The 288,358-nt window shown below is 34.9% G+C and overlaps 10 protein-coding genes and 1 long non-coding RNA gene across 20 annotated transcripts; 5 read left to right on the forward strand and 6 right to left on the reverse strand.

Moving 5' to 3' along the window:
* The first annotated feature begins 3,873 nt into the window (after positions 1-3,873).
* Actn (alpha actinin) lies at positions 3,874-103,955 on the forward strand. 4 transcript variants are annotated; one of them, XM_023156233.2, is made up of 14 exons: positions 3,874-4,162; positions 65,189-65,423; positions 65,619-65,954; positions 74,549-74,653; positions 74,843-74,928; positions 77,942-78,034; positions 78,568-78,798; positions 82,684-82,982; positions 86,273-86,552; positions 90,807-90,935; positions 91,192-91,276; positions 95,546-95,777; positions 99,605-100,013; positions 103,037-103,955. In XM_023156233.2, the coding sequence occupies exons 1-14, from the start codon at positions 4,052-4,054 to the stop codon at positions 103,193-103,195; spliced, it is 2,790 nt and encodes a 929-aa protein (XP_023012001.1). In that variant the 5' UTR covers positions 3,874-4,051; the 3' UTR covers positions 103,196-103,955. The 4 variants fall into 4 exon arrangements, with proteins under 4 accessions (XP_023012001.1, XP_023012000.1, XP_023011999.1 ...); XM_023156232.2 differs by lacking the exon at positions 74,549-74,653 and having other exon boundaries at positions 3,875-4,162; XM_023156231.2 differs by lacking the exon at positions 74,843-74,928 and having other exon boundaries at positions 3,876-4,162; positions 74,549-74,634.
* Positions 103,956-105,231: 1,276 nt separating this feature from the next.
* On the reverse strand, positions 105,232-161,075 carry Synd (protein kinase C and casein kinase substrate in neurons protein Synd). 5 transcript variants are annotated; one of them, XM_074181710.1, is made up of 10 exons: positions 144,499-144,723; positions 131,927-132,305; positions 122,442-122,630; positions 113,856-114,082; positions 111,447-111,567; positions 111,238-111,342; positions 110,422-110,567; positions 110,196-110,353; positions 109,495-109,563; positions 105,232-106,385 (listed from the first exon to the last, which is right to left on the reverse strand). In XM_074181710.1, exons 1-9 carry the CDS (start codon positions 144,531-144,533, stop codon positions 109,538-109,540), a joined length of 1,386 nt encoding a protein of 461 aa, XP_074037811.1. In that variant the 5' UTR covers positions 144,534-144,723; the 3' UTR covers positions 105,232-106,385; positions 109,495-109,537. The 5 variants fall into 5 exon arrangements, with proteins under 5 accessions (XP_074037811.1, XP_074037810.1, XP_074037809.1 ...); XM_074181709.1 differs by lacking the exons at positions 109,495-109,563; positions 144,499-144,723 and adding an exon at positions 160,861-161,075; XM_074181708.1 differs by lacking the exons at positions 109,495-109,563; positions 144,499-144,723 and adding an exon at positions 160,449-160,586.
* A 3,807-nt stretch (positions 161,076-164,882) lies between these two features.
* Positions 164,883-178,460, forward strand: Cyp301a1 (Probable cytochrome P450 301a1, mitochondrial). Of its 2 annotated transcripts, none has more exons than XM_074181465.1 (11): positions 164,883-165,027; positions 168,535-168,786; positions 170,017-170,213; positions 170,701-170,817; positions 172,571-172,647; positions 172,841-173,042; positions 173,316-173,478; positions 174,397-174,566; positions 174,686-174,764; positions 175,830-176,036; positions 177,941-178,460. In XM_074181465.1, the coding sequence occupies exons 1-11, from the start codon at positions 164,965-164,967 to the stop codon at positions 178,052-178,054; spliced, it is 1,641 nt and encodes a 546-aa protein (XP_074037566.1). In that variant the 5' UTR covers positions 164,883-164,964; the 3' UTR covers positions 178,055-178,460. The 2 variants fall into 2 exon arrangements, with proteins under 2 accessions (XP_074037566.1, XP_074037567.1); XM_074181466.1 differs by having other exon boundaries at positions 164,889-165,027; positions 168,504-168,786.
* A 2,899-nt stretch (positions 178,461-181,359) lies between these two features.
* CYP301B1 (cytochrome P450 301B1) lies at positions 181,360-201,750 on the reverse strand. Its single transcript, XM_074181463.1, has 10 exons — positions 201,483-201,750; positions 199,403-199,649; positions 196,741-196,857; positions 193,828-193,904; positions 193,251-193,446; positions 190,495-190,654; positions 184,740-184,909; positions 183,484-183,562; positions 182,089-182,295; positions 181,360-181,614 (listed from the first exon to the last, which is right to left on the reverse strand). Exons 1-10 carry the CDS (start codon positions 201,658-201,660, stop codon positions 181,501-181,503), a joined length of 1,545 nt encoding a protein of 514 aa, XP_074037564.1. The 5' UTR covers positions 201,661-201,750; the 3' UTR covers positions 181,360-181,500.
* Positions 201,751-204,155: 2,405 nt separating this feature from the next.
* On the reverse strand, positions 204,156-207,466 carry LOC111502221 (exoglucanase B). Its single transcript, XM_023156235.2, has 2 exons — positions 207,327-207,466; positions 204,156-206,127 (listed from the first exon to the last, which is right to left on the reverse strand). Exons 1-2 carry the CDS (start codon positions 207,334-207,336, stop codon positions 204,206-204,208), a joined length of 1,932 nt encoding a protein of 643 aa, XP_023012003.2. The 5' UTR covers positions 207,337-207,466; the 3' UTR covers positions 204,156-204,205.
* Positions 207,467-216,704: 9,238 nt separating this feature from the next.
* Positions 216,705-230,291, forward strand: Dim1 (thioredoxin-like protein Dim1). Of its 2 annotated transcripts, none has more exons than XM_074181635.1 (3): positions 216,705-216,723; positions 229,381-229,517; positions 229,638-230,291. In XM_074181635.1, exons 2-3 carry the CDS (start codon positions 229,417-229,419, stop codon positions 229,849-229,851), a joined length of 315 nt encoding a protein of 104 aa, XP_074037736.1. In that variant the 5' UTR covers positions 216,705-216,723; positions 229,381-229,416; the 3' UTR covers positions 229,852-230,291. The 2 variants fall into 2 exon arrangements, with proteins under 2 accessions (XP_074037736.1, XP_023012006.1); XM_023156238.2 differs by lacking the exon at positions 216,705-216,723 and adding an exon at positions 228,643-228,827.
* Positions 217,720-221,343, reverse strand: LOC111502227 (exoglucanase B-like). The gene is made up of 2 exons (XM_074181633.1): positions 221,186-221,343; positions 217,720-219,728 (listed from the first exon to the last, which is right to left on the reverse strand). The coding sequence occupies exon 2, from the start codon at positions 219,719-219,721 to the stop codon at positions 217,796-217,798; it is 1,926 nt and encodes a 641-aa protein (XP_074037734.1). The 5' UTR covers positions 219,722-219,728; positions 221,186-221,343; the 3' UTR covers positions 217,720-217,795.
* Positions 230,292-232,524: 2,233 nt separating the features above from the next.
* nclb (PWP1 homolog no child left behind) lies at positions 232,525-239,130 on the reverse strand. The gene is made up of 9 exons (XM_023156237.2): positions 238,959-239,130; positions 238,845-238,903; positions 238,661-238,743; positions 238,422-238,601; positions 237,880-238,113; positions 237,368-237,559; positions 234,637-234,804; positions 234,300-234,578; positions 232,525-232,651 (listed from the first exon to the last, which is right to left on the reverse strand). The coding sequence occupies exons 1-9, from the start codon at positions 239,043-239,045 to the stop codon at positions 232,551-232,553; spliced, it is 1,383 nt and encodes a 460-aa protein (XP_023012005.2). The 5' UTR covers positions 239,046-239,130; the 3' UTR covers positions 232,525-232,550.
* Positions 239,131-239,159: 29 nt separating this feature from the next.
* Positions 239,160-240,674, forward strand: LOC141485264 (uncharacterized). The gene is made up of 4 exons (XM_074181634.1): positions 239,160-239,682; positions 239,877-239,930; positions 240,017-240,121; positions 240,229-240,674. Exons 1-4 carry the CDS (start codon positions 239,412-239,414, stop codon positions 240,366-240,368), a joined length of 570 nt encoding a protein of 189 aa, XP_074037735.1. The 5' UTR covers positions 239,160-239,411; the 3' UTR covers positions 240,369-240,674.
* Positions 240,675-242,581: 1,907 nt separating this feature from the next.
* RpL27A (Ribosomal protein L27A) lies at positions 242,582-246,040 on the forward strand. The gene is made up of 5 exons (XM_074181449.1): positions 242,582-242,663; positions 242,875-242,938; positions 243,310-243,407; positions 245,454-245,606; positions 245,885-246,040. Exons 1-5 carry the CDS (start codon positions 242,661-242,663, stop codon positions 246,011-246,013), a joined length of 447 nt encoding a protein of 148 aa, XP_074037550.1. The 5' UTR covers positions 242,582-242,660; the 3' UTR covers positions 246,014-246,040.
* LOC141485197 (uncharacterized) lies at positions 245,912-247,078 on the reverse strand. The gene is made up of 2 exons (XR_012467088.1): positions 246,700-247,078; positions 245,912-246,578 (listed from the first exon to the last, which is right to left on the reverse strand). It is a non-coding gene; the product is annotated as an uncharacterized lncRNA (long non-coding RNA).
* Between the last annotated feature and the right edge of the window lie 41,280 nt (positions 247,079-288,358).

A 288,358-nucleotide genomic window follows, 5' to 3' on the forward strand; every position in this document is an offset into this window, starting at 1 on the left:
TCGGGATTTACTAAAGCGCCGCAGATTAATATACAGCGGTATACCTTGTACCCGGTGAAGTACCTCCACCAAATATAAGCCTCATATATAAGGCCGCCCGTGAAGGATAAAGGATCAGATTGGTAAAAAAAATGATCATCAGAAATTCTCGAGCGCGTCAGATTAAGGTAGGGTGAGTTATTATATGCTGAAAAGTGTATATTCCAGTAATCTGACAATTTGAGAGTGACATAAAGAAAGGGGGGGCGGCAAAGTTGTAAAAAATAACGTCATTTTGACATTCTCGAGCGTAGCGAATTTTTCTTTATTTTGAAGTAATTAATTTAAGGATAACGAAAAATATATAATCTGACGATTTCCGCAAGCCGAAATAAAAAAAAATTCGTCGATAAAGTTGAATGCGTGCAGCAGTGTGATATCTATATTTCCCTCTTCGAGTTTCTATTCCTCTTTCACTTTTTCTCTATCTATTAATCTCTCACTCCGTCCCCACTCTGAATTCTGTTGCCATGACGCCATCACAGCTGATCACAGAAACTCGTTCGTGATGAAAATGAAGATGATGATTAATCGATCAATTGATTATAAAAAAATTTAAAGTTTTTGAGCAGTCTTTCAAAATTATTTTCTTATAAATACAAGTATTCTACTTAAAAAACATACAATTATTCATTTTGGATGATGCAACTAATATTCCTTTATTTTCAGTATTTTACTATTAATGTAAGTTACAAAAAGGATTTGAAGCTCTATAACTTATTGTAATGAATCTGAAGCCGGCCCTGACCGATGTCCCAGTCAGCAAACGCATGACGCATCGCGAAGCAGCGCGAAATGTCCTGATACGTCCCGAAATCCGCAGAGAGATCCGGAACGTTCGTTGACGATATAAAAAGGTCGCTCTCCGTCCCGAAGAGTAGTCTGTACTTAGAAAGTGAATCGTGCGTTCAAGGAATGGAATCTAATTGTGAAGATAAATTAAGCGTTAGTTACTAAGTGTGGTACATAAATTAATTGTGATAGTGAAATATTGTTAAAAATAAATTTGATTAAGACAGTTAATTCTTTAATTCGTTGCAATTGGTGTCAGAAGTGGGATGAAGGAGGCCTATGACATCAAGGCGAATGCTGGAGGGTCCGTACAAAATCATGAAAAAGATTAATGGCCTCGTCTACCAAATCCATAAGCCACCTCGAGGAAAGCCTAGGGTCGTCCATTTTAATAGACTGGCTCCTTATGCTGGAAATCACGACCAAGTTCGCGCCCTCAGACCACCAGAGGATGAAATGACGTTCCAGCAATTCATGTCCTTATACTCGAACGGACAGAAGGTCGTACATGGGGTAACTCGAGAAGAGCCACGAGACCTTTTCAAGGTTCCAGTTGATTACGCACTAGCTCACTGCGTGGCAGAGGATCTCCAAATGTCCAAAGGCCTCGCCGTGGTATTCAACAAGAAATTCGGTCAGCTTCAAACATTACGAGAACAGAATCCAGAAGTCGGATGAGTGCTACAGTTGAAGAAGGGTCAGAGAAACATCTTCTACTTGGTGACCAAAAAGCATTATCGAGACAAACCGTCCTATGAAGATGTCTGGAGAAGTCTTACTAGACTGAAGGAGACGATGCTCGACCAGAATCTCGTGGAGTTGGCAATCCCGAAATTAGCCTCTGGCTCGACAGGCTGGACCGGAGGATTGTGAGAAGCATGTTGGAAACGATCTTCAGATCCAGCGGCATCCAGATTTTGGTGTGTGGTAACCATCTTCCACGACCGAGTATAAAGACTGTGGAGTGTTACTTCCATCGAACTTCACAGTGAAAATATGGAGAGTTCTGCAGGTATCGACACACGCCAAGGATGACATTTCGGGGCGAAACGTCTTTGAGAAGGGGGCAATGTAATGAATCTGAAGCCGGTCCTGACCGATGTCCCAGTCAGCAAACGCATAACGCATCGCGAAACAGCGCGAAAGGTCCGGATGGATCCTGAAATCCGCAGAGAGATCCGGAACGTTCGTTGACGATATAAAAAGGTCGCTCTCCGTCCCGAGGACTAGTCTGTACTTAGAAAGTGAATCGAGCGTTTGAAGAAAGGAATCTAATTGTGAAGATAAATTAAGCTTTAGTTACTAAGTGTTGTACATAAATTAGTTGTGATAGTGAAATATTGTTAAAAATAAATTTGATTAAGACAGTTAATTCTTTAATTCGTTACATTATGTTTAATTATCTGCGAGCGCTTTCGACAGCTGGTCGTGCTATCATCATCTAGGCTCTACTCAACGTGTCATCCTGTTGTGTATCAATACAGGTACTTTAGGTAAACTTGCCTGTATTTGGATTACACTCCTAGAAACAATAAACCTAGAAAAGATCCAACACAAAGAATAGTACCTAAGGTAATCCAAATACAGGCAAGTTTACCTAAAGTACCTGAAGTACCTGTATTGAGGCGTTCGGACCGTATAAAAGGACACACAACAGGATGACACGTTCAGATAGAGTAGGGCCTAGAGTATGACAGCACGACCAGCTGTCGAAAGCGCTCGCAGATAATTAAACAAAAGTTATAGAGCTTCAAATCCTCTTTGTAACTTACATTAATAGTGAAATACTTATTTATTTGCATGCTATTTCCCGAGATTTTCAATTAATTAATTTCAATGATTTAAGAAAAATATTTTTTTTGGTCAGATTAGGCGAATACCTCTAGATAATCGTCAGATTATGAGACAGCACGTCTAGAACATAAAGATGAGCCATATATATCTTGATCTGACGCGCTTGAGTATTTCAAAATGGTAATTTTTTTTGCACATTATAATAATGACCGCGAGTTTGTGTCAGATTATTGAATGAGAGTTTTTTTTGTTGCACTTAATACCCTCTTAGAAAATCTGACGCGCTCGATTAATTTTTTTTCTTTTCACTTTTAACACTTACGTACAACCACCCGCATACCAACATTATTAAAAATACGTAGCACATTGATGCTATCAATATCTGACGCGCTCGAGTATGTCTATGCAACAGTATTTTTTTACATATTTAAAAATCTATAGCCTCTTCCCCACCGATGAAAAGGTATATATAATATAAAATTTTTATCATCGAAGCTTTGCAACCTAATATGTCTCTATGACTCTCGAGTAAATCCCCATTTTGCATCTCTACTATTAGATATGTGCTTTGAAAATTGTTCAATATCAAACATTCGCAAATCCTATTTTTGAGAGGGTATGCACGATTCTGTCCCATAGTGCGATGAAACGGAAAGAAAAAAATCCGAATGTTGAATCAAATATTTTCAAACATCTCTGTTTAGTAGTGATGAAGAAATCAAAATAGTATTTGAAATATCCGTGGAAAAAATAAAAACACATGATAATAAGTTTCAGTTTTGAGGAAATAAGCCAGGTAGAAGAAAATCCTAGGTAAAAAAGTTTTTTCTGTATTAATGAAATTTCAGGAAAAGGTGAGATGTATTATTCGTAAAATCTATGGTGACCTACCATATGAATGATATTCTTGAACTTGAATTTGTAATAGGCACTAGATAAGAATGTGGTAAAATCTAATATTTGAGTAGGTACGTGATTTCAGTCACATATTTTGCTTCCCAAGTTTCTTGTGCTTTCTGGATGGATACTATAATTATCTACAACAATAAAGGAACTGCATGAAAAGTAGATTGAATAATTTTCGAGTTAGAACTGCAACAAGTGATAGTTCAATTATCAATCGTCTATTGTTGTTCATTCTGATTTTATGTTAAACGGACCACCCTGCGTAAACGTAGTCACTGCTCAATTGCCGCTCGCTATAAATACGAAGCCGATACGATTGCGCTAATCGCGAGTTCCGAGCAGGCACGGCCAACTGCCATCCAGCGAGCTAGCAGCAATAGCAGAATAGAGTCGGGCTCGGGCCAGTGGGGTTAAGTGCGCGAGAGGTCGTGTGCTTTGCACGGCGGTTAAATCTGTCGAACGAATTCTAACATAAAACGAACCATATTTCGCGTCGCGAACATTTTTTGTGAATATAATCATGATAGGAACCGAGGGTTATAACAACCTCGACGACGGCTACATGGAGCAAGAAGAGGAGTGGGAGAGAGAAGGACTCCTAGACCCTGCCTGGGAAAAACAACAGAAAAAGGTAAGCATGCCCGATACTTACTTTACCGTTTTGTCGTCAACTTTGGGATCTAGTTGTGATATGACGACAGTCGGATGTCGTTTTTTGCAGACGTAAACAAGTCCCTTCAAAGACATAACCTCAAACCCTGTCCCTTTGTCGTTCTTTCAAACGTAAAAGTAGGTTTGTTTACAATTTGAGAACTTCGTAGGGCAGTAACGACAGTGCTGTTCGGTTATCTAAGAGCGGGTAACATTATACGGGGGCCTATTTTTGGATCTACCTAACGTGAATTTTCAGGACGAGGTTTCGTAACGTTGCTTTGCGTTGAAAACCGAAATACACGTCCTTCTGCGTTGCCAGATCCAAAGAAATATCTTTAGATTAGAAGAATTTGATTACAGATCTGTGATATTTGATCAAAGAGAGTTGGGAAATAATTTTCGTAAAAGCACGTTTTATAGGTTCCAAACGAAGGACTGTATTTTTTCTGATAGGACGAATGGTTGCAATAAGATGATTTGTATTCTATATGTTGATGGCTTATGCCAAACATTTGACTCAACTTACCAATTATCTGTTTATCTATTCAATCCCTTCTACCCAAACAGCAAATATATTCAAGAAATTATGATATTGCAAATATTGAAGTCTGCAGAAACCAGCCGCAAAATCTGAAATTCCTGAAGAGTGAAAGCCAAAATAATGAAGTATACATTCCAGAAGAAGTAGAATATAAAAAAAGCAGAAGAAAAATACACATTCTAAGTACTGATTGAACTGTAATTCTCTTTTTCCAGATTGATGTATAGGATGAGTTGTCCTATGACTCCATATCTTCTCGACGAAAATTGCTGCCATAGCTAAGAGGCTAACTTTCAATTCACCTAATATACTCGTTTTCTTGTACTTGAATATTTTTTAGAAAGTAAGGTGAATTTTAATTTTTTCAAAAAATATTCATTTATCCATCAATTTCCATTTTGTCTTCCTATAAGTAGCCTCCCTAGATATAATACATGTGTGCCAAGGTTTATCTCTTCAATCGTCGCAAAACGCCGTCCTTCCATGGGTCACTTCAATCTTGCGACCAGTAAAAAGTCGCAGGGGGTCAAATCTGGTAAATACGGTGGCTGATGCATGGTTACAGTGTTGTTTTTGACCAAAAATCACGAACAAGCAATAACAAGTGAGCAGGTGCATTATCGTGACTGAAAAGCCATGAATTGCTTTTCTACAATTCCGGACGTTTTCTTCATATTGCTTCTCGCAAGCAGAGCATAACTTGACCGTACGACAATGTAGCAAGAATTCATGATGTACTACTCCACGGCAATCGAAGAAAACATTAAGGAAAACCTAGATTTGTTTATATTGATTTGACAAGTGACAGTTCAGCTGTTTTCTATCAGCTTGAAACCAAATGACTATGCAAACGAATTGAATATAACTGAGGCACTTTATCAAGAAATGTCTACACTGTACTCGATTATAATATGAACGTAGGTTCTGTGGTTGTAATTGGTTTTCGTGAGATTATTGGCCGTAAAGGTCATTTCGTAATCATTGTTCATGAAAATCCAATCGCATCGGTGCTGTCTGGTCTAGATCTGAAGAAATAATCTAACTTAAGCTTAGTTGGGAAAAAAAAATACAAAAATGTTCCATCAGAGTATCTAAAGAATTCTGCGAATATCATCTGGCAACACTGCATTACTTCCTGACTCACCAACGCTATAGGGGCTAATTGTTCTCAAGAATTCAAAGTAACAGTGAATTTTTGTTTCAACAATTTTTTCCGCATATTTCTTGTAAACATCCAGCTCGATAGTCTTAGAGACAATTACTGTGTAAAATGGATCTAGTTAACTGGAATGTTTTCAATTTGCCTAAATTCTAATTACATCTTACCATCGTCCTTCATCCTACAAAATATTTCGTGTTGTAGTTATTCACTGTTGCCAGTTGATATTTTTGGAGATATTTTCGAAATTCTTCAGACAAAATGAGCCACATACATCGTATTCGCGAAACAAATGGGGAATTTGTTGTCGGACTGTCACTCGTCAAATCGATAAATAGAAAAAGGGCAATGTTGCAGATTTGTTCGATGGTACGAAAAGTATAACACAAAACGTGTTTTATGATTTCGTGACGTCAAAATCCATGAAAACGGTCATAGAAGCACCGGCCTCAAAGTTCAAAGCATCACTAAGGATTGGATGATGCTACTATTGACATTCTTTCTGTCAAATATTCAAAATATTTGTTTCCGAAGAAGTTTCATACTTCTGCTACTAAAACGTATCATAAATTTGAAAGGAGGCGATAAGAAGACAAAGAATCATAGGACGACTCACCATGTAGGTGAATCTGTATCAAGAACAGCACAATAATGTTCCTCTCCCTTTTTCATTCCTCTTTTTCCAGATATGTTTCATGATTTTGGCTCATATTCTATACAGGTCATTTGCCCATAATTAGAACATTTTTCATTCATATTAGAATTCTGCAAATCTACAGCAATTTCTTTGCATCTGGCAACGCTCGGTTGTATTATTTGATACGGCAGCTGTGCAAAGCCCCTCATCCTTATGTTGTCGTAGGTGTGTGAGAGAGACAGATGTTTCGGCGTCGAATTTCTGGACGTCGTGACCAAAAATGGATTCACTAAACAGTTGTACGTTTAACCGTTCACATCGAAAACGACGGTGCTGTGTATGTCTTTCGTTTTTTGTTTCTTGTCTTGTTTTTTATGTTTGACGACAGGATTTTTAGTTGGTTCATTAACGAATTTTTGATGGGTTGTCAGCAGAAGTATCGGTTTTCTAAGAGTTTTGTGATTGTGGGAGGGGGTTATTTTTAGAAACGTTAGTCGTCTTTCGGCACGGATTTTTGTTGTTTACAGAGTTGATAAAAATGTAGCAAAGATTACGTAATTGATGTTTTCAGGTTTTCACTAAACTATTCTTGCAGTGTCGTCCTATTCAAAAGGATGAAATGGCTTTTTTTTCTTTACCCCTTGCATGAAACAATTTGGCTCATTGTCGGTCTAATATTTCTGTTCTGCGTTGAAATTCAGAACAAAAATATTTAAAATTAATAAACAATATGCAGAAATAATTATCTAACTCCAAATCCTGTCGTTACCATCAAAAATAAGAAACACTGAAAACTAAAGAAATATATCATATTGTGTATGCCATTTTAATCGACAGTAAAGAAACGAGTATTTTACTTTACAGCTCTTCTTCTTCTCTTTTTTAGCTCTGTTCGTGAGCAGTCATCGGTGATTTTTTACATCGCTTAATGGCACTAAAACGATCAAAAGAAATATAGATTTTTTCAATTTTTAATCAACCACTGTTAAATCAACAGAACCATTGTGAAAGTTCATTTCCTGACTATAACATTGGGCTAATTTTGAACTGTATTCCCGAATTTTTTGTTATTCATTCATCAAAGATATCGTTAGCTAGCTTAGCGTTAAATAGTTGAGTTTATTTTATCGTTTTCTATTTCTGTAAATAATTTTAACATATATGTCTCGCACCACAAACTGAATTAATCAAATTGCAGACTATCCCATAACTTGAGCAAAGCTGTCGTCTATGATGATGTTGGAAATAAAAATAAAATTGGAAATGAGTTGCCTTAAACACTGTTACGCCACTGTGTAATTGTCTAATTGTAAAGGGATATCTACCTACCTTAGGGAACCAATAGCGTGTGTCCAGTTTTCTTTACCTCTCGCTTAAGAGTAATCTCGTTCAGGACAGTATGGTTTTAGCATAACAGAAGAAAGGTCTATTATATGTATTTGTAGTTAAGTACAAAGTGTTACTTTACTGTGGAGAATATCAAAGGTTCTCATTTAAATAAGCTTAGTGTTTCCCACATCAAATTAAACAGATCAAACCAATTGTCGTATTCGACATTCTGTGAAATCTGTAAACTAGGTGTGACAGAATAAAGTGTGTTACCTGATTACCTAGGTCGCATTATTCAATAGTATACACTCCACTAGAAGGGGGATAGTAAGCCCAAAAACCAAAATTGGGACCCAACAGATAATTTAAAATGAAATCCTGAGACCAACGATAAAATTATCTTATTGATGAAATTCACTACCTGCACGATCACCTGATCTTACGCCATAAGACCTGTCAGAATGAGAATTCCTTCGCTAATTGACACAAAATATTACTTGTTCAACAAGCTAGTAATTGAAATCGTGTTGGATATTCTTTTGAATTTCCAACAACTTTATCTACACCCACCAAACCCCACACTTATTTACACTATCACCTGATAGTGTAAATCCTATCCTGTGATGTGGGTACGCTTCTGTCTAGCTTTCATGCAACCACTTTTTGTTTCTCTTTCGTTTTTTTACAGGTAAAATAATAAAAATGATTGTTATAATAAAATTTCTATATACAAGAGATTTTCACTAAACAGTTTTACAAAAACGCAATACGCGTTTCGACATACAATAGCTTCCTCAGGCGTGTTTTTACAGACTGAAATGTACATATTCAATTTCCAAATTTTGAATACCTGAGTTTTATCAAGTCAATTAATGTGAGATGTGTACTTGAGTTTGTGAATAAATCAATAAACTTTAACATAAGAAAAGAAGAGAAAGTGTACAACCTCATTGAAATAAACCTGTAATCAGTAAAATTACCTAAGCTTATGTACCAGTTTCCACATGTGGAAAAATATTCAATAACGGGGAGTTATTTAATTCACTTAGGTCATTCAGTAAATGACCTGAATGGTCATGGTTTTCAAAAGGGTAATTGCTCTTTCTATTCAGGAAACTACTTCTATGCTCTTTAACTCATTGGGAAAAAGTTCTCCTCGTTTGGCCAATATACAGTTATTCAGCAAGAGCCACATCTCAATTTATATACTCCTGACCTGACAGTGAAGTTTTGTCTTTATTGTTTTAAAAAAATCTATTCAAACTATTATTCGTTCTGTAGGACCGTCCAAGCAGTCCTTTTTCAGTATAAGTATCTATTAGTATTGATTAAGAAAAGTGTCGTTTTCTTTCAAATGCCTTTTGCGACACAATTAATAACAATTGTTTTGTCCTCTCAATAGTTACATATATTATTAGTGTAAGTACACTAGAAACCGAGTTGAATGAATTTTTATAACTTGAAGATTTTATAGTCTTATATAAAAGTTGAAAAAAATGTTGAAATAAAAATCAACCACCATATTGTTAGGGTTGTTCTTAATTTGAGACGACGAGTTCGCTTATGTATTCAAGAGGAAGGCCATCATTTCGAACAGTTGTTGTAATACTTTTTGTGCATTTTTTACAAGCTCATGATTTTATTCTTGGTTTTGGAAATCCATCATACACAGGTAAGGTTTCGTCCAAAATTCCTAATAATGTTCTCTCCGGCTATTCAAAATAAATTTGTGCTGTTTTCGTACCATTCCTATCAAATTCATAATAAAGGTTCAACATATCTCGTTTTTCTTCATTTGAGAATGAGGACATTTGGACTTAAGTATTTTTGCAAACTTATGATTTTTCATGAAGTCTGACAACCATTGTTTATTTAACAAAATTTTTCGATGGAGTCATGACCTTGAAAAAAATGGACGATGGTTATCACAAGACGAAACGTAAATCTGAACATAAAAACAAGTATCAATGAAAATGTGTTTTTGTTTTTGATATTTCCGAAAACAATATTTTGTTATGCACAAAAAAACGCAACTTTGGGCTAATTTAAGCATCGACGTATCTCCTGTTGTTTAGAAGATCCTAATGCTGGGGGGGTAGAATTTAAATCACCCTGTATAGTATTCACAATCAAGAAAATCAATGTTGATATGCCCAATCGTCTGAAGATCTCCTCTCAACTTATTTTTATGTTTTTAAAAACTATATTTATCACCTCTGACCGTTTGCAATTATTGCATAATTCATTATAGAATCGAAGTGGGCATAACAAAACTCAAAACGTCTTGGAGTTGATATATAAAGTATCAGGTGAAAGCTGCTTTTTTTCCAAATTTGTTCTATGGCATTAATAATTGAGCAAGCAGTGTTAAATTATTTTCATTAAATTAGCCATTACAGCTATTTAATTATAGATTCGCTTCTGTTTTCATATTTTCCATGGCGTTACTAAAAATGTGGAGAGTATTTAGTGTCGACGGCAGAAAGACTTGTGCCTTGATGTGAAAATTATTAACGTATATCAAATGAAGTAGATAGAGGCCCAACGATGGATCCTTGAGGCACTCCAGTTGAAATATTCAAAATATTCGATTTGGAATTATTACTAAACCACTGAAAAGATGTTCCTTGTTTACTTTTTTCTGTGTGATCTACAAAGTTTTCATTCACGTCATTCAAGAATTCCTTCGGAATGAAGGATTCACAAGAAATTTCAACACATTCACATTACTATTTGTTGTGCGAACTCATGTATTTCAGGGAAAAATGCTGAAATTTGCATTTTGGAACGGTATTATCAATTTAGCTTGTACCTGCATGTGAGTTTCTCTTTATTCTGGGTACGTTGTTAATTTTGAATTCAGTTTATTTTCAGTGAAAAACGTGTCACTTACTGAGGTGTAAATATTGTTCAATAATATTTAAGGTGTTCCCAGAATGTCATGTTAGTGTTTCAATAATCAAAGTGGTTTTTCTTCTGGCTACAACCTCTGGTGATATCTTTTCGAAGAACCGTTTCTGATTACTTGCCATAACTTGAAAATGACGCGGTCTTCTGCTAACAATGACTCGATCTGTAAATTATTGGATTTCGCTGCAGAGTCATAACGGAAGTAAGTGGAACGGAAATAGCTTGACATTATCAAGATTACACATACTTAAATCAGTAATTTTTCGTAGGACATATCTTCATTTATATTTTTATATTAATCTTTATTATCTAAAATGTCATGTTTATACGTACATAAAATGTTAAAAATATATAAAATGTTGTTTTTTTTAAGATTATATAGTATTTACAAAAATACAGGAAAGATTAGAAATAACAGACAAAAAACATAAAAAAAATATCAAAGATAAGAAAAAATATACAAATATGTTATCAATAAAACAACACAATTTTAGAATTACTTGACATAATATACATCGTGGTATAACGAAAATACCGAAAGACTAGAATTTGTATGCAAAATACCCTTCCAAACTGTAGAAGCATTTTTCCAAAACAAGGTTCTTCACTGATTTTCTAAATTTTTCAAGTTCAATAATTGATTTAATATATATTGGTAGACGATTATATATTTGTCCACTCCTATAGATTTAAGATTGTCTGGTCAAAGATGATGTGGGCAGTGGAACGGCAAGTTTTTTATCGCTACGCGTCGACCTTTCTGTATGGCTTTTAAACTTTTCTGGAACCATCAGTCCACTATTTCGTAACTGTGTCGTAAGTGTCATACCAAGTTTCGTTCAAATAGAAAATTTGCCGTTGTTCTTGTCTATATTTAGTTATTTGTTCTAAGTATTTGTTACGCAATTCCACTATTCTTTTGCATTCCATAAGTACTTGACGTTTGTTTATTATTTTAAATCTAAATCCTAATTTCTTCATCCAGTTTTGAAGAGTTTTGTGGCAGCAGCTCACATTACGGCCGGAAGTTTTCAATTTCTTCCTTATGATTTCAGTTGTAGAAATCTTATTGCTTTTGTAACACTCGTATATATTTTTCAATGATTTTATTAGATTAACATCTAAAGGTTTTGGTAATCCTGTATCACATAGCTTCTTGAGTTCATAAGGTTTGTTATTGACTATTTCTCAATCTCGTTCTTAGTCTCGTTCCCTGTACTAGTTTGTACAGGTTCCGTGTTGGATGTTTGTCATGTTCTTCTGGACGTAATTTTGTACGTCCATATATTGTCTGCCTCCTGTAATTCAGTGCCTCACATTCGCATAAGATGTGTAAAGCTGTTTCTATCCCTTCGTTGCATAATCTGCAACTGAGGTCTCCGTTGTACAGCCCCATTTCATTCAGGTGTCCTCTAAGCGGACAATGACCGATTAGTAACCCTGTAATTATTCTGAGCCGATCCCTACTATATTGAAATAGTTTTTCAGTTCTTTTCTCGGACGCTTTCCTAATGAAGATTCTACTGTGTTTGTTGCCAGGTACTTTTGTCCAGTATTCTGTGTGGTCCATGTCCTAATCTGGTTTCGAACCAATGATTTTGTGCTACCCCCAGAGCTGGTTCAGGCCCTATATATGAAGTTGTTGATCCGTGTCTAGCGCATTCATCAGCTTTATCATTACCTGTGTAATTACCTGTCTGTTAAAATATTGATCCGCTCATTTCTTTGAGGTCTCAATGTGATAAACCTTGCACACTGCAAGATAGCATACACTCTCGCCTGAAAGACGGATGTGTATAGTCCTATGTGTATAGTTCACATTAATATCAGTCCATTATTTCTTCATCCCAAATTTTCCCTACTGATTATACTCCAGTCCAAGTCTAGTGAAGGCGCGCCATACAAATAATATTTATTTGGGCCAAGCGTGTTTCAGCTGTTATATAAATAACCTCTATTTCGGCTGGAATTTTTGCAACTCGAACTAAAAATGTTTTGACGAAATAATATGTAGATGTCATCGTCAAAGTCCTAGGATAGTTCCAACAAATAATTTGACTTATCCGATTCATTTCTTTCCAAGTGTGAAACATCTCCGACACCGTGTCCAAAAATATTTTTTTTTTATGGCGACTTCGTAAACAGTGTACGATATTTTCTTCAATTAGTCATGAAGTCAAGTGTGGTTGAGAGAGGTGTCTGTGTAAAAGAAACCGTATCACTTATGCATGGGAAAATTATAATCAAACCGGTCGAGGTTGAAATTTTCTATGCCGCACGCGGGCTTTTGGATTTAAAATAGCTCTGGCTTCTATAATAACGACCCTGTTAGTATGTAATGGTCAACATAATTTTCTATCATAGTGCGGGTCCTGTCGTAATCCAGTCATCTTAGTAAATTCACCTCGGAATTTGGGATACCCAGCTGGTATAGTATTTCCAATACCTATTGGAACATGGAATTGAAAAATAATACGCCGACGCCTATGTCGGCATATTATTTTTCAGTGGTAGTTTTTCAGTTACTTATTCTTACAATCGTAGCAATTGATCACCCCATGAAAAAGTTATCTCAACTGAATTTTTCCACCATGGGTAATTATGAAAAACTTCGAAATTTAAGGTACTTGATTCCCGAGTCGAAAATTCTAAAATACAATAAAAACACAAATAATCACACCGAATTCTCATCAAACATATATTTACAAAATAATAGAGGTCAACAAAATTGCTGTAAAAATAAAAATTCTGCACTATATTCGGATGAGGTGGAATCATCATCGGGTTGTATAACGATCGGATTTATGGAACTTTGCACATAATATTTGTTTTCTTCTTTTATAACGTGGGCCACACAGTTCTTCCACACACCACTATTACTTACTTCATTCACCACTCGCCTTATATTGTCAAGCACTACAGCATTCAAAGTCGGTGACTGATTACATTTCTGCAAGCTTTCTTTCATTGTGGCCCAAACCATTTAAATTGGATTGAACACACAATAGTATGGAGGTAAGAGAATATGACCACGTGTTTCACACATCGAATCAATAATATACTCTTTTTTGAAATTACGTTGTTTTATGGTCGCCAGTAATTCCTTTTTCATTGGAATCTTTTCGGGTATTTCGCATGAAATCAACAATATCTGCTTTTTTTTGTGTTATTGTTTGGTATTGTAGTCAGTAACCGAGAATGATACGAAGCGTTACCCATAACAATAACCGAGTTTGGAGGAATATTTGGGAGAAGCTGCTCACTGAACCAGGTTTCGAATAAAGCCGCAGTTAATCAGCAGACGAATCTTTTATATTTTGGGCCGACAGAAGCAAAGCATTAGGTACGAAACCACTTTCATTCCCGGCATGCAAAATTATAACACGTTTTCATTTTGAAGAAGGTGTGTTCAAAGCACAATACTTGGTTTCGTTTACCCAGCCATATTTGATAACATCATGGGTGTCAAACCAAGTTTCGTCGAGGTAGATTATATGTCTGCTGGATTCTCGGTAGCTTTTCATTCGCCTCAAATATTCTTGTCGGAGTTGAACAATGCGTGTCGATTCCATTATGACCATCCGTTTGTTCAATTTTTTATATTTGAAACCACCAGACAATAAGACACCTCGTAGAGTTTCTAAAGATTTGTAATTGTAATCGGGATAGTCGAGTAATTTATATCACATCATTTCCAAGGTTGCTACTTGTTTTTTTTTGGTATATACCATAAATTGTTCGCCGAATCACATTTTTGTAGCACCATCAACGTTTGCGAATTTTTTATTCCTTTGTTTTCGTTTCGTTGCATGGTCAATGACATCCCCTATTTTAATGACTCGAAGTGAAATTGACAGTTGAAACTCTCAAGATGTCGACTGGGCGTCTTCAAAAAATAAAAGGGGGGGGGACAATAAAGAAAAGCGCTTTATAAATAGATAGTTTAGGGATGTGCAACGAGAAAAGTTCGTTCATCTTTATCCGCATATTATCTTGATGTGACGGAATCTTCTTTCATGAAATCCAGCAGAGCGTTTCTCTATTCATGACATTCCGAATCAGAAACTTGAAACATAAAAGAATGCATTTCTAAGTGAACCTTTTCAATGATGTCCTCATCTTGAATTGCATGGCGACTGATTCTATCAAAACCCGTTTCTTTCACATATCTTGGAACGTTGAAAACGACACTTTGGCGTTCAAGATCTGTTTATTTCAACACATCCACATTCATGAATTGTTTCTTGGAATACGTCTACTTTGACGAAATACTTCTACGAACACATTTACGATAGTTTTCTTTTATGGAATAATGTATAAATCATAAAATAGCGATAGGGGGACAGTTGGTTAGAACAGACCAGTTGTTATGAGCGATAGTTTAATGCTCGAGTACTATTTTAGTTTGCCATAATCGCGTATTAAGATTGAGGTGTCAGATTCGAAATTTCAGGCAGATTTAAGTCGCAAAAAAGAAGGCAAAAATTCCATATATGGACCGATGACGTCGCCAGCACAAAAACCACACCAAACAGTGAATTTTTCGGGAACGTTGGACGCTCTTGGATCGCTTGTGGATTAGTATGTTTCCAAATTGGACAACCAATAGGGTTGGAAGACCCTATAAAAATCGGTAGCTTGGCTTGCTCACGATTCGGTGACTCAAACAAAAAAAATATCCATAAAATATGAATATTGAGGAATGAATAAAAAAAATTTGTTTATGGTGGATAGTTCAATAAACAATAATGTAATAAACAATATAAACAATAAACCATAATAATTTTCAAAATTGTAGCCGGGGTTTTTTCTTTATAGTTATTCTTTGAGAAGTCTAGAAGAGATCCCCGCTAGAAAGATCGAAAAAAAAAACGTTCTACATTTATTTTTACGAACAATATAAAATGTTGGAGAACTGAAAACCTTTATTTTTTTTAAAAAATAGTTCAATTGGTATGTTTTCTCATTGATGAAAGCTCATCTTCATTGTTCACGTGTTTCGCTATATAATAGCTTCTTCAAGCATTATATATAGCATTATATATGTTATATATTCCAATATACAAGGAGTATATAGCATTACATGCGAGGACTGTGGTCAACAATATATCGGTCAGACCAACAGACGTATATCCGCCAGAACCCAGGAGCACAAAAACTCGATAAGAACAAAGCAAACCTCCTCTGCCCTCTTTCAACACCATCTAAAAATAGGTCACAAGATTAATTTTGAGTCCACAAAACAGATAGCACAGGTGCAAAACCCAAGAATTCGACAAATCAGGGAAGCTATCGAAACCGAAAAGCAAACATAATTTCATTGTTTCGAAACAAACATAATTTCTTCCCACCAGAAAACATAAAACTAATAAAACAAATCAACAAGGGAAACCGCATGGACATTTGGGAAAACTTGAACATCCATAAATTCAACAGTCATAAATCACTTATCCAGGAACAAGTACAAATCAAAACACAACAAGATCTCACATTCAATATATTAAACAAAACCATACACATTCCTAGAGAAGATCTAACACGAAGAAGAGTACCTGATGCAGAACAAATACAGGCAAATTTACCTAAAGTACCTGAAATACCTGAGTTAAGACGCTCTGACCGTATAAAGAGACAGACAACAGAATGAACTGTTCAGTTTGAGGAGTGCCAGATGATGACAGTACTACCAACTGTCGAAAGCGCTCGCAGATAATTAATAGAAGATATAAAGCTTCAAATCCTTTTTGTAGAATTTAATATTGATATATATATATATATATATATATATATATATATATATATATATATATATATATATATACATCGGAAAAGTCTAGGGATATTTTTATAACATACTAAATATCATCAAAATAAATGCATGAGGTCGTTTAATTTCGATTAAATTCGTACACTCGATCACTCTGTAGATTTCTATGGGTTGAACAAAGCCTGCAAAAACGGTAACTAATCTTTTATCAAGTTTCTTACAAACTGTACGTTTTCGGCTAAAATGAATAATCTGAAAGTGTCGAGTTTGTAGATTCTATGCAGTTCTTGTCCAGCAATTAAACTGGAAATATTGTGCTTTAACATGGAACGCCATCACTGAGATGGCTGAGATGAATAGAGCTGTAGGGCTTCTTCAAGGTGGCATGCGACAAAATGATGTAGCTCTTCGTTTGGGGGTCTCCCAAAGTGTTATCAGTCGATTGTGGCGGCGTTTCCGTGAAACTGGTAGTCCAGCCGAACAACATCCAGGGCGAGGACGCGCTACAACTGCAGTAAAAGACCGATTTTTGGTCTTAACCGCAAGAAGACAACCGACAATCATAGCACCTGAGTTGGATAACGTGTTGCAGCAGACACACCAGGTAACCATTGGTCGTGATACTGTCAGAAATCGACTGCATGAAGCAGATCTCCACAACAGAAGGCCACTTAGATGTCCACCTTTGCCGAGAGGCAATCGCGGTAGAAGATTAGAGTGGTGTCAAGAACATCAAAACTGGGATGCAAATGATTGGGCCACAGTTTTGTTTACAGACGAATCCAGATTTGGATTTCATCCAGATTCTCGTCGAGTAAGACTGTGGAGACGACCTGGAAATAATGAACGTTTGAGACACGTCCAGGAAGTCCACACATACAGAGGTGGTACAGTAATGCTATGGGGCGGAATCATGATCGGCGGCAGAACCGATCCCGTTTTTCCAAATCGCTCCCTCACAGCTCGACAGTACCTCGACACCATTCTTCTACCTATCGTCCGTCCGTTTGCTGGTGCTGTTGATGAAAACTTCCACCTAATGCACGATAATGCTCGTCCACATGTCGCGCGTCTAGTGACTCACTGGCTCACCAACGAAGGAGTTGATGTATTGCCAAGTCCAGCACAATCACCGGACCTGAATCCCATCGAGCATGTGTGGGACATGCTTCAACGAAGAATTACTCCGCATAAGGGGAACATTCACACAACGTTTCAATTGAGAGAGCTTTTAATCGCTGAATGGGCAAATGTACCTCAACAAGACATTGACAATCTCATTTTGTCGATGCACGATAGATGTAGGGCCGTAATAAACCAGCGTGGAGGCCATACTTTGTACTGATTCCAATTTTATTTATGAAGTATTTTTTGGAGAATTTGATAGTCCGGTAATAACGTAATGATTTTTTAAAAATAGTTGAAAACTTATTGCACAAAAATAAAAACCCAAACTCTAGCTTTGGTCTTACCAAGGAATGTTTGTCTCATCATGAATCCTAGCATATGCTTTCTTTTTGGAATGCTTTTTCTTTAATAAAAAAATACACATTGAACGTCTAATCAACAAATATATTATCGACTTCATCCGTTCTTGAGTTCATTGAATATTGCATCCTATTGAAATGCCGGTAATGGAACCAATTTGAATCGACTGATTAATCGCGTCTTTCGACTGAGATTAGAACAATGGCTGCCGAGTAACTGTACTCCGGAACTACCCACATAGAAGGAAAGAATATAGAAAGCCGATACGATAAAAATAATTGGCCGTGTGAACCATACTGCAAATAACGTGCAATTTCATACCTTTTGTTAGAGCAACCTTGAAATTATACGCTGCATTGATAAAAGGTGAATTCGAAACGACTTCATTACGAACCTTATACGTTCTGATGAAACAATTCGTTTCATTTTTTTATTTCAACAGAGAATAGCCCTGGAGCCAGTGGCAAATTTTTTTCAGTCATTAATATCTCCAGCAAATATTTTCAGAAATAAGATGAGTGTTCAAATTTCCCGGGCTACGTGCTTTAAATTAGCGTCTCTAACATATGGCCGTTATGAACTGTCAAAGTTTGGAAGTCGTTGTTGGAAACCACTCAGTTGTTAATAGGTTTTTACTGAAAATGATTTATATTACCCAAAACTTTAAATTGGCCAAACAGGGAGATATTTTGCCCAAAGAATCAAAGAGCATAGAAGTAGTTTCTTGAATGGAAAGATCAATTCCACATTTGCAAATCATCTTTTAGCAGAAGGACATGAGTTCAATCATCAATATGATGTGTTATATTTAAAAGAGAAAAGTTTGAAACTCAATCTCTTAGAATGTTTAGAAATAAATAGATTCAAAAGTTCGTATAATTTACTGAATCACCAAATACTTAGAATTGAACAACTTTCCGTTACTGTATATTTTTTCAAATGTGGAAACGGGTATGTAAGCTCAGTTCATTTCATTAATTATGGACTCAGGTACACATAAAACATTAATTGGCTAGGTAAAACTCAGGTCCTTGAAATTTAGGCACTTCAAATCGTAAAATAGATATTTAAAGCGGTGAGTACGTGGAATTTAGTTAGTTAAGACACGCCTGAAGAAGCCATTGCATGGCGAAACACGTGTTGCGATTTCGTTGAGCTGTTAAACTCACAATGAAGTAAGTGTTTTTTGAATAAACTCGTTACAAAGATGTGCGTGCAAATAAGGTAACTTTCAGACACAAACTGGATGAAAAACCTCTCTTTAAACAACTACAACTTCTAGTCACTAGTATTATAAATCTTCAACAGACGGCTCACGAATGTAAAATTCCTCTCAAACAACATAATAATGTTTGAGGTCTCAAATTCTATAGTAATACCACAGTATACTATATACAGTAATCCCACTTCGGGTGATTTTTGGTTTGAATTTTCTACACGCAGACCCAGGAGTTGCAGTCTCAGGTCTGCGCAAACGACGAGTTCAAGACAGGCACGCAACCAAATCGTTTAAACACTGCTCAACATAACAAATATTCATATAAACTGCTCAAAAAAATACAGTCGATGAAAACCATGTTGGGCACCTAAGAAAATTGTACAAATGATAATTTTGCATTTGTGTAATATTCAAGTAACCCAGATCATTTCGACAACGATGAACTATGTTTCAAGTAGATTTTAAAAATTCATGGGATCGGATGTGACAAAATATATTTTAATTTCAACAAGAGAAAAGACAAGATGAAGAACGAGTTTTGTTATTCATGAACCATGGTACTGTGCAAGAGCTCTCTAGGAGGAATACCGAGTCCCTGTGTGTATACAACCGTGATAGCATGGTCTGTATTGATAAGGAACACTTCAAAACGGTCCGCAGTTGAGTCCTTGTTCGAATCAGGCGAAGTCCCACTATTTGCAAAGTTGTTTCTCCAAAGTGGGAAGCTTTGCACTTATGTCTGAGGAGACTTGGATTCCGAAACGTTAACAGTCGTAAGGTATTTTTGATAGTCAAATTTACATTATATAAGAAGTTGCTGACTAATAGGACATGTTTCATTTAGAATAACTGTTTTTAATCTACGCAGCAACTTTTCGGGGTTGATTAGACATCTAGACTTGTATAGATTCAAATATCAACATTTGTCAATATATGTCGAGTTATTAGCTAAAGAAGTAGTTGTTTTCTGTCGGAAAACATATATAATGGTATAGTCAAAATGCATTTGGATTTGTCAGTGATTTTATTATCAATTTTTACTTGGATAAAAGCTGGAAGCAGCAAAACAACCTATTATCTTACAGTGTAAATAATTCATAACTTCCGACTCCGAAAACTCTCACATACATTTATAGTTAGTACATACATACAAAAAAATTATTTTTGTATGATTGAACACTACATACTTAATTACTTTTTTACTTCTTCAAGTCCTGAATAGTAACTACATAATTCAGAAAGAATAGGCTCTACAGATTCCTTAATCTTGAGTGATGAATTTGATTAGGAATATTTTTAATAATTGGTCCTTAATATAATCGAATCGGCAAACTCGTCCGCCATCTTGAATTCTCCAATCAATAAATGAATATGCTATATTTGGCCCCAAAAATCACTACAAAGAAATTTCGCATGGATTCGTACCATGGTTCATGAATAACAAAACACGTTCTTTATCTTGTCTTTTTTCTTGTTGAAATGAAAATATATTTTGTCACATTCGAATATGAACATCTGCCGATTCCATGAATTTTTAAAATCTACTTGAAACTTAGTTCATCATTGCCCAAATGATCTGGGTTACTTCAATATTACACAAATGCAAAATTATCATTTGTACAATTTTCTCAGGTGCCCAACATGGTTTTCATAGACTGTTTTTTTTTTGAGCAGTTTATATGAATAGTTGTTATGTTGAGCAGTGTATACACGCTTTGGTTGAGATTGTAGTAGGGAGAAATGTCATTAGTGTCAAATACGTCATCATTATAAAAAATGAAACTCCTGGACACCGACATCAAAGGGACCGACGCTGAGTGAAACTACTGTATACTGAAATACTGTGGTAATACTGACATGTAGTAAGTCTCCAACAGAGGGCGGACAGTTGTTAAATTTGTTTCGAAGTAAAGAGAAAATTTGCAATAATAATTTCAAAAAACAATTCAATCTTGATGTTTTGATTTGAAGTTTCATTGAAAATATTAATGGACTAAAATATTTTTTCAGTGAATAATTTAATTTTTCAAGTCAATCTTTTGATTTGATATGTATGTCTTAATTCTAATTTTTCGATTTTTTGAAATATTTGAGTAACTGAATTTTTCAGGTGTACAATTTTCGATATAAAGTTTTCATTGTTGAAATCCATATTGTGGTTTGCTTTCAAATAATCGAATTAGATTTTGAAATGTATCTTCCGTTTCGTTCAAAACTTTTTTCTGTACTGAATCACGGGTAATTGTAAATATTTGAATACTTCACGTGTAGTACAAGATTTCGCTAACACTTATAATTCTTAAAATATGTTTTTTATTTTGATTTTCTTTTGAACAACCTATTAAGGAGACTACGTATAGCGCCATCTGCCCGCGAATAGCTCAAGCAATAATTGATAGTTACGTACAGCATAGTTTTGTAAACAACCATGTTAAATAGCCTGCAACTAATGTTTTAAAAATTATAATATAAATTGAAGTTTATTAATTGTAAAAAAGTGAAAAAAAATAGTACTTAAGTCAAAATAATCAGAAAAAAATGTTTATAAGTACTCCATTATGTTATCTGTACGAAAAGGAACAACAAAACGGTGTTGTTATGGAGTATGTAAAAGTGATACACGATACAAATGATAAAACCAGCACATACTATTTTATAAATTTTCCAAAGCCTTGTCTTGAATATCGCAAAAAAAAAGATCAAATCATCAAGCAAATTACATATTAAAGCATGTGCAAAATTTGCATTATGAGTGAAAAAATGTGGCAGGAGTGATCGAGGCTTTAAATCTATTGATGATGTTACCAAGGATACTTATATTTGCTCACTACATTTCATTGGAGAAATTGGTTCAAGTGAACAAAACCCTAATCCTTTAAGCTATCAGGAATTTCAACATACGTACATTATTCCTTATTGCATTTTTGACTGTAAATTTCATAAATTTCATATATATTATGTTGTATTGAATATTTCCCTCTAATGAAAATTACTAAACATATTCAATTCAGTATTTACATATTTGTCTAATTAATAATGTCATATGTACAGCCTAAAAATAATAATGGCTTGATTTATTTATTAGTTCTATAAGTAATACTCTTGTCAACTGAAATATATTTTCAATTACATCAAATGAATTGACATTATTAATAAGAATAAAACTGTAAATACTATTTTTTTATATGTTTTTAGATAGTAAACAAATGCTGATACCTAAACTTCTCAATCAGCTCACTTTTTTCCTTTTTGCGGACATTTTAACCACCTTTTCAATTGTTCACAACTGAATTATAAACAAATGAAGCATCATCAATGGTTTTTTCCAATATATTATTTGTTTGTAGATATAATATTTCTTGCCCAGCCATTGTTGATTAAAACAGTACGAATGTTTTGAATTACCGCCATTTCAATATGACAGCTACGCTTGCGCTCGACCTATCTTGAAAAGGCCTATTCTATCTATACAGATCCTGAGCTTGAGAGTTACAAACAAACATACATACACACAGGTGAAGCTAATATAAAGCGTGTAAAAAAGAAGTAGGTATTTCTTCGAGAAATAACTTGAACATTTATCTATTAGTTGAAACATGGCAATTACTGTACTTCTGGCAATACCAACAAACTATTGATTAGTATCTAATCGAACAGGTGTCATACAGAACCAGTAATGCTTTTTCAGACCTACAATCATTAATAACCGACATTTAATAAACGTTCGACCCAAATCGACAGACATCCATAAACTAGTACTAATCTCGGGCACTCTGTACGCCATATGGAACAAAATAACGTAAAGCTGTAAATGAGACCGTATTTAGAATCGTTCTGGTGAAACGTGATCGAATGTGGAAGAAAACATCGCGATTGACTGTAATTAAATAATAGTATAGAGTTACAATGCTTTTTATAGAATATTACTCGAAGAAGTGTTTATGGTGCTTCGTCAGGAGTTTTGCTCATGACGTGTTTCAGATATAAAATTTTCCAGAAAGAAAATTCGTGGTGGTGACATGCTTTTATTTTTACCTCAGTACCAGTACAGTGTCACTATGAAAGTTGGCAACATATGGGAATTTTTATTGATAGACTTACATGGAAATTGACTTAGGCGTTGATTTGTACTTCAAATCAAACCAAGAATAACACGAATACTTGTCGCTAGTTGTGAGTCAGTACCTGTCAAAATTGAAATTTTTTTTCGAAAAAGATCAACAAATATCTTCTCCACAAAAATCGACCATCTACCAAATTTTGATCAATCAGGACAATTTTTTTTGCATTCTTCATGTATTCGTTTAAAAAACATCGATAAATTCAGTTCAGATTTACTTATTCGTAAGCAACATTCGAAGCGGATTAGTTTTTATGTCACTTCCAATATGTCAAAATTCTGAATGACAATATAAAAGAGTATATCCCGAGATATTAGTTTTGTCCTCGCAGTCAACGCTGCTGATGATGTTCGACGCAGTAGCATACGAAACGTTTGCTACTATTTGTTGCTTCAGGAAATTTTTCCTTGATATATTTTTGAAAAGGTTCACTCGAAAGTTTGACAGAAAAATGTGATTTTATTTGGATTATCTCGAGATTTTCAGTTGTGTTTACTAAATGAAAAACCAAGATTAGACTATGCAACACTGAAGTTTTTGTCATTAAAATGTTCTACCAAATTAGGCTCCACATAATAATAATAATGATAATAAACAAAGAAACATGTTAAAGCAGGGAAAAACAATAATTCAAAAACGAACTATAATATAACTTAGTACGAACAGTACACAGAAAAAGATAAATCAGGACTGAAACTTGAAAAAAAAAATGGGCATGATGGTTTGATAATCTTTGACTCTAAAAGGAAAGTTGATTGATACAATTTTCATTATTATCATTATATGTATATACAGTATATACATATACAGTAACTTACTGTATATGTATATACAGTATATACATATACAGTAACTTACTGTATATGTATATACAGTAAGTTACTGTATATACTGCTTTAGAGGTATGACATTTGTCAAAACAAAAAAATCTATTAATGTTTAACTTTATTTCGTCTATTTATATGTTCAATTTATTGTTTTTTACTCATTTTTACTGTAAATATGAATTGTAATTTTATTCATTGGCAAAAAAACCCACAATTCAATAAATTATATGCCCTGAAGAAGCTTCCCACTAGAAGCGAAAGCTTGGCAAAGTAAAGCAGAGTTTTGATTTGATTTCTTGACTGAGAGACCCCGTTATTCCATTTTACTGTACATTTCTCCAGTCGCTAAGATTCTCAACTTTATATGTATATACGTGTATATATACAGTTAATATATCTATACAAGCACATACTTTTTCAAATCTATCCTTAATTTTTGTTCATTACATTTTTTTAAAGCATTCGTGTTAGGAATCAAACGTTAAAAGGTAAGACCTCGTTAGTCCTTAGCCCGCACAAGTTTCTCAACTTCTGAGAGTTGTCGTTCGTATGGGGGCGGCAGCTGATTAACGGAAAAACAGATTTTAAACAGATTTTTTTTTAAACAGATTCGGTAGCTCATTGTTAAACTTGATTCCTTTATAATGAATCAAATTTTGCCAAATATTTGTTTTCATTTTCATTAATTTTAGATTGCCTGAATATCTTATCAAATGCTTGTGTTGGCCAACATTGATTTTGAAAGTAAAATTTTAATGTTTGAGCTAATTTTTGGCCAAATGAATGAAGTTACATAATTTGAATTTATGTAAGGACGACAAATCTTTGGTTTAATCAAGATAATTGTAGGCTCCTTGTAGTTCAACTTGATTATAAACCTTATAATTCTGTTCTGATGTTTTTTAATTTGTTTCATTTGTTGCCATTCCCCATATTGAATTTTGGAATATACTAATAAAAAATAAATCAATTTAAGGTATTTTAGGGTTACAACATTTCTTATTTCGAATAAAATTCCAATTATGGAAGCTGTTTTTTATCTTATTGTTTCAATGTGTTTTCTCCATGATACATTTTCATCTAGAATAAGACCAAAAAATTCAGCACTAGGAGAGTATTTAATATTTTCATTATTTATTTTGATTGGATCATTTGAATCAATCGATATAGACTTTTTTGATATGAACATATATGAATATTTTTGAAAATTCAGTGATATTTTATGACATTAAAGTCATAAAGATATATGATCGAGTTCTTTTCAAATATCAATTTTGATTTTTTGTGCACTATTTCCATTGCAGATTAAAGTGGTTTCATTAGCAGACATTTGTAATTTACCAAACAAATTTACTGTAGCCAAAGAATTGAAATATATAAGAAACAAAACAGGTCCAAGTATTGATCCTTGCGGTACCCCACATAGTTTTTCCAACTAGTTGGAAAAGAAACTCTTCGACATCTCAGTTTGATATATGCGATTGTTATAAAGACATCGATTGATACACAGTCGCAATTCAGAAAATAAAGCTGCTACTTCGATTACGAAGACTCAGATGATTTGTGTGATTCAGTCGTTGATATTCAACTAATGTTTGGTCAGAAGGTTATCTGCGCAAGGTTTTCATCGATTTTATTGTAGAATGACGATTAGTTTATAGGTCAGAACATTCTGAATCATCTTTTTGTGATTGTTTTGTAAAAATAAAAACTGCCGAACATAAGGTGTTATTTTTTTTAAGTACTGACATTATTTTTCCAAATTTCATCAAAATTATTTCAATATTCATTACATCATATAAATGAAATATTTTTTCGTAAGTGAACTTCTGTTTTATTTACGTTTTTTTATCATTCCACTTATGATTCAATGGTAGTGGTATCGAGCCAGCTTGTTTCTGTTTACAGAAAAACAGTAGGTGTGTTATAACTGGAACAATTGCAAAACGATTATTTGTTACAAATACCTGACTTATTGTTAGTCGTTATATCATTGTTCAAATGCTGCAGGTAAATGCATGCGTTTCGTAATGTCGATGTAATACACATTATTGAATGCGAGATTCATTTATTATATAATCGGTGTTTCAATAATTATGTGAAAAAAGGATCTGGGATTTGAAGTCAGTAAATTTGATAAAGATTTACGTTGGAAATGATCAGAAACAATAGTGAATACTGACATTTCTAGTGCGTTTTTTCCATTCCATTCGTCGAAGCAGTTCTGATAAGCACTTTTTGATATGTCCTTGGGCTCTCTCAACGATTCGAGGGGGCGAAATCTGGTGAATACATTGGCTGAAGAATGATTACCGTGTTGGTTTTGGCCAAATAATTACGAACAAGCAGTGACTAGGGAGCAGGTATAGTTCAAGTAAACGATATAGTGCAACCTATCTTCCAACAGCTCCCCTATAATAATATAGTAAGGGAAGTAACTAATTTCGTTATTCAGTAATTATAATTACTGAATAACACAACACAACACAACAAAAAAATATTTTTTGAATGTTTCCTACACTAAATTAGTCAATTTCTACTAATTTTGGGGTGATAAAAACGAAAATAACAATGAAAATTTTTTATTAGCTCTGGTTTTTGAGATACACAGTACTTAATCTTAAAGAGTAGTTATACTATACGTGAAAACTGAAAGTACATAAAACAATATTGTTATGTTTCTTTTAGGATATTTTAAGTACAAAATTAATAAAAAAAAACATTATTTTTAGTGTTTTGACAATTAAAAGAAGTTTGTACCACCAAATTTCAATTAAGTCCATCCGATTCATTGTAAGATCGCTGTCGTTTAGCTTGTCTTTTATAAAACACTTCTGGAGCATCCCTACACACAGACCAGCAGTAGTCTGCAAGCATTGCTTCATTCCAACGGCCCTGATATCTCTGTTCCATTAAGGCAATGTCTTGATGGAATCTTTCTCCATGTTCGTCACTTACAGCTCCACAGTTTTGTGGGAAGAAATTAAAATGAGAGTGAAGAAAATGAATTTTTAAGGACATGTTGCATCCAAGTTGGTGGTAAGCTTGAAGAAGCTCTTTAACCAATGCTGTGAAGTTATCATCTCTTTTGTTACCTAAAAACCCATGTACAACCCTCTTAAAGGCTTCCCAGGCTCTTTTTTCATTTTCTGTTGAAATCATGTCAAAAGCAGGATCATTTACGATTTCACGGATTTGAGGCCCAATAAAGATGCCTTCCTTGACTTTAGCATCACTCAACCTGGGAAACTTTGCTCTCAAGTACTTAATAGCTTGTCCTTCCTGGTCCATGGCCTTCACAAAGTTTTTCATTAGTCCCAACTTAATATGTAATGGGGGAAGGAGAACATCCTTAGGATCTACAAGAGGCTCGTAAACTACATTTTTCTCATTAGGGTTTAGGTCTCGTGTAGGCCAGTTCATTTTTTTATAGTGAGATTTTCTATCCCGACTGTCCCACAGACACAAAAAACAACAGTACTTGGTGAACCCTAATTGCATTCCTAGGAGTATAGCAATGACTTTCAGATAACCACAGATGTGCCACTTGTGTTGTTCATATTTGATTGATTGGAGAAGTGTTTTCATATTTATATACGTTTCCTTCATGTGAACTGCATGACCTATAGGAATAGAGGGTAGCTGATTTCCATTATGCAGAAGTACAGCTTTTAAGCTTAGTTTTGAAGAGTCTATAAACAGTCTCCATTCAGATGGAGTGTGATCCAAATTCAAGCAGTCCATCAAACCATTAACATCAGAACAAACTACGAGGTTTTCTTTTTCCTCAAAAAAAGGAAGCCAATCTTTTTGACGCTGTCTGTACTGAGATATTTCCACATCATGTTTTAGAAGATTCCACTGTTGTAGTCTTGACCCTAACAGCTCAGCCTTTTCCTTAGACAAGCGAAGATCTCTTATAAGGTCACTCAACTCTGCTTGACTAATTCTGTGCGGATCACTAGACCTATCGCTTACCTCAAAATCAGTGTCATAGGATGTAGAAGGATGGGTTGCTCCTTCTCAACAGTCTTCATCACCTTCCTCTAAAATTTCATAGTTTTGGGGTGGAGAAGGGACTGGCAAATTGTCTGAGTGTGGTACAGGCCGAAGAGCAGATGGGAGATTAGGGTATTTAACCGTTCCTCTTTTCTTCATAGATAAACCTTGCTTAATGGGAGGAGTTAAGCAGAAATAACAGTCGTCTGTATGATTGGTAGGTTCACGCCAAACCATACGCCAAACCAGCCACTCTCGCAATATGACGGAACAAGAATTACAACATATATGAGGAGCCCATGATTTATCTTGGTCCCCAACTTTCACACCAAAATAATGTTCATAGGCTGTCTTAACGATAGGTGTCATTTTACGTTTCTGAGCCTTAAATGTTATTTCACCACATATATAGCAAAAGCTATGGACAGAATTCACACACTTTCGAGGCATTTCAGATCAGCACTTAAATTAATTTAAAAATCAACTTCACACGATAATGTCAATAGCAACCACGTGCGTACAATTGACAAACTCACATAGGTTATGTTTACTACTTAAGAACAGCTGATGAGAGGGGTGTTATGTAAACAAACATGTGTACCAACTGTTGGTGATGAAATATTTCATTTGTTGAAAACTCAATATACATATATATAATATAATGATACTATATCTTGAAAACAAGAGCTAATATATAATTTTTATGGTCACTTTCGGTTTTAACACGTGGAAATACATTAAAATCATATAATTTCAACCCCGAAACAAAAACTTTGTTTTTTTTTTTTTTTTTTCTGATTGATTCGGCCGTTACTTGATGAAGATCCATAGTAATTTCACAAACTACACTTAAACCATTTGATCTCCACTAACTTTATTGAAAATAATCATAACATGTTTCGCTAAAACATTAGCTTTTTCAAATGATTAATATTTGAAATCATTTGAAAAAGCTAATGTTTTAGCGAAACATGTTATGATTATTTTCAATAAAGTTAGTGGAGATCAAATCGTTTAAGTGTAGTTTGTGAAAAAACTTTGTTGTGTTGTGTTCTGATTATATAAGAACTGTATACTATATTATGTATATATTATTATATACATTTTATATAATATATATATATATATATATATATATATATATATATATATATATATATATATATATATATATATATATATATATATATATATATATATATATATATATATATATATATATATATATATAAATAATTTTTATTATATATAATTATATATAATAAAAATTTCGTTTATATAGGCGACTGAGAAAGTAGGGATTCAAATAACAGGGTGATAATTGAAAATACTACTGAATACTACTCACTCACATATATATATATATATATATATATATATATATATATATATATATATATATATATATATATATATATATATATATATATATAGAAACAGAAGTTAATATCGGACATAGCACTCAAGAAAGTGGCAAACCATAGACACGTGTTTCGGGCTCTTGGCCCATCATCAGTATGGTGCAGCCAAGTGTAAGGATGGGCAACACTTGGTTACCAAAAGATAGAAATACAAATGCACGGAGCCACCAGCAGGAACCAACCGCACATTTGTGGTTTCAGTTGATAGATCTTGTGTTTACAAGAAAACTATCAAACCACCACGGAGGCAGCTTTAGCTACCTGCTATAGCATATTAGAAATTAGAAATTAATTGATGCTATAAAAACAATACTTTAATAATAGCACAACTAGTTGGTAACTTGTTTTATAAGTTAATATAAGTTATAATATATGTTGTATAAGTAAATCTGGATCGCCGTTGACGCCATTCAAAAATTCCTGAGCGATACTCATGCGACGTTTTTTTTTGGTCAAAATTCAGCAATTTTGGAACAAACTTCGCTAACATACTCTTCATGCCCAAGATTTCCGAAAAAATTGCACGGCATGAGCCAATCGATATGCCGACATTCTCAGCAACTTCTTTAATAGTGATTCGACGTTTTTCCATAACAACTTTGTCATTCACATCTTCTCGACCTTCTGTGAGAAGCTTATACCACTTATAAAACATTTTTCTTACTCAGAGTAAATCACCGTATGCCACTGTCAATAGTTCAAGTGTCTTTGAGCACCTAATTCCATTTTTCACAGAAAATTTGATACGAATTCTTTGATCCATTCTTTTCGGTAGCAGAAAATCGCTGTACACGCAAAACACTTTCAACTGTAACGAATGTACCAACATAAAAAAATTAAATCGCTAAAAACGAATGTGTGTAGCCAGCGAAATGTGAACATTCACCTTATTTTTTGAACACACATCGTATTTCATTTCATTGTTGGTTGGAATCATTTCTGGCTCATGTGAAGTAAATCATAGCATTGCTAATAATACACGCAGTTCTAGCCTATTATTCGAAACCTTATATATCTTGCCTTGATGTATACTTTGGGTTGGTCTGAAACCTTATGTTTTCCAACGAATCATGAGAATTAACTACACTACATCATTCTTAATGAAAGACATTCAAACTAATTCCGTGTCCTTAACACTTGGTGTGAATTAATATACTCTGTCATCGCTAATCAATGAGTATTAACTCCAATCAAATAATTGAGTAAGATTGCTTCATATATAATTGGAGGTTTTGAGAAACATAAGGAAATATAACACTGTTACATCTGAGCAACCAAATAAAATATAACAAATTGCCGAAAACAACTTCCTTGATAGGGTGGGGAAAACAAAATTATGTAATGAGTTATTTTTTTGCTGGTATCTTTTTTGTAACACTGTTTTTGACAGGTCACGCGTGAATCGTGTCTTGTGTCATTGTCAAACTTGTTCAGTTTGGTCTATAATTTAACCATGAATCGACTTACCAATTAACAACGCTTGCAAATTATTGAATTTTATTATCAAAATTCATGCTCGATGAAGAAAGTGCATCGTGCACTTCTTCCAATTTATGGGCAGTTTCCTCGGCCTACTGAGGGAGCTATTCGGAAGCTTGTGACTAAATTTCGAACCCAGTTTACATTATTGGACATTAAACCACCAACACGCACACGTAGAGTGAGGACCGAAGAAAATATTGCGGCTGTATCCGCCAGTGTTCGTGATGACCGTGAAATGTCGATTCGCCGCCGTTCGCAGCAATTGGGCCTCTGTTACTCCACTACGCAGAAAATTTTGCGAAAGGATTTGGGTGTAAAACCTTATAAGATACATCTGGTGCATAATTGGGGCCACACGACCTCCCACAAAGTCTAACATTTGGTGAATGGGCGCTGGCAAAGTTGGAGGAAAATCCACATTTTTATCGAAATATTGTGTTCAGCGACGAGGCTCATTTCTGGTTGAATGGATACGTTAATAAGCAAAATTGCCGCATCTGGAGTGACTACTAGTCACAAATATTATAAGAGCTACCGATGCATCCCGAAAAAGTCACTGTTTTGTGTGGATTATGGGTCGGTGGCATCATCCGGCTGTACTTCTTTAAAGACGACAAAATGAAAGAATTGAACATGCCTGACATGTAGTTTCAACAAGACGGTGCCACATGACACACGGCACGCGAAACAATGGCCCAATTATGAGCCGCCTTCGGTGAACACTTTATCTCACGTTTGGAACCAGTCAATTGGCCGCCTAGATCGTGTGATTTAACGCCTTTGGATTATTTCTTGAGGAGTCATGTTAAGGCTCATGTCTACGGGGATAAATCAGCAACGACTGACGCTCTGGAACCCAATATTGAAGCATTTATACGTGATATACCGGTCGATATGTTAAAGAGAGTGTGCAAAAAATTGGACCTTGTGCATGGGCCATCTAAAGCCGAGCCACGGACAACATTTGCATGAAATCATCTTTGAGCATTAAATTATATTGATCGTTCTATCGATTTCAATAAAGATTTCATCAATTTTTTCAAATGTTTTGTGTTGTTTTGAAAATCAAATCCTATACCTCTTGAAAAATCACCCGTTAATAGCTAACTTGTTTTCACTTACCCCCTCGTCCCCCTGCCACCACAACTTCATAGTCTTGTGATACCTTATCTAAAAGCTCTTAAGAAATATTCTTCAATAATACCCTACAAAGCTACATTCATTATAGTTGTTTTTGGTTCATTAAATAAAACACAATTTATTTAAATGGAAATTTCATTTTTTATTATTGATTTAAGAAATAAGAAAGAATTTCATTCGTTCCAAGACAATAATTGAGTCTATTTTCAAACTGTTGATGTACATTGGCAAATGTTTCTTTGGAAATAGCTCGGCATTCTTGGATTATTCTTTTTTTCAGTTGCTCTACAGAGCCAGGCTGTTTCATAATAACAACAGATTCTAGGTGGCCCCAGAAGAAGAGATCAAGAGGAGGTAGGTCCGGTTATTTAGGAGGCAATTCAATTAGACCTCTTCTTCCAATCCATTGATTAGCATAATTATTATCTAATCATTGTCTGACTGGAACTAGTGATGAGGAGGTGCCCCAATCTAGTGAAAATGTAATAAATTTTTTTCTAAAGGTAAATTGCCGTGTATGTCTTTCTGATTCTTTAATTCATGAACTATGCGAGGTTCGATATATCTTTCTAGCACGTGAGCATACATTTCGCCATTTAAATCGTCTTCTATAAATAATGGGCCAATAGTTGCATCTCCCAATAAACCAGCCCAAACATTAACTTTTTTAGGGAATTACGTATGCCCTTGTCTGAAAAGTTCTCGTCACTCCAGTAACGACAGTTTTATTTGCGTGCTCATTTAAATAAAAAATGCACTCGTCACTGAAGCAAATATTTTTGATGAGTCGAGGTTCTGGATAATTCTTGCTGTCATAATTTCACAAAATTCGATTCTTTTGTCGGGGTCATCGTCACCAAGTTCTTGAAGGATTTGCATTTTATATGGATGATACAAATAAACAGGTACAAATGCTACAATTTCCTCAATTGATAGAGAATTAAATTTCAATATAAACAAATAGTGTTTTATTTAATGAAACAAAAAAATCTGTTAAAATCTGTTTTTTCCGTTAACCAGCTGTCGCACCCCTACGAACGACAACCCTCAGCAGTCGGAACTTGTGCGAGCTAAAGATTAACGAGGTCTTACCTTTTAACGTGTGATTCCTAACACGGGTTGGACGATAGCAAAACATATTACATTGAATGTAGCTTTTTAGGGTACCAGTGAAGAGTATTTCTTAAGAGCTTTTAGATAAGGTATGGTGTGGCTGGGGGCTAGGGGGTACGTGAAAACAAGTTAGCTATTACATCATTTTGTTTTCCCCTCCCTTTTATAGAAACTGTTTTCAGCGATTTCTTAAATTTTATTTGGTTGCTCAGATAAAGCCATTGAAGGTTTTCAAATTGTCACCCTGTACAGGCCCTGAAAGCGTAACCAATTAAATACCTTTGGTAGATGAATAATAAATTATGCATCAATTCTACGTGCTTCAATTCCACCTTTTCTCAGTTATGACGGTCTCTACGAAAGTAAAAGTTATGTGATCTCATTGGTATTCCGCCCATAAAGGTTGGTCGTGATTCTATTTTTTCAAATCTCTCAATCAGCCCACAATGTAAATATTTTGACGGAAGTTTCTCAAATAACTAAACAGATTTTGTTTACACTGGTTTGTTATTGCGAATTTCCTGCTTATTCCGAACCTCAATGGGATTGGTTAGAGGATATATATACTTTTTTAAATGTTGTACGACACCTCAAACTGCAGTTTGCCAGATGTAGACTTTTTATAATTCCAGATGACATGGGAACAATGAACCAAGGAGGGTCAACCTTATTCTGATAATGTAATGTGTCAAAATAAATCATAAAATAAATTCAAAATAAGTTCGTATTGACACTTATGCCCAATGGAATTGGAGTTCCCCAGGGCTCTGTTCTGGGTCCGGTTTTGTTTGTGGTTTAAATTAATGATTTGCCTGTAATTACACCAAAATCCTTCTTTTGTTTATATGCTGGTGACACAACACTTTTGTTTAGTGAAAGAAATGAGTGTATCCTACAGGATACCTTTCACTCCACGATCCAGAGTCTATATGACTGGTTATCCAGCCATTCTTTATTCCTAAACCCATGCAAAAATCAATATATGTCTTTTCAAAATCGTCACCGTAATAGTACCACCGAAATAGATATAAATATAAACTCTGTAAAATTTTTAGAAATAGATTTTGATTCTAATCTCTCTTTCACCACTCATTGCTTAAATCTCATGAAGAATCTGAATAGCAACTGTTATCAAATTAGAGTTTCAAGAAATGTTGTGGATGGACAAGCTTTTCTATTATTTTATTATGGTCAAATTCAGTCAAGATTGATATATGGCATTTTAATTTGGGGTAACTCGTCTTCTATGAAGGATATTTTCCAAACACAAGAAAAGAATTTTAGGAAATATTACTAACGTATATTCAAGAACTTTCTTCCTGTCTAAGACTATTCAGAGAGTATAATATTCTCACGGTTTATGCTTTATTTATCGTTGAACTATTGATGTGTATACACAAAAATCTACATGACTCCATGAAAAATGAATCGGTACATCATTACAAGAATAAAAAATAATCTACTTGTACATATAGAATAGTTAGTCAATTGCTTTCATTGAACTAAAAATTTGGGGCATTCCATACTGCTCTAGTCATTTACTGTGACTTACAAAGAAAGATCTAGTGCAGCGTTTGCATTTGTATCATAAAAATAGAATACCAAATTATTTTCAAACCGATTCAGAAACTGATTTATTAATGAACAGAATATGCATGTATTACTTGGTGGCAGTTTTTGAAAAACCATCGTTGAATATCTGCCAAAGAAAATAATTCGTTTAGAGTTGTTTATGTCACAGAAGCGATTATGATTTTTTGACCTAATCTCTAAGAGAACATTGTAAACGAGTTGTCAATTATTGGTATTTACTAGGGCCCATTCCAATACAATAATTAACGTTCGATCGCATCCCAATTTCGAAAAGCTTAGTGACAAATGAAAGTTGGGTAATTGGGTTTTGTAACCAACTTGATAAAAGTAGAGAAACACTTGCAAAAAAATGAATGAACTGCTCATGAATACAAATTCATTTCGATTTATTACCAGCGGTTCTTTTTATTGCCAGTGTATTGAATAATTCTATTTAGGTTTTTTATTAACAGCTCTATTGAAATTTTGTTATGGTGTTTTGGCATCAAAGTTACATGATTTATATTATATTAATTTTCACAAAATATTCTAACGTTTCAATGTTTTCAAAAATGCAGATTCAAGCCCATATACAAATGTTTGTCAGCATAAGATAATTTTGATTTTAGGCCCACTTTTTGAGACATTTCCGTAACGATTATTTGGAAACGATGGTTTCTCGCTAGAGTTATGTTATCCAGTATTGATCCTGATTACATTCCATATTTCAATTCTTAACAGCTCATCGAATAAATTTATAAATTATGTCAATATTATAAACGAAAAGTTAACAGTTTTGACAATAGTTGGCTAAAAACGACTAATCATTACTTATATAATACAAAAATGAAGAAAGATGCAAATCATTTTTGGGAAAGAAAGTTTTTGGCTTTCTACTACTCCATCTTGATTTAAAAAAAAAAACAAGGATGAGGGAATCTTTCAAGGAAAGGAAGGAAGTAATCAATTTGAAATTAAGTAACTCTATACATGGATGTGTAGATCATGCAAAGAAGTAACTTTCAGACACAAACCGAAAGAAAGCCCTCCTGAAACAGCTACTTTCATATAAACATTGAATTACACGAAAGAAAAAATTCTTTCGAAACAAATACTTCTATATGAACACTGAATTATACAGAAGACACTTTTCTCTACTCAGTTTGTATTTCAAACATTCGTTGTGGAATAAAAATCAGATATCATTCACATGAGCTCTTGAAAGATTCCCTCATCCTTGTTTTTTTTTGTATCAAGATGGAGTAGTAGAAAGCCAAAAACTTTCTTTCCCAAAAATTAATCACTTCCAAAAATATAACCCCTTCAATTCATGCAAATCATATATTATGAAGTTAAATTCATGACATGACAAACGAAATGAAATGAAATCAAATTTAGAGCAGCTCCACAATATAGAATTTGGCAAGACATGTAATTACTGTAGAAAATAATTATTTCAATAACTTCAGAACAATAGTTTTATACAAATCTACTAAGATACTTTATTCAAAAAATAAACAATAAAAATAAACAAATGATGGCAACTTCCTGAAATGAAAATACCACGATAAATGTTTCAAATGTTATTTGGGCCAAACAAGACATAACTTGAAAACATGGCTATCAGAACACATCAACAAACACTCTTTCAAAATCTCACAACCTCTATTTAGTTACTCAGAACACTTTTGAAATTATTTATATTCTTAAATATAATATTCAAATTGTTACATATGTAGAAACATGAACGATATACAACTTTTTTTCGTCATTTTTGTGACGAATCCACTGTTATTCCTAGAAAATAGATTCGTTCATATTTAAGGAAGTTCAGCACCACATATTTCTCGTTTGTTGCTTATACACTTTTTTTCTTACAGTCAATTTGAACGTAGTTAATAATTCGTTATGTGTCGAAAGCAATTCTGTTCAGTGCATTCCTGCACTTTCGGTGGCATTTCCAATATTTACTTTCTATCGCTTCATAGGTCGATAACTTATCAGAGGCAGTTTTTCTTACTCACTTCGCTTGTTTAGTTTCATTTAATTTAACCACGTGGCAGCTTCTGTTTATCATTTCGTGCGTGCTCATTCTGTTTAAAAACTCAATAAATATGTTATCATGCCTCATTTTCAGTTCGTAATGTCTGTTTGATAATCGATTGGCACGCGAATGTTGCTGTGTCGGAATGTTGTGTAATCCATTAAGAAACCATATGTATTTCCATGTACTTTCCAAACATTTCAAACGTAATGAACTATTTAACTTTTTTTTTAATAAAATTGAATATGTGGAACTTTCTACTTGTTCACTACACTAAGGCTAGCCGCACACTGGCAACTATTCAATCTCGCTGATTTAATAATATTGTGGCAAATTAATGAATTAACTGTCTTAAACAAATTCATTTCCAACAATATTTCAATAATCACAAACTAATTTTTTTATCACAACACTTAGCAACTAAAGCTTAATTTATTTTCACTATTCAAATTTCTTGTTTAGCCGCTCGATTCACTAAACTGCCCTCTTGGGTCGGGAAGACCCGGTAAAGGTCCTTTCGAGAATTCTGTAGGCGGTTCGGTAATCGACTAGAATTTTACCGACGGTTCCAGACTGCATTCCTTTGCGGTGAGGTCATGTGTTTGTTCGATCGTTTGATGAACCAATGGACTCGAATTTATCCACCACATCGGAATAGTCCTCTCGGTAGGACGATTATGGCGATCGTAAAATGGGCAAAATCGCGCGGTACGTTGCCCGAACAAAACACTCATTCTAATAAAACAATTTTATTACTTGAACTTATTTCCGTTACTATTTCCGTTTGGTCGAGAAAAATTTGAAAAACACTTTTTCAGGATTTTTATTGGAATATTCGGCAGGACTTTAGTATTTGGGATAACGCCCACCAGGGGGAGTAGCATATCAATCGAAAGGGGACGATGAGAGGAACACAATGGTATGGGTTTCATCGCGAGGAAATGACAAAAAATATTTTTTATTCATATTATTCTATTACATATATTTTGGTTTGGTTAGGTTAGGTTAGGTTAGGTTAGGTTAGGTTAGGTTAGGTTAGTTCATGTCAGAAAATTTTTACATTTTTCAAATTTTTTTCCTCTTATTTCCTCGCGATAAAACCCATACCATTGTGTTCTTCTCATCGTCCCCTTTCGATTGATATGCCACTCCCCCTGGTGGGCGTTATCCCAAATACTAAAGTGCAGCCGAATATTCTTTCATTATTGTGTCGTAGAATACTGGGCGTAATTTAACTGCTTCCAAAAATACTAGGTTAAATTAAATTAAATTGCAACTGAAAAGGCAAGAATATCAACTTTGTAATTCACAGGTTACGGGTTCTCATAAGAACTAACGGGTGATTATTTAAGAGGTATAGGATTTGATTTTCAAAACAACACAAGAAATTTGAAAAAATATTTATTGGAATTGATAGAACGATTAATATAATTTAATGTTTGAAGATGATTTCATGCAAGTGTTGTCCGCGGCTCCGCTTTAGATGGCCCATGCGCAAGGTTCAATTTTGGCACACTCTCTTTAACACAACGACCGGTATTTCACGTATAAATGCTTCAATACAGGCTTCCAGAGCGTCAGTCGTTGCTGGTTTATCCCTGTAGACACGAGCCTTTACATGACCCCACAAGAAATAATCCAAAGGCGTTAAATCACACGATCTAGGCGGCCAATTGACGGGCCCCAAACGTGAGATAAACTGTTCACCGAAGGCGGCTCTTAATTGGGCCATTGTTTCGCGTGTCGTGTGGCACGTGACACCGTCTTGTTGAAACCACATGTCAGGCATGTACAATTATTCCAAAAAGTCGTCAATCATCACTCGGTAACGCTCGTCATTCACAGTAACGTTCCGGTAATTGTCGTCTTTGAAGACGACCAAACAGTGACTTTTTCGGGATGCATCGGTAGCTCTTGCAATGCTTGTGGCAGGTATTCACTCCAGATGCTCGTTAACGTATCTATTCAACCAGTAATGAGCCTCGTCGCTGAACATAATTTTTCTTCCTCTAATTTTTCCAGCGCCCATTCACCAAATGTTAGACGTTGTGGGAGGTCGTGTGGCTTCAATTCTTGCACCAGCTGTATCTTATAAGGTTTAACACCCAAATCCTTTCCGCAAAATTTTCCGCGTAGTGGAGTAACAGAGGTCCAATTGCTGCGAACGGCGGCGAATCGGCATTTCACGGTCTTCACAAACACTGGCGGATATAGCCGCAATATTTTCTTCGGTCTTCACTCTACGTATGCATGTTGGTGGTTTAATGTCCAATAATGTAAACTGGGTTCGAAATTTAGTCACAAGCTTCCGAATAGCTCCCTCAGCAGCTGCCCATAAATTGTAAGAAGTGCACGATGCACTCTCTTCACCGAGCATTAATTTTGATAGTAAAATTGAATAATTTGCAAGCGTTGCTCATTCATAAGTCGATTCATGGTTAAATTATAGACCAAACTGAACAAATCTGACAGTGACACAAGACACGATTCACGCCTGATCTGGCAAAAACAGTGTTGCCAAAAAGATGCCAGCAAAGAAATAACTCATTAGTTCTATTTTTGTGATTAAAAAGTTGCTCGAATAATCTTTCCAGTGTGCGGCTATCCTGAAAAAGTATTCCATTGTAGGTTCCAGAAACAGTTATTCTGAGAACTCCCCAGTACTTACAAAAATGATCAACGTTCATAAGAAAAATAAATTTTTGTCTAGCTAGACAATGAAAATCTTTGTTTATCATGGCCAGAAAAATGAGATCAAAAGGTTTCAATGTTCAAACAATATTATTACGAATGCTTGGATAGAAGATTACATTCTTATTATCACAGTATTTGCTTCTTTTTCAGTAGTTCAAGCAGATTTCTATAATTGTTACCTATTTATCGTGTCAGAATAAGTTTACATTACGAAACGACAACGAAAATAAAATACTGGTTTCAAACCACCTCCCACGTGTTTGTGGCGCTCAGTACTAAAAATAATTTTTGGCATCAGGAACCTTAAAAGAATTATATACGGTGGGGCTTCAAAGTATGCTGAAGTTTAAATAAAGTATCATTTTGACGTCAGTAGCTTTTAGAATGTAAAATATCCTGTTTTTTCGAAAGCAAGCAATTTTTACTCATGTATCTCTATTTTTTTCAGGTAATATGAAAAGTTTCAGCATGCGGTCTAAGTTTCTGGGGTCTGATATTCATATACTCAGTGGTAAGTGGAAATACAACAAATGATTTATAATGTTATTCATAATCATTCGAAATGAAAAAATAAATGAGATATATTTAACAGACCTGTAGACCCAGTGCAAGTACCGTTAAAGCTTGATATACAGGGGTGCGCAAAAGTCCGAAACAAAATTAATATCTTTTTAACCAGTATTTTAGGAAAAAAACGCTGAAACACGTCAATTGATTTAATTTTTTGGCAATAAAATGTTTTTTTTTTCAACCCCTTAGCTGCAACCCTCTCCAACTTTTTTTTTCAAATGCAAACCTATTACTCATGTGGTTACCATGAAATGAGAAAAAACTCTTTTAAAACCAAAAAAGTTAGAAATGCCTACTTAGTGCTATCTACGGGTGAATTAAGTTGCAAAAAACAAATAAGTGGTGATGATGTACATTGCTAAGGATCACCAGTACCTACTTTCTGAAAGTTTACAAATTTCAAGAACAGACCAACCGGGCCAGGCACCACAACAAATTTTATTGATTTATGTGTAAAACTGATAACTTAACCTAGGTTGTTGCATTTTTTGTACCAAAATGAATGAATTTGCTAAACAAAAATGGTATTGTCAGAGAGGCAGCGTATCGAAGTCTTGATATTGTTGGGATGTGGGGAAAAATTATTTATCAGCAACCAATCGACTATATCGTCAGATTTTTTAATTTCGTCCAACTCATCCATAATAAATAACAAATATTATCAAAAAACACTAAAAAGATTTACCGAAATATTTTTCAGTCTCGGTCCATCACGGCATCCCATCCGAATAATTAAATGAAAAACAAACACAGTCGTAGAGACCAACTGGAGGCTAGCCTCCTCTAACGCTATAATTTCTGCAACTAAAATGACTAATCGGGACGTATGTCTCTGGTTGGATCAATCTCGCGGAGCTTGTGTTTTTTAAAACGGTCGGAGGCTTGGCTCCCTTGCAACGTATGGCATTTATTATTCCGGGTTGGTTTATTCGTCATTTGTTCATGGGCGGTGCGTTTGAGGTTTGTTGATGCAGAATACAGTGTGGTAGGTACTACGTAGTGAGTGATAGTATTTTTTCGAGCATATTATGTATTAAAAATCAAGGGTAGTGATAGTGTTTTTTCGAGCATATTATGTATTTATATTAAAAACTAAGGTTAGTGATGATACCCAACAATTTTTGTAAAAAATTATCATGATTATTTGTCTATATCTATTAATTTATTGCGATGAATAGCCTCAAATTTTATGGGGAGGCTAAGCCCCCCTTGCCTCCTCTGACGACCGCCGCTGCCGTATACCAAGTGCCTCTGTAACTTATATATAAACAGGGAATTAATGCTGTTTTTACTGTTTGACATCTTGTTCAACTAACACAGTTTCGAATGCTAAGACTGCATCGTGATATACGGAAACGGTATAATGCGACACGAATAATCAACAACAGTAACAGATGAAAATGTTGCGACTGTGAGGTTCATTATCTTCAACGACTTCTGCCTCGGAAATCGAACAGCTGGCCAATGGCAGTGTTAATCGGAATATTGGAAATGGTCAACAAAATTCCTTTGGATGAATCGTCGGATTTTTCAATGTCGAATCATTCGGTACGAGGCGATTGCTAGGCCGATAACTCCCTCAAAATGGGAATCGATTTGAAAGTAATTGCGTCGCCACTATATTTTACTGTGAGCATTGTAATCAAATTACCTTCTAAACTATAATTTGTATTCAATTTTCAACGGTGAATTATTTTAATAATGAGATGATGGGAATGTCTTGAGTGTAGAACAGACACAACTTCAAGTCCTGTTCTTAATGAGATTGTGTTATAATAATCCCAGAAGAATGGACAAAGTTTCCACATAATATGTATATATAAAGTGCGCACCATATGGGAAACTTTTTTTTCGAAAAGTTTCAATGAAGTTTATCTTGGGCACTTGTTTGTGCTTAAAATTTAACTTAAAATGATGCGGCCAACTGCGACCCACTGACGTTCAGTGTTTGTCAAATTCAACTTTTTTTTTTGAGAAAAATTGAAAAAGTGCATTTCCAGATCGAATTTAACAAAAAGTTACTTGAAAAAAGTTGTGTCTACGGCAATTTTATATCCACTGCCAAATTTTATGCAACTAGGATAAAGTTAACGTTTTGCTTATTTTTGACAGATATCCCCTTTATTTTAAAAAACAAGTTCGGTTAATTGTCATCAATTCATGTATACATAACAAACTTATCATGGTGTTTAACTTTTCTGAACAATTTTTCTTATACGACATTTTTAGAGAGAAATTAAAAATGTGCTATAAAAATTTTAAAATGACTGGTACAAAGTTTCAATCACTTGGCTATTTTCTTGAACAAACGTCAGTACCTTCAATTTTGAAGAAGCAGACACAACTCAAAAACTGCAATAAGTATTAATAAAATTACTAGAGTTGAAATTACATTAAAATTTCAATATTCAGTATTTACAGATTATTTATAAACACTAACTAGGGCGGTAAGGATGCTTAATCACGTTGAATAAAATTTTTAAGTAGGTTTTGACAAACAAAAGGCATGCTATGGTAGTGTCAAGTTGTTGATTTACTTGTCAAATTTTTAACAGTTATTGTTGCAATAATGTTGTCTCTTCAGGAAAGAATAGAAATAGTTTTAATATGTGGGCGAGAATACACCCTACCGGCAAGAAGCTAACATTTTAATGAACGGCAATTAGGAAAAAATGTTCAACATACTACCGTGTCAAGGATAATGTCGAAATTCAGAGAAACAGAATCCGTAGCAAATCAATTTAAGAAAAAGCGCACTCCAAATAAATATGATGAGGAGGCCCAACTTAACATTTGTTTAAAAGTTATTGAGCACGGGCAAACGAGCATAACCGATATTATAAAAAATACCGATTACAAGAGAGAAAGTGTTAGAAAAATTTTATTAAAGAATACATTTTGGCCTTACAAGCCAAAATTTATTAACACATTAAAAGAACGAGATTTTGATGTCCGTTTGGGGTTTTCATTCTGGTTTCAAGGAGAGAGAGAGAAGAAAATGTACAGTTTCCGTATAAAATTTTATTGGCAGATGAGGCAACGTTCCCTTTAAATGGAACGGTAAGTTCTCAAAATTGCCGATGGTGGGCTCAAGAAAATCCCAATTTCACAGTTGAATATGGTGATCAGTATTCCTTTAAAACTAATGTATGGTGTGGGATACTTAACGACCTAATAATTGGGCCATTTTTCTTTAGGGAAAATTTATCATCCGTCGGTTATCTCAACCTTTTAAATAATGAGGTTAGTGAAATTTTAGATAATATGCCTTTAAATATTAAATACGACCTATGGTATCAGCTTGATGGCGCACCAATACATCACACGGTTGCTGTAAAACAGTCCCTCCAACAAATGTTCAGAGGCAAAGTTATTGGACGTAACTGGAAACATTATTGGCCACCTAGATAACCCGACTTGACGCCTTTAGACTTTTTCTTGTGGGGTTACCTGAAACAAAGTGCACCGAAGTAGACCATTTACTGACATACAACATCTGGAAAATACCATTCGCGAGTGCTGTGCAAATATAAATCCCCGATTTATTAAAAATGCAGTTACAGATGCCAGTAGAAGGACCATAATTTGTATTGAACGTGGAGGACGACATACTGAAATGTGGGCTATAAGTGTTTGACAACCTCATCTAGATCAATAAGTAATTTTTTGTACCCATTTGTGTTTTCTATAATATTATTGTTGTTTAAAATCTATAATAATAATAATAGTTCTATCGAAATTATTTGCATTTTTTTTAGTTGCCTCTGCTTTTTCGAAATCAAAGGTTTGTTTAAGATGATAGCCAAGTAATTGAAACTTTGCACCAGTCATGTTAAAATTTTGATAGCAAATTTATAATTTCTCTCTAAAAATGTCCATATAAGTAAAAATGTATCAGAAAAGTTGATCTCCATGATGAGTTTGTTATGTATACATGAATTGATGACAATTAACCGAACTTGTTTTTTAAAATAAAGGGGATATCTGTCAAAAATAAGCAAAACGTTAACTTTAACCTAGTTGCATAAAATTTGGCATATGGATATAAAATTGCCCTAGACACAACTTTTTCAAGTAACTTTTCGTTAAATTCGATCTAGAAATGCACTTTTTCAATTTTTTTCAGAAAAAAATTTAATTTGACAAACACTGAACGTCAATGGGTCGCAGTTGGCCACATCATTTTAAGTTAAATTTAAAGCACCAACAAGTGCCGAAGTTAAACTTCATTGAAACTTTTCGAATAAAAAGTTTCCCATATGGTGCGCACTTTAATGGTGACACTGTATATGGGGTCTTCTAATAGGAACTTCCGAACTTTGACAATTGATAACGGCCAAATTTTGGAAACTACATCTGTCAAATTAGTTGCCATTTATTCAACCTGTTTTGCCAAATCACCATAGGTAGATATAGGGATGGATACAGGGCGTTCCAACGAAAACTTGACCCCCCCAATTTTTATTTCTACTGGGACTAATTCGGGAAAATTTTACCTTATGGAATACTCACGGATTTTCGCGATTTTTTCTGTGATGATACTAAGTGATGGTAGGAATTCAGAACACTTTTTATTTTTTGTCGGACTCAATTAGTTTTCGAGATATAGCCTGTCAAAGTTTGTATGATGTCATTTTTTTTAACTTTTTTTAACAATAAACGATTGCAATTCACATAGTTTTTATTCAACACATCTTTTTCCATTTCATCGCACTTTTTTCGACCCCTTTTCATTCACTTATAGCCAAGTTTCTTGAAATTAGATTGAAATTCTATAATTATTTGTCACATGCTAACTTAACCTAACCTGACCTCCAAACTCTAAAAGGAACGTATTTTCGAATAGTGAAACTTAATGCAATTTATAAAAACTGATTTGTGTGCTCCTGACAAATTATGGAATTGAAAGGGATAAAAATAGATAAAAAAGAATTGAATTTCATAGAATATTTTATAGAAATTCATAATAATTTCAAGGTGGCCTCCTAATCACGCATATAAAACTAAGCCAGTTTGGAAGCCCTCATTGATCTCTATGAATAATAATCAATAGATTTCGCAACTATCTCTGAGCAATTGATGATTTTATTACTCAGACTACTAATATTCAGTGTTATCAGATGAATAATATCGTCTATTAGTGAATTTACTCTTCTTAAACAAAGTATTCTAAAGTGTTCGTTTGAATGTAAAAAGTTTGTGGATATTCTTTCCAAATAATTAAATATTAAAAAATTTCAAGCTAAGTTACTCTACGACGTTTCGATTATTAGTAATCACAATCGTCTTCAGATGATGACTTTTAATTTCAATGATTCTTTCAGGGTTTTCAAACCATGTTATATCATCTCGACAATGGAAGTCGAACTAATGAAAATCAATAGTTTAAAAAATCAATATAACAAATTTTTTTTTTCGTGCAGCCTTATATTCTATATAAGTTAAAGATAGCTAAGTAATTAGAGTTTCTGTTTCATCTTTCAGCAGGTTTTACATAATTTTGCAAACGAAACAGTTTTTTTTATGTACCTACCTTTCCAAGAAGGAATTTTTGAAATAATTTTCAAGTATAGGTGTTTGGAATCTTGGCTGATGAAAATTCAACAACCCAATAATTTTTCATGTACACAATGATTGGATACATTTTATTACTCTATTGTGCATTTCCTAATCAAGGAAATATTTCATAAAATTTTAATTAAAAATAATAATAAAATCTCAGGTCACAGGGAACATGTCTATGAGGTAATCTCACACAAAAGTTGTATGCATTTCATTGTGTTCATCGTAGCATGAGATTTGATTTATTCCGACACAATTGAGCAGTAAAATATAAGTTTCGTCCGCGATTCTCGGCGTGTCCTTGAAGGAAAAAATATCTCAATTATCTCGCTCATTAAATGTATAACAATCGTTATGGTCGCAGTTTAATTGCATTGCTTTGTTGTGGAACGTACGGCGTGGGTACACCATTAAATTCCTTTCGTTCAGCGTTACGCATTTCAATTGAAAATGTGTATTATGCAAAATCGACAGTTTAGGAAAAGACGTTATAATTGATGAATGCTCCGATCGCTTGTTGAATTGAGATATTCGCATTAAAGTAACACTTAAGTAACATGTTAATGCCACTAGTTTAGTTTTCAAAAAGGAAAACAAAAAACTTTTTTAGTTTTGAAAACAAACTCGAAACTCGAGATCCACCAATAAGACGAAAACTATTCTGAGTCGCGTGTTTTGTTGTGAAATGTTTTCTGTCGTTTCTACTACACGAACATTTTTTTTTCATGCCTTCTCTAGAAGATATTTTTAAAATAAACTGCGGTTTTTTTATAATCGAATCTTAGGAGCGGAAGCCAAAAAAGAAACCAAGATACTGAAGGAGATCATTATAAAGAAGACGAATAGATTATGGAACGGATAAAATTATGGCATAGTTGATAAATGATGACCTAAAAAAAAATGTCACCTGGAGTCACGTTGTTGGTCCCAGAAATAATACCCGGCCCAACAAAGAAGACACAAAAATTTCGGAAAAAATGTATTTATTTTTCAACACTTTTCTCAGCGACTTTCAACAAGTTCGATACCATTTTTTAATTAACACGCTTTTATAGCATACGAAACTAAAAAATGAAATATAAATATAGTTTAAAACACTTAAAAACATGCTTTTGAGGAACATGGAAGTGAAAAGTTGGAAATATATTTTCATACATTTTTTTTAATAAGCTTAAAACAATAACGAACGAAAAATATTATTATTATTGTGAAAAAAGCGTGGGCGCTTTGTGCCGTAATTTTTGAATATCAAGCACCCGTCGCTTTTTCCACAATAATAGGTACTAGTATTTTTTTTGTTCGTTATTGTTTTAAATTTTTTTTATTCTTTTTATTTTTAACCTTTCAGTTCGATGTTTTTAAAAGCGTGTTTTTTAGTTTTTTAAACCCAATTTTTATACTCTATCACTCTTTTCAGCTTTTAAATCTGTTTAAAAATCTGTTTCAAATCTGCTTTTCCGATAATCAGCTGTGGTCTCCATACGAACGATAACTCTCAGAAGTTGGGAAACTTGTGCGAGCTAAGGACTAACGAGGTCTTACCTTTTAACGTGTGATTCCTAGTAAATCCTAAAAAATAATGTTAACCCATTAGTGCATCGTGTTAACGCCACTATTTTAACAGGTAGATATGTTTCTAACTTCATTATCTAGTTGTGCACGTGTTCGTCTCAGGACTAAGGACTGTCTAGCTCAGTTTGCAGATAAAATTTGAAGATTGCGGTTGTTTTCGTACTATTTTTGTGAATATGGATCCAACGCTGTACTCGACTAAGGGTAAAGGGTAAGTTTTTATTAATTTTTTTGATTAGACAAATTAGATATTTCTTATAAATTTTAATTATGAATAGATATAGTTGTTGGGTATGTAACGACAATTTTTTGCATAAATTTGAGTTCTATTTTAGGCATTGTGACTGTTTTTTTCTGTTGTCCCCTTTAAGGGACATATATGCAGATCAGACAATTTTGATACAACATATTTTTTGCAGCTTGCCTCTACACGAACTCTTATCTTTATTGGAAGAGGATGAAGACCATCCAGATGTAGATATATTTATAGAACCACCTGATGACAAGATAGTGACAAGTCGGATGACGAGCATATTGGTAATATAAATCATTTATGTCATGGTATACTGAAACAAAATTGCAAAGTAATACTGAGGGAATATGATAATAATGAAGAAGAACAAACAAATTCGTCAGCACAACGTTTTCCAGAGCCGGAAGCTAGTGATTTCTCCAAGGATAGCACCAGCCGAAAAAATCATTAAAAAAAAAGAAAACGCACAAATCACGAATGGACTGGCAATGCTTCTCATTTTTCTTCAAATCAAACTTGTAAACCAAAGAAACCTTTTCTGGAAGCTGAATTAGGGCAAACTCCAGTAGATTTCTTCAATTTATTTGTTGATGAAAATCTTACAACAAAAATTGTAGAGGAAACAAACCAATTTGGACAACAAAAAAATTAAGATTTACAATTCAAAAAAGATGAGTTATATGTTTCACTTGGTGGAATGTTGTTTTTATGATATGCGAAGTACCCCAATAAAAGGATGTTCTGGAATACAACTGAAGACGTTCCAAAAATATTGAGTAATAGTATGCGTTTGAATCGATTTGAAACTTTACTGAGGCACATACATTTCAACGATAACGCTAAGCTTGATCGCAATGATAGACTCTACAAGATTCGTCCTCTAATAGATGCCCTCAACAAAAATTTTAAATACCATGGAGGATTTGAGGAAACTTCATCTATTGATGAAAGTATGATTCCTTATTATGGAAAACATTATGCTAAACAATATATAAAAGGAAAACCTATCCGTTTTGGATATAAGAACTGGGCCATTTGTAGTAGCAATGGGTATATGATTTCTTTTGAGATTTACAACGGAAAATCAGATTCAGAAAAGGTTTTTGGACTTGGAGGGGACGTAGTAATATCACTGCTTCAAAAATCAGAAGTTCCTGCAAACAGTGGCTACAACTTTTTTTTTGATAACTACTTTACGAGTCTCAGTTTATTACAGCATCTGTCTGAAAAAACATATCTACTGGAACTGCGAGACAGGATCGCACCGAAAAATGTCCATTTCCTGAAGCGAAATTTTAGAAAAATAAATCAAGGGGAACTTCTTACTTTATACATTGTGAAAACGCTTCTTTTGTGCAATGGAAGGATAATAAAGTCGTTACTGTTGGAACGAATTTTGATTCCACCGATATTGTAACAACCTCAGGATGGTGCAAGGAATCCAAATCTAAAAGGCAAGTTCCCCAACCCAAAATGATTACAAACTATAACAAAAATATGGGAGGAATTGATAAAATGGACGGACTTATTTCTCTATATAGGACGAGAATGCGACAAAGAAAATGGTATTGGCCAATAGTTTCATACTTGGTCGATGCTAGTATGACAAACTCTTCTTCTCTACTTGTTTTTCGAAGATATATAGCTCTCAGTTTGCTTCAATCTTTTGGCAAAAAATCAAGCAGAGGAAAAACGACACCGCCATTTCCACTTGCTACCAGATTTGACAATATAGGTCACATAATTTCTTACAACGAGAGACAGGAGGTGTCAAATGTGCAAGAAAAAAAGTAACTTTATTTGTATAAAATGCGACTGTGGATTGCAGCCTAAATTTTGTTTTGAACTTTATCATCAAAATTGAAGGTATCTTTCTTTTTGTAATGTAATAAATAATATTCTCATCTGTTCAATTAGCATAGAGTCCCTTTACAGGGACACTTAAAAACAAAGAAATAAAAAATATTCAAAAATTTTTCATGACTTTTTTTTTAATATATTTCTCAATATTACTTAGAAAAAACTCAAGAAGAAAATTGATATTTAATTTTATGCACAAATGGGTTAACCTTAGTTCAAAATAACATTTGTGAATATTTTTAATGTTTTATTGATTTTTTATTAATCAGTTCAATTTCTGTTTTAAATGTTTGAGGTATTGAACCATTATTCAAAGTCGCTCAATATAAATGATTAGAATGTGTGAATTTAACAATATAAAATCACCAACGTCAAGGTCCATGTAATCGATAAACTTTTATAAAATTATTTTAGTATAGACGTGATATTCATTTTGACGAAGGGGGTGTAATAAATAGTCGTTCACGTTTTTGTCTCAAGGTGTATCAGGATCGTTCATTAAAGGAATGTTGTTTTTCCGTGACACTAATGGAATAACACCTAACTAATTCATGCCGATACTTTTGTAACAATTAAAAAGCCATTTGTAATGCGTTTTGAAATCCCAGTTACTTCTTGGAAGTGCGCACTTTTGAAATTTCTACAACTCTACCTGACATTTTGCAGTGAATACGTTTGTCAGAATATTTGGTATTTGTCAAGTGTTCTCTCGAATGTGAAGACTAAGAAAATTTGCTGCTTCGAAAAGAAATTTATGGAGTAGCGACCATATGATTCGTTGATTTCAATTGTTGGTTATGGAAATGCAAGATTCTGGGATATTCAACTATAAGTTGAATAACGTATTGGATATGTTGGACAGAGACGATGTGAATGTAAAGGTATGAATCATTCAACATTACATTTAATTTACATTAGAATGTATATAAATAATTTAGCGTGGGAATGATTTTTTCAGAAAAAATATACCACCAAATCTAGAAGGAGACTATTAAATAAACAGCAAATTCATCTTTTATTTGACATTATATACTTATATAACAATCCACTCAATCCTAATAGTAATATTCTTGAAAAACTTTCATGTATTAATTGACGATTCGAAATCCCTAATTTATCTTTCTCAATTTTATAAAAGTAACTTTTTAATGTAAATATATTTGGCATATGACAAATCCAAGAGGAGTTTGACACATGCTTGAAGGCACAGCGACATTGCCAATTCGAACAAATACAGAGTGTTTCCTAATTACGGTACGAAACTTCAGAGGGTGATTCGTTAGGTTCGAAAAAAAAAAGTTCTCATGAACAAATGTCCGGAGTTGCATCGTTTCTGTTAAGTTGAAGTTGAAAAAACGGTATTTATAAAATATCATAAATATTGTAACAAATTAACGAATTAACTGTCTTAAACAAATTCATTTTCAACAATATTTCACTAATCACAAACTAATTTATTTACAACACTTAGCAACTAGCGCTTATTTTATTCCCACCATTTGAATTTCTGGTTTAGCCGCTCGATTCACTTTCTGAACTGCCCTCTTGGGTCGGGAGGCCGGGCTGTTCTTTCTAGAAATCTGTAGTCGGTTCGGTACTCAACTAGAGTTTTACCGGTGGTTGCCGACTGCATTCTTTTGCGGTGATATCATGTGTTTGTTACATGGTTCGGCGGCATAGTGGTCAGGGACGGCTTCAGTTTCGTTACAATATACCTACACCGATTTGGTTGAAATTCTCTACAATTATTTGAAGTAATAAAGCGCTTATTCAGTCCTAACTAGATTGAGATCGTTAGGTCCAGTGGAGTCTCAGGAGGGAAAAAAAGTAAGCCAGTGACTTGTTGTAGCGCTTCATTTTTTACATTAATAAACTAAAAATACAACTTTTTCGTCGCTTGTGTTTTCTTCATATATAGCTTCGCTTTCGAGAAACAAAAATTGAAACCACTTTGCCAATCATGAACATCTGCTTTGGAAACCAGCTGACAGTGATAGTGTTGTCATATCAGTGAAAGTCAGAGCCGTCAATTAGCAGTGATTCCATCATAAATAATTTTACTAACGCCAAAATGGCTGATATGTGCTTCATTTATGGATTGGCAAATGGAAATGCGGCAGAAGCACGGAGAATCTACTAGGACAGATATCTTAACAGAGTAATTCTGTGTGCTAAAACATTTAGAACGCTTCATGCAAGAATATGTGAAACTGCAGGTGGTGGAAGACCAGAAACTGTAACAACGCCTGAAATAGAAGCAGCTTCACTTGATGCAATAGAAGAATATCCTTCAAATAGTACCAGAAAGATTCCACTGCAGCTGGAAGTTAGCCAAAAAACCATATGGACGGTTTTAAAAAGAAACATACAGCGGATCCGAGCTCTACTGCCTCGAGACCTTAACCCAAGATTAATGTTTTGCTGGTGATTGATTCATACGATGGCACACAATAATGAATAATTTTTTACTACGAAAGCAGGTTTTGACTGGACCTGATTGGAAAAAGTTCTACGAAACTGCAGCAAAGTTAATTACAAATACAAGTGGTATAAAAACATAAAAAGTTTTATTTTTCATGTTTCATTCAGGTTAAATTGTGTTTATAAAACAAGTTCTAGGTAGGAATATAGAAAAAATAATGAATTTGTTCGAGGATATGCCTTTACTTACGAACAAATCCCGCAAGCTCCTGGACTATAACGCTAGATCAACTACATACGTCGGTGGTATATTTCATCACTTTTGATCGATTTCGATTAGAAGTTTTGCACACCTCGATAATTACGGCGTTTCGCTGAGTATTCTATATTTGGAAGTTGAACTATTCAAATGTCGCAAAAATTGGGAAGTGAACCCGACCTTTTCGCATATATAGGTCGTCATCCATCATCGCGAAACGTTCACTTCTGTATTAGAAACTTCGAGAATTGAGTTTCAGTTGTTTTATATTCAAAATATGTCTGTTCTGTTTGAAATATGTTCTTCCGTTAACCAGCTGTCGCACACCTATGAACGACAACCCTCAGAAGTTTAAACTTGTGCGAGCTGAGGACTAACGAGGTCTTACCTTTTCACGTATGATTCCTAACACGCATCCATTTGGCGATAGTCAAATCATTGAATGTAACATACGTATATACTGTATAATTTTGACAAAGAGCACCGATCTGCACAAAAGTGTTTTTATTAAGTTACTACTTAACGTCTGTTTCAAGCTTGACCCTGTATTGGGGGTTGCTTTTACCCTGGGGTGAATTACACCCCTTCCAGTCTGAGAAAAACGTTTCATTGAAAATAAGTCGGGAATTGATGTGATGATACTTATTATGAGTTTTTCACTGAATTGTTTATAAAACCACAACACGTGTTTCTCTATACAATAGCTTCCTCAGGCGTTTTTATATTGACTAAATTTGATTCATATGAACTTCTTCCTACCTTATGACTAATAATTTTACCAGAGTTTAGGTAAAAACTAACTAAACATTGTTAAAGAAATTGTACCTTTCTCTTTTAAATGTAATACGTCATAGTCGTAATTGAACTCATGTACCTTTGCCAAAAGATGGTTCGCAAATGAAGAATTAGTCTTTCACTATGTTCTCTCATTCTGTGGGGAAATGTTCTCCGAGTTTGGCCCGTATAATGTTTTGGGTAAAACCACTAGTCAGTGAGATAGACCGGCTAAATGGCTTGTTTTCGCAGTTTTTGGAAATAATGGAGTCGATAATATCTCGCTTGTGACCGTTGTTGACACCAATTTGTTTGATAAAACTCAGTTCTCTCTGAAAATTACTTTATGACAGTGGAATATGCAGTAGAAGCATACTATTGAATCCTGCTACTTTATGCAGATAGGGAAGTGTTGAATACATGTAAGACAATGTATAAAAAATTGCAAAATTCTTTATTATTGATTTTAGTAAATTGTTTTGGGCTTTGAAAAAGTTACAAATCAAAATCTACCTGTTGTTGTTTCAACAAGGGGTTTGGATTATTATAAATCTAATCCAGGAACATTTGCTGTCATATAAATAAGGAAAATATGAAATATTCTTTTACGGCGTGAAGTAACAATATGAAAGTTTGAAAATGGTTTCTACGTTTATATAGAAATAATATGTTGTGCCTTTAAGAATTAACATCATATTAAACAGTCATATATAAAAGCTCCAAGATGGTTTATAAACATTGAATTTCTAGAAATCGTTGAGAAAACTGAGTATTTACAGACTGTGGACATTATCTAAAGTATATAGTGACGAAATTGATGTACTCGTTAAAAATCTGTTGAAGTTGAAGTCCTGGGTATCTTAGGGTTGTCGTTCGTAGGGGTGCGACAGCTGGTTAACGGAAAAACAGATTTTAAACAGATAATGAAAGCAACACAGAGTATAACCTCGAATGCTTCACAAAATTTTGGTAATTTACGAAGTTTAAAAACATTTGTTCTTCATAAGAACACGAGATGTGTTTCCATAGACACAACATTTGATTAATTTTATATGAATCTACCAACGTAATCTGATAAAATTCATAACATGCCCTATTTAGTTTTCCTTTCTTCTGTGTCAGTTCATTCATACTCATAGTATTAGTTTTATCTGGAAGGTGTCAACTGTTTTTTTATCTGTATTTTTGTTCGTTATCGGTTGATTTGATATCATTTCTTCGATATACATGTACTTCAGTTTGATTGAAACTGTGTTCATAACGAGAAAAGTTCTGAGGAAGTTACGAGAAAATGAGTTCTTCAGTCAGTTATGATTACTGGTCGAAAACAGAAGATGGTAGACAGAGAGTTCAGATCTCAGTAAGTTTTTATATTTTCTTACGTCGAAGAAAACATATACAATTCACCCATATTCGCACTGTGTAATGCAGTGCAGTGCGGAACACAGCAAGCATAGAGCTAGTAACGAAACTTGAGAACAAGGGAGATTACGACCTCATCCTCGAGTTATGTGAGTTATGTGATTCCTGAAAATGGCTTCAAAGCAGGAGCCGAAACGTCGAAAAGATGAAAATTACAGACGCGCTTCAACCCGGACAACAGTATATCAAATTACTGACCGCGGAAACCCATCCGAACACATAATATGTATATATGTATGTATTTTTTAATTTTTTTTTAGTCTCGTCTAATATGTTACTGTTAACAGGCAAAAGGACTCAATACAATTTTAATACCTGTATTATAACCCAAGTATAATTGTCAATTCCTCATATCTCTGTATCTCGAGTGGTCCAACGAAAAGTATGCACCTTGCTTTTCTCCTTTTTTTGTAACTTAACGCAAAAATGCTCGGACAGGTCAATTTTGTTTTTGAGGGGGACACATTTTAGATGTATTTTTCTACCTGTGCCTTCAACCCCCTAGCGAGGGTGAGTAACAACCCTGAAATTTTAAATGGAAAGTGGGGTCGAGTGATATATCATTTGAAAGGGCACAAAATTCTCTTTCTAATGATACCTAATTTGTTGTATTTACAAGAACATTTACTCGATATTTTTGGTGTTAACGAAAATGCGGAAAAACGGCATTTTTATCACTACTACATTCCTCAATTTCTCTCGTGCGTTTTTTGGTTCAAATAACAACAGCAGATAAGTGTACAAAAAGAATTTAGGCAAACGTTCATTGATTCAGTTCGGTTGCTTTTGAAATTACTTCAACTTTACTGTAAAAATGGTTTATTCCATTCCTGAACGAGTTGAAATTGTTAAACTTTATTATTTACATAATAGTTGTGCTAGACTTACTGCTCGCATCTTTAATAACAGTTATCCCGGGAAAAATGTGAATGATTCGTACGTTGCCAAGTTAGTCCAAAAGTTTGTCGATACCGGATCTGTCTGTAATGTGAAACACAAGCCACGGAAACCGATCAGAAATGAAGCAGTGGAAGTCGCTGTTTTAGAACATGTTGAATTGGATCATACTCAAAGTACCCGTCAGCTTGCTGCAACCTCAGGTGTCTCCCGTTCGTCCATAATACGGATATTAAAAGCCTATAAATTTCATCCGTACAAAATTAAATTAGTACAGGAACTCAATGAAGATGATCCTGATTGAAGGCTGCAATTTTGTGAACAACTGAGCCAGCTACTAATTGATAATCCGCACCTATCATTCAACACGTGCTTTTCCGATGAGAGTAAATTTTTTTTGAATGGAGCTGTGACTAGGCATAATTGCCGTTACTGGGATGACAGTAACCCACACTTATTCCTAGAGGTCCATACCCAGTTCCCTCAAAAAATCAATGTCTGGTGTGGCATATTAGGTAGTCATATCGTAGGGCCACTTTTTATTCCTGGGAATTTAACTGGTGAGGTCTACCTGAACATGCTTGAAGATACAATTGATTCTCTCATTACAGAAATAATTGAAAATTACCAAAATCATAATGATGATCGGCTTCATTTCCAGCAAGATGGAGCAGCTCCTCACTATGTTGCTCCGGTAAGAGAGTTTTTAGATGACCGCTTTCCTGGACGGTGGTTTGGAAGGAGAGGCCCCATCGAATGGCCTGCCAGGTCACCTGATTTATCGTCTTTAGACTTTTTCCTTTGGGGACACTTGAAAAATAAATGTTTTGCTACGCAGCCCAAGTCCATAGAAGATCTTCGCCAACGAATTACAGCAGAGTGCAGAAGTATAACGCCTGATATGCTACAGAATGTTAGGGATAGATTTGAACAAAATCTGTATTATTGTATGGAAGCAAATGGGTCACATTTTCAGCACTTGCTGAAGTAGGATTCTACTAAGTCAATTACACAATGGGTTGTAGTTGTTTTTCTTCATAATACCTACATGTTTGAGTGAAATACAACAAATTAGGTATCATTGGAAAGATCACTTTGTGCCTTCTCAAATGATATATCACTCGACCCCACTTTCCATTTAAAATTTTAGGGTTGTTACTCACCCTCGCTAGGGGGTTGAAGGCACAGGTAGAAAAATACATCTAAAATGTGTCCCCCTCAAAAGCAAAATTGACCTGTCCGAGCATTTTTGCGTTAAGTTACAAAAAAAGGAGAAAAGCAAGGTGCATACTTTTCGTTGGACCACTCTGTATATTTCATGATATGCCCAATTTGTTTGGATATAAGAAAATTCAATAAACTTTTTTCAATGTGCCCTAATTCGTACATCACTCGGTATATCTGTTCCGTTAATTCAGTTATATTAATGTCGCTTTTTATTGGATGAATAAACAGGCTATTTCCTTTGTTTAACGACGTCAGCAATTCTTTCTATAATTGTATATGGAACACGGGCCAGATGAAATCATCCACATCTTAGAACCGAAATCGGTACATGAGAAGATAATTTGTTCTCTTTTAAAGCGGGCACGTGTTTAAATCGTTCGAGAATCACTAGCGTGAATCGGTCAGTGACCTGGATTTTGAATATTCGTCGCCTGGCTACTAGTAGAACCCATTTAATTGAAAAAAGAATAGTTTTTGGGATAAAAACCCTTCGGTTTTCTACTTCTCCATCATTATAAGATGCTTCAGAATGAAACTAAAGTGTATAGAAGCTTCTTTCAGATACAGAACTGAGGGAAAAATCCATCTGAAACAACTAGTTTCAAACATATGAACATTGAATTACACAGAAGTCACTTTCCATCATTCATTATATACCACAAACTTTCGTTATGGAAGGAAATATTGAATTTGCGGAATGCAGACATATTTTTTTTCACCCCTTTATTCTTTCTTAATTGACAATCCTAAAAATTGCATTGAAAGTTGTCATAGCACTACACTAGACCAGGATTCAAACTCTGCTATCCTGTTCTCTAGACAGGTGCACTAACCAACTATGATATCGGAGCCACCAAGCAGTATCCACTATTCTCAACTTGTGGAATAGTAGAATCTCTGAAGTCATTCAACATTCTTTTTCTCTCTCTCTCCCTCTTTCTGTTGAGCATTCTCAAATTAATCTCTAGTTTACGTATTCGCATGTAAGGGTTGTCAATGAGAACTCCTTCTTTTCTGTAGATCTTTACGAATTATAATTGTAAGTATGGAAAACATGTAATTAAGTTAGCCACCTGTATGTTTCCTTCCTGCTATATAAATAAATGAAAATTTAAAAATTACAAAAAGCAAAGTAGTTTTTCATAAACTTTTATGACAACTTTGTAACTGACCCCGTATATATTTTGACTGAACTAATTGTTCAATATACTCGTATATCAATTGCATTGGACTCCTTATGTTGGGAATGTATGAATAGAGCAATGAAAATTGGTAACATATATTTTAGTCTGCAAGTTGCTACATTATTTTTTTAACCGTGGCTTGCGCTGGTCAGGCCCCATCCCCCGAAGTCCCGATACGACCACTTCCCACACTGTGGGGTAAGTGATCATTGGGTCCGAGAATCATGTGCCCTGAGCAAGCGCGAGAAACTTACGAGGACCGGCTATTAAATAACGAGACTGCGTTGGGTTGGGAGAGTGCGTTGGGTATCTGGAAATCTTCTCTATTCACGTACCAAAACACGTTTTCGTCACTATGGTATTTACGCAGTAGCGGTTTGAAACGAACGTGTTTTTTTCTAGTGCCAAAAACCATGACAAAAAACAGGAGCAACGTATCAATCTCAAATTTCTCGTTAAATTGAAAAAACTCCGACTGAGTGTTATAAATTGTTGCAAGAGCCCTATTGGGACAATTCTCTATCTCGTGCGCGTGTTTTTGAGGATGTCCAAATCAAAATTCAAGGCAATGTTGATCGTTTTTTTCGACATTAAGGGTATCCGTGATGACTGAATGAGTTCCAGAGGATCAGACTGTCAACCAGGCTTACTATTTGTCAGTTCTGACAACACTGCGAGATCGAGTTGATAAGAAACGGCCCAAGTTGTGGAAGAACCACTCGTGGATTTTGCACCTGGACAACGCACTAGCCCATAACGCTCTATCTGTAAAGCGGTATTTGGCCAGTAAACGCACTCCAGTGCTCTAACACGCGCCGTACTCGCCAGATTTGGCACCGTGCGACTTTTTTTTGTTTACGAAGATAAAATCGGCTTTTAAAGGGACCCGATTTCAGTCGATGGAAGCGCTAAAGCTCTCACCAAAGAAGACTTTCAGCACTGCTTCGATCAATAGAAAAACCGTATGAAAATGTGTGTGGCGAGGGGAAGGTAATATATTGAAGGGGAGCATACGAATCTGGAAACATTTTTATAATAAAACCCTTTTTCGTAACCAGTCCCGTTATTCAATAGTGGGACCTCGTATATTATAAAAAATACTATATAACTTTTTCTGATACATCCAATCCCGTAAATTATTTGACTCTTTATGAGGTTTGGACTTCAGTTTGGTCAGTTAATCATCAAGATATTATTTCTAAATCAGTTTACTTGATGATTATTCAGATTATTCGTCGCGTGTAAATTGAATTAAATTTTTATCGTACTCCATTATTCACGGTTCATGTAGAGTGGACTCAAAACAAATTTGTTAATTCAGTTAGTGTTAACAAGCCGCGAATAAATGATATGTAATTTTTATGCGTACCCAACAACCCAAAACAACGTTTAGTTTCAATCTTTGAACCAGAAAATGAAGAATAGTTATGCATAAAAATCTTGAATATTTCTGCAAACAAGAATGATTCAAACATACTGGAATGTATAGTTTATTAGGCCATATTGAAAGTTTTTGACTCTCAAATTATATTTTTTTTCAAGAAGGGTTGGTAGGATAACACGATCAATTTTAGAAAAAAAAACAATTATTTTCTTGCCAACGTTTCGAGTCTGATTAAATTCTTCTCCGCTCCAAAAGGACTTTTTTCGTGTTGAAAATATAACTATTTTAAAAACATCACACATATTAGATACATAATAACTATCGATGGCTTTTTGAAACAATAAACTGTATTAATGTCTTTTAATATGGATTTTAATCAAGTATCGGCCAGTTCTATTCAATTGTTCCAAATATGTAAAAGTATGTTTTAGAAGAAAACTTTTTTCTGAATTATTTATTTGAAGTATGTGAATTTAAAAAAAAACATGAACAATTGAGTAAGTATTTAGGACGTCTCCTTTTTACATCATAATTTTTTTACACGCTTTATATTAGCTTCACCTGTATGTATGTATGTATGTTTGTTTGTAACTCTCAAGCTCGAGATCTGTATTGACAGAATTATCGGCATTATTGCTTGATCTATTCACGAGCAGATGGCGCTGTACGTAGCCTCATTTATATTACTTGATCTATTCGCAGGCAGATGGCGCTGTATGTAACTATCAATTATTGCTTGAGCTATTCGCGGGCAGACACCGTTATACGTAACCTTCTTGATAGGTTGTTCCAAAGAAAATCAAAATAAAAAACATATTTTAAGAATTATATAGCGAAATTTTGTACTACAGATGAAATATTTAAATATTTACAATTACCCTTGATTCAGTACAGAAAAACGTTTTGAACGAAACGGGAGATACATTTTAAAATCTAATTCGATTATTTGAAAGCAAACTAGAATATGGATTTCAACAATGAAAACTTTATCGTAAATTGTACACCTAAAAAATTCAGTTACTCAGATATTTCAAAAAATCGAAAAATTAGAATTAAGGTGCATGATATACATATCAAATCAAAAGATTGATTTGAAAAATAAAATTATTCACTGAAAAAATATTTTTAGTCCATTAATATTTTGAATGAAACTTCAAAGCAAAACATCAAGACTGAATTGTTTTTTGAAATTATTACTGCAAATTTTCTCTTTACTTCGAAACAGATTTTACAACTGTCCGCCCTCTGTTGGAGACTTACTGCATCTCAGTATTACTATAGAATTTAAGACCTCAAACTTTATTATGGTGTTTGAGAGGAATTTTACATTCGTGCGCTGTCTGTTAAAGATTTATAATACTAGTGACTAGAACTTGAAAAAAAATATTTTTGGCAATAAATCAGACTAAAAAGTGAAAAATAAATATAGTTTAAAAACTAAAAAACACGCTTTTAAAGAACATCGAACTAAAAAGTTAAAAATAGTTTTTTTAAATAAGCTTAAAACAATAACGAACGAAAAATGCTAGTGTTATTGTGAAAAAAGCGTAGGCGCTTTGTGCCATATTTTTATATATCAAGCGCCCGTCGCTTTTGTAACAATAATACTAGTATTTTTCGTTCGTTATTGTTTTAAGCTTATTTAAAAAATATTTTTAACTTTTTAGTTCGATGTTCCTTAAGAGCGTAATTTTTTAGTTTTTTAAAACTATTTATTATTATAACAGAATGGCAAGAAAGTGTCTTAACTATTGAATTTCTCTGTTTATAATTTTTTGTAACAAATGTCGTAAAAAAAGTACAACCGCGATTAATTACTGTCATTTGTTAACAAAAAAGTCATTAGAATCAAAACATTAAAAAACCCATTTCTTTGACATTTATTAAATTTTTATTTAAAAAAATGTAATGAACAAAATAAAAAAACATCAATGAACTTTTATCACATAATCTTCTTAAGTGTACGTTCAAGAAGAGAGTTTAGGTGCATTATTTTATGAGAATAAACATTTTTTCCAACGGGAACTTATTCTTGGTTCTTTGAATATTTTTAAATAAGCCATACTTGTTCTCAAACTAAATAATCATTTATTCTTGTAAAAAAATTGAGTGGAACGCTATTTTTAGCGGCTTTGCGTGTGTGGTAAAACAGGCGGGCAGAGCCCTATTTTCAACGTTAAATTAAAGTTATAAATAATGGAGGTACATTCCAGGTGTCGTAACTTTTTTATGGGAAATTTCCTCCTCTTTTAAAATATCTCTGTTTCATTCCTTAAATATTTATAGTTTTAATGTTATTAACAATCAATCTGAATACCTTCTTCTTTTACACGCTTTATATTAGACTCACCTGTATGTATGTATGTTTGTTTGTAACTCTTCTTTCCCGTTTCAATGCTTGGGATCTGTATTTGACAGAATTATCGGCATTATTGCTTGATCTATTCGCGGGCAGATGGCGCTATACATAACCTCCTTGATATAATTTGAACTCACTTTACATGTATTGCTTCATTTGAAAAAAGTATTTTTTTTTATTAACACGCGCTTCTGCTGCCTTCCTTGGGCTTGGTAGCTGATTTACAGGCTCCCTCTCCGTAATCGGAAAATATCAATGGTCATTTGTCTAAACAATATACGGCTGACTGATCCCAAAGTTTAGATAAAATGAATATAGTTTAAACTAAAAAACAAGCTTTCATAGCATACGAAACTAAAACATTAAAAATAAATATATCAGTCTAAAAAACTATAAAACTATAGAACATCGAACTGAAAAGTTAAATATATTTATTTTGAATAAGCTTAAAACAATGACTTATTATTTTAAGCGTATTTTAAAAAAGAATATTTTTAACTTTTTAGTTCGATGTTCTTTAAAAGCATGTTTTTCAGTTTTTTTAACTATATTTATTCCTCGATAATTTTGTTCATAACAATCGTAATTTTTTACCCACTGTAAAATCCTTCAAATACATTTATCTGGGGCTCATTCCGAATCGGACTTCTTAGGAGCTTCATATATCTTCTTCACCTTTTTCAACTTGTTGCTTAGACTCGTACCGTACGTATGAAAAATTTCAGTTGAAATTTGTTTGGCTATAAATTTTTTTGACTTGTCCTATATGTTTATAGTTGCGATATTGAATTTCGGACAATTCTATCATCGTTGTTTTAAATGTAACTAATTTTATACTGGATTCATGACAGGAATGAATTACACGAGAATTTATTTTTCCCCATTAAATTCGGTTTATTGCCCGTTTCTGATTCATGGTGAAGTTATGCAAGGCGGGCAGGAAGCCAAATTTTAAAAATACGTAAAACGTCGCGTCCCGTGATTCGAATCTAGAAAATCGGATTCAGATATAATAATAGAACAGTTTACTTTCGGGAATATGTGTGTGGGTCGATAAAGTGAATCTTGTCAGACGTTTTTTGTCGCCGCAATTTTTGTCGGCATAGAAGAGGTCAAGTATAACTGGTTCTTACATAATTATTAGTTTTTGCTGGAGCTATCGATTAATTTCGATACAGATCAGACTTGATGAGGAACAGTTTAATTTACACTTTGTTAGAAAATGAGGGAAAACAAAAAAACTGAGAGAAACGTCTCTTCCTGTGAAAGTTACTGTTTTTTAATCCAGTCATTTAAGCTTAAATTAGGTAAGAATCTCGGAAATCGAGATACCCATCTGTAAGTCTGTAAATACTTGTATATTGACACCCTAAAAGTTGTCTCAAAACCTACATATGGTAGGGTGTGAGCAACTATTAAATTCCAAGGTCAAAGGTCACAAAAAATCGGTTAATAGTTAATAAAAATTGACAAATATTTATAATCATTGATTTATCGATAGTTCATCAACTATATATGGCGCGTTTTCGACCGGAGGCACCGGTTGACCTGAAGTGATGCTGTGACCGCGTGCTCTCCGCCCTCTATCTCGAAAACGGTTCACCGTATAAAAAATTTTTTTAAACAAAATTTGTAGAGAATTTTGTATTCTACAATATTGATAATAAATACAAATAGCAAAAAACCCATAGGAAATGAGATATTTCCAAAAAAAGCGCAAAAAACCGATTTTTGTGACCTTTGACCTTGAAATTTAATAGTTGCTTACACCCTACCATATGTAGGTTTTGAGACAACTTTTAGGGTGTCAATATACAAGTATTTACAGACTTACAGTTGGGTATCTCGAATTCCGAGGTGAACTTACTATAATGACTGGACTATCATCCCTCTCTTTCAATCAAAATATTGACACTACTCTAACAGCAGCTTATCACATGTATAGATTCTTAGTTAGAAACAAAAAAGACTTCGAAAAAGCTTCAACATTGAAATTACTTTATTTCACTTTTGTTCGATCTAAGCTGGAATATGCATCTGCCGTGTGGAGTGCCTACTATCAAGTTCATATAAATCAACTAGAAGCCCTACTATATTTATTGTATTTCTACTATGCTTTAGGTTTTTTAAATGAAAAAATTCTGCACACCAGTTTATTCTGAAAAATACCTCATTTGAAAATAAAAGAAATTGCCATGGAAAAATTTGTCAGAAAATGCGAATAAATATTCAGTTTAAATACCTGAGTTTTACCTGGCCATTTAATGTTTTATGTGTACCTGAGTTTATAATGAATTAAATTACCTGAGCTTATGTACCAGTTTCCATAATTGAAAAAATATTTAGTAGCGGGGAGTTATTTAATTCTATTTGGCCATTCAGTAAATTTCCCGAATTCTCAAATCTACTGATTTCCAAACATTGTGGAAGATTGAGTTCCAAACGTTTCTCTTCTGAATGTAACACGTCGCATTCATGATTGAGCTCATATTCTTCTGCTAAAAGGTGGTTTGAAAATGTGGAATTGGTTTTTCTATTTGAAAAACTACTTCTATTCTCTTTAATTCTTTGGTAAAATGTTCTTCCTGTTTGGCCAATGTATAGTTTTGGGCAAGAGACACAAGTCAGCTTATATACTATTGAACTATCCGACATCGAAGTTTTGTCTTTATTGTTTTTCAATAAATTAACTTAGACTATTATTCGTTCTGTGAGCTACGTCTACGCATTCTTTTTTCAAAAAACGGGCGATATTATTGATGGATTCACCCAAATATGACAGTGTCCTATAGCTGACGTTATCGCAACTTGAATTTGGGTAGACCTGGTCCATGTCTTACTTTCGTAGTTTTTTGGGAAGAATGGAGTCTATAATATCTACCTTATAACCGTTGTTGACCGCGCTTTATTTGATCAAACTCAGCTCTCTCTGGAAATTACTCTCAGACAGTGGATTATTCAATAGTCTGTGAAGAATACTATTGAAAGCAGCAAATTTGTGCTGCTAAGGGTGTGTGGAGGAATTATGTATGATAATGTCCGTGTAAGATGATTTGTGGAAAATTGCAAAACCATGTTTATTGTTATTTTTCGTAATAGTTAAGTTAAGGTAATTTATTGAATTATTTACCTCCCTTTCAGTGGTGAATTTTATTAACGGGTGAATGGAATTGACATATTACTAAATGGCAAAATTATTTGAGAGTCAATATGCGTTTGAGAAATATCCAGTTGAAACCTCTTCACACAGTATCTATACTACTTCAATTATGGCAGAATTGCGTTCCTGTCATTTCAATTGTTGAAATTATTATTCGACAACACAAACAGGCCTTAGAAGCTAAAGATTTCTATATTTTGCTTATATTTTACAGTTCTCTTAATTGTGCTATTGTAAAGATGTTTCTAGGTTCTGTATCCATTTTTTCAGTGATCTTTCCCTTCATAACGCTCATGTTAGTTTTGATTTCATTGTTCTTCATACTGTTTTTGTACACATATATAATTATAAGGCTGTCATATATTTCAATGTATGCATTTTTTTGATGCAACGTACACTTGTCAAGGTATAGATATATCTCTCCAATATAAATTGCTACTTTCTGTTATATCCTGATTGTTCAGTTTATCTCTTTTGACATCTGTCATCCTACTACCATGTTTTTGTATTCTCCTTTTGTCTTTTGTCCTTTTGTAAATTGTCTTCCCAAATTCGAAAATCCTCAACATCACTAAAATGAAATTTTCAGAAATGGGTTGTATTTATCGTATGTTTGAAGGATTCTTTTTCTTTCAGACATTCACAGCATGGTGTAACAGCCACCTAAGAAAAGCCGGCACCGGCATCGACAACATCGAAGAAGACTTCCGCAATGGCCTCAAACTCATGCTGCTTCTGGAGGTCATCTCCGGCGAAACATTGCCCAAGCCCGACCGAGGCAAGATGCGATTCCACAAAATCGCCAACGTCAACAAGGCTCTCGACTACATCGCCAGCAAAGGGGTCAAGCTCGTTTCCATCGGAGCTGAGGGTAGATATTTTTTTTACTTATTGAAAAACCTACATTGATTCCTTCATTAGCTCTAGCTTCTTTTGAATGTAACAGGTTCATTTTTTAATCCAAAAGGCAATCAAAAAATATACGATAACAGTTATGAAAATATTCCTTTCGTTCACTTTCAACACATAGTCTTTACCTCAAAACTTGATGAATTTTTTTTCCTAGAAATTGTGGACGGCAACCTGAAAATGACTCTCGGTATGATCTGGACCATCATCCTGCGATTCGCCATCCAAGACATCTCCGTGGAAGAGATGACGGCTAAGGAGGGTCTGCTGCTGTGGTGCCAACGAAAAACCGCCCCTTACAAGAACGTCAACGTGCAAAACTTCCACCTCTCCTTCAAGGACGGTCTAGCTTTCTGCGCCCTCATTCACCGTCATCGTCCCGACCTCATCGACTATAACAAGCTCTCCAAGGATAACCCTCTCGAGAACCTCAACACTGCCTTCGACGTTGCCGAGAAGTATCTCGACATTCCAAGGATGTTAGATCCTGACGGTGAGTGGGCTCATGTGTTTTTCACATTTGAGATTATCTTGATAGGTACAATTGGAACGTCTGGAGTAAAATGAATACATATAATGGAAATACTTACCCTACACCAGTACTGCAGAAAGCACTGGTTCGCTAATCATCAGGAAATGACTTAAACTGAACGTAGGACATTTTATCTAATCTTTTACTGATTATAGTGTTGGTTTATTATCGTATTTTAATTGTTATATCAATTGACGAATTGAATTTTCTAAAGACTCTTACACATCAACAAGTGTGGGGCAACCCGAACGACAAAAAGTCTGGTATTTACGAAATAAACTATGGGGATTGCAACAAAAAGTATGTTGGTCAAACTGAGAGGACTGTGAAAACTCGTTTTAAGGAACATGTTTTACATATTTGGTTTCGTAGACCAGATAAGTCTAGTGTCGTTTAACATGCCTTAGAGAACGACCACATGATGAATGGAAAATATTGAAATTGGTAATAATTAACATGCTTTTAGACGCATTGGAAACTTTGGAAATCTCAAAATGTGGAATGAGATTCAGCGATAAATTGTGAAATAATAACAAACTAACGCACTAACTCAGGGGTCTCCAAACTTTGAAGCCTTCGGACCAGAATGATTTTTTCAGTTTGTTCCAAGGGCCAATTTCTGCCCTTAACTATATTTCTAGACTAGGATAGTCGCAAAGTGTGTGACCTAAGCAAACTTACGCTCTTTTTGCATTGCAATTGTTATTGTGTATTGTGACACTTAACGACATCTAGTGGCGAGTAGTGGTACTATGTACTATCTTTTTCAGCTAGGTGGCATTAGGCGTAATTAAATATTTGGAATTACCGCGTTGGTTCGAGAAAGTTCTGGTTCTAGCTAGTGTATTCCGATCACCTCGAGATGGCAGTAATAATTGCATATAAAAAGGCTAGCGGCGCAACTGCGAGTTAGTCTGCGTAGGAAAGGCGAAGGAAGCGAAACTGTCTATTGTGAAATAAAGTAACACCCGTCAATAAAAGTATTTTGATTTGACTTATTGTTTTTATGTGTGATTTGTTAGTATGGAAAAGAAGCGAAAAATCGACAGTGAATGCAGAACGTTCAAAGAAAAATGGAACTTTCAGTATTTTGTGATTGAGTCTAGTAATACGGCACTATGTTTAATTTGTAATGAAACCATAGCTGTTCTCAAAGACTATAACATTAAACGACACTATGAATCGAAACATCTTCAAAGTTACTCTCCAAGTATACAGGAAGTTTGCGGAAGGAAAAATTTGAAGCTTGGAAACGCGGACTCAAATCGCAGCAATCTTTGTTTACCAAAGCGAATACTGAACAAGAGTCTGCAACTCGCTCCAGCTTTCGGAAAAGGTGGCAAACCATTCACCGATGGAGAAAAAGAATGCTTGATTGCAGTAGCCGAAGAAATATGCCCCGAGAAGGTAAATTTATTTAAAAGTGTCAGTTTGTCAGCAAACACCGTGGCTCGGAGGGTGCAAGACATCGCAGAAAATATATCATCTCAACTGTCTGACAAAAATGGACATCATGAGTGGTTTTCTCTAGCATTGGATGCGTCAACGGATGTGATACTGCTCAGGTGTTGATTTTTATTCGCGGAGTAGATAAAAGCTATGAAGTGTATGAAGAACTTCTTGATATTGTTAGTATTCACGGCACGACAACTGGGACAGATATTTTTAATGGAGTTGAAAATGCCATTAATAAAAAGAACCTTCTATGCAGAAATTTGAAACCTATAACAACTGATGGAGGCAAAAATATGTATGGTAAAAATAAAGGAGTGGTTGCACTTGTGTTAAAGGCTGTAGAAAATGATGGTGGTTCAAAACCATTAGTCTTGCATTGTATCATTCATCAACAGTCTTTGGGCGGAAAATGTTTGGATATGTCTGAAGTTCTAAAACCAGTCATATCAGTTGTTAACTTCATCAGATCCACTGGGCTGAATCACCGACAAATCCGCGAGTTCATTCAGCAGATTGGAGAAAATGATTTACCATATCTTACTGCCGTACGCTGGCTTAGTTGCGGAAAAGTCCTTAAGCGCTTTTTTGAACTTCGAGCAGAGATCGAAATTTTTTTAAATGAGAAGCAGCGCCCTTTTGCCAATTTAGAAAATAGTGAATGGATGTGGAAGTTAGCCTTCTATGTCGATTTGACAAATCATATGAACGAACTGAATTTGAGATTGCAAGGAGAAAATCAGCTTCTCCCTGATTTATACACCAATATCAAATCCTTCAGGCAGAAAATAATACTATTTCAATCGCAATTACGTAAAAAATGTTTCACACATTGTGAAACATGTGAAATATTCAGCCACACTACAGAGACTGAATTTCCCGTCAACTTTGCAATCGAAACTTTGAGTGCTTTGAAGATAAATTTTGATACTCGTTTTTCAGATTTTGATGTCATTGCGAATGAAATTAAGCTTTTTCAAAATCTTTTTGATTCTGACATTGAAACCCTGGCTCCGGAAGTCCAAATGGAAATTATTGATTTACGGTGCAGTGATATGCTTAAGAACAAATATAAAAATTCATCTTTGTTGGAATTTTATAAGAGTCTTCCACTGGAACAATTTGATAATTTGCATAAATTTGCTCGTGGGTTGTTTTCTGTTTTTGGTACTACTTACTTGTGTGAGAAAACGTTTTCCAAAATGAAGTACACAAAGAATGTTTACAGATCTCAATTAACCGATGAGCATCTTAAATCTATTTTGATAATTGGTACAAGTAAAATTGATCCACAACTACAAAGTATTGTCGGTGGAAAATCACAATTACATAAATCTCATTAGTGTTATTGTTTTACTGTGATTCATTGCAATTATTTGTTAGTTATTAATATGCTTAAACTTAGATACTTAAGGTAAGTTTTCTTTGTCATCATTTCTGTCGTTAAGTTTTACCTTGCAAGTCAATAAAACCGAGTAATTATCATTCTCTGTTTTCTTCTTCAACTTATCACAGCAATAGTAACAACAATTAGGTAATCATTGGCTGTCGAGGCCAAGATTGATGACAGTAAATCATTGGCTGTCGCGGGCCGGATTGATGACACTGACGGGACGGATTTGGCCCGCGGGCCGTAGTTTGGAGACTCCTGCACTAACTAATAGTAGGAACTTGATTAATGGTTCTCATGCTTCATCTGGCTGTGTTTCCTGATGATGATAGAATGTTTAGCGAAACGCGAGTCGAGAGACAGCGCTATACTTGTAGGAAATGTGTTTTCATTAGGTTTGAAATTACGCTGTTGGATGGTGTCATCACGATATAGATTTTTTGGGATTTTGAGGTAAAATAAACAAGAATGTCTAACCATGAGAGGTGATTTACCGATCAACACCGCGATTAGTAAACATTGTTACTGCCAATGAATGGTACTTAGTAAACATGTTTTCGAGAGAGTTGCGTTTCGTTTTTAAAACATGAATAAGCACTGATAGAAAAACTCATCATCACGCGTTTCTATAGACACGTTTCTAATCTTTTTTGGTCTTATCCACAGTGATACCATTGAAGACATAAACATATTTATTCGCGAACAGACTACCAAAAAATTTAACTTTGGGATTGGAGAGTAAAAGATTCATCTCGGCCCAAAAATGGAATTAAATCGTGAACAGTTTCGTGCGATTATTTTTTACAACTTTTGACGTGGATTAACTCAGCAACAGTGCATGGATGAACTCAATTCAATTTTTGGCGATGAAGCTCTATCAAGGATCAGTGTTTATCGATGGTATGTTGAATTCAATCGTGGTCGTACTCCGAAACGAATTTCGTGAAGGTGGTCCGAAATCAGTTGTTGTTCGAAAAACCATAGATGCTGTGCGCGAACTGATATTGCAAGATCGTCATGTGAACTATCGTGGGATTGCGACAACCTTGGGCTTTAGTGGGACCAGCATACATTCAATATTGCATAATCATTTGACTGTCAAAAAAAATTGTTCGCGTTGGATCCCACACAATTTGTCAGTCGCTCAAAAAAAGGATCGTGTCGATTGGTCGAAGAAAATGCTTAAAAAATAAGGTCGCGGTGCTTCGAAACACATCTATGACATCGTGACAGGTGATGAATCGTGAATTTACGCGTATGAGCCTGAAAGTAAACTAACAGCAGTCGACTGTATGGGTATTTCAAGATGAGCCAAATTCAACAAAAGTTTTTCGCGCACGAAGCACTTCCAAGCAAATGGTCGCCTGTTTTTTCGGAAAAACTGGACATGTCGTAACCGTACCACTAAAACAACGCAGAACAGTCAATTCTGAGTGGTACAAAACCATTTGTTTGTCAGTTGTCTTTCAAGAAATCAGGAAAACCAACCGTCGAAGACGGATCACTCTCCCCCACGACAATGCTAGCTCTCACACATCGGCTCAAACAACTGAATTTTTGAGCACCCAAAACATCGATTTGATGAGTCATCCGCCGTATAGTCCTGACTTGGCACCGAATGACTTCTTTTTATTCCCTCACGTAAAAAGCAAACTGAGAGGTCAACGTTTTTCGACACCTGAAGAAGCTGTTGCTGCATTCAGAATGCATGTTTTAGAGATACCCCAATCAGAGTGGCAAAAGTGCTTCGACAATTTGTTCAAACGCATGCAAAAGTGTATAGATCTTCATGGGGAATATTTTGAAAAACAATATAGTGATTTTCGATGATTAATATTTGTTTTTGTTCTCTAATCCCGAAATATAAAAGGCAACCCTCGTATCAAAGCTACTTTCCGGGTTTGTTTCAATTACTGAAGACATTATTAGAGATGAGGAAGCAACAGACGAAGTTTTACAAAAACGTAACACGTGTTTCGCTCAAGACGTGTCTATATGTTTAACCTGGTTGAATCTCCCAAGAAGTAGGAGATTGATTCTATAATCCCCAGTAATAAATCTCCGTTTGGTTCAATTCTTAGGGAAAATTTGACAGTTGGGGGTTACCCGAAATTTTTCAGCTAATGATATTAGTGAGATTTTGCATAACATGGACATGAATACCAGACAAAATTCAACATCAAGTTCCAGCTGAATAACTCACCAATACACAAAAATGTTGCACTGAAGCAGTGCATCAATTTAATTTTTGAGGGACGAGGTTATGAGATGACACCGGAAGTATTATTGGCCACCCCGTTCACCCGATTTAACACCATTGAAATTTTGCTTGTTTGCAGCAAAACCTTAATGAAAGAAGACTTCACTGGCACTTGACGTTCAGAGAATACATTTTTTTTCAGTGCAGTATGTTGTCGACTATAACGATATTAATATATATCGATGCACTTGTGGTTCGGCTTTGCAGCGAATGTTTGATATAGACTGAAATTGTAAATCCCAAATGAACTTTTCCCATGAGTAAACCCCTTATTATGGATTCTCATTGTCTAATATTTGAAACGGTATTGTACTTTTCTTTGAAGTCATATGCACTTCAGTGTGTAGAACCGGCTAACCATGTTGTGCGATAAGTAAAACATTCCACTATTTGTATCAACGTTGAAATGACGTCAAACAACTTAACAACAAATTCCTAATTAGTAACTGCGCTCTAGAAAATATAAACGCTTTTTCAGTTTGTCTAATGGTTGTTGTGGCCTTATTAGGGAAACTTGATACTAACTACGAGATCAGAAGTATATTTTTCATGATCTTTAATTTATTGGCAACGCGATAATTGAACTACATCCATGTACATAAATAATTGCTTAGAGGTTTTGGTATGATCTGTTCCTGCAAAATTAAGGTTAAACCGCCAAAACAGAATTTTTAGCGGTAAAACACTTCTTCCGAAAAGCGATATAGTTGAGAACAATAAAAAGCCATGAAATCAACATATGAATGATTTACTTTGATTCTTATATTGATGATTTCAACTGAAAATGATTTAGGAAATAATTTTTACGAATCTCACTCGATCTAAATATTTTTGTCAGATGAATTTACATTTTTTCGAAGTCAAACTTTGTTATATATTTTTGAGCAAAACTTATCAAGCAAACCAGTAATCATGGTGGTGGCTCTCATTGCTAAATAACAGCTCTGATAAAGAAAAATATGGTTTTGGAAGTAGAATTTGTGTCTAAATGGTTGAATAATCACTACAGTCTAACATGAATACACTGTATGTTCATAAAATCAGGTGCATTTTCACTTTTCTCAAAAATAGTCCCCCTCAGGTATAATACAGAAAAAAGTCGCAGTGGCCCAAATCTGGTGAATACGGTGGCTGAGGCATGATTACAGTCTTCTTTGCTTCTCACCAACATACAGCTGAAACTGTGAACATATGTTCGATACGAGTGTACTAACATAAAAAAATTAAAAATGTCAATTAATTGTTCGTAGTTTGCGAAATTTTAACCTTCACGTTAATTTTTGAACAGTCCCCGTAATTTTCACCACTATATAGCGACAAATAATCAAACAAGATTCTCTCCTGAAAAATATGATATATTATTTGATACATTATCTTCAGGTTCATATCAGTGCAGAGCCAGAGATACAGAGAGAGAGAGAGAGAGAGAGAGAGAGAGAGAAAGAGAAATTCTCCATTTGCACTCATCAAAAGTAAAGGAAACATTTTAATTTCCCCAGAGGTTATTTGCCTCAAATCTATAAACAAAATCGCTAATTTAATAGTATTTCGATAAATTTGAATTTAATTTCGAAAGATACTTATTATTTTTTTATTTTACGCTGCTTAAATCTCCTGAAGTAATGGCTTTTTGAATATGATGTGAATATTTAAAACATATATTTTGATACAAAATTAATTACAAGTCAAGAAAAATTATTAATCAAGAATTTATTGAAACAAATTCATTTTGAAACAATTCATTTCAGGTGCTTTTTTTGAAAAATCAATAACATTTGCAGTGCTTTAGTGGAAAAACACAAAGCAATCTGTAAAAAAAATTGTAAATTGTTTTGTAAGCGAATGTATATCGCCTAAGATTTGAAAGAATTTTTTTTGAACATTTATAAACGTTATGCAAAATATCAGAAAATGGGCGATTTCTACGCCCATTCAGGTTCCAACAGGAGTACCGCAGGGATCCCATATGGGCCCACTTCTGTTCAACTTGTTTGTATCGGACATAGATTTTGTTTTCGAATATTCAGAATTTCTTATGTTTGCGGATGATCTCAAACTTTATCGTGCAATTACTTGCCGGGAAGATGCTGAATTAATTCAAAAAGATCTGGAAGCTTTTTCCTTGTGGTATAGAAATAATTTGTTAGAGGTAAACATCGATAAGTGTCAAGTCATTACGTTCGCTAAAATTGAAAGAGAAACATTTATTCGCGATCTGGGAGTTAAATTTGATAGCGAAATAAATTTTAATCTTCAAGTATCAGAAATTGTGGCAAAAAGTCTCAAAATGCTAGGTTTTGTGTTGAGAATTCTCAATGATTATTCAATTGAAACAAAAAAGATTTTATATTGTGCTTTCGTAAGATCCATTCTTGAATATTGTTTGGTTTCATGGGACCCATACTATAATGTAAATATCGATTTGATTGAGAGAGTTCAAAAGAAATTCTACAGGAAATTTGCTTTTCATTTTGGTATTCAATGAAATGAATATGAGTATAGTCAACTTTCAAGCAAGTTGAATATAAAATCATTGGAAAATAGGAGAAATTCTATGAACTTGACTTTCCTCTTCAAATTAATAAATAGTGAGATAAACTGCCCAGAACTACTTCAACTAATAACGTTTTATATCAAACAGAAAGATACGAGAAATCCTGACATTTTTCATATACATTTTTTCCATACCAATAGTGCTTTGAACAATCCGATTCCTCGTGTTCTGAAGCTGGGAAATCAGTATAATAATAACTTAGATCTTTTTAATGTATCACTTCAGGTCTTTAAAAATCAATTGAAAAGACTATAGCGTTTTCGAAGCTTTTCTTTACCTTACCATTTTCTTTGTCAGTACCAGATTTGTTACACCTTTTTCCTTGTAAGTACCAGAATTGTTTCATCTTTCAGTAATGTAGTCACTAGACATAAGGATTTATTAATATTTTGTATTTTACACATCGCTAAATGTTTTGTGGAATTGCAAATTGTAATGTAGACATTACAATGTGCAAGAGCATTTAAAAATACTTTGTAGTTCTTCACACTTTGATAAATATGTTTTTGTAAATTGGCTTTGCCGTTGAATAAATAAATAAATAAATATTTTTGAGTCAACTTGAAAATTTATAATGGGTTTCTGAAACGTTTTTTATGTTATCTTTTCAACATATTTTAATGTACATTGTGTTAAGGCTGAAGATACAACAACTTTACAATATGTATGTGAAAGTAGGTGTTCAGATGTCTTTTTTGATATTGTTGATTGGTGGGTGATGCAAAAAGATTTATCAAAACAAATTCGACGTCTGAGGGTTGTCGTTCGTAGGGGTGCGACAGCTGGTTAACGAAAAAACAGATTTTAAATGCTGTTTCCCATCATTAATTTGGGCATTTTGAATGCAATACTTATTTGTCGCGTCAAAACTCACCTATAGTTTTTTTTATCACTTGCAGATTTGATCAACACTCCTAAACCCGATGAGCGTGCAATAATGACTTACGTGTCATGTTATTACCACGCTTTCCAGGGGGCCCAACAGGTATCGATTGTACGAAAGTGTCAAAAAACTAACACAACCGCTTCTATGATTTTTTTGACAGCTACTCTAACCGTTTTATCCCTACTCATCCGCAGGATTGACAACGCAAATAATTTTTTTGTTTTTATTTTTCGTCATGGACCCCTAACTTCCCTTTGAATGTTGTTCCGTAAGTTATGTTGACGTGTGTGTTTTTTTTTGCATGCAGACTTACAAAACACGGCAATGCCGGACGAAAGAGCAGTCATGACGTACGTGTCGTCCTACTATCATCGATTTTCCGGCGCCCAGAAGGTAATTCTTTTTTTTTTTTTTTAATTTGATTTAATACTATTAACCAGCTTGGATTTCATAACTTTTATAGCACTGTAACGTTGAAAATACGTCACTGAATTTGTTATATTTTACAATATGTAGGTATCTGTTTCCGCGCTTTCCATCTCAAGTTATTTTCGGTTTGCATAATTTGAAAATAGGTCTGTCGAATACACAGGGTGTAACATAAGTACGTTGAAATATTCAAGTAGCGTATTCTTGAGACAATTTTAAGAAAAAAGTCTATATGAACTTGTGTCCGTTTCGGAGATACAGGGTGTTGAAATTAAATTCTTTTGTTCTTTTTTAAAATCAATTTTTGCACAAAATAAGTTATATGCACGAAATTTGGTGCCCGGGGTTTTTTTGACGTGGGAAATAATAATTTCGTATTAATTTTCATGTAAAATCTAGAGGGAGCTGTATGTGGTGGATCTCGTCAAAATGAACAACTTTTTTCTATTAAATGTTTATCTAAAAATTATCAAATTGTTGTATGTTTCAAAGCATGGTTGGTTTTTGTCATAAGTTTTTTGCAATTTTAGTTATTTTCATCAAACATTTTATAGGAAACCGTTGTTTATGTTGACGAGATCCACCACATACTTAGTTTTTGTAATGTTCTCAGTAACTTCACTTGGCGCACTAGAAGCTGAATAATATGCATCGATATAGACAATTATAAACATCTTGAAGAGGAAGTTTACCTTTTTTACTTGGAAAAGGTGTGAAAATTAGGTTTTTTCATGAAAAGTACCCAAAGTTTGCTGTTGAAAAAGTTAGGGGAATTTGAAATAAATGACAGCGTACACAGCGCCCTCTAGATGTTACATGAAAATTGATACGAAATTATGATTTCCCACGTCAAAAAAACCCTGATACCAGATTTCGTGCAAATAACTTATTTTTTGCAAAAGTTATTTTAAAAAAACGAACAGAAAATTCAAATTCAACACCCTGCATCTCCCAAACGAAGCATTTCCGGACACAAGTTTGTATAGACTTTTTCATATCAAAATTGTCTCAGGAATACGTTACTTGAATATTTCACCGTACTCACATTACACCCTGTATTGCCTACGTCATTTGTAAGAAATGATTATTATCAATAATTTCCTTGACATCATTGACAGCTTGTAGAAAACTGAGTGGTTTAGTTGCTGGATGTAAAAATGAACCAAAAAATTAAGACAATTGGCAAAACTACTGTCAAGTTTATCCAGAAAGTAATGACATTCATATCATTAGATATCAGTTAATTTCGATCCCGACATCAAATTGTCCATTTCTTCGGAATTAACGGAAAAAATAAAGCCTCATAACGCCCATTCCAATAATCTTGTATCCTCTAATGTCTGTTTTCCTGTGCTGCATTGCCCGCAGCTAAGATCTGTGTTATACTGCCCTATTTTATTCAGGTATCTTCTGAATAGACGTTGTCTAGTGATAACCCTGTAATTATTTGTCGAAACAGACTCACAGTTCTTTTCCCAAATGAACATTGCCAGTACTGTTTGTATTCCTAATTGACCTATTTCTGATTTGATCCGCGCCTGTCGTATTAATCAGTACCTGATTCCATGACCAGGATATCTTACGAATATGCCTCGCACCAAATGCTTGTGCTTTAGAGGAACAAAATGCATCAGTAGAAGAAATTAACTTCCTGTGAGCAGGTCAGCGAATGCTTACGCTCAAACGATAATTCAGCCAAACTAATGGCAGAAAATCTCTGCTCAGCTAAATCCAGTATATAAACAGGCATGTTTGACATATAAATGCCTTTATATGTACCTTTAATAGTCGGCAACCTCGATATCGGCCAGTCAATTGGAATTCAGTGCACCATCATGTTGCTGTAGAGAATATCCTGGAAGATAGTTCATAGGTGTGATTTTAGAGCCGCACATTTTGGCGTCGATGCTCTCAGGTTGTTTGAGAGGATCAGCAGAGCTTCTCCTGATTGGTGGATGCAGTTAGTATCTGCTGCCATGGAGGCAGGTCTTCCTTAAAAGCGTCACTAGTTACCAACTTCGCAAGCCAGCCACAGATTTGTGTTGCTTATACCTGAAGGAACATTCGATTGATATCTGAAGGACCTCCATTCTAGATGCGGTTATACAATGGAATCTGTTTCTTATTCATCTTCATTTTCAAGATTGAAATAATGGTAAACTCCAGATGAGAAACACAATAAATTCAAAGCAGCTCTTCAGCTTTCTGTTTATATGTATACATTTTTGGTTATTTCATGGATGTCCATATGATATTCACCAAAGGATATCCATTCCAAGTCCACTGAGGAATATGTTGGAGACACCATGTTTCCACTTCCTTGGGATATGGATTGTTCCCGTGGTTCATTTTGTTTCATTTGCGGCCACCAAATCAAAGATGCATATTTTGCCATCGGGTAAATAACCATTGAATATAGCCAAAACTTCGTAGCTTGTTTCAGATTCCATGACTTTTGGTAGATTGTTTCTATTCAACCTTCCACGTGGTCTTTTCATTAAATGCTACTATGGTTGATAGATATGGGCTTGTGTTAGGACCCTTCGTCATGAATACCAGAAAGTTCCTATGTCCAAACTACATAGAAGCATGCGACAAGAGATTGACAGGCGAACCTCTGACATTGAGCAAAGGGTGAAAGCCATCATAAAATTCATAATTTTTTCATTCCACTGACTAAACGACCCATTCGATAAGAGGACAATTTTGGTCACAATCTTGCAAAATTGTATTAATGCCCATACTCTTATTGTCAAGTGTCAACATGAAACAATTTACTGATACATTTCCCAAGATCTAGAAATTTCATAAAAGATTCTTTGTTATTCTCATACAGGAAGAAACGGAATTGCATATACGTTTTTCGATGGAAATGTATAAATATACAAACATGATAATTTCGGAATTGACAATTTAACAGGTTCAAGTGACGTATTTTTGATAAACGAATAAAATTTTCAACACGATTCATGTCTAGGCCGAAACTGCAGCCAACAGAATCTGCAAGGTGCTCAAGGTCAACCAAGAAAATGAACGCCTGATGGAAGAATACGAACGTTTGGCAAGCGATGTAAGTGACGTTCTATGAAACTATGAATTTACTTTTCTTGTTTGCAAACTTCAATCATATCTTTAATTTATTTCTCTGTTAATCATGTCATTTTTATGAAAAGTCATTGACCATATGGAAATTTTCTCAATTCCTAAATGGAGTATACTTACTGTCTCACCTATTGATTTTACCGGCTTCATTATTGTTGATGAAATTTTCTCTTTTTATTATTAGCAGATACGGACATCGAACTGTGGATATTGATTGAAAAGAAAAACAAAGAAACAATGATTTTCTAATACATTTTCATGTTGGAAAAGTACCTAGATGATATACGGTAAAATTTGTTGTACTGTATATTCTGAGTAAAAGTTTTCTTGAATATCCGGCTCGAAGGACCAATATCTGGCTCTAAGGACCAAATTCAGAAGTAATCTCTCTACTTCATTCATAGGAAATTTCTATTCAAGTACATCCATTAATTGTATTCAAATCTTTTTCGAAGAAAAGTCTTGGATATTCGCGATTGATTCAATTATTGTCCAATATAGCTACTGGAATGGATCCGTCGTACCATGCCATGGTTAGGGTCGCGCCAAACCGACAACTCCCTAGCGGGCGTTCAGAAGAAATTGGAAGAGTACCGAACTTACAGGCGCAAACACAAGCCTCCACGCGTGGAACAGAAAGCAAAACTGGAGACGAATTTCAACACTCTTCAGACCAAACTGAGATTGTCCAACAGACCGGCTTATATGCCCACCGAAGGTAAAATGGTGTCGGTAAGTTTATTATATCATTTTTTTTTTTTCATTTTTCAAAGGAATACCAAAGTTACAATGTCCCAAATGCTAACATAAAAAACGGAAGTCAGAATACTGTATATTTTATATTATATTCGTTGGTCCATTAGTTTCTCCATAGTAATTCATTATGTTCTCATTCTTTCCTTTGAGATCGTTCGTTAAAACTTCTATCTACTCTTTTTCACGTATTTCCCAAAATCTGAATGCTTCCTGTAGGACAGCTAGTAAGTAATTAAAACGCTATTAGAGCAGTGTATGTCTTTTCCCTCAAATATAAATAGGAACCTCTTAATTAATGAATAAAAGCATTACTAGTATAGTATTTCCAATACCAATTGAAACAGCACAGAGAAGGAATTCCCGCCTCGACATAGGTCTAGAGATCAATTACCCTAACACCACTCGACGCGCTTTTGCTTACAAGGTTAGCATCTTCAGGAGAAGCAAATTGATACTGAATCTAAAGACAAGGGTTAGCTGTTTACATACCTAAAGTTTTTTTGTCCGCTTTTTAATCTATTGTTGACAAATTAATTTGCAGGTAGTGGTTCCACTAGTTAATTACCGAAAAATCAATTAGGATAATCATCATTTAACAAACAAAGTCCTCATCGGACCAAAAAACTTTAGGTATATAAACAGCTAACCCTTGTCTTTAGATTCAGTATCAATTTGCTTCTCCTGAAGATGCTAGCCTTGTTAGCGAAACGCGCGTCGAGTGCAAAAATATCAGTTTGGTGTTAGGGTAATTGATCTCCAGAAAAAGTTTTCAAAAATCGGTTTGCAAAACCACTCACTACCTCACCTAACCCCACGAACACACGGCTCTGATAAAGAAATATTGTGAAACGGACAAAAAATTAGTATTCAGCCAGTCCAGATAGCCGAACCTTTATTCCTCAACTACATTTGATAGCACGTTTACTAACTATCTGGGCGACTAGGGGCCACAGCCAAGAAATGTTTATGACTGGACCAGGGACGCTTTGAACATAAAAGCACTGGTAGTATATAATACATTTCCCATTTGCCGGGCAGTGATTATGAACACCCCTCGTAGTGCTCTTATTTTTATTGCCTTTCCAGTTGGGAATGGATAGACTATAACTACTGCTGAGACTTAAAAAGACAGAAGATCTTTTGAAATGATAAATTATTGCATAAACATAACTTCGATTGATTTAAATATCTAAAATTTAGTATAACGTCTCAGTGTTCTTCAAAAAATATAATGTCAATTGTAATGTCATTGTTGTCATTGGATATAAAGGGTGATTCAAACTTCAGGAGGTGATTCCTCACAATATTCTAATATGAATTGTCCAACTAAATAAATGTTCGGAAACGCTTCGTTTTCAAGATACAGGATGTTGAAGTTTTATTTTTATTTTCGTTTTTTTCAAATAACTTTTGAAATACTGAACTTAATTAAACGAAACTTGGTAATAGGAGGTTTTTGAGGTGTCGAATTCGAACCTGATGTTCTTATTGCTCTTACTCGTAGGGGGCGCCACCTACACGTCTTTTTTTTTAAAGATTCATAATTTTTTGGGCGTACTTCTAGCACATTTTTCCGTAAAAAAATCGATTTCTCTATCTTATCTACGTAAATAAGCTACCCTTGTTACTACTCGCTGTAAGCAACCGTTTTATAAATATTTGGACTTGAAAACTTCAAGTCGATTATTTGATAATCGATGCATGTTGAAGTTATTACGAATATTTTGCTTTTTTCACAAGAAGGCTATGGAAATGAATCTGACGTTTTACTCGTTTGAAGAGGTCATTACTGTTGAGTATGTTCCTTTATGATATCCTTAATCTTAATAGTTATTTTTGTATCAAGGGTGCATAATCAGTATTTGTTTTAATAAAATTTCCAAGAAATGTCAACATTTCATTTCAGGAAATTTGGAATATGTAGAATAAACTAAAATAAACGAAACTAAATTGTATTCAAATAAATTGTTGGAAGTGTCCACCTTCAGCGAAGATACAGGCAGTCAGTCGTCTAGTCATTGAATCTCGTACCTGCTAAAAAATTATTGGTGTGTTTCTTATTGTTTCACAGGCGTCTACTATTCGGTTTCTTAGATCTTCCTCGTTTACTACTGGAGTCTTATAAACTAGTGACTTCAAATGTCCCCAAAAATAAAAATCTATCGAGTTTAGATCTGTAGAAGAACTTAACCACGCCTGGTTAGGTTCTTCTACACCCCTACCGATCCATCGATTTGAATAGACTGTGCTAAGGAATTCCCTGGATACAACGCTAAAATGGGCCGGAGCCCCATCATGCATAAACCACATGCGGATACGAATTTCTAATGGTACATTCTGAAGTAGTCCCGGCAATTCATTTTCTAAAAAGTGTATGTAAGTTGCGCCATTCAGTCGGAGCGGAAGAAAGAAAGGGCCTATCAAGTAATTATCAATTATTGCCGCCCATACATTTACAGAAAATTGATACTGATAATGCCTTTCACTAACTGCGTGCGGATTTTCGAGAGCACAAACATGGTTGTTATGAAAGTTTGTGATAGCATTTCGGGAAAAGTTTGCCTCGTCCGTGAAGAGTACATATCTTAAATATTGAGGATTTCAAGCTAATTTTCTCAAAAACCATTGACACATAGTAATGCGTTGGGGAAAGTCTCGTGGCAAAAGAGCTTGTACCCTTTGAATATGTTATGGATAACACTGTTGATCGTGGATAATTCTCCAAACTGTGGACTGAGTAGAATTGACAGCTTCAGCAATTACTCTTGTGCTTGTTTCTGGATTCTCCTCGAGAGCGTTCATAACAGCTTCTTCCAATTCTGGGGATCGGACTGGTCGTGATCTTCCAATAATATCAGCTGCCCTCTTAAAGCTACCTGTTTCTGCCAAACGACGGTGGAGACTAGCAAATGTTGGAGCTGAAGGCAGTACTCGATTAGGAAATTGCTCCTGGTAAATACGTCTTGCTTCGCGCGCATTGCCATTCGCAAGGCCATAAACGAAATACATATCGGCTAAATGAGCATTATTGTTTAAATAATCCGTTTTTTCAAAATAAGTGTTTTCTACTTCTACTTACGGAAACTTAAACAAAACGTCTAACTGTCACAAAATATGTAATTACCAAAACTACTCACAAACGTCAAATTTATTTCCAAATCATTCTTGTGAAAAATGCAAAATATTCGTAATAACTTCAACATGCATCGATTGTCAAATAATCGACTTGAAGTTTTCAAGTCCAAATATTTAGAAAACGGTTGCTTACAGCGACTAGTAACAAGGGTAGCTTATTTACGTAGATATGATAGAGGAATCGATTTTTTTACTGAAAAATGTGCTAGAAGTACGCCCAAAAAAGTTATGAATCTTTAAAAAAGAAAAAGACGTGTAGGTGGCGCTCCCTACGAGTGAGAGCAATAAGAACATCAGGTTCGAATTCGACACCTCAAAAACCTCCTATTACCAAGTTTCGTTTAATTAAGTTCAGTATTTCAAAAGTTATTTGAAAAAAACGAAAATAAAAATAAAACTTCAACATCCTGTATCTTGAAAACGAAGCGTTTCCGGACATTTATTTATTTGGACAATTCATATTAGAATATTGTGAAGAATCACCTCCTGAAGTTTGTCAAAGTACTTTTGAATCACCCTGTACACGGCCTGTTCAAAAAATAGGGCCAATTTTCACATTCATTTCCAGTATTTTTTTTCAAAACTCATACCTTTACAATGTTACCCAATTGACACATTTCTCAATTGACTGATAAAGAAACGTATCTCCCAAAGAAACCCATCTTTCGTTTCTCTTTCGTGTCATCAATGAAATTCATCCTCAAAATATTCACATTCATTTTCCAGGACATCGCGAACGCCTGGAAAGGTTTGGAAAACGCTGAAAAATCGTTCGAAGAATGGCTGCTCTCCGAAATGATGCGCCTGGAACGTCTGGAACATCTGGCGCAGAAGTTCAAACACAAGGCCGACGCCCACGAAGACTGGACTCGCGGCAAGGAAGAAATGCTCCAAAGCCAAGACTTCAGGCAGTGTCGCCTCAACGAGCTCAAAGCTCTCAAGAAGAAGCACGAAGCCTTCGAATCCGATTTGGCCGCACACCAAGATCGCGTCGAACAGATCGCTGCGATTGCGCAGGAACTCAAGTAAGTACTTTCTTCAGAAGTTGAAACAAGGGTGACCACATGCAGTAGATTTCTACTTTTTCGGTAGATTTTCAACACAAATTGTAAAATTGCAGTGGATTAATTTTCACCGGTAGATTTGGATAAGTCGCCTTGGCGATAGAATTATCATTTCAATGTGAGTGGCGACATCTACAGCAAATGACATGTTTCTAGGTTCTGCCCGCTTTGATACACAGAACACAAAATGGATACAGATCATAAAACATACATTTCTCGATCGCTTGATACTGTTTCCTGAATATATCCGACCTCAGAATAAAGAAAGGACCTTTCAAAGAATTTAAAGTTTCATTTCAAACATGGAAACATTTCTGTTTTTGAATCTTGAAATCTAATACTTGACATAGTTCAAGTGTTCAAAATAACCAACAAGAAAGCAACTTGCTATTCCAAGTACTAGACCACGTTCATTTGCCATACCCGTAAGAAGACCAAGGCCTTCTAGATTAAGTCATGCTATTCAAATGTCTTTACAAGCCCCACCTAGTGGTCGAAAACTCAAACTTTCACTATGTTGGTGCACTTCAAATATATTGCAGTAGATTTCAATAGATTTTTAATGACACTGTAGGTAGATTTCTCAAATAAAATGTGGTCACGCTGGTTGAAACACCGGTGCAAGTTAGAGTTGTATAGCTTGTCGAATCTAAGAGGAGACTTGAGAATTTTCACAACTTGCGCAAATAGGATAGAAACGCTAACGATGTAAACACTGCGAGATCATTTTCCTAACTGAGTCTTTTCCCGTCTTCTAACGCGCATCTATTGGGGGCAAAATCTAATCTGAGTTTAGAAAGCTCCTACATATGCTGTAGGCTTCATACTTTCCATTGGTATGGAATTTGGTATGGTTTATTAACCAAACCAGTGAAATGTTTTTAAAAAATAATAAAAAATAAAATTGTAAATTAATCATATTCTGGACTGAAATGTTTCAGTCAACCCATTTGCAATATATGTATATTGGCATATTTAATTTGATATAAAATACACACATCGGAAAAGTCTAGGGATATTTTTATAACATACTAAATATCATAAAAATAAATGCATGAGGTCGTTTAATTTCGATTAAATTAGTACACTCGACCACCCTGTAGATTTCTATGGGTTGAATAAAGCCTGCAAAAACGGTAACTAATCTTTCATCAAGTTTTTTACAAACTGTAGGTTTTCGGCTAAAATGAATAATCTGAAAGTGTCGAGTTTGTACATTCTATGCAGTTCTTGCTCAGCAATTAAACTGGAAATATTGTGCTTTAACATGGAACGCCATCACTTACCATTGGCTGAGATGAATAGAGCTGTAGGGCTTCTTCAAGGTGGCATGCGACAAAATGATGTAGCTCTTCGTTTGGGGGTCTCCCAAAGTGTTATCAGTCGATTGTGGCGGCGTTTCCGTGAAACTGGCAGTCCAGCCGAACAACATCCAGGGCGCGGACGCGCTACAACTGCAGTTCAAGACCGATTTTTGGTCTTAACCGCAAGAAGACAACCGACAATCACAGCACCTGAGTTGGTTAACGTGTTGCAGCAGACGCACCAGGTAACCATTGGTCGTAATACTGTTAGAAATCGACTGCATGAAGCAGATCTCCACAACAGAAGGCCACTTAGATGTCCACCTTTGTCGAGAGGCAATCGCGGTAGAAGATTAGAGTGGTGTCAAGAACATCAAAACTGGGATGCAAATGATTGGGCCACAGTTTTGTTTACAGACGAATCCAGATTTGGATTTCATCCAGATTCTCGTCGAGTAAGACTGTGGAGACGACCTGGAAATAATGAACGTTTGAGACACGTCCAGGAAGTCCACACATACAGAGGTGGTACAGTCAGCTCGACAGTACCTCGACACCATTCTTCTACCTATCGTCCGTCCGTTTGCTGGTACTGTTGGTGAAAACTTCCACCTAATGCACGATAATGCTCGTCCACATGTCGCGCGTCTAGTAACTGACTGGCTCACCAACGAAGGAGTTGATGTATTGCCATGGCCAGCACAATCACCGGACCTGAATCCCATCGAGCATGTGTGGGACATGCTTCAACGAAGAATTACTCCGCATATGGGGAACATTCACACAACGTTTCAATTGAGAGAGCTTTTAATCGCTGAATGGGCAAATATACCTCAACAAGACAATGACAATCTCATTTTGTCGATGCACGATAGATGTAGGGCCGTAATAAACCAGCGTGGAGGCCATACTTTGTACTGATTCCAATTTTTTTTGTATTATGATTTTTTTTCGGGGTGCCAAAGAAGAGCCATATTTTTTTTTAGTTTTGCTTATATGCGCACTCAGTATTTTTGACCATTTAATAAATTTTGTTGTAAGTTACATTCGTTTAATAATCACCCGTCAACTTTTTTTCCCTAAAGCGATCTAAAAAAAAATTATTGCCATTTTTAAAAATATCCCTAGACTTTTCCGATGTGTGTAGTTTGAGGGGAGGACATTCATCATGAGGAACATAAATGATGAATTTTCTATTCCTGTTCATCGTGAATATTCCTGGAGTTTTATCCCAACACCAAACCGAAGATTAAAATTAATCTTCCCCTTGAAGATGATCTCTTAGTGATCGAAACACGTGTCGAGGTGTTAAAAATGAACGGTTTGGTGCTGGGAAAAAACTCCAGTAATATTCATTACTTCACCAAAGGTTCTAAACAGTGCAGTACAAGTATCTGTTCATCGTTCTTCCTCTTTTTGAGGCATCGTTTTCTTATTTAGTATACGATTTAGTATGTGCCAACTACGATGAGATTTTGATGCGCATTTAAAACTAAATTGTACCCGCCCCAGAAGGTTGCTATTGGTTACACAAACTGACGTGAATAGTACATTGGCGAAATATGACTTGAGTGGGCAGAGTCTTTCAACACCGAACGATTTTACGTTTCTGCGCTGACTAATCTTAGTTGGCGCTTTCTATACCTTATATGCTAAATAACATGCCCTCAGATTATCGTAATGTATCTGCTCCTACTCTGAAGAAAAATCTCGAAGAGGCTATCGTTGATAGGCAGCCGAATTCAATGAATTTCAGTAAATTTTGATCATGGTGTGTGATGTGCTTGTTCCTCTTCTATGTTATTTTGTATTTTACGACACAATATTTATTTATTCACTGAGATATCGTTCACCAATTAAACGAATCGACTTCTGAACTTATTTAGTGAGGATTGAAACATTCCACTCACTTTGAACCCAATCTAAAACGTTTGATTGATTATTCAGTACATTGGAGTACCACGACAGCGTGAGCGTTAACGCGAGATGCCAGCGCATCTGCGACCAGTGGGACAGACTCGGAGCTTTGACTCAGCGCCGCAGGCAGGCCTTGGACGACGCCGAAAGGATCCTGGAGAAGATCGACATCCTCCATTTGGAATTCGCGAAGCGAGCTGCACCATTCAACAACTGGTTGGACGGAACTCGAGAGGACCTCGTGGACATATTCATTGTACACACTGTAGAAGAAATCCAGGGTTTGATTGATGCCCATCATCACTTCAAGGTAAGAGACAAAGGTGTGATGATGTTTGTGATATAATTTTTGTTCTTGCAATTTATTATACAATCTGTTCAAAAAATATTAATTTTTCTCAAAAAATATTTATTTATTCAATAAATTGATGGATGGAGAATTGAAACTTTCTATGTTTTTACCACTTTCATTTGTAACTAACATTGTTTCGTCCTTTAAGGACATTTTCAAACTTATACATTAATGTATAAGTTTAATGTATAAGTTTGAAATTGTCCTTATAGGACGAAACTGCAGTAACGTTAGTTACAAATAAAAGTGGTAAAAAACAGAAAGTTTCGATTCTTTTTTCTTCATTTATTTAATCAGAGAGAGGGAGAGAGAGATACGTTTAATGTCATAAGAAATACATCTTGTCAACAAACATTTTTCTGCTAAAAAAAATATAAATATCAATAAATTGTTGAGTAAATATATAGGTAAATGTACCATTATATACAAATGAGCACATACACAAACAGTATCTTTGTTAAAGTTTAATCTTGTACATGGGCAAAACTATGATTGAGTAATTTTTGTATAAATGTATAAATAAAAAACACTACAAATAGAAAGAAAGATAATATACACACATCGGAAAAGTCTAGGGATATTTTTATAACATACTAAATATCATAAAAATAAATGCATGAGGTCATTTAATTTCGATTAAATTGGTACACTCGACCACCCTGTAGATTTCTATGGGTTGAACAAAGCCTGCAAAAAACGGTAACTAATCTTTTATCAAGTTTTTTACAAACTGTAGGTTTTCGGCTAAAATGAATAATCTGAAAGTCTCGAGTTTATACATTCTATGCAGTTCTTGCTCAGAAATTGAACTGGAAATATTGTGCTTTAACATGGAACGCCATCACTTACCATTGACTGAGATGACTAGAGCTGTAAGGCTTCTTCAAGGTGGCATGCGACAAAATGATGTAGGTCTTTGTTTGGGGGTCGCCCAAAGTGTTATCAGTCGATTGTGGCATCGTTTCCGTGAAACTGGCAGTCCAGCCGAACAACATCCAGGGCGAGGACGCGCTACAACTGCAGTTCAAGACCGATTTTTGGTCTTAACCGCAAGAAGACAACCGACAATCACAGCACCTGAGTTGGTTAACGTGTTGCAGCAGACGCACCAGGTAACCATTGGTCGTGATACTGTCAGAAATCGACTGCATGAAGCAGATCTCCACAACAGAAGGCCACTTAGATGTCCACCTTTGTCGAGAGGCAATCGCGGTAGAAGATTAGAGTGGTGTCAAGAACATCAAAACTGGGATGCAAATGATTGGGCCCACAGTTTTGTTTACAGACGAATCCAGATTTGGATTTCATCCAGATTCTCGTCGAGTAAGACTGTGGAGACGACCTGGAAATAATGAACGTTTGAGACACGTCCAGGAAGTCCACACATACAGAGGTGGTACAATAATGCTATGGGGCGGAATCATGATCGGCGGCAGAACCGATCTCGTTTTTCCAAATCGCTCCCTCACAGCTCGACAGTACCTCGACACCATTCTTCTACCTATCGTCCATCCGTTTGCTAGTGCTGTTGGTGAAAACTTCCACCTAGTGCACGATAATGCTCGTCCACATGTCGCGCGTCTAGTGACTGACTGGCTCACCAACGAAGGAGTTGATGTAATGCCATGGCCAGCACAATCACCGGACCTGAATCCTATCGAGCATGTGTGGGGCATGCTTCAACGAAGAATTACTCCGCATATGGGGAACATTCACACAACGTTTCAATTGAGAGAGCTTTTAATCGCTGAATGGGCAAATGTACCTCAACAAGACATTGACAATCTCATTTTGTCGATGCACGATAGATGTAGGGCCGTAATAAACCAGCGTGGAGGCCATACTTTGTACTGATTCCAATTTTTTTTTGTATTATGATTTTTTTTTCGGGTTGCCAAAGAAAAGCCACATTTTTTTTTAGTTTTGCTTATATGCGCACTCAGTATTTTTGACCATTTAATAAATTTTGTTGTAAGTTACATTCGTTCAAAAATCACCCGTCAACTTTTTTTTCCCTAAAGCGATCTAAAAAAAAAATATTGCCATTTTTAAAAATATCCCTAGACTTTTCCGATGTGTGTATATACACATGAACATTATTATATGTCGAGGTTATCCTCAAAAAATTCATTCAATTTATAGTAAGCCTTTTTGACCAGAATTGCCTTCAAGTTTCTCGTAAAAGATAGTAGCGTGACACATTCTGTTGAACTTTTAGGTAACTTGTTATACATTTTCACTCCATTATAAATAACTGAGTTTTTGATTTGACTACTTTTTGTGTTAGGAACCTTTAATTGGCATACTTGTCTAGTATTGTGGTGAGGTGGAGAAGTAAAGGTACCTTCGTTCTTGTGTATTAAGGCATGCTGATTTCCATGCATTAAAAACAGTGGCTTACGAGGATCATTCCACTTTGCTTCACAGAGATACCATACCGCACGTTTTTGTAATATGAAAACAGATTAAAACAGATGTTTACTGGATACACCCCAAAATGCTATGCCACACCTTAGATGAGAGTTTATGAGGGCATAATAGACATTTTTTGCTGTGTGAAATCTTAGTTCTTCTGATACTATTCTGCGTGCAAAACACCCGGAGAAAGTTTCTTGTTGATAATACCTATATACTCCTCAAATTTGAGACACTCATCGATATCAATTCCCAAGAATTTTGTAGAGATTTTATTTTCTACTAGTGTACTTTCCATATGAATTTCTGGTAGATTGCACTTAAAGGTGATTGTACTAGTTTTTTTTAGTTTAGCAGATTTGCATCGCACCATTGTTTAATTTTGCTGAGGTCATTACAGATGCTTTCATATAAATCCTGTTGATTTATATTATGTCACAAAAGTGTGGTATCATCTGCAAAAATGGTGAAACTACCAGATTTACGTACAGTAGCCAGGTCATTTACAAATAGTAAAAAAGTATGGATCCGAAGATCGATCCTTGGGGCACTCCTGCTTTCAAATTCTTTGTACTTGAGCAACTATTTGTTTTAACAAACTGTCTACATCCTGTAAGGTAGGATTCAAACCCTTTCAGGTAGTTTCCAGTAATTCCACAATGATGTAGCTTCCGCAGCAGTATTCTGTGGTTAACACAGATTTCTATTTTGTCACCTTCAAAAATTTCTGCCTGTGTTTTTTTCCAATCCTCGCATTTCTGATATGCACTTTTTGGGTGCATGGGTCTCTTCAATCTTGGTAACAGGAAAAAGTCGCAGGGGGGCAAATCTGATGAATACAATGGCTGAGGCATGATTACAGTGTTGTTTTTGGCCAAAAAATAATTATGAACAAGCAATGAGCAGGTGCATTTTTAAGATGCGAAAGCCATGAACTGTTTTTCCACCAAACTAGACGTTTTCTTTGTATTGCTTCTTGCAAGTGGCGCATAACTTCAAGATGATAGTTCTTACAGACTCCTGATGCACTACGCCACGATAATCGAAGGAAACAGTGAGCAAAACCTTGACATTTGATCATACTTGGCGTGCTTTAATTGGTCTTGGCTCTCCTGGGCGCTTCCATTTGGACGAGTGGACTTGTTTTTAAATGGCATAACCATATACCCATGATTCGTCACCAGTTAAGACCATTTAGAGCAAATTGGAATAGCCGTTGACGGCCTTCAACAATTCCGTAGCGATGCTTATGCGATGGTTGACGATTCAACATAACAATTTTCTTATCTTTTCCAACATTTTCATCGGTTGTTGATTGATTCGTCTGCTTTCTGATAGTTCACCATTTGATGCTCTTCATTTGATTTTGCCTGAAAATGTACACTCTAAACCAATTGCATCCAAATCGAGTTTTTTCAAGAAATATTTCGTGATTAACACTATCAACGGTCTCAGTAAGGTCACAAAAATTGTGGCAACCACATCACATCATTTTTTTCCGTTTCACCAGTATTCCCCTTTTTCTAAATCGATTTTTATAGTGTTACAAATATAAAAAACAACACATTTCCAAGCCACAGTAAAATGGTATCATTGTGTAGTTTTTCCATCAATATTGATATTATGAATTTCATTTAGGTGTATAAGAAATGTGATAGGACCTAGCACGGATCCTTGTGGAACTCCATGGCATATTTTGGAGAGGCTGAAACCATGAAGGAATTATAGCTTTTATCATTTCATTACCTTTAAAAATGATGCTAATGAATGCTTCATCATTGATGTTTGTTATTTCAGGCAACATTAGGAGAGGCTGACAAAGAATACCAAAGCATCGTGGGACTAGTGAGAGAAGTCGAATCGATTGTCAAGCAACACCAAGTCCCTGGAGGCTTGGAGAACCCTTACACTACATTGACGGCTCACGTGAGTATCTGAATTATTCCTGGTAATAGTATCATGTTCATTCTAAGGAAGGTTTATCGCTGTTCACCATCAACGACATCATCGAGTTTTTATTCATTCCTTTCAAGTTTCAGACTTTCCGTTATTAATGAGAGTTTGTTTTTTTATTTTTTTGCGCCTAAATAAGGAAGGATTCGGTGGTGACTTAGAGGTAAAATGTGGGTGTGTTTTGAGCGAGATCCGGAAACGTACCGATTGAATGTGTTTGTTTTTGCAGGATTTGACCAGGAAGTGGGGAGAAGTTAGACAGTTGGTGCCTCAGAGGGATGCCACTTTGCAAGCGGAACTTAGAAAACAGCAAAGTATCCTTTTCAGTTTTGTATGATTTTGATTTTTTTGTTTTATACTAGAGTAGAAGAGGGCGAACTGAAGTTATCATGGCGATTTTTCGGTTCAAAATAAAATATAAAAAAAATATAATGACATGTGGTATAAGACGGGTCTTTGCTAATGTCAGCAATTCAGAACAACAGACCTTATTGTGAGTATTTTATAGAAATTGTTTTATAATTATTTATGACAAGTCCAATGTTTACCAATTGGCAGCGATAAAAAAGTTTTATATAAGGTTATTTTGAAAGGTTTGTCTGTTTTTATGAGTTTACTTTGAACTGTAATATCTCAGTGAACATTCATTCAATTCAATCTAAATAAGCGCCATTTGAATCTGGACACTTTCGACAACAAAACAAGAGTCGATTAATGCCACCAGCATAAAAGTTGTATGCTCGGGATTTGATGAAGTTGAAGAAGGTGGTTTTTGCCTGGTCCTGATTGGTCTTTTTTGGTGGGTGTTCATCATTGGGAAATGCTTGGGTTGCTCATCGGTGTTCAACCATTGTCCTAAACGTCTCCTGTTGTTGTAGAATATCCACTTTTCATCACACGTGGCGATCCGATCCAAAAAAGGATCGTTTTGGTTGCGGAACAGCAAAGAATAACAGACTTCGAAACGTGGCAATTTCTGCCGATCGTTCAAATGGTGGTGCATCCACATTTACAGTTTTTGACCTTTCCATTACGTTTTAAACCATCATAAACCGCATAGGAGCTGACACCCAGTTATTCCCTTATACCGCGCCCCATTTGTGATGGGTCAGTCTCCATCAGAGTCCTAAAATCCTCGTCCTGGATTACTGTAGGTCAACCACTTCGGGACTCATCTTCGAGGCTTAAATCTCCGGAACGAATTTTCGCAAACCACTGTCGAACAACTCGAAACTATGAATATACAGGGTGGGCCGTCGAAAACTTGACAGGGAGGTTTTGGGTACTAATCTTGCAAATCCCAAAAAACGCTCAGACAGGTCGATTTTTATTGGGAAGGGGATATTTTTTTCCCCATTTACAGCGTCGTCACTCCGGAGCAGAGGGGTGAACAACCCTTGGAATTTTAATAGGAAACTGGGGGCGAGTCGCACATCGTTTGAAAGATCTTGGAATTCTCTAAATTAACAGTTGGAGTTACTTACTTTATTCTCATGTTAGCATATGCTCAAAATGGGCACCTCCAGCTTCCACGCAATAATAGAGATTCTGCTGGAAACGTTCTCGAACATTGTGGAGCATTTCTGAAGTGATTTGGTGACATTCATTTGTGATTCGTTGCCGTAAATCTTCGAGTGATGCAGGAGGAGTACAGTAAATTCTGCTTTTCAAATGACCCCACAGAAAGAAATCTAACGGCGAAAGGTCTGGTGATCGTGGTGGCCATTCGATAGTGCCCCGCCTCCAAATCCAGTGATCCGGAAAAGTCTGATCTAAATACTGCAGGCAGAGCATAGTGCGGAGGAGCCCCATCTTGTTGAAATATAATAATAATAATCTTTATTGGTTTCAAAGACCTAAAAGGTATAAAACAAGTCAAAAGAAATTTGAACATAGATTAGGCAAACAATACATGTACTTTAAAATGCTATAAGGAGCAAAGAGAGTTCACTACGAAGATAAGAACTAGTCCATAGTATAATGCGAGTTATCCAGTAAGTATGTTTTCAGCGTTTTTCTGAATCAATTAAATATATACCTATATTGTGACACAACTAGAAATACAAATCATTTCAAAGAACTAAGATTATTAAGAAAAAAGGAAAGAAGAAAAAAAAACACACATCAAAGGTGCTGCTTCGTTCCCTCCTGTTCATAAAAGAGGACATATGCCTCATTGCTCACAATTGATTTTGGCGAAATTGGGAACACCTGTGAATCGTTGTATTCATGCCATGTGCCACTAGATGGGTGTCTGCAATATGCTGTGTAATGTCCGTTGTAAGTAGTCCCACTGTGATTTGAAAGTGCATATAGATTATAATGACAAGGAGCCACATTGTCAGTTCAATCAACGCAACCCTCTCTGCAGTTGTGTAAACCATTGTTTCTTCAGCAACACTTTATGGCACTCACTACTAGTAATAATGTAGACATCACTTTCAACATAAAAATGAGAAATAGAAACAGCATTTTACCATTTCTCAATTGTAATAGTCCTCTTATCAGAAAAAAACTAAAATCTTAACAAAAAAGTAGCGTAAGAAACAAATGAAAGAGTTCCAAATGCATTCCAACTGAGCAGTGGCGTACAACAATTTGTTGCTATCAACAATATTGAAAAAGTTAATTATCAGAAAGAACTCTTTTAAATACGTCCAAATTTAAAAAAATGTACACCTTTGTTTAGAGATTTTCAAGATCTTTCAAACGATGTTGGACTCGCCCCCTATTCCCTATTAAAATTCAAAGGATTGTTCACCCCTCTGCTCCGAGGTTAAAGTGACGACGCTGTAAATGTGGAAAAAATTGTCCTCCTCCCAATAAAAATCGACCTGTCTTAGCGTTTTTTCGGATTTGCAAGATTAGTACCCAAAACCTCCATGCAGTGGCGTAGGTAACCTAGGGCCCTGGGGCAAATGAAAAAATGGGGCCCCACTGCCATCAAAACTGGTAAGGTTTTATGAAGTAAAATCATTAACAAATACTTTAAAAATGCTAAGCTACTTTATCGTCAGCTCTTTTTCATGCATTGCAGGGCAGGTAATAAAAATATTAATTATTGGAGCCTCCGGAGACACCCTACATTTTGTTTTATAAGAGAGAGGACATTGTTAGATCAAGATCTTCAGATGATGTGGTGCTGCAGGTTTTTCCGGGTTTTCCTGCAGCTGAAAAAGCAAATGCGCCACTGGAATCAATGAAGTCGCCCCGGAGCGCCAATTAATTTTTATTGTTTTATTTATTTTATTTTTATCGTTTCAATAAAATATTTTCCATTCTAACAACAAAAATTACAATTATTTTAATAATTGGAGCAGGTATTGGGCAATAAAATGAAATAGAATAGATTCAAGGGTTTATTATTATTATATAAAGATCGGACCTACCAACTGACTAAACAGCTATTATAATCACAATCTTTTACTAGCTTTTGTTTTCTCAAAAGTATTAATAACTTCGGTTAAATCCAGACTTGATGCGGTTTTGCTCTCAATTGCTATTAGCGATGAATGTCGGAGTCGAGTTTGGCCCATACTATTTCTTAAATAATTCTTTATTATTTTAATTTGCTGAAAGACCTTTCGGCTGCTGCAGAAGTGACAGGAATTGTAAAGAATAATAACATAGCTGTAATTACTCATTATTTCCTTTCATAATTGGTGAACAGTCCATGTTTAAGTTATTTGATTGAGGTACAAATAGATGGTAAATATTAACAAATTGAAATGAAAAGCTAGGGCCTATTATATCTGGATATTTTTTCTGGAGTTCGTCAAACTTCTGTAATGAAGTTGCTTCATCAACATGGAATAAAAATGTTGGTGTTAGAAAATCGAATGTTTGATAGACTGCACTCAAACCAGTAAATCGTGTATTTAATTGAGCTATAAATGCATCAAGTACGTTATTGAAAATCTCTATTTTAATTATTTTTTCTCGGTTTGAAAATCGGTGATCAACATTCAATTCATCAGCTATCCTTTGCCTTTTTTGGTATCTATATCATAGTTCCTTGTAGTTTCACAGGCTTAGCACTTGAATGATTCGAAATCAGTGGAGACCAAAAACAATCTCCTCGCGCCTGAAAATGGGAGAAATTTTCAAAAGTTGAGTTCGATTGAGAATTTGTGGTAAGGTCGAGGGCCTCCTGAGCTTGAGGGTCCCGGGGCACTGCCCCGCCCAGCCCCTTAGTAGCTACGCTACTGCCTCCATGTCAAGTTTCCGATGGCCCACCCTGTATTTCAAAGTTGCTGCTTGCTTGCTAAATTAAAACTTCCCATATATACGACATACGGCGCAGTAGTCTCCTCAACATGCGTTTTGGTTTAACCAAGTATTCGAGACTAACTCTAACGGTTTGTAAATGTTTGCTTCTACGCATCATGTCCCACACAGTTTCTAAACCAGAACCAGAGCAAATCTTATATTTCAGTCAATATCTGCTGAAGTTTAATTGAAGAAAATACATGATGACTTCGTTTTAAAATAAATATAAGCTCTACTTCATATTTCTAATACATTCCCCATATTTGTTGAACTTTCCGTTGTTCTCGTCGAATTCCTTAACTAAAATCGCTCAGACAACGAAATGCTGAGACGCCAATTTGCCGAAAAAGCCAACGCCGTCGGTCCCTGGATCGAACGTCAATTGGACGCCGTCACCGCTATCGGAATGGGTCTTCATGGCACTCTGGAGGATCAGCTTCACCGCCTAAAGGAGTATGAACAGGGCGTGTACGCTTACAAACCGCATATCGAGGAATTGGAGAAGATCCACCAGGCCGTGCAGGAGAGCATGATATTCGAAAACAGGTGAGCATCAAATAGATTTAGAAATGTGTTTACGAGAATATTTTGCAGATATATACGTTGATACTAGTTTCAATATACAGGGTGTCACAGAAGTTAGTTAACAAGCGAAATCTTTGTAATTTCTAAATCTAGAAAATTGAAACAAAGGTGGTTTTTAAAGACGTCAGAATGTTCTAATGAGATCCTCTTAACCATCTCAATTTTTTTTTCAAATGACTCCTTCAACAGTTCATTCGAGTCGCCCTGTAACATTTTTATAATCGAAGTGCTCTCGATTATTCCGACTATCTTGTGCCCTGTACTAGCTTGTACTGGTCTTTCGCTGGACTCTTCTAGGTACAATTTGAGCAATCTATAAATTGTTGGTATAGCCTCATAGCATAGAATAAGACGATCTGTCTTTGTCCCTTTTTTGCATTGCATGCAGTTAAGGTATTTGTTGTTGTTTGTTCAGGTGTCCTCTCAATGGACTGTGTCCAATCCTCAGCCGATTTCTACTTTGTTGAAGCACTTCTTTGGTTCTCTTCTCGAACAGTCCCTTTATAAAGTTTTTCCCGTGTTTGTTCTCGGTTGTGTTTTTCTAGTACTCTTTATGTATCTTATAGACCCATCCCCATCAAATAATCTGGCATCTCTCATCAACCAATATGTTGGAACGAGCAACATATAGTCTGACCTCAGAGAAATGAGTTATGGTGTTCCTCAGGGTTATGTTTTAGGTCCATAACTGTCCTGGGTGTATAGGAATGATCTATGCAATTTTATGAAACCAGCAAATCAATCAGCTCACAACTAATAAAGAGAGATAGCAAAAGATTAGCACATACTTGGTTTGCTGCTGAACTCAAAATGTAGTTATATCTCCCAATACAAGTCAAATAAAAGTATTATATTTTCAGGATTCTTCATTGAGGATAGCTTAGGCTGGTCTAATTATATCAAATATTTGACTAGCAAACTATCTTCAGTTTTGTTTGTTCTTAGACGATTAAATAATGTGGTCAGCTTGATGAAGCTCGAAAGTGTTTACTATGGATTATTTCACTCAGCTATTTCATGTGGCATTCTGATTTGGGGGGTTTTCAGGTAACTCCATAAGTGTTTTCAGTTACCAAAAAAAGTCCACAATAATAATAACCAAAGCAGGTTACAAATGCACTGTCGTCCTTTTTTATTCAACTTGGCATTATGCCACTTTTACTGAAGATTCATGGAAGCGTTGAATTCGACAATCATGCATAAGGAATGAGGTTCGGCAAGTTTACTGAAACTGTCTAGACATAAACTAACAATTAGTAGGAGAAATTCACTTACTTATATTTGTATAATCATCCTCACTCGTCTCTGAAGTCACTTGGCCTACTCAACTCAATACGATCTCCAATAATATATTTAGTAAGTAACTAACAAACAATATCAGGTTATAGAAACGCCAAAAGTTGTTTTACTATTTCATATCAACTTCCACAATAACCCGCGAAGACCTAAAAGAGGTCTAAATATGTAATTATATACAGGGTGCTTCCTTTAACAATCAAACTTCGTTGTAATTTCTGGAAAAGCCAGAAGTTGAACAAAATATCTCGTTACTTCAAAAATTGCCTCTTTGCAAGAATATTCAATATTTCTAATTTCGTAAAAATAACTTGAGAAATAAAGAAAAAAAGGGGTGTACCATGAGTTTGGGTCACCCAATATAGCTGTAATGGAATCAGAAATTAGAAATATTGCCAACTACTGCTGAGACTCATTATTTTCAATGTATGATATACTGTATGTATGTATGTTGATTGTTTAAAATTTTCAACAAACATATTTTTCCTGCACACCAGAACTAAGACATTTTCCATGTTCATTCTGTACGTGGTTCCAAACCTACAATTCAGTCAAAAAATTTGTTTCAATATCTAATTAAATGGCCGTAGGCGTTGAAAGTTCATATCAAACAAAGCCAAGTACCTGATTGAGTTTCAACTGTGAAGGTGGAAAGATGAAATAAGTTTATAGTCTTTGATGTCTCCAAAGAAATTCTTACATTCTTCAAGGTAGTTCAGTTCACATATTCTTTAAGACATTTGACTTCCGAGGAATTGTTGAGGGTGTTGCAAAAAATTTCTTTACAAATAAAAAAACTAATATCTTTCGCAATGATTGGAATTATGATCTCTTGATTGAAAATGGAAATGTTTGTGTACATTGTTATGTCAGACTGATACTTCAGATATAAAATTGTGTTAATTGTGGATTGTCACTTTTTTTACAATGATATTGTGATAGTTTGGTTTTAGAATTTGAATAGTAACATTATTTTACATGCTCTCAGTGAGGAGGAAAGGTACTCATCAAATTTGCAGACAAAAGCTTCTCACTGATACTCTGGTCAGGCAACAAATTAACTATTTGAACCAAACATTAGCAAACTGAAAAATGTTTTGTTTAAATAAATAATTCGCTTGTGCTTGCATTGATTTCTTCATAGTTATATGCACATTTGTCAAAAACACTTCATTTATTCATCTACCCTTTCATAGGTCACAATATTCACTGCACTATATTTCAATATACAGGGTGTTCCAACAGTTTTCGTTGGAACGCCCTGTATGTGGATTTGTACGGATAATTGTTTTGAACTATATCAATCATCAAATCAGAATATTTGTACCACATGTGTACAAGTGTTGGTTCCAGGTCAGTTTGGAAACTGACCTGGATGACACCGATGGTCGCCAGCCGCACCTATGAAAAAACATGGGGCTAAAACCAGACATGGTATATTGGCTATACACGATGGTGGTTAAACCCATGATAACATATGCATCTCTGGTCTGGTGGCCAGAGATGCCACCAGAGATGCAAAGACTTGCATGTTTGGGAATGACGGGAGCAATAACTACCCCAACAGCTGCATTGGAGACGCTCCTGAATCTACCTCCTTTACACCTTGTGATGATGGGGGAGGCCAGGATGGGCCAATTCAGGAATCACAGGTAATGATAAAGCTGATGAATGCGCCAGACGCGGATCATCAACTTCATATATAGGTCCTGAACCAGCTCTGGGGGTACCAAAATCATTGGTAAGAAACCAGATTAGGACATGGACCAATAAGAACCACACAGAGTACTGGACAAAAGTACCTGGCAACAAACACAGTAGAACCGTCCGAGAAAAGAACCGAAGAACTACTTCAATATAGTGGGAATCGGCTCAGAATAATTACAGAGTTACTAACCGGTCATTATCCGCTTAGAGGACACCTGAATAAAATGGGGTTGTACAACGGAGACCTCAGCTGCAGATTATGCAACAAAGGGATAGAAACAGCTCTACACATTTTATGCGAATGAGAGGCACTGAATCACAGGAGGCAGGCAATAAATGGACGTACAAAATTACGTCCAGACAAATATGACGAACATCCAATACGGAACCTGTACAAACTAGTACAGGGAACGAGACTGATGGAATGGGTGTCTTGAGAATATGGGAGAATAAACGCAATAAGCCCAAGAGGCTGCAGTGTTTTATGGAGACTTGGACTAAATGGACAAGTCAGACAGCTCCCAAGGTACCAAAAAAAAAACACGTGTATTATTCAGAAGTCCAAAAAATTATCAAAAGTTTGTGATTCTAACGTTGATTTTGAGAATTCTATCGATTCCGATTATAAATTGATATATTTAGAATCTATTTCCCTCAATCAAAAATAAACAATTCAATAATGAATCCATTATAACATCTTCACTTGTCAATCATATAGCTAAAGAATGTATGTTTGCATTTTCAAGAGCAACTTTCCACATACTTGAAAAACTTTTTGTCCTCAGATACACGCAGTACACAATGGAAACGCTCCGCGTCGGTTGGGAACAACTCTTGACCTCGATCAACCGCAACATCAACGAAGTGGAGAACCAGATCCTGACTCGTGACTCGAAGGGCATCACTCAGGAGCAACTGAACGAATTCAGATCTTCGTTCAATCACTTCGACAAGAACAGGACTGGCCGCCTCACTCCGGAAGAATTCAAATCATGCCTCGTCTCTCTCGGATACTCGATCGGAAAAGACAGACAGGGTGACATCGATTTCCAAAGAATCTTGGCCGTGGTCGATCCGAATTCGACCGGATACGTACACTTCGATGCTTTCTTAGATTTCATGACAAGAGAGAGCACTGATACTGACACCGCAGAACAGGTCATCGACAGTTTCCGTATTTTAGCTGCTGACAAGGTGAGTGCCCATCGAGAGTTGTCATTCGCAATTTTTCAGAAACATTACTACAAAAATTTTATTCCAAGTAAAATATTTCAAAATTTCTGTAGTTGAACTAAATTGTTTGAAATTTATTTTTTCATTATTCATTGAACGTAAAACTTACAAACAACTTATACTTATAACAACTTTTTGATAATCAGAAGATATTTTTATGATCATTAGTGGACAAGGGAAACTTTGATGTTTTTATAAAATATAATAATAATTTTTTTCTTACTGTTTTTTGAGTATATAACCTTTCATTATCTGAAAAATTAACAAATTTTCAATAATCGTTCAGAATTTTTCTTGTCAATTATCAAAAATTAATAAACAATTCAAATTCTTAACAATTCCTTCAAGGTGGAAATTATTGGTATTATGATCCCGCAATTTTGGATTTTTCTAAATTCAAATATGTCCATATTTTTTGACAATTGAAAACAAAATCCGGGCAGGCTGAGACTGCAGGCTCAGCATGGCTAGACCTGCACGTCGTCTTGATTTCAAACAGGTTGGAGCCTGGCTCCCTTACCCTTTGGACTGATGCTGATTGGCTAGAAACCTGTTCACTCGTATTTATAATCCCAGAGGGTGGTGGGGGTGATGGTGGGGACGGTGGTGAGGTCGACGATGGCGGGGTGTCCATGAAAATGCTTTCTTCTAATTGGCTGAGTTGTTTTGATTGGTCTACAGTGTCATTAAGTTGTTCTGATTGGTCCACGTTGTTGACAGGTATGCTACTAATGGAATGTCGATCAGAGTTGTATTATAGTCCATTTGTTGTCTTCTTGAGTACTGAATACCACGTCTGAGGACCCATACATACACCTTCTTTTCAGTTGAACTTTTTGGGACACTTTATAGATCTCATACGGGGTAATGTGTTGAATCAAACAGGAGAGCAGCTTCTTCTCATTTCATTATGTGGTCTGTTTCTACTACAATTGCTGATTTCTACGTTTGCCTGAGGCAATAGCTGACCTTGTTTGTTTGAAGGTGATTGACAATGTTTCATGATGAATTTCACTAGTTTGGATTTCCTTTGTGTAATATATAAAATGATTTGAAATCCCTGAAACCACTAAAAAAGAAGAATTAAAAATGACTAGCTGAAAATAATAATTATATTAAGCAGAAATAACCTGAAATGAAATAATAGAGAGGGTAAAAATAGAACGATTGAACAAAAAATAAAGAAATAAAAATGAAAATGAAATAAAAAGTTGAGAGATTCCAAGCCACGTTAGTTCACGACGTTTCGATTGTTAGTATCTACAATCGTCTTCAGGTGATGACTGGACTGATTCCTCCGAGAGATGACTATTTATGGGTCGTTTGAGTACTTTCACTTATCCGCGCTTTCCATTTTTTCCGCTTCACTGGTTCAGTGGGAGATGACCGTTTGGCGAGCGTTGGCCATTTTTTGCTTGATGATGGGTTTCCATATGTTGCGTATCTCTACGCTAGCTTGGCTGAATACGTTGTTGGACAGCATGTATGCGGCTTCCTTGAATTTTCTCCTAAACCAATGTTCCTCTCTGTGTATGATCTCAGCTTGGGACCACTCGATGTTGTGTTGATGGGTTCAAACATGGTCTGCTATTCCTGATTTGCTGGTTTCCCCTCGATGTGTGTGTTTCTTGTGCTCGGCAATGCGAACATTCAATGGCCTCTTAGTTTCATCAATATAGGATTTTCCGCACTCACAGGGTATCCGGTAAATGCAATGGGGAATGTTCCTCAATTTGGGTTATTACAGCAAATGCATGTTTGAACAAAATAAAGTTGAGTTCAATTCATGAGTTTTTCAAATTTACTTCGAAAAGCATTCAAATTGATGTTTCAAATGTTGGGTTTTAATTTTTAAAGGGATTTGTTTCTAATTCACATATTGGCAACAGCGCCTGTATATCAAGTTGAAATAATTTATACGTACCTAGATATTCTACTTTAAAAAAGGAAAATTATCTTTATAAATCAACAATTTAGGCAAAATATAAATTATAGTTCAATACCACCTCCACAAGCCACATAAATAACAGTTGTTTTGTTATTTATTTATATAGAGGAAGATAGGTTAGGTGCACATATGTCACAGAATGTCTCGGAACTCGGAACATAAGTAAACAGTACAGCACGCTTCTGAAATATGTCATCTTTGTTTGTTTCATACAGGCAACTGATTCATTGTCCTTTATTAGTTATAACCGATGTTGCCAAATGGTGAAATAGAAACAAATCCTTTTAAATGTTGAATGCATTATTTCATTCCTCTTTTTTTAAGTATTTAAATAATTTTTTAAAGAAAAAGTTTGAAATGATAAGTTCAAACTGCTTTGTTTTAGAGCTCTTTTATGAAAACTACTTGATTTTCGTCAGGAGGAACATTCCCTATTCTTGGAATTACAGTCCGCGTTTGGAGCTGAGCTTATGTTCTTGTATCCTCTTGTTGATGCTGCATTACATTTGGTTGTTCTGACGTAAACTGAGCCCCAGGAAGGCAAATGGACTGTGCCTACCAATTATCTTTTAGTGTCTTCAGCGACCAAATTATGATAAAATTTGAATATGAGCATTTTATGAGTATTTAACTGAGTACCAATTGTATAACTGAGTTTTTTATTGTATTAACATGTTGTAAAAGGTTAAATCTTCTTCATTAGTCATTAATATTTGTGATTTTCAGCTTGGTTTATTAATTTGTGCTTTTTCAAAATAGTTGTATTGCACTGTAGAAATTTCAGAACAGTTCTTTGATTGTATACTGTATAAAGTGTCACTATTTGAGGTTATTTTATTATTTACAGTTATGTAGTATGTTGAAAACTTGGTCTGCATTCAGTGATATTGAATAAAGAGAGTTAATCAAAAAATGTACCAGTTAATGACAATCAGATATATTTGTTTAATGTACCTTTCAAATTTGTTGATTTGAAAAATATCCACCAATAGATCAACATATAACAATGAATTGATATTGATCTGTGGTTCCACAGCCGTACATTCTACCCGATGAGCTGAGAAGAGAACTACCGCCCGACCAGGCTGAATACTGCATTCAGCGCATGCCGCCTTTCAAGGGACCCAATGCCGTTCCCGGCGCTCTGGACTACATGTCATTCTCGACAGCATTGTATGGGGAATCGGATCTATAATCGATTCCTCTCGCACCAAACGTACTCGAGGTGATATTATAAGCCATATTAGGGTTGTCAGAATCATATCCCGACGCCTTTACCTTCTTCTTCTCCCGTTCATCATATCATATCTTTGCTGTGTCGAATTTGATCGCTGCACTATCTGTCAGCCTCAGTGTGAGCGAGGCTTGTCAGCTAAACGACGACTTGATCTCGGTCAAGTTGAAACCGAGAAAGTTCTATTGAAAAAATATATCGAATATGTTTATTTATTGTGTATTTTGTAAATTTATTTCGGCTTTGTGTTTTGAATTTTCGTTTCGAGAACGAACGCGGCCCTTCCGATTTTACTTCCTAATTTATTATGTACTTTTTTTGCAAGTGCTCAGATATTTATTTATTTACTAAGCTTGAAGTGTACAGAATATTTTATTTTATTTTATAGGTAAATGCTCTTTATTGCCCTAGACTGTAAGCTCAACGTTTTATCTTTAGTTCAAACTCGAATGTAATAAAGAGCTTTTATTGTTATATTTTTTTGGTTGGAGTTTATTATTTAATGAATATAGTTGTAAAGATTGAAGGTCATACAATATTTGCCCAAAGTATACTAACTTATATCAACAAATGAAATATATTTGATTTGAAATGATGTATTCTTTATTTTGGTTGTACGTTTTTAAGTGTTCGCAGCTATTGCTGTGATGTATACTAGTGCTAGAGAACTTTATATTCATAATTTACACAGCTATCTGAAATATACGTTATTTTACTTTTATCTGTTTTTTACTTGTATCCTTCGCGTGTATCGGTCGTTGAAAACGTGAACTTTCCATTTGGACTGAATTTTATAATACCAAAGTCGATCTTAGGGTCGATTTATCATGAATTTGTCCTTCTTCAAGATACATATGTCGTTTCCGTGAACTCTTAGACTCATTCGGGTTTGCAGTTCGAAAGAATCGGAAACAGTTTTAGACAGTCATCCAACTGATTGAAAGTAGACTCGCGCAAAACTTTTCATGTCTCTACAGTACGATTGCGTTTGACAGTTCAAACATTTCTAGAAAATCAAGTGCATCCCATCTAATGACATTTCTTATGTAGAACAATCTACACGAGTATTCATACAGCGCCATCTCTTTGAAGATCTAAGAACGAAATTGCGTGGCGGTATCTATGTGATGGTAGTTGAAGTAATTTGTGTTTTTAAGTCTCTCTGGAAGATGGCACTGTAAAAACTAATTCTGAAATATTCCATAAGATGGCGACACTTAAAATGGTTCATGAAAGTACTGATAGGTATAGTTCAAGTAAAAGATATAGTGCCCCCTACCTTCCAGCAGTTCCCCTTAAATAACACACACAACGCGGTACTCATCGCTACATTCTCTTGGTCACCGTAACGTGACAAATTTAATTTTATGACTCTTCAGCCAATCATAAAACTCGGTTAGTAAAAATTATCCAATACGAACCGGTAATTCTTCAGTCCACGTGGACTAATTCGTTGCGGCATAATTCCTTTGTATCGGTTTTTTTGGCCTTTGACTTCGCCGACACCTTTAAGATTACTATATCGGTTACTTCGACTATAGTGTACAATTAACAAATATTTAAAAAGATGCCGTTCAATTAATTTCATGAAAACCCGCAAGATGACGCTTTTGATGAGTTATTGACAGTTTTAAAACAAGACGCCATTACAAGTTTTGAAATATTCTAAAGCGATAATGTTAGTTTCAAGAAAGCTGAGAAATAAGGCTTACCACCATTTTTTGAAAATTCCAAAGGATGATGCTTAATTAGTTTATAAAATTTTCCTACGACACCTCTAAAATAATTCATCTATCCTTCAGAAGATGGCGTTGACGATATCAGTTCGCAAAATTGGCTACATTGAAATAGTTCCTCTAAACTTCAAAAGATGGCACTAATACAATTATTCCCATTGTTTGACCAGCCGAGGATTCCAGTAAGTTTCAATAATTTATTACACAAAATATGTTCCCTTAAGTATTGTATTTCTAATAATATGGAATGAAACAAAAAAGTAATTCTAAAATAAACTTTTACTGTATTAATATACACAATTTCTTGTTTCTCAAACAAATCTACTGGATAATAATTTACATACAATTTCTAACTAAGCCTAATGATAGTACAATATTAATTTCCACTGGAAGTGTCTCGATTTATTCAAAATTGTATTTACATGAATGACTATAGCTTCAATACTGATTACTTGAATATAACAGGTTTTCTTCGTGAATCGTGTTCTTTTCAATTACAATGCAGAATGATAAGTAAAAAAAAAACGTGTCTCTATTCAAGTAATCAGTATCCAACAGAAAATGGCCCAAGTCAAGTCTACGCCCAAATCAACATAAATAAAAAGTAACATGGAAGATGGAACTCGAAATTTGCGACAAAATGAGAGAAACAGAATATTATAAATAATAAATAAATTATGACAACTTGTGAAAATGTGAAAATCAACCACAATCAGTATAAAGGGGATTTACAAGACGAACAGTATCTAGAAATTGTTCAGTTCCAGATGAATGTATCATTAATTTCAATAACTCGGAGCTGTTACACAACAATTAGTGGAAAATTAAATGATATCGAAATAAATTGAGCAAGATTATCCTAGTTCCTCCGGAATGTGCATCAAACCTCAGGTTGAAGGAGGGAGAAACTCAAAAAATTATAATTTCGCATTCAGATGGAAAAACAAATTTCTCCTTGGACTAGACGAGACTTCACCGCTATCCTCCAAATACTGATAACTTGTATACTTTCAAAACGAGTCGCAAACTCTATCAACGAGCCATGTCAGCACAGAAAACTCTTCTCCAACTAGCTGCTAACTTTCCTCGATTTCCAGTTAGGACTATAAATTAATGTTACCACATCGACACTGTTCATTAATAATAGTAATTTGTACAGCGTTTCAAAAACGTTCGTCAGCATTCACTCGATTTCATCGACGGTTATATCTAAAATTTTAAGATGAGCAATAGCCCCGTAAATATTTCTCAAAAAATAACAACAAATAATAATAACACTTTTTTCTTCGACACCAAAAGTTTTTATTGCTGCACCACTTCGACGTAATTGGCAGGGTAAAGTCCCACTCTGCCGTCTTTCCTTCCTTTGCACCAACCCTGTTCGTCCTCATCTTCCAATTTATCAAATATGTCTCCTGAAATAATTGAACAATGGATTTCAAGTGATGACTGAGTCAATAATGATATTCGTAATCCTGGAATTTTCAAAATGATTGGAATTTTTTGAAGAGGTTAGTTTTGATTGAAATAAATTGTGAAAAATTTGACGTTTTAGCAGTTTTTTCTTAAACAAGTGAACGGAAATTGTGTGAAGTTATTAAGTTTAAAGTTTCACACTAACAACCTAGATGTCTCTATAGGAACAAACTTTATATTTACTGGCTCCATCTCCATTCCCTAATACTAGCCTTGCATTTATTCTTTTATTGACCTTTTTCCTTTGTTGCTTCCAGACTCACCCAATAAGTAAACACTGTGCTAACATTTATAAAGAAGAGTTCTAAGAATCGGACTTCCATTATCTAAAAAAAGTGTTGCTTTGAAGAATAAAAGACAATAAATAAAAGAAGTATTTAAAACACTAGAACCCATCATATTGTTGAAGTTGATTGGAAATATGAAAATTTTAACAAAATATAATGAAAAACAATGAGAATGAAATATCTGAAGTGTTGCGTTGAAAAAATCACCTATAGGGAGAATTACTGGTTCAAAAAGAAGTTTAAAGATGCTGTATTCATGCTGAACGACACTTTTGGCGGGATATTAATGAAATCAGAAAAATTATAAAAATTTTTCTAACCCAGTTTAATAATTCGTTCCATTTTAGGAACATTTTTAATCTTTACAAATTGGCGTTCTTATACTTTTAGATTTCATTGTTTATTCTCATTTACGTTAATATTTCCATTTTCTACCACATTCACTCAAATATTTTGTTTCCAGTATTTTCTAAACTTATTTTTTCATCTTTTCTTTTCACATCAACATTTTTTTTTGATAATTGAAGCCTGAACTCTTGATATTTGCCAAGAGAAACTTTTGACAACATTCTTATCGCAACCTAGAATTCTGTAGGATAGTTTGGTAACCATGTTTGAGCTACTTAGTGAACAATGTTCATTTAGAGGACACCTGAACAAAATAGGACTGCATATTTGAGAGCTTAGCTGCAAACAATGCATCAAAGAAACAGAGATAGCTCGTCTTGTTTTATGCAAATGTGCGGCAGTTGATCATAGAAGGCTAAGGACTTATGGACCTGTTGAAACTAGTACATAGGCTGCATTGTATACTTGGAATAAATAGATAAGTCAGATGCTACCAAGTAGCAAAAAAATATGTGTAGTGACCTTTATTTATTTCTTCTGATTTCTATATTATTTTTATTGTAATCTCAGCTTTCAAAGGAACTGATATGTATTTACCTCTTTCTCGATATCCTTTTGAGCTTCTCCATGATGGTGAGTTTTCAGTTAGTATACAAATAGAATTTAAACCTGCTTGTTGATTATTTCATCTAGCGATCTATTTTTATCAACTTTTTCCTAATCAAAACTAACCTTCAGTATAGTTGAAGCCTGAGATAGAAAAAAAGCACTTCACAAATTTTAAAATCAGAACTAAGCAGATAGATAAACACTGCAGAAAATGTTTCATTGGTGCCTAATAGAATTGAGACTTCACAAAGTGAACCAGGGCCGTACCCAGAGGGGGGTTAGAGGGGTCAGAAACCCCCCCGAAATATCCCAAATACTGCGTCCTTTTTCATAATTTACGGGCATGTTTTATTTTTAAATATATTCAAAGCTTTTTGTTGAAAAACGCACAAATTTTTGGAATCTAATAACAATAATCTCACTAATAAATCAGTACCCCCAGTTCTACTTCTGTCTGATGGTGTCATCCACCATCGCCTAATTTTTTTGATTTTTCATTTTTCAATAAACTATTAATCAATAAAAAATAGTATTGATTGTAACCAACTCCAGACATTTTCTCGCGAATATTTGATGCGCTTTGAGCACGCAAGCATTCCCAACGATTCAAGTTTGCAAATTATGGCCTGAGCGCTCATAACTTGAGCATGCTTCATCATTTTCAAAATCTATGATTGCAAGTGAATTTGTTGTAAGTCTCTGTTTTCTGGAAAGCGTTTTCTCCTTCACAATTACACTCTGCAAAATCCTACAGTCTCCTCTTTTTGATTTAGTGTCAAGTATAGATCATATCGAGAATGTTGTTCAAATCATTGAAAATTTTCGAACCAACATTGAGGCCCAATTCTCAAAAATGTTCGAAACAGCAAAGTCAATATTAGACGAGGTTCATGAAGAGATTCGTATACCACGATTGACATCCGTTCAAAGATATCGCAGCAATTTCCAAGCAAACGATCCAGAACGATATTTTCGTATAACTGTAGCTGTTCCAGTTTTGGACGATTTCATTGGCCAACTGAAAAGTAGATTTGTGGACAACAATAATATTCTATCCGGCCTATACTGCTTATTACCGTCTGTTTGCTGTGACAAATCACTGGACCTAGAAAACTTGGCTATGCACAAAAATGAAGTTGATCTGAGCTTATTGCAGAGTGAGTATGAACTTTGGAAAATTTGTTGAAGACGAAGAGATGAATCAGATCGACCATCATGTGTGATTGAGGCTCTTGGAGAGTGCAATGCTGAACTCTACCCAAATATTTTTATGTTATTAAACATTTATGCAACTTTGCCGGTGACAACATGACCAGAGAAATCATTTTCTACACTGAAGAGGCTTAAATCTTATCTAAGGAACTCCTGTGGCCCGGATCGACTCACTGGATTAGCTCTTATGTCTATTCATAGAGACATTGACATTCCCACCGACAAAGTCATAAATATTTTTGCAAATCAAAAAAGAAAATTGGACTTTGTTTTGTGAAGAATTTTTCATGAGTAATACATATTCGAAACCTTTATATTTAACATTTTAATTAAAAAAATCTTATTATTTCCGAGTGTAAACTTATTTAATACCACACCATATCAACAAATGAAAATCATCTTAGAAATCAAGTTACTTGTATCAACACTTCAATTATTTTTCGCCCACTGCGGGGGCGATCATTTCCCTTACTTGATATAGTATCCTGCATTCGGATATGTCATACATATTATATTAACCCCCCCCGAAATAAAAATCTGCGTACGGCCCTGAAGTGAACTGCCACAGAAGCTAAATGATACTCAAACTTACATATTTACTAACTAAAATGTTACTCCTATTGTAAAATGTGTTCCTATTTAGATGGTGTGTTTTTGAGTGCTGGAAAAGATGAAGAAAATCTCGAAAACGAAATAAATTTCAGCCTCCTAGGGTTAGACATTCACAGATTCAAGAAACCCAAAAATGCAAAAAAGGGTTCAACAGTATTGTCCCAGATATGCTTTAGAAAAATGAGAATTTCATAATTTTACAAACTCTATTATTAATTTGTGATTCAAGTAAAAGAAAATGGTTTGTTTTCTTTAGATATTCAATGAAAAACATGAATTTAAATAGAGTTTTAGGACAAAAACTTCCCATTCCCAGACAACACAACGAACATCCAATTGATAGGTAAGTACTGTAAATCCAAGTTATCTAAAATATATCTTATGGACATCCGAACCTGGACATCTATAAGATATCGTATATTTTTTGGATATCCATTCCAGGTGCACCGGGGAATTCCATGTTATGCCCTGAAATATTTCGATCTGAATTGGACATGAACTGGATATCTGTAAGATATCCCCCAGTGGACTTGGAATGAATATTCTTCGGTGGATATTCTATGGACATCCACGGGATATCTGATGTTATCTGAATTAGTTTCTGTGTTAATAAAAGGATATTTTTTGGTACATTGTGGGACTGCCAATAAACATAAAAAAGCAATAACATAGAAAAATTACCTGTTTTGAAACTTAGCTCATCATTCTCAGCTCCTTCATAGTCATAAAGAGCCTTGACTGGTACACCAGGTTCGCCGTTATCCACCAAGGCATCCCCTTCTTCCCAGTCCTCTTCGTCGAAGGGATTAGAGTCGTTCGCTTTGTTGGACGAGCCGTTGCTAGAAAAAACACAAAAAAATATAGTTTTTCAATACTTCGGTACCATTTTTGCCAATATCAAACTTACGTAATCGTCGATACCCTATTCGATGGGCTCTCGTTATTCTTCTCCGTGATCGACTTGACGGTTTCTTTTCCTTGTGCTGGTGGGCCGGAGTTGTTTGGTTTAGCAGCTGCCGCTTTCTTTACCGACTTCTGTGTTGAGGAGTAATCCTAGATAAAAAAAATTGACACATCATAAAATGATTTGAAATTCTTTACTGTCATGTGAAGGAAATGTTCAGGGTAAAGATCGCAAAGGTGTAAAATATTCTTTTGCTGAAAAATGGAAAACAACAAACAAATTCAAGACACACATTATTGATTCTGACATTCTTTGAACTGAAGATTATTATTATTATATCTGTTCAACACATAGGCAAGTTTATCATAAAAGTTTAGCAAAGATTTGGTAAGTCTCTCTGATAGATTTTTATGATAAACACTTTCTTTTTGTTTTGTCTTTGACGAAGATATTTCAATAATTTTCAACTAAGGCAGTAGATATATTTCTTTCTTTCCATATCAAGTTAGAAGTGTTAAAACCATTATTACCGTTGAGACTACAGAAGTAGAATTAGTCCCTTCTAGAGAGCACAACTACAGTTAGTTCAATACCTTCGAAACCCACAAGACTTTTTTTTTGTGAATACAGTTAATGCCTGAAATAAATAAAATTCAACCTGCCAGAGTGTTTGGAGAGTCCTTTCGATACCAGAAATGAATGAATCAAACATGAAAACCGAAAGATACTGTTAGAAGAAAACCCAAAAAACTCCAAATTAAACGACTCACCAAACTCTCTGTTTAAAAAAATATCAACGAAAAATAATGAAAAGCATACATGCAAGTCCTCTCCGACTGGTCTCTGGTGTATTAACGTGATGCCGGACGGTGAGGAATCTTTGGATTTGCCCTTGTGGATGTCTCTGAATTCCTCCGTGTAATCCTAGGGGGAAAACATGCAGTCACAAAACGAAACGAACTCAAAAATAAAAATCCAACAATTCGGAACACGACTAAGCCCATGCACTTGAAAGGCCGGGGACTTACCTCGAATTGGGGCCAGTTCATGGCCATGTTGACCCCGTGGTTGTTTGACCACCATTTCAAGTCTTTCTCGTAGTCGGCGTTATTTATCGTGTGGTACAGTTCTTCGTATATCTGGTTCAACCTTGAAAAGTATTTATTTGAATGAGGGCCATCCTAATATATACAAATATTCAAACTTTTTTTAAATAATTTTGTTTTTATGAACTCACAGTTGGGACGACGAAAGAATACACATCAATGTTATACGATTATTTCATTTTAAATTCTTTTTTTCTTCAAGTGAAATATTATTATAATTGAATTAATATTTTCAATATCAAGTGAAGCATTCTTGATTTTGTTGGTAACTATCATTGCCTCGTTTTTGGACACATTCAGTTTCAGTTTATTAATTTACAGATACCAACTTATTTGAACATCCATTAGTGTTATATTTATTTTTTGAACAGCTTTCTCTGTAAGAGGTTTGTTAGAAAAATGAGGTGAATAACGATTTTCTTTTTTTTAAGTTGGTACACTTGTTCTGAACAAATGTTCACAGTTTCAGCTGTTTAGCATGTTTACTTGAATATCCCTTTTTCTACATTGGCTCACCTAATATCAATCATGGAATTGGAACGATATCACTGGTGTTAGAAAAATGGTACTAATAGTAAGTTCAATTCGAAAGTCTCATACAATGAAGTCGCATCAATGTAATCAAAACATGGTTTTACATTCAAAACGTTTTGAAATGGTTGCTTCACATTAAATCTGCGATATTTCGAAAGCCACACTACAGCTACTAGACTAAGTCATGGCAAGTGGGAGAAATCGTATTTGCGCAAAGTTTGGGTCGGTATTAAGAATATGTTTATGCTGAATACGGTCCTGAATTTGGATGTTTACGGCTTGAATAATCCAACAGACATAACAGATTTCTACACATTTACTGCTCATCTTGAGGGGATTCTCACTGGCCATGACTTAGTCCGGCAGCTGTACATGTTGTTAAGAAACCTACATAACCTCAAATCCCTCTAAGTTTGTTAACAGGATCAAGTGTTTGAAAATGTTCCTACTGTAGATCGGATAATACAGGAGAGTTGGCGTCGTACACTCAGGGTCAGTATCTTTGATTATGTCTTAAGTCTTTGAACGGTCGCACAAGTAGCTAGAGAAAGGAGGTCCACCACAACAGAGCCTGACCACGACAAGGTTTTCTACATTAAGAGGCTGCCTGGTGTCATCTCCAAGTGAGCAAGTGGCTTCAGAGTAATACATCCTTTCGACACATACCTTTGGAGGTCTCTTACCTCCATGGGTAATACCTCACCCCCGCTTCAGAGCGGGCATGTTAGTTAACTTGTTATAAAAATAAAATTAACAACCGACATGGAGCGTGAAAAAAGAAAAAAAAACAGCAGTTTTTCCTTCTTCTTAAAAAAAAACACGAAGCTATGTGTTTCGTTTTTTCTGCCCTAAACAGTTCAATAAAGTAGCACGCACATGATACAGAGTTAAAGTAAACAAACTATACTATAATTATAGTGGGATTACGAAAGATATATGAAAATTTAATGATTACCGGTTAATTGTTGTAGTCTGTATCATTTTAATGATATTTAAGTAGCACATTATCTTTGATGACGCTCTTTACTGTACTGTCTATTTTTACATTCGATAGTGGTAGATGATTATTCCTTTTTCCAGCTCACGAAACAATAAAATGTCCTAGATTCGATGTGTACAAAAAATAGTTAACAAAGCTTTGATACATGACAAATATTTGAGGTTTCAAGTAAATTCTGCACTGAGCAATATGAATCTACTTTTCAATATTCAATTTTCGAGTTACAAAATTATACCCAACTCAACTTAAAGTTGTACCACTAGTCTCACATTCAATATTCTTTTTCCTATCCCGTCAACAGCACAAATTATAATTCTTTATAATAGCAAAAAATATTTCAATCATTTCCCCCTTTCAATCAGAAAGTTAACCTGCTACAATAAGCTTCGAAAAAGAGTAAAAAAAATCTGCTAGATAAAGCTTATTATATTATTGAGAAAAATTTTTACTACAGACTTCTACCATGGACTTTTTGAAGTATGCTTGAGCTATATCAATATCTTGTTTTAATTCTTGGCCTTTATTTTAATGTTTCAGATTGTCTTAGTTCTTAAGCCTGCTTTGTCAACAAAACCTAAACTTTTATGACAATGAAGCATTTCTGACTCTGACTCAGGAGATCAAGTTATTCGATGAAACTTTGAAAATCGTCAATTCAACAGTTCTATCAAAAACTGCAAATTTCATCCAATTACCAACTAGAAATATTAAATAGAAAAAGATTTTTCAGACACACATTCACATACAGTGATTAAGAAAGGAATAAAATATTCAAAATTAAATTTTTGTTTACTTACGTTGGATCCTGCGATATATTGAGGTATTTATGTATTTCGAATAGAGACGATTTAATAAAATTCAGCCTTTGCGCCTCCATTTCTTGGCACTTGTCGAAAACCACAGTCATGTCTTCCATGTATTTGGGGTTGTACTGGTTTATTTCCTGCAGAGCTATTTCATATTTTTCTCTGCCCTTCTGTACTTCTTCTTTGGACTTCTGGACTCTGTCTTGCATTTTTTTTACCTGAATAATACGATATTTCCACAATTGTCACAAGAGTTAACTTAGTGATGAGAGATTGACAAGTAGAGATACATATAATTTCCACAAAGAGGAGTCAATAGATATACTTTAAATTCCAGATATTACAATATACCGATATTCCTTACTAGCGACTACTAAGAACGGACGTTCACAAACGTGATGAGTCAGTCAGACGCCTAAAGAACCTTTTGTCGACTCTACAAGGGCTGATGATTCTAAGTGTGATTTTTTAAGAGGTATAGGACTTGATTCTCAAAGCAACACAAAAAATTTGAAAAAATTGATGAAATCTTTATTGGAATCCATTCGCAAAATTTTCCACGTAGTGGAGTAACAGAGCCCCAATTGCTGCGAACGGCGGCGAATCGACATTTCACGGTCATCACGAACACTGGCGGATACAGCCGCAATATTTTCTTCGGTCCTCACTCTACGTATGCGTGTTGGTGGTTTAATGTCCAATAATGTAAACTGGGTTCGAAATTTAGTCTTAAGCTTCCGAATAGCTCCCTCAGTAGGCCGACGAAACTGCCCATAAATTGGAAGAAGTGCATGATGCACTTTCTTCGCCGAGCATGAATTTTGACAATAAAATTCAATCATTTGCAAGCGTTGTTCATTCGTAAGTCGATTCATGGTTAAATTATGGACTAAACCGAACAAGTTTGACAATGACACAAGACACGATTCACGCGTGATCTGTCAAAAACAGTGTTGTCAAAAAAATACCAGCAAAAAGATAACTCATTACATAATTTTGTAATTTGTAAGATATTTCTGACATGATATCAACATCTTACCCACGTACCTAGCGGTTTTCAAGGGTGCTGAGCTTATTAAAACGATTTTTTTCTTGAGTATCATTATTCAAGAGTTATTTAAGGTCAAATATTCAAGGGAGGATTAGGTCACATTTTCGCATCTCTCAGTTTTTCAAAACACCGACTGAGGACCAATTTGGTCGTTTTGTCATCAGTGATAATTAAACTATGTCATCTATAATGTCAAGATGAAACATTTCTTAGCTCACTGCTAGTTTCACCTCATTTGGAAGTTTGTTATAATATGTGAATTAACGTGGATACATTTTCTTATCACATTCTGGGTACCTATTGGTATTCTCGATATAACGGGTGATTTTTTTGAGGTTAGGATTTTCATGCATTAGTATTTGACAGATCACGCGGGATTTCAGACATGGTGCAAAGAGAAAGATGCTCAGTATGCTTTGACATTTCATCATGAATAGACTTACTAACGAGCAACGCTTGCAAATCATTGAATTTTATTACCAAAATCAGTGTTCGGTTCGAAATGTGTTTCGCACTTTACGCCCGATTTATGGTCTACATAATCGACCAAGTGAGCAAACAATTAAATCGATTGTGACCAAGTTTCGCACTCAGTTTACTTTATTGGACATTAAACCAACCACACGAATGCGTAAAGTGCGTACAGAAGAGAATATTGCGTCTGTTTCTGAGAGTGTTGCTGAAGACCGTGAAATGTCGATTCGTCGCCGTTCGCAGCAATTGGGTTTGTGTTATTCGACCACATGGAAGATTTTACGCAAAGATCTTGGTGTAAAACCGTATAAAATACAGCTCCTGCAAGAACTGAAGTCGAATGATCTGCCACAACGTCGAATTTTCAGTGAATGGGCCCTAGAAAAGTTGGCAGAAAATCCGCTTTTTTATCGACAAATTTTGTTCAGCGATGAGGCTCATTTCTGGTTGAATGGCTACGTAAATAAGCAAAATTGCCGCATTTGGAGTGAAGAGCAACCAGAAGCCGTTCAAGAACTGCCCATGCATCCCGAAAAATGCACTGTTTGGTGTGGTTTGTACGCTGGTGGAATCATTGGACCGTATTTTTTCAAAGATGCTGTTGGACGCAACGTTACGGTGAATGGCGATCGCTATCGTTCGATGCTAACAAACTTTTTGTTGCCAAAAATGGAAGAACTGAACTTGGTTGACATGTGGTTTCAACAAGATGGCGCTACATGCCACACAGCTCGCGATTCTATGGCCATTTTGAGGGAAAACTTCGGAGAACAATTCATCTCAAGAAATGGACCGGTAAGTTGGCCACCAAGATCATGCGATTTGACGCCTTTAGACTATTTTTTGTGGGGCTACGTCAAGTCTAAAGTCTACAGAAATAAGCCAGCAACTATTCCAGCTTTGGAAGACAACATTTCCGAAGAAATTCGGGCTATTCCGGCCGAAATGCTCGAAAAAGTTGCCCAAAATTGGACTTTCCGAATGGACCACCTAAGACGCAGCCGCGGTCAACATTTAAATGAAATTATCTTCAAAAAGTAAATGTCATGGACCAATCTAACGTTTCAAATAAAGAACCGATAAGATTTTGCAAATTTTATGCGTTTTTTTTTTTTAAGTTCTCAAGCTCCTAAAAAATCACCCGTTATAATATGTATTGTGAACTATGTTTGAATGCTTTAAGAGTAATGAAATGATAAACTCGGCTTGATAAACACAGCACACCTGAGAATATAGAATGAGGGTGCAATTAAGATTTTATAATTACTAAAAGTTGACACTGAAAATGTCGTATAATTGATTGCCTCGGAATTCAACTTCCGTTGAAAGCAGGGTATTTTCTTATCATTTGATAGAATTTTCTGGTGGAAAAATTCAACAATAGCCGACTTAGATGTATCAAGTTAGTTCTTTCAACACAAATCAAATAGGCTTGATGACTGATAAGGACAGATACACTGAAAACAGCAACGTCCTTGGCTAATACCGCGACCGATACTGGATTATATCCAAAAGATGTTCCTCATTCATTTCATATCTTGAATATCGTTCGGAAAGGAAAACTTTAACGAAAAAACCCATTAAAATATTTTATAATGAAAATAAAAGACACATTAATAGTGATTTACTGTAATTTCCTGGTTTGCTTATTGTTAATTCATTTATCGTGTCGATAATAATTTTAAATAGACGTCAGCTATATTACCTATGCAAATCATGAGTGAAGTGCTTCTGTGTGTAAATGAAGATAAAATTGCACGTCCGAATCACACCTACAAGTAACAATTCTGTCATTGTTGCATAAACAATGTTTTTTTCGTCAACAATTACAACATCCACCAATTATATTGTTACACTCACCATTTGCGTCTTCTTGTACAGCAGATTGCAAAAAAATACAGGACGTGAAATAATTATTTTCAGAGTAACAATACAAAGCATTCATATAATAGTTAAAAATACTGTTGGTATCAGATATTTGCTGGTGAGAGAGTTTGAATATTATCAGTTGATTCAAATTTTAATTGAAATCTGAACCAATTGATAATTCCCATATCCACAAACAAATACAATGATTTGAAAATGAACAATGAGATGACAACCGAAATGTCAAGTAGGAGACAGTTGTCAAATGAGTGAAAACTGAAAACTTCAGACAAATAACAGACATATTTTAGGGTTTCAAATTTGAGGGAGAATATTTGGATGTTCATTGCAAGAATTTGCAGGCTCGCAATATTAAAACCAAAGCAAAACAAACTGGAGTAAAACTGTTGAATAACTGAATGAAATGAGTTATCAAATTATACTGAAGTCGATTTGGAACTTTTAGAAAGAACTTTGGAAGGGTCAATCGAGAGCTCCACGACAAGATAACATGAAGGTCTTACCAGATTTAGCTAGCTATACATCAACAAAAGAAAATTGTGAATCTATGATCGATCGAAGGAGATACATATAAAAAAAGTTAATAGAGAATGTAAAAATTAACAAATCATGAGTTAAATTCCAGGGAGAAACTCTCTCAAGAAACAACATTTTTGTTTTAATTTGAAATAATAAGTTGCATTGAATTAATAAGTTGCATTAGCAACAAAAAATTTATATTTCGTTAATACAATATTGAAAACATATGACATTGACAGTAATATAGCTTTTGTAGAATGCCTATTTCTGCTAGGAATCCGATGACATTTCCAAAGTTACATTGCTCTAGAACAGGGGTCTCCAAACTTTGAAGCCTTCGGGCCATAATGATTTTTTCAGTTTGTTCCAAGGGCCAATTTCTGCCCTTAACTATATTTCTAGACTAGGATAGTCGCAAAGTGCGTGATCTAAGCAAACTTTCTTTGCATTTCAATTATTATTGTGTATTATGACACTTAACGACATCTAGTGGCGAGTAGTGGTACTACGTACTATCTTTTTCAGCTACCCGCTAGGTGGCATTAGGCGTAATTAAATATTTGGAATTACCCCGTTGGTTCGAGAAAGTTCTGGTTCTAGCTAGTGTATTCCGATCACCTCGAAATGGCAGTAATAATTGCATATAAAAAGGCTAGCAGCGCAACTGCGAGTTAGTCTGCGTAGGAAAGACGTAGGAAGCGAAACTGTCTATTGTGAAATAAAGTAACACCCGTCAATAAAAGAATTTTGATTTGACCTATTGTTTTTATGTGTGATTTGTTATTATGAAAAAGAAGCGAAAAATCGACAGTGAATGCAGAACGTTCAAAGAAAAATTGAATTTTCAGTATTTTGTGAGTCGAGTCCAGTAATAAGGCGCTATGTTTAATTTGTAATGAAACCATAGTTGTTCTCAAAGACTATAACATTAAACGACACTATGAATCGAAACATCTTCAAAGTTACTCCAAGTATACAGGAAGTTTGCGGAAGGAAAAATTTGAAGCTTTGAAACGCGGACTCAAATCGCAGCAATCTTTGTTTACCAAAGAGAAATACTGAACAAGAGTCTGCAACTCGCGCCAGCTTTCGTGTGGCTCTTGAAATCGGAAAACGTGGCAAACCATTCACCGATGGAGAAATGATAAAAGAATGCTTGATTGCAGTAGCCGAAGAAATATGCCCCGAAAAAGTAAATTTATTTAAAAGTGTCAGTTTGTCAGCAAACACCGTAGCTCGGAGGGTGCAAGACATCGCAGAAAATATATCATCTCAGCTGTCTGACAAAAATGGACATCATGAGTGGTTTTCTCTAGCATTGGATGAGTCAACGGATGTGTCAGATACTGCTCAGGTGTTGATTTTTATTCGCGGAGTAGATAAAAGCTATGAAGTGTATGAAGAACTTCTTGATATTGATAGTATTCACGGCACGACAACTGGGGCAGATATTTTTAAGGCAGTTGAAAATGCCATTAATAAAAAGAACCTTCGATGGAGAAATTTGAAATCTATAACAACTGATGGAGGCAAAAATATGTACGGTAAAAATAAAGGAGTGGTTGCACTTGTGTCAAAGGCTGTAGAAAATGATGGTGGTTCAAAACCATTAGTCTTATATCATTCATCAACAGAAGTTCTAAAACCAGTCATATCGGTTGTTAACTTCATCAGATCCACTGGGCTGAATCACCGAAAATTCCGCGAGTTTATTCAACAGATTGGAGAAAATGATTTACCATATCATACTGCCGTACGCTGGCTTAGTTGCGGAAAAGTCCTTAGGCGCTTTTTTGAACTTCGAGCAGAGATCGAAATTTTTTCAAATGAGAAGCAGCACCCTTTTGCCGATTTAGAAAATAGTGAATGGATGTGTTTTCATTGTATTTTAGAGTTTTCGACTCGGAAATGAACTACCTTAAATTTCGAAGTTTTTCATAATTACCCATGGTGGAAAAATTCAGTTGAGATAACTTTTTCATGGGGTGATCAATTGCTATGATTGTAGGAATAAGTAACTGAAAAACTACCACTGAAAAATAATATACCGACGCCTATGTCGAGGCGGGAATTCCTTCTCTGTGCTGTTCCAATTGGTATTGGAAATACTATACTCTACTTTTTTTTATAGTTTTATCTGTCAATTGCTCTTTGTTTAAAATAACTTCAAATTACAGAGTGAACCTAATTTTATGCTCGGCAGTGTATATGTTTTATAGAGGTATGTACAAAGAGGAACATTGTAAACATAATCAGGACCAAGCAAAGTCTATATAAAAATAATAAATGCGAAATGAACAAGACCACAGAGGTTGGAGATACTTTAGAAGTTGAACAGAAATGTATCGTAAATATGCTACAGGTTCTTCGTTGCTAAAATTCAAATTTAAAAAAAAAGAAAAACGCTACAAAAAAAAGGCACTAGAGAATATAAAAATTGTTAAAATCTGCTAAGTAGATGATATAATGGTTGCCCTGAAACAACACTAAAGAAGGCAAAGACTAAGATAATTAGGAAGAAAAAAACCACAATTAAAAAATTGTCTAAACCTCGCCAATGAGACATAACATTTTTACTGGCATCCCTTTTTATAATGCTACAACCCAAGCAGGTAATTTCACCCTGATTATATTGTATTCTGCAAAGATCCCCAAAAGCAGTGAAGGTTTAGTACATAAACAGTTCTGAAGGGTCCATGAAAATCGTACAGGTACCCCAGAATGTAGCAAATCACTTTGTTGCATATTTTAATACCATTCCCACACTACTGGCTAGCAATGTTAAAGAATCATCAGAATAACCCACACTTAGATACTTCAATCCTTCTACTTTTTCATTTAAACCAACAACAGAACCAGAAATAAATGATATAATGAAAAACCTAAAATCCTCTCAATCTACTGGTAATGATGAAATAAGTCCCAATCTTTTAAAAAAGTGTTCGTCATTTATTGTAGGCCCACTAACTTTTGCCATCAACTGCTCGTTGGAAGAAGGTATTTACCCAGATAGCTTAAAAATTGGAAAAATAAAACCTATACATAAAAATGGAAATAAAACCCAAGTTGAAAATTACAGGCCCATCACTGTCCCCAGTGCTTTTGCAAAGGTTTATGAAAAATGGGTGTCAAATTCAGTCGTTTCATTCTTTGATCTTCATAAGCTATTCAATGAAAATCAATTTGGTTTTAGAAAGGGACGTTCAACAACACAAGCTATAATAAAACTACTAAATGAGCTATATAATAGTCTAGATATGGGTAATCGAACTCTGGGTATTTTCTTAGATCTAAGTAAGGCATTTGATCTTGTAGACCACAGAATTCTACTAGACAAATTGGAAAAGTATGGTTTTAGGGGAAACTCACGTAGATGGTTTGAAAGTTATCTCCAAAATCGAACACAATACGTTGATATAGATCAGTATCAATCTAAACGTTTAAAGTATACTATTGGAGTACCACAAGGCTCTATTTTGGGACCTCTACTTTATATAATTTATGTCAATGACTTTGAAGGAAATTTTGTAATGTATGCGGATGACACTACACTACTGGTTAGTGGTAAGAATGTTACATCCACAGTAGACCTGGCTCACAGGGAAATTTTAAAAACCCAGGACTGATTTTCTAGCAAGAAATTGATCTGCAATGATAAAAAATCATTCTTCCTAAGATTTAGTTATACCCCAAATGGTCATGATCACAGTTTACTGTTAAAATCACAGCACGGTTTAATGAAACAGGTGAATTCAATAAAATTTCTAGGACTTACTCTCACTGAAGATTGTAAATGGAATCAACATATTAATGAAATATGTAAAAAAAAATAACGCCTATGTGTTACTGTATCTATCAACTCAGTAAAATTATAGATTAGTCGGTGGTACTCATGTACTATCATGCCCAATTACACTCAACAATATCATATAGTATAGTAGCTTGGGGCCTATCACGTGAGGCACAAAGGATATTTATTTTACAGAAGAGAGCTGTCAGAAACATTCAGAGTGTAAATAGACGTACTAGCTGCAGAGATCTATTCAAAGTTTTGAGAATATTAACTCTCCCATGCATGTATATGTACCAGCTGTTGATTTCTGTAAAATCGGATCAGCGACCTTTTACCTTCTTAAACGAAAATAATTACGGCACAAGAAATTCAACATTGTTAGAAATACCAAATAATAGACTGGCTAGATCAGAATCAAGTCCAATTTTCATGGGTATCAGGCTATTTAACAAATTGCCGAATCATGTTAGAAAAATGTCACTAAGAAAATTTCTGATTGATAAAGCCTACTACTCCATTGAAGAGTTTATAAATGACTCATCAATATAACTGAAGAATTGAGATTGTCATCTAGGGATGTTAATATATTATAATTTTACCTAGTTATAAGTTTTAATATACATATAATTTTACATAACTGTTCATATCCTATATATACATAATTTTTTCTTTTTTATAAGTTTATTTATATCATATTACACTGACTTGTTCTGTATCATTGAGTTATGATCCAGAAGAACTAATAAAATATTATTATTATTATAATTATCGGGTTTCACCTCTGTCTCTGGCATTTTTGAGTGGATTATCAATAGTATCATTCATGAAATTTCATCAAAAAAATTATACCAACCTGATCGACAGAGAACGAGCTATCACCCGCCGCGTTCCTCTCTTGATTGGCAGCCGATTTTTCCGTCTTACATGCCGTGTGATAATCCGCCTTCGCTTTTTCCACTTTCTGTAACAATTTCGACCAAGGTTTCTGTGCCTTCTTGAACGCATCGTCCATGTCTTTCTTCTCTTTAATATTCATCATTGACTGAAACAAATGAAAAATTACTTTTGGAAGAAATCATTATTGGAAAATTATCACCGGCCAACGCGATTTTCCTTCCTTGTTCAGATATAATCAATTTTTTCTACCAATCTTGTAGCGCTGACTACGAAATTAGACCTAATTTCATCGTGTCACGTCAGGTTCTCAGTAAAATCAACACAGTTGTTTAGAATTTTCGCAAACTCGGCCCTTTTTTTAGTCTAATTTGTCCGGACTGTTTTGTTGGCCGCATTTCACATGTACCTGCGTGAAAACGATTTTCAAACGAATTCTCACCGCAAAAATTCCCGACAACTTCGCAACCAGCATTTTCTCACACAAAACGTTCCCATTGTATAATAAACAGATAGTGTGTATCTATCGTATGAGAAACTTTACAAAATGTAAGAGCTGTCGACGACGAACGACAATGAAAGAAGATTAACCGCCCCTCATCGCTGAATCGGAACGATCGTTTGCGAACGTGCCAAGGCTGGATGAATTAACGGAAGTCGATAAGACCCCAATTCCTATCTCATAATAATCCCGCGAGAAAAAGTACAATGTAAAAGCGGTATTTCTTTTGTTGCTTACGAGGCAACTTTTAGTTCCATAATGAACCCTCTATACAGCCTTTCATAACAGACGAGTTGATTTCAATCGAAACGAATCGCAAAACGCCAGTATCTAAAAGTGGATTCTCAAAAAAACTTTATTTTTCTTCAACTTCAACTGGCATACGTGAGAACGAATACTGAGTACTCAAAAACTCTTGAAATGTTGACAGTGACATACGCTGATTGTACTCCAACCTTGAAAAGTATATACTTGAATGAGGTCCATCCTAATATATACAAATATACACACATCGGAAAAGTCTAGGGATATTTTTAAAAATGACAATAATTTTTTTTTAGATCAGTTTAGGGAAAAAAAGTTGACTGGTGATTATTAAACGAGTGTAACTTACAACAAAATTTATTAAATGGTCAAAAATACTGAGTGCGCATATAAGCAAAACTAAAAAAAAATATGGCTCTTCTTTGGCACCCCGAAAAAAAATCATAATACAAAAAAAATTGGAATCAGTACAAAGTATGGCCTCCACGCTGGTTTATTACGGCCCTACATCTATCGTGTATCGACAAAATGAGATTGTCAATGTCTTGTTGAGGTACATTTGCCCATTCAGCGATTAAAAGCTCTCTCAATTGAAACGTTATGTGAATGTTCCCCATATGCGGAGTAATTCTTCGTTGAAGCATGTCCCACACATGCTCGATGGGATTCAGGTCCGGTGATTGTGCTGGCCATGGCAATACATCAACTCCTTCGTTGGTGAGCCAGTCAGTCACTAGACGCGCGACATGTGGACGAGCATTATCGTGCATTAGGTGGAAGTTTTCACCAACAGCACCAGCAAACGGACGGACGATAGGTAGAAGAATGGTGTCGAGGTACTGTCGAGCTGTGAGGGAGCGATTTGGAAAAACGAGATCGGTTCTGCCGTCGATCATGATTCCGCCCCATAGCATTACTGTACCACCTCTGTATGTGTGGACTTCCTGGACGTGTCTCAAACGTTCATTATTTCCAGGTCGTCTCCACAGTCTTACTCGACGAGAATCTGGATGAAATCCAAATCTGGATTCGTCTGTAAACAAAACTGTGGCCCAATCATTTGCATCCCAGTTTTGATGTTCTTGACACCACTCTAATCTCTACCGCGATTGCCTCTCGACAAAGGTGGACATCTAAGTGGCCTTCTGTTGTGGAGATCTGCTTAATGCAGTCGATTTCTGACAGTATCACGACCAATGGTTACCTGGTGCGTCTGCTACAACACGTTAACCAACTCAGGTGCTGTGATTGTCGGTTGTCTTCTTGCGGTTAAGACCAAAAATCGGTCTTGAACTGCAGTTGTAGCGCGTCCTCGCCCTGGATATTGTTCGGCTGGAAACGCCGCCACAATCGACTGATAACACTTTGGGAGACCTCCAAACGAAGAGCTACATCATTTTGTCGCATGCCACCTTGAAGAAGCCCTACAGCTCTATTCATCTCAGCCAATGGTAATTGATGGCGGTCGAGTGTACCAATTTAATCGAAATTAAACGACCTCATGCATTTATTTTTATGATATTTAGTATGTTATAAAAATATCCCTAGACTTTTCCGATGTATATATATATATATATATATATATATATATATATATACCGAAGTCTCTCAGTCAAAAAATCAAAAAGGATTTTTTGCCAATGAATTGAACATAAAATCGAAAGAAAGTTAAACATGTATGGATTTTTTTAAATTTGACAAATTTCCTACCTTCACCTAAATGTCATTTTTCAATAGGCATGATGATTTGATAATCTTTGACTCTAAAGAGAGAGTTGATTGATACAATTTTCATTATTATCATTATGTTTTTTGGTGTAGTTCTAGTAAGTTACTGTATATACCGCTGAGATTATCAATCAGATTCAGCCAATCAGAAGACTTATTAATTTCAACCATTTCAAGAAAAAGGCGTTTGGAAATATTTTTTTCTGTATGTAAAACTTTGATATTACAATAATTTGGTTTATGTCCTGTTTCTATAGAATGTTGCGCTAATGCACATGATTCTTTATTAAGCTTTATATCACTTTTATGTGAAGTTGTTCTAATAAGCATGAATATTTGGAAAGCGTTCAATTTCTCTACATGAATTAATTTTTTCGCCTGATAAATCACGGTTCGTAAAAGAGGAACGGAAATAAGGATAATGTAGGTAACAAGGCCATCAAATGAAACCTGAGAAATTGATGATATGTTTTTGTGAATAATTATCGTTACAAGAGTTGTATCTCTAATTGATTCATTTATGTAGGTATACATTGAAAATATGCATGTTTTCATCTTACCGACATGTTACTAAAGATCGAGGGCACTTTTTTCTGGACATTTTTCTCCAATTAGAAGTAATATTAACAAGGAAAAGCTGAAAAGCCATTAAAGGAATCAGCAGACCGTACTTGCTAATAATTCAAGTCAATTACTTTTGTAGTTTTTGAGAATACATAAAAAGTAATAAGACAGTAATATAGAGAATGAAGATATACAATCAAATTCCAATGAAGAAATAAAAGGTATCGAAGAAAAAATAAAAAATCAAGAGGATATCATGATTGAATAAATGAACTGCCTAACTGCAAAGGATTCGTACACGGAAAAAGGTTGTTGGAATTAGTGTCTTAAAAACAATTAGGAAAAAAGTAATAAACTAGACTGGTGGCAGCAATTTTTTAACAACCACCGATAATAATTTTGACTGTAGCAAACCTTTGAACTCGAAATTTTGACTTCAATTTCGAAATTACGACTTTGAAATTCGAAATTTTAACTTCAATCTCGATATATCGACTTTGAAACTCGAAATTTTGACTTTGAACTCGAACTTTCGACTCCAATTGTAAAATTACGACTTTCTAACTCGAAATTTCGACTTCAATTTCGAAATTATAAGTTTTATGTGGAAATTTCGACATTAACTTGAAATTTTGACTTTAATCTCGAAATTTCGACTTCAATTTCGAAATTACAACTTTGATCTCGTAATTCCGACTTTAATCTCAAAATCGTGACTTTCTTAGTCGAAGTTTTGACTTTAATTTCGAAATCTCGACATCAATTTCGGAATTACAATTTGCACTTGAAAATTTCGACTTCAATCTCGAAATTATGACTTTTTAACTCGAAATTTCGACTTTGAAATTTGAAATTTTGAATTTAATCTCCAAATTACGACTTTGAAACTCGAAATTCTAACTTTAATCTCGAAATTACCACATCAATTTCGAAATTACTATTTTGATCTGGAAATTTCTTCTTTAATCTCGAAATTACGACTTTCTAACTCGAAATTTTGACTTTAATCTAGAAATTTTGACATCAATTTCGAAATTATAATTTTCATATGGAAATTTTGACTTTAATCTCAAAATGACGACTTTAATCTCGGAACTAAGACTTTAATCTCAAAATTTCCAAATGAGTCTAAAAATTTCGAATTTTGCAATTTCGAAACGAATGATTTTGAGTTCAAAGTTGAGACAAAAGTATTAGGTTTTCGAGAAAAACATATGCGCTTCCGTAGTTTATTTATCGTATTCTTCTGAACATAATTTGAATTGACTACAGATTGCTGATTCTAGCAATCTGGAATTGAAGTGGCTACCAATTCCACACCGGTATAAGCCTGTGAGGTTGCGCATTTTCTGGAGTCTTGAGAAAATTTGACAAGTCAGATATCTCTCACTATTTTTTTCTGATCCAGTTACCATCATTTTAATTCATTCCCAATGCAGAAGTAATTCAACGAAACTACCCGCGCAGATACCTCAATAGAATAATAATAATATAAAAGTGAGAGCGAACACCGCGTAATGCGGGTATTCTGTATCCACAGTCGACGTCGAGCTCATCATTCGCCTGTCTCGTTTGCTGGTTTCAAAATCTAATTGCGAGTAATGTCTCGTAGAGCCATTAAATAATTGAGGAATCCACTATAATCGTCTATTCCACTTTTACTTTCCGAGTACGGTATTGGGAAACGAGGTGAAGAAATAATCGTTTTCTTCGAGACAATACTGAATCGCAATGATTATATTATTATGTATTCAGTCCAACAACAAAAGTTCAATGGTAATGCAATTTGCAATTGTTATTTATTACTATTAAAAACTATATGAAAGATGGAACGGGCATTTAAAATCTACATAGAGTGTGTCAATTTTAAAACTCACAAATATCTCTCGAACGAAAGCTGATATCGAAAATACTTGAAACCGTTTCTAGGATAGTAAGGGAGAACTAAAGTGACATGAAAGAGAACTCACCCCCATCAACCCCCTAGGCCCCACCCACCAAAACACAAAAAGTTTAAATTGCAAACCCCTACTTGTGATACATCATTGAAAAGACTATAAAAAATGATATCCAACGGTATAAATAATGAGTGTACAGGGTAAAGCAATAATTGTGAAACTTTGACTTAAACGAAATATTTAATGAGGTTTTTGTTGAACTGCAAATTTATTAAAAATGTCAATTAAGTAAATGTGGTTAGGTAAACATGTTTCCTCAGAATGTCCCGCTGCATTACCTGATATGACACCAGTAGATTTTTGAGAGAAGTTTACGTTACACAACCACAGTCTACTTCAGCAAAGATAGGAAGACTTATTACTTTCTGGCATATACAGGGTCATACTACATCATTTCCTTTCATTATGAAATCTACCGGGGGTTTACTGAAAATTGAACCGTTTCACAAATCTTCAAGATAGTGATTTTGAAAGCATAACACGGCTAATCCGATTTTTTAATGCAACACTCATGTCTTTCTTATCAAACATTACTAAAAATGATGCCTTTCTACGTTAATTTTATCCGACCGTGATACCTTGTTCCGTTCAAAAGTTAAAATGGGGGGGACTATTTACGTCGGAACTGTATTGTCAAAGTCAAAAAGAAAAAGAAAGGACAATTAATTACTTCGTAGATGTAAAAAGTGGGATTTTTTTGAAATTTCAGTAAATTTCATTGCTATTTGCTCGAAAACTTTTCCAATTTTGATATGGTTACTTAACCGTGTTTCAACAGTCCAAAATATACCGAAAAATAAATTTTCGGTAAGATACAAAATATAAGATAATCATGGGTACTTGAACATTATATAGCAGTGAGATTATCAATTCGGTAATATCTAAACATAAAACTAGCATTCAACAAGTGACTCACGAATATCTATATTGTGTACCTACTTATAGATACGGAGTTATCAAAGGCACAACTATATTTCACGACACCTCATTATAACAGAAAATATATAACGATAGATAAGAAACAGTACCCGCGAAATTAATAGACAAATGCACCTGGGTGTAATGTGTATGAAAAACATTGCAAACAGATGGGAAAATGGGTTTCAGACAGATATTGTGTACGCTAACAGATTTTAAAAAATTGTTATAGGTCAGCTCTTGTATTATTTTGGAAATGTATCGATACCATGATACATTTAGCACATTTATTACATTTCAATGTAATTCTGAAATAGAATATTTTTAATGAATCATGCAGGAATAATTTAGTAGTTTTTAAATTTGTTGCGATCAGACATGACATACAGTCCCAGTGGAGGGGTTAGGTTAGGTCAAACTCGATCAAGAAAACCCAGCTTCTTAATGAAGCCGATTAGTTCATATATGGTGAGTGATCTTTCTGGTCAGTTGGTTGTGCCAAACTCGAATTTCTGATGCGGTCCGTAGCGGGTCAGGCACAGAGTATATGGTCTGCTGCACTGTTTTCCAACAGTCCGAGTGAAGAAGCCTGATAGACATCGTAGTTCATCCCTACTGTAGTCCAACAAAATTGAACGTATGCCCCACCCTTTAATCGAGGAGGTTAGAAAATGAGGCCCAATTGAATCATCCCCAATAACTTCGAGCCACACGTTAAGAGAAAACTGTTCTTGATGGTTAGTTTCGACAATAGCGTGAGGGTTTTCATCAGCCCATATGTGGTAATTATGAAAATTAATAATCCTCTCCCGAGAAAAACTACATTCGTCTGTGAATTCTATCGTCTTCAGAGAGTCACAATTTCTTCTAATCATTTCCAGCATCAAATTGCAAAATTCAAGACGGTTCGGAAAGTCTCGCGGTAACAGTGCCTGTATTCGTTGCAGATGGTAAGGGTATATGAGTTGTTCCTTTAAAATTCGAAACACCGTCATATGATCAACATTTAGCTGGAAAGCAATCTTTCTAGTTCTGGTAGTAGGTTGTTCTTCAATCAAATCAAGTACTGCTTCCTCAAGCTGTGGTGTTCGTACTTCTCGATGGCGGCCACAATCCTGCGTTCTTTTGTCGACTGAACCATATTCTCGTAATCTTTAATAAAGTCGAGCAAATATTCTATGTGAAGGATGCTGCCGTTGAGGATACATTTCAGCATGTCTTCTAGAAGCTTCTAACCCATTCCCATGCGACAGACCGTAAACGTAATGCATATCAGCCATTTCCTCATTTGTGTATGCCATTTTAATAACAAGTGAATTATTAAAGTAACAAATTAAGAAGAGATCAACAACACACAATTAGTAATAATTCAATTTTGAAAATTCACAAACTGACAGCGTCATACCAATTTAATTGTCACCATCGCTAATAGCGACCTACTAGATAGATTAGTTTCGTATGGAGGGGACCCCATCCCAACTTACGTAGTGATTCTCCTGTATTTACTGTGTTCCAGCATGTTCTGTTGAAAGATAATATAAATTGCAAGCTACTATCAAAACAATAAATGTACCAAAGACGCTGCAATTTTTTTCAACACGAATCATTCGAACTAAAAACACGAGACATCAATGAATTATTCAGTTACTCAATGGATAAATTCAGAACTTCAGGTTCTGTTTACAACAGAAAATACGAAGACTTCTGACCCACCAGTAATGAACCAGTTCAAGTTTCGTTTCGGATAACTGACAATTATAGAACTTTCACTGAAATCATCTGTTAGTGTATTTCGGATTTTTGAAGTACACAAACGCCTTTACCTTGAAATAAGACTAGTTCATGATTCAAACAAGGATGATCCTGATCGTTGACTTCAGTTTTGAGACGAGCTTTACAAGAAACTATCCAATAACCAAACCTACTACACAATATAAGTTGCGCTGAAAAATTCGTAGGCTTACATACAGATGGCGCCACTAGTAATAAATACATATGATTTTTTGTTGTGTCTAATCTTCAAAAGACACGTGTATAAATTTCACAGCTGTCGGGCTATTAGTTTGTCTAGAGTTTTATTTCCCATAATACAACCATTACAAGGAAATACATCGTCTTTTGTGAAGAATTCAAGGCATTTTGTCGAACTACTAGGGTCAATTGAAGTCACACAGGAAGATCAACTACTTAGCTTTGACGTGGAAAGCCTTTACACCAACGTTCCGGTCGAAGAAGCACTCCAAATCATACAGAGAAAGCTATCCGAAGACGGGTACCTGAAAGAGAGAACGAATCTACCTAGAGAAGTAATTATGGAATTACTAGGATGGACGAATTCTCTACACAAGATGAGGGACTGCCAATGGGATCGCCACTTTCACCAGTCATAGCCAACATATATATGGAGTGGTTTGAAACTCTGGTCATTGAAGAAGCCCACAAAAAACCTCGAGTTTGGTTGAGATATGTTGACGACACCTTCATAATATGGAACCATGGGAATACTGAACTAGACGCCTTCTTGAAACACATCAACACCATGAGACCTTCATCACTTTCACAATGGAGGAGGAAATCACAACAAATTGTCATTCTCAGACGTTTTGGTGAAGAGGACCGACACTAAGTGGGAAACATCTGTATACCGAAAACCCACTCATACGGGACAGTATCTGAACCACGAATCCAACCACCATCAATCGACTAAAAGAGGAATCGTCAAGACTCTATTAGACCGTGCTTTTGGGCTCTGTAATACGAAGGAAGGTCTCGAGAAGGAACTGGACATCATCAAAAATGATCTTCAACGGAATGGCTACTCCAAAGCGATGGTGGAAAAGACTTTGGCTAAAAGACAGCAGGAGCCTCGCAAGGAAGAGATGCCGTCACAACCAGTGCTTGCACTTCCCTACATTAGAGGATTATCGGAGAGGATAAGAAGAATTGGTTCCAAGTACATCAGAACCTGCTTCAGATCTGGTAACACTATCCGTAGCAGCCTCACGAAAACCAGGCCACCAAACGAGGACTGCGATTCCAAGAACTGCATTTACCCTGTGAGTGCGGAAAATCCTATATTGGTGAAACTAAGAGGCCATTGAATGTTCGCATTGCCGAGCACAAGAAACACACACAGCGAGGGGAAACCAGCAAATCAGGAATAGCAGACCATGTTTGGACCCATCAACACAACATTTGATTTATTTCTAATTCAAATATTGGCAACAACGCCTATATCAAGTTGAAATAATTTATTAGTACCTATATAGGTATTCCACTTAAAAAAAAATCTTTATAAATCAACAATTAAGGCAAAATATAAATTATAGCTCAATACCACTTCCACAAGCCACATAAACAACAGTTGTTTTGTTATTTATTTATATAGTCACAGAACTCTTATGAAAACTACTTGATTTTCGTCAGGAGGAACATTCCCCATTCTTGGTTTGTTGCAATAAGTTTCCAATAAAAAGAGTTTGAATTGAAGTTAGACACAACAGTACTCACTTTATGATAATTATCCTTCTGCCACTGCTTGACCTTATTGACCACGTCGTTGGCGAGGCTATCCCTGATCTTCGAATGCAGATCGCATCTCCTGTCCGCCTCCACGAGGACCCCCTTCCAAGCGGCCTCGGTCGTTCCGTACTCTGGTCCCTTTTCGATGGAGTCGTTCCATTTCTTCGACCACGCTTTCAGAGCTTTCGCGTAGGTCTTCTCGATTTCCGCCCGCTCGCTGACCAGCGTCATCAACTCCTGGCATAGCTTATAGCCGTCCTCGATGCGTTTGGTCGTCTTCTTGTAGTTGCTCGGCTCCCAGAAGCTGTCGCTGGTCGCGATCAACATGTTGTCATCGCTGTGGTGGGACATCGTTAACCCGCCACACCTGGAATGAAAAAAAGTAACCAATTGAAATACATCATCCTCGGTGATTGGTTTGGGGGTAATTTGAAAACCTACAAAACTAGAGATGAACCCCATAAGGGAAATTTTCAAATTTCCCGGGCTACGTACATTCGATTAGCGATTTTTTTCATGTTGGTACACTCGTCTCGTACAAATGTTAAACAGTTTCAGCTGTTTAGTTTGTTGGTGAAAGGCATGAAAGTTAGAAGTGTTTTGCGTGTTCGGCGATCAAAGAATTTGCATCAAATTTTGAAATTAAGTTCTCAAAAACATCCAGTTCGCATTTATGACGATGTATCTCTGTAGTTGTTCGTAAAATAATGTTTTGCTGCGAACTGGTTTATTTTGGGCAAAACACCCAAGAGACATTTTTTGTTTAGAATGAAACAGGTTATCGGAAATTCTAAATGGTGAACACATAATAAGACAAAAAGTTACATTGGAAATACATTTTAGGGGTTGCGTTTTCCACCCTTTACAACCATGGGGTAAACCAAATAAATTTCTGTCTGAGTGTCTTTTTGGTAGTATAAAACGTCAGCTTAATTTCAATATTGTAACTTTTTTAGTGCTTATGAAAAAAATTGTTATACAAATTTTATGTACCTCCTTTAAGGGGCTGTATCTTAACAAGGGATGCTCCAATGAAGTTTCTTTATATGAAAGATCCTATCTTTATTTCGATGAGGAATCACCTCCTTAAATGTTTTACACTTATTCAGTTACACCCTGTATTGACTTAGACACTTTGTGTTTATCAATCTTTTACTTTTTCTCCTCCCCCCTCTCTTTTTCCATCTATCTCCCACTTTTCTCTCTCCTTCTGATAGTAGCATTCATAAACCGTACTTCTCATTCAATAAAAACCAGATCAATATTCTCATAGATCCCTGAGAAAATAATGGCAGGACGCCACTGGGCGTGAACCCCGCATGAACGATTGTTTATTTTGCCATTTCGTCCGAGGAAAACGTAAAACGTTCGCGGTACCATTTCTGAGCGCGATGGCCTGAATACCTCTCAGCTTTATAGATTCGCAGCAGGTTTTGCTCTCGAGAAAGTTATGTTAATAACATTTGCGACATGTACCGAAAAATATTATAAATCATTCATGAATGGTAAACGTCTGCTAGTGGTATTTTCGTAGATTCGTTCAACGAGTTTCGCAATGACTAACTAGATAAGAATGTTAACCACAAAGTAACGTTAAATTTATTTCAAGAATCTCTTACCAACGGAATGAAGAATATTTTGTATTGAACAAAGAAAGACTCTAAAGATCCGGCAAATGTGTTTGTGGAAAATTATTCAGGTTTCCGAGTATACTCTATAATAAGCTCTCTAATTTACTTTAGATTTACAAGAATATAATATGGTTAGATTTCTTCTGAAAATACTTTCTAGAATATGTTTTTTCAGTTTCACAAAGTTCAATTCTCAAGAACTGAACATCTCCAGAGTTACGTCAACTCTATTGTGGAATAAACCATTTTAAAAGTAACTACAGCTGCCGGACTGAGTCATGGTGCTAGACGATAAGCTGAAGGCAGAACTTGCGAAAAACAGACAGACCGTCTCACACCTCAGCGGTTGCCGTGGCGAAAATTTACGAATTACGATTTGAACTGCTTGAGCATCCACCACACTCACCAGATCTAGTCCCAAGCGACTTCTTTTTGTTTCCTCATCTAGAAATTGCGATCGGAGAACAGATATTTTCGTAAAATGACGCGGCAATCACCTTCGTGAACAATTATTTTGCGGAGAAAAACTCAGAATACCTACTTGTATCTTTGTTAGGTCGGAAAATTTGCAGACCACCCTCGTATAGAAAAACACGTATTGCTGTTTTATGAACTGTTCAGTGAGGTACCAAAAACTTTCCATCCATCCATCCATCCATGGTACTTTATAGTCATCTTCAATATCTCGAGACATGAAGTTGGACCATTCAATAATTCAAGCAGCAAAACTCAATTAATGGAGAAGAAAAACTCCAAAAGAATATGACAAACATCTAACAAATGACATGTATTATACATATAGTAATACTGAAATTGGTATCATGACAGGATAAGAGAAAATGCAAAAAGGATGTCCTCCTGAACAACTTCATATTTGCTCCGAAAATGCCCGTTTTCTCTAACTTCTGATAGTTTCAATATTACAAATATTGATATCTATTGTAATCAGTAGAATTCGTGAAGTATGCGATGGGAAGCCAGAGTGGGAAACAAGCTCGATTGAATTACTGCGATTCGTTAACTAGCTCATCATCATCGATTTTCAGGTTTCTGTTTTGCCTTGACTCTATTTCATTTCGATTTTCGCTACTTTGAGGTCTGTCAGCAACGCGAATGTGAAATGGCCATCAAAGCTGGAAATAGGTTTGTTTGCGATGTGTTGATGCCAGATTTATAGTGCTGTAAAAAGAGTATTGAATATCCGGAAGGGAAAGTGAGAGGGCTCGGCATATACTTGTAATTGTTTCACTTGGGTCAGGTCCAAATAAAAATTATTCTCCACCGTATGTGGATGCTATGCCGATTGTGATATTATTGCTGTTTAGTATGTACTAAATAGTCATTGATTTTGTACCATTTTTTCAATATTGGAAGTTACACCTAAAAATGCCAAATCATAATGAATAAACAAGATGACTCATGAGGGATATACGAGTATCAAGAATTCTTCAAAGTAGGTGAACAAAACTATTTCACATTTTGTTCTAGATTTTTTTTCATCCGAAAATATTATTTTGTTTCACTAGTGACGAAAATATAATTTGTGCAAACAAAGTAGTAATATTTTGGATCTGAATAGGTGGTTGGTTTATTTGTTGTCTATTGTTTTTCATTTCTCTTCATCACCTTTTTATTTTTTTGACTTTTTTTTAATAAATGTCATTTCCATTGATTTGATTCGTCTATAGTTATCCATGATTCACTTGTTTTTACCTGAAACATCCCAACAATAGCTGGGGTGACTGCTGGTATGATTTTTGTGTAACTTCTTTCGTGTTATATTTTATTTTCGATAGTTTCTTTCGAATTTTTCCATTTTTATAAAGACGATGGCCGTTATTAGGTTATTTTCCAAGTCTCACTTTCTACGCTACTTTTCCTGTTTTAATTCTTAGAGCATCGTCTAGCTATAGCTTGAAGTTATGCGCCACTTGCGAGTAGCAATAGGTAGAAAATGTACAGTATTGTGGAAAAATAATACATGACTTTCGCATAACGATAATGCACCTGCTCACTGTCATTACTGGTTCGTAATTTTTTGACCAAAAACAACACCGTAATCACATCTTAGCCACCGTATTCACCAGATTTGGCCCCCTGCGAATTTTTTCTGTTCCCAAGATTGAAGAGACCCACATGGCAGAACGGCGTTTTGCGACGATTGAGGAGATGAAAAGCGAATTGCTGAGTAAGCTCAAGGACATACCAAAAAAGTGCATATCAGAAATGGTTTGAGAATTGGAAAATCGCTGGCATAAACGTATTGAATCTAGGGGGGACTTCTTTTGAGGAAACAAAATGGAAATTGATAAGTAAATAAGTATTTTTTTTTGAAAAAATAAAAATTATCTTATTTTTTGAACTGACCTCGTACATCCTTCAAACTATATTTGATTCATGGTAATTCTTGGGGGTACTTTCTGTCAATATTTATCAAGATTTTTTTGTTATTGCAAGTGTGATGCATTTGTTACTACTTTCTGTGTAGGAGAGTGTAGGAGAGAATTTTTCAATTATATTCTATTGTTGCTTGGGTCGGTTTTAAATATTCGTAATTTAGTAATATAATCCGGTCAATCTGGACATTGGAAGGTACATAAATTTACAACAAGCTGCAAACGCGTGTTATTATTCAAAACATAGTTAAAAATAAGATTTTAAAATTCCGAATGATTGCGATGCCTGGAAAAAATTTATTCGAAGTCAAAGGTCAAAAATCTCGAAAAAAATTGGTTTTTCGCGATTTTCAGGAAAACGGTAAGTTTCCTTATAAAATAACCTTAGATAAAAATTGTAGATCATAAAATTCTCTACAAAAAATGTATGAAACTTGCATAATAAATTATTTTGGGAAGGGTTGGAAATCATAAAAGCGATTGAAATTAAAATAATGTCAAAATGTATTCATCTGAGTCATAACCTTCAAATACTTCTTCTTGTCGTTCTTCTTCTTGGTTTTCTTTTTCTTCTTGATCTTCTTCTTCTTGCTGTTCATCTTGGGTGTAGGTAAACTGCATCAAGAGTGATGTATCGCATGTTTCCTCGTTGGTATCAAATGAATCCTCCACTATTGGTGATTCAGCATTAGAACATGGCTGGCCTTGACAATGTGTACATGCCAGAGAACACAACAGTCCAACTTTTTTACAGCCACATTTAGCGCTGCATCCCTTTTTACAGTTGCAAAAAATTGTGTTCAGCTGTTTTTCCAGCGCAGGTGGGAGTGAAGTCTTAATAGGTTCTAATGCATTGTCGACCAACTTCCAACCCCAGTCTTTTGGGCCTAGCTGATAACCAATCCACACTTGAACTTGGAAACCCGGAAACCGGAAAAAATGTTGATGAGCAGCAACTGAGGTTGGAGAAAGACAAGCTAATTGCACCTGTTTCTTATTTTTAGTGTTTTTTACGAAACATGCATATCGATACTCATCTATAGTCCGTTCATAATTTGTCGATAGCACAAAATGAGGGCCCAAGTCATAAAACGGTCGTAAAACTCGTAAAATCATAGGCGGAGGTTCCTGAGGTGTTTATTCATTAAATATAAAGCTTCAGTTTATATTCGAAACTTGCCTTGAAAGGGTGAAGTTGTTATGAACGAAAATAATTTTTGGTTTAGTACATTTTTTAATCGCATTTAATTTACGGCTCGTTGGTGTTTCGGCGTCTACGGCAGTAATTAACGTCTCTAATATTTATTTTGCGAATTTTGTGCAGTGCGTGAGTAACTTTTTTTCATATTCCTACAAACATATACGTACCTTTCGTTCCTGCTTGATTTGTTTGATTGCTTGCGATGGCTTCGTCATCATCATCAACATCATCAAGTTTTACACCGGTACTGTTGCGTACAGTCAGTAAGTCTGTCTATTCACCAAAAGAGAAGACTATTGTTTTGAACGTTCACGATGCTCTGGTTTCTCAGAATCCCACAAACACTGTTCAGAACATAATCAAGAGTTGTGCCAACATGACGGGCGTAGGGGAGTCAACAATATATAGGTTCCTATCAGAAAGAAAAAAAAAAAGGTATAGCTAACCCAAATACAAACGAATACTTAAAGAGGGGGAGAAAACCTATTGAAATTGATGAATTTGCCAAAAATGGTATTCGAAGGAAAATTCACGAATTTTTTTACAAAAAAGAAATACCCAACTTAAACAAAATTTTACAAGAAGTTAGAGACGACCCGGATTTGCCTCATGTCGGACGAACCAAATTGTGGCAAGTTTTAAAAGAATTGAATTTCCGGTGGGAGAAATCAGACCGAAAATCACTTTTGATTGACCGGGAAGAGATAATATGTTGGAGAAGAAAGTATCTAAGATCTATACGAAAATTTCGGGCTGGAGGAAGGCCAATTTACTATCAGGACGAAACGTGGGTAAACGCAGGTCATACTCTCACAAACATTTGGACAGATAAAAATATATCAAGCTCCAGGCAAGCCTTTATGGAAGGTTGGTCTACTGGTATTTCCCCACCCTCTGGTAAAGGCAGTAGATCAATAGTTTCTCATGTCGGCAGTGAAAAAGGATTTGCTAAGCATGGTTTGTTGGAATTTGAATCCAAAAGCACAAAAGACTATCACGAGGAGATGACAGCTAATGTTTTCGAAGAGTATTTTGAGCAGATGATTGAACATATACCACCAAACTCAATTATAGTATTAGATAATGCACCTTATCATTCACGACTAGTTGAAAGACTTCCAACGACTGCGTGGAAGAAACAGGATATCTTTGACTGGCTGCGGAATAAGTCCCTGCCTTACGAAGATGGAATGGTTAAAGCAGAACTTTTAAAAATTGCCCGGCAACACAAATCTAAGTTCAAGAAATACGTAGTTGACAAAATGGCGGAAAGACGAAACATCACAGTCCTTAGACTTCCACCCTACCACTGCGAATTAAATCCAATTGAACTCATTTGGACACAAATGAAAAGCTATGTGGCTAGAAAAAATACGTCATATAAAATACAAGCTGTACGTGAATTGTTATATGAGTATTACAGAACAAAATTGGCGAGATGCAGTAAGACATGCAATAGAAGAAGAACAAAAAATGTGGGATCTTGACAATATAATTGATGCGACTGTAGAGACACAACCGCTAATTATTAACCTGCAAGACGACTCGGATTCCGAAGATGATCCTGTTTATTTTGAATTTGAATAGTTTTGTAAGTAATCGTAGTTTATATCATTTAAAAATAGGTATTAATTAAATAAATGTATCTTTTACAAATTGCAAGTAACTTATTATTTTTGAATAAAATAAAGAAATTTTTTAAAATAAAAATACAGTTTACAGTACCTACAGTTTAAGAATATTAATATATTTATTTATTTAAAGTAACTAATGTTTTAATCATATACTCTACGACACTGGTCACTCATTTCCACTCAAAATACCTACATAATCGGATTAAAAGTTTTATAGCTGTATTGTATTTCTTCAGATACAAGGTGGGTTAGTCGAAAACATCTTAAACTGCCAGTTTTAGTTTGGTTTTTGTTATTATATCATATTAGCTGTCCTCTCTGTATTTCAGTTCTCTAATGAGGGTCAAACTTGCAGTGAGCTATCAACAAATTATGAACGGACTATAAGCAGGTGTTTTTTTCGGAGCTTGGTACATAGAAAGAAGAAACTGATAATTTCTTGTTGAGTCGAATTACTTTTTTTGAAAACTTCAGCACATTGAACTAAATCTTGTTTTTCAAACATTTTGAAGACTGTTGCTTTACCCCTCCTGTAAAATGCAGACGTCGTATCACAGTCAGTTATTGCGTGTAAGAATAGTACATGATTTTGACTCTTTGCAAAAGTAGATACACTTTTTGACGAATATATTTCGGTTTGACTTTGAGCTTTTCCTGGCTTCAGAAAGAAAATAGTTTTTTCAGGTGGAGTTCGAGCAGTAAGAAGTACGAGTAAGTCTACATCTTCACCAACAACAATAGTTGTATTAGTCAAATTAAATTGCTCTATAGCTGTTTCAACAATCAGTACGTCGGCATCGTTATTAGCCTGTTTAACCAATATATTTTCGCCAATAAACTTATCCTTCAACATTGAAATTAACCAAGATTCGTTTTGAGTATTTGCAAGAAATTTCTGTTGACTGGTAGGAACTGTCATAAGTTGATCAAATAGAATATCGGAAGATGAAGATGTTGCTAAAGTTTGAGGACGTTGTTTTTCAGCTTTAATATTTCTTGTGCAATCATCATTGCCATCAAATGCGACCGTAGTTCTAGCACCAAAATGTCTACGTACATACTCAACGTATTTATCTAAAATAATGCTAAATGTTTCTTCACTATCCCTGATATTCTTATATTTATACTTATGTATACCAATAGAAAAATATTTTTACTTAAATTACAACTTCAGAGATGTATATACGTGGCATACTTATGCATATAATAACGATTACAACTTTTACAACTTTTTGACTCGTCGTATCTCAGAAACGGTGGCTCTAAGAAAAAAATATTGATATGTTTTTGTAGAGAATTTTATGATCTACAATTTTTATCTGAGGTTATTTCATGATAAAACTCACCGTTTTCCTGAAAATTGCGAAAAACCAATTTTTTTCAGATATTTGACCTTTGACCTCGAATAATTTTTTTTCCAGGCATCGCAATCATTCGGAATTTCAAAATCTTATGTTTAACTATGTTTTGAACAATTACACGCATTTGCATATGTAACTTCACTGTTATTTTTTAGTCTAATTTGACCAGACAAATGCTTGTCATTTAGATGATGCAAAGGAAGTAAAATAATCAAACATTTGAGCAAGTTTCGTCTATTCTGCATATAAATGAAAATAATGCATTCAGTAGAGGGGCTGTTTCGTTAAAACAATTTTGAAATTCTAGATATCCATTTGACTTGTAGTAATCATCTCCTAGATGCGATATGTTCGTGCATGGCTAGCCTTTAGGAGTTTCGCTGTTATGCAAAGTCGACTATTAAACACCGAATTCAATTTCCGTTCGTGAGCGAATCACTTTCGTAAACAATTTTTGTTTATGGACTGGAATATTGAATAGATAAACATTCAATATGGTTATGGCCGACTCAAATATTTGAGCGTTCTGCAAACATAATCACGCGTGAATAATATAAATTAGACGATAACGTTATATTTAAGTTTATGTTGAGGTTGTCATGAGAGAAGTTCTGATGATGATGATAGTAATTTACGTAACATGTCCGGAAAATACTGGTTTTTTTTAGGCGAGCAAAAAAAATTGTTTTCCAACGTGTTGCGTACACTATTTTTTCGGCAACCGTGTAGAATAATAAATGAATGAGACACATTTCTTCATTATATTTCTTTGTAGGTAGAACCCAATTTTGAACATTTTTCTCCTTGTCTTTAATGAATATTGTATACTAACAGAATATGGGTACTAACAGAAACATTTTAATTCGTATTTTTAATAGGTATTATTAATATGAAAAATCAAGCAATTTGTTTGAATTCTTGATATATTCAAATGCCTTTCATTACAGCCATAACAAGTAGGTAAAGTTTCCGTTTCACATTATTTATTTTGATCTGAATGATTTTGTCCGTTTTAATTTTTTTTGTAAGTAAATCAATATCTATATCTATTCTATACAGGGTGTAACTGAATAAGTGTAAACCATTTGAGGAGGTGATTCCTCATCGAAAAAAAGATAGGATCTTTTATATAAAGAAATTTCATTGAAGCATCCCTTGTTAAGATACAGCCCCTTAAAGGAGGTACATAAAATTTGTATAACAATTTTTTTCACAAGCACTAAAAAAGTTACAATATTGAAATTGACATGACGTTTTGTACTACCAAAAAGACACTTAGCCAGAAATTTATTTGGTTTACTCCATGGTTGTAAGGGGTGGAAAACGCAACCCCTAAAATTTATTTCCAATGTAACTTTTTGTCTTATTATGTGTTTACCATTTAAAAATTTATTTCCGATAACCTGTTTCATTCTGAACAAAAAATGTCTCTTGGGTTTCTTGCCCAAAATAAACCAGTTCGCAGCAAAAAATTATTTTACGAACAACTACAGAGATACATCGTCATAAATGCGAAAATACGAAACTAATCTATCTAGTAGGTCGCTATTAGCGATAGTGACTATTAAATTGGTATGACGCTGTCAGTTTGTGAATTTTCGAAATTGAATTAAGACTAATTGTGTGCTGTTGTTCTGTTCTTAATTTGTTCCTTTAATGATTCACTTGTTATTAAAATGGCATACACAAATGAGGAAATGGCTGATATATGCATTACGTTTACGGTCTGTCGCAGGGGAATGGGTTAGAAGCTTCTAGAAGATATGCTGAAATGTATCCTCAACGGCAGCATTCTTCACATACAGGCTGATTCACGGTGGATGCCACATTAGACGTTTCTGGTGAACCAGACAACGGATCACTTTGAAAATTTAATGGAGGGCATATTCGGACATTCTCTAGCCAACTAAAATATTTTCGACAATGCGGTGTTTCCGCTCCTATTAGAAAGCAGTAGCAACTTTGATTTTTCAAATGGAACACTCTGTATATAATATTATTTTTGGAATCTCCAACAATTGCCTGACAACTTTTCTTGATATTTCCCTATACCTATCTGTTACCGTTTTCGAAATAAAAATTATTTTCAATTTTTTTCTTCGAAAATCATGACTTCTAAAAATGCCGATATCTTTTAGTTAAGAAGTACTATGATATCGAAATTTGGTTTGGAGTTAGGTGATACTTGGACACTTCCCACACGTCAGCCTAATCTCCGTTACTTCAATACAGGGTGGTAAAAAATACAGTTTTTTCGTTTGCTTGAAAAAGTTGCTGAAATTTGATCATTTTAAATGGAACACCCTGTATGTTATTGAAAATTCGGAAAGCTGCTGAAATTTGCTTTCTTTCTATGTATATCATACCTATACCTAACTAGTCAAGTTTCGGACTTATGAACATTTATTTGTGAAAATGTCCCTTCAGAATGGTATTTCCATTCGGTATTTGGTAAGCAGGCGATGATTACTATTTGACAGTAGCGTTGTGACATTCTCCTAATAATATCGACATTTTCGTCACTTCAGAAGTTGCAAATACCTTCAAAACGATGGAACAAAACTATTCAAACGAAGTTCTTATGAATTTGTTTATTATTTTTGGACAGTGTGACAAAATTATCAGCAGAACATGTAGAAAGTTCAATGAAATGTATCCGAATCTACCGCCAATGAACCTCAAAAAATGTATACGAATTCAGAACAATTTCAATGCATTTGGATCAACTTGGTAACTGTTGGTACCAACTAGACGGAGCTCCTGCACATTGCACAAGAGAAGTGAGCGCAGAACTGGATAGACTATTTGACGATCGGTGGATGAGGCGCTTGGGACCATGGAATTGGCCAGCGAGATCACCCGATCTTAATCCATTAGATTTTTATTTGTGGGGAATGTTTAAAGAAAAAGTTTACAAAATACCCGTGCGTTCGAGAGATGAATTGTTAGAAAGGATTGCCCAAACATTTGAAGATTTGGATCCCAATGAAATCAGATCTGTCACCACGAAAGCAATCAACACCCGCATTTTAAAGTGCTTGGAAGTGAACGGCCAGCGATTCGAACATATTTTGAAATATTCCACATGATTGTTTCCATGATCCATGATGCATGATGTTTTCCACATGCAAGTTTCTTGGTGCTTTTAAAGTTGATCCAAATGCATTGAAATTGTTCAGAATTCGTATAAATTTCTTGAGGTTCATTGGCGGTAGATTCGGATACATTTCATTGAACTTTCTACATGTTCTGCTGATAATTTTGTCACACTGTCCAAAAATAATAAACAAATTCATAAGAACTTCGTTTGAATAGTTTTGTTCCATCGTTTTGAAGGTATTTGCAACTTCTGAAGTGACGAAAATGTCGATATTATTAGGAGAATGTCACAACGCTACTGTCAAATAGTAATCATGGCCTGCTTACCAAATACCGAATGGAAATACCATTCTGAAGGGACATTTTCACAAATAAATGTTCATAAGTCCGAAACTTGACTAGTTAGGTATAGGTATGATATACATAGAAAGAAAGCAAATTTCAGCAGCTTTCCGAATTTTCAATAATATACAGGGTGTTCCATTTAAAATAATCAAATTTCAGCAACTTTTTCAAGCAAACGAAAAAACTATATTTTTTTACCACCCTGTATTGAAGTAACGGAGATTAGGCTGACGTGTGGGAAGTGTCCAAGTATCACCTAACTCCAAACCAAATTTCGATATCATAGTACTTCTTAACTAAAAGATATCGGCATTTTTAGAAGTCATGATTTTCGAAGAAAAAAATTGAAATTAATTTTTATTTCGAAAACGGTAACAGATAGGTATAGGGAAATATCAAGAAAAGTTGTCGGGCAATTGTTGGAGATTCCAAAAATAATATTATATACAGAGTGTTCCATTTGAATAATCAAAGTTGCTACTGCTTTCTAATAGAAGCGGCAACACCGCATTGTCGAAAATATTTTAGTTGGCTAGAGAATGTCCTATTATGCCCTCCATTAAATTTTCAAAGTGATCCTTTGTCTGGTTCACCAGAAACGTCTAATGTGCCATCCACCGTGAATCAGCCTGTATTAGGATGTCCTAAAGAAATCAATAAATATTATTATTATTTCAAAAAATAAATACATTCGTGGTTAGATTCTATACGAGATCAGCCCGCTAATAGTTAAATCATTGGTCAGTGGTTTATATCAGTCCAAGTAATAATACGTAATAGTACCATCTAGTTCTAGTGTCTTTGACCTTAAGCATTACTGACAGTTCCCCAGGAAGCCATATTTAAAATCTAACACATAGAATTTCATACAATCTTGAAACACAAGTACTTACTCCGGACTGCCGTCATTAGAGTTGGAAATCAGCATATTTGGAATCAGCCTGAAACGAATCCACTTCCAAGCACACGCACTTATCAAAACCTACATATATAAACTCCCTAAACTTGCTGAAACTACCCAGGAAACAACAAAAACTGTTACGAAGCGGAAAATAACCATCTAAATGATAATAATCAACGCATCAAGCCAGCCGAAGGAACAAAAAGTGATCGGACACGGCCTTCTTGTAGAATGCATTCGAATACACGATAGAAGCAAGAAGCTAGCGCGGGGATCACTGCAAGACGGGGCCCGAACAAGAAGAAGAATCAGAAATGTCCCCGTTTAGGCCGATGGCACTGGTTTGACCGCTTACACTTTGAAAGAAAGGCAGTTAGTTGTTTAGTTGTGCGTAGAACGTACATAGGTGTACTCTTATTTTTCATTGCAGTAATGCTGGATCTGGAGACGTAGTGTAGGTAACAAGTACCTATCTAGTAGGTACAGCAAGGTTGAAAAATTAAATAATTGATGATGGAATCGACATTTGTTGAAGCCGGGGCGGAATATTGATGACAGTTCCAAAAAAAAAAGAATTATTGTTGCTTACTTATTGTAACTATCCAATGAAATTGAAGAACTAAATCTTGAGTAATGCGATATTCAAAGAATGTAAACTTTCACTGCTGGAGATAACTATGTCAAAGCTATTTTCCAGGTTTTTTGGCCGTGGTCTGCAGGTTCTTATGCCTGACGTTTCGTCTACTACTGCGGTTGACATTATCAAAAGCGATAATGTGATCGTCGAAGTGCTCGATGGTGCACGAGTTTGAGTTTCTCAGAAAAACTCTCAGGTTCACAGATAAAATTCAATATAGTTGCCATCGATAAAGATAGAAAGATACAAATATTATTGCGGTCATACAATTTTTTGATACATACAATTTTCTGATACCATTTTTATAATACGATTTGTCTTTAGCCTCAAAACAGAACTAAGTTGCCTCTTCAGGCAATGGGGAATGTTCCTCCTGACGAAAATCAAGCAGTTTTCATAAAAGAGCTCTAAAACAACGCATTTTAAACTTATCATTTCAACCTTTTTCATTAAAAAATTATTTAAATACTCAAAAAAAGAGAAATGAAATAATGCATTCAACATTTAAAGGGATTCGTTTCTATATCACCATTTGGCAACATCGGTTATAGCTAATAAAGGACAATGAATCTGTTACCTGTATGAGACAAACAAAGATGACATATTTCAGAGGCGTGCTGTTCTGTTTACTTATTTTCAGAGTTCCGAGACATTCTGTGACATATGACATTTTGTGCACCTAACCTATCTTCCTCTACATAAATAAATAACATGTTCTATGTGGCTTGTGGAAGTGGTATTGAACTATAATTTATATTTTGCCTAAATTGTTGATTTATAAAGATAATTTTCTTTTTTTTAAAGTAGAATATCTGGGTACGTATAAATTATTTCAACTTGACATAGGCGCCGTTGCCAATATGTGAATTAGAAACAAATCCCTTTAAAAATCAAAACCCAACATTCGAAACATCAATTTGAATACTTTTCGAAGTGAATTTGAAAAACTCATGAATTGAACTCAATTTTATTTTATTCAAACTTGCAATTGCTGTAATAACCCAGATTGAGGAACATTTCCTATCTCTTGAGGTCCGAGAAGAGGAAAAAGTCGCTTTGGCGCAGATCTGGAGAATACGGTGGATGCGGAAGTAACTGGAATTCATGCAATTCATGAATTCATGCAATTTTGTCATGGTTTTCATTGATTTGCGACACAGTTCATTGTGTTGATGAAACAGCGCACTCTTTTTCTTCTTTCCACGCGCATCCGAAAATACTGATACCATAATCTTGCCAGCCCGACTGTTGCGTCTTTACACGCTTTGGAGTCGGTTCACTGCGTGCAGTCCACTCAGATGACGATCTTTTTGATTCTAGTGTGAAATAATGGAGCCATGGTTCATCCACTGTCACATATTGACGTATACATTCAGGTTTTTTGGGGTGAAACAGCTTCAAACACTGCTTAGAATAATCGATTCGTTCTTATTTTTTGGTCGATCATGAGCTCGCGCGGCATCCACATTGAACACAGTTTTCGCTTCTTGAATATTCATGCATGATATATCCAAAATATTCATTTTACATCTTTAGAGCTTCATATATAATAATAATAATAATGGTTTTTATTGGGTGAAATAGAGTATAAAATCCAAGAGGTGAAGTTCAAACCTGCATGTGTGAAATGACTACAAAAAAATAATTTTAATATTAAATTTCACAAAAAGGATTTGAAGCTTTATATCTTCTATTAATTATCTGCGAGCGCTTTCGACAGTTGGTAGTACTGTCATCTCCTAGGCACTCCTCAAACTGAACTGTCATCCTGACAAGTTCAGTTTGAGGAGTACCGGAACTAGGTATCTATTTTTAGGGTAGTTTATTGAAAATCTTCATACTCAAATATTCAGGAGATTTTGAAGATCCAGCATATTTACAGAAGGAGATGGGAAAATCAGCGCAATTCCTCGTATCGTAACCATGGACTTGTTGAATAAATTGATGTCAATAAATTGACAATACAAATTATATCACTTCTATATCTATATCACTTCTAACTCACTTATTTATGCCTATTGATCTTTGAATCATTAACTGAGTGAATCTTTTTGTGGGATAATTCCTAGGAAAATACAGAATATTTCAAAGTGAATGAATAACGCAAAAGTTCTGAATTTGTACTTCAATCCAAAAATATGTATCGTAAGTTTTCATTATATTATGTATATCCGTATTATTACTTCTACCTTCTTTGTCCATCATTTGAATTTTATCTAAAAAGTTCAACCAAAATGAAATACCTAAACAAAAAATAAAAAAGGTACACACAAAAAAGTTTCAAACACAATTGCTCAAAATCGGTCACTGAGCTGAAGGAAACCTCAACCTAACCTAACTTAACCTAAACCTTAATCATCATCATCTAATAATCACCTAATAATCAACCATCATTTCATTTTCATAGTTGAAGCTACTTGCGTGAAGTTAGCGTCGGACGCCAGCGTCCAAATCTAGCGCCCGCCCCCCACTCCTGAGTCCGATTTACACCACACAACTAGTAGAATGTTGATTCATAACATGAATTATTTGATTATTTGATTATTTCCTCTTAGAATCGACTTCAAACTTGAAAATATCATTATACTGCATGCAGCTTTCATAATCTGTATTATAATGACGAGGAAACATTGACGTGAATGTGATAGATATAAAACACTTTTGGGTCACAACTGGTGGAATTTATGACTAAGTGAAAAATTCATCAGAAGAATGATTCATTGAATGGGTAATTTTCAGAAAAAGTGTCATAGAAAAATGAACTCCCATCACTTGAGTGGAATAGTTCGCTTTCCAAACTGAATTGTCATCAATTATGTCCGAGTGAAAACTGTTATCAGCTATAATATCCCAAGGACATTGATAACTAACGAAATAATTTTATCACAGTTTTCGAAAGCACGTTATTTGGTAACATCCCGACGCCGAAGGCGGAGGGATGTTACCTAAAATAACGTGCTTGAGGAAGTTGTGATAAAATTATGAGTTATTTATCAATGTTCGAGGGATATTCGGTGAGAAAATTTTTTGCAATTCGAACAAAATTATTTATTGAACACACAGTTATTAAAAGAACAATTCGTATAATGATATAACTCCATAAATATTTTCCAAGTGTATTTTTTACTATTGACAGTATTTTTTGGTGTATTTTCTTCAATGATTTTGTCAATTGCCGCATCATTTTGAACACCAAAGCGAGGAAGTGACATTTTCGAAATAAATTGAATTACTGAAATGTCAAACAACTTTATTGTGTTGGTTGCTTAGCAATGTCATGACATAAGTGATAACTACCCTTGAAAACTATCCATGGGTAGTTATCAGTGTAATGATGGTTTCATTGGTTATTTCGACACACATGACTAGAAATAGACAAATTTGATAGGATAATTTTTTTGGCAAAAAATTTTCAGAGAAATGATATACTGAACACTGAATTTTCAGTCCTTCAAAATAGTGGGGTCATAAAAAAAATACCCCTTCCATATTAGATGTTTAATTTTTTCCTTCTTAAACTGGCTTTTGTCCCCGAATACGACTACCTGGAAAATGTTGATAAAGATATGATATACTGAACTATGAATTTACAGCCGTCCAAAATACCGGGAACATAAAAAAAATCATCCCTTCCACCTTAGACGTTTAATTTTTTTCTTCTCAAACTGGCTTGTGTCCCCGAATACGACTACCTGGAAAATGTTGATGAAGATATGATATACTGAACTATGAATTTCCAGCCGTCCAAAATACCGGGAACATAAAAAAAATCACCCCTTCCACCTTAGACGTTTAATTTTTTTCTTCTCAAACTGGCTTGTGTCCCCGAATACGACTACCTGGAAAATGTTGATGAAGATATGATATACTGAACTATGAATTTCCAGCCGTCCAAAATACCGGGAACATACAAAAAAACCACCCCTTCCACTTTAGATGTTTAATTTTTTCCTTCTCAAACTGTCTTGTGTCCCCGAATACGACTACCTGGAAAATGTTGATAAAGATATGATATACTGAACTATGAATTTACAGCCGTCCAAAATATCGGGAACATACAAAAAAACCACCCCTTACACATAAGATGTTTAATTTTTTCCTTCTCAAACTGGCTTTTGTCCCCGAATACGACTAACTGAAAAATGTTGATGAAGATATGATATACTGAACTCTGAATTTTCAGCCCTTCAAAATACCGGGAACATACAAAAAAACCACCCTTTCCACATAAGAAGTTTAATTTTTTCCTTCCCAAACTGTCTTGTGTCCCCGAATACGACTACCTGAAAAATGTTGATAAAGATATGATATACTGAACTATGAATTTACAGCCGTCCAAAATACCGGGAACATACAAAAAAACCACCCCTTCAACATTAGACGTTTAATTTTTTCCTTCTCAAACTGGCTTGTGTCCCCGAATACGACTACCTGGAAAATGTTGATGAAGATATGATATACTGAACTATGAATTTACAGCCGTCCAAAATACCGGGAACATACAAAAAAACCACCCCTTCCACATAATATGTTTAATTTTTTCCTTCTCAAACTGGCTTGTGTCCCCGAATACGAGTAACTGGAAAATGTTGATGAAGATATGATATACTGAACTCTGAATTTTCAGCCCTCCAAAATACCGGGAACATACAAAAAATTACCCCTTCCATATAAGATGTTTAATTTTTTCCTTCTCAAACTGGCTTTTGTCCCCGAATACGAGTAACTGGAAAATGTTGATGAAGATATGATATACTGAACTCTGAATTTTCAGCCCACCAAAATACCGGGAACATACAAACAAAACCACCCCTTCAACATTAGACGTTTAATTTTTTCCTTCTCAAACTGGCTTGTGTCCCCGAATACGACTACCTGGAAAATGTTGATGAAGATATGATATACTGAACTATGAATTTACAGCCGTCCAAAATACCGGAAACATACAAAAAAAACCACCCCTTCCACTTTAGATGTTTAATTTTTTCCTTCCCAAACTGTTTTGTGTCCCCGAATACGACTACCTGGAAAATGTTGATGAAGATATGATATACTGAACTATGAATTTACAGCCGTCCAAAATACCGGGAACATAGAAAAAAACCACCCTTTCCACTTTAGATGTTTAATTTTTTCCTTCTCAAACTGGCTTGTGTCCCCGAATACGACCAACTGGAAAATGTTGATGAAAATATAATATACTGAACTCTGAATTTTCAGCCCACCAAAATACCGGGAACATACAAACAAAACCACCCCTTCAACATTAGACGTTTAATTTTTTCCTTCTCAAACTGGCTTGTGTCCCCGAATACGACTACCTGGAAAATGTTGATGAAGATATGATATACTGAACTATGAATTTACAGCCGTCCAAAATACCGGGAACATACAAAAAAACCACCCCTTCCACTTTAGATGTTTAATTTTTTCCTTCTCAAACTGGCTTGTGTCCCCGAATACGACCAACTGGAAAATGTTGATGAAGATATAATATACTGAACTCTGAATTTTCAGCCCTCCAAAATACCGGGAACATACAAAAAATTACCCCTTCCATATAAGATGTTTAATTTTTTCCTTCTCAAACTGGCTTTTGTCCCCGAATACGAGTAACTGGAAAATGTTGATGAAGATATGATATACTGAACTCTGAATTTTCAGCCCTCCAAAATACCGGGAACATACAAAAAATTACCCCTTCCATATAAGATGTTTAATTTTTTCCTTCTCAAACTGGCTTTTGTCCCCGAATACGAGTAACTGGAAAATGTTGATGAAGATATGATATACTGAACTATGAATTTACAGCCGTCCAAAATACCGGGAACATACAAAAAAACCACCCCTTCAACATTAGACGTTTAATTTTTTCCTTCTCAAACTGGCTTGTGTCCCCGAATACGACTAACTGGAAAATGTTGATGAAAATATGATAAGATACAGTTTTGAACAGAGATTGCGCAGATTATAGTGATTGTATAGTTTATTTCTGAGTTAAATCTATTCACTCCACTCCTCTTCAATTCACATTTCATCATTCTTTTCTGCAGACATACATAAAGGACAACATTCATCAAACTCATAGTATAATCGGAAACATTTCGGTTCTAAAACCCTATTACACGTTTTGCATTGAAAGCATTTTTCTGTTTCATCCACGTATCGACCACATATCAAACAATACGGAATCATTTTTTCTGATTTCGTCAATAGGTATTTTTTAAGTTCTAAACGGTAATGATCGGGGTCAAAACTTCTTTCTAACTCAATCTTATTGAGAATACAATTGATGAAGTGCAAAATAAATATTCCACAATTGTAAGAGTCGGATTGTTTGGGATGACTTTCGTTTTTTATTTTGAATTCAGTCAAGTTGTAAGGATTTATTACATGACCATTTAACATGGTAATGAATTTCCTGAATTTCTCGAACATATTGTACTGACCTGTTTTCGTTGCTCCGTTTGGATCGATGTAAGAGAATGTATTATCTGTGAAATTGACGACCATAAGCGTAAAGTGTCTGTTATGCAAGATAGGTATCAGATTAATTTTTCCATGAAGGTCTTTGAAAATATCATCTCCGAAAAACTCTGTATCTAGTGAGTTGAGTTTGAAAAACATTAGTTCTGTTTTATATATGTTCCATATTTTTACATTATGATTTTGGGAATCAGCTTGCAAAAGATCAGCGATTATGAAGAAGACAGTGTTGGAAATATACGAAAATTTGTCCAAAGTAGAATAATCTTCAATTGTTAAATCATAAGTACACTTATACCGCGCAACAACATAATTGCCCAAATAAATATTAGACCTGTAATAGTCAATTTTTTTCATGAGATCATTTGATTTGATATCCTGATGCTCTAATTTGAAATACGACTTCACATTGAAATTACAGGTGCAAATAGGGCAATAATATATAACCCCTGGAGTATCTAAAGGCTCACTGAAAGTGAATTGACTTGTATCGCACTTCAAATGAATCCATCTTCTACAAAGATCACAGTTTACCCAATTCATATTTTCTGCACCTTCGAATTTACCACATATTGGGCACAAGTTAGAAACATCCGATGAAAATTGTAATAGTAAGAGTTGTAAATCGTTACAATATTTCTTTATATCAAAAGGTTCAGAGAGTAGCTGGCTACTAAAAATTCTAGAAGTGAGTATATCCAAAGTGTATAAAGGTAGAATATTTGCTTCAAAAGTCATTTGTACCGACTGACACTTTGAACTGATGATCTTCCAATCTTTCTCTTCGATTTTTTTATATGTAGCATACAAAGCTCTTTTCTTGTTGTAGAGTTGCAAGAATCTGATGAAGTTTTTGAGGAACTCCTCATTTTCTATGTTTGTATTACCATATGGATTGAATATTTCCAAAGATTTATCAACAAAATTTATTTTGACTAAAAGCCACTTCTCTTCTTGTAGGTGAAAAGGAATAAATGTAGTTTTTTTAAAGGGGGATATTTTACCGAAAACGAGTCTTTTTTCTAAATCGAAAAAAGTATTTGTAGCTATCCATAATGCCACATCTGACTGTCTTTTATTTTTTCTAATAATTACCATACCCAAAATATTGAAAAATTGTTTAGTTATACTTTGGGACATGCTATTGGCATTCAATATGTTGAAATCCTGAGAAGTTACAAATTTATTACCTGTAACAAAATCATAATGACCGATATAATATAACCAGTTTCGGAATTTTTTATAATACGTAACATCGTTCACCAGGCCGTTTTCCAAAATATTCAATATGATTTTTTGTTCTTTCGAAGAATTCAGCAAAACCGATTCTACAGATTTATACTTAGGCAAATCTTTCAGATATTTTCCGGAGAAATATGTAAATTTTGATTTACGCTTTCTATTCCATTTTTCTTCAGCTTTTGTAACACTTTCATCTGAATTCTCATCTGATAAATATAATTCCTTCGGAACTGTAGATAAGCTATGCTTTGATATGCCTAAATCAATTTCATTATAAATTTTCATTACGTGTCCTCTAACTTTTCTTATGAATGTTGTCGGTTTTAGATCCCTTGATCCATTCAGAATGTCAGTTTTGAGAAAATCAAACCATCTCTCAATCAGAGCATTACTCAGTCTACTTTTTGTGATGACTACCGACCACAGTGGAAATAATCCCATATATCTTTCCAACACAGCTTCTATTAAAGAAGGAAAGAAAAACTCGTTTCTCTCACCTCCTTTCTTTTCTAATACTTTATTATGTTCATATATATATCTGAAAAAAACTTATAAAACGGAGAATTGGTACGCAAACTTCTTCTCTTCAAAATATTATCGTGATCATCGCCTATTTCTGAAATCACTTGCTTCTCTGTAAAACTCGAAAGATTCAATTTCAACAGAGCGTTTTCAACACTATCATTTCGGAATTCCGAAGTAAGAATTATTGTTACATTTTTGAACCAATCTGCAGCCTCTTCTAAATTATTTAAATTGAAAGCTACTGCAAATATTGTTTTAATGCATCTTTTTATTTTTTTGTCTTCAACAGTTTTGGTGTGGTCTTCAATTAACTGAACCAAATTTTTCATGAAATGACCACAACATAAAAATAAAACAATTTTTTTCTTTGGGAATATTTGACTTTTTTTTTGCAAATGTTCAAAACAATATTGCAAATATTTTTCAAGATCTATATTATTAAATGCCTTCGATGCTGCGTTCAAACTTGCAAAACTAAAGTCACTCACGAAAATTTTAAATACAGGCCACGACTTCTGTTCTTCGCAAAATTTTTTAAATTTATAAAATAAATCAAATATAGCCAGAGTGTCGTGTTCACACGAAATCATCTCCATTACAGGGCAAAGTCTTCTTTCGGGTAAAGTAAGAACACCAGCGTAATAAAGAATTCTCTTTTCGTCTTTTCCTGTATTACAAACAACTGCGCCTGTAGCATCAAAATGCAAAACTTTAACCGAAGAAGTTTTCGCAACTTCTAACTGTTCTGTACTGAATATTTCCACATTTAGTGGCGAACAAACTTGTCGTATAAATGTAGGGTGATCTTTTTTGTACAAAAACATGTCGACCATGGAGTCTTCATGTCGTTTCAAAGCATTTTTTGCCTGGCTGCGGAGTTTTCTTAGCATCTCCTCCGATTTTATATCTTGTAAGTGGCCTCTCTTGATAGCAGCTTTATCCGCTTTTAAAATGCTTTTTTTTTCTATATTCCGAAGGTTTCATATTTTTCAACACATTTTTTTTTATGTCTCTTTCCACACCTCTCACTTGGTCGGTTATTTTGTAAGGATGACAGTAATCGCGAGACGTGGAATAAACCCGCACCATTTTGCCATATCGTGAATCAATGGAAATATAGATTTTGAAGTTTTTACATTTTCTATAATTATTTCGGCAATAGGCTAGGAGTATTATGTTGTTTTTTAAATATTTTAGTCTGTAAAATGCAACTGAACAACTATTATTTACGAACTTTTTTATATTATTTCGAAAGAAAAATGGATAATATTTATTTGACAACTTCTCGTCAACAGTTATTGTATTCCACTCTTTTTCACTAATGTGAAATTTGACTTCTAGAAATGTACATTTTGAATAATCCGTTCTTTTAATTTTCAGATGTTGGGAAGGATCAATATTTTTGCTTCCTATTGGAAGTACTTGGCGTTTAGATAATGCTTCATGGAATATTGTAGCATTAGGAATTGAAATTGATGAATCTGTTATACTGTTATTTATAACCGACTTTGACGAGTCAGAGAAGATGCCGTCTGAATCGATTAAAGAGCTTACATATATACATTCATCTTTTTTTTTCGTGAAACCATTCAACATCAACTCTTCATTTCCTTGACTCTGCATCATATTCTTGGAATGAATATCTTTATTGGCAATATCTAAAAAGTCGGAGTCTGCACTCATGGCGGATGAATTGAATTCGTCAACCTTAATTTTAGCATCATCTTTTTTTTTTGAAACTTTCTGGGAATGTGTTGAATATTTCGCATATTCCCCTCTCAAGTTACTTAATAGTTTTTCATCGGAAAGAGCACTAACTTTGGAGTTTGAGAAATTTCCGGAATAAATGGTGACAAGTTCATCATCAGATTTATTAAAGAATGTTTCTTGTTCGTCGTGGAGAAAAACTTTAACCAACTCAGATTCTTTCTGTAGGTTGAATTCATATATCGGGTTGTCGTATAAGTGACAAGAATTCAAACCTTCCTTAAACTGATTTTCACTTTCAATCAACTGAGCAGAATATTCTTTTAGCGATTTGCTTTTATTTGCTTCGATACCATCCACATCCAAAGAAGATTTTTTTATGTTTGTTTTTTTTTCTAACATTGTTTTTATATTACCAGAATTTCGTTGAATCGTCTGATATATCCATCTCTTTTTATTTTTCTGTTGATGTTTATTGTGAACATGCGCAACTAAATGCTCATAAAATACATCATTGTAATCAATTACGACTAGTTCATCGTAAGTAATATTACTAGCAAAATATTTTATTCGATTAACAAGATTTTCGATTTTGTCTCCCATGTTCCTCTTAATCGTATATATATTCGTAACGTAATGAAATAATTTCCCCCAAGAAAATAAAAGTAAATCTCGACGGTTTTACACCACAAAATAATAAAATAAAAGAAATAATAATTGGAAATAACTAATGAAATCAATCAACTCAACATTAATTTAAAACGACAAAGGGATATTTTCACAACCAATGCGTAAAACAAATAAAATCAATTCACTACTACTCCTAAATATTTCAACTTTGGTCGCCGCCAAATAGGTAGGTACTAGTCAAGAGCATAAAAGCAAATCATGCAGCAGAACTGTCATTGCGCGTTAAAACAATATTCACTGAGGTGCGTTCGGTCGAAGTGAGATTACATTGAAATACATATAACTCAGTAATTACGCTACATATCAAAATGTTTTTTTGTTAAAATGTAGAAAATTGTATTGCCTTTCAATTATGTCTCTTGAGTTTTTCTCACAATATTACGATTCTCATGTAAATGACAAAATAAAAAAATATTCTTGATAATTTTACTGTTGAACGATTCCAAATAGTGACATTTTTTATAATGTAGGCAAAAAATATGTGTGAAAAATATTTTCATTCTTTTCAAATCATGACTTCACCAAAATTTTTCAGAGTTTTTAGTTTACAGAGAAAAAAATATTCTGCTGACGTAAGATTTTTTTCTATGACACCATCATTTTGGAGAACTGAAAATTCGGAGGTCAGTATATCATCTCTTCATTAACATTTTCCAGTTAGTCGTATTCGGGGACACAAGACAGTTTGAGAAGGAAAAAATTAAACATGTAATGTGGAAGGGGTGGTTTTTTTGTATGTTCCCGGTATTTTGGACGGCTGGAAATTCATAGTTCAGTATATTATATCTTCATCAACATTTTCCAGTTGGTCGTATTCGGGGACACAAGCCAGTTTGAGAAGGAAAAAATTAAACATCTAAAGTGGAAAGGGTGGTTTTTTTCTATGTTCCCGGTATTTTGGACGGCTGTAAATTCATAGTTCAGTATATCATATCTTCATCAACATTTTCCAGGTAGTCGTATTCGGGGACACAAAACAGTTTGGGAAGGAAAAAATTAAACATCTAAAGTGGAAGGGGTGGTTTTTTTGTATGTTCCCGGTATTTTGGACGGCTGTAAATTCATAGTTCAGTATATAATATCTTCATCAACATTTTCCAGGTAGTCGTATTCGGGGACACAAAACAGTTTGGGAAGGAAAAAATTAAACATCTAAAGTGGAAGGGGTGGTTTTTTTGTATGTTCCCGGTATTTTGGACGGCTGTAAATTCATAGTTCAGTATATAATATCTTCATCAACATTTTCCAGGTAGTCGTATTCGGGGACACAAAACAGTTTGGGAAGGAAAAAATTAAACATCTAAAGTGGAAGGGGTGGTTTTTTTGTATGTTCCCGGTATTTTGGACGGCTGGAAATTCATAGTTCAGTATATAATATCTTCATCAACATTTTCCAGGTAGTCGTATTCGGGGACACAAAACAGTTTGGGAAGGAAAAAATTAAACATCTAAAGTGGAAGGGGTGGTTTTTTTGTATGTTCCCGGTATTTTGGACGGCTGTAAATTCATAGTTCAGTATATAATATCTTCATCAACATTTTCCAGGTAGTCGTATTCGGGGACACAAAACAGTTTGGGAAGGAAAAAATTAAACATCTAAAGTGGAAGGGGTGGTTTTTTTGTATGTTCCCGGTATTTTGGACGGCTGGAAATTCATAGTTCAGTATATCATATCTTCATCAACATTTTTCAGTTAGTCGTATTCGGGGACAAAAGCCAGTTTGAGAAGGAAAAAATTAAACATCTTATGTGGAAAGGGTGGTTTTTTTGTATGTTCCCGATATTTTGGACGGCTGTAAATTCATAGTTCAGTATATCATATCTTCATCAACATTTTCCAGGTAGTCGTATTCGGGGACACAAGCCAGTTTGAGAAGAAAAAAATTAAACGTCTAAGGTGGAAGGGGTGATTTTTTTTATGTTCCCGGTATTTTGGACGGCTGGAAATTCATAGTTCAGTATATCATATCTTCATCAACATTTTCCAGGTAGTCGTATTCGGGGACACAAGCCAGTTTGAGAAGAAAAAAATTAAACGTCTAAGGTGGAAGGGGTGATTTTTTTTATGTTCCCGGTATTTTGGACGGCTGTAAATTCATAGTTCAGTATATCATATCTTTATCAACATTTTCCAGGTAGTCGTATTCGGGGACACAAAACAGTTTGGGAAGGAAAAAATTAAACATCTAAAGTGGAAGGGGTGGTTTTTTTGTATGTTCCCGGTATTTTGGACGGCTGGAAATTCATAGTTCAGTATATCATATCTTCATCAACATTTTTCAGTTAGTCGTATTCGGGGACAAAAGCCAGTTTGAGAAGGAAAAAATTAAACATATTATGTGGAAGGGGTGGTTTTTTTGTATGTTCCCGGTATTTTGGACGGCTGTAAATTCATAGTTCAGTATATCATATCTTCATCAACATTTTCCAGGTAGTCGTATTCGGGGACACAAGCCAGTTTGAGAAGGAAAAAATTAAACGTCTAATGTTGAAGGGGTGGTTTTTTTGTATGTTCCCGGTATTTTGGAAGGCTGTAAATTCATAGTTCAGTATATCATATCTTTATCAACATTTTCCAGGTAGTCGTATTCGGGGACACAAGACAGTTTGGGAAGGAAAAAATTAAACTTCTTATGTGGAAAGGGTGGTTTTTTTGTATGTTCCCGGTATTTTGAAGGGCTGAAAATTCAGAGTTCAGTATATCATATCTTCAAACATTTTTCAGTTAGTCGTATTCGGGGACAAAAGCCAGTTTGAGAAGGAAAAAATTAAACATCTTATGTGGAAGGGGTGGTTTTTTTGTATGTTCCCGATATTTTGGACGGCTGTAAATTCATAGTTCAGTATATCATATCTTCATCAACATTTTCCAGGTAGTCGTATTCGGGGACACAAGCCAGTTTGAGAAGAGAAAAATTAAACGTCTAAGGTGGAAGGGGTGATTTTTTTTATGTTCCCGGTATTTTGGACGGCTGTAAATTCATAGTTCAGTATATCATATCTTTATCAACATTTTCCAGGTAGTCGTATTCGGGGACAAAAGCCAGTTTGAGAAGAGAAAAATTAAACGTCTAAGGTGGAAGGGGTGATTTTTTTTATGTTCCCGGTATTTTGGACGGCTGTAAATTCATAGTTCAGTATATCATATCTTTATCAACATTTTCCAGGTAGTCGTATTCGGGGACAAAAGCCAGTTTAAGAAGGAAAAAATTAAACATCTAATGTGGAAGGGGTATTTTTTTTATGACCCCACTATTTTGAAGGACTGAAAATTCAGTGTTCAGTATATCATTTCTCTGAAAATTTTTTGCCAAAAAAATTATCCTATCAAATTTGTCTATTTCTAGTCATGTGCGTCGAAATAACCAATGAAACCATCATTACACTGATAACTACCCATGGATAGTTTTCACGGGTAGTTATCACTTATGTCATGACATTGCTAAGCAACCAACACAATAAAGTTGTTTGACATTTCAGTAATTCAATTTATTTCGAAAATGTCACTTCCTCGCTTTGGTGTTCAAAATGATGCGGCAATTGACAAAATCATTGAAGAAAATACACCAAAAAATACTGTCAATAGTAAAAAATACACTTGGAAAATATTTATGGAGTTATATCATTATACGAATTGTTCTTTTAATAACTGTGTTCAATAAATAATTTTGTTCGAATTGCAAAAAATTTTCTCACCGAATATCCCTCGAACATTGATAAATAACTCATAATTTTATCACAACTTCCTCAAGCACGTTATTTTAGGTAACATCCCTCCGCCTTCGGCGTCGGGATGTTACCAAATAACGTGCTTTCGAAAACTGTGATAAAATTATTTCGTTAGTTATCAATGTCCTTGGGATATTATAGCTGATAACAGTTTTCACTCGGACATAATTGATGACAATTCAGTTTGGAAAGCGAACTATTCCACTCAAGTGATGGGAGTTCATTTTTCTATGACACTTTTTCTGAAAATTACCCATTCAATGAATCATTCTTCTGATGAATTTTTCACTTGGTCATAAATTCCACCAGTTGTGACCCAAAAGTGTTTTATATCTATCACATTCACGTCAATGTTTCTTCGTCATTATAATACAGATTATGAAAGCTGCATGCAGTATAATGATATTTTCAAGTTTGAAGTCGATTCTAAGAGGAAATAATCAAATAATCAAATAATTCATGTTATGAATCAACATTCTACTAGTTGTGTGGTGTAAATCGGACTCAGGAGTGGGGGGCGGGCGCTAGATTTGGACGCTGGCGTCCGACGCTAACTTCACGCAAGTTTTCACAATTCAAATTTTTTACTATTGACTTATCGTGTAACCTTAAAACTACGATTATTACTCTTTTAATGTTCATCATCGGGAATTGTCATAACAAAAATTTAAAATTTAAATCGTTTAAGGTCACGTTTTTTTAGAATTTACGGATTTCAATCAATTCATATTATTTGCAGTTTAAAGCCATTTCCATTTCAAAACTTTAAAAAAAATATTTGTATAACATTTACATGGAATACTTTGAACTTCATTTATACATTCTTCAAACATCTTAATTGAATTTCGAAACTAACTAACAGTGTTGATCTTTATTTGAACAATGTTCTTATCTGTCATAAATAAATCTGTGGGCGAAAAACTTACATGACATGGAAATTTTGTTGGTGTATAAGCAATCTCAAATTTATCCAAGTCTAAGAATCCATGTTCCTTCAAAATATAATAACCTCAACCGATGGAAAATACATTACTTGGGTAAAATGCAGATTCCATTGGAGCAAATTCACTTCATTTTCATTCAGTTACAGTAATTAGCTATCTTCATTACATTTAATTCCTACAGGTAGGCAATTCGAACCGTCCTTGATTACAGGTAGTTCATTTGCTATTCTATTCAAATTCCAAAGTGGGTGTTCCCAATTAACCAATAACGAACGAACGAGGAATTCGTAATTCCTACCTTTAAATCAAGTAGGTTAGATTTCGTCTGTAGCGACCATAACCTTTTTCTTGTAAGAAAACGTCATCTTTGAAATATACACAAATCAAATATTACCTTGTATTTTCTTGATGTCCGAAACTGGCCTGGATTCACGTCCTGAATCTTCTCACACCACGGAACTACACTTCTAGCGTCCAGAATAATCGATTAAAGCCTTTTTTCGTACAAAAAAGCCGATAAACAACGTTTCTTATTGGAAATTAATTATTAAAGCAGACCCAGACATACCTAAACACGCTATCACTTCCAGCTAATGCACGGAACTGAATTGCAGCGTTGCCGTATTTCGTTAGAATTAGGTATGTGATGGCTTCGTTTGATGAATAAGTACTTTTTGGAGAAACTTAATTCCAGGAAATCTTTGAAAAGAACAATATCTTGTGTTCAGTGTAAAAGAGTGTCTTAGTTTCTACACCAACGTGTTGTTGGGCAGAAACATTTCAAATTCATGTCAGACTTGAATCTAGACGGTATCTAGTATGGATGTATGTCATAACTGCCTCCAGATTCAAACTTGCATGAATTTTGTACTATATCTAGATGGAAGTCTTTTGATTTTTCAAACTCTGTTGATTTTATGCCGTATTGCTTCTCTTACCATTTAAGTATTGAAAAATGAAGAGGCCTAGATAATACAAATTTTCAGTTCAGTGTGAGGTAAACACCCAAAGGAAAACACATTTTTTGGAAAAATGTACTATTCTTCTTGGCCTGTATTATTGAGTTTAGTTTAATTCCTATAGAAAAAATATCTATGGCATCTTTTGAATGTTCACCCCAAACTTTCGAAAACAATGATTAATTTTCTTCTTCAGAGTCAACAAAACAAATCAGAGAAAGAAGGGAAGTATTATGAAATGGAAGAACAAATCATATCATTTTGCTATGTCAAATCTCAAATCATGTCGTAATGACATGATTTGTAATAATTGAATGTATGCTTTGTCATATCTACATCGTGCCTAAATGTGAATTCTAACACTATAATATGTAATGATGTGAATTTTCAAATAAATTTCAATTCTGCACATCTCATGTGCTATTCTGAAATCTTATATCTTCTGAAGGAATTCAAGTTTTGGCAACGCCGAGAAACTGATGGATGTCAGATCGACGACTTTGCTCTGTTGCCGGAATTCTGCGATATCAAGATGTTTTAATGAAGTTTTAATGTTAAGAATAATTATTATGAAAGGTTTGGAGGAGACACCTTCAAAAAATATACTTCACAGATTCACAAATATCATTCTACTTCGAAATATTTTTTTCTGAAACAATTACTTTATAAGAATATATACCTACCAATTTTTTATAATCATTAGAGCATTTAATGCATTCAATAAAACCCTTGGAATAATCCTATGAGAACTGTGGAATAGCTTTCATAACAGGTTATATAAAATACCTACAGATTTTTGAGTATGATAATTTTTTCAAGTCAGTGTTAGGTAGCTTTCTCAGTAGTTGTTATGGACTTCTACTGATTCATGTATCTACTAGTCATAGCTTCTCAAACATGCCAAAGTTTGTTTTGGCGACTTTCCTATTTCGAAGATATATTCCAAACCACAACAATATTTGAAAAAACATTTCTTGATTCATCAAGACAAACCTCAACTTTGGCAACAGCGTCTTTGTGTGTTTTTCTAAAATTGTTCGCCAACGTCATCAATAATTTATTCATATCACAGACTGTGAAAACATTATAGAATTTAATCATTATTTAGGATTGGATGAGTCCTCAATATGTACTACAATGAAAAACGATTTACTCTCTTACAATTGCACAGACATTTGTTTCAAGTCATATATTTGGTCTCGTGGTGCCATCTACCAATTGTATTCTGAAACTATTACTGGTGTTTCAATTTAAACTAAACTATTAATTTTTTTTATTCACATCGTCAACGTGACAGGCAGTTTGTCTTACAACTATTGATGTAGGTAGACAAACAGTCTTCTTAAAATATTTGAATATAGGAATTGAATAGTAATTTATGTAACAAGCCCGGAAACAACTGTTTTCGGACGTGTTGCGTGAAGTATTTTTCGACAACATTGACTAATAACAAATCAATGATATGATGATATATGATTCTATGCAGAACGAAATTTCGAACACTCTAATCCTTATTTGTATTAAATGTTAAAATTTGTGCAGAAGATAGATAGAGAGATAGATCAGAAACATTCTAATTCCTATTAATATTATTATTAATCCAAGAGATAATTTTATTAGACAAAGCACTCAAAAAAGGGCATGTAGGTACATACCTTAGAAATATTTTTTGGGCTTTTCGCCCACCAACAGTATGGTGCAGCCTAGAACACGTGTCTATGGTTTGCCTGTTTTTGAGTGCTATATTCAATAAAATTATTTCTAAGATTCTTTATATCTTCATTTTGCCTGTATCTGTATCTTCATATCTGTATGATTTCCTGGACCAAGATGTCACGCAGGGAGCTATATCTGTCTCCGTGGTAATTTTTGTAGTATTATCATCAATACAATATCTATTAACCGAAACCACAAATGTGCGTCTGGCTTCTGCTGATGGCTCCGTGCATTTGTACTTCTTTTGGCAACCAAGTGTTGCCCATCCTTGCACTTGGCTGCATCATACCGATGATTGGTCATAAGCCGGGAATACGTGTTTATAATTTGCCCTTTTTTGTGTGCCATCATATAATTTAAATGAAAATTCGAGCAACGCTGATAATAAAAAGATTCAATTTGATAAAACACAAAATTACTACGCGAGAGTATATAAAGATTCTCTATTAGAGAGGCAATAGAAATTCAGAAACACAGAGATAATTTCAATATAAAAGAAGAGGCATTGAACATTAATAAAATCTGGCTACCTGTCCTTAATGATACACAAACTAGATCAGGTAATCCATTTGAGAGAAACCAAGACACGCCTACCAATAATAATATAAAACCAGAGTCAAATACTATCATCGTAGTTACTACGTCTACCGCAGTAGCAGACGAAACCTCAGACATAAACACCTGAAGACCACGGCGAAAAAACCCGGAAAATAGCGTTCACAGAGCCGTGAAAGTTCACATTCTTAGGAAATTAGAGGGTTTCAGGTAGTTGGTCTTTGACCGTCATCACGTTTGTTCAGGTAGGAAAGTCGCTTTTCGATTTCGATGGCCTCGCAAATAGTGTTTTCGCTGTGGCGATGGTCTCAGTGTTCGCAAAGTCTATGTTGTGTCCAGTCTCTTGATGATGTTTGGACAGGGCTGAGGATGAGTCGGACAGCAAGTTGATGTTCCTGTTGATGTGAATATCATCTTTATGTCCTGTTATTTGAGAATTCGGCCAATTTAGTCAGTTACATATTTAATGTAGGGAAGGACAGCATTGTGGAGAACGATGTTATCTTTAGGACTGGACGGAGAAGTTTTTGGACGACGGATGGATCTGTCAATTGGATGGTCTGTGAATCAAACACCACGATTTGAACAATCGACAGATATTGTTACGTTTCGAGGTATGTTCTTCTTTTCTTTTGCGCAACCAAATGATTCTTTTTTGGATCATGTTCCATGGCAACGCCCGTCCGCATGTTACACAAATCACCGTCCAAAAATTAAACGAATTAAACGTCGAAGTTCTGCTTCACCCACCATACTTCCCAGACCTATTACCAACTGAGTACCATCTTCTCAAGCACTTCGATAACTTTTTCACCGGTAGAACCTTCTTCAATCATGGCCAGGCAAAAACGGCCTTTGTCGACTTCATTGAATCCCTAACACACAATTTCTATGCTGACGGACTTAATCGACTTGTGTTACGTTGGCAAAAGTACGCTGATTCAAATGACGCTTGTTTTGATTGAATAGAATGAGTATCAACTAATATATAACATTTCAAAGTTGACACATGACAACGGACAAAACATTTGAAACAACCTAACATTTCAAAACGTTTATTTTTCAGTAAAGAGCTTTCAATTCCTTTTTTTCTTATGATCATTATCCTGAAAGTGGATGACTGAATGACCACAACCAGTGATGACCTCTAGAAATTCCAGTGGAGTTGGAGAAAGCGAAAGTATGTCGACAATACACATTGGTTTCTCGCGTCTTGTTCGGTATGCTCGCTTGTGTTTCTTCTTAAAAATGTAAGTGATGATGATTGAATGAGTTGTGTTTTGCAATTGAAAAAATATTTGCTGGAAGGTCACTATTTTACTAGAATAAAGGTGAGTCAAAAATTCCAATGTTTCAATTTCTATACCATTTCACGTCACCGAAAAATGACGGCATGATGTATCATTATTTATAAAATTCGAAAGTTCCACTTCTGAGATACGTTCACTTGTGATTATTAGTTTTTATGTAATTTGATAGTTTTTCGTGGTATAAGTGTTCAAGGGTGGAACATAAATATACAAAAGAAACAGTTTTACTATAAAATGACATTGAACTGGAAGAAAAAGCTTTACATGCAATGCGAAAGCTAAGTTACTTAAAACAATCAATTCAATCATATCTCATGACTCGATATAATAAAAAGCATTGAAAATATGTTAGTAGTCACCAGGGCCGTAGCGAAAAGAAAAACCAGAGGGGGAGGCAATCCAAATTTTCCCAACCCCACCAGCAAAATTTCCCAACTTTCGAAATAATGAAAGCCGAGGGATTAGTTGCTACTATAATTTATTAATTTTCTTACTTAACTATCCAAAGATTGGCTGAATGCTTATGCCCCCTTAGGGTATGCACAAACAAAAATAAATTTTGGTAATTATAAAAATAATAATGGGAATTTTTCTACTTTGGACCAAGGTCCTTGGTCTTTCACCATATCCACCATGTATAGGAATATTCAGTACAAATGAAATGAAACAACACTTCAATAATATTGTGATTATTGTTTTCTACTATTATTTTTCACGGCCCGAAATTTTCAAACTTTTCCAAGTCGAAAAAACAGCGAAAAGTTGGGAATTTTGTAAAATTGTCACTTCATGTGACAATTTTACAAAATTTTACATGTCAATTTGTGGATTGTTCAGGACTGTTCTCTTACTTGGGAGAAATTAACTTTTTTCGAAGTTTTCAAACAACTTTCAAAGTATGGGATCTCCAAGTTATGCACGATGGGAAATCCCAACCTTCTCCTGGTTTTTTCCCTTTTCTTATTACCTCTCCCTTTGTTTTCTCTCATTTTAATTTTTATTCATTTTTTACAATTATTTTTTCTATCTACTCGGCCCAAAATTTCCCAACTTTTTCCCAAGTCCAAAAAGCAGGGGGGAGGCTCCTATCATCCCCCCCATGGCGACGGCCCTGGTAGTAACAATTCCATTTTCGAAAATAACGTACAAAGAGGAAGCAATGTTGTTACTATAAAGCTCTTCATCCAACAAACTCATAACTCGAATAAATGTACCAAAAACCTATTTGAAATATAATAACTGCCTGAATTCATGATCATATCGACCTTAACTAAGACACTGAATAAAATTGCAACTGAGAGACATGGTAGTTGGAAATCATCAATGGTAGCTTAGGGGTACATATAGAAAAAATCTAGAATAACTTTATCAAAAGCTATTTGTTTAGTTCTGGTATACATTCGGTACATTGAATAAAATGCCATTTTGACAATTATATGCTTTGAATGAAGACGAATATTCTTGAAAAGAAATTAATGATTCATTTTCAATTGTCTTGAGATTTCAGATTTCGTTTTTCGTATTCTATTGAAAATATATTGCAAATACCAATATCTTTGAGGAAAATCAATTTTTTGCCCATTATGTCATGCAGATTTCCATATATTTTGTTTTTGAATCAAATCTTCATTTCTGATACTGAATATTCACATAATTCATAAAATTGATACATACAAAAAATGCCCAATAAGTATAAAAAAAAGAAAATAGGAAAAAATTCATTTGGGTGAGTTGAATGTCGAAAAAACTCAAGAAAATTTGGAATTAGATAAAATTTATTCCAACTCAGGTACTAGTTTTAAAAATATATTGAAAATATGGGAAAATATAAAAATTTCCATTCCTTGCAAAATGATCATTCTCTACAGTATTTTCCATATAAAGAAATGTATTTGGAAAAAATAAGCTTTATTTTTGTGAAACCATCCTTGACATAAACTTGTTAATCTCGCCGATGACTCATCATTAAAGTTTCAACTGTCTTCTCCACCCCTTTTTTTTATATATCTCCACCCTTCCAACAATATATCAATACTTGTGATGCACTGTTTGGAAACTCTGGTGTAGTAATGAGTATTACTGGGTTTTTTTCCCAACACCAAATCGTTATTTTATCACCTTCGTCTTGAAGATGATCCCTTGTTGATCGAAACACGTGTAGGAGTGTTAAAATAACGGTTTAGTGTTGGGAAAAAAGTACAGTAATATTCAATATCTCGATGGTCACATCAAGTTCATTTCAGGTAGCTCCAATTGCACACATTCATGAGCAAACAGTTAATGGTTACATCATAAACCAGTTTGTTAATTAGCCTGGTATTATTGAACTTTACGAAAAGTAGTATATGGCATTGATCAATGATCCAAAAGCAAATAATCTTGACCTCGTCATATAAACAGTAAACCATCAATTGGATTATTATACATGGATGTTACTTTTCAAGTAAGAAATTCTTCAATTCTTCATTTTTGAAAATATTAACAAATATCAGGAATCTGGAATACCTTTTTCAAAAAACAAAAATATTTCACAGGTGAGAATTTGTTGGTTCTTAAGATTGCAAAAATTTTGACTCATGAGAATTGTCGTTCGTAAAAGGAAAACAAAAAATTCAATTCACCTGATCTGATGGACATACTGAAAAATTATCAGATTAACTGAAAGTAATTTTCCATCAGCCAGATAACTATGATTTAATCAAAAGTCATTAAAAATTTTTACTGACTGGTACTAGAGTCAGGTTTACAAAACAATCCAATTCTTGAATAAACGATGAAACAATTAAATCATAACAAAGTATGGAAAATTTTATTGAAATGCAGTTTACACGAGTTCCTTTTTGAACCATTGAATCGGTATACGGAAGATTTGCCCTTGAAGGGGCTCCAGTTGCAATTTATCTCAAGGAAGTTCACCTCCTAAAGGTTGAAGTCATTTCAGTTGTTTTCACCTTTATTGCTGTCATTCCCCATCATTAGTTTAGAAACCTGGGCCAAAATCTAAATAGTTTCTGTCTCTGTAACTAGAGCCCATCTGGTCCACCATGTTTTGGAAATTACTACCCTATTTGACACGCCCTGCACCACAGCGCATAAAATACACTTATTGGGCATTCTAACGTGAATATGAGAGAATATCTAGATGACGGCCTCATCTTAAGGGGTCATGTATGTCTTTGAGCCGTCTCAGTGTAGTTGCAGATTGACCTCCAATCAGATCCCACTAGGTCGAGTTCTGTAGACTCCGAAGTGGATTATTCTACCTATTTTCACCTACTAACCTGAAAGAGCACTCACCAAATAAAGTAAACGGTAAATTAATATTTGTTAGAGTTTAAATGGGTGCAAGCTACGGTAAATCTTTGCAGGTTGTAGTGGAGACTGCTAGAACCACTCACTTTGAACCTAATTACATCATATACCGTAAATTCCTGTCACCCTTATTCAGTGGAAGAATAATTTTGGTTCATATATTAATTGGTTTATTTTTGTAACAGACAAAACCTAATCAATTTCCTGTCATACCAGTGTTCAAGAATGGCTGCCAAAAGAATCCCTAAGCTGACCAGTACTTTCATTAGAAATCGTTCTCAGTCGATAGCAGCTACTCCCGATGAGATATGTCCACCACAAATACGAGATATCCAAAAGGTCAAACCATACAACAGCATCCCAGGGCCGAAACCCATACCGATTTTGGGTAATACGTGGAGAGTGATGCCAATTGTTGGACAATATGACGTTTCCGACATGGCAAGAGTATCTCTGTTGCTGTATCAGGTAATTAATAATAATTTAATTGCAATGATCATTTGAAATAAATATAGAGTACATAATATTGAAAATTTAAATAAATAAGTAGATGCATAGCCGGATCTTTTGAATATATGGAGTGGGAGTACAACTGACCTACTCAATTGAATAGAGGATATCATACAACTCAGCAATATGGCAAAACCACAGGCTATTTGTATTGATTTGCTGCAGTTGTTTTCACTTCTGAAGCTCTTTGAAATTGTTAACATATAAAAGCATACAACCATATTGAAATATACGTACTTCCAGATGTATTTGAAATGATAATATAGGGAATCGTTGATTATAATTGTTTTTCTCATTGTCGTTGACTTGTTAGTGCAAGTTTATTATCAAGAGGGGTTTCATAATACATCAATTATTTTGTGCCATTTCGAAATTGGAATATTATGGAAGATTTTGTAAAATAACGAAATTGAATCAAGTCATGAAAAGCCATTCAATATATTAATATCATTTTTAATTTTGATGAATGAATAAATTTATATATTTTTTTATTTATTTTTATATTTTTTCATAAACTACACCTCACGATTCAATTTTCACAAACTTCATTTTCAAAATATAATCATAACATGTTTGGCTAACACAGTAGCTTTTTCGTAGTGATTAACATATTGAACAAGCTACTGTGATAGCGAAACATATAATAATAATAATATATGTTTATTATCGCATACACTGATATACATTACATAGAGTGCTATCGAAAATAAACAAGATAATCTCAGAAGCCATAGAAATCTATAGCTTGTTCGTGATAAGAATACATTGTAATTAACTATATAAATACTTAATCCAGGATTTTTTTACTTTATGTTTTTTCTTAGGTTTAGTTATAATTGTATTTTTTTCTATAAGATATCGTAATCTATTCACAAATATTGTTGCAGCATTATTGGCATGTTCTGTTGTACACATATTTTCCCAGTTTTCTGATAATAGATCTTGTTTAAGTTTTCCGTAATTAGTGAATTTTTTTGTTTCCGTTCCTTCATCGATCTCTGTGTTATCCAAATCAGGTGTTATGGCAATTGTGTAGTGATCGGTTATACTCGTTTTAAAGATATATATCGTTATATATTTTTGAAAATGAAGTTTGTGAAGATCAAATCGTTTAGATGTAGTTTACGAAATAACTATGGATCTTCATCAAGTAACGGCCGTAACAATCAGAGAATTTACATTCCTCAGGAATATGGAAAAATAGTAAAACTGTCAAATTTGGTGGGAAGACCTGACCTCCTGTTCTTGTACGACGCAGACGAGATAGAGAAGATCTACAGACAAGAAGGTCCTACACCTTTCAGGCCATCGATGCCATGTTTGGTCAAGTACAAAAGTGACGTGCGAAAGGAGTTTTTCGGGGAGTTGGCAGGAGTTGTAGGGGTGTAAGTAAAAATCAATACGCAGTATATAAAAAAGTAGTACAGAAAGTATTCACATGAGAAATAATAAACAATCTTTTCTTTTCTATCTAGTGCCATGACACGGTGTGCACTGTTTGAAAAAAATTACATGAATTTCAATCGAAATGAATGAAAATCAAAGCAATATTTGAAATAGCCGGTAAGAAAATAAATAATGATCAAAGCAGTGGACGCCCTACGTCACCTTACTAGACAAAATTCAGACCTCTAGAGAAAGAAATTGACTGATAATTTAAAGCCTGCATCACCGTAACGATTTATCGAGAAAATACGTTCAACTGGTACAACCGTTATACATATTTATCTTCCATTTATAAATAACTCACTTAATGGGGACATTAATCGAAGGAAATATTTGATTTGAAAAACTTATTGAAGTTGTTGAAAATGTATTATTATCGCAATTTACCATATTTCTGTTACTCTGTACCATTAATTTAATTTTCAGGCACGGCGAAGCTTGGAGAAAATTTCGAACGAAAGTACAAAAACCAATATTACAACTTCGAACAGTAAAAAAGTACATAGAACCCATAGAAGTGGTGACAGAAGATTTTATTAAAAGGTAAGACAATGTCACAAAACTTGGATATTTTGACTGCTTACATAAGTCTGCAAAAAAATATTGAGAGCTGTTTTGTTTTCTTGCGTATATGTTTTTGGGTGTGCTGAATCAGAAAAAGACTTTTATTTTGTCATAGGGCTATGTTAAACTAGTTATCATCTTGAAGTAGAAGATTAAAGACAACACATTTTTTTATATTTATAATGGGGAATGTTCCTCAATTAGGGTTATTACAGCAAATGCAAGTTTGAACAAAACAAAGTTGAGTTTAATTCATGAGTTTTTCAAATTCACTTCGAAAGATATTCAAATTGATGTTTCAAATGTTGGGTTTTAATTTTTAAAGGGATTTGTTTCTAATTCACATATTGGCAACAGCGCCTAGAAATAATTGAAATAATTTATACGTACCTGGATATTCTACTTTAAAAAAAGGAAATTATCTTTATAAATCTACAATTAAGGCAAAATATAAATTATAGTTCAATACCACCTCCACAAGCCACATAAACAACAGTCGTTTCGTTATTTATTTATATAGAGGAAGGTAGGTTAGGTGCACAATATGTCATATGTCACAGAATGTCTCGGAACTCGGAACATAAGTAAACAGAACAGCACGCCTCTAAAATATCTTTGTTTTTCTCATACAGGTAACAGATTCACTGTCCTTTATTAGCTATAACCGATGTTGCCAAATGGTGAAATAGAAACGAATCCCTTTAAATGTTGAATGCATTATTTCATTTCTCTTCTTTAAGAATTTAAATATTTTTTTAAAGAAAAAGGTTGAAATGATAAGTGTAAGATGCGTTGTTTTAGAGCTCTTTTATGAAAACTGCTTTATTTTTGTCAAGAGGAACATTACCCATTACGTTACTAAACACATTTTTTTCCACAGTGAGACTCCTTCTCGTACATTTTCGTTTGTAGAAAGCATGTGAGACGCTCCATCTTCCCTGGTATCTTTTTCCCATCTCCTTAATTTTCCACCTTCCTTCAACTTTGCCTCTGAGAGACCTGGAAACTTTGATATTAGGTATTTGAAGCAATCTCCATCTCTTGAGAGTGACTTCACAAATTGCTTCATCAATCCCATCTTCATGTGAAGCGATGGTAGAATAACTTTATTGGGGGGCACCAAAGCTTCATGCAGGACGTTCTTCGAGGGCCAACACTTTTTGGTCCAGTGATTTGCTCGGTCTCTACTATCCCACAGACACAAAAAGCAAGGAAGAATGGTAAACCCAGATTGTTGTCCGAGCAGTATGCCCAAGATTTTCAAATCAACGCACACTTGCCAGCCGCGGTCTTCATATTTCAATTTGCAAAGAATCAATTCCAGGTTCTTGTAGGTTTCCTTGAGGTGTACGGAATGACCGACAGGAATGGAAGCACAGAAACCGCCATTGTGGAGCAGAACTGCTTTCAGGCTTTTTTTTTTGAGGCATCTATGAAAATACATCATTTTCATGGGTCATGTGAGATATTAAATATGTCAATCAAACCTCCAATGGGCAATTTAGGCCACAGTATTAAAAATAAAATTGTAACAATTTATTTTTGAACCCCAAGCCAGCCCAAAAAATCCCTTTTCATAACACGATTTTGCGTTTTGCAAAATAACCTGTCGTTCTGGACTTTTTTGAGTATTTTTTCAATATATAAAAATCAGTTGAAAAGATCCAGACAGCTTTTTCTTGCAGACTTGTATTATTAGCAAAGTATTATTAAAAATTACTATATTTTTCAGAATGCTGGAAATGAAGGACCAAAATGATGAAATGCCTGGGGATTTTGACAACGAAATTCATAAATGGGCACTAGAGTGTAAGTTAAAAACATTTGGGACAAAAGGCAATATTAAATACTTGCTTCATATTTCTTAGATTCATTGTTTACTAACAATAACAAAATTCATTTTCCCAAAGCTTTTGAATACATATAGATCACCAGCATTTCCAACACAAAAATGACATCGTGTTCCTACCAATATAAACTTCAACAGATTGTTTTTTTGCAGGTATAGGAAGAGTTTCTTTGGATGTGAGGTTAGGATGCTTGGATCCTAATCTGTCACCTGATTCAGAACCTCAGAAGATAATAGACGCTGCCAAATACGCGTTACGTAATATCGCACTGCTGGAGCTAAGATTTCCATTTTGGAGATACTTTCCCACATCTTTGTGGACGAGATATGTGAAAAATATGGATTATTTCATCGAGTAAGAATTTTCCTCAACAATAAAAATGAATTTGAACTCAATTTTTCAAATTATAATATGAATTAATGATACACAAAATAGAAATAATTTCTTCAACTCAAAAATGGATTCAAAAACTGGACTTTTCTAAAAAGCCTTGAGTTAGGATCAAACTGTTACTCTGTCAGAATATTGTTCTGCGTTTTTCTTGCAAACCAGCATAGTACAATAAAAAATTATATAATTTCTCCATATTTTTTTAATGAAAGAAAAAAACATTTTCTTTTATTGTAGAATTTGTACAAAATATATAGACGAGGCAATGAAAAGGCTCAACACCAAATCAGTGAAGGATGATAAAGATTTATCTCTCGTGGAAAGAATATTAGCGAATGAACCAGATCCAAAGACAGCATCTATTTTGGCATTGGATCTTATTTTGGTTGGAATAGATACCGTAAGTAACCTTTAATATTTATCACTATTAGTCGCAGAAGTACTTCACCTGACGTATAGATGGCGCTTGCTGTATAAAAAATTACAGTGGTTGAAAGTAACATAATTTCATCATAATATGATGAAAAAATTCACAAAATAAAACTTATTATAGCATTTGTTGAATCACCACCTATACTGATTGTTAGATTTAGGACTTTTTGGAAGTGGGAAACCCCTCGCAATTCAACATTTGCGAAACATCTTTTGACAGAGTGGCACAAGTTCAATCACGTTTATGACGTATTGCATTTGAGAAAGAAACTGAAAAGTCAACCTTCTGAAATTTTCAGAAATCATCAGATGTAAAAATTCAATGATCAAATCTGTTTTAAAATCTGTTTTTCCGTTAACCAGCTGTCACATCCCTACGAACGACAAACCTCAGAAGTCGAAACTTGTGCGAGCTTAGGATTAACGAAGTCTTATCTTGTAACGTGCGATTCCTAACACGATTGTTCCTCTTTAATGAATTCAGTTTGCAATAAGGAAATTGGTAGTGGGGGTAGATCAAAAAAATAGATAAAATGAGATCTGAGGTGAAAATTGTATTCATTTTTCTCCAGTTTTATGAGTTGTTCCTAGAAGGGTAAACAGTTCAGGTAATGAATTCATCATGTAGAAATTTGTCAGAAGTTAATAGTCATAATAATACAAATAATACACATAATTTGTTAAGTCAGTATTGTGACGCCTGAAGATGCTGTTGAATAGCAAAACACGTGGATTTGTAAACTGAAGAAAGCTTATGAGCGATGAGCTTGTTGGTTTTTTATACCGTTTATTCGTTAGGATAAAGATGAATTCAATATAATTTTCGTTGAATAAAAGAAGGAAGTCTTTCAGTGCCTGATTATTTATCATCCAACTGTTTTTGCAGATATCTATGGCTGTCTGCTCTATTCTTTATCAATTAGCAACTAGGCCGGACGAACAAGAGAAGTTGTATCAGGAGTTGAAACGAATTTCACCTGATCCTGCGGAACCACTGAATTCCAGGAAAATGGAGGAAATGGTTTATCTAAAAGCCTTCGTTAAAGAAGTATTCCGGTATGTTATTCGATTCATCTGTTATTTAGTTCATTTACATTTTGAACATAATATTCATAGAGTAGAGTCATTTTGATTCAATAATGCTTGCGATAATTTTTAAAAATGGTAATTTCCAGAGTCTACTCTACTGTTATTGGAAATGGAAGGACTCTTCAAGAAGATATGGTTTTGATGGGTTATCAAGTACCCAAAGGGGTGAGTATTTCGATCATATGTAGGTTTTCATCTTTCAGGTTTTATTCCCATATAATTTCGAAAAATTGAATAGAAATAATGAAGAAGAGATAATTTAAACTTTCTATGTTTTTTACCACTTTTATTTGTAACTAACGTTACTGCAGCTTCGTCCTGTAAGGGCATTTTCAAACTTATACATTAAAGTTTGATTATCATTCAATTACCTCCTCATCCAGCTCACCTACAAATTCCCTATATAACCATATTTTTAGGTTTCAAATGTATTAGTTATACTTGATAACGAGATAAAACCCGAAACCGGTTGTAAAAACAAAATAACTTGTGGAAATTTAGTCTAATCAACAAGTTCAAAAACATGAAAAATAGAGATAAAGGTCCTAAAAATAGGAGCAATAGCTCATTAGATTCGGAATCACCTCTAGAAAAATGTTTTTGAAGGATTTTGGTGTAGGTATCAATTGTTAATAACAAAATAAGAATAAAAAAAATGTATTTAGATTTTCGTTAATAACTCAAAAAATATTAATATTTAAGCAATTTTGAAAAAAGCTCGTTAAAGAGGAGGACATTTCCGATAAAAAAGTCCCGACTTCCGAAACTCTATCTCCATTATTTATAATTTTAATTTGACGTTGAAAATAGGGTTTCGCGCGGCTGTTACGGTATGCGCGCGCTGCCGCTAAAGAGAGTTTATCAAAAAAAAACTTTTTTATAACATAAAATGTCATTTTAAAAATTTGAAAAAATCTAGTATCTTCTTAACACTTGAATGAATCGAGTTCCATAGAAAAAAAAGTTTTATCACCATTTTTCAAAAAGTTATTCAATTGTTAACTAACAAATGTTTTCCCAATCTCCGTTGGCATAAATAATGGGATATAAGGTATAAATAATTGGCCTATGAATTTTAAACTTCGTGGAGCCCTTTTGATATATATACTTCATACGATCCTGCGATAAAAGTTCATAAAAATTTATCAATTTGTTAATTATTATTTTTTATAACTATTGCAAAATGAAATTTTTGTTATAGCGTTTCTTATTTGTTATTATTTTTGGCAGGTTCAAGTAGTTTTTCCTACAGTGGTGACCGGAAGCATGGAGGAATATGTAACAGAAGCCGATCAGTTCCGCCCGGAAAGATGGCTGAAACAGGAAAGCGGAAACTTCAAATTTCACCCCTTCTCCTCCCTACCGTACGGATATGGTGCCAGGATGTGCCTGGGAAGAAGATTCGCTGATTTGGAAATTCAAGTGCTTCTAGCTAAAGTAAGTATTTTATTATTTATCGAAATGTTTTTGAAAACAGTCGCAATATTTTGTGCTAGAATATTTTTCTGAAAAATAACTCAAAATGTTAGTTAGTTGAATTCGATAATTCGAGTATCGAGAATTGGTCAATGAAACGCAAACTATGTCCTATTCATTCAGGAACACGAACAACCCGATCATCAAAACATTTTTAAACACAGTTTTTGGAATCGACTTCAGTACTCGCTACTAATTCTCGTTTATGTCATTTATCGACTGAAAACAGGCTTTTTAGAGTGGCAATTTGAATTTTGGAAAAACACAAAATCGGCCAGAGCCATATCAGGTGAATAAGGTGGCTGTTTAATGTGATTCTTCGAGTTTTTGGACAGAAATTCGTTCCCTATGATGGCTTCGTGAGATAGTGCGTTGACGCGGTGCAAAATGATAAGCTTTCTCTCCACATATCAGTAATATAGCTAGGACAGTTCCAGACCATAATCCCATGCTTTTTCTTATGTCGCTTCAGTCTGGGCGATTTTACCACCTTCGATCGGGCACTTTGTGGCACACACAACTTAAGGTAGGTATGTTGTAGTCGTCCCCACTCTTCCACTTTTGCCGTCATCCGGTCAGCCAATCAGAAGCTACCGCGCGTAAAGCGGGAAATTCAAACTAGTAGATAAGCAAAATGGTTCCGAAAACACTTCAAGGTCGCGATTCGTTGATAAGTGTTTCAGAGAGAAACTTTAGTCGATGGAAGAGAGATACGTGTGACGTAATCGATGCAGAGAAGGATGGAATAAGTATCAAAGATATTCAGATCGATGATGAGACTGAAAAAATATAGACGTTTTAGATGTTTCGGAAATTTCAAGCCCTATTTCGTCCATTTCAAGTGTTGTTTTGATCGTTTCAAGTGCTATTTCGATCGTTTCAAGCGTTGTTTCGATTGTTTCAAGCGCCATTTCCACCGTTTAAATCGTTGTTTGGATCGTTTCAAGCTTCATTTTTCCCGATTCATGAGCAGTTTTTATCGTTTCAAGCGGTATTTCGCCCGTTTCAAGCATCGTTTCGATCATTTTAAGCGCTATTTCACACAATTTCAGGCACTTGATCTCATCCAGAGCAGTTTTTTCATCAAACTTTGTGGTTATCAACCCCAAAGGAGAGGGGATATACTGCAACAGAATGACAAAACTCAGCTGCGCGAGCGCTTCTTTCAAATAGCGTTAAGTATGTGTCGGTAATGTGTAACGAAGTTTACCATCAAATTCACTCGTTACGCCCTCTGGAGGTTGTTTGTTGCGATACACCTTAGATGGTAATATTCATTGTTTATCATTTCATCGGAATTGGTTAGCGTTTTATACAATTATTGTAACGAGGGCTATACAAAAACGTTTTTGATGCTTTATGGATGATTTTTGACCAGCACGTATTATCTATATTTTCAATATTATCCCGATTGCGGATTTGAATTTCCCGCTGTACGCGCGGTAGCTTTTGATTGGTTGACTGAATGACAGCAAAAGTGGAGGAGTGGAGACGACTACGTCACACCTACCTTGAGTTGTGTATGTCACAAGACGATGCTCCCTGGACAGGAAGATAACACCGATGAAGAGGCTGAAGACAAATCGTAGGATAAAAATGCTATCGAAAAAGTATATGACCGCTTTAATCGCTGAGTTGCTCCCGAAGGCAACTATATTGTATAATAAAATCAAATTTTATAAAAAAAATCTATGTTAGCTCACGAACATTTCGGGCCAACTCATTATCTCCCTCACGAACGATCACTTTTTTCTGTGAGTAAATATGTTTATTTCAATGTAATTATGTGGAATTCAATTGCCTATTGTGAATTCTTCGCTATTATTATTATTATTGATCATCTCTTTACATAACTTTTGTTTCAGCTCATTCGTTCATACAAACTGGAATTCCACCATAGCCCCCTGGATTATAAAGTGACTTTCATGTATGCACCGGACGGAGAGTTACGTTTAAAAATGATTAAAAGAGATCTTTAGTCAACTCCAATCAAAGTAATATTCACTAGAAGACGAAGACTACCAGAAGTCGGTGATTGGAGATTGTGATGAAATCGGCTGATACTTGATGAAAATTCATAACGTATTCAACAAACACTTCATTGTGAGATTTTCACTAAACAGTTTAACAAAAACGCAACACGTGTTTCACTCTACAATACCTTCTCCAGGCGTATCTATACATACACGTGTCTATTAGCATTGAGATAACTGAAGAAGCTATTGTATAGCGAAACACGTGTTGCTTTTTCGTGAAACTGTTTAGTGAAAATATCACAGTAAAGTGTTTCTTGGATAGATTAGAGATTAAAATAATTTATTTTGCTTGAAGATTGAAACTCTTTCTTTGCAAGTTAGTCTAAGTTTCAATTATTTTCAATTGTATATATTGTATACAATATATACAGGCTGATTCACGGTGGATGGCACATTAGACGTTTCTGGTGAACCAGACAACGGATCACTTTGAAAATTTAATGGAGGGCATATTCGGACATTCTCTAGCCAACTAAAATATTTTCGACAATGCGGTGTTGCCGCTTCTATTAGAAAGCAGTAGCAACTTTGATTTTTCAAATGGAACACTCTGTATATAATATAATTTTTGGAATCTCCAACAATTGCCCGACAACTTTTCCTGATATTTCCCTATACCTATCTGTTACCGTTTTCGAAATAAAAATTAATTTCAATTTTTTTCTTCGAAAATCATGACTTCTAAAAATGCCGATATCTTTTAGTTAAGAAGTACTATGATATCGAAATTTGGTTTGGAGTTAGGTGATACTTGGACACTTCCCACACGTCAGCCTAATCTCCGTTACTTCAATACAGGGTGGTAAAAAATACAGTTTTTTCGTTTGCTTGAAAAAGTTGCTGAAATTTGATTATTTTAAATGGGACACCCTGTATATTATTGAAAATTCGGAAAGCTGCTGAAATTTGCTTTCTTTCTATGTATATCTTACCTATACCTAACTAGTCAAGTAATAGTTGATCCAAATGCATTGAAATTGTTCTGAATTCGTATAAATTTCTTGAGGTTCATTGGCGGTAGATTCGGATACATTTCATTGAACTTTCTACATGTTCTGCTGATAAATCACAAATAAATGTTCATAAGTCCGAAACTTGACTAGTTAGGTATAGGTATGATATACATAGAAAGAAAGCAAATTTCAGCAGCTTTCCGAATTTTCAATAATATACAGGGTGTTCCATTTAAAATAATCAAATTTCAGCAACTTTTTCAAGCAAACGAAAAAACTGTATTTTTTTACCACCCTGTATTGAAGTAACGGAGATTAGGCTGACGTGTGGGAAGTGTCCAAGTATCACCTAACTCCAAACCAAATTTCGATATCATAGTACTTCTTAACTAAAAGATATCGGCATTTTTAGAAGTCATGATTTTCGAAGAAAAAAATTGAAATTAATTTTTATTTCGAAAACGGTAACAGATAGGTATAGGGAAATATCGAGAAAAGTTGTCGGGCAATTGTTGGAGATTCCAAAAATAATATTATATACAGAGTGTTCCATTTGAAAAATCAAAGTTGCTACTGCTTTCTAATAGAAGCGGCAACACCGCATTGTCGAAAATATTTTAGTTGGCTAGAGAATGTCCGAATATGCCCTCCATTAAATTTTCAAAGTGATCCGGTGTCTGGTTCACCAGAAACGTCTAATGTGCCATCCACCGTGAATCAGCCTGTATTGGTGTTACTTTTATTTTTATTTCTGTAAATATACACATGCACCTTCATTTTTGAGTTTATTTCCTTTTACATAAATGTTTGACATCTGGCTTTGCTTTTCATAATTTTGAAAATTTCTCAAGGAAGAATAGTTTATCTCTCAGCTGAATGTCTCTTGGATTCCTATGCCAGTGATCTCTATCTTCTCTTGTCTAATAATCAGATGTTTATTGAAAATTTCAAATCCAAGAATTGTATTAAATAAACTCTACTACTACATGAAGATCTTTCCAATAATCAAATATTTGAATAATGTTTTAATACAAATGTTCTCAAAATATCTTAGTTTTTTCCAATTAATCGGTTTTGTACAAAAATTCTCCATTAAAATTCTCCATTATAAAAAATTGTACATATTCTCATACTGGAATTTTCAAAGCATCTCCTTATTCCAAATAATTGAAGAATTATGGCCCATATTGAAGTGTGTATGTATTCTGTTTTGATTGAATGTTATTGAAAAATAATGTTCATCGGTAAATGTTACCAGTTTAAACTTTCAAAACTGTTTAACACTGAAATATTTGGATGACTCCGTTCAAATAATATATGATATTATTAATAATTCTACTCTATCATTCATTTATCATTTTAATTTCTCATATGTTTCATTTCTGGTAACTGTTTTTGAACAATGGCAGTTCAAACAGCCAAAGCAGGCAGTCCAAATTTGACAAAGTTCATTCATTGAAATATATTTTTGTGTTTCTCTCATTTTCTATACCTGGCTGTTTATCATTTCGGTTTGCTTCCTGATTATTCGTGGTCCCAAAAATGTTTAGACATATTTGAATGCCCTGCTTGGAATTGCGTCAGCAGTATTTATTTCATCCTTGACCACTGTTGGAACTGTCTAATTTGTAAGTAGGTTAGAAAATGATACTCTCTAGTATTAACTTATGTCTATATTTCAATTCTATACACTGTCCGTTTAAGCAACAGTGTTCATTATCGTGCATAGTGCACGTGATTTCCCAGACGAGGCTGCTTGTACAGAGCCGCACTAAGGAACGACTGAATTTTTATGATTTTTGTGATATGGACTGGGTATAGGAATTTTTTTTAGGTGGACTGAAAAGACACAAATTAGCAGTTTCTTCAGCCGTATCAGTACTTGACATTTTAAACATTTTAATCTTACCGTATATGCACACACCACAGGCTTTTAAACGAAACTGACCATTCCGAAACTGTAACAATGAATTCCGCCAGCCGATTGCAGTTAAATCTGATTGGCCAGCGTAAGAAAGCTTTTTCATTTTACCCAATAGATGCAGATGTGCGTGGTGATCATGCTTTGATCACACATCAATCATTGTTTGGGTTACTTTGTTTGTTGGATGGACAGAGTTTTAATGTTTTTTCATTACTTCCTCAAGTTTTTTGTTGGGTTTTGCGCTAAACGAGGACTTCGAAAAATTTTCCTGCAGAGCGGACATAAATTGTACCCATCACTGTCGTCTTAGCATATGTGCTGGTATGTTGTATTCTGTTACATTAGGAATGTGGAATTGATAAGCAAAACAATTTAGATATTCAGATTTATTCGAGTAAGTACTATTTGCTAGGAGTTAATCTTATTTAAAATGTTCTGCAGAAGTATTCACAGTCTCCTTTTTTTTAAAAAATAATCACAGACAAAATATTTTTCAATAAAATCTATTCCTATCAGCTACCATGCTTGATGAACTTGAGTTTCAAAGGCCCATTTGGAGTGTACATTGGATGGACGAAGTAGTCCAACTTTTCGTGATGATATTCGACCTTATAGGTTCGAATTATCTGAAAATAAAATTCATATTAAGCAATTGATGTTATAAATATTGACGACTCGAGGGCAAAGAAGGTGAAATTCAAATATATGCAACATAAATATAGTCTGCATGGATTTTTTAAATTTGGAAGCTGCCAATTCCTTAGATTTTTGTACCACTTTTGATCTGTTAGATATGTTATCAATTAATTACAGTGCTTTTTTTGTCGACTTCTGAATGAAAGATACAACCAAACGTCAAAATGAGTTGAAGAGAATGAAATCGGAATTCGATTTCTGTGAAAACGAAAATAACTTCAAGAAAAGTTGTAATGTTTGAATGAAAAGAAGTTGCTCAAAAAAACTTCAAATTTCAATAAAAAAAATTTGGCTATTCAACAAATGTAGGAAGTGAAGAAAACTGGCCTAATGCTCGGTAAAATATTACAGAGTGATTGTAGGGATGAAGATATCATCGGAGATTAGTTTTTTTTCTATTCTACCTTCGCTAATGCTGTCTGCATTTCCAGGTCGGCAAATCTTCGCCCAAGACACATCCTTTTGCCGAATCCAAAAGGTAAAGAAGCAAAAGGGTGTTGTTCTTTGGAGAACGGACATGATTTTAGCCAACGCTCTGGAAGAAACTCTTTGCTTCTTGGAAAGTACTGCTCGAGATTACTGATGACGTAATGTTGAAAAATCACTTGAACCTAAAATGTAACAAAAATGAACCGTTATATACAGTGTGACGTTTAAAATGGAAGCACCCTAATAAAAAATTGGGTTTAATCTATTGGCATTACTTTTTTCATTAGGTAGACATTCAAGAAGTCTTCTAGAACCAACTTTTATCATTTCTCAATGACAAAAATCTAAAATATCATTTGCGATTTTTTTTGAAAAATCTAACCACAACACTCAGTTCCAATTTTTGAAATAATTGAAAAATGATGTCACTGAACAAATTATGAGGAAATACAATTAGAAAAATATGTCATTTAATTATTATACCACATTTCACAGTACATTTTTTGTGGAGGAGTCAATGTTTCTTACTATTTTTTGGGTGTTCAATGTTCTACAGTTTGCCCTTTAATTATTGAACTTATCGTCGTTCATTTTTCACACTGTGGGAGATTATACATCCAAAAAAAACAGTCAAAACACATCAATTCAATTTTAAACACTTTCATCGAATTTCTTACTACTGCACTGGATTCATCATGTTTTGGTTTAGCACTGTCCAGAATTCCATCGAAATCTGTTCAACATTAAAAGAGTTATGAGTATACAACGTTCATTGCAATCATTATACGTCACTCTAAAATATTGTTCTAATTTTCTTCATTCATGAATTTTGAATGATGTTCTGATGAACCAAAATCTGCTGAATCCAGTGGAGCAGACACACATTTGATGAAACAAATCATCTAAAAGAACAATTCGGTCAGGCCAATCTCAACTACTCCCCTGGCTGATACCACGAAGGGCTTTGGATTATATCCGACATATGCTGTTGGCGGTACAACTGCCGCAATAGATTTTCGATTATTGGAACACACATCCGACAGGTGTCAGTGCAGGATTCTTCACTGAAGGTATTCCTGCACATGCTGTTAGGGATATAACCCGCAATACTGCGGCAGTTGTATTGCCACTGACTATATGTGAGAAATTTGATGAAAGTTGTGAAAGTCAATCGGTGAGATGGACGGCATATGTTTCAAATTTCATTCCTTTATATCTTTTTTATCGATGAATGCATTTCTACATCGTTATGAATCCAGTGGTGTGGTTATAATTTTTAGTTTATATTCTTGAGTGGACTATAATTTTGAATGGGTCAGTCACATCGTATAATTGAATATTCTAAAGGGAATCCGAAGAGGAGAACTTACACCCTTAGGTATGTGGTAACCTGCAATTACCGTGTCACAACTTGTTTGTCGACCATTGCCAATTACAACAGGATACATCCTGAAAAATAAGTATTTGAATTTAGTGAAAACTGAAATAAAGAATCGAAACTGTTTTTGATATATCTAGAAAAAAATCAATTGATTCATGTGCATTGCTGTAGTTTTTCTTATTAGAATTGAAAGGGTTATGTTTTTAGAAGTGATTAATTTTTGGTGAAGAAGGTTTTTGTGTCAAGATGGAGTAGTAAAAAGCCAAAAACTTTCTTTCCCACAAATGTTCTTATTATTTGTCGGAAAAAAAGAAAATATCGAACCAGACCATAACTTTTTTGAAAAGAAAATGCTAACCCTATAATATGTATTACAAAAATGTTTCAATTTGGATATTCTTGAGTTCTGAAAGTTGCTTGGTGGGAGTTCATATAAAAATAAAAAAAATTCTGTTATAACAGGCTGTGAATTTGTGGTATATTCAATGCATTTGTAATATTGGGTTATTTTTTATCAAAAAGTCTATGATGCCAGCAAATAATGTATACAGTTCCCCATTTCTTCAATTTTCTGAAATTGTTTGCATGAAGCGTGTGGCAGCAAAGTTCGTTCCAAAATGGCGAAATTTTGACCAAAGAAACCGTCCCACGAGAATCGCTCTGGAATTGTTGAATGACGTCAACGGCAATCCAGATTTGCTCAAAAGGATGGTAACGAATAATAGTTATATGGTTATGACATGGAAATCAAAGTCCAATCGTCCCAATCTAAGAACCCAGGAAAGCCAAGACCAAGAAAGCACGCCTACACCCCTTGTGAGAAGCAATACGAAGAAAACGTCCGGTATTGTGGAAAAAAATCATGGCTTTTGCATCATGATAATGTTATTGCTTGTTCACAATTTTTGTCCAGAAACAACACCGTAATCATGCCTCGGCCACCGTATTTACCAGGTTTGGCACCCTGCGACTTTTTCCTGTCTTCAAGATTGGAGAGATCTATGAGAGGACGGCGTTTTGCGACGATTGAGGAGATAAAAATCGATTGACTGAGAGATCTCAAGGACATATCAGAAAATACATATCGGAACAGCTTGGAGGATTGGAAAAAAACGCTTGCACAAGAGTATTACATCTGAGAAAGACTACTTCGAAGGGGACAAAATAGAAATAGATGCATAAATAGGCGAATATTCTTGGGAAAATTCATCATTAGTTTTGCGACAAGAAAAAAATACAATATACCTCATGGTTTCTTTAATACAGGCCTTCAGATATACCATTTCCTCAAGTTTCTCGTGGGTTACAGCTGAACTAATATTTGGTAATACTCGAAACACTTCTTTTCTGAGTTTTTCTTGCTTCTTTGGATGGACAGCGAGCTGATACAGTATTGAAGCGACAGCGTTAGAAGTCTGAAAATTAACGATTATGATTATGAATATTAGTTTTATTAACTGAGTAACTATATATGTTGCGTTGATTTTCTAGTAGCTTTTCTTCAAATATTTCAATATACAGTTATGAAATTCAGGTAATGCTTGCTCATTGTACGAAAATAACATACTTTCTTTAACTTATTGTCGTAAAATCACGTTCATATTACGTTATAAATTCATGTAATAATGTTCACATATAATAGTAATACTATTATGTTGCACCAAACACGTCACTGAATTGTTTCTTCACTACAAACAACTTTCATTCGATGGTGATATACTCTTCAATCTCTTCACTAATCAGTGACAGAACGGTTGTTACCATTTCAGCAGTTCAGATTATGATGAAAGTATATACAGGATGTTCCAAATCAAGTCGGCACCATTGCCAACTCCATTATGATTGATGCTACGAATTCGGTTAACTGGGCAAACTAGTAGCATTTTTAATGGCCTTCTCGATGTCACGTTTTCAATATATTTCATAAAATGATATTTATTCAAACGGAAAACCATATATTTCATCACACATTTCGATTCGTAAAAACATTCTCAACAACAAAGCTCATATCACCCTTCTACCTAAAGTTGAAATGAGCGACTTATATGGAAATACTCTTCTTGTTTTCGTCATCGAGAGGGCCATTGAAAATGCTACTACTTTGCTCATTTAACCGAATTCGTAGCATCAATAATAAAGGAGTAGGCAATGGTGCCGACTTAATTTGGAACACCGTGTATAGTGGATTATCTATGTGACTTAAGAAATGTATAGAAAAATGGATTAACGGGAACTCTCAGTCGAAAATTAAAAATGAAAACTCTGATTTACTTTGTCAAGCTTTCGCTTCTCATTGAGAATCTCATTCAGGGCCTATAAATAGTTTTTTGAGTTATTCATCATTATTCATTCCAGCAGTCAAGCAACTGGAAAATTATTCTTCAAAAATAATAACATAAAGATGAATTGAAGGAGTTATATTTTTAGGAATGATTAGTTTTTGGAAAAGAAAGTTTTTGGCTTTCTACTACTCCATCTTGATACAAAAAAAGATGTGGGAATTTTCAAAAGAAAGGAAGGAAGTAATCAATTTGAGAATAAGTAACTTTATACATGGATGTGTAGATCATGCAAAGAAGTAACTTTCAGACACAAACTGGAAGAAAGTCCTCCTGAAACAGCTACTTTCATATAAACATTGAATTACACGAAAGAAAAAATTCTTTCGAAACAAATACTCTTATATGAACACTGAATTTCTCAAAAATTAATCACTCCTAAAAATATTACCATTCAATTCAAAAAGATTCCTCTTGGCTGGGATTAAATCGAATAGGTGAATGAATGTCATTACGATGTCATCGATGACATAAGTAGATCAAACTCATTCCGTGACATTAAAAATCGTAATTCATGAATAAATTGTGTGTATTTTCTATAATGTTATCCAATTTGGTAGTGAAGAGCCTTAAGGCAAATGTCTTACAGCGAAACATCGATGTATACCAGTGAGGATGACAGTGTTCCATGTAAGTGCAATTCGTTACCATTCATTTAAAGTAGAACTCATGTGAATGATATCTGATTTTTATTCCACAACGAATGTTTGAAATACAAACTGACTAGAGAAAAGTAACTTCTGTATAATTCAGTGTTCATATAAAAGTATTTGTTTCGAAAGACTTTTTTTCTTTTGTGTAATTCAATGTTTATATGAAAGTAGCTGTTTCAGGAGGGCTTTCTTTCAGTTTGTGTCTGAAAGTTACTTCTTTGCATGATCTACACATCCATGTATAGAGTTACTTATTTTCAAATTGATTACTTCCTTCCTTTCTTTGGAAGATTCCTACATCTTTTTTTGTATCAAGATGGAGTAATAGAAAGCCAAAAACTTTCCCAAAAACATAAAGATCATTCACAATTTGATTCCGATTCAAGAGCCAACGGCAGACAGCTGTTTCAGCCTATTGGGCATCGTCAGTACCGAGGAGGCGTTACTCGATTGAAAACAAACTGTGAAAAACCAAGACGAGTACTTGATAGCGAGTTTTATGAGTTCATATATATCTTACATTTCTCAAGTGAGTGGTGCTGCCACCTAGTATCTTTTTGTGTATTTTATTCCGTAACTGAGTAGTATATTATTCAACAAAGACATAAATGGAACCATCTATTGGTGTGACACCCAAGTTTGTTTTCCAAGTTTTTATATCGGCATTGGTGGTTTGGCCGACAAACTACTTACTAGGTGGTTTGGCCAATCAACAGATATATGCAAAGGTACTCTTCAAATTTGAGGTTAAAACTATGTAAGGGTGAACAACTTTATAAAATGTATCTCTTTTGGAAAGCATTGTATAATGAAAGGATTGCATTCCGTTTTTCTCGCTGGAAAAAAAGTTAATTCTATAAATAAATAAGTGATCCTTCTCTTATTTCCAATTCTGTTCTCCATATCACCCAGTTTTTATCATTTCACTATCAAATTTTTTCTCCAGGTGCTTATGAATCAATTTTATGAGCCTGATGATAATAGTTATCTGTAATTTTGCGAACATTCTCGAAAAACATTTCGATCATTAGATCATTCTTACATTCATATGTCAGATTGGATTAAAAAAAATGATGGAGCATTGTTCAAGGCAGATTGTTCTCTAATTGAAGGTCGAAAATATCTTCGATAAGCTATACTGACGATTATATTTTTCAATTTTTATTCACTTTCATTTCTTGATGATTTTCGTCAAATACCTACTTATTTTTCCACATATATTATTAATTGATCTTTCATTTGATGAATACGGATTCGAATACTAGTTTTACTATACAAAACTTGGAGAGACTTATGAATTAACTAATATATGCGAACAAATGGATTTTAGGTTTGGATTTGTGTTTTTTTGGGAAAAGTTCTTCTGACTTTCTTATATAAAACTTAAGAAGTATGTGTAAGTAAGGGAGTAAGGGGATTTTCAGTCACAATATACATTCTTTTGAAAATGAACTTAGGTACTCTATTTATACAATTTATTTAGCTGTTGTCTTTGATCAGAAACTTCTCCAGGACAAAGTAAATTGAGTTTAAAACTTCAAAAAACACTTTATTGTGAGATTTTCACTAAATAGTTTTACGAAAACGTAGCACGTGTTTCGCTATGCAATGACTTCTTCAAGGAGTCTATATATGATTTTAAAACGTTTTTAAATCAATAATTATAAGAAACAAAATAAAAAATTGATACATCCGTGTCGATGGTGTTAATCTTCCAATTATCTAAGATAATTGAATTTAATAAAATGATAGAAAGTGAAATTTCATACCAATAACCTTTTTATATGTAATAGGAAAATTGATTTTCGTGTGATTCATTATGCATACTTGATGAGTGGAATTTGGGACCACTTACGTGAAATTAATCTATTGAAAACATTTTACCCTAACCAGAACAAAAATGCTGTTTTTTGAAGTGCGTTTCGCAGAGTAAGTCAGCATCCTTAGGAGTCAGCTCCTGATGATTGTATTTTCATATAGAAATGTATAATAAGCTACCAGAAACATGAATATGTTCTAATATGATAAAATGTATACTCATGATATACTGTAAAAATGGATTAAGTCTTATCACATTCACCGCTTTTTCAGTACTAATCTTGAAAAGAAATTTGGTGAAATTTCATGATATTTTACTCATAAGTTTGTAAGTTATTGTGCTAAGAGTGATAGTTTAATCAACAAGTTCAAAAACATGAAAAATAGAGATAAAGGTCCTAAAAATATGAGCGATAGCTCATTCGATTCTGAATCACCTCTAGAAAAATGTTTTTGAAGGATTTTGGTGCAGGTAAAAAATTGCAATTGTTATTAAGAAAATGGTATTTAGTTTTTCTTTAATAACTCAAAAAATATTATTTGAATTAATATTAAAATTTGAAAAAAACACTTGAATGAATCGAGTCCCGTAGAAAAAATAGTTTTATCACCATTTTTCAAAAAGTTATTCAATTGTTAAGTAACATATGTTTTCCCAATCTCCGTTGGCATAAATAATGGTATAAATAATTGGCCTATAAATTTTAAACTTCGTGGAGCCCTTTTGATATATATACTTCATATGATCCTGCGATGAAAATTCATAAAAATTTATTAATTTGTTGATTATGATTTTTTATAACCATTGCAAAATGAAATATCTAAAAATTGTTGATAATTTTTTTTTTTCAATTGATATTTAGCTATGCCTGTTTTCACATTAAACAATGGCAGTTATTAACATAGGATATGAGTTTTTTACGTAATTTGTTTATTAAATTGTTTTAAACAAATAGAGAAATTCAATATATTTGAAAAATTTTTTTTGTTCTTTTGCTTTGATATTTAAGCTTTTTTCAAAATTGCTTAAATATCAATATTTTTTGAGTTATTAACGAAAAACTAAATACCATTTGTTAATCTTATTTTGTTAATAACAATTGCAATTTTTTACCCGCACCAAAATCCTTCGAAAACATTTTTCTAGAGGTGATTCCGAATCGAATGAACTATCGCTCATATTTTCAGGAACTTTACCTTTATTTTTCATGTTTTTGAACTTGTTGATTAGACTAAACGCAGTGGACGTCTAAATGAGGCAGTAACACCAGAAAACATGAAAAAAATCTACGAAATCGTTTTGAAAGATCGTAAAGTTAAGTTGCATGAGTTAGCCGACATTATGAAGATGACTATGAGAAGCTCTGTTCAAAGTGGTTGCCGCACTAGCTCACTGTTGACCAAAAACAAGAACGTCTTGATGATTCTGAACAGTGTTTGGCCATGTTTTTGCGTCCATAGGTGACTATGGATGACACATGGATTCATCACTTAATTCCGAAATCAAAACGATCATCTGAGTGCAGAGCAACTGATGAGCCTCGTCCAAAACGCCTGAAAGCACAACAATTGGCTAGAAAGGTTCTGTATTCTGTATTCTCGGTTCTGAGAAGGGAAATATCATCAACAGTGAATATTATATAGCGTCAATGGAGCGTTTGAAGGCCGAAATTGCGAAAAAACCACTCCAGAAAGTGAAGAAAGTGCTGCTTCAACAAAACAATTCACAGTGTCAGAAATCAATGAAAACGATGGCAAAATTGCATGAAATTGACTTCGAATTGCTCCAACACATACCATATTCGCCAGATTTGGCTCCCAGAGACTACTGGAATTGCTGAAACTGAGACATATTTTGGGGCAAGAGATACTAAAGTGGTGTTGAAATGTTAGAGCCAATTTTGAACAAAAAAGACGCGTTTTCTCTTTTAGTCCCGGGACTTTTTAGACCTTGACACAGCATAATAAATATTTATTGAGACATGGAGCTATAAAACAAAATCTGATATTTTATTTTCATCTTATAATTTTTCTATATTATGCATACTAATTTTAAACAGCCTGATTTCACTTTGCATTTAACTGTGTAGAGGATTCCAATTTCATTTCATTCTGTTGAGGGTATAATGGATAATTTAATACTGAGATGAAATTAATAATTCAATTCATTTCATTTTGCGATTTTCTTACCGTATCAATTCCAACCAAGAACATGTCCAAAGCTAGTATAGTGGCGATTTTTGGATCGTTTTCCAATCGTAGTATTCTTTGCAGAATAGATATTTCGTTATTTTCAAGAACATCTTCAGTGTTTCGCTTCAAACTCTTGTTGATATATTTCATGCAAATCCTTGAAACAAACAAGAATCCAATCAATTTTGATGGCTAGCACCCCGATTATTTTCAAATGATATCATGGAAATTTTGAATGTACCAAAAAAAACAATCCACTTGAGGTGAAACATCTATTGCAAGGTATCTATCAAGAGTAGAACAAATATTTGATAAGATCGTAGGTGCTGAGATATATTTTCTGACAAAAAACATATTTAAAACGATACTGATAAGTATGTAGATTCGTTGAATGTGTACTGATGAGAAGTGGACTCTAAGAAAAAGAATTACCATACAATTTTCATATAACATCTGAAAATTGAACGAAAAGCATAATACTGTCTGTACCACAACAAATACCAAGAAGTTGGCATAATATATCTTTTTTGTTACTTCAAAATTGTAAATTTTATCTAAGAGTAAAGTAACTTTTCCATCGACTTTCTTTGGATATTTTGACCTACCATCAAGTTTGGTAGAGATATCTTGACGACATCTTCTTCATTTGGGAAAAAAACCATGATAATTCGAATGTTTCTTTGAACATATAGAAGAACAGGAACCGACAGTAAAGTTCACAATAGAGATTGAACAAGATATCCAACTTCTTTTTCTTGATGTAATATTGTAATAGATCGTCAAATCATTTTGATACAAATGTTTATCGAAAGAAAACACGTACTAACAGATACCGTCAGCACACTTGAAACCATCATGTAAGTGTTGAAAAAAGTATGACAAGAACCATTTGCAATTCTGCAGAAAATTCAAATAGAGAAGCCTCATTGATAGTATCCATTCTGAACGCTAATCCAGATATGTTCGTAGATTGACGAATTTTACCTATACTGAATTATTCAAACTAACAACAATTTTAACTTCGTTTAGTTCTTGTATTCATTCATGAATTATTCCATTTTTGTTATTTTCCTTCGCAATAACCAGATTCTTTTGAAACCGACGTTTAGTGTTCTATTATCGGTAACAATTCAGTCAGTCATACTAAAAACTACTTATATGATTGAGATTTTTAGATTTTCACAATATAATATGATGATAATAATGAGGTATTTCTTCAAGCGCTTCCTATCTTTGAATGGGGAATGTCCCTCAATTTGGGTAATTACAGCAAATGCAATTTTGAACAAAATAAAGTTGAGTTTAATTCATGAGTTTCTCAAATTCACTTCGAAAAGTAATCAAATTGATGTTCCAAATGTTGGGTTTTAATTTTTAAAGGGATTTGTTTCTATATTACTGAAGTTTTTTTCCAACACCAAATCGTTATTTTTAACTCCTCGACACGTGTTTCGATCACCAAGTGATCATCTTCAAAGAGGAAGATTAAAACTAGAAACTAATGCGAGCTAACCCTATTTATGCTATATAGGTATCCCATAAAGGTAAACCATCCAGGCCTACCTCCCATACAGGTATACCAACCTAATTAATTTTACCATTTTGCCTTATCTATTATTTTACAATATATGTTTATATAAAACAATTTTCAGCTATATAAAAAATTAATTTCACAATATTGCCTAACCAAAATTATTTTTGCAATGTGTCCTTATGTAGTAATCAGTAAACCCAACAATATTATTTTATTTTAACAAACTATATAGTATGCTCTTTGGTATAGGTCCGTCATCGTTATTCATAATATTATTGTGTTTACTTATTTCTGCACTCTCATAGGCATCTAGTTGCCTGTTGTTGTTAACTTGTCTAACTAATCTTAATGAACTGAAATCTATGGAATGGTTTTGTTGCAAAATATGATGGGCGACTGCTGATTTTTCAGGTCTTTAATATTTTAATCCACCTCCACACCTCCACAAGCCACATAAACAACAGTTGTTTTGTTATTTATTTATATAGAGGAAGATAGGTTAGGTGCACAAAATGTCATATGTCACAGAATGTCTCGGAACTCGAAACATGAGTAAACAGAACAGCACGCCTCTGAAATATGTCATCTTTGTTTGTCTCATTCAGGTAACAGATTCATTGTCCTTTATTAGCTATAACCGATGTTGCCAAATGGTGAAATAGAAACGAATCCCTTTGAATGTTGAATGCATTATTTCATTCCTCTTTTTTAAGTATTTAAATGATTTTTTAAAGAAAAAGGTTGAAATGATAAGTTTAAAATGCGTTGTTTTAGAGCTCTTTTATGAAAACTACTTGATTTTCGTCAGGAGGAACATTCCCCATTCTGCTGTGTATACGCTGGTCGTTGAGTACATCGAACAGCTATGGAGGGGTCCATCTACAAGGAATGCACAGCCCACCCCATACTCGGACTTTGATCCATCAGTATATATTTTGCAGTAGTTAGGAAATTTACTGATGTTACTATAATAGTTCAGTTTGTGTTGTTCAATTCTGACTTTTTCATTTCACTTCCCGAAACATTGCAATGTATATCAGCTAGTTTCCATGAAGGGAACTCCAGGAAAGCGAGCGTGAAAACTTTCGAATCTATATTCGTCCATAGTGATTTGGCAAAACAGATTGAATAAATGACAACTAATTTGACAGATGTAGTTCTAACAATACGGCCGTTATCAATTGTCAAAGTTGGGAGACCTTATATATACTCTACTCACTCTCTTATGGTGTCCAAAGCCTCTATATACTTCGCGAAAGTTGGTGTTGGAAATATCTTCCAGAAAGGTATTTTCAGCTCTAGGACAGGCACGTTGATGAAGAAGGTGTTAACTGCATCAATCAGCTTCTGAGTATCAGGATGAGAGTTGTCGTCTAAGCAGCCCAATCGAACGTCTAAAGCAACTTTGGCAATGGCTGGAATGTAATTAGATTAAAGCGATTAAAGATGTTCTGTAGCAATAACGTCTTGATGAATTCTGTACATTTCAAGATGTTCATTAAGAATGTCGAAAGAAGAAGCAGTAGACTGAAGAAATCCTGATAGAAAAATGATAAATAAAAAAGTCGAGATACACACAAAAAATGAAATAGGGAAAATGAAAACATAAAACAACATACAGTTATCAGATACAGTGTGTTCTTAATCAACGGTCTATCAGATTGAAACAAAAATTATTTTTTCCTTATTCCGTTATCAAATTTTCAAAATAATTTCTCAAATACTGATAATTTCAGCAGAACTATGTCGACAAACTCAATTCATACATGGTGAATTATAGAGCTCTGAATACTCACATTCTAAAGACCATTTGTGAATTTCATTCAAGAAATCATCTGGAACTTCTTCGTCAGAGTTTCTCAATTTATCGATCCTGAAACAAGTTTCAAAAATTATTTGAAAAAAATTGCATAATTTTGGTTATTCATTACTGCGTGGGTTTCGTCAATCGAATTAGCGTCATCAGTTTGAATTGTTGGATTCTTATCTAACAAGGTGAACGATCACACCCAGTTTCATAACTGAAGTCGTTAAATTCGGTTTTAGGTTTTTTTAAGGAGTTTTGTCCGTTTTTATGATTCGTTTTTAAACTGTATTAATTAAATTCAAACATGACATTAAAACGGACAAAACATTTGAATCAACCTGATATATCTCAATTCAAATTTAACTGAAATTCCATTAAATTTTTGGATTCCTTAGAAAAGTGCCTTTGAGGATATAACTGATTTTTTCTTCAGTCAGAGTCCACTGAGGGGTTGGAAACTAGAAAAAGGTGTGTGTTATTATAGCAATGATTTAAACTGATCAAAATATTTCAACGACTGGCCTGCTTTTCAGAAACATAAGTTGTTAGATAAAGAACTGAAATATGTTCAACAAGATAAATCAAGACTACAAATTTTCTTTGGATGAATTTTGAAAATAATCAGTCTTCTCAGGACAGATTTCACTGCAAGTCAAAAGATGTGAAACTTTGAAAAACCTCATCTCATGTCTTTTGGATTATGATTTTTTTATATATCTCCGCAATTCTTTACTCTATTCTATGAGTAGATAGTATGACGTATCATTATCAGTCATTTATTTATTTATTTGTAATACAATACTCTACAGGACATAGCCCAATTACAGAGCAGGAAATAACAGAGTATAATAAATACATCACAAACAAGTGACTATAAAGACTACACATTTTATATTCATTATAGGTGACAAAACAGTTATTTTAGGAAGTGGGATTTTATATTTGACAATTTGCAACTAAATATATCTAAATTATCGCTAACAGAATTTGTCACTTCAGACATGGTATGAATCGAAGAATTCTCCAGAACATTTGTGCGAGATGTTTTTATATAGAAAGTACTCGGGTGTCTGTAACAGATTTTAGGAATGCAAATATTGAACTTTTCCAGTAATGTTGGACAGTCAACTATGCTTTTGATAATTTTATAGGTTAGTGCAACACTATAATATTCACGCCCTTTTTCAAGACTGCAAAAATTATGCTTTTGTAGCAATTCAGAGTGGGTTCTTCCTATTGGAGGATAAATGCCATCGGTTTTTAGGCTTAGCAGTTTTGAAAATCATCGTTGAATTGCTTCTATTCTATCAATGTGATATTGATAAAAGGGGCTCCACACAACTGACGCGTATTCTAACTTTGATCTTATGAAAGCATAGAATAAAGTTTTTAAGGTCGAATTTTCTTTGAAATCACTACTGTTACGTGCAATTAATCCGTACAAAGGACAGGAGGAGGTTACAACATTATCGATATGCCTATTAAATGATAGTGCAGTGTCAAATGTGACGCCAAGATCAGTAAATGTTTCTGGACTCACCAGGGAAACGTTTTCTATTGAATAATCAAAGATCAAGATATTCGTTTTCAAACTGTAGGACATGACCTTACATTTATCCGGGTTCAGTGACAAGTTATTTCGATAACACCATTCTACAACCCGTCCTGCGTTTGCTGAGAGGTTCACACAATCATCTATGTTCTCAACGAGGCAGTATAGTTTTAGATCATCGGCATATAAAAGGAAATACACATCTATAACATCTGCAATATCATTAATGAATATATTGAAGAGCAACGGTCCCAGATTTGAATCTTGTGGAACACCGGAAGAAGCACTATATTCGGTAGATTTGAAACCATTGAGCTGAACATATTGTTTTCGATTCTGTAGATAGAACTGAAAGAGTGCGATTAAGGATGGGGATAATCCAAAGGCTACTAGTTTGTTCAGTGGTCCATGGTCAAGCCTGTTGAAGGCCTTAGAAAAATCTGTGTGAATAACATCAGTTTGGGCCCTATTGTCAATAGATTCAGCAATATGTTGGGTTACAGTCGGAAGATTGGTGACCGTTGAACGATTTTTCATAAAACCGTGTTGGTTCATACTTATATTGCAACTTACATGCCGATATATAACTCGCTGCAGCAGAATCTTGAGATAGGCCGATAATTTGAAATATCTCGTCTATCTCCGTTCTTGAAAATGGGTCAGACTTTTGATGATTTCCAGATCCTTGGTATTGTAGCCGATCTTAAGCAGCCATTCATGCGGCCATTCACATTTCTAATTATTGTTCATTCTTCGAAGAAGATTTATACAAAGGTTACGTTAACTGCTTTCTATTCTGTTACAATAATAGCAGGTTAATGTACTATTCACGTCATGTCAGAGATATAATCGGGGAACAATATAATGTAATTTTTAGAATATCTGAAGGTTATTGAAAAGATAGCAAAACATGCCATGAAGATGATAAGGAAGAAAACACTTTTTAAATTTGCTTGTGGCAACAGGTATCTGATTTCAATTTCGATAACCTTGACCGATAATATGGTTGAATATAGTAGAAAGTATAAGCATGCAACATTTGTATGCAAGCCAGTACAGCTAGTTGTTTCCCGCGGCTTCATCCGCGTAGAATTGGGTTTGTCACAAGTTGCGTGACAGCCAATTTTAGACAAATAGTTACAATATTTTCTTAATAACCCAAAACTTCAGGTTCCCAACTTCAAAACAAAAAAAATTGAACCTGTTTTTCCTCCTTGGGGGTCGAGACTCAAAAATTGATATCCCAGTTGTCCACCGTTTTCCCCAAAGGAATACATTTTCGGGTAGGAATTACAATGAAAATTAGATTCCTTCGAAATAAAAGTTGTTGGATAAATATTGTTTACTCACCTGTCGACAAATTCTTGGGCAGTGGAAGATATTGAGGACACATACATTTTTGCTACTCTGGGTTGAAGCATGATCTGGTTGACTTTTGATCTAAACGACTGCCATTTTTCTCCATGTCTGAAATAAGCATAAAAACATTACAGATTCCAAACCGATTGATTTTCAGCATAATAATAATAGTGGTAATATTAGAAGAAGAAACAATTTAGGGCCTAGTCCTGGAAGTACGTATTTCCCGGACTAGGCCGGGAAGAATCACATCGTTGTTGTCATTATAAATAAGAAAATCCTGGTAGGTATGGATTTGATAAATGTATTCGATCATCACCATGGCAGCGAAATAATGACTAACAGCGATTTGACATGAAATTAGTTGATATTTCGATTTTTGAAGGTTTGTCACAAGATTGAAGAGACACGGTGGTTGGAAGTCTATCAATGTCGCTGAAGAATATATAGACAACTAGTTGTTGCCCGCAGCTTCGCCGGCGTCAAATTTGGTTTGTCACATTAAGTTTCGTAACAGACCATTTTAAACAAATAGTTAAAATATTTTTTATTGACCCAAAACTTCAGGTTACCAACTCCAAAACTGACGAAATTCAATACAATCTACGAACCCCTATTTTTCCCCCTTGGGGGTGGGAATTCCAGATTCCCTTTCTTGGTGCTTATTTACGCTATACCAAGAACCTACCTGGAAGAACAGTTCAGTTGTTGAATTTATTCAGGAACTGAACTTCGCCCTTTACTTTCAAAAATTTTCTGTTGGTGTATTTCCTCAATCTTGTTTTTTTACATTATTATTATTATATGTCAAGATTCTAGATTCTAGGTTCAGTAGCTAGTTAATATGAGAGTGGGCAACAGCCAGTAATTTATATTTTTACTTTAAAAGTACATTAAAAATTGAATTGTTCGAAATTTTGTTCTACAAAAAAAATATAATAAATTATAAAAAAATATAAAAAATTATGATTTGAACAGCCATAAGTGAACGTCTAAATTTTATAATAATTATTCACCAAAAGTAATTAATCCTAATAATTTTGTCGTAATCAATTCTATCAATTAATTGAGTTTTCTCGAGTGACCGAATGTTTTTTCAGATAGGTGTAGGTGTTATTTATAGGCTTTGTTGAAATCACATAATGTGATTGGGAGAAGCCACGAAAAAGGGTAATCCAATAATTCGGGAAATCATAATTTTGTTTTGAAAAGTGAGTATGACTGAAAATAATGGATTTGAAAAAAATCCACTATAAATGATCAAAAACCTTGTGGAGGGTTGGATGGCAAAGTTCGAAACTCGGCTGCAAAATTGCATAAATTTTGCTTATCATAACGTAAAATATATCATTCAAATATTTCGCAGAAAAGTGTGTTTGTTGGTCTACAAGAGAAAGTTACCACGAAATTTTGGCAGAGACCAAAACTATTGTTGTTGCGAAGCAGAGAAAGCTGGTCATGCTTGCATGTAAAAATTAATATACAGTGTGGATCATAAAGTACAAATAATATAAATAAAGTATAGGTTGAACCCGCAATGTTTATGTGTATAAGTTTCAAAGTGTCCATATAGGACAAAACTGCAGTAACCTGTTAAATGATCGAATCGATTTGGTTTACTTGCCTTTTTTTTTAATTGGCACATCCGCATTTTAAACTGTAAATTCAGGTACTCAATCAAGCCATGTACCTCTATTAGTACCTACACGGGTGGTATATAATGACTAATGTAATGAACCATTGTTAGTTTATTGTATAAGTTTGAAAATGTCCGTATAGGACGAAACTGCACGAACGTCAGTTACAAATAAAAGTGTTAAAAAACATAGAAAATTTCATTTCTCTTTTCTTCATTATGATTTCCTACCATGTAGTATAGGAACTACCATCAATTCATTGAAAAGTGATTTATTTTTCGGGCCTCATATGAGGTATTTCAACAAAGTCCTTTGAAGGAGTTTTTGAAATATTATATATATTTTTGGGAAATACAATTTTTTTACTTTCTTCTCCTCCATCTCTAATAAAAAAAAATGCGGGAATTTTAAAAGAAAGGAAGAAAGCAATCAATTTAAAAAAATTACTCTATATAAAGATATGTAGATCATGCAAAGACGTGATTATCTGACAATAAGTCGCAATTTCATTCCAAAACGTTGGATGTTCGCCATTGAGGATGACAGTGTTCCACACAAGTGAAATTTAGGAAATGTAGGAATCCTGTAAATGATATCTGATTCAATTCCATAACGAATGTTTGTAATACAAACTGAGTATAAAAAAGCATTTTTTGTATAATTCAGTGAAATTGTTTGCTTTCTTTTTTTCTTCGGAAGATTCCCATATTTATTTTTGTATAAATATGGACTAGAAAACCAAAACCTTACTTTCCCAAAAAGTGATCTCTCCTAAAAATAAACCCTTTCAATTCAAATTGTATATACTTAGGTATTGTTTTTTTATTAATCTCTTAATGGATTTGATTCAAGTTTCGTGAGACATAATTCCTTTTCTTTCTATTATTGATTGAACCGAATAATCAACTTAGGTGGGCCTTATTTGCTTTTCGTACCTTTAGCGGTTCTGTTATGATCATTGATAAATGAAATACTTTCATTTGATTGTGTGGCAAATAACAATTCTCGTCACTTACACCGCTATAACTCCCCCGTATTCTCCAAAAAAATCCTTCCTCAGTACGTGTTTGTAATAATTCAAGGATGGCATGGAGGGCCTGTGTGGTAGGATGTCCTCTTGCCTAAAAACCTGTTCTATGTTATCTGGATCGAAAACAAACAGCATGTCAGGACGGCCCATAAGTCCCTCTAACTTAACGATTTTCCCATATTCCTTGTACAATTTTTCTGATACTTTATCGATGTGTTCTATTTCGTAGTCGCCTGAAGAAAAAGAGCAAAGAAATAACAGTCAAAAATACAATCAATCAAAAATTGGTTAGGTTAGGTTAGGTTAACTTGGTTAGGATAGGTTAGGTTGGATATACTTTCAACATCTTCTACAAGACTCATAACATTAACGATTTCAGAAGAATATTTATCTCGTTCATGAAATTGAAGTGGGGGCATCAAAAAATTAGTTAGGCTAGGTTAGGTTAGATATACCTCCGACATTTTTACAAGACTCATACTATTAACAATTTTAGAAGAATATTTATTTCATTTCATGAAATTGAAGTGAGGCTATCAAAAAATTGGTTAGGTTAGGTTGAGTTGGTTAGGTTAGGTTAGGTTAGATATACTTTCGACATTTTTTACAAGACTCATACCATTAACAATTTTAGAGAAATATTTGTCTCATTCATGAAATTGAAGTGGAAACATAAAAAAATTGGTTAGGAGACTCATACTATTGACAATTTTAGAATAATATTTATCTCGTTCATGAAATTGAAGTGGACGCATCAAAAATTGGTTAGGTTAGGTTAGGTTAAGTTGGGTTAGATATACCTTTAACATTTTTCACAAGACTCATACTATTGACAATTTTAGAAGAATAGTAATCTCATTCATGAAATTGAAGTGGACGCACAAAAAATTGGTTAGGTTAGGTTAGGTTAAGTTGGTTAGGTTTGGTTAGGTTAAGTTGGTTAGGTTAAGTTGGTTAGGTTAGGTTAGGTCAGATATATCTTCAAAATTTTTTACAAGACTCATACTATTGACAATTTTAGAAGAATAGTAATCTTGTTCATGAAATTGAAGTGGACGCATCAAAAAATTGGTTAGGTTAGGTTGGGTTAAGTTGGTTAGGTTAGATATATCTTTAAAATTCCTTACAAGACTCATACTATTAACAATTTTAGAAGAATAATAATCTCATTAAAGCAATTTAAATAGGGGCATCAAAAAAATTGGATAGGTTAGGTTAGGTTGAGTTGTTTAGGTTAGGTTAGGTTTGATATATCTTCAACATTTTTTAAAAGACCCATTTTATTAACAATTTCAGAAGAATAGTAATCTCATTCATGAAACTGAAATGGGGCATCAAGAAATTTGTTAGTTTAGGTTGAGTTGGTTAGGTTAGGTCAGGTTAGGTTGGGAAAATTCATGAAACTTCAAGGGTTTTATACGGGGTGCACCAGGTAGCGTTTTGAAGGGGCGAATCAAATTTTGTCTCTTTACAGAATATCTTTAATGTCATTTTCTAGTCAGAATTTGCATTTTCAGAAAATTACTTGAATATTCAACACCCGTTTCTCCAAAAATGACAAGAGGAAAGTAGGGGTGAGAAAGGGTGGATCAAATTTAGTTTTCCTACATATATGATTTTTCTATCACTCTATATAAACGTGGGCTTTTAAAAAATAAAGTGAATGTTAAAATTTCGCGAGCTACGTAGATTCCATTAGTGTTTTTTTTTTGATGTTGTATCGAGTATAAAAGTTGATAAAAGTGATTTTCTGCTATCAAAAAATTGAATTGAGTGCTCAAAAACACTTGAAATGTTGACAGTGGCATACGGTGGTTGTACTCTGAGTCAGAAAAATGTTTACAAGTTGTACAGGCTTTTCACAGAAGGTCGAGAAGATATGAATGACGACGCTTGCCCTGGATGCATCAGCACATTAACAATCGATGAAAATGTTGAGTGAAGAAAGTTATAAAGAATTTTTTAATCACTTATAGAGAAGTTGCTGAGAATAATTTCAATATTTTATATTCATTCCGCAAAACGTATTACACTCAGTAAAATAGATTTTCCTCCACATTACTGACCTATTAGAGGTAAGAATCTCCAAGTATTGCCCAGGAAAGGGAGCGGTTTCGGTCCAGGAATGCTCTGATAAGGGCGAGCTCTTCCAGCTTCCACAAGTTTATCAGCACTGCTGATCACATCTTGAGCCTGAGCACTCGAAACACTCATCAGTCGCGCACATTTCGAAAAACCCTTCATTGTCAACTTCGACCGAAATCGCGAAGTACAATTAGCAGAAAAGAAGACTGTAAGTCATATAAAGAGCTCTTTGAATTTGTTGTCGGTTCAAACGAAACGCTTGCTCGATTTCAGGTGCCACCTCTTCTCCTCAAGGTGAATCGAAGTTTCACAAGACGCAGGAGATTGTGTAATATAATATTCTTCGACGTGGTCACGACCTAGTTTATGTTTAAAAACGCAGAACAGGCGTCTGCAACAGGTATCGAACATTTATCATGTACACCTGAAATTTTATTTAGTATTTCCTTCAATGTATGAAAACGATGAAATAGTTGATGGCTGAGCATCTTTCACAGCAGACTAGGTAATGCTCCTCAATTTGGGTTATTACAGCAAATGCAAGTTTGAACAAAATAAAGTTGAGTTTAATTCAAGAGTTTTTCAAATTCACTTCGAAAAGTATTCAAATTGATGGGTTTTGTTGGGTTTTAATTTTTAAAAGGATTTATTTCTAATTCACTTATTGGCAACAGCGCCTATATCAAGTTGAAATAATTTATACGTACCTAGATATTCTACTTTAAAAAAGGAACATTATCTTTATAAATCAACAATTAAGGCAAAATATAAATTATACTTCAATACCACCTCCACAAGCCACATAAACAACAGTTGTTTTGTTATTTATTTATATAGAGGAAGATAGGTGCACAAAATGTCATATGTCACAGAATGTCTCGGAACATAAGTAAACAGAACAGCACGCCCCTGAAATATGTCATCTTTGTTTGTCTCATCCAGGTAACAGATTCATTGTCCATTATTAGCTATAACCGATGTTGCCAAATGGTGAAATAGAAACGAGTCCCTTTAAATGTTGAATGTATTATTTCATTCCTCTTTTTTAAGTATTTAAATAATTTTTTAAAGAAAAAGGTTGAAATGATAAGTTTAAAATGCGTTGTTTTAGAGCTCTTTTATGAAAACTACTTGATTTTCGTCAAGAGGAACATTCCCCATTAAATGCAGTAGACCTGTTTAACCAATTCAAAGAATCATAAATTGGTACTTATGACAAGCGAAATAAACATTTCTGAAGATATAGATATAGTCCTATAAACGTATGTATCACTCCTCGATACAGTGTCCATACACGTTTTGATCTCTGTTAGAGTATTCATAGATGGGCTGTTTCTTCTCCGCAGGAAAGGTCTGTAGGTGATCTACTCGAATAAATTTCAGCATGGTCCTGCTGCTGGTTGAACAAGAAAAAAAGAACGTCGTATTAGCATGATGAAATCATGCATGAAGAAATCATGCTAATTCTACGGAATTTTATCATTTACATTTTCTAAACAACAAAATAAAATTTTTAATGATGCTGGTTCTTTGGAACACACAACAGTTCTAGTTCCCATCAATTGTCTCATCTGGTTAATAAAAACAATACATAGGTTGAGAGATTTATTTAGACAAGAAAGACACATAGAAAAACTAATGTAACCAAAAAACTAAGGTAAACCAAATAAAAACCTAGTAAACTTTGGAAGTGACTAAAAGACGAATTGTTTGGGTTTAATAAATTCAGTTAACTAGTATTCTCTACCCGAAGTTTCATTTGTTCTGAACGATTACAAATTGGTTCCTTTTCCCAATCATTAAAAAAAATCATACTTGAAAACACACTGAAAATGAAAAACTATGGCCTCCTTCCACACCATAATGCGCGTCTACAGTTTAAGAACACAAAAATAAAAGAAATGAATGTTTCATCTTGTAATGTTATCCAAACCGGTGCTGAAGAAGTGATAAGACGAAAGTCTAGTCCCAAAACTTCGAAGTACATCATTGAGGATGAGAGTGTATTATACAACAGATAATGTTTGTGTATTCAATTCAGAATAAGCACAGTTCCCAAATTCCAGAACTGCAACACTATTCTCTACATCTCACCAACAGAGTTGATGTCTTCAGGAGATGAAGTATAGGCTGCTTTATTCGTGTCCTGTAGACTCTCTGTTCACTTCACCTCCTGAAGACACCATCTTGGTTGGTAGAACGCGAGTTGACAAGACTGCTCTCCTATTTGGGAACAGAGTTTATTTCGAATTTATTCTACGCCAGAAGTTCTAGTTCTAGGACTTTTTCCTTTCGCGTTATTCAATGTTTATGTGAAAGTAGCTGTTTGGAAAGCTTTTTCTCTTCTAGTTTGTATCTCTAATGGAGTTTTATGTATTCTTCACATTTTCATAAAGAATTTATAATGCAGGTTTTTTTTTCTGTATTTGGAAGTTTCCAAAATTTTTGTTTTCTAATGAGGAAGAAGACGGCCAATAAGCTTTTCTCCACAAAAACTAATCTCTTTTGAAACTATATTCTTTCCAATTTGAAAAAAACTGCATTCACTCAAAATCGTAAAAAATTAAGCATTTCACAATTTACGATTCATTTATTATTTTGTCGAATCTCTGGGTATTCGCAGTTAATCAAAGTAGAGAACTTAAAGAAAAATATTACTTGCCATCATTTATTATATCGTGAAAATTATAAAACATCAGATACATTATTCATTGAATAAGAGTCCGTAAGTTCCCTGGGCAATAGCGATATCACACTGCTGCCAGAAACGATGGTAAGTGAATTTTGGAGCAGGACCGCCATTGAGATAAGCTTCAACTTTGGGCCAATCGGGGTCATTCTTGTACCATGGACGGATACCAATGAAGGTAGTGGGGGCCTTGATTTCGGTTCCATCAGGGTAGTGGCCTACCCAACCTGGGGGTACATAAACCTCTTCGTTGAATTGAGAATAAGCGTCCATAACCTCTTCCATAGCAACTCCTTTGGTGGTTTGATGATTATTCCAGATACCATCCAATAAACCCTTAGCGACAGCCTTTACTTTCTGGTCTCCGGTCTTGGCGGCGTAATAAGAGAGAGTCCTAGCCAGTGCAGAAGCAGAACCGATATCAGTACCGTATTTTTCAATAGACACGTCAACTGCTGGTGGAACGCCGGACCAGTCAAGCCATTCGGGAATCTTGTAGCTGTTAGCGTCGTAAGAAATTTCTGGGAGAACCCAATTAACCCATTTGTCCAGAAGAGGTCTCACCTTTTCATCTCCACTGACGTAGTAGTACTGGGCCAATCGGTCAGTAGACCAAGCTTGCATACCGAACCATCTGTTGGAGGGTGGGTTGTGATAAACCGGCTCCCATTCATACCACATACCGTGGAAAGTATTGTTCATTAGGTTAGCGGGCGGAGTTTCGTAACGTCCTTCATAAGAGTTTGTGGCACCACCGGCGAAAGCTCCTTCTTTAGATTGCAGGTATTCGTAGAATTCTATCTGCCTTTCGAGGGACATTTCCCAGTCAGAAACACCAGTAGGGCTTTTTGGTTTGAATTCATCAACCTTAGACATGACATAAGCCGTCATTGGGTTTTGGTAACCAAAGTGGGCATAGAAATCTGAAATTCTCCAGGCCCAGTTTCCGTAGAGGGAGCCTCCCCATGCCATGTACCAAGAGAGCAAATAATGAGCACTGTCTTTGCCATATCCTCCAGGGCAGGCATAAGTTCCAATGCAGTTTCCAATCTTTTTGAAGTATTTATCGAAGAAGGCGTAACGCAAGAAATCTCCCATTTTACTAGCCTTGGATATGGTGTCTGAAACAGCCCCCTGTTGGTTCTTATCTTTTGCCCATTGCAAAGCCCAGAAAGCTGCTTGAATAGCACGAGCCTCTGCATCAGAGGCGATAGTGTATTTCCATTGCTGTTCGTAGTGACTGTCTCCTACGAATAAGTCCAAGAAACCGTTCTGACCTCCGAATCTGAAATTGTCACAAGTAGTTTGGGGGATGGTTCTCCACACACTTTCTTGGGGACCTCTTTGGAAACTGTTCATGAAAGAAGGTCCTTCTGCTGATGGTCCAAGTTGGCACTGCCCTGGTTGATTTCCGAAACCATATTTGTTGTCGACATCTGACAACCAGTTCATGAGGTAGACGTCACTGGTACCATATGTGTTTACAAGCTCCTGGTAGATTGGATCCTGACCGACGGGTACGTTGAACTGCATTTGCGAAGGGTATTGATTGGGGTAATCTCCTTCGGGAGCGAAGGTGGCGGGTTTACCGGGGTTGTAGTAGTTGTTAGTTGGCTGAGATGCATGGTTTGGGATCATATAGGTTTCCATATTCTGCCAGGCTGCGGTGAATTTTGAAAAATCACCGTTGACCGCACCGTACATTGCTTCCAACCAGAGCCAATAACTATAGGCTTCAGATGTAGTTTGGTGGCCATAGTCAGGTGCTTCTACTATTAAAGTTTCGACCGAGTGGTAGGGAATTCCTTTTGGGGAGAAATATCCGTTTGCTGCATCGTGTATTTTGTTATACTGTTGGGTGAAACGGTTAAGGTATTCACCCCCGTTTATGAGGGAGACGCATCCCACGAGGAAAACGATAAAAGTCTTCATAACGCCTGAAAAAAAAGCAGTGTCAATAAATTTGCCATATTGTTTACATCGTCAGAAATGATTTCACCATCGTTGGATAGCAAAAGATTACAGTTTTGAATTTTGTGGTGATACATTAATAATGCTTTGTTTTCGGGTTCATCACACAAAGAAAAACAATATTCTACTTTTGGGACAAATAATTATCACACATGAGTGTATGGCATTTATTTCTATTGCAGGTGAATAACGAAGAGAAAACAGTTGACGTTTGCAATCAATCAGAGAGAGAGAGAGAGAGAGAGAGAGAGAGAAGAGATCTTGTTTAGATGATATTTTTTACTCGATACATCAAAGAAAGATAGCTTTACAAACCTGTGTCATCGACGGTTATTTTTTAAATTTGAAACTTGTTAATTACGTATTACCATCTTTTGAGTGTTTATCGTAGTTTAGTGTATTGTTTCTACAGTTTGAAACCAGTTATACTACACAAATAGTTGTTTTCACTACGTATAACTGCAGGCGTTAATCATTTCATAGTTCTTAAGTAAATTTTATATCGTTTCAATAAATTTAAACCTCAATTTATCCATTTCAAACGATATTTATGAAGTTTGCTCAAAATAATAGCTCAGTGGATTTCAGGAACAAAAGATATCCTCCATCAAAAATTAAATTGTTCCAAATGGTAGTAGCATCGATTCATTTTTATTACTTTGGCGATTCATTTTGGATGTACAAATTGGATGTGTAAGGATATGTTGAACTTATATCTTATTTTGGAATGCAATCCCTACTGCGTCGATAATTTCAAATTGTTTGAGCCAATATGGTGCCATTCAAACAATTTATTAATTTTGTCAATTGATATTTGCGATAGCCTACATGTAAAAATGTTTTTTTCAACTGAACAAGTTGCTTCCTATGTTGCTATGGATATGTCGCTTTTTTGTAATAATTATTATTCAAACTAAGTGTTTGATTTTCGGAAATCCTCGCCGTGTTCACTGTTTTGTGTATAAGTTGAAGTCCCAACCATAAGTCTATAGAAATATATCACAGAATTCGAACATTCGTAAAAGAACTTTAAAATTACGTCTTAAAAAATGACGCAGTAGAACTTTTTTCAAGTTTATACAACATTGTGATGTTTAGAAAAAATGAAAAACAAATGGGAGATACAGAAAGAAAACACTGTAATAATAATAATAATATTTCTTACCTAGGAGCATCTATCCAGAAGGCTGTGGAACTCTGTTCCCATCAGATTTTGGCTGGCTTTATATACAGAATCAGTTAACGTGCGTTTTTGAAACTATTTGAATTTGAAGTGGTATTTACGTTGAAGTGGTTCAATTTATCTATATCATTTTACAAGACGGATAACCAAAGTGAATAGAACAGTTGCAAAAAACAAAAGAATTGTGATCACTCCAATGTGATTGGAACAGTAGAAGTAGAATAACAAACAAGACCACTAGAAGCACACCAAGAAGTGTAAGTCTTCATACTGAAAGAGGAACACTGAAGAGACATCGAAATGAACTAGAAAATGAAATGTTGTAGTGAGTAGAATTATTACTCTCCACTATATCGATTGTCAACAATTTTCGGCTAATTCTTCTCTACGAATTGAAATTGAACTGAAGCCCTACCGAAACTGCCCGAAAAATTGACCAAGCATTTGGCAATTATTGTGTTACTGAACGCATTGTTCAACGTTGCTTTGCAAAATTTCGTTCCGGATATATTAGCCTCGAAGATGGGCCCCAAAGTGGTCGACCTTGACTGTTCTAAGACGAGGATTTGAGAATCCTGGTAGAGATTGACCCATCACAAACGGTTCGTGAGATGGCGGAAGAACTGGGTGTCAGCTCCATTGCGGTTTTTAATTATTTACAACTTATTGGAGAGGTCAGAAAGCTCGAAAAGTGGGTTCCCACCATTTCGGTACTTTTGCTCAACCAAAACGATCCTTTTTTGAAGAGTGGATCCTGTACGACAGTGTTCCTCATTCTTTTTGATTTAGCGACCCCTTTACAAGTTGAAAAATTCGGTCGACTCCCTTATGTCATAGAAAGACAAAGAAATAATTTAATGTAATCAAAAGACTACGTTCTGCGTTCTGATTTCTATGAAAATGGTATCAATGGAAAGATAAAAATTAATTGAATATTGTGTGTCAATAAAACTCCAGCTTCAGATCTTGTGATGAGAGTAATTAATAAATAATTAAGAAAAAAGTGCTATGTAACAGTGTTTGTACGATATGTTTTTAGAAACACTTGCGACTACGATTTTGACTGGAAAAAATGTATCGCTATTTGTAGCGATGGCGCTAAAGCTAGGACTGGCAAAAATAGCGGACACATCTGTAACATAATAAAAAAACTCCGATTATTTTTGAGTAAATTCAAATATTTGAAAAAAAATTTCGATATACATCACCTTCGCATCATGTATTGTATTTTTGATCTTCTACCTATAGAAGTAATCATGGAATTACTAGGATGCTGTGTACGTAACTGTTATTTCCAACTGAAGGACGAATTCTTTACACAAGATGAGGGACTGCCAATGGGTTCGCCACTTTCACCAGTCATAGCCAACATATATATGGAGTGGTTTGAAACTCTAGCCATTGAAGAAGCCCACAAGAAACCGCGAGTCTGGTTGAGATATGTTGACGACACCTTCATAATATAGAACCATGGGAATACTGAACTAGACGCCTTCCTGAAACACATCAACTGCGTGAGACCTTCCATCAATTTCACAATGGAGAAGGAAATCCACAACGAATTGCCATTCTTAGACGTTTTGGTGAAGAGGACCGACACTAAGTGGGAAACATCTGTATACCGAAAACCCACTCATACGGGACAGTATCTGAACCACGAATCCAACCACCATCAATCGACTAAAAGAGGAATCATCAAGACTCTATAAGACCGTGCTTTTGGGCTCTGTAATACGAAGGAAGGTCTCGAGAAGGAACTAGACATCATCAAAAATGATCTTCAACGGAATGGCTACTCCAAAGCGATGGTAGAAAAGACTTTGGCTAGAAGACAGCAGGAGCCTCACAAGGAAGAGAAGCCGTCACAACCAGTGCTTGCACTTCCCTACATCAGAGGATTATCGGAGAGGATAAGAAGAATTGGTTCCAAGTACAACATCAGAACCTGCTTCAGATCCGGTAACACTATCCGTAGCAGCCTCACGAAAAACAGGCCACCAAACGCGGACTGCGATTCCAAGAATTGCATTTACCGGATACCCTGTGAGTGCGGAAAATCCTATATTGGTGAAACTAAGAGGCCATTGAATGTTCGCATTGCCGAGCACAAGAAACACACACAGCGAGGGGAAACCAGCAAATCAGGAATAGCAGACCATGTTTGGACCCATCAACACAACATCGAGTGGTCTCAAGCTGAGATCTTGCACAGAAAGGAACACTGGTTTAGGAGAAAATTCAAGGAAGCCGCATACATGTTGTCTAACAACGTATTCAGCCAAGCCAACGTAGAAATACGCAACATATGGAAACCCATCATCAAGCCAAAAATGGCCAACTCCCGCCAAAACGGTCATCTCCCACGGAACCAGTGAAGCGGAAAATGGAAAGCGGGGATAATGAAAGTACTTGAACGACCTATAAATAGTCATCTCTCGGAGGAATCAGTCCAGTCATCACCCGAAAACGATTGTAGATACTAACAATCGAAACGTCGTGAACTAACGTGACTTGGAATCTCTTCATTTTTTATTCTTATTTTCTTTCTTTTTTTATTTCTTTATTTTTATTTATTCAATTGTTCTATTTTTACTTGTATTTTATTTCACTATCATTTCATTTCAGGTTTATTTTGGTTAATATAATTATTATTTTCAGCTATCTCATTTTTAATTCTTCTTTTTTAGTTGTTTCAGGGATTTCAAATCATTTTATATAGTAGACAATGGAAGTCCGAACTAGTGAAATTTTTTTCTCACGTTCTTACTATACCAAAGGAAATATATTTCATCCAGCAAACACGTACGTCATATATACAACACCCGATATAAGAAAGAAGCCTTGAAAGTACCTAAGATGACTAAAATTATTGGACAGAAATGTTATGTTTTTCTCGCTCCTAAACTATTCAATAAAATTCCAACTGAAATTGAGAATCTCAATTCACTGTTCCTACTAAAGCGGGAAGCCAAGAAATGGATCAATATGAAACCAAGAAATGAGATACACTGTTTGGTAGACCTCAAAAATGCAAATTGAAATGTATCCATGTTCTAAAATCTTATCTATTTGTGTATCATTTGTAAAATTATAAATTCCATTCAGCATATCAATTAAATATATGTGGCTGTGCTTCAATTAGTATTATCGATTTTCTTAATTTTTTCCTCATTAGTATATTAATATTATTGATTGTGTTTGTTTACTAGCGTGAAGTTATTTCATATATTTTATTCATTTATTTAATTGCTTTCCCATATTTTATCCAATATTTTATAAATTTACTATATATTTACAAATAACTAGTTACTTATTTTAGAATTCATAGTTTATGGTGGAATAATGTACATAATATGTTGAATGATTGAATATTTTTTTTTACTTATGAACTTTGCCCTAAAATGAATGAAGATCTTGAAAATTGTTTTCATTCAAAGAAGAAGCAGTGATGTATACAATATTTTACAAAAAAATATATACTTTTCGTCGTGTAACGACGCCACAGGTTAAAAATTTATAAAATCTACATCAGAAAATGTTCGTTGATGCTTGTGCCACATTTCATATGCATATACATGTTACGATGAAAAAAAAAATTGGCGACACTGCAGCTCAAAAATTGAGTTCATTTGAGCTTTATCTTAAATCACCTGAGAATTCACACTCTGGAGGATCAGCATCTCATTCTAGAACACCCTGTATGATTTTATTTTTAGATGATAAATATAAACCATTATAATTGCAATGTATCAACTGGGTACTTGAAATGACTAACACACAGTTATCAATTGATTGATTTGACATTTAGCTTGCATTCAGTCAGATAATATTTTTATCAGGAATTATCGACTCAAGTGTTACTTTATTCCAATAACATCCTATATTTTCCAAATTCTTCAAAAAGAGCCATTTGCCTAGCTAAGCAAAGAAGTAACATTTGTGATGGAATCTGCCAATATTTGATTAAAATCCATAACGTATTCAAGAAACACGTCATTATTAGGGGCGTGTCTAGACACGTCTGAAGAAGATATTGTATGACGAAACAGGTCTTGCGAAACTGTTTAGTAAGAATCTCACAATAAATTATTTCTAAAATTTATGAATAAAGAAGTAACAGATATACTGCAGCAGCAGTATATCTGTTTATCTAATTATCAAGCCAATGGAATAACGTTGGAAAATTGTTCGGACATTACTATAAATGTCCACAACAATAGTTGAAATTATAGTTTCATCTACGTACATCATGATCCTTATATTATATTTTCATTGTGTTATATAGGCAACTCATATTACATAAATCTAAAGCAAATGGAACTTCAAACGTTCAATCCTGAACTGACGCCTATCAGAAAACAACTACTTCCCTGGCAATACCACGAAGGGCGTTGGATTATATCCGACAGGCGCTCAGTGCAGGAATCTTCACAGAAAATGGCATGCAGATGCAATTGGCTGTACAACTGAAAGAGTCGACCTTCAATTATGAAACGGGCACACTTGCAGACCGGTTTCGGGCTTATTAGCCACTCATCAGTGTGAGATAGTGACCATCATCGACCTAAAGTCAATGATATTCCACAGTTGAAAATCGGAATTCTTTCAGAGTATTTCATTCCTCTTCCGAAGTTGGAGCGAACATCACAAAATGTCACTCCATCTAGTGAACGAGGTACTAACCAACTGCATATTCGTAATTTGCCCGATTTCTCTGACTAAGGAAGAAAAACTTTCTTATTAGTCAGTGGGCTATGCAAATCTAAAGCAAATAGAACTTCAAAAGTTCAAGCCAGTCTCTATATACCTACACAGTAGGTTTAATGGACTGATGCCTATCAGGAAACAACTACTCCCCTGGCTAATACCACGAAGGGATTATATCCGAAGGAATTATATCCGACAAGCTTCAGTGCAGGAATCTTCACAGAAAATGTCCTGCATATTACATAGTCTTAGAGACAATCGTACATTATGATTAAAATGAAATGAATGGATTAAAATGAATATTATAACTGTCGAAGTTTTATCAATAATTTGGCCTGCCAATCGAAAAAGCTAAGAATCTGAAAGCTATATCCGTCTTCAGAATAAAAACCAGCCATAAATTGGTGTAGTTGTCTTCTCTAAAGTTCTTATTCATTTTCATTTTCGACGAATGTAGCAGTATTTCTATTTTCTCTTCTGTTATAAGATTTTCTTGTAGCTAAACTGATATTTCATATAATGTATGATTGGCTGAAAAGTCATAAAATTAAATTCAAAGTCATGTTACGGTGACAAATAGAAAGTGGGAATGAGTATCGCCGTTGTGTCGTCGTCGTCAACGTTTAGTTCATTAACTAATCGCGATTTGAGTGTTGAAATTCGATATTGGTGCAGTTATAATTACTTAAAATGTTTGTTATCTGATTGAAATGTGGCGTCCTAGGACAATTACTAATAGTAATAACGAGTGTGATAACAACGCAGACAATTTCCTGTGTTGTGATTCCCACAGCGATTGTGAACAATGTGAATAAGTAAATAAGATTCAGATGCATTTGAATATTGAAACACAGAGAGAATGTTTTAATGTATATGAGAATCTACATCTCAAGTTTGGTTTCGAGGGGAACAAGCAACATCAGATTTGGCCGAAATTCTTTTCTCGACTGTACGTAAAATAGCCAAAAACAAACCTTATGAACGCAAGACGCGATGTGATACGGGATTACCAAAACCTTTAGATTTTCATCTGATAAAATCATTGAAAAAAATAATATACGACTGTTACAAAAGCAATGAGATTCCTACAAATAAAATCATAAGGGAGAAATTGAATACTTTTGGCCATAATGTCAGCTGCTGTGACAAAACTCTTCAGAATTGGATAAAGAAACTAGGATTTCGATTTAAAATAATAAACAAGTGTCAAGCAGTTACGGAAAGCAGCAGAATAGTGGAACTGCGTAACAAATACTCAGAACAAATAACTAAATATAGACAAGAACAACGGCAAAATTTCTATTTGGACGAAACTTGGTATGACACTCACGACACAGTTACGAAAGGGTAGACTGATGGTTCGAGAATGAGTACACCTAACATGCCTGCAAAGGATCGCGACTAATCATTGTGCATCGCGGAGGAAGTGAAGGATGGGTTACGAATTCTTTGAAATTATGTGGTAAAAACTTGAGGACTGCAATGTTGACTATCATAAGAACATGGAAGCTAATATTTTTGAGGAATGGTTTGAAAACACATTGATCCCAAATTTGGATGCAAATAGTGTAATAGTTCTTGACAACGCTTCCTATCATTCGCGACAGCTCACATCTGAGCATCTTCTTGTAGTAGCGGTTAGAACTCAGAGCAACTATGTGACTGTATTTCAAGACCTAACCTAACTTTGTCAGAGTTCAGTCTTGGACCAAATAACATCTTCGACAGTTTTTTCTTTGTTTTCTAATCATATTTAAAATTGAATAGAATAACAAAAATAAGAAATATTCTTAAATGCTATAGGTATACTTAGATTAGTTTTTGTTAAGCAATTTATTGGTGTTACTCTTATTCAAGATATGCTTCAAAAATAAATGTCATTTCATAATATTCATGTTGTAAGTCATCGAAAAAGTATTGTACTCTACTTGCGAAAATGGCCATTACTCGCTTACAAATTTCATTCTTGAGAGTAATGGCCACATAATGTGTATCTCTTATTTTAATACAAGATACATAATAGTTGCATCAGATTCGCATTCGACATCCGCAAATATGATCACATTAGTCCATCCTTTAAAGACTACGGCTAGGGTTCCCACCTCTCCCGGAATTCCGGGAGTCTCCCGGATTTATCTCAGTAAGAATCATAAAAGAAAATGGGGTATTGATCTCTAAGCATCTAGCTCACCTGTTCAATCAGTCTATCACAACCGGCAAATTTCCATCACTCTTGAAGACGGCCATTATTATTCCCATTCACAAAAGTAAAGAAACATCAGATGTGACTAACTATCGTCCTATCGCTCTTTTGAGTAATTTCTCGAAAATCTTTGAGAAACTAGTTAACGAGAGAACGGCTAATTTTCTGTTGAATTTTAAGATTCTTACAGACTGCCAGCACGGTTTTCGTAAAGGCAAGTCCACACAGTAAGCTGCCTGTAGTTTTACTGAAATCATCTATAACTCCCTAGACAATGGTATGCACGTGGCAGGAAATTTTTTTGACCTCTCACGTGCATTTGACTGTCTATTTTATGACTTTATTGAAAGCAAACTTTTTAAGCTAGGATTTAGGGGTGTATTTTTGCAATGGCTCAAACATTTTCCTTCAGATCGTACAATGTTGGTCAAAATAAAAGATACACTACCTGATCCTCAACCAATCAGTTCAGGAGTTCCTCAAGGCTCTGTCCTGGGGCCGCTTATCTTTCTATTATTCGTCAATGATCTACCCAAATACTTCAGCATCAAAAACAATAGTCTCGCCCTCTTTGCTGACGATACCTCGTTAGTGGTCTCAGCACACAGTCTAGAGGAATTAAAGTCATCAACGGAAAGGTTTATAACAAACACACTTCTTAGATTGGTGCAAGTTAAACAATCTGATTGTTAACTTGAATAAAACAAAATGTATTCATTTTAGTTCTTCCATCGGTCTTGGTAAACATCCTACTGTCTTTGATATTAGAGGGGTGGAATTGGTATCAACGAATTTTACAAAATTTCTAGGAGTCTATGTGGATGATTGCTTAATATGGTCTGAACACATTACAGTCACTTGTAAAAAAGTTAACCAAGCGTACTATGGTCTCTCCAGCATAAAACATTTCATGCCCTTGCATGCTTTGCTGGACGTATATTATAGCTTAGTCTACAGCCATTTAAGCTACAATGTGGTTCTTTGGGGATATGCCACCAGCAAAGATAGGGTTTTTATTTCCCAAAAAAATATTATCAGAAAATTATTTGATATACCATGGAGAGAACCGTGCAAACAGCACTTCATATCATATCAAATCCTGCCATTCCCTTGTATTTACATATTTAAATGCTTACTATACATCCACGATAATTTAACAAAATATAGCACAAATTCTTCTTACCATAGTTACTCAACCAGAAATGGAAAATTGTTAAGTATTCCTAGACACAGATCCTCTAAATTTGAACAGTCACCCAAATATATGGAAATAAAATTATTCATTCACCTACCTGATCACTTTAAAACCATGAGTTTGTTGTCATTTAAAAGAGAAGTTAAAAATTTGCTCCTGTCTAAGGCTTATTACAGTGTCAGTGAATTCCTTTGACATGTTCTATACGTTCTTAACGTCTCAAAGGATAAATAAATCTTATTATTATTATTATAAGCTGTGAAAATTAAAATCTCCCGGCTCCCGGAAGAAATATACAAAATATACAAAATTCTCCCGGAATAACAAGTTGTGCAAAAGATCTTTTATAAAAACTTAATGAAACAGACAACGCTACGTTTTACAAGGAAGCAGACAGTTCCTTTCAGAGATATTTGGATTACCGGAATAAACCGTATGACTGAAAATTCTGAGAAAATTGAGCATACTTTCAATGGAAAAACCGATAACGTGAGATGATTTGAGAGATTTGCCCGTTGATTTGAAGATCAGTTTTGATGAAAATGAACTTTATGAAGATTTCTACATTTCAAAGGAAGTTGAAGACAGCATTGTTGAATCAAAGGAAAGAGTGGATTTGAGGTGGGCAAAATTTTTCTCAAACATCGAAAATGGAATTGATGTTATGTTAAAAAAAATGTTTTACTTGTTTTATCTGTACCTACCTGTATCTAACGCTGCATGGAAGCGTATTTTTAACATAGTATTCGACATATGGACAAAGGAAAGAAATCGTTTGAATGGAGAACATGTCAAGGCGGAAATTCAAACGTTTTTCAATTTTAAAATGGACTGCAAAGGGTTTTTTAAATTTCTCTATTCTAGACCAGATATCTATTCGTTCAAATGTAAAATATAAGTTCAAAATAAAATAAAAAGTTATGATAATTAATGTTATTTTTCTCTCTCGGATTTGGACAGCTAAGAGGTGGTAACCCTAACTACGGCTGGTTACACATGAAACAAATAAGGGAAAACATCTCCTCAGTTCATCTCATAATGTTTAGAGATATGGTGAACCTCCTTATCTACGTCCAACGTAGAACGTCCTACGTAGAACGTCCATTGTCGCAAAATAAAACACTACTAATGTCTGTGTATTCCGCTTTCGCTTCATTCATGTGAAGGTTCTCCTATAATGCATCTGAAATATTCAATAACTTGCCCGCGAAAATGAAGAACCTAATCTTAAAAACTTTAAGATTAGGGCGGAAAGGCTGAAAGTTTTTTTTTGGGTAAGTTAATGATTTAAGTCTGACATTCAAGCATATATTGCTTTTCGTCATTACCTATGTTTCATCTATTGATCATTTTAGCTATTTCATTTTGGATGATTATTATTTGTAATATTATCATTTGTATTAAACATTTTTAGTAAACACAAAGTTGGGTTTGAAAGCAGTGCTGCATATGTCACCATATCATTACTGTATATCTTCGAATGTAATGAATACAGCACTATTATTATTTCCAAAGGGTAAGCTGGTCGGACCCTGTTCTAGAAGCTGATATTCGCCTCACCAGGCTGAAAACTCTGTTGGTCCAAAAGAACTACATCAGGCTAGCGGGTGAGGAATGAGTATTTCCAATAGATTCGGCACTTCTCATTTCCCACATCGAATTCAACGTCCCTTGGAGCTTAAGGCAACAGCGGTGTTTCGGCAATACAGTAAAAGTGCCGTAGATGATGATAAAGCACTCTTAGGGCCGCGTTATGTCGATGAATATAGATCGGACATGCTGACAGCAAATGCATTAGGGAGACAGGCAGGCTCTGCATACCTTGTGTTATAAACTTCTATACACATAACACGACTGCGGTTTCATATGAGCCTTTTGCTTAACTTGTTCAAACTCGGTGATAGAATTGTTATCACTCGCTCGGGTAGCTGCCATAAAAAACTCTACTATTCCTGCTCTCTCATTACTGCTATTAGGATTATTGTTATTGAAATATCTAAATTAATCTGATAATGACGTGAGGAATCGAAAAAACGGGCGAATCGAAAAAGATTAAATCTATACTGGGTTCCTGGATGATTACGTATCACCGGCAGCTTGTTGATCAGCTTCATGTATAAGCTTTGACCCAAAGCTGGGTGGGGGCAGAGGTACCATCATCTATGGTAGAAGACTAGATAGAGAAGTGAGCGCTGGTAACCGTGCTAATGATATTACCTAATCAACACTAACATTATAGAATAAGTCAGTTGAAAGATGATATATTCAGCTGTTTTTCAAATAATATATTTTCCAGATAAAAAAAATCGTTTCTAATATTAATGCGGAAGAGTATTACTGAGGAGGTTATTCATTGAAAAGTAATCCGTATGTTCCCTGAGCCAAAGCATGGTCAGCTTGAGCCCAGAATCGATGGTAAGTAAATACGGGTGCTGGACCTCCGTTGAGATGAGCTTCCACCTTTGGCCAATCAGGATCGTTTTTGTACCAAGAACGGAGTTTGATGAAGGTAGCTGAGTTATCGATGACGTCTCCATTGGGATATCGGCCAGTCCATCCGTAAGGAACGGCGATTGGAAGGTTAAACTGATTGTAGGTGCTTGCTTCCTCTGGAGTAGAAACTCCTTTATCGGTTTGGTAGAGCTTCCACATTCCGTCTAATAACTTTTTGGCTACATTCTTGGCTTCAGCGTGGTTGGCTTTGGCAGCGTAGAAGCTCAAAGTTCTGGCTGTTCCCGATGCAGTGCCAACATCGTTGGTGTATCCACTTACCCTCACTCTAACGTTTGGGGGAACGCCATCCCACTCCAGAGTGGCTGGCAGAGTATAATTATCGCCGTTGAATTTAATTTCCGAGAGAATCCAGGAAACCCATTTGTCTAGAAGGGATTTAGCTTGATAATCACCGCTAACGTAGTAGTACTGTGCCAAACGGTCAACAGACCATGCCTGCATACCGTACCATCTGTTGGAGGGGGGGTCATGATACACTGGTTCCCAGTCGTAGAACATACCGTGAAAAGTGTTGGCGGTCAATTCACTGGGAGGATTATCGTAGCGACCATTCCAGGAATTCGTAGCTCCTCCAGCGAAGGCTCCTTCTTGAGACTGTAACCAGCCGTAGAACTCCAGCTGCCTGGAAAGAGATTGTTGCCAGTCGTTTACAGCAGTAGCGCCCCTTGGTCTGAGATTGTAGTCATTCACCAAGGCGTAGGCGGCCAGTGGGTTCTGATAACCGAAATGGGCTGCCCCATCTCCAATCCTCCAAGCCCAACCATTGTAATCCGACAAAGAGCCTCCCCAACCAACATACCAAGAGAGCAGATAATGCGCGCTCTCTTTTCCATACCCACCGGGGCAGTTGTAAGGGCTAACGCAATTTCCAATTCTCTTGAAATATTTGTCGAAGAAGGAATACCTCAAGTAGTCTCCCAGCTTGCCAGCTTTCGCTAAGGTAGATGAAATGGTGTTTAATTGTCCGTTCTCGGTAGCCCACTTGGAAGCCCAGAAAGCAGCCTGAACGGCTCGAGCGTCAGCATCGGGAGCAGATGTGTATTTCCACTGCTGAACGTAGTTATTGTCCCTGACGAACAAGTCCAAGAAACCGTTTCGTCCACCATACCTGAAGTTGTCACAGGTCGGCTGTGGAATTGTTTTCCATGTGGACTCTTGGGAGCCTCTCTGATAGGTGTTGATGTAAGAAGGACCGGGAGTACCAGGTCCTGCCAAGCAGTTGCCAGGAGAGTTGCCGAAACCGTAAACGTTGTCAACATCCGTCAACCAATGCATGCTATACATGTCAGGGGTGCCATAAGCGTTTTGCAGTTCTTGGAAAAGAGGATCCTGACCCACGGGCACTTCTGGCTGACTTGGAGTGGGATATTGATCGGGGCTGTCCAATTCGGGGTTGAAAGTTGCAGGTTTCGAGGGGTTATATTTATAGTTTGTTGGTTGACTGTCATGAACCGGAATGGTGAACTCTTCCATGATCTGCCAGGCAGTGTTGAACTTGGAGAAGTCGTTGGTCAATTTGCCGTACATCGCTTCCAACCAGATGTAGTAACTGTGGGCTTCGGAAGTTGTTTCGTGGCCGTGGTCTGGACCTTCAACCATCAGGGTTTCTACAGAGTGGTAGGGAATTCCTTCCTTCGAGAAATACCCGTTTTTGGGGTCGTGTATTTTATTGTATTGCTGCAGGAAGCGATCACTGTAGACGCCGGCGTGGATTTGGGCCACGCAGCCCATCAAAAGGGCGGCCAGGGGCAGTAACATGATGACTCTGGAAAAGATATTATATCATCGTAATATATATTATATTGTCACACATAAAAAAATTATATCTCATAGACAATGTAGATATTAGAACGCATCACCAGCTGTAGTTATTCAAATCAAAATATAGCGTGCTAATCCAATATCCCCAAAAACTGAAAGTACGGACAGGAATTTGCTTATCCATATTTTATGTCCATTCTTTTTGAAAAAAAAAACTAAATGGTTGGTGATCTTTCAATTTGCTGACTAATCAAATTGTGCCAAGCCCCTGATTTTTCCTGTTTTCTATTCCCAAGATTGAAGAGACCCACGGAAAGAGACAAAATAAAAATTTGTTGAATAAATAAATATTTTTTATATTTTTTTATATTTAGCATATAGCAAGTGTATCTGTAATAAACCTTTCAAGTAACTAATAGGCAGTCTTCTGCAAACACAATAGTGCCAAATCAATTTCAATTCAAATAGTGATTTGAAATTTATTAACAAAAATATTCTACATTCCTTAATTTTCAGCATTTCGTTTTATCGTTTTTGAATCATCATGAAAATCAGTTGGGTTGTTTGTTGTTAGGTATGATTTTTATATTTTTGATATGAAATAGCTTATTTGATAGTCAGAAACATACATATTCCACCATGTTGTATTGTATTGAATTTGAATTCAAATATTAATTTGAAATTTATTAACAAAAATATGCTATATTTCTTAATTTTCAACATTTATCTGTTTTCAATACAAATAGAGAAGCAGTACAAAAATAACACATTTTTCCCTTGTTTTATCGTTTTCAAATCATCATCAACTTTAGTTGGGTTTTTAATGTATGTAGGTCATGTGAAAGTCGAAAACTTGGTCACACATACATATTTTAGCATGTTGTAGGCAGAAAAGCTAAAAAATGCATATATGCATAATATTTTCCAAAACTCGTCTATATATTGCCAATAATTCAAACTTCATGAAAGCGTAGCTTTCATGAATATAATTCAAATTTCTTTTTCATTTATCTGTTGCTGAAAGAAACTAATATTCCTCTTTCATTATCATTTGAATCACCTTTTAGTTTATGTTCAATGAAGCTGTTTCTGTAATTCTTGTATGCTATCGTCAGTGTGACAGATGTTAATGAATTAGTCCTGTTTTTGCTGTCTGATGTTCCCTAAAGAATATAAAATATCACGGAAAACAACGTTATTCAGGATCTGGCTCAAAGGACCACTTTTCGTGAATAACGGATTTCTCAGTGATATTTTTTAGAGAAAATCTGACAGTAAAAACAGGACTTATTTATTGATATCTGTCATACTGACGATGGCATAAAAGAATTACAATACAGCTTCATTGAACATAAACTAAAAGGTGATTCAAATGATAATGAAAGAGGACTAGTTTGTTTCAGCAACAATCTCAAAACCTATGTAATATTTTTTTTTGAAAATGCGATGAAAAAGTAATACCTTCTATCTTGTCACCAACTACACCTTTGACTGAGCGAAATTTTCAGATTGTATTTATATGGTGCCAATTATATTATCAAGTACCGATAAATTTGGATAAAACCTCAAGTGGTCTGGCTCCATCAGAACACTAGCTTCGAAATGATTCGAAGAGCCTCGAAAAAAATTATATCAGTATCCTAGAACGTGTTCAATTGTTATCTTTTACGTAAATCAAATCAAAAGTGTGAATCACTTTCAATTGCTGAACAACAAAAATTCAGTTACAGGAAAAAGGGTTATTTTAGTTGCGCAAAAGCAAAGAAGAACAGACTTCGAAATGTGACAATTGCTGTCGATTGTTAAAATATTAGGACATCCACTTTTCGAGCTTTTTGATCTTTCTAATACGTCTTAAACCTTCAAAAAACGCATGGGAGCTAACGCCCGGTTCTTCCGCCATCTCAAGCACCGTTTGTCAGCCTCCACCACCAGGCTCCGCAAATCCGCCTAAAATTGCTAAACATCATGTAGTAATGAGCTGAAAAAAGGAAAAAAATCAAATTCGGAAAAAATATATAACATCAATGTTTAGAATTCAACATTCTCTATCGATCAGTATAAACTACGACACAGTAAAATACACACATCGGAAAAGTCTAGGGATATTTTTATAACATACTAAATATCATAAAAATAAATGCATGAGGTCGTTTAATTTCGATTAAATTGGTACACTCGACCACCCTGTAGATTTCTATGGGTTGAACAAAGCCTGCAAAAACGGTAACTAATCTTTTATCAAGTTTTTCACAAACTGTAGGTTTTCGGCTAAAATGAATAATCTGAAAGTGTCGAGTTTGTACATTCTATGCAGTTCTTGCTCAGCAATTAAACTGGAAATATTGTGCTTTAACATGGAACGCCATGACTTACCATTGGCTGAGATGAATAGAGCTGTAGGGCTTCTTCAAGGTGGCATGCGACAAAATGATGTAGCTCTTCGTTTGGGGGTCTACCAAAGTGTAATCAGTCGATTGTGGCGGCGTTTCCGTGAAACTGGCAATCCAGCCGAACAACATCCAGGGCGAGGACGCGCTACAACTGCAGTTCAAGACCGATTTTTGATCTCAACCGCAAGAAGACAACCGACAATCACAGCACCTGAGTTGATTAACGTGTTGCAGCAGACGCACCAGGTAACCATTGGTCGTGATACTGTCAGAAGTCGACTGCATGAAACAGATCTCCACAACAAAAGGCCACTTAGATGTCCACCTTTGTCGAGAGCCAATCGCGGTAGAAGATTTGAGTGATGTCAAGAATATCAAAACTGGGATGCAAATGATTGGGCCACAGTTTTGTTTACAGACAAATCCAGATTTGGATTTCATCCAGATTCTCGTCGAGTAAGACTGTGGAGACGACCTGGAAATAATGAACGTTTGAGACACGTCCAGGAAGTCCACACATACAGAGGTGGTACAGTAATGCTATGGGGCGGAATCATGATCGGCGGCAGAACCGATCTCGTTTTTCCAAATCGCTCCCTCACAGCTCGACAGTACCTCGACACCATTCTTCTACCTATCGTCCGTCCGTTTGCTGGTGCTGTTGGTGAAAACTTCCACCTGATGCACGATAATGCTCGTCCACATGTCGCGCTTCTAGTGACTGACTGGCTCACCAACAAAGGAGTTGATGTATTGCCATGGCCAGCACAATCACCGGATCTGAATCCCATCGATCATGTGTGAGACATGCTTCAACGAAGAATTACTCCGCATATGGGGAACATTCACACAACGTTTCAATTGAGAGAGCTTTTAATCGCTGAATGGGCAAATGTACCTCAACAAGACATTGACAATCTCATTTTGTCGATGCACGATAGATGTAGGGCCGTAATAAACCAGCGTGGAGGCCATACTTTGTACTGATTCTAATTTTTTTTGTATTATGATTTTTTTTCGGGGTGCCAAAGAAGAGCCATATTTTTTTTAGTTTTGCTTATATGCGCACTCAGTATTTTTGACCATTTAATAAATTTTGTTGTAAGTTACATTCGTTTAATAATCACCTGTCAACTTTTTTTTCCCTAAAGCGATAAAAAAAATTATTGCCATTTTTAAAAATAACCCTAGACTTTTCCGATGTGTGTAAATATTCATTGAGATACTAGCTGACCCGGCAGACGTTGTTTTGCCACATACATTTTTTCTATCAAATGAAAACTTGCAAATAATAATAATGCCTCAATGCTACAGTGTGAACAATATTTTTTGTTAGTCCATGTTTAGCTGACACAAATAACACAAAACATGGTGTGCTCAAATCCAAGCCACAAGCGAACATATTGTTTGGCCTCGGGACTAATTGAAGGTCAGTTCAAATGCCAATCAAATTGGAAATTGCACACGTTTAAAATAACTTGGCAAATCTGTATGTGTATATAAATTCGTAGTTTTAATATATTTTCACCTCGAAACTTGCCATTCGAAATGCTGGCTTCGTCAATGTTTCTCATTGAATTTTTTAACGACTGATCGCGTGCCGTTGCACAGCCGAGGTGGATTCAAATTACACGTGACATTGAAACAGACACAACTTTTGGAACAACTTAATAATTGCAAAGCTGGCTGATACGATATTGATACTTATCAAATTAAATACTTCAGATCTGTTGGAATCTGTTTTCCATTAACCAGCTGTCGCCCCCGTCCCTACGATGGACACCACTCAAAAGTCGAAAGTTGTGAGAGCTAAGGATTAAAGTAGCCTTGTTTTTAACGTGCGATTCTTTGCACGGCACCTCGAGCATTTTATACACATTATAATCACCTTTTACACTATATAAGGAAGATTTCATTGGTATGGTGTATACTTTGAGCCTTGATTCAGAAAACTGATTTTGGTTGTACTCAGATGCCGTTGGGTAGTTAGGAATTTGTCTGTTTTGGTGATTTATGATAGTTTTTTGTTGAGTAGCGATGCAACTGATTACAAAATATGACGCATTGAGAAGTGTCGTGAAAACAAAACCAGTAAAAGAAATAAAAAAGGATCTCTATTTTTGTAGTATATATTTTATCGCTCGCTCAAAATATGTTCAAAACGAATTGAGTGTATAGCATTGAAAATTATAGACCTGAAATATTTTGCTTTTGTGAACTGTCTAGTGAATATCTCATAATGAAGTGTTTTTTCAATACGTTAGTTATGGATCTTCATCAAGTATCAGCCAATTCTATTACATACTTACATTCTTTAAAAATATTCCTTTTTCAATCCTCCAATGCTACAATTTCAGCCTAACCTAATCACCAAATGATTTGAATGATTTGTTGAATATTTTTCAATTTTATAAATTCATCTTATCATTTTACTTCTACATATCTGTATATTTTTTTTGATAATAGAGCCATTTCATTTCAGGAAAATTACTCTACTATTTTTGTAGACATGCTGATGATCAACCTGAATTCTAAACATAATTTGAATCTGTCTGAGAAGCAGCATGTAGACCCAAATGAGAAGTGCTCAAATTTCGAGATCGTCTTGTTTTAGAATATGAATTAATGGCGCAGGGGGTGTGATCGATGTTCTTCAAAAAAAATTACTCAAATTCGAGACAAAACAGGCTAACATCAGCAGGAGTTCTAGCACTACAACCAGACAAGCAACGTTACAGGCCGGACCTAGGAAACGTCAAAAATCGTACTATATCAATCATCAAAAATTATACTAAACCAAGCGTCAAACACGTGTCTTAAAAAGCATCAAACCCTCAAAACGCCGTATTAAAGTTTTTAGACGCTTATCAACTTCTTTCGGGGCGCCACGGACCTATTGTCATCCGATAAATGGCCCCGACGGCAGTTGACAAACCTGTTAAAATGTCAAAACGACGTTTTAAAGATTTGTAGCTACTTTTGAATGGCTTTTAAATACTTTTTGATGCTTTGTTCGACGCATTTTCGACACTTTTTAGACGTGTTTTTGACCCTTTGTAGACGATTTTTGACGCTTTATATACATTTTTGACGGTTCCTAGTTCCAGCCTGTTACGTCACTTGTCTGACTTTAGTACCGGACAAAGCATTCAATACCTTTTGAATCATAAATGCAGAAGGAACATTGTCTCCAGGCGAATAATCGAAGTTATTGTTTTGAGATGTGATCTATTAATCCATAGAAGAATGAATATTATCAAGGTTACCGAATTGATAATCACTGATAATATTGTTTACTCCATTTATCATTGATAATCTCAAAATCTTCATGATCTGTTAAGAGAACAACATATTTAAATCGTGAACCTGATCGGTAAGTCTGATCCTTCAAAATAACCGATCTTGATATCTTCTGAAGATTCGGGGGCCCCTCAGGAACAACAAAATAATTTTTTTTTGTCTGTCTGGTGAAATTCGAGTTTGTTTTCGAAACGAACACAAGTTTTATTGTTTCTGTTTTCGAAAACGAAACTAGTTAGTCGCAAACGAGTCCGTTTGATGGAAATCCGTCTTGAGAATATTTTATTCAACTTCAAAAAAACGCAAAAACGTAACTTGCTGATTATAAAATGCTTTCACTACATACATTATTTTGCGGAATACACAAGAGTAATATTTTGTAAAAGTGCATATGTAACGTATAAGAGATGCTGTAAGCACTTTCTGTAATGGGGTAGGTACGTCCTGTTGGAAACGAAAAGTTTTTTTCTTACAGAGAAAGTTGGTAATTTTTTTTCATGGTGTTAAAATTCTCGGGCACCGCGGATTATTGTTCATTCATTTATTCGGCAGGTGCCTACATTTTTTCAGTTCTTAATTTTGATATTTGATAAGTTGAAATGAGGTTCGTTCCAACCAGCGTCAGAAACAGTTTCTGACAGTCAGGATTCTGCGCAGTAATGTGATTGCGTTCCAACGTGAGTTTCCAACCATTAGTAAACTATCAGTTTTCTGTTCCATCCAAGATTCAAACCTGTTCGAAATCTATCAGAATGGTTTGAGGATTATCTTCTAACCATCAATCTGACGCATGCGTATTCCGTATTACTGTTTCTGTTTTATGTTCATGCAACTTACAAACAACATAACCTGCAAAAATTGTTATAAAATAAATTATGCATTTGCTGGCGCAGGAAAAATTGGGAATTCTTTAAGTGAACCTATAATATGAACATCTTCAATTACACAAATTAATAATTGCGGTGACCTCCCAGTTCCATGTTGATAAGTAAATAGAATAGAGATATAAAATACTGCAACCTTCTTTTACACTTGATTAGATTTATTTTTAAAGAATTGAAGGGGTTATATTTTTAGGAGTGACATTCGTTGTGGAATGTTTGAAATACAAACTGAGTAGAGAAAAGTATCTTCTGTATAATTCAGTGTTCATATAGAAGTATTTGTTTCGAAAGAATTTTTTTTTCTTTCGTGTAATTCAATGTTTATATGAAAGTAGCTGTTTCAGGAGGACATTCTTTCAGTTTGTGTCTGAAAGTTACTTCTTTGCATGATCTACACATCCATGTATAGAGTTACTTATTTTCAAATTGATTACTTCCTTCCTTTCTTTGGAAGATTCCCTCATCCCCTTTTTTGTATTAAGATGGAGTAGTAGAAAGCCAAAAACTTTCTTTCCCAAATTATTTTTAAAGGTTATGTTGAAATTCCATGCCGAACTTCAGTTGAACTATCAGCTGTTCCAATCAGAAATTTCAAATTAATCAGAAACCAATATTTACCAGACATGCGCGTTGTCAACGATTTACAAACAGTTGGAAATCTGTTTGTGACTCAAGGTTGGAACGAACCTATGATATTTTTCATTGAAGGTCCAAAGTTGGCGTGTCCTTTTTAATGCAATGAAAATGTTTTGAATATCATTTGCTTGCTAGTGGAAATGCTTTATTTTGTTAATTGAAATAAATTTTTTCTCTAACATGTATCAGTATTTTCAATGAATTTTTAGTTATTTGCGTAATTTTGATAATGATGAATAAATAGGTATTTAAAAAGTACCTACGTGCTAATTGTTATCACATGTTTGTCACCTGATAGTGTATGAATAAACCTTGAAAATGGAGCACCTTTATTAAAGGTCAAGATAGATTCTTCCATAATGATTATACGTATAAGAGGATAGGTATATTTGCATTTGTCAAAACAAATCATTGTCATTTTCACCACCAAAATTGTTCATAAACGTTCATCATATTTTTTTCTAACAAGAATTTTGAATCCTACGAGAAATATTTCCCAAATTAGTATCATCAGGAGATGACCAAACTAATTTCCAAACTTCAACTTATCCTGATAAGGCGAACTGTCGCATTCACATCCACAAAATTTGTTGAGGAAACCAAAGTTAATGATCTCTCTTCGAGAAGAGTGCATTTCAACTTCACACAGAGAAGTTTTTAGCAGAAGGGCAATTGTACTCCGTTTTTATAATAAACATCATCACCTATTTCTGACTCCAATGGATACTGGTGGTAAAATAAAATATTTTGCTTTAATGTCATTGCAAAGGGTAGAGAAATATTAAGTTGTACTTCTAGGGAAATGTGCAAACTACCGCAATATCAATACAAAACGACTTTTTATTTTCGAAAACAATCTTCAATAATAAACAGTATAAACTATAATATTATGATTCGCTCCGATTTTGGCGGAGTTTGCCTGTTCGTGAATCAAAGTACTTTATACATAATATTTTATCGTTCAAATGAGGGTTATTTTAAGTGATCATTAAATATTATCGAGAACCAAATTGATAGAATTGATATGAAATTGTATTGGATCTCAAGTAATAATGTTTAATGTTGTCAACCTAAGAAAGGATTAAAACTTTTGAGCTTATATGGTTAAGAAATGGTACTGTATAGTACTGTGTATTGTTTTATGACCATGCCGAATTTTTATATACTATCAAACATGCCTTGATCGACAATATCCTCTCGAAATGATTTCCCCCCAAAAAATAAATAACAATTTGAATATTGTTTTGGCTGGTTTCCGGGTTTTGCCGTGGGCTTCTTTGGTTATAATCTACGAACGTTTCAACTGCAACTGCAGCAGTTATTTTCAGTGGCTTGGTCGAAGTACTCTTCTTGACGTGTCAACTGAAACTGAAAATTTGAATGTTACTCAAATACAAGTACTCTTATTCCTTATTTTCTTGGTACTTTTTACCCTTTTGACTGAATATTTATCTTTGTTCACTAATACCAAGGATGGAATAATATAAGAACTCACTTCTTCTTCATTTCAAGGTCAAGTAAGTTCATTTGCAACATAATCCTGCTGTAGTTTGCAAAAAGCTCCTGTGGTAAGAGACAATATTTTTAAGTTAGGTTAGGAGTTTCGCGTCCTTTTTCTCTGTCTCTCTTCCTCTCTATCTTCTCATATTCTCACATGGCGCATGCTCATTTTCATTTTGACTTAAACTCTCAGCTATTGGTTCTACCATCAGTACCAAACAGTCATACGTCAATATAAAATTGTCAAAAAATTTGAAAATTCATTTGAAGCAAAACTGGTTTCTGTATTTGGGCATCGATAAAACACCCAGAATGTCTTATATGTTGTCGCATTTACATAATGGATGGCAGGTAGACCAGGCCATATTATCTGAAGAGGATAGAGTTGTGGTATGTTTTTTTGTGAAACCTTTTTTCTATTTTTGGAATTGTTCATACTGTCAACGACATTCTAGGCATTTTTTTGGTATACCTAATTTTCGAATCCCAGGCAATACTCTTTCTCCGGACCCCCTTTTCATAAATAGCGAAATGTTGATTTCTAATTATGACCAAGATTGTTCTGGATTCGCGTTTATTTTGTAAAAAGTTTTCGACGCGAAAAAGAAGTTAACCCAACTTTTTGTATATGTTGATAGATGGAGCAAGAATCGATGTTTGTAGAATTGGTTGCGTCAAGGTCGAATAAGCGGAATAAAGCATTGCACTGCACTGAATGTAGCTAAAAGCAGAACTGTAATCAGTTTGATTGAATCTAGCTGCTGGATTCATCAATTTGTCCAGTTATGAAATAACCAATCGTTTATAATTCTCGTCCTCCCAGTAAACGCACATACTACTGATGATGTCTGTCGTAGTAGCAGACGAAATGTTGAAATTTTGTTGAAAAAAAAAATGTTAATCACTGTTGACTGTGACTTCAATTGAATTTTAATATTTTTAGGTCATCCGATTTGGACACGACTGGGATCCATCTTGCATGAAAATGGATGAGGTACTCTATAATATTGCCGAGAAAGTGAAAAATTTTGCTATAGTGTATCTGGTTGATATTAGCGAAGTTCCCGATTTTAATAAAATGTCAGTAAGACAATATTGATGAGTCATATCGAAACCTGTAAAACCCACAAAATGTTTGGTTACAAAGATATTTCTCTCAACACTTTTTTGCTAATTATATTTGGGCACTTGCTTTTTCAGGTACGAATTGTATGATCCATGCACAGTTATGTTTTTCTTCAGAAATAAACATGTCATGATCGATTTGGGCACTGGAAACAATAATAAAATTAACTGGCCTTTGGAAGACAAACAAGAAATGATAGATATTCTAGAAACGGTCTACAGGGGAGCAAGAAAAGGTCGGGGTTTGGTGGTTTCCCCAAAAGATTATTCGACGAAATATAGATACTAGTTGTTATTTATTTATTTATAATGTGTTTGGCTGTGTAGAACGTTCGCCGAACAGATGGAGTGATCACGTAAACATTTTGCGTCTACAAAATTAACAGATTTACACCATACCATCAAAATTAGCAATTTTTTATGGAAATAAAATTAAAATATATAAGAGCAGATGTAAAAAGAAAATTTTTATTTGTTTAAAAATGATCAAGGGCTAAAATACGTCGACTATAATAATAGTGTGCAGATCAGGCTCTTTTAAAACTTCATCTGTTCGGTGAATTATAGATTATAGTCGAAGTAGTATGTAACAGTAGTATATGTAAATCTGACTGAACTTTTTTGTGATTATTTGTTTACATGTGTATGATAGGATAACTGTTGAAACTTAAGAAATGATTTTTTTTTTGTAAACAAAATAATTTGAGACAATATACTCTTCTGGTTTGATTTCGTGAATGGCATGCTCTAAGCAAGTTTATCTCGTGGATTTCTACCGATATCCAGTGTAAAGGCATTTTATTGGGGCAATCATAAATTATATTGATGCAGAAACAAAATGAATTTGAAAGCTTTTTGAACATGAGTGGATTTACTCCCATCTATTGAAAGGACTCCATTCGTCAAAACTTCCAAAAATCGTTAAAGTATATGAAATGTCCCATCCTTTTAATTTCCTATATAAACGAATTCAGGAAATATAAAGGAAAAACTCAACACCCATTATGAAAATGTTGAGCAGCACTGATGCTGTCCAAATGGATCTACGGAAAGACATAAGGGCTCAACCAAATTGATGTTTTGGCTACAATAACAGATGCATCTTTGGTTTGATGAATCAAACTATTTTACCAATCTCTACATAGTGCAAAGACTTGTTTGTTAGGGAAAAACCGTAACATCAACAACCACACCAACAGCTTGGACACATTATTGATTCTACCCTTTTGACATCTTATAATAAAAGGAGAGACAAGCTAATTCAGGTTAGAAAATTCACCGAGGTACAAAGGGAAATCGGACAAGGAATGAACATCAAACATGTCCACCTGACATCGAAGTACACTTTAGACAGAAACTTCACATAATTGAAGTAAGAACATGTTCGACAGAAACAACTGGTATACATACTGTTGAAAATCGAATGTGAGAGTGTCTATACTGTAGAGACAGTATGACACGCCTGAAGAAGCCATTCTGTAGCGAAACATGTTGCGTTTTTGTGAAACTGTTTAGTGAAAATCTCGCGAAGTGTTTCTTGATTACGTTATGGATTTTCAAGTATCGACCGGTTCCATGACATATGAAAACAACAATTTTTTTTTATTTAGAAAAAACCGCATCATCCTTAGCTATTAGCGGCAAACATATAAAATATATCTAAAACATGCAGTTGTTTACATTACAGTTTAAATAAAAGGTTACATTCTTTGAGAAATTCAACAATATTGTTGATATTGGTATTTTGGAAAATTTCACTTAGTTTGGAGGGAATTTTATTGTTCAGTCTCTCAACTGTGAAGAGCGGGCACTCTACCAGAACATGCTTAACAGTCACAAGCACTTCACACGCGAAACATTTTGGTGGCGGTTCTTTCCTCAATAGATGTTCATGCGTAAGGCAAGTGTGGCCCAGTCTCAATCTGGTAACTATGACTTGATGGAAGCGGTTTGTTGCTTTGTTGTTCCAAGGATATAATGTAGCGTTGATTTCCTTAAGTTTGGAAAGTTTTTGAGACCATTGGTGATTCCACATTTCTACAATTTTGCAATGGAAATAGGATTTGAGATCTATCGGCAATGCTTTCATACTGATATTACATGCTGGATGTTCTACAGCTTCTCTGGCAAGTTTATTGGCTATATCGTTTCCAGAAATCCCAGTATGTAGAGGAACCCATATGAGGGTTACTGTCCTCTTATCTAGTTGTTTCATCTCCTCTTCAGTGATATTTACCAGTACGTGATGGGTATATATTTTCGACAAAAAATAAAAGAGTTGGGAGAGTCCGCAATTATCAAAAACTCTGCCAAGTGTCATTTTAATGAAGGAAAGAGCTTTATAGATGGCATAAAGTTCTCCTGTGAGAATAGTGGCGGATTCATGTAAATAAAATTTACAGGCGATCTTGTTCGTTACGAATGCACATCCTACACCATGAGTTTTGAGGCATCAGTGAAGATTTTCTGGTGAAGTGGGGTTTCAGATATTACAGTTTGGTAATCAGCTTGGATTTGTGGTTGCTTTGCTCATGGATAGTAGCTGAGTATTTATATTCGGTAAGGGAATACGCCGGGTAGTGCCAAGGACTTCAAACCATAGCAATTTAACATTAAGGAATCAAATGGTTTCAAATTTTAAGATTGATCAAGTTTGTGAAGCCATTTCTCTTCGATGTATCATGTACAAAATATCATCCAAATAAGAGCTTTTGCTGATCGAGTAAAAGATAATTGTTTTATCTTCATTTTTCACTGGTAAAAAAAAGGATGTGTTTTATCGCATCAGGTATTGATGACTCATGGGTAAAATCTATAGATTCAAGAATACTATGAACTGATAGATGCACGAACGTGATGTGAGAAGTACTCTAAAGTAAATTGAGGAATTATTGATTTATAACAATTCTTCCAGCTTTAACAGGCGATGAAGGGGCTTTTTGCTTTCTATAATGATACACACTTGCTCATATAAATATTTATTTCTCATCAACTACTACTACCACCTTCCAAAATATTAGAATTAGAGCTTTCCCCATTTCCATCAGATACTAGCTGGACCAACTCTCTAGATTCAAATGTCTGCCTCACTGAAAAAAAGAAGGAAAAAGTCGTCAGAGATCATTTTTTTCACAGAAACGTTTCCTAAAACTTTGACAGAACATATTCAGTGTTTTCGTTCAAAAAGTTTCTCCCAGCCCGTTTTCCTACTTCCTAATGATTTTTCTACAAATTGCTCAGGGTGGAACGAGTTAAAATTTTTCATAACTTGGCTCAATACCTCTGATGATATCTATGGCAGATCAAAACTGTGCTGTCTGGTACCATGAATGTACCTCTTCTAAGGTCTGATATTATTAAATTGCCTGCTTTCATTGAAAGCTGCAGAGAGAAACAGAGCGAATTTTCATTCAGTGATCGAAATCGAAGCTTGCCTTTGCAACTGACTACATTTAGACCATGGCTTGTCTTTAGTTTTAGTTTTCTATAAATCATATATTTTTTATAGTTTGAGGAGTGCCTAGAAGATGACAGTACTACCAACTGTCGAAAGCGCTCGCAGATAATTTATAGAAGATATAAAGCTTCAAATCCTTTTTGTAGAATTTAATATTGAAAAAATATACATATATATATATATATATATATATATATATATATATATATATATATATATATATATATATATATATATATATATATATTTCGATATTAAATTCTACAAAATTGAAGCTTTATATCTTCTATTAATTATCTGCGAGCGCTTTCGACAGTTGGTAGTACTGTCATCTTCTAGGCACCCTTCAGTTTGAATCAAAAAATCAATCAAATAATATATATATATATATATATATATATATATATATATATATATATAATGAAAAATGCAGATTTTTATGTTTGACATTGGAATAAATTGATATTTTTCTGCACCCTGTAGCAAACCCTTTGGATATGGGTAGAGGATTATCTTGGGAGAAAGCTCATGAACAAAACCCAAAAATTAACTGTCAAGAATGTAAAACAAAATTCAGAAAAAGCTATATTTAGGTGAAGAAGTTTTCCTATGAAAGTTGCTTTAGAATACTTGGACTTACATACTGATATGTTTCAGGAAGACTATATTTGAAAATAATTTTAAATCACAGTCACGGACTCAAAATGAAAAATTGACACAAATATGTTAGGGTTAACTTGTTGTTAGTTAATGACTAACTTTTATATAATTCATTTTGAAGATAGTATGTGAAAAACACCAAATATTTACAGAATGACTCATAAGTAAGAAGTTGAGAAGGTAATATTTTTAGGAGACAATAGTTTTTTGATACAAAGCTTTTTTGTTTTCTATTTATCTAGGGAGTGGGGAACTTCTGAAGTAAGAAAATATCACCAATAAAATATAAAAATAAAGAGTGAAGATCATTTACAAGAATTATCTTAGATACAATCTGGAGGAGAAAAAATGCATTTGAAACAATTACTTTCTATATGAATATGAAGAAATAGAAAGCTAACTGGGGTTTTTCCAAAAACTAATATCGTCTAAAGAATATACAGTTTCCAATAAACAAATTTTCATTGGCTGGCATGATTGTTTTTAAAGTCTTCGTGAATAGTTTTTATTGGTGTCTTAATTTTTTTCTTTTCTTCAAAAGTTCCCTCTTTGTATGAAGATGGAGAAGTAGAAAAACCAAATGATTCTTTTCGAATAAATGAAAAAATAACCTCACTCACCAACATCAACGTTCTGGAGATCGAAAACGGCGAAATTGTTCGACTTATTATCCCCTCCTAGAGTTATAACGAATGGGGAATCGGGGCAAAGTTCCAAACAGTGGATGTTACCCATTTTGAACTCCCTTTCGTGTACAAGCTTCGGCACGCTTCCTGAGGCAAAATCCCAAGTCTTGACCATTTCATCGGGAGAAGCCGTCACCAAAAGACCCGGACACTGACGACTGATCGCCAGACCTGTTACTTCCTTAGAATGAGCGTTTACTGACCAAAGTTGACCTGAAATTGATTCATTAATGACTTGTTCTTGACTAACTCAACTATACTAGAGTGTTACCTTTTCTACAATCGAAGCTTTGGATAGAGCCGTTGCTGGTACCAGCTAGAAACACGTAAGGCTCCAAAGGATTCCACATAAGCCTTTCTGCTTCTCCATCTAATTGCCAAATTTGATGAGGTTCTGGAGTTCGGCAGTCAAAGACTCTTGCAGTGCTATCGCAACCACCTATCATAAAAAATGTAGTTTTAGGAAGAGCCACAATACAATGGATATGGAAACTTTTGAGTTGAAATAAATTATTTGATTATACTTTACCCTTATATTCAAATCACTTGAGACAAAATTTTCCTGACTGCCTCAAATATGTATCCAATAAACTATCATGTCTACAACTACCCTGAGTTAGATGTACCAGGTTGGAATGAACATTTTTGAACCTAACACAGATACAAGACAGTTTTTATTTTTTTTTTTTTTTTTATTTTTTTAAACATGACTCAACCTCTGACGGAAGCACCAAACTCTTACGAAGGTTCGAAATAGATGAACAATTCAATCTAGCAGACACTATAATCTTCATGCAGTCATTGTTCACTGTGGTTCTGGCGTTGAATCTGGTCATTATTACACCTTGGTCAAAGACGAAACGGACTGGTTTAAGTTTGACGATAGTCGTGTCAAAAAGTGTTTTGTTGTAATTTATTTATTTATTTACTTTTTACTCCTACAAACACAATATTGAATTGTAATTAAAAGTAAGAGAGATAAAACTACAGTAACAAAATAAGCTTAAGAACTACTGACTAAAATAAAACAAAACAGTAAATATAAAAGGAAACAAAAAAGAAATCAAATAAATTATCACAATTTTTAAATGTATACAAGTACCTATAAATTAAGTTACCCAATACCTCGAAATGAATCCGGCTGTGAGAAAAAGTAGGCCCTTATCTCTTTGGCATTTGTTTTAGTAAAAAGATCCACGGTGCTATTTTCAGTTAAAATGTTGCAATGATTTAGCATACAGGTGATTGGCGAGTTATCAGAAAGGCCGGTAAAGAATATTCTCTTGTCCTGTCTACGCAGGTTTACCTTAGGCACCAACAATTTTACATAGTTGACCAGAGATGATCCCTTGTACTTTACATTATTAATTATATAGTATACAAAAAGAACATCCTGTAATGCACGTCTGCTCTGTAAAGTAACAATGTTAAATTCCTTGAGCATGCTTCTGTAAGACACCATAATGGGATAGCAGCCATAAATTTTGACATAAAGATATCTAAGAAATCTTTTTTGAACTTTTTCAATCAAATCTGCGTTGGTCTCTCCCTGTGGTGACCAAATAACAGAAGCATACTCAAGATGAGGTCTAACTAGAGCATTAAATAACTTTACAATACACCCAACATCTCTAAAGTTTTTTGTATTTCTAATAACAAAACCAAGAATCTTATAGGCTTTGTTGACAATATATTCATAGTGAGTGTTGAATTTGAGGTTACTTTGAAAATAAACACCTAAGTCCTTACACTCAGACTTACGCATAAGTGGAACGTTTTCTACTTTGTAAGAAGCAGAAATATAGTTAATTTTCCTTGTAAATGTTATAACTGAGCACTTATCGATATTTAAGAACATTTTGTTACTTTCAAACCACCTGCAAACCGAATCAAGATCTTCCTGCAATTTCATGCAGTCTTCTAGGCACGTTATTAGCTTAAACAGCTTAAAATCATCTGCGAATATAAGGCAAAATGAGTGTAAAATGCAGTGAGCTAGGTCATTGATGAAAATTATGAAAAGAAGTGGGCCCAAGTTGCTACCCTGTGGCACCCCAAATGTTACAGAAAACCTGTCAGATAATGACTGCCCCACCCTGACTTGCTGATATCTGTCAAGCAAATAAGATTTTATAAATTGCAGAGCTGCCTCAGAAAATCCAAAATCACCAAGTTTCTTTAATAGTATGTTATGATTAACTTTATCTAATGCCTTTGCACAATCAGTCATAATTGAATCAAGTTGCTCCTTTTTATTAATAGCTTCAGCAGCAGATTGAGTGAATAAAAAAAGGTTCGTAGCTGTAGATCGATCTGGGAGAAAAATGTGTTGTTGTTCTGCAAATTTAAATTTAAAATGAGTGTAGATGTCATCATAGATGATTGTTTCGAAAATTTTAGCCAATGTATTCATAATACTTATTGGCCTGTAGTTTTTAACTTGATTTTTGTCACCAGATTTAAAAATTGGTGTAACAATTGACATTTTTAAAGCAGAAGGAAACACTTTACATTTAAAAGATTCATTAAATAGATAAGTTAGAGGTTGTACAAGAAAGTCAATACATCCCTTATAAATGTATGGAGGAATATTGTCCACACCACAGTATTTTTTTGGTTTTAATTTCTTGATACTGTTTCTGATTGTATCCTCAGAGATATTTGAAAAAGTAAAATGCCCTGTCGGGCCCCAGACATAATCGTTTTCAGAGGGTAATGTTGAAGATAGTACAATCCTAAGAGGCAACATCACAATCCTACCACAAATGGGCAAAAAATGGATATGAATAGGTTTTTCTATTGAAAAGATGTCTTCAAAAGATGTGTCATTAAAGGATTACCAAGGTCTTGCCTTCCAATGTGCGATTCCTAGCAGGATACATTCAAATATGAAACAGCACCAGGGAAAAATATTAGGTTCCTTCTGTTTTCACATTATAACAGATTTTTATGATAAATCAGCCAACAAAACCAAAAAGATATCATTAAGATTCGACACTTACCTGCCAAAAGAGTTTGGGCTTCCATTCTGTGCCATTCGAGGCACTGCACCTTGTCCCCAAAAACGTTAATAGTGGTGCTGGGCACTTTCTGTTCCATGTCCCACAGGATTATGCTTTTGTCTACTGATCCACTTGCCATGACATGATCGTAGGTATGATTCCAGGCCAAAGAAAGGACAGCATCAGTGTGACCTATAAAAACAACAATCACAACCCATTCAGTGGTAGATATAGATTTATTTTCTCTTTCTTGCCAATTTCACATGGATCAGGTAGATCAGTAAATTACATAAAACTGTAAATATCCTGAATATACAATCCATGGATACGGATTATGTACTTACGTTAATCCAGATAATGAAAAAAGTGAAGTCGTGGGAGATGCATAAATATGAATTATGCACAACTGCATAAAACATAATAAGTATAAAATGAAAATATGGTGAACAACTAATTCATTAAGATGGATTATATAGAAAAAGTAAACCTATAGATATGTGTTGTATTTTTACCTATCCTCTTGCGGTTTTTCTTCTTGCTACCAGCTTTTCCAAGAGTAAACGATGGTTCAATTACATTCATCATATCCAAGTCCCACACTTCTATGATTGGAGACATCGTACCCACTGCACAATAATTGCCTGCCGGCATGTTTGGCTCATAGTTCAGCCACTCAAGGCATAAGGGAAAGGACGGCAAGACGATATCGTGATGGACATACAGAGAACATTCATCTTCATTGTATACTGCAAAAAAATGAAACTTTCACTCTATATACAAAATTGTAAAAAAAAATTGGTTAATCCTTTGAGTTTGATAGTAGTTTCAAGATTTCTACAATAGCAAATCACTTTTTATAATAAAATATATCTTGAAAAGTCAGAACGCAAGCAGTTCTTACCAGGTCAGACCTAGACATTTTTGTCTGCCGATCACAAGTCAGACGAATTGATCTTAGACAGAGTTCGTTGATATAAGAAAGCTTAATGTGCATGAAGATTACCAGTTATCCAACTAATTACTATCATTTCAAAATACAATTGAAAACACTAACCGTACACTTCCAGAATACTGGAATCTCCTTCAACATGTCCCACTAGAATTAGATTATCTGTAGGCTTGATTAGATCATCTTCTTTCTCGGAATCATCTGACTCGGAGAAATTATCTTCTGCTCCGGTAGGTAAATCGGCTAAGGATGCGATCCCAAGTGCATTTGCAGTGCTAGCCTCGTCTAAGTTAAAAAATATGTTTCAATATAGTGTCAGAGCTTTGAATGCATTTTTTACAAACCATTTTCATCATAATTTTCAAAATTGAACTCGTCTGTTCCTGACGGTTCTCCTTCCATGACTTCGTCTTCATTATCAGCCACACTGAAAATGAAAGCTTATTATACATGCTTATTGAAAAGGCAACTCTGATATCTGATAATCGTTTCAAAAATCAGAGCTGAAATTGTTATGCTTATGCTTACTTCAGTTTGTTTTTTGTATCATTTATTATCTGTATCAACTCATTTTTTGATAGCTGAACCTGCAAAATATAAAGGGATTGATTTTTTTTCTGATACCAAAACGTGGTTATTTACCTTTGCTGGATTTGCATTTGCTACTCCTCGTTTCACCCAACGAACACAGGGTACAAAATTTATGTTACTTTGCGAATTTTCTTCCATGTTTTGACGAAACTTAAAAAAAATTCAAAACATGTAAACCTTCAAAAGTGTAACCAGTTATGTTCACAAAACAGCCACACATAGAAATGTAAGTTAAATGGCAACACTTGGTTATATGTTACGCGGCTGCCAAACCAGGGATGGCGACACTATCGGGGTTTTCTCCAGTTTTCTGTAATGAATCACGTGCCTTCTGCGCGCGCATGATTCAAATTACTGTTTACAGAAGAAGAATGAACTTAAATTAGGTAGGACGTCCGTTAGTTTTGTTGTGATAATAATGTATAAATATGGTTTGGGACTGTTTTCCTTTTGAAATTGTTTTTTTGCTTGTGTACTGTCAGTTTCATATTTTTATTTATCGTAATGAGTACTTCCGAACATAAACGATATCGAAAAAAGTGCTGCGTTCCTTCTTGTGAGGATAGGAAGAGTAGTCAACATCGGTTTCCCAAAGATGACCCCGCTGTTTTCGATGTTTGGCTCAAGAATATAAACAATAAAGAACTCTTCAATGTACCCCATGAGACAATTTATTGTAACTCACGAGTTTGTGACAGATATTTCGCTGTTGAAGATAAAATTACTAGCAGAAGAGGTTTAAAACGACATGCTGTACCTGTTTTATTTCTTCCTGGTAAGTAAGCATAATCCTTACTCCTTTCGATATCTTGCAATTCTAGTTTATATATCTTATTCATCATATTCTCATTATTAAACAACAATTTGATTAACCACTTATCGAGTGCACCATAAGTATTGCTATATGAATTTGCAGAAAAATAGAGATGTTATCATGTGGTTGAATAATAGTGTTCTATATGTTTTCAGAAACTATCGAAGAACCAAGAGGTATGGCAAGAATGAGTAGGTCTTCTGTGGCAGGTAAGAATTATTGTAAAACTGTAGTTCCAAAATATATGTAGTTTATAGAAAAAAATCCATACAAATGCTGCAATTTCATTTTATAGGCCAAGAACAATATGAGGACATGTGTCAGCCCTCCACTTCCATACCTGAGCAAGAAATTTGTTTTGGTACACCTTCCAGAAATGAAATTATCAGTGTTACCCAAGGTATGAATAGAAAAATCTTGGAATGTTCATCATACATACCAATTTGTTAATTTTACACAATATATGAAAGAAAGAAAGAGAAATTATATATTAATGTAATTTTTCAGGTCATGGAAGCTGTGATAATAGCTATATAAACCAGCCATCAACTTCCACTTTTGAGCAAGAGCAAGAAAGTCATTTCCGGACACCAACAAGGAATAGAATAAGCGTTTGTGTAATTTTACAAATATTTCACAAATTTTGAGGAAAATAATACTGGAGCAACTATCCTTTAACCTAGTCAACTGTCCAGATCATTCTGACAATGATTCAAAACTGTGTCATCTGATTGTTAGATGCTGTTTGTATTTTTGGTGTAGAAAAGTCAATTTGGTTACTAGGGGAAGAGATAAAAAATTCATTAGGTTTTTGAACACCCAGACAAACAGCGATTTCATTGATCCAATTATATTGTCTGCTCATGAAAAATTTTTGAAGAAAAAGAATCGTTTATTGAAAAAACATTAGTGTAAGTTGAGGTTTACGTATTTCCAATAAATTTTGAACTGAGTTCATATAGTTTCATTACCACATTTACACAAATTTAACTGAAAATAAATATGGTTGATCATAATTTGAGGTAATTCAGTTCACATATTTATTGTTGCTTCACTTGTTGATATTTTTGATTGGTCAAGGTTTTTCCCAGATGATTTCTGTGGAATCAAAACCTGACCGGTAGTGAAGCAACAATAACAATAAATGATGAGATTGGAACCTGTGGTGTAACAGTTGAAACTTTTCCTAGAGATCAATCTCCCTAACACCAAACTGATATTTTTGCACTCGACGCGCGTTTTGCTATCAAGGTTAGCATCTTCAGGAGAAGAAAATTGATACTGTATCAATTTTCTTCTTCTGAAGATGCTAACCTTGTTAGCGAAACGCGCGTCGAGTGCAAAAATATCAGTTTGGTGTTAGGGTAATTGATCTCTAGGAAAAGTTTCAACAAAAAAGTAAAATGCGAACAGCCACACTTTGAATTTCGCGCTATATCTCTTAGGTTCGGCTGCCAAACACTGGAGGCGCTGAGAAAAGTGGTTCTGTCGTCAACATTGCCGTTACCGTTCTATCTGTGGCTGTTCTGTGGTTATGTTAAGAGGTTAAGTTCTTCTTCTTCGTCTACAGATAATATTCTGCCAATGGTCTTTGGGGATATTAGACTGGGACAGTATTCCCGAGTTTTGACATGTATAATTTCCTCTGTGATGTAGTTTTAATAATTCGAATGACAAACCCAAAAATATCAAAGAGTATTGACACCCACAGTCACAAATATTCAAATATTTATTCTAACAATAATTTTGGCAATGTATTTGATGTGATAGATCATTTGAATGATTTTTCTACGTCATTTCAGTTATTACATATTCAAAAAAAAGTAATTAAAGCACAGGTTTGAAAAAAAAACTCGCTTTGATTCCTGTTATAGAACTGAACTTTGGAATGTATCATGAATTTGAGACTAGTTTTGATGAAACCATGATGTCTGTCACAATGACAGATTGAAAATATCTGATATTTGCATATAACTAATAGTTGCAAGCAGAACAAGAAAATATCAATGAATAATGAGGGCAATATGAACTAAACACTCTTCAGGAAGCAATATCAATTTTGGTAATAGTTATTTTATTTTTTGAGTAGGTTCAAATTATTATCCTAATTGATTCAATCTATTATTGATCAATATCGGCAAATAACGAATTATATAACACAAGTATTCAGGAAAAAAAGCGCTTCGAAAATTGGTCAAACAGAAAGAACATTTTCTCAAAGAATTAAAGAATATAGAAGTAGTTTTGTGAATAGCAAACCATTTCCACATTTACAAACCACCGTTTAGCAGAAGGAGATGAGTTCAATCATGAATTCGACGTGTTACATTCAAAAGAGAAGAGTTTGATATTCAATCTTTTAAAATGTTCACTGAATGATCGATTAGAATTGAATAATTCCCTTTCACTTAATATTTTTTCAAATGTGAAAACTGGGACTTACGCTCAGGTAATTTAATTCATTACAAACTCAGGTAAAACTCAAACATTTGAAATATGAGTACTTGAAATTGTAAAGTAAGGTATACTAAGCATTAAATACGCAGAATAGAGTTGAAGACATGCCCGAAGAAGCCATTGTATGGCGAAACCGTGTTGCGTTTTCCTGAAACTGTTCAGTGAATAAGTTAGTCATATGGATTTCCATCAATTACCGGCCAATTCCATCATATATAAAAGCTAGGGTCTGGTCCATCACAATTGGTGGACAAACCAATGGACACCTTACCGAGCTGGTGAAAATGAGAAAGAATCAGTATTCTGCATGTATAACGTTTGTGTTGGATATTTAACCATCAGATGTCGCATCACACGGATATTTGAATGGGCAAATGACAAATGTGTAAATCATTTCTTTCCTCTGAGGAATGAATTCATAGAAGAAGAAAAGTTAGATCTGGCAACACCGAAAAAATAGATTCCTTCATTTCTCTACCAAAATGGTGAGTGTTGATAAGTTTACTTTTCGGATTCTTAAACACCAAATATCTTAACCATCTGTATTTTTATTAGTATTTGATATAGTGTATATTCTAATGAAATAGTATCAATTTCTGGTTACGTTCGTATATTCTGAAATTTTTGTCGAAAATAATTTATTTTTTTCTAAGAGTTCCATAGAGGTTATGTTATAAAGGTATATCTTGTTTTCAGTCGACCCACAAAAAGAAGACAAGGAAACTAAGGGGACACGTAAGCCATGGACATGGACGTATTGGTAAGCTTAATCCTATTTTCCATATAGTTGATAATTAACGGAAAATATTTCCACATTTTGATAGCACTACTTTGCATGTTGAGTGTCTCATTTCAACAGGGATTTCCAACTAGCTGAACAATAAATAAATTGAAAAAGGAAAAATACAAGATATCCTAAAACTCTCCACTTGATTTGAAAATGATATCTACTTTCCATTTTACACTGTGTTGGTTTTTAATCAAAATACATCATTCACATGATGATTTGTCGACAGGGCGGTATGAAATTAAATTTATGATTACTTAGTTCGTTTACTGATTTATTACATGCAAAATCTACGTTTTATAACTGTGGGAGTACATATGCTGAATCCTCATTGTTTCTTTCAGGTAAGCACCGCAAGCATCCTGGAGGTCGTGGTAATGCTGGTGGTATGCATCACCACAGGATAAACTTTGACAAGTACCATCCTGGATACTTTGGAAAGGTGAGCGATAAAAATAACATGCAGTCTCATCACGTTTAGAGGTTATTTTATGTAAAGGGGCTTGAGTTGTCTATGTCTGGATTTCAAAGGTAAAAATAGAAAAGAGATGGAGTTGGCAGTAGAAACATGTTTTGAACTGATAGATATGTATATGAAAAGAGTTGTGGAAACCAAATCATCCACAAGACTTTACAACATTGACAAGCAAGATGATACCTTGTACTAAAAAGATAAACGGGAACTGCACCAACGTCCTGTTTAACTTTTTATATCTTCGAATTCAAAACGATCATTTACTGGGTTCTTCATTCTGTTGGTTTGGCAGAATTTCTGAATTTGTATGAATCTTATATCAACATAAATATTACTGGAGTTTTCCCCAACACCAAATCATTCTTTTTAGCACATCAACATGTGTTTTGATCACGAAGTGAACATCTTCAGGAGGAAGATTAAACTGGAAACTTCCCTAAGCTAACACTATTCCACACCAAATCGTTATTTTTAACACCTCGATACGTGTTTCGATCACCAAGTGATAATCTTCAAGAGGAAGATTGAACTGGAATAGCGTTAACTTATGGAACTTTCCAGTTTAATCTTGCTCTTGAAGATGTTCGCTTGCTGATCGAAACACATGTCGAGGTGTTAAAAATAACAATTTGATATTGGGGAAAAAACTCCAGTAATATTCTTTACTACCCCAAAGGTTCTAAACAGTGCATCATAATTACATCAAGATAGTTGATAAAGTTAACAAGAGTTTCAAAACTTACTGTCAATAAATGAATATGGGTAATGACTTTTTTATTTATTTATTCATTATCCAAACAAGCCATTACAGCTCAATTACATGGATGAAAAAAATAAAAGTTCATATCCGTGGAATACTTATGAGTGCATAAAAATAGTAAAATAAGTACCAGAACTGTAGAGGGATATACTGCTTAAATAGGTAAATTTAACATATGTTCTAGATCCAAAAACCTTGTTGAGTTGTAGTTTGGCCACTTGTGATATTGCTTAAAAAATAGATACCTCAAGAATTTGTTCTAGATTTTCTCTAGTTCTTTCATATAGGTTTAGTACTTCGCAAACCAAATAATGGAAGCAAACTACAATTTCAGTCTCACTAACGAAAAATAAAGTGATTTAATAATGTCTATATTAGAGAATGAAGAAGTTTGTCTGATTACAAAACCCAACATCCAACTACCAGATTTCATAATATCTCTCATATGATCAACAAATGAAAATTTTGTATTATACCTCAATCCAAGATCTTTTGTATCAGTTTTTCTTTCAAGAACCACACCATCAATCTCATCTAAATATGATTGGCTCCTTTATGCGAGTTATTGAGATGACTGAACATTCATTTAGATGGAAGTATAATTTGTTGTTCAAACTCCAATCTAATATATTATTTATATTCATCTCCAGGTATGTACAGTCTCAGACTGATTAGACTGATTTGAAGAGTTTCAAATCATCAGCAAAAAGAAGATAGTCCGAATATTTCAGAGTTGATGGTAACTGATGAAAACTATGAACAGAAGTGGACCTAGATTTGATCCTTGTGGCACATGACCTAGCTGGAAATTTATCTGAAATTTTTCCATTATGTTTGACAATGAAAAATCTATTTTGAAAATGATTTTTCGTTAGTTCTAAAGAGTTTCTTGAAATTCCATATTTACTAAGCTTTGCCATCAGAATATCATGATGAACCTGATCAAAAGCTTTACGAAAATCAGTAAAATCAACGTCTAATTTGAGTTTTATTATCTAAAACTTGGAAGGACTTGAGAGCCTGGTTTGGTTTTGTCCCGATTTTTTGAAATTTCTGAGTTTAATCTGCCAATCAATGTTTTTCAACAATTTTTTACAAATTTTCATTGAAAGTATATCATGATGTTAAAATGTACGGGCGGTCGTATAAAAAATGCCGAATGTACTTGTATCTGAATTTATTTCAAAGTTCCCCCCTTTGAGTAGTTTGAAATCCATTAAATTTGTTGACCAGACTTTTTCTGTTATTTTTAGCTTGGTATGCGTAACTACCATTTGAGGCGAAACTCCAAATGGTCCCCAGCGATAAATCTGGACAAACTGTGGACACTCGTTAGTGAACAGACAAGGCTGCAGTACAAAGACCATCCCGAGGGAAAGGCACCTGTAATTGACATTGTTAAAGCTGTAAGTGGTATTTGCTAAACTGAAAAATTAGAACTGTGTTTTTAATTGTTTGTTTTTGATGTAATTTCATTGCTTGCAAATATGGACTTAAAACAGTCTATGTATTTTGTTTTTATTTTTTTTAGTAGTTTTGGAAGAGTTATATTTTAATGATGATAGATATGAACGGGCGGTCGTATAAATAATGCCGAATGTTCTTTAACTGACTCGATATTTTTAAAATTAAATTTTTTCACGTTCACAAAACATTTTTGATTAATATTTTTTTTCTATTCCAGGGATACTACAAGCTTTTGGGTAAAGGGCGCCTGCCCGACCAGCCCGTCATTGTCAAAGCAAAGTTCTTCTCGAAATCAGCTGAAGACAAAATCAAAGCTGTTGGAGGAGCTTGTGTTTTGAGTGCATAAACTAGGAAAATAAATTTGTAATAAGAATGATATGGTTTTATTTCAGAGAATTTTAGCTCCCAAGACTGATATAAAATCAATTTGTTCGATAAAGGTCTATCCAAGTTTACAAAGCTCTGGTTATGATACGATATATTAGAAAAATGTGCAGATAACTTTTCAATTCGCTTTTATTTTTATGAAAATACATTCAGTTCCAGTAATAGTAATAACCGTAATCTGAAAAAATTTTGCCTTGCCACCTGCTCATGAATGAAAAAAAACTTGTGATCTTTTGAGGACTCCTCAGAATTTAACTAATTTGCAAACCATTGTATGTCTCATTTAATCTATTTAAAAAACATGAAGTGTTGGAGTTTTACGATAAATGATATAACATGCCCAGACATTTTTTTTGGGGCAAATTATTATACATCAAAAAGAAGAGTGGGTCCAGTATTGAGCCTTGAGGTACGCCAGTCTTCATGTACGTTTTTCCAGAGTATTGTTGTTTTTACTATAAGGCTTCGACTTGAAAGCTACACCATTCAAAGGCAATTCCTCTAATTCCCTAGTGCTGAAATTTCTGTAACAGTATTTCATGATACCACTCGAATGCCTTTGATAAATCACAAAATACTGCAGCTATCACTCGTCATTATTCAACTCAATGTATGCCTGCTATTTATAATCTACTATATACTAACCAATCTTTGTATTTTCTTGTTGATAATTCCTTGTTAATGTAATATTAAAAAAATCCATCCTCGTGAATATTTATTACCAACCTCCTTTGCTCGGAATCGCACGTTTAAAGGTGAGGCCTTGGTAATCATTAGCTCCAACAAGTTTCGACTTTTGGGGGTTGTCATTCCTAGTGGGGCGACAGCTGTTTAACATAAAAACAGATTTTTTTTTCAAATAACATTGCCCAAGTTATCTTAGAAATTTTCAAATCTCTTGTATCTGATTATTATTAAAATTTTGACAATATTTTGGTCCCGATCCTACTGCATGAAAATCAAACAAAAGCAACCTTTTTGTAATATATTTATATGGAGGGTAGAGGACCCTCCATACTACTAAATATACATAGAAACCCTGGTGTCGAACCGATTCCCTTTTCTTTTGTGGACGCGAGAAATGGGATTAACCCCACTTTGTACACTTGTCGATAGATGGTGCAAGAATCGAATCTCGCCCCTGATTTATTCACATTTTCGAATTGACCATAAACAAAATCTTTCACCTTAAATTAATTTATTTCAAAATGTGAACAACGAAAATTGAAGTGCCAATTTGACATTGTACAGCTGCGTTTCTTGAGTTGTACTCAGCACCTACTGTGATTGAAATGCTGAAATTTATTGGATCCCTGTTTATTATTTTTTATCATGAGTGCTGTAGGTCGAGAGTTTTGACAAAATATTTTACATGGGGCAGGGGTCCAAGTGATCACACAAGGGATATTCTATGCACCTTGCGACTACTTTTATTCATTAGTTTCATACTACTTTAGTCTTTTAATAACCATATCTTGATAACAGCGCAATATTGTGTGAAATTATAATTCTTCCACTACTGATTTTCAGGCAACCAGTGGTACCTACATGCTGCCTATTTTCAAAGTGAACGGCATAAAGAGGTTTGTGATAAATAATCATAATTACGGAAGTTGTGCCGTTAGTTTTCCCTCTAACAACGAGATATACACAGGGAATTATTCTTTTGTGGTCACGTATCTTACAGCTTGAGGAAGCAGTACTTAATTTGATTGAAGAACAACCTACTACCAGTACTATAAAGATTGCTTTCCAGATAAATGTTGATCATATGACGGTATTTCGAATTTTAAAGGAACAACTCTTATACCCTTACCATCTGCAACGAGTAGAGGCACTGTTACCGCGAGATTTTCCGAACCGTCTGGAATTTTGCAATTGGATGCTGGAAATGATTAGAAGAAATTGTGACTTTCTGAAGACGATAGAATTCACAGACGAATGTAGTTTTTCTCGGGACAAGATTATTAATTTTCATAATTACCACATATGGGCTGATGAAAACCCTCACGCTATTGTCGAAACTAACCATCAAGAACAGTTTTTTCTTAACGTGTGGATGATTTAATTGGGCCTCATTTTCTACCTCCTCGATTGAATGGTGAGGCATACGTTCAATTTTTAAGAGAAGTGCATCCAGTACTGCCGGAGGAAGTTCCTTTGGGCGTCAAAAGGGATATGTTTTTTATGCATGATGGGGCTCCCGCCCATTTTAGTGAAGTAGCACGTCAGCATTTAACTGAAACATATGCAAATCAGTGCATAAGTCGAGGAGGACCACAGAACTGGCCCTTTCGATCCCCGGATCTCAATCCTCTCGATTTCTCTATTTGGGGCCATTTACAGCATTTGGTTTATCGTACTCCTGTTCGCGAGGTAGAGGACTTAAGAAACCGTATCATCGATGCGTGCAGGGTAATCAGAGAGACTCCAGGAATATTTGAGCGAATACGTGGCTCAATGCGACGACTTCTAGACGCATGCATAATGTCTGAAGGTAGACATATTGAACATTTACTATAATTTCTACATGTTGTGTGTTTTGTTATTAATAAATCAGTTTTGTTTGTAACCCTTTGATCATTTAATGCAGGTACTAACTACAAAATAACAATAAATTCAGTTCGAATTTATGACGATGTATCTCTGTAGTTGTTCGTAAAATAATTTTTTGCTGCGAACTGGTTTATTTTGGGCAAAACACCCAGGAGACATTTTTTGTTTAGAATGAAACAGGCTATCGGAAATACATTTTTAAATGGTAAACAAATGATAAGACAAAAAGTTACATTGGAAATAAATTTTAGGGGTTGCGTTTTCCACGCCTTACAACCATGGGGTAAACCAAATAAATTTCTGGGTAAGTATCTTTTTGGTAGTACAAAACGTCAGGTTAATTTCAATATTGTAACTTTTTCAATGCTTGTGAAAAAGATTGTTATACAAATTTTATGTACCTCCTTCAAGGGGCTGTATCTTAACAAGGGATTCTCCAAAGATGTTTCTTTATATGAAAGATTCTATCTTTTTTTCGATGAGGAATCACCCCCTTAAATGTTTTACACTTATTCAGTTACACCCTGTATATATAATATTCTTCCAGTAAACTATTGAGCTACTTACCTGAACCAATTCGTTTGCGAATCTCTCAGGGACAAAACAAACTTGGTATAAGTGTTGCGTAAATAGAGGGCTTTCCTACATATGGCTTTCCTCAGAACTCTCGAACAACACCGGCAACCACACAATCCACACAATTGCGACCATTGTTAAGCTCCTTACATCGGGAAAGTTCCAGAATTGAAATTAATTCTCTAGCTGCGGGGGAATTCACCCACTTGGGAGTTTTCAGATTATAACTTTCTTTAAAAGTAAGTTGGGATCGCATCGAAGTCGTAAAAGTCGAGTTGTGATTTATTCAGTGTTCTGGGTGTTGTTTGGTTGGGTCTGGGCAGGGGAACGAATGTTTCTATTTCCCACGACAATAAGTGGGATTTACTGTATTCAGATTATATTTTTTCCTAAGAGAATCTAGGAGAAATGCAGATATGTACCAATTAGCTAGCATTTTTATAGATTTCTATATACATTTCATAGGACATAAAGTTTGTGGAAATTACAGCAAAGTAATCGATCAAGATATACTTTATTCAGAATCAGAATTAAAAAAGTTCGATGATATACAGTGTCATCCCTAAAGTATGCACCATATGGGAAACTTATTTATTAAGGGTTTTTTGACAAAAAGTTATTCCTGATAAAAGTTTGTGCATCCCCTAAAACTGAACATGCACCAACAAAATACAGTAAAACACACGTAAGAGGAGCCTTCAAATATTTGATTTTGAGACAAGAGTAAAGTACACTTGTTGTGATAAATCTCGGGAAATGTTATTTAAAAAAGTTGTTCAGCATTGGAAAATACATCTAGATTTGAAGTCATGGCCATCTAAGTGTAGTTGTATTTTCTACCCATTTTTTAAAAATGGGGACTACAAAAAAATTTGATAAAACGATAAATAGACAGCATCCTTTGTTTGAAGGTGATTGACAATGTTTCATGATGAATTTCACTAGTTCGGACTTCCATTGTCTACTATATAAAATGATTTGAAATCCCTGAAACAACTAAAAAAGAAGAATTAAAAATGAATAGCTGAAAATAAGAATTATATTAACCAAAATAAACCTGAAATGAAATAATAGTGAAATAAAATACAAGTAAAAATAGATAGAAAATAAAAATAAAAAGTGGAGCGATTCCAAGTCACGTTAGTTCATGACGTTTCGACTGTCAGTATCTACAATCGTCTTCGGGTGATGACTGGACTGATTCCTCCGAGAGATGACTATTTATAGGTCGTTCGAGTACTTTCACTTATCCCCGCTTTCCATTTTCCGCTTCACTGGTTCCGTGGGAGCGGAACCAGTGAAGCTCAATGCCGGCTCTATGCCGTGTAACAGAAAAAGTAGAATATACCTACAAAAACAAGGAAGTACTCTTAGCTGCTTTCTTGGACATAGAGGGCGCATTTGATAATACGTCGTTAGAATCAATCATCCAGGCGTCGAGGAGAAGAGGGATCGACAAGACAAGCTGCATGTTTAGGGGAAGATTGGTATATACAACCATTATGGGGGAAACAGTCGTGGCACGGGTAGTAAGGGGCTGTCCACAGGGGGGGTTCTATCCCCTCTGTTATGGAACCTTGTAATGGACGAGCTACTATGTCTCCTGGACCGTAATGGGTATAAAGCACTGGGCTATGCAGACGACTTAGTCATCCTAGTCCAGGTTAAATACAATAATGTAGTGAAAGGATGCATGCAGCAGGTCCTGAACATTATAACAAGATGGACCGACGAGGAAGGGCTTAACATAAGCCCATCCAAATCGACCTAGTAGCATTCACCAACAGGACTAAAACGGAGGGTCTCGGACCTCTAAAACTTCAAGGTCCTAGACTCCAAACTGACCTGGAACCAACACTTGGACAAGATAAAGAGGAAAGCGGAGGTAGCACTGATGCTCGCCAGACGCACCTATGGAAAAATATGGGGACTAAAACCAGACATGGTATATTGGCTATACACGATGGTGGTTAAACCCATGATAACATACGCATCTCTGGTCTGGTGGCCAGAGGTGATGCAGGCGACTGCCATCAACAAACCAGGCAAGGTGCAAAGACTTGCATGTTTGGGAATGACGGGAGCAATGAGAACTACCCCAACAGCTGCATTGGAGACACTCCTGAATCTACCTCCTTTACATTTTGTGATAATGGGGGAGGCCAGGATGGACCAATTCAGACTGGAAAACTCACGGAACTACAGAAGATCGGACCGAACAGAAATTTCGGAACAAGTGGAGGAGCACATATTGAATATGTGCACGGACCACATGACACCGAAGTACACCTTTAACACAAACTTCACGGCCAAAATCATAAGCCGTGAAGAGTGGAAGACCATTAGTCATCCCGAAAACATGTTTGGAAAAAACACCTGGTATACAGATGGATCGAAGACCAAACATGGAACGGGAGCTGGAATATACCGAGCGGATAGAAATCTAAACTACAGCTATCCGCTAGAACTATACACATCCGTATTTCAGACGTATTTCAGTACAGGGAACGAGACTGATGGAATGGGTGTCATGAGAAGATGGGAGAACAAACGCAATAAGCCCAAGAGGCTGCAGTGTTTCCTGGAGACTTGGACTAAATGGACAAGTCAGACAGCTCCCAAGGTAATAAAAAAACTCTGCTACCCGATATACTACTGTTGCAAACGAAGGAACAGACTCATACAGAGTAGAATCCAGCTCAGCTACTATATTGGTTGGGCTGAGGCCTTTCAAATGAAAGTATTGTACCACATAACGATGATTAATTTTCTCAATTTTCACAAATTCACTGAAAACTTCTGCTATTGATGGCTGTGAAACAAATCCCGCACAAAGCAGCCTCTTCAAACTTGAAACATATGCTTTATAGACTGAGTACTTTCTAATATGGTATTGCCAACTCCATCAAATGATGATTCGTTAATTTTTCAGATCGTGAAAGGTTGAATACTCGAAAATTAGTGACTTCCATTTATACCTATCAGAAATGAAACTGTGACCAACCAGAGAGGCTGTAATTGACTAACTTGCAGTCTTTCTTTGATATCTTGAGTAAATTCCTAGTGCAAAGATCGATACGTCTCCAAAATGCATCTGAGTACGGTTTCGAAAGCTGCTACCTTGAGATCAAGTAATATCCTTCAACTGACTTCCTCCACGAAAACGACACTTTTCCATCACTTTCCCGGCGATGCTCTCCGCGTAAACTTTTCAATTTCCTTTATGGACGGTGTAAGCGCACGCTAGAGTCGCAGGAAGTAATGCCTAGATAGAAAATCATTAGAGAGTCATCAGGGAGTTTGATCTTGGATGGGAGTTTTATTGGAGACGCAGAAGATATCTGAAGGGTTTTTCGTTGGATATTACGCCGTGAATGATCGTTCGGAACAGCTATTTCAATCAAGTTGGATAAGTAAGATAGCTATAAATTTGTTCTTTATTTAATAACCACATTTTAGCCGGATGCTCACAAATATTTCGCCATTCCATTATAAATAGCGTTTCAATTAAGTGAAGGCGATTAAATGTTCCTTTTTGAAGATGCTGTTTTCGGGAGTGTTTCATATTTCACCAGCCATGAAATTGATATCCAAGTGATATCCAATAATAATATTCTTTTTTATATATAACTGGTTGGTTGGTCAATATTTCTTTATAACAAATTGTTAAACTAATAAACAAATAAATAGTAAATGCATATTTTTTTTGCCAAACTATTAAAAAGTGTAAATTATGATTTTTAAAAGCAAAATAATTTCTTAACTAATTATTTAAACAATCGAAATATAAAAAAATCGATTATGAACAATTAAACATTAAAATTAAGGAAAACATTTTTTTAAAATCATAATTATCTCTAAACAACAAAATGGCAAAAAATTTTTTCAAAAATATTGAATTTCTCTATTTGTTTAAAACAATTCAATAAACAAATTACGTAAAAAGTTCATATCCCATGTTAGTAACTGCCATTGTTTAATGTGAAAACAGGCATAGCTGAATATCAATTGAAAAAAAATTATCAACAATTATCAGATATTTCATTTTGCAATAGTTATAAAAAATCATAATTAACAAATTAATACATTTTTATGGACTTTTATCGCAGGATCGTATGAAGTATATATATCAAAAGGGCTCCACGAAGTTTAAAATTTATAAGCCAATTACTTATACCTTTTATCCCATTATTTATACCAACGGAGATTGGGAAAACATTTGTTAGTTAACAATTGAATAACTTTTTGAAAAATGGTGATAAAACTTTTTTTTCTACGAGACTCGATTCATTCATGTGTTAAGAAAATACTAGATTTCTTTCAAATTTTCAAAATGACATTTTATGTTATAAAAAAACTATTTCTTTTAATAAATTCTCTTTAGCGGCAGTACGCGCATGCCGTAACAGCCGCGCGGAACCCTATTTTCAACGTCAAATTAAAATTATAAATAATGGAGATGGAGTTTCGGGAGTTGGGACTTTTTTATGGGAAGTTTCCTCCTCTTTAACGAGCTTTTTTCAAAATTGCTTAAATATTAATATTTTTTGAGTTATTAACGAAAAACTAAATACCATTTTTTTAAAATTTAATTTTGTAACAATTGCAATTTTTTACCTGCACCAAAATCCTTCAAAAACATTTTTCTAGAGGTGATTCCAAATCGAATGAGCTATTGCTCTTATTTTTAGGACCTTTATCTCTATTTTTCATGTTTTTGAACTTGTTGATTAGATTAAATATTCCTATTCAGATCGCATCTTAAAGAAGTGGAAGTAACCTTGAAAACTTCTTTCTCACTTCCACAATTGTTATATAACCCTGCAGACGAAATGTTGAAAAACAAGTAGGGGATACCTATATGAAAGAAACTGAGAGGTCTGTGACAATAAATATATCGATGAGACTAGGCGAGCTATTGAAAGTCGTTTCAAAAAACACATATCACATATACGATTTCGGAGACGAGAAAAGTCTAGCGTCGCTCGACACGCCTTGGAGAACAGCCATAAAACAAATGAACACCATCTAAAACTGTTGAGATCGGTACATGATACTAGATTTTAGGATGCTTTCGAGAGTCTGGAAATAGCAAAGTATGATTTGAGAATTATGAACAGTGACAAAGGTTCCATTCGAAACACTCCATTGTTTACATTCATATGAAACAATGTAGAAGATTTTCAGGAGACAGTTCACTGCCAATTTCCTCCCGGGATCATTGATGTGTGTCGGAAAGTGAAAGTGTACCCTGCTGGGTTTGGAATGAGGATTTAGTTCACTTCATCTCCCGAAACATGCGTCGGGAAGAGCAGTGCTTGTCTTGGACTTAATCTGTCCTGGTTAGAAAGTTTACTCTTCTTGAGTTATGTAAATCTAACTAACTTCAACACCAGTTGTTCCACAAACAGGCGGATGCATCTGCATTCGGAGCGCATTCCTCCGCATCAATCGGTCGAAACAACCATGAAGCTTCACCGATCCCGTCACCACAAAGCTGCAAATCAATATCCATTCGACTGTCAGTAGTCCATTTACATACCGAAAATAGAAAATACTTCAATAACTCATTTATCAACGCCCTATAACGGCGGTTTAGAGTAGAATATTCAACATAAAGATTGATAAATTGCGTTCGCTGATGAGACTGCAGAATTTCCTCTTGGAACTTCCATTCGTGTGGCCGGAAATATATCACTTTTATGTCTATTTGAGTTCGTGTGTGATATATTGTGTAGATCGCCGTATTACATCAATTTGACGTTTGTAGATATGCAACGACAGGAGAATAATGCATGGCTTCTGGGAAATTGGATAGAAAATTCGGAGAAAAGTGGCTGAAATGTGGATCATGGAATATTCAAATGCCACAAATGAACTAAAATCGAACACTCATAAACTGAGCCTGTCGAATTCCATAGAATGTGAGTAAGTATTATAGGACATTCACTCACTTGGTGAACTCTCCAAAATTATCGCTTGTTTTTTTGAACGTATTTCAAAGAACGAATGAAAAGAACAAAACAATAAAAAAACTTCCATAATGGATAAATCAGGAGTATATGAGTTGGCTTGTGGTTCTTAACTTATATAATTCGCGGAGCAAGAACTCTCTTCAAAATGATAAAACAGGAAAAGAGTATTTATTTCATTCGGAAGAGGAATATTCAAAACTAACTATTTTGAAATGTTCAGAAATCAATATGTTCAGGAATTTGAAACAATTGTTTGATAACCAATGGAATACTCGTAATTCGACTTTGTGGAATTTGTTTTCCAATGATGGTATTGGACACCAGTTGAAGAATTCGAGTAAAGTTAGTATGATAACCTAGATATACGCTGTGACGGCATTTGCTATATCTGACTCCAGGCACTTCCATACTTAGTAGACTACCTTATATTAAATGAACTCTTTGTTTTCCAATTTCTGCAAATCATTCGTAATGAATTCAAATGTTAGGAGCTTTCATGAGCTCATGATTTCGAAGCTTGTTGAGGAAGCTTTCCTGCATAAGACAATCTTTTACATAAAGTGAACTATGCGGCTTTTGTTGAATGGGATCTAACTCTATGACAAGACAAAGAACAAATCTAAATTCATTCTTCACTTCGCCAGTTACTTCAAAGAGATATGATTCAATTCCTGCTGAAGGTTTTTGTATAGTATTTCCAATACCAATTGGAACAGCACAGAGAAGGAATTCCCGCCTCGACATAGGCGTCGGCATATTATTTTTCAGTGGTAGTTTTTCAGTTACTTATTCTTACAATCATAGCAATTGATCACTCCATGAAAAAGTTGTCTCAGCTGAATTTTTCCACCATGGGTGATTATGAAAAACTTCGAAATTCAAGTTAGTTGATTTCCGAGTCGAAAACTCTAAAATACAATGAAAACACAAATAATCACACCGAATTCTCGTCAAACATATATTTATAGAATAATAGAGGCCAACAAAATTGCTGGAAAAATCAAAATTCTTCTTCGCTATATTCGGATGAGGTGGAATCATCATCGGGTTGAATAACGATCGGGTTTATGGAACTTTGCACATAATATTTTTTCTCTTCTTTTATAACGTGCGCCACACATTCTTCCACACATCACTATTACCTACTTCATTCACCACTCGCCTTATATTGTCAAGTACTACAGCATTCAAAGTCAGTGACTGATTACATTTCCGCAAACTTTCTTTTATTGTGGCCCAAACCATTTCAATTGGATTGAACACACAACAGTATGGAGGCAAACGTAAGAGAATATGACCACGTGTTTCACACATCGAATCAATAATATACTCTTTTTTGAAATTACAGTTTGAAATCGGGAATAACTAATTCGGATAAATGTTTTCACCATTTAATTGTAACTGACACCAAGAGGCAACTGTGTGCCCTCATCTCACTTTCAGCTAAAGCAAAAAACTCTGTGTAAAAAAAAAGAGACATAAACATACTGTTATTGAGTCAGTGGTAGCGGTTCCATACATTTTTGCATTTTGTTATAATTCATTTTCAGTTTTCTAAACGGGGTTGAGTGAGGATTTTTAAGATCTTTAAAATGATGTGTTACAAGATAGGGGGTGCTATTTAGAATTGTTACGTGGGGGTAGCTAGGGGTAAGGGGGTTTAACCTAAAATACCACTGACACTGGTTTCAAACTTCCCTCTCGATATCTAAATTGACGTGTTTTTTTGCCTACGGCAAATTCTCTCTGCTAAACGAAGTACTAGGGTGGGAACTTTTGAAATAAAGACACTGTATACATTATTTACATTGAAATTATTATTTATGAAGATTAATATGGATAGTACAACTAGAACTACTGCTGATATTGATACCTTGCGATGTTGAAGAGCCTTGTAACTATCTGAGTTGACAATTTCATGAGCATTAACATTGAATTCTTGAAGGAAAGAGGATGATGCTGTAACGCTGGAGCTAGCTGTTGAGATTATACATTTAGCAATAGCCTTTTTATAAGAAATAGACTGATCGATGTAGCCCTCAAATACTGTTGTAAACTTCCATCCTCCGTGCTTCATAATATCCGTTATATTTGCTTCCGAATCTACTGATAAAGAAGCAGAAGACCTTCTGAAACAGTGACCTGTATATTCTTTTACTTCCGGGAGGTTCAGAAAGTTGTGTTAAAAGTTTCACATACAAAATAAAACCTCACTTTTAACACTCATATCATAAATAGCTATTACTTTGTTGAATGAATAACTTTTGAACTTTTGCAATACTTTACCTGAAAGATGAAATAAGACACCAATTGTTCCAAAAGCCCTCTTGAAATCCAAAAACACAACAACTATGATCGTATTGCTATCAATTATGAATTTCCACGTAGATACGATGAGCTGTAAAGCATTTCCACATGAACGTTTTCAACTGAATTCCCATTGGCAATTCAGAAGAACATTATCACATAAGTTCAGTACATATTTATCGTAGCTTTCATTGATATGAAGTGAAAATGTATCCAAAAATGGAAAATCTCACTTCTGGAAAACAGAGCATTTCCTCCTCATGTTTAGTATTTGATTAATAGTCTAGTTCACATGTACTTATTTTTGTAACATTTTTCAGCCCTGTCCAAAAATTACGACCAAGGTGTCATTCGATTCGTATTTTTGCCTAGAAAGTTTAAGGAAAGGTCCGAAAACGTCCGATAAAAATTACAAAAGTTATAAACAATTAAGTGAAAAAAACATGGGGCTTTATTTTTTTCTTAATATCTCGGAAAATTTTCAAAATTTTGAAAATTTGAAAAAAGATTTGAAAAGATCAATGAATTTGCGTAAAAAAAGTCACGACTCCCGAAACTGTATCTCGATTATTTATAATTTTTACAGAGCCCTAAAAATAGAGCCAAAAGCGGGCCTTTCGTCACTCTGACATAAAAAAAAATTATTCAAACATATTAAATATAAATATTAAGGAATGAAAATATTCATGTAATGTTGAGATATATCAATAAACAAGAATCCGCAGTCAAAAAATTTTTATCCCAATTTTAACGTTAATTATAAATTTGTTAATTAATTAGTTTTTCTGAATTGAAAATTAATATAAAAATCCCTATAATTATTAAACTAAAACCCTGGCATTTTTTTCCTTTGGTGAAGTTATCCTTAATAGGCAAAAAAATAGATTATCGTTGCCAAAATGAAAAAATTGTAATTTTTTTTTTATTGACAATTGAAAATTATAATTTTATAAAAAATCCATTACAATTTTTTTTTTCTAATTTTTTATTGTTTCAATGTTTCATGGCTAAAAATTAATCAATAATTTTTTTAAAAATTTTTACAGCTATTGTTGATAAATTTATTATAAACAAATAAATTAATTATAAGCAATTAAAATTTTTTTTGCATCATGTTAATGGAAAAAAATCATGATTTTTAGAAAAAAAATGGTTTCTAAAAAATGTCTTTGTTGCTGAAAAATGCGTTTGTTAATTAACAATCGTTTTTTGCAACTAAATATTATTAAAATTAAGGAACCGTTTTTTTTAATCATAAATTCTATTGTTCTTCAAAGTTTTGGGAACACGTTTTTTTAAATTTTTTTTTTAATTGTTCATTTAAAAAAAATTATGAACAATTTTTTTATTTTATTTTTCGAAACTTTGTTCTATAATGATTATTCCTTAATATTTGCATTTAATATGTTCAAATAATTTTTTTTGTTTTTATGTCGGAGTGACGAAAGGCGCGCGGAAGTAAGACTGCCCGCTTCTGGCTCTATTTTTAGGGCTCTGTAAAAATTATAAATAATCGAGATACAGTTTCGGGAGTGGGACTTTTTTTACGCAAATTCATTGATCTTTCCAAATCTTTTTTCAAATTTCCAAAATTTTGAAAATTTTTCGAGATATTAAGAAAAAACTAAAGCCCCATTTTTTTCACCTAATTGTTTATAACTTTTGTAATTTTTATCGGCGCGTTTTTGGACCTTTCCTCAAACTTTCTAGGCAAAAATACGATTCGAATGACACCTTGGTCGTAATTTTTGGACAGGTCTGAAAAATGTCATCAAAAAGAGCTAAATCGAGTACATGTGAACCAGACTATAAAGTTTGGTTGTTTTCCCTTTCGTCGGTCATGCAATAAGTCTCACCTTACAGTTTTCCCCTTCTAGTTGTAGGGGTTGCAACCACTTAACCAGCGGTTAGTTTTGGACATTCAGTGGACTGTATTGGTGATGACATATGACAGCTTCTTTTAATTTGAGCGAGATCAAATCAGATTCTGCGATGCATCTGAACGAATTTGTTTTCTTTGTCTTCTTTCTTTTTACTTGGCCAAGATAGCTAGGGAACCTTATACACAGGGTGTCACACAATATCTGATGGATGATTTTATTGATGAATGAATTCAAAATTATGATAAATATATTATTGATGATAGTGATGAACCGAATGAACAATAAACATACAATACATATAAAATAACTCCAATGAAGGGAGCTTAAGGGGAATTTTTCAGAGACTGAACATCCTACTTTTGGCTCTGTTTCGCAGACTGTCCCTTTTCCGTTGACAAAGCTGCAAACAACTCCTCCGAGCGCTGCGACTGACATACCCATAATAATTCCATCTCTGTGGCATCCTCCCGTAAATTATGGCTCGACTTCAAAGAAGATCTCAGCTCCCGCAAACCGCAGTCTGCTTCCAACTCCTTGGCCACTCTATCGCAGCCACACCGGTCCCCACGACTTTAAAACTGCTAATTCCGAATACCGGGACGTGCAAATTTGCATTTGAAGTATTCTGTTGTTGACTTGTTCGGCCGGGAGTATTCAAATTCTGTCGGCGGAGTTCGCAGGGCAGGGACGTCATGGTTGAATGGATAAATTTTAAAGAGAAACATCGACGGATGTTATTTCACTTTTTAAAGGAGAGATTGTCTGGAGTTCATACAACGAGTATTCATTTATTTGTATAAATTTTGTTTGAATACAGTTTGAAGGCCCAGCCCATTCTACCAGCTATAAATTTACCAGGAAATGAAAATATGTTAGCAATGTTACGATCAAAGTGTCATTCGATTCATATTGTCACGTAGAAAGTTCAAGGAAAAGTTGGAAAAGGCGCTTAGAAAAATAACGAAAATCATAAACAAATTAGTAAAATAAAATTGTGTTTTGGTTTTTTTGAATATCTCGAAAAATACCCAAAATTTTCGAATTTTAAAAGGAGATCCAAATAGATCATCAAATTTGCTAAAAAAAAGTTCCAACTCCTGAAGTTGTACCTCTATTATTTTGAATTTTTATAGAGCCCTGAAACTAGAGCCAAACACGAGTAGTCTGGCTTTTGCATGCGGTGCGTCAATCTTACACATCAACAAAAAAATTATTTAAACATATCAAATATAAAAATTGAGGAGTGAAAAAATTTATGTAGTTTTGAAATACATAAATGAACTATAATCCACGATTGAAAAATTTGTATCCCAATTTTACCATTAATTATGCATTTGTAAATTAATAAATTTTATTAACTGAAAGCTAACATAAAAACCCTTATAATTAACAAATAAAACCCTAGATTTGTTTTCACTCAGTTGAGTTATTCTCAATAGGCTAATGAATAGATTGCCGTTGCAAAAATTCATAATTTTGATTTCCCACTTTCTTATTGAAAATTGAAAATTAAAAACAATTAATAATTTTTTTTTCTAAATCTTCATTGTTTCAATGTCTGACGGGTAAAAGCTACTTTAAAATAATTTGTTTATTCTTCTACTGTTATTGTTTGAAAAATTATTTTAAACAAACATTGTCTATGAGTACGTACATCTAAAATTTTTTTTCCGTAATGTACTTATTGATGGAAATTATGATTTTTAAATAAAAACCGGTTCCTTATAAAATTATTTGTTGCTAAAAATGCGTTTATTTACTAATAATCGTTTTTTGCGACCAAATATTAAAATTGAGGAACCATTTTTTCTAAAAATGATAAATTTTATTATTCTTTGAGATTTGAAAAGAAATATTTTTTTTCGTTTTTTTTGTTTATTAAAAAAATAATTTGTTATAAATAAATTCATTTATTCTATTTATTTTTTCAATACTTAATCATGTAATAAAAGTAGCCATGTATGTATTTTTTGAAAAATTGTTTTTTCTATATATTATATAGATTTCCAAATTATTATGACTCGAAACTTTTATTATTATTAATTCATTAACAATTTCAGCTTTTTATTCAAGTTCTGGCTATATTATTTACTTAATTATTCACTATTGTTCATAAAAAAAAATGTTAAGTCTTTTCAATACAAAACTATTGTTATGTACCATTTAATTATGAGGATTCCATGACTTGCACTTTTAGTAGTTTAGGTATCATTTACTTTAAGTAAAATAATTTAAGCTATCAGTCATTATGTTAATTTCAATTTAATGAACCCCCTCAATTACTTTTCTTAGATTTTCTATGCTCGCAAATCACTTTCAAATTCCAGTTTTTACCTGTAAGCGATATTCCTTTTTTTGTAGCAGAATTTCATGTTCTACGCAAGCAAATGCCTGAGAAAGGTCAAGAAATACTGCCGCCACCACCTCTTTATCATTTAGGATCGTGTAGACGTTTCCGAGGAAATGAAAGATGGCGTCATTCGTTTTTTTTGTGCCGGAAGCCAAACTGTACGGGAGCTATGATTTTATGTTTTTCCAAGTAATCCACTATCCTACTCTTGACTAGTTTTTCAATGATTTTTGACGTTTCGGAAAACCATTTGTTTTTTTTTTTCAAAACCTTCAATTCACTTTGAAACTCTCGCCTTGAATTGTAAATAGCTTTGATTCATTCAACATACGCCAAAAAAATTAAATGTCCAGATGTCTAGATGCGATAGTCTATACGAATAAAAATACTGGATGTTTTTTTGATAACTAGTTTCGGATGAACACTGAATTATACAAAAATACTTTTCTCTATTGAGTTTGTATTCCAAACATTCTATATGGGATTAAATCAGATATCATTGACAGGATTGCTACACAATATAGTAAATGAAAGAGGTAAAATTTCACTCACATGGAAAACTACCATCCTCACTGGTGGTTATCCATTGATTTCAGAGGTTTAGGAATAGGAAAACCTTTATTCTCCTGAAAATACCACATAACAACGAACAAAAGCACAACAGGAACTTCAGGTGTTCAGTATAACAGGAAAATGCGTCAAACGAATATTTCGATCGCCGTGCAAAAATTTAATGAATTTTTAATGGGTTTCGATGTTGAACCTCATGCACGGAGCGTCAGCAACATCGAAATTGGAAGTGACACGAAAACTTCTGGATTTGCATTTCCGCTTTATGTGTTGGTCGGAATTTACTTTACACGCTCTCATGCCTGGTTCATCTAGGTCTCTGTGCAGAAACAGTCACCGCTGGTTTGCATATTTTGCGTGTATTTTGTCCAAGTCGACGTTATTTGCTAGTTATCTGCCCTCTGGAATTAATTAATGACACAGTGCTTCCTCTTGGAATTGCGTGAGAGAATAGAGTTAGTAACAATTAATATATAATAGGCAGATAAGTGGGCGGTTGCTCCTCCAAAACAAAACTTCGAATTTTAGACCGCAACTTAAATTTACAGCAAAACAGTTACCAGGTTGTTTAAGAAAGTTTCGTCCGTTTCAGTGTCATGTGTTTTTGTAGCTCCATATATCAATAAATATTTATTCTACTGTATCATGGTAAATACTGATCGATAGCCAATTTTGTATTCTTGCATAGAGTGATGCTGTTAATTTCTTTCCAAATTTTAATTCTTTACGAAATTTCGTTCCGGAGATTTCAGTTTCGAAGATGAACCGCGAAGTTGTCGACCTACGGTAATCCATGACGAGGATTTGAGGTTAGGTTGAGTTAGGTTAGGTCGAAAGTGAGTGGGTCTATTCGACCCCCCACCGCAAACCGCAAGGGTTTATTGTGGCTCACACCTATTCACACTTGACCAAATAAACCCAGCTTCTTAACGAAGCCGATTAGTTTGTATGGTGAGTGGCCTTTTGACGCTTGATTGCCCAAGAATATTTTTATTGACTTGTGTCTGAGGTTGGATTCTTCAAATCTCTCCGCTAGCTTGGCTGAATGAGTCATTTGACAACATACAGTGTGACCCATTTTTAATGGAAACACCCCCCTAAAATTTGAAGTTGTAAATCGATTTCAATAATTTTTTTTTTCAAAAGGTCTACCTTGGGGCAAAATTTGAAATGTTTATTAAAGTTTCAGGGTATACAACGATATTTTTTCTCAGTCGAAAATCGGGATTTTTTATTAGCGATTTGTTTATTGAAAAAAATCACTACGCCACTGGATCCAGAGTGCCTCTAAATGAGTGTGACCAAAATTTCGTGAAAAAATATTCATTATTAACAAAGTTATGACAACTCAAAAATTCGAAAACTCACACAGCTAACAGTCACAATATATAATTTTTTTATGATTTCAACAAAAATTGCCACCAGATGAAAAAAAAACAAATAGCGTAAATATTTCTAATGAAAATACCGGAATTACATTCACACAACTCAACTAACAATGAAACAAAAAATTTTAGTAAACGTAACTAATAACTAATTATTGAAATGTTTCGATTCAGTGCAACAATTAATTCTAACACATATTCTAGTAGCCTCTACTAATCCACCACGTATTTCGATACATGTGTCGTAGCGCTTACGAATGTTTCTGATTACGTTCCTTAGTTCTTGAGGACTAATATCTGCACATACCTGTCGAATTCTTGCACAAAGTTCATTTCTATCTCTTGAGCGGTTTTCGTAAACCTTTTGTGTGAGAAGTGCCCAGAGAAAAAAGTCCAAAACTGTGAGGTCTGGAGTTCTGGGTGGCCACTCTATAAACAGACTACCACGGCCTATCCATCGGTTTGGAAAATGTTCGTTAAGCCATTGCCTCACAGCTCTGGCATAATAATCTGAACACCCATCTAACTGGTCAATTAAATTTGATCGTTCGTTGATTGGCAGCTCATCTCAATAGCATCCCAAATAGTATCCCAAAACTCTGTGTTTAAAAATTTTAGAAACCCCTGCGCATTAATGTTTTCCTCAAAAAAGAAAGGACCAATAATTCGTTCGTTCAATATCCCACACCAGACGTTGATTTTTTGGGAATACTGGCTTTTACAGTTTATTACCCAGTTAGGATTATCCGCTGCCCAACAGCGACAATTCTGTGATCACACTACTCCATTTGTAGTGAAAGTGGCTTCGTCGGTATATAAAATATATTTTAGGAAATTTCTATTGTTTAAATATTCCCCTTGGGCCCATAAACAATATTCCAGGCGTCTTGCTTCGTCGCCTTCTTGAAGTGTGTGTAAAAATTTTGGCTTGAAAGGTTTAATATTCTTCGCCTTGAGACATCCTTATACTGGCATTAGGATTATTTCCGAAATAATCTAATATGATTTGATCATTCCTGTTTCGTCTTTGTACAGGATTACTTTTTAACATCATTTTTGATACTGCACCAGTTTCATTGAACATTTTATTTATTTTATTTACCGTACCGCAGCTAATACGAGGACGATCTGGATGTCTCTCATTAAATACTCTACAAACCTCTCTAGCACTTCTAACGTCATCTCCCGAAAGGCGTACAATTTCAATTTTCTCTTTTACGCTCAATCTTGCAGCCATGACACAAAATAATTCGAAGAACTGTAAGGTGAATATTGTTGACAATAGTATACTTAAATCTTTCACAAGTGTCAAACTGTAATATCATTTTCATGGCAACTAAGATTTAAATTCAAATATTAGGTCTTAGTTTTAGTTAATTTGCGTGAAAACTTGAATGTATGTCCGTTATTTTCATTAAAATATTTACGCTATTTGTTTTATTTTTCATCTGGCGGCACTTTATTGTTGAAATCATAAAAAAATATTCTCATTGCTATATCTGTTGATATAGGGTGTTTTTGTGACTGTTAGCTGTATGAGTTTTCGAATTATTGAGTTGTCATAACTTTGTTAATAATGAATATTTTTTCATGAAATTTTGGTCACACCTGTTTAGAGGCACTCTGAATCCAGTGGCGTAGTGATTTTTTCAATAAAAAAATCGCTAATGAAAAATCCCGATTTTCGACTGAGAAAAAATATCGTAGTATGCCCTGAAACTTTAATAAACATTTCAAATTTTGTCCCAAAGTAGACCTTTTAGTTCTTGACATTTCAAAAAAAAATTATTAAAATCGGTTTACAACTTCAAATTTTAGGGGGGTGTTTCCATTAAAAATGGGCCACACTGTATATGCGACTTCTTTGAATTTCCTCCTAAACCAGTGTTTCTCCCTGTAGATGATCTCAGCTTGAGACCACTTGATGTTATGTTGATGATTCCAAACATGCTCTGCTATTTCCTGCTTAAAATAATTGTAATTTTAGTTATCCATTTTAATTTCAGTGATTTTTTAAGGGATTTCAAATCATTTTATATCATATTAGACAATGGAAGTCCGAACTAATGAAATACATCATGAAACATTGTAAACTACCTTCAAATGAAGGTTTTATATTATATCTCTCATTTCTCGGGTATTTCCTTCGACGTGATTTTTGTGAAGGGAATCAAGACCTTCCTGGGTAAATTAACCTTCCACATTATGGAAAAAATAAGGTGTATACATAAGATTCAAATCCAATGTGAATAGCTACTTTCGCACAGGCACCGCTGTCAGAGCGCCTTAAGGATTTTTATGTAGTCCTTGTGCTTCGAAAAAAAAAAGAGTGTGGAAAAGTGAAACTGTTCATTTCACCACGATAAGTTTCTGCGTAAATTCAAAGTATTTTTCAGAAAAGAAAATGTTCTGGTCATCAGTAACTTATCGTATTCAATCATTTTGTGAATCAAAAAACCTCGTGAATTATATAGATACTTACCTCACCGTTTCAGAGACTGAAAGCTGGTACTTACCCTCTTTTCGTTGATCTGCGTCATTTTTAAACATCCTCAACAGATAAATAGAGTTCACTATCATGATTTTCATTACTTTCGGATTATGCAATGTGAAAGTTTCATAACTCTTGTGCCATTATGAACGAAAGAACACAGTTATATATTCAATCGAAAATTTAAGATATACCTAGTCGTAATTCCAGCAATGACTGAAGTACATGGTGAAACAGTCTGTTTGGTTTTCAACAATTCCTTGCAACTCTAGCAGCTCAAATAATCCAGAATCAACTTACGATACGAAAATCAAATGGAATCTCTTGAACTCGCTTCAATTTCCTAATACTCGACAGCTCCGCGACCCGCTAATGATAAAATTAAACTAGACACCTAACTTAATCTCGCAAGACAAATCGTCAACTTCCTCGCTAGAAACAAACTCCAAAAACTGATGAAAACTTCCACTTTCTACACAAAAGGATGATCCGAGACCTGATTTCCCTCTTTATAAGGTGCTCCACACACTTCATTCGCGTAAGTTGGCATTTTGAGGAAGCTATTAGGAAGATGAAAGAACGAGATTAATCTTAATGTTGGATGGCGAATTATGAGATTACGGGAGAGTAAAATACCTGAAAGAAACGGCGGCAAATGTGCCGGGGAACCGGAAGAGTGGCAGTTACTGAAAGTTAAGAGACCTTTCCGGAATATTTTATGATTGTTGTTTAGGGATGGCGATATTCTCTTTGTGGGGTTGACTTTACTGTAAATTGAAAGAAACAAATGTCTAATTGAAAATGGCAAGTGGTGTAATTCAACTTTATCTGCATGTAGTACAATGGGCTGAAAAGTTCCGGTGCTTTTTTTCAAAATTAGCTTCATTCATCAACGTGATCCCATTTGTGTAGAATGCTTTATCTTTTGATTCAAACTAGGCATCAGTTTCAGCAATAACCTCTTTATTCGAGCGGTGTTTCTTACTGATGAGCATTTTCACATGTCTGTGAACAGCCAGTAGTCGGTGGGAGCCAAATCTGGCGGATACGGTGGATGTGGGAGCAATTCAAAGTTCAATCGATGTAATTTTGGTATTGAATTGATTGATTTGTGACACGGTGTGTTGTCTTATTGGTCTCTTCGCAATTTCGACCTTCAAACGCGTCAGTAACGCTCCAAATCCGAATAGGCACATCTCTTAGAGAGCCTAAAGGATTTTCTGTAATGCTTATGTTTTATCCCTGAAAATATATATTATTCACTGTTGATAGTATTTTATTTCTTACCTACTTTGAACACAGTTTTCTTTAACTATGTCAGTTACCTCTCACAATTTCACTTTCCATGTGTTACTGCCTCATTTGGACATCCACTACGTTCTCCATAATCGGTGTCTTAACATCTACATTCCAACATTTAATTTTTGTTTCTGATGAAGCGGAGTCTTTCTAACACTTTTCAATCCATTGCTTCGTTTGAACGGTATTTTATCCCATCTAGAAGCAGAGTTGAATTGAAACACGGAATTGTTTTTGATTCATTGTAAAAACTCATGAGTGGAATATCATGAAATTTCAACAGCTTTCTTTTGAAGCGTACTCTATGTGTTACGTCTGAGACTTTCCAGCCCAGCATGTAGAAAACCTCCAGAACTATCATACAGATTTTTCCCAACAGGTAGGAAGGTAAAGGTAGGTACTGTAATTTCCGAATATTTACCGTGGCTCACATCTATTTAAATTTGATCAAACAATTCGAGCCAGCCAATCACAAACAGACCAAATCACTTCATACATGAAGACAATATCATGCCTCTCCACCAACATGGATTCAGACCAGAACACTCTATTCAAAACGCGTTAGCGAATTAAATACACATATCTCCCAAAATATCAATTCTTCCTTTGGTACTGTCGTCATCCTCCTAGACATAGAAAAAGCATTCGACAAGGTCTGGCACGCGGGCCTGATCTGGGAACTAATTCAAATCTAACCACCACCCCACTTCATCAGACTAGTCGCTTCCTATCTCACCAACCGACAAATCCGCGTAAAAGTCGGCGAAACCCTATCCCTACCATCCACTCCCAAAGCCGGAGTCCCCCAAGGATTTATCCTTGCACCCACCTTATTCTTAATATAATACACTCCCACCTCCCAAAAGATTCTGCAATATTCGGACGACACAATCCTATACGCATCAGCAACCAGTTCCCGCATCCTACAAACAAAAACCTAAACAACGACTGGCCACTTTGAGCAATGTCGCAACAAATGGCGAATCAAAATAAATCCCGTCAAAACCCAAACAATCTCATTTAGACACCCAACACCACTACCCGTCCTAAGCTCAACAGTAACGACTTGAATCTCAGACTGTTAGGAGAGAACCTCCACCTCCAAAACTCGGTGTCCTACTTGGGGGTTACCTTCACATGTACCCTCAACTGGGAGACCGACCTCAGATAAACTCTGGACAGAGTCCGGTAGATGCAGCAGTAAGACTCTCTTACACACATACAAAACCTTCATGAGACCGGTCGTGGACCACAAAGCCACGATCTACAGCACCCTCTCCCAACGAATAGTAAGAATCGAGAGAAGAATCCTGAGAAACATCCACAACCTCCCCTTCAGATATCCCTCACACAATTTATATAACCAAATAGGTATCACCCCGATCAATTTGAGATTTCACGAACTCCAAGGCAGATACTCTACGAGAACTATGAGAAGGCAAAACACCGCGCCAAAAGGATACCACCAGGGTATCCGGTAAATGCAATTCTTGGAATCGCAGTCCGCGTTTGGTGGCCTGGTTTTCGTGAGGCTGCTACGGATAGTGTTACCGGATCTGAAGCAGGTTCTGATGTTGTACTTGGAACCAATTTTTATTATCCTCTCCGGTAATCCTCTGATGTAGGGAAGTGCAAGCACTGGTTGTGACGGCTTATGTCTTTTAGCCAAGGTCTTTTCTACCATCGCTTTGGAGTAGCCATTCCGTTGAAGATCATTTTTGATGATGTCTAGTTCCTTCTCGAGACCTTCCTTCATGTTACAGAGCCCGAAAGCACTGTCCAATAGAGTCTTGATGATTCCTCTTTTAATTGATTGATGGTGGTTGGATTCGTGGTTCAGATACTGTCCCGTATGAGTGGGTTTTCGGTATACAGATGTTTCCCACTTAGTGTCGGTCCTCTTCACCAAAACGTCTAAGAATGGCAATTCGTTGTGGATTTCCTTCTCCATTGTGAAAGTGATGGAAGGTCTCACGCTGTTGATGTGTTTCAGGAAGGCGTCTAGTTCAGTATTCCCATGGTTCCATATTATGAAGGTGTCGTCAACATATATCAACCAGACTCGAGGTTTCTTCTGGACTTCTTCAAAGTCTCAAACCACTCCATATATATGTTGGTTATGACTGGTGAAAGTGGCGATCCCATTGGCAGTCCCTCATCTTGTATAAAGAATTCACCTTCAGTTGGAAATAACAGTTTCATACACAGAATCCTAGTAATTCCATAATTACTTCTATAGGTAGATTCGTTCTCTCTTTCAGGTTCCTGGATAGCTTTCTCTGTATGATTAGGAGTGCTTCTTCCACCGGAACGTTGGTGTAAAGGCTTTCCACGTCGAAACTAATTAGTTGATCTTTCTGTGTGACCTCAATTGACCCTAGTAGTTCGACAAAATTAGACGAATTCTTCACAAAAGACGATGATTTTCCTTGTAATGGTTGTATTAAGGAAAGTAAAAATCTTGACATGTTTTGAGTAGCCGAATCTCTGGAGCTGATGATCGGTCTAAGTGAAACGTCCTTCTTGTGGATTTTGGGCAGTCCATACGAGTGAGAGGGCTTACTGTGATGCGGTGTTAGCGATGACCTTTCCTTGTAAAAAATTGACTTGGTGTTTTTTCAAAAGCTGGTACAACTTCCTTTCGATTGATGCAGTAGGGTCCCGTACGATCTTTGTGTATCGTCCCTTCTGAAGAACCTCTTCGATCTTATGTTCGTAAAGAACGGTATCCATTACCACAGTAGCGTTTTTTTATCTGCAGGTAGGATCTTGATGGTGTTGTCTCTACGTAGGCCGTTCAGAGCTCCACGTTCTTCATTGCTGATGTTAGATGTGGAAATTGGTTCTCGATCCAGCTGTTCTCTAATTTCCCATCTGAACTCTTCTGCCTCGGTCTGGCTAATAAGGGAACTGGTGTAATAAGGGAACTGCAGTAATTATCTCCAAAGTGAGCATAGATGTTGGCGTAATGACGAAATTTAGGCCTTTCCCCAACGAGGATACCTCTATTCCCGTGAGCGGGCGGGAACTCATGTTGATGACGTTGGCGGCTTCATAGTTGTCCTGTTTTCGGTCTGTATTTGGGCATCGTTTTCTAACTAACTTTCCCCACTTTTTGTTGTGGAAGTATTCACGTGATTGAATACTTATCCGATCCGTGGCTAGCTTGAAGCTTTCGTTGTGAATAATAGCCCAATCCCAAGTTCACAGACGATGTTACATTTTCCTCACTCTAGTGAGCCCTCCACAACTCTCAGCCGTCCCATGGGCCTAGGGATATGTGGATATGTTAGAGCTCGTGGGCTCCCGTGGGCTGCCATAATGGCAAACTGAAGATATTACAGTTAATTGGTCTATTTGAGCTATAGGACAACTCCATGATAGCGAGCACTAAATTCTCATGCTCATGCTAAATTCTTGCTGAATCACCGCAAGTTCATTCAACAGATTGAAGAAAATGATTTACCATATCTTACTGCCGTACGCTGGCTTAGTTGCGGGAAAGTCCTTAAGCGGTTTTTTGAACTTCGAGCAGAGATCGACATTTTTTTAAATGAGAAGCAGCGCCCTTTTGCCGATTTAAAAATAGTGAATGGATGTGGAAATTAGCCTTCTATGTCGATTTGACAAATCATATGAACGAACTGAATTTGAGATTGCAAGGAGAAAATCAGCTTCTCCCTGATTCATACACCAATATCAAATGCTTCAGGCAGAAAATAATACTATTTCAATCGCAATTACCTAAAAAATGTTTCACACATTTTGAAACATGTGAAATATTCAGCCACACTACAGAGACTGAATTTCCCGTCAATTTTGCAATCGAAACTTTGAATGCTTTGAAGATAAATTTTAATACTCGTATTTCAAATTTTGATGTCATTGCGAATGAAATTAAGCTTTCTCAAAATCCTTTTGATTCTGACATTGAAACCCTGGCTCCGGAAGTCCAAATGGAAATTATTGATTTACGGTGCAGTGATATGCTTGAGAACAAATATCAAAATTCATCTTTGTTGGAATTTTATAAGAGTCTTCCACTGGAACAATTTGATAAATTGCATAAATTTGCTCGTGGGTTGTTTTCTGTTTTTGGTACTACTTACTTGTGTGAGAAAACGTTTTCCAAGATGAAGTACACAGATAATTGGTACAAGTAAAATTGATCCACAACTACAAAGTATTGTCGGTGGAAAATCACAATTACATAAATCTCATTAGTGTTTTTGTTTTACTGCGATTCATTTCAATTATTTGTTAGTTATTAATATGCTTAAACTTAGATACTTAAGTTAAGTTTTCTTTGTCATCATTTCTGTCGTTAAGTTTTACCTTGCAAGTAAATGAAACCGAGTAATTATCATTCTGTGTTTTCTTCTTCAACTTATCACAGCAATAGTAACAACAATTAGGTAATCATTGACTGTCGCGGGCCAGATTGATTACAGTAAATCATTGGCTGTCGCGGGCCGGATATGGCCCGCGGGCCGTAGTTTGGAGACCCCTGATCTCAATCGGCCTCGGAAGTCTAGTTTTTACTAAAATGGGGCAATAAGAAAATGTCACTGCAGCCCTGAATTCACTCTGTAACTATATGGATACATGATCATCAAGTTCCTTCAGGGGGAGGTTTATGAGCGGAACGAAGATTTTCTGAGCATCCACGTCGGCGAAGATCACTTTAAACTGTCGTCTTCTATGGCTGTTCATCTGAGCATAACATTAATATTCCTCGCTTGGCAGTTACTTCGCATTATTATGGATGGAATCTCATTTCGAGCCTCAAATTCGCCACTTTATGAATTGTCACTTCTCACCACTCTATAAATACTTTTTCATAACCATTTCACAGAGTTTCTCTGCTGGAAATATCGTGAAATAATTCCGTGAATATGATATTATCGCAATTTCGCTGGAACTTTATTGCTTATATTTCATATCTTCGAGGCGAATGTTTCGGAAAGTATAATCGCCTTAACAAATTACCTTCCTCATTTGCTTGTAAACTGTCAAACGGCTCCGAGAAATATCGATAATTTTCAAATGAAAGGAATGAAGAAAACAGGAAATTCGTTTGGAAGGGGCTGCAGATTAAATAGTCTGTGGGCATACAATCAGAGACAAACTCGTGAATCATCTTCTTCTGTCAAAAGATAATACGTTTCTCATACTGCGATTCTCTTCATAAACACACACAGTCATAATCACAAACTGGTTTCAGAAATATTAGACATTTTTTTCTTCCCTTTCGACTTCAATACTGTCTCTCACACGAAACCTTTGTCAGAATTTTGAACAATCGAAAGTTGAAAGACTTCCTTCCTGAATGATAATATATATGGAACTCGTATGTAATGGAATTGGCCGGCAGGACTTGATACATAAAAAGTGTGTGCTGGGATTTTATGAGGTCGATGAACGCCGTTTTTGTCTGCTCGTGATTGGCGATGGTTTTACCGGGAGAACGCTATCGAACTGGTTGAAAATATGGTAGTCGGTTGGAGGAAGGTCTGGCGATGATTTGTGGAATGTGCGGACTGGTGTTGTTATGGAGCAGAATTGCACCTCTTATGTTGACCAAGTGCCATTTGCTTCTAACACAACTTTCAGTATATTTCGTCGATTTCCTTACAACAGGACTCTGCTGTTTGGTCCACTGTCCTGGACGTCTCCTTTCGTGGTACATGATCCATTTTTCATCAAACGTGACGATCCGATAAAAAAAAGGATAGTTTTGGTTGTAAACAAGCAAAGAAAAATAGACTTGTAACAATAATACAGATTTTGTTCAAATCCATTCCTAACATTCTGTAGCATATCAGGTGTTATACTTCTGCACTCTTCTGTAATTCGTTGGCGAAGATCTTCTATGGACTCGAGCTGCGTAGCAAAACATTTATTTTTCAAGTGTCCCCAAAGGAAATAGTCTAAAGGCAATAAATCAGGTGACCTGGCAGGCCATTCGATGGGGCCTCTCTTTCCAATCCACCGTCCAGGAAACCGGTCATCTAAAAACTCTCTTATCGAAGCAACATAGTGAGGAGGTGCTCCATCTTGCTGGAAATAAAAATAAGAATGTTTTATCACTAATACAATGTTTGACTTAACCTTCATTGGTATGAATCCAAGAGTGGACCGGATAATAATAATTATATCAATGATGAAGTAGTATCACATGAAATATAAAATTTCAATTTTGCATTATATAGTTATTCGTAGAAAATAGTCAAAATTCTAGGTTATACCTTCCGCTTCCTATCGTTTCCACCTTCGAAGGAAGTTAACTGGAAATCAGCACGTGTTATTATCCTAAAAACTACTGTTTTCCGCCACCCCACTATTACCCACGATGAAAATACCATTCCCGACAAAATTATATGTTTCCCCTGTACTATAAATGTGGCAGTCGTGAAAAACAGCTATTTTTATTGTTCAAAACGGTATGAACGGAAGTCAGCAAAGTTCTCAGAATTTATGAGACCAATTTCCCTTAGGATGTAATTATGAACCGATTCCAAAAGTTTTCTGATAAAACTGTGGTGTCATTATAATGAAGAATCCGTTCTCAGATAGAATTCAGAATTCTCCCAGTGGCCTTTGTCGAATTATCGGTTGTTATCCGAAAATACAAAGAAGATTAAATTGAGGGGGGTGATTAGGGTCGGTGCTAACCCTTTTCTATAATAGGTCGAAAACAAATGAAGTATACACATATATTTTCAAATTTCGTTCATCACAGGGATTGAAATCAACATGCTGAAGATGACACATAGCTATATCTTTCTTTTAAAGCAAGGGGAAGTAACGGACTGCATCAATTCTCACCTAAACCAATCACTAAACCTCACGAATGATATTTCGTTAAACATTACCTCAACTAAATTTGTCGCAATCTCATCTGAAACTGACCAGGAGGTGAGCACAGAATATAATGACAATAAGGGTAGAAGGATATAAGATTGAAGTTACTGATTATTGTAAGAATCTTGGACTGATTATGGATGTTTTTGATGTTGATGATTCAAACACCAAAAATTGAAAAATGTTTGTATGTCATTGAAACTTCAAATACACTTTTTGAACTACAAATTGAGAATACAGTTGTGTGATAGTTTGGTTCTCTCGCATTTCAATCAGTGTCACGAAGTCTATAAACCATGTATTGATAGTTCGGCTTAATAAATGTCTGAGGTGATTGAGCTGAGAGCACTAGTACTTCAGAATTTACGTCGTTATTTCGGAAACATAATTCAATAACTTTTGATTACTCAATGAATGCTGTTTTCGAGAGATGTCTGACAGTCAAAAAATTGCGAGTCATGTTCGATAGTATGTTTACCTACTTTCAATGGACACATCAACAAAGCTCCACGGCTTTATAGTCTGGTTCACATGTACTCGATTTAGCTCTTTTTGGTGACATTTTTCAGCCCTGTCCAAAAATTACGACCAAGGTGTCATTCGATTCGTATTTTTGCCTAGAAAGTTTAAGGGAAGGTCCGAAAACGCGCCGATAAAAATTACAAAAGTTATTAACAATTAAGAAAAAAAATGGGGCTTTAATTTTTTCTTAATATCTCGGAAAATTTTCAAAATTTTGGAAATTTGAAAAAAGATTTGGAAAGATCAAAGCCGAGTATCCTGGCGGGCCGCGCGTCTTTCGTCACTCTGACATAAAAACAAAAGAAATTATTTAAACATATTAAATGTGAATATTAAGGAATGAAAAAATTCTTGTAATGTTGGGATACATCAATAAACAATAATCCGCAGTCAAAACATTTTTATCCCAATTTCAACGTTAATTATAAATTTGGTAATTAATAACTTTTTCTGAATTGAAAGTTAATATAAAAATCCCAATAATTATTAAACTAAAACCCTGGCATTTTTTTCTTCTGGTGAAGTTATCCATAATAGGCAAAAAATAGATTAGCGTTGCCAAAATAAAATTGTTATTTTCTATTTTTTATTAATAATTGAGAATTATAATTTTATAAAAAATACATTACATTTTTTTAAAAATTTTTCATTGTTTCAATGTCTCATAGCTAAAAACTGATTATTAATATTTTTTTTAATTTTTTACAGCTATGGTTAATAAATTTTTTACAAACAAATGTATTGTTTATAATTTTCGAAAGGCACGAAATTTTTTTTTGCATTATGTTAATGGAAAAAAATCATGATTTTTAGGAAAAAAATGATTTCTTAAAAAATTTCTTTGTTGCTAAAAAATGCGTTTGTTAATTAACAATCGTTTTTGGCAACTAAATATTGAAATTAAGGAACTGTTTTTTTTAAATCATAAATTCTATTGTTCTTCAAGGTTTTGAAAAAACTTTTTTTGTATTCTTTTTTTAATTGTTTATAAAAAAATTGTTATGAACAAATTATTTTTTTAAATTTTTTTTCAATACTTTGTTCTATAATAAAAGTAACTATGTGTTTTTTTTTCTTTAATTAATTCTATTTTTTATAAAACTTTTAATATTGTGATATCAAAAAAAAACACATAGTTACTTTTATTATAGAACAAAATATTGAAAAAAAAATGTTCATAACATTTTTTTTTAATAAATAATTGAAACAGTTGAAGAACAATAGAATTTATGATTGAAAAAAAACGGTTCCTCAATTTTAATATTTTGTTGCAAAAAACGATTGTTAATCAACAAACGCATTTTTTAGCAACAAAGAAATATTTTTAAGAAACCATTTTTTTTCTCAAAATCATGATTTTTTTCAATTAACATAATGCAAAAAAAATTCGAATTGCTTATAAACAATGTATTTGTTTATAATGAATTCATTAACAATAGTTGTAAAAAATAAAAAAAAATTATCAATTAGTTTTTAGCCATGAGACATTGAAACAATTAAAAAAAAATTGAAATGTATTTTTTATAAAATCATGATTTTCAATTGTTAATAAAAAAATAGAAAATAACACTTTTTTCATTTTGGCAATGCTAATCTATTTTTTTCCTATTAAGTATAACTTCACCAAAGGAAAAAAATGCCAGGGTTTTAGTTTAATAATTATAGGGATTTTCATATTAACTTTCAATTCAGAAAAAGTTATTAATTAACAAATTTATAATTAACGTTAAAATTGGGATAACAATTTTTTGACTACGGATTATTATTTATTGATGTATCCCAACATTACATGAATTTTTTCATTCCTTAATATTTACATTTAATATGTTTAAATATTTTTTATTGTTTTTATGTCAGAGTGACGAAAGGCGCGCTGAAGCCAGACTACCCGCTTTTGGCTCTATTTTCAGGGCTCTGTAAAAATTATAAATAATCGAGATACAGTTTCGGGAGTCGGGACTTTTATTACGCAAATTCTTTGATCTTCTTAAATCTTTTTTCAAATTTTCAAAATTTTCAAAATTTCCCGAGATATTAAGGAAAAACTAAAGCCCCATTTTTCTTCACTTAATTGTTTATAACTTTTGTAATTTTCATCGGTGCGTCTTTGGACCTTCCCTTAACCTTTCTAGGCAAAAATACGAATCGAATGACACCTTGGTCGTAATTTTTGGACAGGGCTGAAAAATGTTACAAAAAAACATGTGAACTAGACTATTATCGGGATTATTTGGTTAGTGTATGCAAAATAAGTCTAACTTCTCTGGCAAATACATTTTAAAAAACTGTATCGTCTAATTCAGTAATAGAGAATTTGAGAAAATAATTCTTTTTTGGTAAAAGAATAAGATAGAATACATTCTTTGAATTATTCAGAAGCCATATACTAAATTTTTAATGGCTATCTTGACCACCATAAATCGCCCAGATTCACAACAAAATGAAGCATATCCACTTAACTGCTCGTAAAGGAATCACGTGTCTGAAAGTTCCTAACGAAAAAGCTTTATTTGATGACTCAATGCGGTTTTCATTTGTTCGATTACGGTTATATAGGATTGGCAAAATCCTGTTTGCATTTTACGAGCTCCTGGAAGATAAAACGCTTGTATATGCGCGAAAAACAAGACTTAAAACGGAAGATCGTAAAAAGTGATTAGATGAATTGTCTTATGGTTTTACGGTTTCATTTGAAATTTTACACGATAGGAGAATACAAAGACGGTAGTTCAGTTGTAATAATTCAAAATGCAGGATAACGTACACCATATTGTTGGAAATAATCATCAAAGTAGCGGTCTATAACACCTATTTGCAAAAACATCTTTTTCGAATCTGCTACAATCGCAACTAAAAACAATTCAAAATTCATGAGGATCGGAATAGATACATTTGGCATCTCAAAGAAATATTATAATTCGTTTTCATGATGAAGGGCAGCCAAAAACAAGTCGTAGATCTTATTACACTATAAGTCTCTTCGTTACATTATCATTTTGATTGTTTCTCTTTTGACTGACTCCGGAGCTAAAAAGCAGTGTCACCCAAGGTCGTACCCAATTGTAATTTTACTTTTTTGTTCTGCTTCTAAGACAGTAAATATGGGTGTCCTTTCATAACCGGACCTTAATTTCTCAATTAGTTCGCAGGTTCATGAATACGATCATGAACCGAGTATGGCACCATACTCGTTTGTTTGGCCTACAAATCACCTTCAGAGTTCAGCTTAAGAGTTTCTCACAGTCATAACCAGTCATAGTTCCCATGCTCAACACTTCCGCGATAAAATTATGGGTGATCATCCAAAAAACTGATCTTGACCTTCAAGAAATATTCAAGGTCATTTCATTAGTTTGGACTTCCATTGTCTAATAATATATAGAATGATTTGAGATCCCTAAAAGAACCAATACAAATTAAAAATTTAAAAGAATATCTGAAAGTGACAACTATATTGGGCAAAATAAAGCCTGAAATAAAATTACAGTGAAATAAAATACAAGTAGCAAGCTCTTCAAATCATACAGAGGAAGCTGTCCGAAGACGGGGACCTGGAAGATAGAACGAATTTACCTATAGAAGTAATTATGGAATCACTAGGATGCTGTGTATGAAACTGTTATTTCCAATTGAAGGACAAATTCTGTACACAACATGAGGGACTGCCAATGGGATCGCCACATTCACCATTCATAGCCAACATATATATGGAGTGGTTTGAAACTCTGGTCATTGAAGAAGCCAACAAAAAGCCTTGAGTCTGGTTGAGATACGTAGACGACACCTCCATAATATGGAACCATGGAAATGCAGAAATAAAAACATTCCTGAAGCACATCAACAATGTAAATCCTTCCATCACTTTCATAATGGAGAAGGAAGTCCACAATGAATTGCCTTTCTTAGACGTATTGGAGGAGGGGACCGACACTGAGTGGGAAACATCTGAATACCAAACACCCTCTCACAAAGGACAGTATCTGAACCACGAATCCAACCACCATCAATCTACTAAAAGAGGAATCATCAAGACTCTATAAGACCGTGCTTTTGGGCTCTGTAATATGCTGGAAGGTCTCGAGAAAGAACTAGACATCATCAAAAATAATCTTCAATGAAATAACTACTCAAAAGCGGTGGTGGAACAGACTTTGGCTGAAAGACAGCTAGAGCCTGGCAAGGAAGAGAAGCCGTCACAACCAGTGCTTGCACTTGCACTACATCAAAGGATTCACAACACAACAAAGTTTTTGTTTCGGGGTTGAAATTAGCTGATTTTAATGTATTTCCACGTGTTAAAACCGAAAGTGACCATAAAAATTATATATTAGCTCTTGTTTTCAAGATATAGTATCATTATATTATATATATATATATATATATATATATATGTATATTGAGTTTTCAACAAATGAAATATTTCATCACCAACAGTTGGTACACATGTTTGTTTACATAACACCCCTCTCATCAGCTGGTCTTAAGTAGTAAACATAACCTTTGTGAGTTTGTCAACTGTACGCACGTGGTTGCTATTGAAATTATCGTGTGAAGTTGATTTTTAAATTAATTTAAGTGCTGATCTGAAATGCCTCGAAAGTGTGTGAATTCTGTCGATAGCTTTTGCTATATATGTGGTGAAATAACATTTAAGGCTCAGAAACGTAAAATGACACCTATCGTTAAGACAGCCTATGAACATTATTTTGGTGTGAAAGTTGGGGACCAAGATAAATCATGGGCTCCTCATATATGTTGTAATTCTTGTTCCGTCATATTGCGAGAGTGGCTGAAAAATAAAAACCGGGCAATGGCTTTTGCAGTACCTATGGTTTGGCGTGAGCCTACCAATCATACAGACGACTGTTATTTCTGCTTAACTCCTCCCATTAAGCAAGGTTTATCTATGAAGAAAAGAGGAACGGTTAAATACCCTAATCTCCCATCTGCTCTTCGGCCTGTACCACACTCAGACAATTTGCCAGTCCCTTCTCCACCCCAAAACTATGAAATTTTAGAGGAAGGTGATGAAGACTGTTTAGAAGGAGCAACCCATCCTTCTACATCCTATGACCCTGATTTTGAGGTAAGCGATAGGTCTAGTGATCCGCACAGAATTAGTCAAGCAGAGTTGAGTGACTTTATAAGAGATCTTCGCTTGTCTAAGGAAAATGCTGAGCTGTTAGGGTCAAGACTACAACAGTGGAATCTTCTAAAACACGATGTGAAAATATCTCAGTACAGACAGCGTCAAAAAGATTTGCTTCCTTTTTTGAGAAAAGAGAAAACCTCGTAGTTTGTTCTGATGTTAATGGTTTGATGGACTGCTTGAATTTGGATCACACTCCATCTGAATGGAGACTGTTTATAGACTCTTCAAAACTAAGCTTGAAAGCTGTACTTCTGCATAATGGAAATCAGCTACCCTCTATTCCTATAGGTCATGCAGTTCACATGAAGGAAACGTATATAAATATGAAAACACTTCTCCAATCAATCAAATATGAACAACACAAGTGGCACATCTGTTGTGATCTGAAAGTCATTGCTATACTCCTAGGAATGCAATTAGGGTTCACCAAGTACTGTTGTTTTTTGTGTCTGTGGGACAGTCGGGATAGAAAATCTCACTATAAAAAAATGAACTGGCCTACACGAGACCTAAACCCTAATGAGAAAAATGTAGTTTACGAGCCTCTTGTAGATCCTAAGGATGTTCTCCTTCCCCCATTACATATTAAGTTGGGACTAATGAAAAACTTTGTGAAGGCCATGGACCAGGAAGGACAAACTTTTAAGTACTTGAGAGCAAAGTTTCCCAGGTTGAGTGATGCTAAAGTCAAGGAAGGCATCTTTATTGGGCCTCAAATCCGTGAAATCGTAAATGATCCTGCTTTTGACATGATTTTAACAGGAAATGAAAAAAGAGCCTGGGAAGCCTTTAAGGGGGTTGTACATGGGTTTTTAGGTAACAAAAGAGATGATAACTTCACAGCATTGGTTAAAGAGCTTCTTCAAGCAACATGTCCTTAAAAATTCATTTTCTTCACTCTCATCTTAATTTCTTCCCACAAAACTGTGGAGTTGTGAGTGACGAACATGGAGAAAGATTCCATCAAGACATTGCCTTAATGGAACAGAGATATCAGGGCCGTTGGAATGAAGCAATGCTTGCAGACTACTGCTGGTCTGTGTGTAGGGATGCTCCAGAAGTGTTTTATAAAAGACAAGCTAAACGACAGCGATCTTACAATGAATCGGATGGACTTAATTGAAATTTGGTGGTACAAACTTCTTTTATTTGTCAAAATATATAATGTTTTTTTTTATTAATTTTGTACTTAAAATATTCTAAAAGAAACATAACAATATTGTTTTATGTACTTTCACTTTTCACGTATAGTATAACTACTCTTTAAGATTAAGTACTGTGTATCTCAAAAACCAGAGCTAATAAAAATTTTTCATTGTTATTTTCGTTTTTATCACCCCAAAATTAGTAGAAATTGACTAATTTAGTGTAGGAAACATTCAAAAAATATTTTTTTGTTGTGTTGTGATTGGAGAGAATAAAAAGAATTGGGTTCAAGTACAACATCAGAACCTGCTTCGGATCCGGAAACGCTATCATAGCAACCTCACGAAAATTTGTATTGGTCCTTTCAGAGATTTCAAATCATATATCACATAATCAAATATATTATTAGACAACGGAAGTCCTAACTAATGAAACATGAAACATTGCCAGTCACCTTCAAACAAACATTCAAGGTCATGATTCAGGACAACTACAAGGTCATCATCGGAGAGTCAGAAAAAATCTCAAACCACTGGTACTCTTTTTTCTACTGCTCCATATGTTGGTCTTATTAATTCGTACCGAGGCTTTTGAGTCACCAATAGCGGTTCTTTGAGAAAGTGAAAGCTCAATTTTCCCAATCTTCCAAATTAATAGGTGTCGTCAGTTTTGGGCCAGTCCAATCATTAATGGAGATAATTACGCACGATTGAGAGTAATTTTTCTCGATGAAATCACGAACCATCAAATAATGCTGCGACCGCTCTAACGGCAATTTTAATGAGATTGTATTATCAGCGGTTTGGGCCGGCCGAAAACAAGTGAACAATGCCTAACTAAATTACGTGGAAATGATTTAATTTATGACTCTGTAATTTGATTCTAAATGATTTCATTAGAACGGCGGCCAATGAATATTCAGATTTGCCGCCGCTAATGAAGCTTGTTGACGGTAATACATGTGTGGATTCGAGAATGAACAGAACGCTTTCAGGGGGGTGATGAACCGAAGATTTTAATAATATCGGCAACGTACGTTGCAACCAATTTCCATTCACAACTATTAAAAGTATGTTTTCATCACCAGAACTAAAACAATGTCTCTCAACAGGTGTTTTATCCTCATAAAATGTAAGTGTTACAACTGAAGGTTCATTAGGTGAGTGGACTGAAGTATTATAATATAGGACTGTATGATTTGAGGAAGGTCCCGAAAGAATTTTGGAATTTTCGGACACAAAAAAAAGAGCGAGAAAGAAAGATCACGTGGCTGTGGCTGTGAATGTATGTCGGCTCTAGTAGCGGCTTCTGGTATCTGTAGAGAGTAGGTCTAGACGTTAACCATCTTGATTTTATTCAGGTTGAAGCCTGGCTCCCTTCCCCTTTTAGCTGAAGTTTGTCAGAAAGACAAACGGGTCATGACTGATGTTTGATGGTGGCATGAAAGTCCTTAGACATCCATACCGCCCTTCGCGTTATACCCCTACCTGGCTGGGGTGAGATAGATGAAGATATTATTCCTCTGTTAACGGAGGACATAGGGGCCTCATTCGACAGAGTGTCGGGGCCTTCTATATCGGGAGGGGTCGTCTACAGCGTAATCTATAGCTTCCCTGACTAAAGGATTTTCGTGAGTTTCAGCATAGTCTAAAACTCGCCGATTCCTCGACTGAATGGACTGCTGAATGGAAGGCAGCTTCAAATCTCTGCGGAAGGCTTCATTCCGCACGAACCTCGGAGCATTCACAATCATCCGTAGAATTTTATTTTGTAAGGTCTCCAAGATGGAGATGTTAGTCGGAGCCGCTTGTCCCCAAACGCCTGAAGCATACATGATGACAGACTAGAACATCATGTTATAGATCGTGATTTTGTTCTTCAGGCTCAGCTTAGATTTTCTATTGATCAAAGGGTACAGGCTTACCACCCGACCCTGGATCTTTGCCTTCACGCTTAACAGGTGCGAGTTCCAGGTGAGCCTACGGTCTATAATAAGACCTAGGTACTTGACCCGCGTTTGCCAATCAATCTCCCTTCCAGAGATTCTCACTTTCATGGCCGGAGAAGCTATCGTTCTTCCCATGGTTATTACCTGAGTTTTTTCCGGATTCACTCGGATCTTCCCCTCGAGGTACCAGCGCTCGAGGTCGCCCAATGCACGTTGCATATAGACGATCCCGAGCTCTCGACCCATGGAAGATAAGAGGAGAGCCGTGTCATCGGCGTAGAGAGAAACCTTCACATGCTCGGACCTCGGATAGTCGCTGGTATGAAGGGAGTAGAGCGTGGGAGAGAGCACGGCCCCCTGTGGCACTCCAGCGAGGATCTCTCTGTTGTCAGACAGAGAGCCTTCTACTCTAACCTGAAATGTTCTGTCTTTCAGGAAAGACCCAATCCACCGGATCAGGCCCCGAGGCAGGTCGAACGCAATTAATTTGTGAAGAAGGCCTTCATGCCAAACGCGGTCGAAGGCCTTCGAAATGTCTAGTAGGACTAGATGGACTTTTTTATTCCTATTTAGTTCCGCGATGGTATTTTCGACCAGTCTCAGAGCCTGCAACTCAGTGGAATGTTTTCTCCTGAAGCCGAATTGCTCATCAGGCAGAACATTTCGGTCCTCAACTTCTTCGTTGAGCCTTTGAAGTACGACTCTATCAGCCAGCTTAGCCGCTGACTAGAGCAGACTAATCGGGCGATAATTCTGCGGGAAAAGCCGGTTCTGCCCCTGTTTTGGGAACATGACGACGATCGCATGTTTCTATCTTCTGGGGAAGTATCTTAGAGCTGTTGATGATGTTCAATAGGCTCTCGACGCAGTTTTCCGGGAGCTTCTTCAATAACTTGTTAGATATTGAGTTAACCCCCGCGGCTTTCTTGGCTTTTGCAGCCTTGATGTAGCCCTTTAATTCTTTCACAGAAGCCGGACGAATGACATCATCGTCATCCTCCCTGAGGATGCGGTGAACCCGATCTTCGAGCAGAATATCGCGGTCGATGTCGTCATTGTCGTCAACGTTAAGTTGAAACTGACGTTCCATCGTGTCAGCAAAAGCCAACGCTTTTTCGGCGGGGGAGTAGCATACTCCGCGCTCTCCGTGAATGGGTGAGGGAGCTGTCTTCTTTCCCTTGAGTCTGTGAGTGATTCGCCAAAGCTCGTCACTCCCAGGCTCAATGGATTCCAACAGCTCCTCCCACCTGTCATTTCGGTAGTCAATGATGGCCTGTTTTACTTGATTGGCCATCCTGTTTGCCGCTGTTTTGTCTCCTGGGAAGAGTGTTCGCTGATAGAGCCTTCTCAGGCGGTTTCTCTCTCGTATTAAGGCTTTGATACGAGGGGGAAACTCATTATAGCTCTTCTGCGGACACTCCTCACTGGAGGTGGCCGTCCGAAAAGCATCATTCACAGAGATCTCGAAGCGGTGAACTGCCGCGTCGAGTTCGTTGGGAGAGCGGAGACCCTCAGGAGGGGCGCGCATCTCTACGAGCTGAGCTGTGAAGACATCAGTGGGTGTAGACTCACAGCACTTAGGCCACATGTGACCCATTGTACATCCTCTCGAGGAGTTGTCCTCCAAGATCATCCTCCATCCTGTCTTTTCCAGGAAGATGAACAGGTCAGTAGTGAGTAATCTCTTTTATTTTGGCAGGTGTAGGCCAAGACTCGCCGAATAGGCCAGGCGTACTATGTTTTTTTGAGGAAAAAATTCCTTACAGGGAAAAATCAACGGGAATGGGTTGGGAAGGTAGTCAGTAATGTTGGGCCAAAAATTCAACAGCTGAATGCGGTTTTTCGCGGTTTGCGGACAAAATAATTGTTTGAGAGAAAAAAAGTAAATGTGAAAGTTGTAGATGATGATAAAATCTATAACTCTTGTATTCATACTTTTTTCACATAACCTCAAAATTTTCGAGTAAAACGTGAAAAACCACTTTTTTCGTTTTTTATTTTTCATTTCACGAAAAAAAGCGTATCATTATGAAAATTTGAGCAATTGTACTATTTTTTTATCTGAGTAATTTATACCTATGTTGCTTATTCTATCATAAATGATTTGATATACCTGATACCCGGTACCTGCGTTTCATATACCTGTAAAATCCATGAATATAACAAAGCTTTCAATATAATGTAGGTTTTGGGATCTGGATTATAGGTTCAGGAGAGGACTATTATTATAATCAAGTTGTTCGTTGAGGACAATAGAATTGGGATTTTTCTTTGACCTGTTTATTTCCATAGATTCCATCAGATTCATCATTTTCCCTTTTTCGCATATGTGTAGAATCTTTAAATCATCTTTATCTATTTTATGTTTCAAATTTTGAAGTTGCTCAGCAAAAACATCATCCGTGTCGTCAATTTGGGTACTTTGCATCTCGATATTAGAACACTCATTCGAATCGTAACAGCATCTTTTTCACCCCAGAATCCTGAAATCACTAAATGATCAAATATTACTTTGAATTTGTATAACTTATATTCTTTAAAATAATAACACTTTGACAATCATATTTAACTTCGGCAATATCTTTCAAGGTGTGTATCTTATATTTCTTAGAATAGTAACACTTTGTCAATGAGCTTTCATCTTCGACAATAAAGTACATTTTGATTTGATTTTGATTATTATACATGTAAATCAATTATTAACTGCTTTGTAGAATATTATGTCCTCTCTACATGTAGCGTTAGAATCTATACAGGGCTTTTCATGATGAGCGTTAATTAGCCGTTTCTGGCAAACTATTCAACGGATCACCCTGAAAATTCCACAGTATGCAAGTCAATATGACCTACACGCCTAAAATATTTTAGACGAAGCGGCGTTGTCGCTTCTACTATAAAGTAGTGGCTTCTTTGATTTTTCAAATGGAACACCCCATATATAATATCATATTATGATTCATTATCACTTTGTCAACAAATTCATATACTATTTCCCTATAACTATCTATTACCGTTTAGAAGATATAAATTAGTATCGATATTTTTTTTACCAAACATGAACTTTTATAAATGCTGATAATCTTGAACTCTCTTGCACTAAAACGATCAAATTTGAAATGAAGTGGAGTGATACTATGAGGATCTTCACTCCGAGTCATATTTTCATTTGCCTCATACAGGGTCTTCAAAAAATTCAGATACTTTGATCTCATGAATAAATGAGTGGAACTCAATTTTTTCAAATGGAACACCCTGTATATTTCAACAGTTTTGAGCTCTACATCCAATTTTAGATTAACTTTGTTCAGATAATACTATTTATATTTTGAACCGTTTTCGAGATAAACTGTTTCAAACGGAAATTGACATGGTTTTCTTGTTCATCACTCATTTTTGTAAAACAGATTTCGTTTGATGTTTCTCAATTAGTCACAGATAATGCAATGATCAACTCCTCAACCATCGGATGGAACTTCTCTTCAAACAATTGTTTTATTAACGCTGAAACACGAACGGTCGGTAGCCAAGCGGTTCGACGTGGGTGCTTTGTACACTCACTCGAATTGACTGGCGTGTTGGTCGGTGGTTCAAGCCCTAGTCTGAACGATCGATCTTCACTTGCTACCGTCCAATCCGTATTAGGAATCACACGTTAAAAGGTAAGACCTCGTTAATCCTTAGCTCGCACAAGTTTCGACTTCTGAGGGTTGTCGTTCGTAGGGGTGCGACAGCTGGTTAACGGAAAAACAGATTTTAAACAGACAAATTTAAACAGAATCGTCAGTGTATTTCAGAATATGTTCGAACACATCTCCACCTCTACTTAAACAAACATATAATCTCTTCAAAAGATTGTCATGTGTAGCGCTTCTGATCAAGTCAAGTCAAACTATTGAAAGCAATTGTATTTCGATTTCATATCTTCCATTGTTGTTATTGGAGTAGAGTAAACCATATTTTTATTGAAACCCCACACGAAATAATCTAATGGATTGCCATCTGGTGTTCTAGGAGGCCAACGAAAAGGTCAATTATTACCAATCCATCTGTCTTCGAAGATTTCGGTTAAAGCTTCGCTGACTGAATGAGAATTATGGGGTGGAGCACCATCCATTTGGTACCATACACGTTCTCTTCCTGGTAAATCAGTCTCTTTCAAATGTTGGACACAGTAGAACTTATAGGGATGCCATTAATGCTTATTAGGAATTCGACAAATTGTCACGTAGGATATACCTATCTTCCTTTCAGCCTCGTGCAGAGAAGCATTTGGAAATGCATGAAAGTATCCCAAAACTGTTATACCATTGTCATCATCATCCACTTTAGTCTTCTTACGAATGATTTTTGGACGGAAGGTTCCATTCAACCTACAAATTTTTAGTAGTTGATTTATCACATTATTATTCGGCTTCGGAAGTTGTGGATATCTTTCATGAAATACTCGGCATGTTCTACTTGCAATTCTATTGCACTCACCATAAATTATAAATAAATTCAAGAAATCTTCATTACTGTAACTTAATCTTGACACTATTCTATTATAATTGGTAGCTATCACAATCAGTCAAAACCACCAACGAAAGTATGACGTTAAATAATTGGTTTATTTATTTTTCCAAGGAACACTATTAAAAAATATTAATGTGTACTGTTGTACGTTAGAGACCAATACCTCAATGTATACAAATTGTAACTTTGTCTAAGGTAGGTACATACCAATTTCGAATTGACTGAGCTGAGACAGTTAAAAAACTGGATCAAAAAGAAATATTACTAGGTATAAAAAAAATGTTGAATATCCAAAATAAGTGATGAATTTAAAAAAACGAGCAAGAAAACCACGTCAGTTTCCGTTTGAAACAGTTTATCTCGAAAACGGTTCAAAATAGAAATAGTATCATCTGAACAAAGTTAATCTAAAATTGGATGCAGAGCTCTAAAATGTTGAAATATACAGGGTGTTCCATTTGAAAAAATTGAGTTCCACTCATTATTTCATGAGATAAAATTATCTGAATTTTTTGAAGACCCTGTATGAGGCAAATGAAAATATGACTCGAATTGAAGATCCTCATAGTATCACTCCACTCCATTTTAAATTCGATCGTTTTAGTGCAAGAGAGTTCAAGATTATCAGCATTTATAAAAGTTCATGTTTGGTAAAAAAAAATATCGAAACTAATTTATATCTTCTAAACGGTAATAGATAGGTATAGGGAAATAGTATATGAATTTGTTGACAAAGTGATAATGAATCATAATATGATACGGGGTGTT

Source organism: Leptinotarsa decemlineata, unplaced genomic scaffold, assembly GCF_025532065.1.
Source record: "Leptinotarsa decemlineata unplaced genomic scaffold, Ldec_3_MD MMD2_tig00026314_RagTag_RagTag, whole genome shotgun sequence".
Taxonomy (NCBI): Eukaryota; Metazoa; Arthropoda; class Insecta; order Coleoptera; family Chrysomelidae; genus Leptinotarsa; species Leptinotarsa decemlineata.

Bases quoted from the DNA above. Each gene is read 5' to 3' on its own strand.
- Actn (XM_023156233.2), top strand. From the start codon at position 4,052: ATGATAGGAACCGAGGGTTATAACAACCTCGACGACGGCTACATGGAG. The intron at 86,553-90,806 runs GTAAGAGACAAA...TTGTTATTTCAG, and splicing joins ATGCCCATCATCACTTCAAG to GCAACATTAGGAGAGGCTGA. The intron at 95,778-99,604 runs GTGAGCATCAAA...TTTTGTCCTCAG, and splicing joins AGCATGATATTCGAAAACAG to ATACACGCAGTACACAATGG.
- Synd (XM_074181707.1), bottom strand. From the start codon at position 144,533: ATGCTGATTTCCAACTCTAATGACGGCAGTCCGGA. The intron at 111,343-111,446 runs GTAAGTCCCCGG...TTTTCCCCCTAG, and splicing joins TGAACTGGCCCCAATTCGAG to GATTACACGGAGGAATTCAG. The intron at 110,568-111,237 runs GTATGCTTTTCA...TTTTTTATCTAG, and splicing joins CAGTCGGAGAGGACTTGCAT to GATTACTCCTCAACACAGAA.
- Cyp301a1 (XM_074181465.1), top strand. From the start codon at position 164,965: ATGAGTTGTGTTTTGCAATTGAAAAAATATTTGCTGGAAGGTCACTAT. The intron at 165,028-168,534 runs GTGAGTCAAAAA...CTGTCATACCAG, and splicing joins ACTATTTTACTAGAATAAAG to TGTTCAAGAATGGCTGCCAA. The intron at 170,818-172,570 runs GTAAGACAATGT...TATATTTTTCAG, and splicing joins ACAGAAGATTTTATTAAAAG to AATGCTGGAAATGAAGGACC.
- CYP301B1 (XM_074181463.1), bottom strand. From the start codon at position 201,660: ATGAAGGGTTTTTCGAAATGTGCGCGACTGATGAGTGTTTCGAGTGCT. The intron at 193,905-196,740 runs GTGAGTAAACAA...AACTTGTTTCAG, and splicing joins GCCCAAGAATTTGTCGACAG to GATCGATAAATTGAGAAACT. The intron at 193,447-193,827 runs GTGAGTATTCAG...ATTACATTCCAG, and splicing joins TCACAAATGGTCTTTAGAAT to CCATTGCCAAAGTTGCTTTA.
- LOC111502227 (XM_074181633.1), bottom strand. From the start codon at position 219,721: ATGTTACTGCCCCTGGCCGCCCTTTTGATGGGCTGCGTGGCCCAAATC.
- Dim1 (XM_023156238.2), top strand. From the start codon at position 228,750: ATGTCTTATATGTTGTCGCATTTACATAATGGATGGCAGGTAGACCAG. The intron at 228,828-229,380 runs GTATGTTTTTTT...TAATATTTTTAG, and splicing joins CTGAAGAGGATAGAGTTGTG to GTCATCCGATTTGGACACGA. The intron at 229,518-229,637 runs GTCAGTAAGACA...TTGCTTTTTCAG, and splicing joins GTTCCCGATTTTAATAAAAT to GTACGAATTGTATGATCCAT.
- nclb (XM_023156237.2), bottom strand. From the start codon at position 239,045: ATGGAAGAAAATTCGCAAAGTAACATAAATTTTGTACCCTGTGTTCGT. The intron at 238,744-238,844 runs GTAAGCATAAGC...TTTCATTTTCAG, and splicing joins GATACAAAAAACAAACTGAA to TGTGGCTGATAATGAAGACG. The intron at 237,560-237,879 runs GTAAAAATACAA...TTGTTTTTATAG, and splicing joins GAAAAACCGCAAGAGGATAG to GTCACACTGATGCTGTCCTT.
- LOC141485264 (XM_074181634.1), top strand. From the start codon at position 239,412: ATGAGTACTTCCGAACATAAACGATATCGAAAAAAGTGCTGCGTTCCT. The intron at 239,931-240,016 runs GTAAGAATTATT...TTCATTTTATAG, and splicing joins GAGTAGGTCTTCTGTGGCAG to GCCAAGAACAATATGAGGAC. The intron at 240,122-240,228 runs GTATGAATAGAA...GTAATTTTTCAG, and splicing joins AATTATCAGTGTTACCCAAG to GTCATGGAAGCTGTGATAAT.
- RpL27A (XM_074181449.1), top strand. The intron at 242,939-243,309 runs GTAAGCTTAATC...TGTTTCTTTCAG, and splicing joins CCATGGACATGGACGTATTG to GTAAGCACCGCAAGCATCCT. The intron at 243,408-245,453 runs GTGAGCGATAAA...TGTTATTTTTAG, and splicing joins ATCCTGGATACTTTGGAAAG to CTTGGTATGCGTAACTACCA.